This window comes from Passer domesticus, chromosome 2 (assembly GCF_036417665.1).
Source record: "Passer domesticus isolate bPasDom1 chromosome 2, bPasDom1.hap1, whole genome shotgun sequence".
NCBI classification, from domain to species: domain Eukaryota; kingdom Metazoa; phylum Chordata; class Aves; order Passeriformes; family Passeridae; genus Passer; species Passer domesticus.
In genome coordinates, this window is record NC_087475.1 from 51,840,648 (window position 1) to 52,129,005 (window position 288,358).

General features: G+C 37.1%; 2 protein-coding genes and 3 long non-coding RNA genes across 17 annotated transcripts in view; 3 read left to right on the top strand and 2 right to left on the bottom strand.

Annotated features, from left to right (window-relative positions):
• Positions 1–19,999: 19,999 nt before the first annotated feature.
• On the bottom strand, positions 20,000–210,020 carry LOC135293920 (uncharacterized). 5 transcript variants are annotated; one of them, XR_010356031.1, is made up of 6 exons: positions 209,298–210,020; positions 207,329–207,495; positions 206,121–206,181; positions 70,512–70,643; positions 56,316–56,402; positions 20,000–20,201 (listed from the first exon to the last, which is right to left on the bottom strand). It is a non-coding gene; the product is annotated as an uncharacterized LOC135293920 (long non-coding RNA). The 5 variants fall into 5 exon arrangements; XR_010356028.1 differs by lacking the exons at positions 20,000–20,201; positions 56,316–56,402; positions 70,512–70,643 and adding exons at positions 123,245–123,807; positions 138,812–138,907; XR_010356029.1 differs by lacking the exons at positions 20,000–20,201; positions 56,316–56,402; positions 70,512–70,643 and adding an exon at positions 123,245–123,807.
• Positions 109,263–158,583, top strand: LOC135293923 (uncharacterized). 3 transcript variants are annotated; one of them, XR_010356035.1, is made up of 7 exons: positions 109,263–109,357; positions 112,500–112,567; positions 127,820–127,923; positions 148,226–148,391; positions 154,918–155,011; positions 156,260–156,342; positions 158,311–158,583. It is a non-coding gene; the product is annotated as an uncharacterized LOC135293923 (long non-coding RNA). The 3 variants fall into 3 exon arrangements; XR_010356034.1 differs by lacking the exon at positions 148,226–148,391; XR_010356036.1 differs by lacking the exons at positions 148,226–148,391; positions 154,918–155,011; positions 156,260–156,342; positions 158,311–158,583 and adding an exon at positions 136,391–136,514.
• A 316-nt stretch (positions 210,021–210,336) lies between the features above and the next one.
• On the top strand, positions 210,337–221,952 carry LOC135295412 (uncharacterized). Of its 2 annotated transcripts, XR_010357495.1 has the most exons (4): positions 210,337–210,553; positions 216,157–216,407; positions 218,885–218,939; positions 219,995–220,307. It is a non-coding gene; the product is annotated as an uncharacterized LOC135295412 (long non-coding RNA). The 2 variants fall into 2 exon arrangements; XR_010357494.1 differs by lacking the exons at positions 216,157–216,407; positions 219,995–220,307 and adding an exon at positions 221,750–221,952.
• A 59,046-nt stretch (positions 221,953–280,998) lies between these two features.
• LOC135295130 (uncharacterized) lies at positions 280,999–283,254 on the bottom strand. Its single transcript, XM_064411228.1, has 3 exons — positions 283,182–283,254; positions 282,298–282,986; positions 280,999–281,697 (listed from the first exon to the last, which is right to left on the bottom strand). Exons 1-3 carry the CDS (start codon positions 283,252–283,254, stop codon positions 281,626–281,628), a joined length of 834 nt encoding a protein of 277 aa, XP_064267298.1. The 3' UTR covers positions 280,999–281,625.
• The window catches only part of DACH1 (dachshund family transcription factor 1), a 354,945-nt gene continuing 349,485 nt past the window's right edge, over positions 282,899–288,358 (top strand). For 4 of the 6 annotated variants that reach the window (XM_064408602.1, XM_064408604.1, XM_064408606.1 and 1 more), the window contains exon 1: positions 282,902–284,426. In XM_064408602.1, coding sequence (XP_064264672.1) covers positions 283,687–284,426 — 740 coding nt within the window. In that variant the 5' untranslated portion in view covers positions 282,902–283,686. Of the gene's footprint in view, positions 284,427–288,358 lie in introns of all 6 variants that reach the window. The other 2 variants (XM_064408603.1, XM_064408601.1) reach the window with 2 other exon arrangements.

Here is a 288,358-nt window from a genome sequence, read left to right on the forward strand (position 1 = left end):
GAAGCTTTAGTCTGTTTTCCATGCCTGGAGATGTTAGCATGTGTGTTCTGTAAAATAGTATACTTATAATCTCATATAAAATAAAACTTATTCTCAGTGATGTGAAAAATCTGTGTTCTGTCCCAATTATTTGAGTTGCTATAAACCACGGCCATAAACCATGTCCCAGTTGTCCTAGGTGCTGGAAAAAATCAGAACAAAAAGTTGGTGATGGATATATCAACTTTTGAATTTGAAACTATAAAACCAGAGCAGATTGATAGAGACAGATGAGGGAGTATCAGGAAACTGTAAGTCAGTGTGATGAGAAGTGCTGCCAACAGTACCAACCTAAATGCTGCCAGGCCTTTCAGAGGCCTTGCAGCAAATGGGTTTGAAGGTGGATGTGTGTGGAGAGCTCCCAGGCATGAAGGGTAGCAAGAAAGAAAGTGTTTGAGGATGCAACAAATGAGTCATGGGCATGGGCATTGTTTGCTGGCTGGTGTTGGGACCTGACACTCTGAAATACAGAGGGAAAAAAATATTGTGGGGGCTAGACCATGAAGGACCTGGACGGTAAATTATGTAGTTAAGGGAAAGATTTCTAAAAAAAATATATATATATTGTCTAAACAACAGTCTAGGAAAATGGAAAGCTTGCCTTTGTCATGAATGTCATGAAATGTTGCCATAATGGAAAACCAAGATGATGAAACACTGGGCAAAATTTTCCAGTTGTTTGAATATGTCAAAAAGACTGTGCCTTTAAGAAGATACACATATAAAATCTCCACAATTTAATTATAACTTCCATCTACTGATATGCATGATATTTGGCATATATGCTAAAGTACTGTCCAGACAATCTGAAAAGGAATAGCAAAGAAAGAACAAGAAAATCTTAGCCCTGCTGATTAGAAACTTCAAAAGTGGTGTTGAGAAGAAGAAAATCAGTTTTATTGGCCAGACTTACTTGCCAGATGCAATGACTAGGACTTGACTGCATAAACCTCATCACTGAATTTGCATTTATGTTTGTGAGATTTTCTTAAAGTTAGGGTAGCAGGGGCCCATATGCCTTCATAAAAATTCTCCACTCCCAAAGTTAGAGACTGAATAAGAGACTCTAAAAAAAAAATTGAGACTCAAAAACACGGAAAAAACCTCCCACAACTCTCCCCAAACAAAAAATAAAAACCAACCAACCAATAAACAAACAGAAAGACAACCAAGAAAGTAAAAGGACTGGGACAGCAAACTGCATGATCAAGGGAAGATGTGATTTGAAGATGTTTGAGGCATAAACAAAGATTGACTGTGAACTTTGTCAGTGAGGAAATTGAGGCAACAGGGAAAGGAGTTTCAGCAGAGGGCAATTTTAGAGATCTAACATGGATTTGAAAGAAAATTCTCAATATTGACTGTAAACACCCTGTTTGGTGAGGTTAGAGATGAAGGGGAAGAGCGATGCCAAGCAGGGATGAGTGGGAGGCAGAGGGTATGAGAAGTTTCAGCAGTGGTGACTACTCTTCACAAAAGTTCAGTGGGAGCCTTAGATGTGGTCGTGTTTGGGTAGCAGCACACAGTAATTCTTGTCACAGCAGGCTGCAACTGGCTTTGCTGTGTTCAGACCCTGACCCCACAGCAAACCCAAGTGAAATCCATTTGTCTGAGGTGTATATGATGTTAGGCAAAATGGGTTTTCTAAACCAAATACTGAAATACTGGAATGTGCAATTCAGTAGTAGTTCATTATTCTTTCTCTTTATAGTTTCACTATAATTTTTTTCAGGGCTTTACTGAGAAAATTAGGCTTAGTGGGATCATCTGTTCTAGTCTTATTTATATTTCACTATAGAGATGTTCAAAATTCCTACTTCCCTTACAACAGCTTAAAAGTAAAATCTGAAAACTGCTATAAACCATTTCTCTTGCATAAAAAACAACAGAAAAAAAAAAGCTGAAAAAATCCCCACTATACTGAAATTACAAAATTAGGAGCTTTCAGTTTGACATATTTCATACTTGGTGATGTTTCCTTGAATTATTTTTTTAAAAGACATTTTATATAACAAGTTAAAAATAAACCCACTTCATGGTGCTTTAGTAGCATGAACTGAGATTAAAACTTCAAAGACAATTGCAAATGTGCTGCAGTTACTGAGCATGTGACTCTTGGAAAACATTGGTCTGAAATATCAGAGTTAAATGTCAGAGCTCTGTATTTATCCCTGAATGGTACAGTTGAGCCCTGTTCAATGACACTAAAGGAACAATACTTCATTGTGTCATTTTAAATATATTTTCCTTGTGGATTTTCCCCTCTGTTAAACAGACCTATTAGGGTATGGTCAACATGAAATGTACAACAAACTAAAACTCCCATCTTCTTGCTGGGAACAAAATTATGAAGTAAGAAGTTGAGGCTCTGTTTAAGATAAGGGTAACTGGCTTGATAAACTTTTGCCAAATATACACTGCCAAATAAAACCAACAGTACTAAATATAAATTAAAACAAAGGCTGTATAGATTTTTTCCCAATGTGCTTTTGAATATTCAAGAACGAACTATATCAGTGCATACTTCATTGTCTAAGGGCCTTTGTTTCTTTCCCCATTCCCCCTTCCCTTTATTATGCTCCTGGATTGCTACTTTTTGTCTGGGAACACTGAGTGCAGTTTCTACAGTGAACATAGATAAGAAATAGATGTGGCAATATTTTCTCAAAGTCAGCTCTTGGGAGATCAAATTTATGTAAATTACTGCTTGTCATATTAAGGATTTCTGTCTCCTTTGTAACATCCAAGTTCAATGTGCAAATCTTGGGCGTTGTAAGGTAAGGGTGAAAGCTGAGTAGCTTCTTTTCCTTCCTCCTTTTGAAAGAATTCCCTGATCTTCTCTTGGTACCCAAATGTTGTTTATTTTTTTTTCATTTGCCATTCCACCCCACAAATTCCTTCACAGAGTTACGTTTTAGCAGAAGCGATTCAAGATTTTGACATTTCTGCTTTATTTGGCCAAAGGAACCCAACTGCAGATGTTCTCAGGTACGCCACTTCCTTGCTTTAAAATTACTGCTTAAGCTTCTTCTGCATTGTGTCACCAGAAGGCCTGGACTCCAGAGCTGGGCAGAGCCACAGGCTGTGCAGCCTGATCACTCCATTTGGCACAGGTCCCTCTCCAGGTGTTGGGCAGTGGGCACAAGGTGATAGTCATGGTACCCGTACTCGTGACACATGAATCCCATTTTCTCAGACCTCTTTCCTCAGTGTCCATGACACTTTTGGAAACTCACTTTTTATTGTAACTTAGAACATACAATCTTTTTGTTTCAGTTACATTCTGGTCTTTTACAAGTCCCTTAAAATATGGCTCTACATTGATAAAAATAACAGCAATGTGATGTAAGACTTGCTGTTAAATGTCCAATTTCCATCCTGTCCAACTGCATCTCACCTCCTTTCTCATTACTGACCTAAATACTTATATACTTACCATGTTATCCAGCACAGGAGAGGAAGGGATGACATTGGTTCCTTGCCTTCCTGTGTAAACATGCTGCAAAGGTCAGATGTTCTTTTTGTATAGATGATGATGGTGATTATTATTTTCTACTTAAGCTAATGTTTGTGCACTGAGCATTAAGGAGCTTGCTTGCTGGAGGTACAAATGCTGCTTCTCTATTATATTTGCAGCTTTTTCTCACAAGTGGAAGTTCTGGAGCTATAATTCTCTTAAGAGCTAATAACTTCATTGGCCACAGACAGTAAAGCTTTTTGTCCTGCTGGTGCAGCCTATGCTTTTGGTCAGTGTCTGCTCCATTTCCCAAAACAATGACTACATTGCCTCACTGCCACTTCTGCACAGGCTGACTTGTGTGTAAGATTTCTGACCTCACATTTGACTGAAAAATGTGAAATTCTGCTCATTCTTTTTCCTGTGGATGCAGTTTTATGATTTTGGAAATGCCTAAAATCTTCTGAAAAATGAAGCTCTACTTATGTTTAAGGAAGTTTGAAAGTTCAGTTGTGCCAAAGAAAAAAACTATCATCCTTTTGCTTTAGTTGGTATTTCAATGTACCTAAATCTGAACAATAAAGTAGGAAGCAGCAGAAAAATAAAATGGGTTTGCAGTTATCTGTGAAATGTAAGTAACCCGTAACGTGGTTACACACCTTTTGGACTTAGGTTTTGAAGATTTTATGCACAAGTATCATGTTGTCTTAATGCAACATGATGACAACATGTGACAAATGTGAATAATTAAGGGCAAGCTACAATTTTCTAGGATAAAATGGAGTCATTTAGCCAGCTGGAGAGGGAAGAAAGCATTTTCCATAAGCTTTGCCAGATAGGCTCTAAGGAAGCTTTCCTCAGGCTGCACTAGAAGCCATCAGTGTATTTGTTAGAATATGAGATTTTTAGTATTTCCATCAATCCTTCTCAATAATTATCTACACTGCCAACCATGGGCATTTAAAAAATCATGAATCATACCCCAAAACAACTTGGAATGAACTTAAACTTTATAATACATGGAGAGGGTGGAGAAAATGGGGTTTATGGATCTTACTGAACTTTGAGCTTGTTTCGTGAGTCCTCTTCCACTAGCTTTTTTTAAGGGTGTTGGATTTCATCAAAAGAATATGAAGAATTGTATTATCTTATCATAATATGGGTTTATGAGAAAACCCCAGAGTTCTGGAGGCTGTAGTGGAAAATGTGGGGTTCACTGGTACTACAAAGGGGCCTGTACATGTCTGATTCCTCTGTGGTCAAATTAGTCCTTGAGTGGACAGTCCAGGGAAAGAGAAGGAATAAAAATGCGAAAATAACAGGTAGGGAATGGCTGCTCATTTGGAGGGCATAAAATTTTCTATCATTCTTCATTCACAAATTTTATAACTAGGTGAACAAGGGTTGAAGAGCTGGATGATCATGCTACAGCATCTCCAATGCATTCAGACTTCCGCTGCATAGTTTGAAGCAATCTAGCAGGCAGTGAGTTATGTGAAAACTTATTGTCATGACAAAGACCATAAAAAATGGAAAATGAGACAATTAAAGAACCCGTGACAAATTTTATAACAAGTATAGAAAATAACACAAAGGTAATCCATTGTATTATCTTTTCAAGGTTCTTCCCACATGTTGTAAATAGGGTTTATAGTACTAGCTTTTTTTTTGCTACTTTGCCATCAATCACCCTGAGGCATTACTAAACTATTACTTATCTGCTGACAGGTAAAACGAAACTTTAGTGCTGATATTACTGAAGTTTTATTAGTAAGCATCAAGAGCTCAATAGTAACCAAAAGACAAAAAACTTTGTTAAAATATTATTTGGAAATTTTTCGGTTGCTCACTTTTCTTTTGCTCTCATGGCAGTTTTTCTGCTTCAATCATTTGAACTGACTGGAAAGGGAAGACAATATACTCATGGCTGACAATTTTTCTTTTGTTGTGGCTTAGCTTTTGAGTAAGAATTTTTTTGTAATGCTACCTGATATCTAGAGAAACTTCAGGTCTTGGACAACCACTCTTTTATAAGAGTTATACAATTTTTGTGCTTTTCTTTTAACTTCCCATTGTGTCTAAATTCTGGGTGCAAGAAAATGTTACGGTACTGGACAATTAATGAGTTGAAACTGAAATATCTTTATGCAATTTAAGAATCACAAGATTTCTGCATGAATCTTGTTTCCCTTTTCATGTCAACTTTGACAACAATTACAAAGAAGATAGCATTATCTCAAAGATGGGCATTGCAGAGACCATCAGTTTAAATAGCACCAACAAGTCAAAAAGAACCATGAAACTCTGAATTGTACTAAACATGTTGTAGTAAATATTTGAAATGGCTAAATTGGCAAAGACCTCTCAAAATGTATCTTGTCCAATCTTCTCATCTTGTTCAGCACAAAATGAAGCTGGATGAATTTCACGAGAGTCTGTCTCTGCAAGCATAAATTTTAAATATAATGAAGCTTTATTTTTGCTTCATATTTTTCTTTGAATAAAGAAGACCAAAAATCAATCATATACCTGAGTTTTAGCTGCTTCAAATAGAGGTCAACTGAAGAAGAGCTGGCTTGGTATTAAAGATAATCTACAATGTCAAGGTAAATGTTTAAAGCAAGCAGTTTTTAAAATACTGATTTTAATAAGATGCGTGACCCTGATGCCTGTTATTTAGTCTTGCACATCTTGCTAACATTAGCTTTTCTAGACTTGGCCTGCAGAGAAGACACTTCCATTTGCTTCAGCAGCAGATGTATGTATTAAACCACTTTGTGCAGCAATTTCTCAGCTTACCAAAATTCTATTCACCTGCTTATTCCAGTGACAGGCTCTCACATCTAGCTGAAAATTAAAATTATTTCACTGTAGACTAGAATGGACTTTATTCAAGAAGTCTACTTTTTAACAAGTCTAGTTGTTCCTTTGTAATTTACTATTGATATGATAATACAATACTGTATTATTACAACAATGTCTTTCTTTGCCTTTGAATTCTGGTGCTTCTAAAGGCATGGAAACACATAGATTTCACAGATAATTCTAAATTGAGATGGCATGTGAAAATCAGAATGATACAGATGATAAAGAATGTTATAGTTGTTCAAGTATCAGCAGGAAATAAAATAAAATTAATATTAAAGAAAATATTTTGAAACATAAAAAGAAATAGTCTAGAATGCATCAATAAGAAGACAGTTTGGATTAAATTTTAAGAATGCTGAATTCTGTGGGAACTTCACCATTTAATCATCTCAGCTGATACTTAGCCCTTGGCAAATATTATGCAAGGAAATCAAGGGATGATAGATGGCACTAAATTAAGGATGAAATTGTTTGAAATATTTGCTTTTATATGCAAGTTGGTATGTTGGATGTGTAAACATCTGTGCTAAAGAATTCAATCCAAAAAAACATATTCTGGAGTTGGTATCTCATTGCTTAACTTCTGTTCAGCCACATCATTAATTTTCAACATGCTCTTATTCCTGATTCACAGAACCAAGAGTGGCATCAGAGTTAGTCTGGAGATGCTGAGCACAGCACAGTGAGGAGGACTGCACACACCTTGTGGTCAGTGCTTCCTATCAAACACTTGCAGAGCATCTGGGAGTCAATACCAGTCTGTTCTGTGGTTCTCCTTGTGTGTTTTTTCCCAATGGAAGACTGTGGTTCCTATCCACAGAAGACCAACACTCCCACCCAACCAGGTGTTGCCTGCAAACTGACTGAATGTACACTCCATCCCCTCCTTCAGAGGGTGGATAAAGATATTAAACAGGCCCCAAAACTGAGCCTTGGGGAACACTCCCTAGTGATCAGTTGCCAGCTGGATGTGACTGCATTCACAGAACCCTGGGCCTGGATATCCAGGCAGTTTTTACTATCCACAGTGCTATGGAAGAAGCACAACATCACAGGTACACTTACTTGTAGGATTCTCCAAGCAGAAACTGCATCCATGAATATAGAGGACTGGAAATTTTCCTAAATTTTTGATTTTGCTTTTCCTAGAAACTAAAGAGGGATGAAGGCCTGGTATGATTGTGAGACAGGAAATGTGTTTTCATCTTTGCTGGGCAGAGATAAAAGTAGACAGGTGAAATGGGGAGATCTAAATAACCTTTATTTTCACATATGTCTTGCATTATTTTGGGATGTATTCTATTAGAAATAACTAGACTATAAACATAGAAAACACAATAAGATTTACAGTCATGTTGGAGAGAACATGGTCAAACCAGGGTTGCCTGTCATGACTAGAACATATATTAACAGGTTGCTTACATCCTTGGGCTGAGGAAGAATTGAGCAGATTTAATTTTTTTTTTGCAGTTGATTTCTGTAAAAGAAAAAGGAAATAGTTGTTTATAGCAAAACCACATTTACATCATATTCCTCATACCAAATGTACTGAAGTGATTTAGCAGTCTGCAGCTGATGTAGTCTAGAACAGTTATATTGAGCTCAACAAGCAGGAGCAGATACTGGTGATCACATGCAGTGGAAATAACTATTTAAAATGTCACAGATATTTAACAAAGTCACAGAACTCACTGAAAAGTGTTCTCTGACTGCTTGTTTTTGTAAAAGCGCTTGAGCCAGTGACCTTTTTTTTCAAAGTGTCCACTCTAACCCTGAAACTGAAACTGCAGAACTGACTGCATAAAACTTTTGTGAAAGAGATTCTCAGCTAATGACAGTGGGCAGAATAGGTAGGATGTTCCTCTGTTAGAGAAGGTCACTGGGTTAAGCTGCAGACTAGAATTTAAATTCCTTGAAAAATTACTTAGCAGCCAAGCTGTTGGGTTGTTTTCTATGATTTGTAATTTTCTTTGAGAAAAAAAAATCCCAAAATCGTGAATATACTGGATTTTTAACAGCTAAAAAGGTCATTTTATATCTTCTTTTACTTGAATAGAATAAGGATTTAATCCCTTAGATCTAAAAAAAAAAAAAAAAAAAAAAAAAATAATGTTTGGGCAATTTTTGTCATAAATCATTTGATTCAGCACAGTAATTGACAAGAAATGCCTTCACACAGTAGTTCAAATAATCTAGACCTTTGTATTGAAGGTCTAAACAAGAAATATACATAGGAATTAAAGATCACACTCTATAAAGAGCAATTAAGTTTTGAAAGGTAAAATTTAATATGTTGCTTGGGACATAACATCCCAAAATAACTATTGGATTCACAAGCAGCTCAAACTTAATGTCTCATGCTAGGGCCATGAAGAGATTTAAGTGTGTCTTGTGCGTTTTTTTGACAAGTCAGAAGTATATCAACTGTGTGCCACAGCAGGACCATATTAGAGATACCGGGAGCCTAAACCATGGAATGATTTGAGGTCCCCACCTGTAGAAATGAAAATGCATAAATGTCATAACTCTTCCTGTGCTCTGCAGCGAAGGCAGCTCCACTGCAGTACCTCACTCTGCCATTTGCTGTCTGATATATCTAATCTGCCTCAACTGTCCAGTCTCTTGCTATGATTCATTTCCTCAATATGTGTTTGTCCTCATACACAATTTTGCTACTTTACATGTAGAAGCAGCTCTTTCCCCTACTGAGATACAGATATTGGAAAGTTTGAAGTGCAAAAGTTATATTCTGAAATACTGATCTTAATCAGTATATCCTGTACTTGTGAGAACAGTTAGGATTTTACACATCACAAATGCATAGAGAGATTCTGCTTATTTCATCCTGTTTAGAAATCTATTATTTTCATTTTTCCTTCCAGTTTTATACCATGTCTCAACATTGGCTTCAATCGTGGATTGAGTTTTCTTTGCCTTCAGATTCTACTTGCATATGTTTGTTTTCTGTCTGTTTCCCTCATTATCCACTATTTCTGTTCCAAATATTGTTTCCTTTAGAGGTCTGAAAAATGTTTATTTTCTTTTTAGCACAACTTTTGTGGTAATCAAGACTTCTTAATCATCAGGTTCCTATATTCAAGCTATTATGAGCAAAATTGCATTTTCATTCCTGTTACTTAACATGAAAAATGAAGAAAATAAAAGAGTAAGGTTTCAGCACTTATGAACCTGGATGAAAATTGAAATTTTCAACTTAAAGAAGGTATATTCCTGATGTTTGTAAAGAAAGTTGAGAGATATATTTAGACTAAATTGTCCTTGTTCTTGATCACCTAAAATGGAATTGTCTACTCAGACCATATTGCAATGGCTTCCAACAAAGCTGCCTATGACTTCTTCCAGCAGAAACCTAAGTCCACTGGAAAAGAAAGGAGAAAAACATCTACACTCATGTCTTGCCTTCATATAGGTTTGGAATATGGCTAGGAGATAGGTTTGTCACAGATTCCACTTTATATTTATCCAAATGTGAACACCTATACTCTCAAATAGAATTCTTGCTGTCATCCTCACTCATACCTCTCAACCTTCCAGTTACCCCCACACCTAGCACTTGTCCTAAACATCTTCATCCACATCTCCTGACATTGAAATCTCCTTTACTACAAATGAGTTTAAAATTCAAATGGCTTCTTAATAGATGCTAGTGAAAAGCAATATTGCCACCATTTGTCTTTGATAAAACACCATTTGTCATTATTGCTAAAGCCTCTGTTCCTCCTCCCCAAAGTCTGCTGACAGGAAGAAGGTGTTATTGCTGCCTTTGATTCTGCCACATGAGTTTTGTTTTGCCTTTTTTTGTTCTTGTAGTTTTCCCATCTTTGGGGCTTGCTTAGATGATATTTGAGGGTGTCACTTCTTCAGGAGTGTAAGTTCTGTCCTTCTACTTCATCTATCCCCAAAGGTGTTGAGAGACAGAAAAGCAGAACCCATCCCTTCTCTGCTAATGCTTTGCCTTTCACAAAACACAGAGCAGGAGCAGCACAATACATTTAATATTTTTCAGCATTTTAATGCTGCCCTCAGATGTGAGAAATTCAGTTCCTCTATTACCTTTTCTCCCAAGGACTGATCACTACAAAATTTAGACCCTGCAAGAGGAAGAATGGAGTTCATTGACTTGCTTTGTCTCCCCAGCTACCAGAGCTGTTTGTGTTTTTTGTTAGTCTACTTTTACACAGGAAAGCATACGATCACCAACAAAAAGTAACTTATGCTAGACACCTTAGGCCTCCACTTGATTTAAGAAAGTCTTCTCAAATTTGCATTAGAAAATGGGTTTTCTAAGGCAGTTGCTACTGCAGCGTCTATTCTTCTCCTCAAGGGAAGTAGCCCATAGAACCATTTTGTGAATTTATCTTAGAATTCCTGGCTGAAGGAATTTTAGTGAAAATTTAATGTTTTATAGACAAAGGTTTTAGACTACAGTACTTTGAGTAGAAAAATTCCTGAACAGGTATAAAAAAACTGTAGGAGACTGGGAGTTTAAAAGAGAATTTTATTCAGTTTTCTTAGATACTGTTTTCAGCAGAAAACCCCTTTTGAAAAAATCCAGGCAGTGTTTGGGAGAGCAAAGAAAGGTCAGATCAGGAGCTACATATGTATTCTGTATTTATCACCAGTATGTCTGGAGAGTTTGGAATTTGGTCCTTTATTCAAGTATGTCTGTTACAGTGATCTGCCAACTGACGTTAACAAAATACTCCCACCAGTTTCACCGAGTGATGGATTGAGCCCTGAGGGCTCTGCGTGGTTGTGCAGGCCAGTACTGACTAGCTGTGTGTCTGTTAATTTTTTTTTACCCATCCAACCTTGCCACACAAAAAGTGTTAGTAAGCCACATAATGGAAAGAACATAAGACTAGTTTTTAGGTAGAATATAGCCCTTGTGGGTAAATAATCACACATTTCTTCCTCAAGTACTGCATTAGAAACAATATTCAGTATAAAGTGTTTGTATAGATACACTGATTGTAAAGCAAGATTAATATGAAAAGCAAGAAGTCTGCAATAAAACCTCCCAACTTAAATCATCTGCATTTGTGTACAAGCACTCATATTTAGCAATAGTCCCAAGGCTGAGATTAAAGCTGTTTGGTAGGTTACTTCAAGGCCTTTTTATTGCTAAATCTTATTATGTCTCTAAAATGTAGAAATTAATCACCTGTCATCAAAGCTACAGTGGATTATTGACTTCTAAATGTCTCTACGAAGTGATTCATGACAGAATGAAACAGGAGACTGAACTAGCACTGAAATTCTTTTTGCATGTGATAAAAAGGGTCTATTAAAAGTGTTTGAACAAATGCTGGCTATTAGGTAATCATCACAAAGGATTTTGTTATCAAAACGTGGTGCTCCTTGAATAACCTTATTCAGTTACATGGATTTGCAACACCAGACCACTAATGGGGAAGATATCTGGAGAATTTAGATTGTTCATCTGAGAAGCCTGACAGTAGCTAAATTGCAGCAGGATATTCTGATCTACCTGCAAGACAATGATGGTGGAGTATTGTTTGCACATACTCCCAGATATTTTAATCCCAAATCATGTGGGTATTCTAATTAAGGATCATTGGGTTGTGACAGGAAAATTTCTTATGATTTGGATATTTTGCTGTATATTCAATGTCAGTTTTTCTTTGAAACATGTCAAAAAATGCCATGAGGATGTACTGCTTAGGGGAAGAGAAATCTGGCTTTTGATTAAGTCAAAGTGAGTTTCTCAAGGATTTATAATGGTCCCCATTCAGTCAAAGCTATCGTGCAGCTGGAAAGTGACTGTATGATGTGGTCTGGAGATGCAAGCTGCATTGACTGGGACATCTAGGAGAAGTCTATATGTTCCTGACTGCTCCTGACAAGTCTGTGTTCATCCTACTAGGAGGTACTGCTGAAAATAAGAAGGGAAGTCCTCCATAAGGCTGTGCTGATATGCATTTCTTCTTCAAAAAGGGAAATGTTAAAATTATTTTCTAAGAAAATCAAGATGGACAACATAGAGGTTCTGAAAAGATATCCTAGGTGTTTTCCTCATGTTAGGAGGCCAGGTTTACAGCAAATATCTTTGGAAAGATAATTTCTTAATGTATTTTCAGGGTTTCTGTAAGTCACACTATGAGTCTGCAGAGAGGGCCTCAGTTTTCTTCTTTTAACAGGCAGGGGTAGAGGCTGAAGGGTACTTCCTCCCTAGAATTTCAAAGCATGTGCTCTCACAGCAGCTCTGCACACTGGCATCAAGTGTACTCCTGTTTATCTGTTGCTTACATGCATTGTAAGACAGATACTCACTGAATTTTCACTTAGAGTCACTTAGAGTCACATAGGGAAATATGAAGGGAAGATGTTCAGAAGACTGACTGTTATGCTTTTTAGCTATAAAACTGGGGGAAAGAGAGATTATAATTGCAAAAATAATGAAACACCAGTTTTCCTATGGGTATCCATGTGTAAGCCCAGAATTTCTCTCTAGCTGTTCAGTACCCCTCATCAGAAGTAGCTGCTAAAGTCGAGAGTCTTGAGTTCCTATAGTCATCCTGCCAATGTGATGGCTTCCACTAGGCTCAGAAACTCCGTCTTCCTCTGTCCCTGCTTCTATTTTCCACATTGATTTTTACAGAAAAATGGTGACATTGATTTGGATAAAAATGGAAATGCTTCTGATAGCACCATGTGGTGTCAGGCAATTTGGACACTTAAAAATGATTACTCTCATTCAATCTAACCTGCTTAGAAGGGAATTTGTGTGTGCATGTGTCTGTGTTTGCCTGCTTCCTCTGGGCTATGAAGGGTTCTTCTTTCAAGCCTTGCAGTGTGTACAGGGTTTTCTGCCTTTGCTCTTTGCCAGTTTGTTGCTTCTGTCTTCACTGTTGTAACTGGGTTGTTAATTTTGAACTCCTATGTCTTTGTTGTGACAAAGAGTATTACATGAGCCCTTGGATGCACATACATGCTGTGCATGGGCACTGTATGCCCATGCTCCCTGCAGAGACACCAGATTAGTGATGCAGAGGACAGAAACAACTTGCTCCACAATTCACATGGACATGCCAGTATGAGTGAATGTTTTCAGTTCTTGTTCCGCTCCCTCCCACTTGCAAGTGGCATTCCCCTATTTATGGTTAAACAGTGCAGGGCACGCTCCTCCTCACACACCTTACTTGTGCTGAACCATGCTGCTGCCTTGTGTTAGTGGTGTGTCCTGGAAACAAACTCAGCATTTCACACCAGTGGAGCTGTCTAGAGGGCTGCTGCATCCCAGTGTGCACAAGCACATGGGGTTATTCACCTGGACACACAACTTTGTAGTCTGCTTTTGAACTTTTTGTTGGTCCACTCCCCAAATTTCTCAAAGTGCCTCTGGATTAAAGCTCAGCCATTTGTTCGTGTCAGCCACTCTCTTTAAATTCTGTGTTGTCTGCAGATTTGCTGAGGATGCAATTTGTGTCATCATCCATGTTGTTAATGAAGATGTTGAAAAATATGAGCCCAATACTGACCCTTGGGGGTACTGTGCTTGTTACTGGATAGCAGCCATATGTTGAATCATTGATCACTACCCTTTGGGTATGGCAGCACAGACTATTTTCAATAGACCTGACACTTCAGTCCACTCAACATTGCTATTAACATAGAAAAACCTATTCTTTGGGGATGGCTTTTTTTTTCATTTTAGAATAGATAATAATGGAGAAATACCAACTATTTAAAATGTAGCAGGTGTGGCCAATGATGAAATCAGAATCCATGTGGGCCTCATACTGTAATCCGTACATTTTGGGTTAATTTTTGAGCCAAGTAACACTGTCACATCAAAGTAACTGTGAATTATCTTCTATCAATTTTGGTTGTTTTTTGCCTTTTTTTTTTTAATATGTATTAGCTGTCAATACAATCTCTTGTTTATTTATATATCTTTTTACTGGGACCTGTGGTCCAGCTAAGGTCAATAGAAGCTTGCCTGAACTCCTAGGGATGTTGCTAGGTATTCAAGCATCTTTATCATTGGTATTTGCAAACACCTTGGGGCAATACTGTTGAAATGTAGGTAATAGATTCAGATGTGACTGATGCAGGCACCATAGTTATCATCCTACTAATATCTGTGGCAAATCTGAGAAATTGATCTTCTAGGAGTACAGCCTTTTCCATTTGAAATAAAATCCTCTACTGCTGTCGGAAAAGCCTCACAGTGATGTTTCCAACTTCTTGGACACTTTTAGAAAGGAAAACAGAAGGATTCTTTACTTATTTTGTATTGTATTCTATTCCTTCTCTTAGAAATATGTTACTGCTTATCTTATGAATTTTTATTTTCACTTGACCTTAACTTTTAATCAAAACATTGCTGAAGAAATTTTTCAGCATTAAAGTGGAGGTGGGAATTCAATACTGGCCTATTATTGAAGAACACTGGCTTTGTCTCTCTGCCAGAGACTGGCTAGAGAGCTTGGCCTCAGATGAGCATGTAGCTTAGAAAATTCAGAGATGCAGAGACTTGTTATTATCTTTTAGGATTTTAGGATTTTCTATAGGTTTTCCATTCTGATAGGCACTAGCTTTCCTGGCTTTTTAATCCTCTTTCTTGTAGATGCCAAAAAAAATTCAAGGAAGAAGTAGAAAATAAGAAAGCATAAAACCCTTGCTAGTGTTCTCTCAGCTTTTCTTCACTGGCACACCTATGAGAAAGGGGAAAAAAACCCAGCTCTTAGAGGAAGGACTTAGGAAGAGAGAATGAGGATGATAACAACAGAGTCAGTCACTCCTTGCTGATGTATTCATCTTTGGATGGATATGTGTGTTTGTCTGTCAGGGAAATGGGACTGCCTTCTTCCCTAAAACACTTGCATACCAGGAGTATTAATACACTTACAACTGCCTGTGCTGAGAATAACAGAAAATCTCTTCTCAGTGTTTCATGTGAAAATGAGGAGTGAAAGCTCTTTGTGCCCTAGTCTGTAACACAAATATTATTGTTAATGAGTGTATGAAAAAATGGGACATGTAATGACATTTTTTGAAATTATGTGTTTGGAACTAATTGGTTTTAAGAAAAGTCTTGTAAAATACTTTCTTTGTGGAGTACTTTCAGTACTTTCAGATTCACAGACACACTGTGACTACCTGGGTTGTTCTTCAGAGCAAAATCAGTAGCAGAGCTTCAGTAAATTCCAAACCTTACTGAGAAACCAGATTCCTTATTATCAAAGAAAGAAGGTAGGCACTTTCCTTAGCCAAAGTAGCTACACTTCTGTGTTACATGAAAAACCTCTCAGACCCTCTCTGTATGAAAGAAGCATCATCTTTGTACCATGGGGAATATTGAAAGAACACCTTTTCCCTCTAATCTTAAAATGGCAGCCAGGAAAAAGAGTTTAGATGAAAGCCTCTAAATCACAGTGATCCCTCCCTAATGATGGTGTAGCTCAGTCTGGTTACAACTCTTTTGAAAAAGGAATCTGCTGGCAAGTGCAGCACAAAGGTGCAGTTCATGAATGGCTTTCGTGAATGGATCAAATGGTCTTGGGATGGTGTAAAATATGTATAAGTGAGATCATAATTAGGTTCATTAAATTAACTGATAGCTACCCTAACATCTCATAGTCTCATGGCATCTGACACTTAGATACATGTTTTATTAGATAAGTCAAGAATGGGGATGTGTTTTTCTGTTTACTCACAGTTCAGTAGTTCAAAGAAGAATTTCTGGGAATGTGTTGTATATACTTGTGCCCCTTGAGACACATTCTCTTTTGTTTTCTCTAGACTGATCCATTGTAACATTTCTGATGTCAGACGACTCTTGTACAGCAGTGTTCTCTGCTGAACACTGGATTTATGGAGAGCAAAATTTGGCACCCTCATTCTCACATTTTCTGCTTTACTTGTTTTCAAGTGAACTTCTTGCTTCGCTTTTGATGGCACAGTTGGCAATCTCTGAATCCTTCTGCAGAGCTCCATTTTCTCTAGTAGCATATGGGTATCTAACAGGTGGAGCAGACACTGTACAAATGAGAATTTGCCTTTGGGTCTTTTCATATTTCAGCTTCTGTGAATCTGGCTGTTGCATTTTTTACTAATTTGCTATTTTAAACAGTCTTTTTTTTTTTTTTTTTTTTTTTTTACTTATGGTAATCCAGCACATTTCTGATGTGTCTGAACAAGTTTAAAAGATTGTTGCAAACTGAAAACCCCCTATGCACAACTATGATTCTTGCTCCTCTTCCTACTCCTCCCTCTCTACTATCACATTGTTGTGGTTCATGAAACCCTTTTAGGTGTGGCAGTACCTTTTCCTTGTCTCCTGTGAAGCTTGTATCCTGTCTAGGCTTCTTCCTCAATGCTTTCACCACTGCTACCTGCCTCTCAAGGTTTGATCACCGTATGGATGCCATGTACTTGCCCTGTCTCCTACTTCTTTATAGGGAGAAGTGTGGGGAAGACCCTGAGCAGCTTACCACTAGCTTAGAGGAGCCATTAACCCTGCTGGAAAGGATAAAGAGGGTGGGTTAAGGAGTGGTTTGTGTTGCTAGACTGATGCCAAGTGAATCTGACCCACTGTGTTTATGCACGCAGTCAGCACCAGGCAGTCTACTGAGAATTAACAGATAATAAAATAATGGATGCGTTAAAAATACCTATGACAAATTCAATACAAGAATTGAAATACAGGGTAAGTAGAAAGGTGAAATGTTGGTGAAAGTCTTAAATCTCAAGCTGACCTTTTTTTTCACCCGCAGGACTTGCTGTTGCAACTTCTGGGCTGTTCTGTGGTTGCTTTAATTTATATGACTAATGACATGAAAGATGTAAAACCTGTAAAAAGACAGTGTTTGGCTGCTTAAATTAAGTTTATGAGTTTTTCTTAAGCCTGCCAAACAACTTAAATATTTCATGGCTTTCACAGGCTACAGTTCTAATATTTATAACTCTTGTGTGCAGATTTCAAAAATTATAATTACAACTCCCAGGATCCCAGATATAGCAGATGTTCAATATTTTTGTACGATGTTGGCAGAAATGCTTTTCATGCTCTTTTTGATCTCAGTACCCCATGTATTGTATCTGCTACAACAAGCTGTTGATAAGAGAGTTTATTGTTATTTCCCTGTAAAAGACTCTGTAGGGCAGATTCAGGATGGCATATAAAGGAGAATGAATGAGGATTCAGCCCTAATGAATAATGAGGAACCCTGTGCAGCGCATTCTTTCAAATAGTGCCTTAGTAAATGGCATATAAGATGTCTCCCATCTCACAGATCCACATAGGACTTTTGGAGTTATTGTGACCCTTTCATTTTAGGCTACACGTCCTTGCCCCATTCGCCTGTATTGATGGATCATGTCATTTCTCATTCTCTCTTGTATATTCACCCCCATGGTGCCTGTGTTCCCTCTATGAGAGTGCAAGAATAGCCTTATTTGAGTCGGATGCCAAAGCCCATATATATGTTTTAATCAGAGAGTTGATGTGTGAGATAAAATTGTGGCACTGACTAGGACTTCTCTAATGATCTGCTTGCATGGGAAGAAGAGAAATGAGCTTTAAGCAGCTGGGCTTGTCTCAGCTCATGCCATGGTTTAGCTATATTGTACGCCCTATTACTGTAATTGGGCTTTTTTTCTTTCAGTGATATTGAGTACTCAGTTAAACAGTTAAACTTCACTGTCACTCAAATGATTGTCCCAAATTTACAACACCATAACTGTGATCACACTCTACCCTTTAGCAGACAGATTTTAATGCAGTCCATAAAGGTCAAAATTTTAAAAAAAAGAAAAAAAAGAATATCACATTAGTAGGTTAATACAATATCCTACAGTATTACTGTAAATGCTTAACAGTAGAAAATAGTAGAGGTCATTATATAAATCAAATTATGTAAATTTAATTATACAATTATTCATTTAGGTCACAATTAGAAATGTGCAGAAGACATTACATTTCACACCATTTTAAAAGAATTGCTTATAAAAAATTCAAATTAGTACCTGGCATCTGATTTTCAGTATTAACTTAAAAATATCCATTCAAATATAAAATATAGATTGAAAACATTATAAATTCTGAAAAAAAATTATAGGTATAAGTACAGATCTCTTCTATTATCCGTGTCTGTAGTACAACTGTAAGAAAGCTGATATACAGTGTTTTCAGGAATTATTTGTGTTGAAGCTTGTCTGTTTGTTATTTCTTCTAGTTGTGCACACAATGAAATACTCAAACAATGTGAAATGTTGCCAATTTCTATTTACAAACAAGAAATCTACCAAAATTAAAATATACAAAGCGTGCAATATGGAAAACCCTTGAAGCTTGTTGAGATTGTCTGGAGCAGAAGAGGGTAATTAAAATGATGTTAATTCAAATTGGTGACTTCAGATCTGATAAAACTACTCTGGACAACAATCAACTGTGGGAGACTCTTTGGTAGTTTTAACACACAGATAATTCTGTGAGTTTGAACAGCACTACCCAGGTAGTGCTAATAGATTTAAAGCTGTATTATTTAGGGAATATTTTAGGGCAATATTTTATATACTAAGTGTAAGTTGAGTTTAAAAGAGTGGTTCTGGATATCCGAGGAAGTTAACTCACATATGTTGTACTTGTCTGTTTATAGGACAATATAAAAATCAACACCAAATTATGGAACTGGATGTCTGGAACCACAGCAACACTTTTTAGCATGCTGGTCAAACACCCCTTCACTGGTTTTCTCTTCTCATAACCATCTGTTTAATTGTCTTGGAAGTCAAGTCAATTTACCATCTTACATGTTTGAAATAGGTGGTCCATTTGCATCTCCAAGGTACAAAAGTGTCTTAAACACAGATCTAAACATCAGTGTTTGCTTTGGCACAGTTTCAGTAATTTTAGTTCCATGTGTTTTGTATCCAGTATTTGTAAACTGAAAAGGTTACTTGTCTTCTGAGCTGGGTTCTTCTGCGAACTCTAGGTTAAAAAGTATTCTTGACTCTGTGTCTCTCCAGGAGATACATTACTGGCCAGAACTGATGCAGAGGAGTTACTCAAAAGCCTGTAAAATTAACAGCATAGCCATGGGCAGTGGACTGAAAATGCTAATTAATGTCTCATCGTGGACTGTGGGATGAGGCAAGATTCATTACGTCCTGGCTCTGCCACTTAGTTCAGTTCTGGAGATTTTGTATTTTAATGTAACTGGACCGACATTTCTGACTGAATTTAGTTAAATAGGCTGTTCTAAGAACATTTTCACATACTTCTGTGGAGATTAAATGCCTTGCAAAGGCCTCTAATTTTCCCTGGACAAAGTTGTTATTTATGGGCATCATTAAAACCATGCTTCACTCTAACAAATCTTATTGTTTCTACTGCTCATCTTTGTCCAATTCTAAGTTACAATTACACCAGGCCTGAGTTTGCTGGGCTGCTCTTTGCCCAGAAGTGAGTTTTTTCCAGGATGCCAAACAGAAAAAGTTCAGCTATCTTAAAAAACCCAGATGGGTGTGGGGGGGGTTATTTATAATACTTTAACAATTCATCTAAGATAATGTCTTACTATATCTGTAGACTCATGTCTTATATTATTGAGCGATTACAAGGAGCTGGTATTTGGAAAGGAACAAGTCAAGCTTTGTGGCTTAATATCTTCAAAATGTATTTCTCGTTTTTTACTACAAATGCTTCATTAGTAAACATGTGCAGTGTCTGGGGAAATTTGTAAGTTCTGCTGCATCTTTGATTGCTGAAAAATGTGCAGACATGACAAATGCATCTGCAGCATTTTGAAGGAAGGCTCTTCCTTGCACTTGCTCTTGAAAGGACAACCTGAAATAAAGCAGACACTGTGATTTGATGGAGCAAATGAGGGAAAATACAGATTGCATTCCTGCTTCCCAAAGTGTTGTAAACATACATGCATCTATTAATGTTTGTGGGGCTTTGTGACACCTTTTAGATGCGTCATAAAAACAAATCTTATCAAGGAAAAAGATACTTATTTTTAAAGTGGGGCTCAGATGCTGTTTGGTAAATGAGGTATGGGACTGTATGCTGAAATATGATGCTAGCAGAAAACACAGAACAGCTGTCTCATTCAAGGAACCTTGTCCATCTTGTGGACAAAATGTGGTTATTTTTCCTATGGAAATATATTGTGCAATTGTATAATAAATGACTAATTAAAACAAGGATGCCAAAAGAAACAATGACTTTTTATTATTAATTCCTTGACTTCTGATGATTTTTCTTTACAACTCTGAAATAAAATGACAAGAAAAACATCCCTCTAAATATTGCCTCCAAAGTAAGTGAAGCAGGTATAACCAGTTAAGCTGGATTCTTGGAGAGGTATTGAGCCCTTTACGGAACATACTCAATTGTTGTGGGGATTTAACATTCCTTTGCTCTAGGCAGTAATAAATCATGATTCTTCAGATCCTTTTTAATTATGTGATTGATAATTTCTGATACATCAAAAGAAAATGAAACAAATGGAAATCAATTGGGAATTGAGACTGGAAAATAAACCCCAAACCAAAAGCAAAATCAACACTGTGAGCACCCAGTGTGCTGTATAGAACCAGAAGGTGTGGAGGAGGAGATACAATTTTATAACAGATAGGCAAAATCCTTCTATTATTATAAGGGCAATAGTTAAATATTAGAAGTACAGCTAATTAAAGTCCTCATCTTCTCATGACTGTAGTCCCAATATGTGTAGATGAGCTTGTTCCTCACACATGTGATTGCAACATAATGAGTGACAAAGCATTATATGGCACAAGCATTATATGTCTGGAACCTTTATTTATTAATATCTGGAGTTTCTTTCTCCCTACTCGCCTTTCCCATCTCTACTCTGAGACCTTAATGAGTCTGCCATCAAGTGTTAGTTGACTCTACTCTTAACATATTTTCATTATCAGTTTTAAAAGAAATGTAGGGAATCTTTATCTATTGTGCCCAAGAGAGGGAATACATTATATGGTAATGGGTGAACTCTCTTACTCTGGGAAACAAGATTAATATCTCCCAGAGTGAGAATGGGAAGAGTTTTGTATGTGATGAACTCCATAGAGCAAGGAATAGGAAGCTCATGAATGCAAGAAATTCAAATGGATCTGTCTCCCAGGGAGAAAAAGAGAGGCCAACAGAGCCATTGTTGGTGTGACAAAGTGATCCTTAAAGGTAGAGAAGCAGAAGCAGTTCAAGATGTCAGACACATGTTGTGTTCTCTGTTTCTTAAAACATCTTTGAGAGAGAGGTAAAAGAAAACAAAAAAGAGTAGGGGTCACAAGGACCACTGCACACACCACAGCAAGAAGATGAGCAAAGGCAGAAGTGCAAAAGGCCATTGGCAGGGCACATTTTTCTATTTCTAAATAGGAGGGTAAAAGAGATGACCAGCAGGAATCTCATACTTGTGAGGCAGAGATCAGCAGGAGGAAAGGAACCAGCTCTGGATGAAATGGGAATCATCAGCTGGACAGACAAACTATTTCACAGTCTGCTGGGAGGTCTGGCCTTCTCTTTCATCTTGAGAAGTTTGTAAGAATAGCTCTGAAAAGAAAGACAACTGGACAAAGACTTTTTCTTCAGTTCTGCTGGGACTGCTTTTGCCTGGGGTTTTGGGGTGCTTATTTTTTGAAGGATTTTGATTGGTTGGCTTTTTTGTGTGTGTGTCCAGAAGTGGTGATGCTATTTTACCCTCTCCCTCCTCCAAGGTAACATGAAAACTTGATAGGAGGTTTGAATCATTCTTTGGAAAAAGACAGGTTTAATATGCCTATATTTATCTTCATTTCTATAAGCCAGCATGTTCTGAAAGTTCCTGCTGACACACAAAACTTGCTTGGAAGAAATTTGATTCAAACCATTCACTTTACAATTGAGATGATATTATCAGTGATTTCATGAGAAAAATTTCTTAAAATGGCTATATAAATCTCATAAATGGGAAAACAGTTGGTCTGATTTGTACTGGCTGTAATAGTAGATATTCTGTGAATAAAAAGATGACTTTGCTACAGGATAGATATCAGATCATTAACATTTAACCCAGTGACTCTTGAGCCTAATAGGAGGTCATTGATGAAAACACATTTGGTAATTTCAGCTCATCTTCCTTCTGATGGAATCTTATATCATCCAAAATAATTACACCTATACCGTGTATGTACATGTGTAGCTGGCATAAAGTTACACATGAAGATGACTCTGAGAATACTCTGAATTGGAAAAGTCTACAGTAGCAATAAAAGTTTATAATTTTGTGTCATTGGCCTAGTGTTAATGTTGGACATTATTTGAAGGACTGGGAAGCTCTGGGGCTCCGTAATAGACAGCAAAGTCTCTCATCCATAACTCATACTTCAATCAGCTCAGGTCAGCTGTGGCAAAAATCATCACTTGACACAAGTCTGTGATAGCACACAATGAGTTGATGATGTTTTTTTCGTCATACAAAAATACCCCATTACCAGTGAGACCCTGCTGGTCTCACCCACTGAGGATGTGGATAATCTCACCAGAGTAGGAGTGGCCATACAAGTAAAGCAGCTGAGGTGTGACATCCACAGCTACAGTCAGGACAAGCCCTGTGAAGCCAACCTTCTGCAAACCTATGGCTCCAGCCGAAATACTTTGTGATCCAGCAATTTAGGAGCTGCTTTACTTGTGGCTGGAACAGCTCTTGCAGGTGTCTACAATGTGTCTCTAATTTTTAACGGATATAAATTCTCTTTCATAAAAATGTCTCAAATGCAGACACTAATGCTGGTTCTTTTCCACTTGAATGTAAATTTGAGGATCTTACTAGATTATATTTGATTGAAACTTTCAGTGGCTTCAAACATCCGGGGCCCAGGTAACGAAGACTCATGTTGGTACGCAGATTTAATAGACTGGCTTTTTTTGACATTAGAATGAAAAACGCCATTTTTCAAGGCTGGATGTATACTGGCAAAACACTGTGGGAGAGATGGAACTTATCTTGACTTTGTAAAGGCTTTCTGTGTTCTGTAAGTGTGGTTTTTCCTGTCATTTAATTCAAGGGGAAATGTATGGAGAGAATTGGTTACTCTCAGGGGAAAGTAATGGTGAGGTTCAGTGGCTTCAACTAACTCATGTCATTTTGTACAGGAGTAGGAAAATGTACAAACCAGGCTGATAAATGGGTCTGCAAGTTGATGAAGTATTTCCTTTAAGCCCTCCAAAGAAGACAGCTGGTATTTACACACCAGATTTAGCTCTGGGGAGATAAGGTGAACAGAGAGGGGAGAAAGGTGTATTGGGCTACGGGGTTTTGAAGGAATTGGGTCAGTTTCTCATAGGTCAATTTGACTCTTCACAGTGGCAGGTTTTCTGCTTATTAAAATGAAGTAACCAGAGCTAAATATTATCTGCTGAAATTCTCTTGACTGGCTAACAGCTGTGAAAGGGAAAAATATTTAATAGCTGGTTTGATGATAGAAGCTAGTACTGTAGCCAAAGAGGGTGAGAAACAACAACATGGAACCAGCAGTAACTCGTAAGACCCTGAGGTATAAAATATAAAAATTGAGCTAGATGGCATCAGCATTATATACCGTGCTTCCACCATGCTAATCTGGTGTTTTGATTAGAGAAGATGCCACTGAAGGAGTTTGGATAAAAGCTTTTGGAGAAATTTACCAGTTTAGAGCTGAAAAAGTGGGGTTGATTTCAGCTCACAACTTGATACCTAAGTGTAATAAAACAGGACTGAGATATTTAAGCTCCTTTTACAGTAAACTAAACTATAAGTGTGGTCACTGTGACCTCTACAGGATATCTAATGCCTTTTGAGACACCTCAAGATATTTTACCAGTCCTTGGCTGTCTCACCACAAGTGTATAATGTCTCCTGTAAGTCCTATGCCATACCTGCCAATCCCAACAGTTGTCTTGAGCTCTTCATGGGGTCCCCAAACACCTTTGTTGGAGGAAGTGAATAAATCCTTGTCCTCCACTGAATATATTTGGAGTTTTGGTATGTAGTTCACATGTAGATACCTAATTTAGGTGGCTACAGGTGGGACCTGATTTCTACCTCAGGTATCTCTTTATGGAAAACTGGTTTTCTTGGAGCTAGGAGCAGGGTTGGAAATTTCCCAGTTGCAGAGTCCAAAGCAGAAAGTGAGTGTAGTGTGGTTGTCAAAAAGACATCACTCAGTGATATTTACATGGGCAAAATTTACAGTAAAACTGAGGATGTGATCTGCTGTGAGTAATGCAATGTCAAGTTGCCTCTGAAAGGGGCAGTCCTTGTTCTCTTGCCCTCATTGTGCCATGGACTTCTCCTTTTTCATTTCAAAGAATCAATTGTCTGTATCAGCAAGATGAATTAGTTCAGCAGGCTGAGAGGACAAAACCCTGCATTTAAAAAAAATTGTATTTTTCAGAGTTAGTTTTGCACTTGAACACCATGCAGTGAATCAACTCATCCTGCAGCCACTTGCTTATCCAGGCCAACAAAAAGAAGGAAAAGGAAACTGAAGACTTTACTTCAGCTTTTTGGACTCTTTTGGCATAATTGTAGTGTTAGCATTGGCCTAAAGGCATTGGAACAGAGGGAAAGCAACTTAGAACACCTAGGTAAATCCATTGCTTATATCTAGATATATTTTACCAGATTTTTCTTTGTCTTATACGCTGTCAATATGTGTCATGATGGAAGCAATAGTTCCTGGGGATGATAAGGTTTTTGAGTAAACTGGAGTGTGTGTGTGTGTGCGTGTGTGTGTGTATGTGCACACTTCAGAATCAGTATAGAAATTTTTGAACCCACTACTTTTTCCTGGTGATCATACCATCAGATATGTGTATTATGAATAGAAATCCTTTAAAACAAATATATTTTTAGTAGCCATTTTAAACTTCAAATAAGTATTTAATATATTAGAACATATTTTTTAGCAGTTTAAGTGTATTTTCAATCTTTTCTCTGAAGCTGTCTTTTCTGCATATGATCTCATGCTCATTCTGCAAAGCATTTAAGAATACAAACAACAAAATAATTTTTTTCACCATTTTTCTTCCAGGTCTTGGGGCAAGTAGCTTAGTTATGTTAAGATGCTTGTTTTGTCTTTTAAATGTTTTGTGAATCTTTTTTGAAGAAAATATGAAAGGAATCCTGAATGAATGAAAAGTGATTTGATGTAGCAAAAAGGATCTAATCATTGGGATCTGTGTTTGTGTATGCAACCAAAGAAAGTAAAAAAGCCAAAGGAAATTAGATGAAGCCAATAACTCTCTGCTAATGTCTTCGCTTATGTATCAAAATCTTCTTTAATGAAAAATCAAAGCTGTTATTGCAGCTGAAATAATAGTGTTTTTGGGGGGATAAAAAGACTAAAAGAAACCAGTATTTATTTTTGGAGAAGATTTTAGGAAGCATAATCACAGATTTAAAATTTGGTACTATTGGGAACTACGAGTACTACTGGGGGATGTAAAAAATTCACAGGGTAATAAACATTACCCCCGATTCAGATAATTTTATTGCTTACATGTTATTCAAAATTTGGAACCACACTGCTCAATAAAGAATGTTTGCAAGGATAAATAAAGGTATAGTGTTGTTTTCATCACATTCTGAAGGGCAGAACATGCAATCCAAGCTTGAATGTCTAAGAAAGACACCTTCAAATCTGCTGTAAAATAATTATTTTTACTGCAATTTATAACACTCCTCTTTTTTTATATATATAACTAGATAGCCTACTGCTTTTACAATATGTTGGTCCCTTCATGTGCTAGAACATAGCTGAAGAATAGAGTAATGCATATTTTAATCACAGTGCTGTGAAGAACTCTTTTAATCATATTTTGTTCACTGACTGGGGGAAAATTTCCATGATCTTTGTTGTTAAATTGGTATTTGATAAATTGGTAATCATGGCTATCTTGATTAAAACATGATTAAAATACTCTTCAAAGTAGGGAAAAATATATATGCTTTCATGGCTTACATTGTCTATACCTTTTAAGATAATTTAACAGGAAATCAGTTTCACCTCCTGAAAAAATTCTTGGTAATGTTCTGCAAATTATTACACATCATTATGCTCAGCTATGTTCCTTATAGGCATGGAGTTCCTGAGGACTTAAGATCCCAAACATGTTCGGGTGTGTATGCACATGTATTTCAATGTGCAGAACTGCATAGATCTGGACCACAAGAAATTATATGAACTTGTGAAGTCTGACCTAAGGAAATCACAGAAATATGTTAATTTCAGTTTGTTGTTGTGTTTGTCTCTCCCTAGTCCTACAAATGCTTAATTATATAAACTAGATGGGTTTCAGAGGAGCTTGAGAGATCCAAATTTTGGAGCAGCCAAAGAAATTGAGATGAGGAAATGGAAGACCTGGTTATGCATCAGTAGCTTTGTTATTCAGTTATTTTGGGAGAGTCCATTAATTTGGGACAGTCCATTCTAAATAAACGGATGAAGCTGATGTTGTATCATGATTACTGTCCACCTGGAAATATGTGTCTCCCACCTCCCCCCATACTCAAAATCATATGGTGACTACGTTTGTCCTCACAAAACAGGTGTGATCAATGCTTGGGAGAGCTCTGTTTGGGATAGACCAAGCTTGTCATTTGGATGATTCTTCATGGATAAGGCTGAGCCATGCACTCCGGCTCCATTCACTGTCATCCTTCTGACCACTGCTTTTGTCTGGACCAACTGGATTCCTGGGTAATTTTGTTGATCCAGCCACACGCTGCTCTTTGCCTGGGAAAATGGGGGACAGATGGGGAGTATGTGGGAAAAGGTAAGAATCCCTTATACTGGGAAACTGAAGGAAGTCCCAGAAGGTGGAAGGGAAAATTTTCTATCAACTCAACTGAAAATGAGTTAGCAAACTAGACAACAAAGTTCCACTTGACCTAAACTTTCAGCAACAATGAAAGCTGTGTACTCACATTATAGACTATGCCCTTATGCACAATATTCTGTAGGGAAGATACCGTATCAGTCACATTGTAAAAGACCTAGATCAACTTAAAAAAATAAAACCCAATAGAATGATTACAGCCGCTGCATAGAATGACAAGTATTATCAACAAAAATTAATCAGGCGCATCTTTTAGTGAACTCAATTAATAATGTGCAACAACAGGGTCTCTTTTCTTAAGATGAAAATTAATTAGTGGAGGGAAGGTCACTTGGAGATGCTGACATCACTCATCAGAATGCTCTGGCAGCTCTAATTATTTGTCTTCCAGGCTTGGGTGATCAGAAATTATTGCAATACCTGAGCAACATTTTGAAAAAGCTTTGTGCATGGCTCTTTTAATTAGACCTGGTATTTGATTAATGCAGTGGAAGCATTTAGATCAGCCTCTTATCATTGAGTGACTTAGAAGTTTTAAGGTATTATAGTGTGCAAGACAGGGTCACTACAGTAGATTTTTAATTCAGACTTTAAAAAAATCAGCTTTAACAATTTAAATGAACATACACATCCTTTCCATTTTTCTTTATCATTACCTTGAATGAAATTATATATTTTCACTATCAACTGAGGTAAACTGTATAGTGTGTGAAAATGTAATTTGTGTGTGCATAATAATACACAATTTACATTTGTATATATAAATTTCAAAGCACCTGCTAAATTTGTGCAAGCTGAATTTATATAAGATTATAGCAAAGCAGAACATTGAGCTGTAATCTATATTGCATTGACTTTTTATTTATTTTGTTTTTATTTATATGTAGAAACACACACACACTTGTGTGTGCATAAATATATATGAATGATTTCCTGTTAGAACTGTGTGAATAATTTAGAGCAATTTTCAATGCCTTTGCAGCCAGGCACTGGCTCTTTTTCTAATGAACTTAGCTGGTGGTACAGGTTGTACTGGCAACTGAGTAGTAGGCAAACACAAAGAATATAAATATTATTAAATATAATAAAAACTAATGACAAAAATAAAATACTTCATAATCAGAAAAAGAAAATTCCAGTAAAAAGAATATCTGCCACAGATCTCAATCAAACAATTAAAAGACACTATGAACACTTAAGGATGATAAATGCTCTTAGTAGATGGCAGCTTTCCACTTCCTGTACCTCTGAAATCTTGCAGGTTAGTTGGGAAACATAACTGGCTTTTTCTGTCCGTGGCTTCTCTCTGGCCAAAAAATCTCAGCATTCTAAAGTGTTTCTAAAGCAAGTCTGATCTTCTAATATACTGATTGTTACAAGTACACAAAATGCTTGAAATTTTGTTAATCAGTTTTGATTACGAATGAAGTTTAAATTTAGAGGATATACAGAATACCATTGAAAATACAGAATACTATTTCATAGGCAAACAAGAAGGAAAACCGGTGATATATTTCCCCTATGTTTTTAAATTAAAATAAACTCCGAAATGAGCACAATTCTACTGAAGTTAATGTAATTGTTCTGGCTGAACACTAGATTTGGCCCATTATATTGCATTCTCTCTCTGATTTCCTCCCAGTGTGGTTTTATTATGACACAGCTTTAAATCATAAACTTATTCAGTCTAAGAGACTATAAAATAGAGTAATCAATTTTTATTTTTGATGTGTTTGGTTATTTACAGCTTCATTGTCCAACTAGGGAATATGCAGCACTGATATACCACCACTGACTTCAATAGAATTATACCCTTTTATACTGAGGCTGAATTTGGCAATAACTGCTAAAAATGAACATATCCAGAAAACGTAATAAATTGCAATTTCTCATAAAACTCTGTGAAATAAATAGCTTGGAATTTCCTATTACTTAAAATTCTAAAAATGATATTTTACTGTATCAGATATAATTTGTTAGTCTCACCCACATGGAAAGGGGTCTAGAAATTACTTTCTGGGTGGAAGGGATCTGAAACAAAAATACTCTAACCTGAAGATCAGTCAAGGCCACAGAGGATAGTTTTCCTCGAAATTTATGTTGTGGTAAGTCAGTTTTTGTTCCACTGCCCAGCTGAGCTGACTTGCAGGAATGAAGGGATGAGCTTCTGTTGCCCAGACCTACAGAATTGTTCCAAACATTGATTTCTCATTGCCCACCAGATCTATTACCATGAAGCAAGTATAAAACTTCTCTGCAGCGGTGCGATCCTAAGAACTAGATTGCAGTGATTTTTTAATTTCGTTTTTGAGGTCAAAATTTAGTACTGAAATAAACTTCATGCTGCTAAATGAAAACATATTGAAAAATACCAAGAAGGCTTTCAGATACAGTTAATGCTTTGAAATTCATTTTCTATGAAGCAATAAGCTCTTCCCGGTAATTTTATTTAGGCTTACACTGTATCCAAATTGGGAACAGCTGTTTGGTTTTTTAGACAATGCCCTGGAAATTTCTATAAACATTTGTGGAGGCAAATTCTGGAAGATGTCATATTAAATGAGGTGAAACACAAACATTCAGTTTTTTCACATCACATGGCCAAGTGCTTAAAAAGATGTTAATATGTGTTAAAAGTTACATTTGAAAGAATAGGGCAAGGCAAATAATAATGTGGTGAAAGAATACAACATAACTGATCTTCACTTGTGATTTTGGGCAAGTCAAGATTGATTTTTGACTGGTAGCTTACCCAAATTTCATTGCCTTACTAGTAGAAAGAGCACCTTTTACTCTGCTACCAATTTTAATTTAATGTAATTCTCCCAGTAGTGTGCTGTCACAGCTGTTCGCAGGAAACCTGTTTCAAACTTCTGTGTGAAATGCCTCACACCAGAGCAAGGGTCTGATTTATTTGTGTACTCAGAGGAGTCTAACATCATGTGAGATTCTGTGTGGTACCTCCTCCACCTCCAGGTGCCATTCCTAGAGCTCATCGCATCAGTACCTCACCTCTTGGCCCAGGAAGATGCAGACATTTGGGACATCCTCCCATAACACATCTATCTGTTATTTTACTGTATCTGAGATCTGAACTTTAAAAGATTGAAAATGTTCAAGCAAATGTTGGAAATACACCAAATTCCATTACAATTTGACACTTAAGAATAAATCAGTTGTTGAAATCTCCCTGAGCTGTGCACAAAACAATGTCTGGTTCTTGCAACTCAGATTTTATTGTGGCTTTTTATTTAGCAGGTGTTTACAGTCAATTTGTTTAGAAATGCTCTGTATGTTTTTATTAATTTGTAGTTGTCATATTAACTCCCTTTTTTATCACTTATCACTAAAAAGACAAATTTCTAGAACTTTATGGCTGAATGTTGTTGTCAGTTTACTTAGGGAATTTCTGGGATAACATTAATCTATTTTATAACAGTAAACTGGAGAACAGAATTTAATTTCATTAATGTGAACAACTTCATAGGCACAAGCCAGCAAAAATTAAATGCATGGAAATTAACTGCAGTTAGTCGACCACTTGGGTTCATGTTACAGTCTATTATTAGATTTAAACTTTGTCCACAGTTCTTCATTGTTCATTAATAGATACATTTTATATAGAAAGCCATACTTGCTAATCTTATACAAAATTTTGTGTACAGAATACCACTGCTTCCAGATTTTAGTATGTCATAGCAGCATTTTGCATGTATTTATATAAATGTACATTTTTGATGCTTTCTTGAAACAGAAATCTATGAAGTTTTTTTAAGGACTGGCTTTGCTCATTGTTTAAAATGAGTTACTCTGTACCAGATGCCTGGTGTAATTTATGTTAATGTTAATTAACAATATTTGAAGCAAATAATGATAAATAGATGCCCCCCCAAACATTATGCATCTAGTTGTCTAGGTAATCAAATTAGCACAAGCTTTGCCAGTGTTTAGACATAGGTCTTTATTAGAAAAAGTATACATCATTCCAGCTGTGATATTTCTTATGCTTATTATTTTGATCAAACTTGAATCACAAAATTACTCTAAAGAAATTTACTGCCTTTGGAAACTATTTATCTCTGATTCTGGAGGCTAAGCTTTATTTCTCCTTCCTGCAAGTACAAAATTAAAAGAACTCTACGTTAAAAAAAAAAAAAAGCAAAATGCTTTGTTTTATAAAATTTTTTGTTAAAAGGCCCTCAGCTTTCATAATAGCAATAAAATCAGGTATTTCCATCTATTTATAAAATACATAGAAGTCTATCCTTGAACTGCCTTAGTAGCATAAACATATCATGAAGATAAGATTTTATGTGTTTTGATTTTGACCTCTGTATCAAATGGTAACTGATGGACAAAGGGAACTTACACACTTATAGATATATTAAAGTCATGTGTTACATTTTATATCAATTAAATAAATATTAGACAAACTCCCACTACTCTTTGTTTAGCTGTGTGGAGCTCAGCTGTGTTGCTTCTAACCCCAACTACATCACTTCAAATTACCAGTAAATTAACAGAGTAACACTTTCAACCTCAGAGCAGATTTGATCCAAATAGTCTTTAAATGCCATTTCTGTTCCTATTAACCTAAAGATCGGCACAGCAGATATTTTCGTAAGGCTGCCCAGCAATACAGGGCATTAATGGCTAAGTTGTGACAGCACTTTTCATGATGATTTATGATTCAGTGTTTAACTTGATTACTCCACTGCTGACTCTGAATACTATTTCAATTAGTGCACAGAAGGTCACATCACAAATATTCCTCTATAATCTATTCCTATTAACACTAATACACAGAGTAACCAAATATTTTCACCCTTGTTGATTCAAACCATCCATAGCACTAACTGCAGACTTCTTTACCATTTACTTCTCTGGATACATCTGAAATGGTAATTTTTAGTGCTTTGAGTATCATTAGTAGCTGTACCATGAGTAGCTGTACCATGCCATCATGAATAAGCATGCCTTTGCTCATGTGTGTGCATTCATAATTATCAAAGGTTTAGATATTTTAAATGGAAGGTACGTTTTAAGAGAGAACTGGCCTCTACATTATTATTTCACAGCTAATCATAAATGGGAAAATGATGAGAAAGAAGACATTTAAGAAGCACAACAGGAGAGGTGAACAAGTTACACTCAGGAGAATACATAAATCTAGGGGTAGGGATCTTAGTAAAGATGAAATGTGGGAGCCATGCTTTGCCTGATGGTTCTCTACCACATTCCTGCACACACCTCTAGTGCTCCTGGTGATAAATAAGGAACAGCTAAAGCCTGGAAAGCTAAAAAAGAGAGCATGAGAAAGCTAGAAATCTCAACCAGAAACATTCATTCTCCTGGTCCTACTCACATATGCTTTCTGCCATCTCTGAGTCTTGAAGAAGTATTTTTGTGCCTCGGACTTGAGTAGGAGAGACACGCTAATGCTTCCAACTCAGGTTCTGGTTGTCTCCCTGTTGTCAGGATGGCTAGTCTTTCATTTGTTTCATATTTCAGGGGTTTTTTGGATCAATAAATTGAAACTGCCTCTCTCCATATTCTCCAAGGGGAGTTGCATTGGTGGTCATTTTCAATAGGCGAAGGTCAGTCTCTACCAAAACTACAGCAATAGCTGCTGCCCCTTCCTGTGCTACTCCTGCTAGTCCTGTATGCCTCTGAAAGCCTCTAAATGCTGAATTCCAGTAAAGATTTCTGGCTTTTGGTTGTTTGTGACTTGGTGAGATGATAGGCTTTGTAGAGGTGACACAGGCTCTCTAGATGAAGTTCTGCACTAAATAAATGACTTGTTCACTGAGCAGAAGAGGGAACAAAATTTTCTGACGTCATGAGCAGGGCTTTAACTGGACAAAAGAGTGGGATTACTTCCCAGCCTCTGCTCTGCATACCATTTACACATTTAAGACAAGCTGATTTCAGGTTAATATCAGGTAGGATTAGACACCCTCATGGAAATAGCCTGTATTTCTAGCCTGTCAGGACTTTTAAAAATGCAAATACAGATATTATCAGTGTTTTTGGGAAGAACACATTCACAGTCTTATTCTCTGAAGAAACTTTTTCTGGGTCTGAGAATGGACTATATTTTGAGTTGGCTGACTTTAGTGGAGGTGACTGCATTAATGTTTCAATTCAAATCAGAAATATGCTTTTAACATCAGTAACCAAATTGTTCCCACTTTCAATGTGGTTGGTATTTCAGAGCAAATTTAAGAGTGCATGAACTGGATTCCCTTTGGGATGAAATTAGCACAAAGAATGTCATCCAGGAGCCATCAAAAGAGTTCCAGCTGCTAATTTATGTTCATCTTGTGGACCAGATTAGAAGTTCACTGTAAATTTCCCCCTAAACATTTCTGTGTATGTCAGGTCCATAGCAGCAGCCACTTAGCTCCAAAGACATTGTGTGCAGGTCAACGAAAGGCTGTCTTTAGACAGTAAAAACCCAAGTATAAAAATTGAAGTCAGTAATTAACGCTTTTATTTTTTAACAATGTACACACCTAGAAGGTAACAAGAGCATTTTGAAATTAAATTATATAATATTATTATATTAATTATTTTATACGTAAATTTCTTCTTTTTTCCCCCCAAAATATTGTGTTCAGAGCTAGCTTACACAAATCTGTTGTTAATTTGCACACAGATGTCACTCTCTGCAGGATATAAAACCAAAGCAGAGGCAGCCAACAGTACTATTTGTTGTGGCATCATATTTACAGAAGCAGCCTGGCTTTCATGTTTTTTTTTGGTTTTTTTTTGTTTTTTTTTTTGGTTTGTTTTTTTTTTTTTAATAAAACAAAAACTATCTCTCCAGAGGGAAAATGGACAAAGCTCTAATTTGCTGCTCACTAATATTTAGGTGCATACCTATTTATTTGCTGTATTGCATATATTTTTTTTGAGAAACATAAAATTGTTGAAAATTGAAGTGTTGGAATAATTTCTAGAACAATGCTACTGTTTCCCACTGTGTTGCAAAATGTGTCTGACTGCAATTTTGGACAATGTTTTTCAGGGGACTAAAATTGTGGCTTTTTCTTTTCCAAGTTTTATCATGCTGAAAGTTCCAGCAAATATTTAAAAATGAACCATGCTGACGACCTCTTTTCTCACATAGTTGGTAGGAAGTGAATTGAGACCTAACACATATTGAGCTGAATTGAGCAGCTAACACAGATATTTGCAAATTGTTGGAGAAAAACTTATTTTCATGAATTACAGCTTGGAAACAGATGTGCCGTGGTAACTTGCAGGTGGAGCTTGGTAACAGCCTCCCACCTGACTTATACCTCTGGCAAAATGCAAGTAAGCTCAGACAAATTTATTTAAGCCCATAAATCTATAGTTAATCTATACCAATAGCCCGAACTTGCAGCATTTAAGAATGAAGAAACACAAAACTGTATTGATTATTATGTAGAATAACTTTCCTTTATCTGTGCTGTAAGAATTTTGTCTCTGCTGTAATCAATGTGAAGAATTATATGACAGCATAAACAACACCATTTTATTTTGGTATTTTATCTCTGATATTTGTGATTACAGCACAAATAGGAGCAGTATTAAAGGAATAATGTGCCATAAGAACTGAAGAAACTGCCAGCAAAACTCTGCCTTTTCATAAGAGATTTCCCCTAACACTGAGTATAAGTACATAGAATTATGTGCAATGTTGTTTCATGAATAACTCAACTATCACTTTGTTCCATTCATTATTCCACTTTAGTTTTAAAATACAATTCACTACACTTTTTGTAGAGAAGAGGGCCTGGATTTGGAAGGCAGCCACTTGTAGGTACACGAGTGTTCATGAACTGATATGCATACATTAAAGCATCTCTGGTAATAATGTTGCTTATGAAGTGTCACTTACACAACATTCTGTGTTGTAAGTTTAAATTGTATCTTGCGTTTCTGTCCAGATTGCTAAACTATGAATTCAAGGGCAAGGGAATTTGATTTATTCTTCTGCATTAACCTTTTCTGTCTGCAATAAATATAAAGGGATGCCACTAGCAACAATTCTTTTACATCTTTGGTACCTTTGTTGAACTCCCTTATTGTTCAAATTCTTCTTTTGTACTGTATGACATGTCCAAGCGATTTGAAGAAGAATAAAACTACCAAAAAATAATGCATGATAATTGCAATAAAATGACAGAACTTAATTTCCTAAAATAATCACTCCAATAAGTGTCACATGACAGTGGAAAACTAAACCAATATTTGTCTATTTCCTGCTTGATGTAAATTCTAAAACATCTTCAGACAGTTCAGTACTCCATGTGATGTGTACCCAAAAGCGGTACTTTTAAATACATCTATAGGAAAGAACCTGATGTTTCTTGGATTAAAATAAACATTATTACTTCTTGTGCTTAAGCAAATGTGGTAGGATCACTCCTAGAACATGTAACAAAAAGTGCTGGTCTTTTTAACTTGTATCTACCATCCAAAGTCAGCCTTCTCGAAGGTCACATCAGTTCCTTGGCAAATGCACCAAGATTTTCAAATTTCAGAAGTGGTCTGAATCACTGCAGAAGAGAGAGAATGAGAACTATAGAAGAGCAGGCTGGAGGGAACCTGTTCAGAGGTGGACAAAGGAAGAAGAGATAGATAGCTATAAAGAGAGAAAGGACTGGCATGGGCAAAGCAGGACATAATCTGTGCCTGGACATTACAGGAGATGAAGGAAAGCTTGCAAGCACTAACAGCCACTTCTCTCCAGAGCCTTAAACAGAGTAGCTGAGTTGCAACACCCCTCAGCTGTATGGGATCTTACTCCCTTTGGAGTCTAGGTCACAAGAAGTAATTTGTTTTCTCTTTCATGGCTTTTATAGTGTGTTTTCTGACATTGTTCACAACTTATTATTCCTTCTTTTTCTTCTTCTTTTTCTTCTTCTTCTTCTTCCTCTTCTTGATTTTCTTTTCTTGTTTCATTTGTTATTTAATTGGGAAATTTGGTACTTAGGCAGTAATAAATTTGTGATAAACATCTTCAGTGTACAATCTATGCAAAAAGAAATACATAATAGAGTTTTCTCAGACATAGTAACTTCCAAAATTAACACTCTTAAGTTCCAGAGATTTTCAAGTGACATCAACAGCTGCTTAGAAATTTGCTTTCCTCTAATATTTGATGTTACAAAAGTCCATTGATTGGCGGGTAGCATCAGGAGGAGAACTTTGGGAATTACTAATGTTCAAACTATTTTAATGGCCCTCACTAAGGTGCTGAATTAAGGTTATGCAGGTACTTTGCCATTCCTTAAATTTGACACGAGTCTTCAGAAATTAATTTTTTCTGTGACCCAATTTTTGCAGGTAATTATCCTTTCTGTTGTTTTCTCTAGTGCAGGGAATACCTCAGCTAAGATTTTCATCCTGAGATTTGGCATATCTCTTTCCAGCCATCACTAGAAACAGGAAACAGTGGGAACCATGAAAATTGGTTTGTGAAATAGTTGACTTTCTAAACTATTGCATATTCAGTGGATTTAACTTTTAAACAAAGACCCACAATATTTTTACTTATCTGGCTTCTGCTGCTCATAACTAAAAATAAATAAATGCATAAAGCAGTGAACAACAAGAAACTTCCTTCTGCGACATGAAAATCACCTTTGCCAACAATTTTATTGTGTCCTAGGGACATGCAGAGAAGGAATTAAAAGGAAAGATCCTCTATCAGCTCCTTTTTGTTTGTGTATTGTTTGTGACTGGATCGGTTTATTAGCCTGGAGATAATGTGACAGTTGACTCCAGCAGTAACACAGCACTCATTAGTAAGCTTGACAGGGAGGTGCCAGCAGCTACTTGAGATTGTATTTTATCAATCTTCATGGCTCATTTGGGAGGCTCCCTACACTGTGATCTACTCCCAGTGCTCACTGGGACAGGGGCAAGCAACCATGAGTGCTACTAAGAATGGGGACTTGCAGAAGTTCTCTTGATGAGATAATCTCTTAGTGAAAAATGTAGTGCTGACCTAACAATCCTGCAATGTCTACCTGACAAATTCAGCATCTAATATAGATTTGTGTAGAGTTTTTAATGTAAATTTTCTAACATTTCTGTACCCCTTAGGATAGCTATTTGCAGCACTCTCTCTGAAAGGAAAATTGAAAAGATGGTTAAAAACATTAATGCCACTCTTGAAACTGTCATCAATTGAAAGAAGCAATGACAATATTTTATGAATTTCAGTGTTTGCTCTCTCTTCCTTGACTTTTCCCATGATATTTTTGGTAGATTATGGTAAATTTGAAGTAATTTAATGTTTTTTAAAAAATTTTAAGATGGTATTGATATGCAGTACTGTGATTCATTACAATGATGCCAATCCCCATATGAAAAGATTTTGTATCATTCCTTCTACAGACATTAAACTGCAGTAAATAACATGAGATAATATAAAAATAAAAAACTCCAGTGTTTCTCCATTCCTCTCTGCATGTTGAGCTCTTCAGAGGCATTAAGAATATGTTTTCAGTGCCCCTGGAAAAGATAGTGACATATTCATAAAATACACACAAGCTAAGATTCTAATTTATTTACACTGTTCAGGAATGAGTACTTTGGGTAAAAAATTAACTATTGCAAGATTCATGATAAAAAGATGGCTCTTGGCAAAACTGGTGCCTGTTGTGTGTATTGCTGAAATATCACGTGCTGCTGATAGTTTCCTACTGCTGTGTCTTGGTAATGTCCCCTAGACTACCAGCTGAGGAAACAGAATGTCAGCTTTTGTCAGGCAAGAAGAAATGTTTTAATGTGTTTAGGAGGTTAGTGCAATATGAATTACTGAAATACCATATGTCCTCTAAAACACATGGCAAATTTATCTTGCCAGAAGAACTGCAAGTAAAAAGCACTTGGCTGTGTGATCTGATACCAGGCATATAAAAAACCCCAAACAATCCCCCCACCATGCTTACATGTCATTTTGAGTAATACATTTTATAGAATCAGGTAAGAGTTACATTACAACAATAATGTATAGGACACATATTTATTTGTTCAAATCTTTTTTGTGTCCCTATATAATGTTGGAAATCCTTTATTTTATATTTTCAATACCTTATTCATATAAGGTTTGCTTATATCTACAAAAATAATACTTTATTTTAAAGGATTGTATCATCCCTGTACCAGAAAATTAGAAATTCTTGCAATAAAAAATTAAACATGCCTGTGCCCAGTCAGACCCACTGAATAAAGAAAAGAGATACCAAAGGTGACAGAACTCAGGGACTTGAGTACAAGAGGGAGAACTGAGGAAGAAAGATGTGAGCCTGGATGCTCATTTGGGGAGCATGTATATATGAAAAAGGAGAAGAAAGGGAAAGAGAAACCACTCCTTCACCAATGAATGCTGAACTCTGACCATAATTTGAAGTATAAATACAGCATTCACAATGGTGTCTTAAATTATACCCTTTGAAGTGATTATATGCTTTATTTATTGATCATTCACTTGTTGATACTAGTTACATATTTGGTCTTTGTATAATCTGTAAGGAATTTCAGTTCACAAACCTAGAAGTCAACATGTGAATTAATTTGTTCAACAGTATCATCACTGAAGTATTGTTATGCCTGTAGCAGAAAACAATCAAAACAAGAAAATTCACTGCTAAGTCTTCACCATGCCATATGTCCTCTAATATCTAATTACAACAGGGGCACAATAAGCAAGTCATTAAACTTGCACCCTATTGTGCATAGGTATTAGATGACATGTGGTGCATTTAAAATAAAAGAATGACATTCCACTCAATTCTTTTATTTGTGGCAACAGTTTCTAATGTAGGAAACTTTGGTGTCTCTTTTGGTCTTCTGGGAAAATTGCCAACATCATAGTTTTTGGCAAAATTATTTTAAAAACACCCTCAGACCTCTAGAATCTGCAATAGCTATTTATATTAAATATACATCAGCTTTGTTACAGAGATGTCAAAGTTTTGTATATTCAAATATTTCTGATGAGTCTTTTCACCATTTAGAGAAACTGAGTCGACACAGGATAGGAAGAAAGGTTTCTTTAGGAAAGCTGATTAAAGGATATTAAACAAAGAACACACCTTACTAGCCTCTTTTTGGAACAGAGATAAATCTATGCTGAAGTATTACACAAAGAGTTGGTTGGATCATTTTTATTGAAGTCTTCATTAACAAACCAGAGAAGGGACTAGACCAAGAAATCTCTTAGTTTGTGGATGATTTCAGTAAGTGTTACCAATGACAATCAACTCCAGAATGACCTTAAAAATCTGAGTCAGTGGGCAAACCCACAGCAAATGAAGTTTAATGTAGGTAAGTTTATAGCCTCTAGGAAAAAGTAAAGTTTCAACACAAACTTGGAAGTCACATCTATGGAAAGGGTCAGTCCTTAAATCATCAGTTTGCCGGTCGGGGAAGTCCAAAGAAACATTCTAAATGCTGGTCATCTCAAAGAAGGGAAGGGAGAGAAAAACAGAAGCTCTCATTTTCTTACAGTCTAAGGCTTTGTCAGCACAACATCTTGAGTATTGTGGGTAGTTTGGGCCTCTCCACGAGTGGACATAAAGAATTTTAGGAGTATAGAGAAATAGGAGGCACTGTAGCAGATTTATGAAGAGACATTCAGTTTTTAGAGCAGAAAGTTAAAAGTGATGCAGCTGAAATTCACAAAATCATGAAGGTGAATAAAGTGCAAGTAGGTTAATTGCATTTATAAATAGTTGAACATTCCCCTTTCTGATACACAATTAGAATATATCAAAAGTATTTTAAGATGACATTTTGAATTGTGATTTCAAGCTTTGCATATCCCATGAAAGAGAAAAGCAGATTATAGCCCAGGCTTGAGTTTGCCATTATTGCAGTTGGTATGATAATTATTATTTTACATCATATTTTCATGTTTTTAAAATTTTACCTTATTTCTCAGTTTCAAAATTCTCACTTTATGTCCAGTAGATAGATTTTGTTTCATCATTTAGTTCTAATGGACTAGACAGTGTTAAACCATGGAAACCAATGCAGTCCTTTATGGTCCAAAGTATGATAATATGATAATATGAACTAAGCTAGGTAACATTGTAGTTAACAAGTTAACAAGATTCAACTGCAAGTCTCAAGAACATATTGAGTTTTGTAGAAGTCAGAGTTCAATAGAAACTCCAGATACAGCCCAATACCATATATATATATGCAACAACTCACACAGTAAGACCATCACTCTTTTCTGTAATATTTCTACACATGCTGCTTTCACTTATCTCTGTTTTTTAAACAGTTTTTTAGGCATAAGTCCACTTATCTTCCTGTTATTTTAAGAATTCTTTGGACACTCTCTTGTCTGCTGTTGCAACTCTTCCTGTAGTTTCTGCACATAGTACAAGAAAGGATGTTTACTTTCCATGGCAGAATATCCTTAGTACAGTGTGCTGGTTTCAGCTGGGGTAGAGATAATTTTCTTTCCAGTGACTGGTATGAGGCTGTGTTTTAGATTTGTACTGAACACAGGGATGATAATATTGAGCTAGTTTTTTTTACTGCTGAGCAGGGCTTATACAGAGCCAAGGTATTTTCTGTTTTTTATACTGACACACTGGTGAGGAAGTTGGGGTTGCATGGAGGCTGGGAGGAGACACATCCAGGACAGATGACCCAAACTGGCCACAGGGATATTTCAGACCACAGGGCATTGTGCTCAGTATATAAAGGTGAAGGAAAGAAGGAGGAAGGGGAAGATGTTCAGAGTGTTGGTGTTTGTCTGCCCAAGTCACTGTTAGGTGTGATGGGGCCCTGCTCTCCTGGAGATGGCTGAACCCCTGCCTGCCCATGGGAAGTGGTGAATTAATTCCTTGTGTTGTTCTGCCTGCATGACTTTTGCTTTCCCTAATAAACTGTCTTTATCAAAATCCATGAGTTCTCTCAATTTTTTCCCTTCTGATCCTCTCCCTTATCCCACTGATGGGGGAGTGAATGGTTGTGTGGGGCTTGGTTGCTGGCTGTGGTTAAACTGTGATACAGACTATTAGTGTAAAAGAGGAGGAAAATGGAAAGCAATTATGTTCAAAACACAATGCAATAAAGCAAAATCTGTGGTATTAAAATGGACTCACTCCTGTATTACTTTAGCAAATCATTTCAGGCTGTGTTTTCAGTGTTTTCTTTCTTTGATACAGCCCCGATACAGACTTTTGAGATGTACAGATCAGCCACATGAACTTTATGAAATGTCAGTAATTGCTGTCCATGCACATAAAGTCGTTATTTTAAACAAAAAAGCCTACTTAGATTCCCCACTCCCCCTACAAAATAGGTGAAGAGATTAGCTCACATTAAGGTCCAGTGGCTTGCAAAATTAAAACTGTTGGAGCAGAAAAAAATCCCTGATCAGATATTTTAAAATCAGACTGATAAGATCAACAATGGGCTACCAATAAACTTCAGAGTTTTTAAATAAATCACCTTGTATCTAAGGTTTCTTAATGTTATAAAGAATATTTTAGAACTCAGAATCAAAGTAAATAACTAGCAAAAATATAAAAAGCAACTTCTTTAACTGTAGTATCTTGTCCACTAGATTAAGGCTCTGTGAGGTTTTCATAAAAACTGGCAATCACTAAAAGTTTTTCCCTATTACCATTTCAATAAAATAGACTAAATACAAGCACATGTACATGTGTGCCAAAACCACACAATATATGTCTATATTGCTGCATTTCATTAATATCATGGAGGGTTGCACAGAGGAAGAAGGGAGCAGAAATACCTAAACTAAAAGCATTGTAAAAGCCAAATATGTGTAAATGGAAAGATATGAGGCCTTTAAGCACAGGAATTTCATTTCATGCTTAAGAATTACTAAGGTTAATATGTTTTTGCAGTCCACATATTCATATAAATATGGCCTTTAAATACTTGCTTTAGCTAAACACTTCCATGGATTGCTAGGCTGATAGTGATACCCTTTAGCAGGATTCTGCTTTTCATTGTCATTTTCATATGGGCTTTCTTGTGATATTAGTCATGCCATTGTCAAACAAACTTTTGCTTGTTATTTGTTTTTATATGATTAATTGCTACCAAACTATAAAGTTAAGATTGTGTTTTAAGAGGGTAAGGGGGTTGGTGCTGCTGTGCATAGAAAAGAGAAACATGTTGAAAAAATAAAAGTGACCAAAAAATTGAAATTCTTCCCATGGGAAAGTTTTCTTTGGTTTTATGATATAGATTTTTATTACACAGGAATTAAATGCCCAATTAAAAATAAATAAATAAACCATATCTTGCCAAGCATATTATGATCTAGAATAACATACTGTTGTTGGCTGTCCTGATATACAGATAGTCCCATATAATTATGCTGCAAAGCATTACACAGTGCTTTAAAAGCACAGCAGCATACAACTAAAATTTTAAGGAGAAGAATTACTTGTTATTACAACAAATGACTGAACAAAAACTCAGACAAATACAAGTTTCTCTAGTCATATTGTGGGTACGATGCCAAAATCAAGTTAGCTGTATGGGTTTGTTTTTTTCTGAGTGCTTGAAAATGTGGTTGGCAAAACAACACTATCTGAAAGAATACACAGATTTTCAAGTATTCAAATGTGTTCTTTCCTCAGCTCATCTGTGACAAACCTTGAATGTGTATGTGTGTGTAGGTGTAGATGTGTAGGGAAGAGTACAATATTTTGGTTTTTTTTTTCAGGGTTGGCTTGGGTGTTTTTTTGCAAATAACAGCCACAGAAATTACATGTTCACATTTAGACACTGCATTTTTGAAACTTCTAAATGTTCATTTTACTCTTAAAATAAAGACTATACATGACTGATCTATACTTCATACAAGAAATAATTCAAACTTGAGACAGATTCTAGACAACATTTTAAAAAATGGTGATTTATGATATGGATAATTCAAATTGCCTTTAAAATTTCTGGTTTACATGAAATATTTTGAAATATACATTAACCTTTGAGATGTTTTGGGCTATCGGCCAGAATCACAAGTCTTCTTTGACAATAGTAGTGAGAGTTTTTTTCTAAACACTGTTTCCTTGTCATGGACCAATGTTACAAAAATAATCTAATATTTTTCTCAATAGTGTCAGCTGCCTTGGAGTTTTATTTGGTATGTGTTTAGATAGCCAATCTCTGTGTTGGATGAACTGTGTGCTCCATGTGAGTGGGAACAAAGCTGTTGGGGAAACCAGCAAAAAGCTGTTGCACCAATTTGTTGGTTAGCTAACATTTGCTGAGGAATGGCTCAAGGTTTTTTTGTCAAGAATACTGCTGGCTTTGGCCGAACTGTTTGTGTGGTCCAGATGCCTTGGGTAGTCTGAATTACCTGAGGAAGTCATAATAAAGTAACTGGTGCTGCTGCTGTCATTATTTCCTCTTGTCCAAATGGGTACATTGTAGCTTATTTTCTAACTATAAAAAGTTAAATGGGTAAGACATCAGAAAAAGAGGAAGTAGATTTTCATTGCATTGTGGAGATTTTTTGTCACTTGTGGAATCAAATCTTCCATCTTCTAAATTAATAAAACAATTTAATTTGCTACTGCACCACCTTCAATTCTCTTTCATGCCTCCTATAAGTTCCTTTTCTCTTCCTGTAGTGCCCACAGTCACTTCCCACAGAGTTGAACTCCTGGCTGGGCAAGTGGCCACGGAGGGCTCACTGATTCCAGGCTGCACAGGGGCCAGAGTGCCATCAGAACAGGCGAGTTGGGGCAGCAGGGTCATGGCTACCTATGGAGACCATTCGTAGCCCATCTGCTAATTCTCAAAAGACTGGCTCCAATTAAATATCTTTGGCTTTTCTATTACTTTATCAAGCCTGGCTAAAATTGATCAGGGTTTTGTCAATGGCCAGCAGCTGGTCAGGTCTGATGGACGAGTAGTCCTTTATTCATTCACATCCCCCTTTTTTTCATGAGGAAACCAGCACAAGCAGCTCGTATGTGCAGAGTGTGTTAGAGGTGAATGTTGGGGTGCTTCTGCCAACCATCATAATTTGCTCTGTCTCACTTGGTTAATCATATTTTTTTCTCTTTCAAAAGTTTTTTATTCTGGTTCATGCTATAACAAAATCATTCCTTTGAGATTCCAAAGGCTTTCTGTGATTTTACTGCATGCACTTTATAGAAAATTTTCACGTCAATTCATTTGAATGCTCTGACTGTGGTGAGTTCATACATCATGTATTAAAATCTCAAGTTTTGAGATCATATCAAGAGTAAATTCAAATGTTCCATTTATTTAAGCAAAAGGCAGCCTTTGTGAAACTGCTAACCCAGTTTTCTGGGGTTTTTTTGCTTCTTTTTAATTTTGATTAAAAAGGAAAAAATATCTGCATTTATACTATCTTAGCCTAGGTCTGTTCAGTTATTTGCCTCAACCCCTCCTCTCAGTACCCTTTAGTTAGTTTTGACCAAATTTTATAGGTTTCATGGATCACAGATCAGAGGAAATGTGTGATGTAGATTGCGAAGTTGGAGAGAGGGACCCCATTAGTCACCCAGCTGAAGAAAATATTGCAACCACTGTTCAGGTTATAGTTAGACATCAGAGAATCCACACCAAGCAGATGTGCTTACTCTGAGCAGGAAATGTTCACTGGAAATGCAGTATCTCTAGGGGGAGAGAGTATCAGCTGTGCCAAACAAATCCATAGGAAACTCAGCTTGTTTATCTCTAGTTCTCACTAGCCTGTGAATGAGAATGCTATTGAATCTGTCATGTGAGAGAGTGCACATGCATATTCCTTCAGCTAGATGAAAGCAAGTCTTGTTATTTCCTAAACACTGTTACAAATATGGATTCAATTGTAAAGTTTTTGAAATGTGCATTTCAGTTGCTAGAGATCTTATGTTGCGTTTCATCTACTATTCTTTCTAACTCCCCAGCAACAACACAACTCAATGCAGCAAGATTTACTGTCGCTCAAGTCAGATTACTGAATGTTCCTGGTTTCATATAATATTATGCCTCCAACTGCACCATGGAATAGAAAGCTAAAAGGCTGAGAGGCACTCATCTCTCTGGTATATTACTCTCCATTTAAAAAATGCACAGGTAAATAGTATCATGTTCTTCTTAGCCACTGATGTTATTTAACAGAAAGTTCCTATGTTTTATGTCTAGTACTGGACATCTGAGTTGGGTAGGTATGACTAAAAGTGGCAGCATTATTTTAGGATGTTTTGTAGCACAAGCTTTTTTAAGAATTTGTTAGAATCATTGGGCTACTTTTCTTGTTTGCCTCTTATATGCATTTGATTTGATACATTTCTTTGATTTTCCTTTGGAAGGAAAAACTCCAGTTTCATCCTACTCATATCTTTTGTTACTCTTAGCAACCCTTAGAGTCTGACCTGTCATGTGCTGTTGAACTAGAAAATCAATTAATGTAAGGAATTTAGTATATCCTCATTATTTTACACCACCTCAAAAATACTGCAGGACTTCAATGACTTAATTAATTAAATCTCAAGTTCTAGAAATTAATAAAATCTGGACTGGAAGAACTGAAAAGCCATCATTCTTTTCAAGAACTGTGCTTCCTTCCCATTAAAGTTCTGCGGTGAAATGGACTTAGACACTATGACCCAATTATTCTTTTAAAATTTTTAGTTGACTTTTTGATGAAAACTGACTTGAGAAGAAAACTTTACTGAAAACAATGAATAAAATTACTAGTTTGCAAATGGAAAACTTTCTATAGGCGCTGCTAGCTGTTCTAACAGTACATTATTGTACCCTGCACAGCTTCTACAGTGCAAAACTCCTCAAAATGAGCAATCTGTATTAGGGTTGGTTACAGTGAATTTTAGAGAAGCAATTCAGCATCAAAAGTCTTTGATTTGAGAAATGGGGTTTATAATAAAAAAGGCAGTGGGATGACCCAATGTGGTTGAGCTGGTCAGTAGGGAATGCTCCCCTCTGTGCTGGTGGATCCTCTTGGGCAGCAGAGAAGGGTTTGGGAGCCCTTTGAAAAATCATTTCTCCAAGGACTCAGCCACATCAGTAATACCACAGTCTAATTCAGCATACTCTAATAACCACATCTGAGCCCTCTACAGGTTTTTGTTGTAGAATCAATTTCTACAAAAATACCAGTCTGAAAGTATATATTTTTCAGTGGTGCAAGGACTGTAAAAAATTATTTTTGTAATGAGGCAGCATTTTCTTTCCCCATGTGAAACATTGGTGGAAATCACAATAAATAAATGCAATGTCAGGTTAAAAAAAATGTTGTAGTTTCATGTTGTTGGTTTGCAAATTGAATTTTTACATAAAATTTACACTAAATGGAACCTCATTATACAGGGATGAGGTCCGGTATGATCCAAATCATTAAAATCACTGTACTGCTTAATGATTCACTAAGTGGTACTGCAGTGCCATAAATTTAGTACTAGTTTCATGATTCAAAACACCAGACTGAGACACCAGCAAATTGTATGTGGATCATTAAATTTACAATGAATGTCAGAGATGAAATAAGGGGGAAAAAACACTTTGAGAGATAGGGATAATATGTGCTCTAAGGTGACATCCATCAAGATAAATGATCTTATACCACTTCTGCTTGGATAATAATGGGGGGTTGTTTTTTTGTTATTCTTCATTTCATAATTTCTAAAGGAGTTGAAAGTCTAAACCTTTTAAGAATTAAAGTATCTGTCATTTTCTGAGTACCTTGTGATCTATTTTATTTGTATTTATACAATATACATATGCTGCTACATTCTCCTCTGACCACATTGGGACAGATTCTCCCCTTGGTACTATCAAAATAGTTCAGCTTTGTACATCCTACAATAGTGGATTAAAATAGTGTAGCTAGTACACTAAAAGTGCTATCACAACCCTTGAAAATAATGTTTTGAGGTTTTGAATACATATAATGGGTGATTAAATAAAGAAGCTCCTTTCTGACAGCAAAAACAACAGCAACAACAACAAGAATAATAATTTATATTTCATTAGTGTGCACATTCTAACTTACCTATGCAAATATAAAAAAAATTATATCTAAAGAAGCAGTTCAAGGTACAGGCATGGGATACTTAATTTTATCAGTTTTAGGAGACTGAACAGTTTGCTTTTCCTTTGGTTGACTATTTAATTGTTTTCATTCTCCACAAATAGCTGCTCCTCATCATGAATCAGGCATCAAAACAGTAGACAACATGTGGCCTGCATTTTTCAGAACCAACATATCTTTAAGTGAGGGGTAACGCATAGATTAGAAAATAAAAAATATTAATGGAATTAAAATAAATAAACAAATGTCAACCAAACAGTGTAACTGGATGGAAGAATTAATTTTTTTATCCAGAAATAAGTAAATTTAGTAGAATGAAATACTGTTTAAGCTATTTTACTATCTCTTAGATCTAATGACACTGTATGGAAAAGCAAGAATTCTGAAATCGCGTATCTAGGCAAGAGGCAGGTTTTCCAAATTTTTGCCCTACTGTCTTATTTAAAATTTCTTTGTATTTCAATGCTCTGAGATGCCAAATGCAGCAAAAGTTAGGACATAAATGCTGTGAAATATAACATTTCACAAAAAAAAAAAAAGGTAAAAATTACAGAATATAAAAGCATAAACCTTAATGCCATTTCAGAAATTTTATATACTGGCTTATTTTTAATTTTGGCTTAGCTAGCATAAACCATGTGAAAAAAATAGGATTTCTTTCCACATTTTATTTCTTTCTGAAATGCAATACAATTAAGCTACTTGCCACGCAGTCAGAAATGCAAAATATAAATATTCTCTTACAAAATTCGGATTAGTCAGTGTGTATGACCTTGAAGCCACTTACATTTTGAGTTTGCTATTATGTTCAGTTATTAGTAAGAACAATTTAGAAAATATAGGAAACCCACAATATCTGTCTCTGACTCTTTTTGTGTCCCTCAGTAATGTGTCCCCTGCTCAGTGCTTCTGTCCACATTTTTAATGTTCTGGTTTCATGAGCAAAGAGTGTCTCTGTTGCCTGCCCTGACCACCTCTTTTTTGATTGTAAATGTAAGATTTTTTGCTGTTCTTGCTGACTTCTCAGTTCCTTCCTTAACCCCACTCTGTGGAATTTTCATCAATCCACAGGACTGATACCAGACACAGTGCACATTTTGCATAATGGAAACAGTGATTTGTGTTACTTACATTATTGTAAACAATGCAAGTTTAGGCTGATTGTAGCAATTCCTTTTGGATCAAAGTGGAGAAGAAGAAATTTTTTTTTTTTCATATCCAAGCGCTTAAGCCATAGAAAAGTCTTCAAGGTCTATGCAGGTCTTGAATTGGTTTGAAATTATATTTTACACACTCATTTTAAATCACTGCCAGCCACAGGATTTTTTTCTAAAAAGATTGTTTATAAATATAATGTCTGTTGTAAGGAGGTTGCAGGCTGTTTGCACTGTGAAATTGTACTTGAAAAAAATTTATGCCAGCCAACCTGGATTTATTTTTTTTTTCTTCACACTAGTCTTGTAAAAGTGGAAAGTGAGATGAAAGGAAAATGAATTCATTTACTTTCAGACACAGGAAATGCTACTAAATTTGGATATGTGAAAATCTTGAACTTTCACTGGGGAAAAAAATAAATGATTTGAGGCCCTAGTGATCACACAGAGGATCCAGACAATTTGACAGGTATGAATTTATCTCACTTGTGAATGAATAACCTTTGGTAACTCACTTGAGACTTAAATATTCTGAACACATTTTCTCTAGAACACTTCAAAAGACACAGTTCATTTCTGTCTCTACCAAACAGCCCCTTTGGTTACCTTCAGTTTACTGAGTTTTTTGCCTTGCAAGTTTGGAAAATTAACATAATAAAAGCCTACCAGTAAGTTTTACTCACAAAGGAGTGAAACTAGGTTAACTCTTTGATTATTCTAAAGTCTAAAAAATCTGGTTTTTTTAACAGCCGGGGGAGGCTTCATTGATCTCCTTTAAATCTTGTTCAGCTGTAAATGAAATTTCTTTAAAAACACTTTAAAATACAGGCATACATTTTCAAGGCAATGCTTGAACATATTCAGTAGGTGACTTTGGTGTAAGCTGTTTGGCGTGAGGTGGACCATGGTGGTGCCAGGAAGTGCTGCATGCCCTCAAAGGAAGCAGAGACCTGAAGATATAAATGAAAGAGGAGGAGAAGGATAACACCCCAGCTGAGAGTGGTGTGTCATGGGTTAGAAGTGATCTCATTCTTCTGAGTGTGCTTTGAAGATGGGTGAAGCACACTAAACTAGGAGTTTAAGATTACTTAAAGTTAAGGGCTATGTTCCTTCACCTGTCACTAACTATGAACTAGCAACTATGATACATACAAGAGGATCCAGTTACTCATCTTGAATATGCTTTTTGAAATTTAATGATAAAATAAATATAATAGAACTTGAAAATTAAAGCTTGAAGAGAGAAACAAAAAAGGGCAATGAATATGAAAGTCACTGGTGCTTTAAACTTTGATTTATGTTTGTCAAGGTTAAATGTTTCTGTGCTTATGTCTTTCTTCTGTCATAATGCAAATTACTAAAAAGTCTTGTATTATATGTGGAAATTGTTATGATTTCAAAGTTTACAGAAGTTTGAGTTATTCAAAATGTTTAATTTTCTGCTGAGTAGACATGTAGAACTGGGAAACCACAAGGTTACAGAATGGCCAAGGTTGGAAGGTACCTGTAGAGATCATCAGCTTTGGATTCTAAAATCTAAATTTATGCTTCTAAATGCAACACCAACATGTGAGTCAGGTACCTAAGCTTTCATCTAGTCAATAAAATTAATAGAAGATGACAGTTCTTAAAATCATTCCAAAGTAGCTAATGATATTTAGTCAGATGTACAGCCTTGCTTGTTTTGGCTAACATTCAGATGACCATAATGGGAACTGTATGGGGTGTGGCTGAGATGGAGCTTGTTTTCCCAGAGCAGCCCTCCCAGTACTGAGCTTTGCATTGGTAGCTGCAGAGGGGCTGGGAACACCCCAGTGCTTTGGCCACTGCTGAGCAGCGCTGGCACTGCAGCACTGTCCTCTCTCCAACACCCCTCACCTGTAGGAGAGGGGTGGGCAAAATCCTGTGAGGGGACACAGCCAGGACAGGTGGCCCAAACTGACCAAAAGGATATTCTGTACCATATGAGGTCTGCTCAGCAATGAAGGCTAAGAGAAAGGAGCAGGAAGGGGGGAAATTGGTTATTTACAATACTTGTCTTCCAAAGCAGCCCCGACATGTGATGAAGCTTTGAGTCCCAAGAAGTGGGCAGGTATCACTTGGTGATGGAAAGGAGAGAATAATACATTTGATGTTTTTGCCTTTTCTTGTGCACCTGCAGCCTTTCATTTTTGCTTTAGTAAACTACTTTATCTCAACCTAGAAGATTTTTTCCATCTAATTTTTCTCTCCATCTGACAAAGGTGAGGATAGAGCAGCTTGGTGGGCACCTCCTGTCCAGACAATATCACCTGACCACAGGAGCTTAGACTCTTAATTTACTTACAGGTACTGACATTTTGACAATTTAATTGGGGTTTGCACCATGCACTGAATAGACTTGAGAATGCTTATCTACTGTGTCCATTATTGTCAAATTCATGCACTGGAAATTCACCAGCCTCGTAGACTCCTTCTCATATGGTATCACCAACCTGGAAAATATACACATGTTTTTTTCCCCCTCTCTCTGCAAGAGTCCTTTTTGTCTGCATCTGAGGAGATCTATTCTGCAGGCCTGAAGGAAGTACACTGATGGCAGTTCTTCTTATATACATTTATGGGACTAAGTGTAACAATTTGTTCATTGCAATGGTGTCCTGATAGGGCAGCAATGGCGTCCTGATAGGGCAGCAATGGCCCAGGCAGAGAGGTTTTACTTCTGTGAGTGATATGCATCAGTGCTGATGTTCCTGTTGTCACCTGAGTAATACATCTGCTACAGGTCTGACCTTCTGAAACCACATTAAGGAGACAAGTATGAGCTAGGTGACTGATAATAGCTGATGCACGTGCTTCCTAGATCTGATGCTCTCTCTGCTTCATCTTTTCTTCTGTACAGCACTAAAGCTAAAAAGAAAACATGTCACTCATCTAAAAAGGATTATAAGCTTTCTTTGAAAACAATAGTGTAATTTAAACAGGCTAGATCAATAAAAGAAATATATATGTCTTCAAGCAGCACAGTGACACACATTTTTGTATCTAGAGTGCATTGTAAAGTAGTCAGCATACAATATCTTAACTAATACAAAAAAATGACATATCAATCACTTTTATTGTGCTCCATCTTCATATGACATTTCTGCTCTTTGTTTAGATAATAATAATTGTACACAATTCTGCAGAACTTTGTTTCTTTAGTCTACCCATGTCTAAAGCATTGTTATGCTTAATAGGAGGATTTCTACTCACAATATAATTACATTGTATGTATAATTACATTGTATGTATCTAATTAGTCTAACACTGTATTAGGTATTGATTGACAAGATGGTCTGAAACATTGCATGAAGAGACTTCATGGTAAATATCAATGTTTGGTTTATAGCTGTAAAGAGAATTTTAAACCTACCTTTGTTAAAAATGGTAGTTGTGAATTATGGCAGTTATAGTTTCACATTATAACTGATTTACCAGCTGCACTGCATCCACAGCGTGAAAATACTGTATCAAGATATGGAATTGCATTGCTTTCAGAGAATATGCTATTCATTTATATATTATAGGGTTTTTCATATAAGCACTCATGCTATAAATGCAACACATGATTTTAAAACTACACCTCACCATAAATATGCATAAAAGGATTGAAAAGAGGAATTCTTGTGAATCCTTCCAATGTCAAAGGAATGTCTGTTGCTTCCTGTAAAACCCTCACAGCTCTGTGAGGAAACTGTGTTAAAAAGCCTGGAAGAATAGATGGTTGAAGACAATAAGATACTGTCTAATCAAGAGGAAAAGGAAATCTCAGAGCAAAGTAGATCTCAAGGCATATCTACGTTTGTATTTTTAATTTTTAACTGAAGTAACTACAAAACATGCCTAAAAGAGGAGTTTGTTTCTTGTGGTGCTTAAGTCTGGTTTGTGGCCTAATGCTGAATAGGCTGAGGAACTAATGTATGTGTTACTAATACCCTATGAATTAAAATTGATAACTGATAGTATATTTACAGTTTTGAAAAATCAAATATATATGAACTCTTGTGAGAAAATGTTGCCTTTGTTTATGGCACAGCAGTGTAAATGCAAACACTTATGATTAGATTTGCCAGAGTGATATCAAAGAGTGAGGGACAAGGTATCTCTCAGAAATATATCTGTTTGGAATTTTATACTTCCAAGTGACTGCTGCAAATATTTTCTCTTATCATTTTACAGAGAGTGTGGCCGAGGTTCACATACTTTTTCAGGTGGGTTACTTAATAAGGAGGCCACGAAATCTTGCTTGTTTGGGTAGTTCTGAGTAGTGTCATACACTGTGATGAAACCTGGAAGTGATAAAGCCCTGGGTTCTTACAGGAAGGCTTTATTCCTACAGAACAAAGACATGAATTTGTTGAGTAAGAAGAGATCTCTTTTTGCTGAAAGTGCTGCTGAATAATTGTAAAAGTAACCAAGAATCTAACTGGAAACTAACCAAGAATCTTGTTCTGGAAACTTGAGTCTCTATAAGTAGTGGTGATAGTGACTAATTCTTCATACATTTGCTTTAAATTTTTAAAAAATAATTTTAAATCACTGCTCGTAATTTCTGTCACCTGTACTCTGTGAGGCCATCAATGACACATTGCTCTATTTCTTGCTTAACTGAACTTGAAATTAAACAAAATAAAAGAAAACAAAAAACCCAAAACCCAAACCCCCCCCCCCAAACCACACCAAAAACAAACAAACAAACAAACAAACACCACAACAGGTGTAAAAAGGAAAAAAAGGGAAAAAAGGAAAATTAGGGAGTTTTACATAGGCAATGTCTCAAATATGTCATGCCACTAGTTTTCCTGGAGTTTCCTTATGTTGCCAGTAAAAAAAGGAAACTGATGCCAGTATATTTAGGAATAAACAAATACATAAACTCATGTTGACCTTGTCTTTTAAGGTTAAGGTGTGCCTCATAGGAAACTTTCCCTCATGAAATCATATGCTTGCAGATGACCTTGTAAATGTTTATGCATTTCCCTCCATTTTTTCATTTTAGATTTGTCCTGATTAAGTGCACTAGAGTCACTATATATTAATGTGACAGCTCAAATTACGGGTAGCTTGTAGAATAAAAAAGTAGGTAAATTGGATAAATGGGGTTATACTAGGATAGCTAAATTAATTAATTTTCTAGGAAAAAACAGTCTCTCTTATACTTAAATATCTAAAAGGTGATTATTTGTAAATAAATAATGCATAGAGAATACTTTTAATAAATGTAGTCGGTCAGATTTATTATTCTCTGCCAGCAAGTATTTTGCAATAATTTCAGCAGAATGTTCCAATCTGACATCTAACCTAAATCTTCACCACTTTGCTCATCCTACCTCTCCATTTTCTGAATTCTCATATTTCTGAGTTGGCACCTAATAGAAATGACTGCTATAGAACCTTTTGCATTTGCAGAATTATTAAACATGGAAATAGAACCTCACTGAAAATAGTGCCAGAATGCCTCAGTCTTGTTTTAGGATGTCTGCCTTGAAGGTGAAATAGAAGGTTAATTTTATCAGCTCCTCAGTTCTTCTCCCTTTAGATCTTTAAAGGCTACAGGGATAGACTACTTGTATTTATGATTTTGTGATGTGGACTTCTGTCCATCATGACTGAATGCAGTAGACTCTTCCCTCTCCTGAAACTCCTGCAGCAGTCTCTGCTATCAGTGCATAATGATTTTCATTGATAACAGATACAGACGGATTTATTTTAACCTTCTAGCTTACTTGTCCAGTTCCAGTTGAAGGTTTCATATTGTCAGATTTCTTTAGAGTTTCAGACAGTCCTAACAAAAATCTGAATTTACAGCTAGTCTGGCAAGATGCCAACTAGCTACACTGAGGTCTGATGTAGAAAGAATGTCAAAGTGCCATATGAGGAAGGATCAACCCCTAACTGTGACAATTAAAATGTTAGGTACCTAAATAAATGATGTTTCTCTTGGTACAGTTGTGTCTCCTTAACGATGTATCTTTACTATGAATGGTGAAATTAATGTCAATAAAGATGGCTCTGTTTGCTAAATTAGCATACAGTTCTCACAAAGATTTAGCAATTTCTACACTTGGAATATTCTGAAACACAGACCATGTTCCTGTCATGGCAAATTAGGTCAATATAGAGAAACATGGAGTCATGGGATGATGAAACTTTAAAGAACACATTATGAACTGATGTCTTTTTAATTTAATTTTTCTTCTGTGACATTTAACAAATTGAATGTTAAACATTGAGAGACACAGAAATGCTTTGTTTGATTACTAACAAACAGGGAAAAGAGTTCCCTCAGCTGGTTTGCAACATAGTGATATAAAGTTGAGCTTAATGATAGATTTTGGAGATGCTGCTGATGTCCCTCATCCCCCAGGTATGTTAGAGGTTGGTGTGTCATGATACAGTCCAGATGATTTATTAACCTTTTTGTGTACTTTTATGGAGCTACTTCAGTTTTGCCTTTGCCATATCCCATGAGGAATTTTTAGAATCTCAAGACTTTGCAAAAACAAATGCAGCAGTTCTGCAATCCACATACCTCAGAAGGTACTCTCTGTCATCAGCACTTATCATTATCTTGTGTGAACAACAGTTTTTTCATGTTTGAAAAGGTGAGAGATTTGGTAAAGTCAGTCAGAGTTGAACACTGAATGAATCCCCTTCCCTACTTACAAGGGTGAAAGTCACACACAGACACAATGACAGCAAGAAAAGTTAACCTTTCATATTTTAACATTTTTCTTCTTAGGTGCAAAACAGAAAGGGCAACATAAGTTTCTGCATCCTACAGCAAAGGTCTATAAGGTAACAATGAAATTTGTGTAAAAACTTCTAGGTCTCCATCCTGGAGACTAACAGAGCAGCCTGCAAACTCATGACTCAAGGGCATGTGCATTATATTTTAGACCAGCATTATATAAGATACGTATTATTCAGTTCATGTCAGCATGTTCTAAACTGCAGCAATGAACATTGTAGTGCTCTCTGAATGCTTCTTTTTTAAACACTCAGGGCAATGAAGTAATTGAAAGGATTATCACAAAATTTAAATCATGAAGTCAGGATACATCTTGGTTTCCTGCTAATACCAACAATATTTCTAATTAGTAAATTATTGACCATGTAACATCTCATTTATTAATAAATAAAAATAGATATACATAATTCTATTCCTGAGACAAACATGTTTTGGGATTTGCTCACTTGGAAAAAATTATGGAATGTGAGATAGCAAATAGGTCTCCTAACTTCTGCCCTGGCTGCTCCTAACTAGATCACACTTTTGAATTATAATTTAACTGTATGACTAATATTATATATGTAACAATAAATGAGACACTTGGGGCATGGGACAAGGAACTTAAACTCTGTCTCTGTCTCAGGACTGTAATTGTTTATTTACCTCTGTGTGATTCAAACCTGAAAGTATCCTCTTATACCCCAGTACTTATATTGTAAATCTGGGTACAATCGCTCTTTTTTCTTGCTCTTTTTGTAAGTGACAACTGTGGTGAAAGGGGTAAATATAATTTTGAATCCAGTGATGATCATTTCTTCAGGGATGTTTTTTTTAAGACAAAAAGTAATTTACTATGTAATACATAAATAAATCAAGATGTATTAAAAAAATTCCTTTCTATAGAATAATATGGCATTACATTTGATGGTAAATGGAGGAGTTATAACTGTGGCACTTGGTGAGGTCTTTTACGTAAGAGCAAGAAATTACTGGCAGTCCTGGTAACTGATGATGTGAAGTGAATAAGTTGTGTCTCCCTGTCCAACAGTACAGCTGAATGTGCTAGATCATTAGTCTTGCATTCTTCTCCTTACCTCTGCTCATTTCTTCTCCCCAGTTCCTCTCATCTCATCAGAACAGGAGGTCATAGCTCTGAGATGTTGTGGCACTGCTGCTGCTTCCTGTGGCACATACAGTTCAAAAGTAAGGCCTCAGGCAATGAGGATCAAAAACATCTCACTTGTATATGATGCAGGAGTTTGAGAAATGGGAAGTATGGAAACAGCAGAGTTGCAATGCACCAATCCACCCTGGGGACTGCCCCCTGGAAAGCTGCTTTGCAGCATAGTACCTGGGGGTCCTGGGGGACACTAAACTCAATGTGAAGCAGCCAGTGCCCTTGCCACAGGGAAGGCCAGTGGCAGCCTGGGCTGATTTATGTGGTTGCTGCTGGGGCAAGGGAGGTGATCCTTTCCCTCTGCTCAGCACTGGTGAGGTCATTCCTGAACTACTGTCTAGAATTCTGGACTTCTCAGTCCTGGAGAGTGGCAGACAGTACCGGACAGTTCTCTAGGCACTCTGGAGAGAATCCAGCAAAGGGCTGTGAAGATGATGAAGGACCTCTCCTATGAGGAAAGGCTGAGAGAGCTGGGATTATTTAGCTGGGAGAAGAGAAGGCTCAGGGGGAAAGATGTCAAAGTATATAAATGTCTGTAGGGAGTGTCAATAAAGCATGGAGCCAGGCTCTTTTTTAATGCTCCCCAGTGTCAGGACCAGAGGCAATAGGCTCAAGCTGAAACACAGGACATTTCCTCTGAACATCTGGAAACACTTTCACTGTGGGGGTAAACTGACCACTGACACAGGTTGCCCAGAAGGGCTATGGAATCTCCCTCCTCAAAAGTTATTATGGTCCTGGGCAACCTTCCTGCTTATGCAATGGAAGTTAAACCAGATAACTTCCAGGGCTCCCTTCCTGCTTCAGTCATTGAGTGATCCTGTGGAAGGCTGAGAGGCATGTGGAATGTAGTATTTGAATCTTTATATGGGAATGCTAGGTTAGAGAATGGTGATGTCAGGAATGTCATGCTGGTGACCTGGCTTAGGAAATTAATTTGAAGGTTGATTGCTATACGCAACTTTGTAGTGCAGTTAAGAAAAGAGTTTGATGATGTCTGCTGTACTTAGATTCAGGTGGTGGGGATATAATTATTTCAGGGGTAGGAAGCAGATGATTTCTAATTTCACACATGCTGCAAAGGAAGCTTCACTTAGGTCTCCCTGTGTAAAAGAGCTATCACCCTTAATGCCTTCTCTTGAATTGTTTCCTCTGTTTCATCCCCTGACATGAATGGAAATAAGTATATTTACTGCTTGGACACATGATCTGGAAGCACAGAAGGTATCTTCAATGCCTTTTATTTGAAGAGTAAGCTGCTAAACCATGGCCAGAATTGTTATTTAATATATACTTCCTCCTTAGCAATAGCTAAAGCTTTTTCATGGATAGAATTAAGAGGCTTTCTACAGAGCTTGCTGGCTGCTGAGAGGCAGCTATGTGCTCCCACTGATTTATGCTGTTATTCCCACTGAGTCTTGGCCATCTAATCTGGGACCTTGATAGCAGAAAGGAAGTCAAGCCGCTTAAAAGTTTAGGCATTACAAATCCCAGCACAGCAGCACCCAATTCATTTCATATATCTTGCCCTCAGTGTCTAACACATACATTTTATCAGCAGCTTGTAGGGCATGCAGTCAGACAATTTCCATTATGGTCAGTGAAATAGCATGGTTAAAATCCTGTGCAATGCTTTATAAATTTAAATTTAAGCATAAATGTTCTGTAACAAGATTATTGTATCTGATCTGATGGTTGGAGAAAGCTCACTCATTTTGTATTGTCAGCACTTGGAGCAGTCATTGATGTATTAAGCTCTTACACAAGTCATGGCATCTTACTTGAACCAACGTGCAGCCGCAAGGGATTTCACTTGAAAGAGTAGATGCAAGATACACATTTATAACAGTGAGGGCAATCAGCTTTGCAGTGGATTAGTGAAGAATATGGTAAATTCCTCATCACTTGGAGTCCTTTTATCAATGTCAGGTGTCTTTCTAAAAGAAACAATCTATTTCAATAACACTTTATTAGGTTATATGCACAAATAAGGAGAAGAAATCTACAGTTTTCATGCAGAAAATTGGTTTAGAGTAGCACAGTTTCCACTTCTCTTCTTAGCAATTTATGGTAAGTAAGGTTATGAGAAAAAAAAAATAATTGAGACAAACTACCAGATTGTTTCCCTCAAAACCACTAAAACAGGAAGTGAGCTGTGACAGTATTGTCCTGAAATCACTGCAGTAACAATCAAAGAATGATAGAATTGTTTAGATTGGAAAAGACCTCTAAGATCAGTGAGACCAACTGTTAACCCACTAGAGCCAAGTACACCACTAAACCATGTCCCCAAGCGTCACATCCGCACATCTTTTAAATATCTCCAGGGATGGGGATTCTACCACTGTTCTGGGTGACCTGTTTTGATGTTGAATAAATCTTATAATTAAGAAATTTTCCGTCATATCCAATCTAAAACTATTCTGGTGAAAGTCGAGGACGCTTGGTCTTATTCTGCCACACGCTAACTGGGAGAAGAGATCAACCCCCACCTGGCTGCAGCCTCCTTTCAAGTAGTGGGAGAGAACAAGATTCCCCCAGCTTCCTTTCCTTCAGGCTAAACAACCCCAGCTCCCTCAATTGCTCCCCACAGGGCTTGTGCTCCAGACCCTTCCCCTGCTCTGTTGCCTTTCTCTGGACTTGCTCCAGCACCTCAACACTTTTCTTGTAGTGAGGGGCCTAAAACTGAACACATGATTTGAGGTGTGGCCTCACCAGTGCTGAGTACAGGGAAAAAATCACTGCTCTGGTCCTGCTGATACAGGCCAGGATGCCACTGGCCCTCTCGGCCACCTGGGCACACGCTGGCTCACATTCTGTTGATCAGCATCCCCAGATCCTTTCCCACCCAGCAGCTTTCCATCCACTCTTCCCCTTGCCTGTAGTGCTGCCTGGGGTTGCTGTGACCCAGCTGCAGGACTCAGCACTTTGTCTCGTTGAACCTCACGCAACTGGCTTCAGTCCATCCATCCAGCATGTCCTGATCCCTCTGCAGAGCCTTCCTGCCCTCCAGCAGATCAACACTCCCACCCAGCTTGCTGCAATCTGCAAATTTACCGAGGGTGCACTCAATCCCCCTGTTTGGATCATGGATAAATGTGTCAAACAGGGCCTGCCTCAGTACTGAGCTCTGGGAAACACCACTTGTGACTGGCTGCCATCTGGACTTAGTTCCATTCACCACCACTTTGGGCTCAACCATCCAGACAGTTCTTTACCCAGCGAACAGTACATCTGTCCAAGCCATGGGAAGTCAATTTCTCCAGGAGAGGGTGTTCTTTTCAGAGCAAATCCACTATAAATTTAACCCAAATTCTGAAACTCCTGGCTCCACAGGTATACTGAAAACTTTTTTCTGTTCGTTTATATATTTTAAAACATTGTCATCTCTGCCTGCATATGATGGATCTGGCACTTACCTACACACAGCATAGAATTTTCTGAAGCAAATCCCTTTTGTCAAAATGAGTTTTGCAAGTATAAACTCCATTACTTACACGTGTGAATGCTTATGACTACATATTTGAAAGCCTCTTTCAAAATGTATTCTGTTAAATAAACACGCAAATTAGCAAGACTAGTATGGTTCTCCAGATGAAATCTTTCCTTTAAAATAAATGTAATATTTCACTAGAAGTAAATGGAACCTCTTATAGAACTGAGTTGATAAACAATATTGAGTTTGTGTAGATTTGTAGCAATTGATGTTTTAGCAAAATTGGAGATGCATTTTAACAGGCATTTTAGCTTGACTTGTCTAAAATAATAAATTTCAGTAACCGAACCTAGACATGATAAAGGTATGAATCAACTTTCCCACCTTCTTCAATCAGAGATCTCAGGCATGTATTGTACCTGTGATGGCGAAAAGGGGTTTGGATATTACATGAAGATGGGTAGCCCTTAATTCAATATCACATCGAGGGTTTTCATGCTGACAGAGAATATGAAATTCTTAGTCTCAGAAAAATATCACAGAGAAATAATCCTGCTGTTCTTTGCAACAATTTTTTGTGTTCTTTGCAACAATTAGCACGATGCTGACTTCATTTATATTGTGGTTTGTTAAAAAAAAACAACAAAACCCCCCCTGGAAATACCTGAGGCTATTCTTAAACAAACTATTCAGATATATACTAATTCAGATGTAGAACATATGCCTACATCCTACTTTTTAAATGAAAATTTTCCATTCAAAAAAGACTGAAGAATCTGCCTGTTAAGAGCTTCACTGCAAAATTCAGATTTCAAATGCTGAAGTGCAATGTTCTTCTGATGCTGTATTGCATTCCACAAAAATACACAATATTCTTTTTGTTTGTTTTGCTCATTTTAGATGGGATTAATGACTTCTGTTAAATGAGCTGAAAATGATCAGGCATAGTGAGCCTGACTACATTAGCTACTGCTAGTTTTTACAACTCAGCTTTTTATTTTGACAAGCATAAATCTTGGATGACCTTTAGCTATTAGAAAAGGTATAGTAAATACCTTAATGCACCACAGCTGTGAAAGGTTGAGAAAGTACTGTGCCAGTTTTTAGATCTTGCATTTGCTGTTATCAAGACAAGATACACATTAAAAAATACCTGCAAGTTGCAACTGCTTTCTGTACAATTTGTTCTGCCCCCATTCTCCACTTGTGCTGATTCTCTAAGTCTTTTAGATTGCAGCCTAATTCATCTACATCCCTTTCTATGGCTTAGCAGTCATTTCTCTGTTGTCTCTCCTTCTCATTGCAATATTTAAGTCATATATGCATGATGTTTGGGATGTTGTAGACCTCCAAAAGACTATCTGAAGACAGCCCTGGTGAAAAATATTTCATTAGGGAAAATGGTTGGGTGTTTGGGATATTTGTTTCTTTAAGACAGAGACTAATGAGTGGCTATATCTATCATCGTTTGCCAATGTATAATACTGTAAAGAGTTCTTGAAGTGAACTTTGGCATAATGAAAAGTTTTCCAGCTCTTGAAGCTAGTGAAACTCTTTGAAAGAAATTAGACATGGGTGTTCTAGAATCCATTTACCTGGATATTTTAAAGAATAAATTAAATAGACTTGTGGCAAGTATGGTCTTGATCAGCTCTCAGAGGAAAACAAAGGTCTGGATTAAATCCTCCTCATTCCTGTTCTGTATTTAATTACACTTTCCAGTCAGGATAAGCTTATTTTGTCAGCATGATTTAGTTAGAAAGCATATGCTTTGTGACTTTTTAGTAATTGTTAATAACACTGTTTAGAGAATTGTTGCCAAATACCTTGCTGAAGAGGTTTAGCTAATGGATGCTATCTTTATTCCTTTATTCTTTGGGACATAGAAGAACTTTGACAATAATGTGTGAGATACATATTTGATAATGGCTGTATATTTTCATATTTTCACCTGGGTTATCATATATGGAGATCAGGCCATGCAATGACACAGTGCTCCTTTCTTATTTTTAATATGATTTGGTTCTTATTCACATCTCTGGGGGTCAGGGAAAATCATGAATGAATACACTCAAATTTTATAACACAGAATCAAAAAGTGTTTTAGATTGGAAGACAGCTCTGAAGATCATCTAGTTCAGCCTACCCAAGTAGTGTGGGCTAGACCAGATGTCCAGGATTGAGTGAAGTCAGGTTTTTATTTTGTCCAAAGATGGAGACCTCTTTGGGAAACCTCTTACAATGTCTGACCACCACTTCAGCAAAAGAAGGTTTTTTCTTGTTCCCATCACCTTCTGCACTTCCGTAAGTTTATGCTCCAGACTCAGGTGAGCCCAGTACTGATTCCATCACTCTAGATGTTTCTCAGTGTAAGACATTTTATTTACTTTTGTTGAATTTCTTGAGATTCCTTTTAGCAGAGTTTATTATATTTTTCTAATGATTAAGCACCTACCCAACTGCTGATACGTCATGTTTTACTTGTACTCTGCTGAGTGTTGTGTCAGTCAGTATATAGTAAATATCACTTCATGTATTTTCTCTACATATTTACGTAATTAGAAATTAATCAGTAAAAGTTGGGTTATTTCTCACTTAAATTAATTGATTCATTTTTTCTATACTGTCCACTTTTCAAGTTTAATTAAACTTTGGTAAGTCTACCTGAGGAAGGATTCCTGAAAAGGAAGCTCTCCAGCATGGGTTTCATTCCACCCATAAAAATACATCTAAAACACAAATCCTGATTCACTATCTAGAAATTCTATTGTTCTCAACTAACTGCAGGTGAAATTTTCATGAGCAGTATTTGTCAACTACAGAGAAATGAGAAGTGATCACTCTAAATGAGGGGATCTGGGGGTGTTGTCATTTCTTATCTAACATGGATGAAATACACATGGATTCACCCATTAGATAACAATTCTGTATATGTTTAAATACAGTTAAATACAGTTTAAATTAGTTAAATACAAGTTTAAATTCCCAGCCCTCACACCACAGTGATTTAAAAGTAATAAGGAAATAAAATGTTGTTAAAATTTATTTTACAAGTATTGACAAAATGTCCCTACATTTTAAGTGCAACAGTGCTTTTCACTAAGTTTTAAATGCTCCAAAGCAAAATGTCCTGATTTTGTCTAGCCTTAAACACTACAATATGCTTTCTTCAAGTTATAATCTAAATTATTGTCCATACTAGTTTCCAAAGATTGATCCATTTCTGCCCTACAAGAAGGTAATAAAGAATCAAGTTACATCTGGTTTGATTTCCCTGTAATGAAACAGCCAATTGCCCCATGTCAGAAAAGATCTACTGTAGGTATTCTTCTGGGATTTACCTGGCTTTTGCCAGTCAATAAAGAAATAAGATCTAACATTTCATTTATAAAACATGAATTCCTCTGGGTTAGAAGTATCAAGAATGATAATAGGTTTTTAGTCTTACATACAGAATATTTTAGCAAGATTTTTTTCCTATCTACCATTAAGAAAACGAAAATTACCATTGTGATTTTAGGACTGGTATACTTATTTTACTGTGCAACAAGATAGTTTTCTGCAGTGCTTACAAATGCTGAACTGAATTAATAAGGAATGAGTTAAATAAAATTACTGTAACAAGCCTCACAAGTGAGATGAAGGATGTTCCAGTTTGCAGTAGAGGGGTTTTCAATGTACAAATTGCCATATTGCAGCGAATTCCTCAAGGTACAATTTTTATTCTTCATTTATTTATCTTCCATGAATACTTCAACATTTGATTTAACTCAGCTTTTCCCTTGTCTTTGTCTGTTGCCTCAGTTGTATCAGTTTTTTTTAAAATTTGACTGTACCATTCCTCATCCAGATGATGTTTCTGATCAGAGGTAGTTCCATTCAGAATTTGGATATAGAAAATTGAGAAGAAATTAATTCCTCAGCTTGGAGGATATTACAGCCACTTTCCCAAAAATAATACTTTTGCCTGCATACAAGTTTTTTTAATCCAAAGTTTGTATCAGAAATGTTAAAATTGTATTAGTCTTAGAAGCAGCACACACTCTGAGCTATTAAAGGGTTCGGTTTGTCCATTCCCTCTACAGCTGCTCAGCCTAGTGTTTTGCTGGGCCCTTTTATTCTCTGGTTCCCTTCAAACTTTTAAGTCTCTGTTATCTTAGCAGCCCGAGTCACCCCATGCCAACAAAATATCTCCCACATATTCCTGTCTTCTTCCACTTCAATGCTGGTTATCTTTTTTGCTCTTGCAGCACTCCAGAGTACACTATTCCACTCTCTCCAGTTCTCTCTCTGATCTGCAAACTGGGCTGGGAGGAACATGGGCTCTGCTGTGGGATTAACTGAGTTACGGAAATGCTGGTGGATTGGGAGACCCATCTGGCCTGTTCCCCTGCCTCTCTCTTGGCCCCCAGCTGCCAGGTGCACCAAAAAACTGTTCTGCCCCTTGATGGGCCAGAAAAAAAGGTAGTGCTGTGAGACAATCACAGTCCATTTGCAGAAAGCTGCTGTGCATGCCAAAGCCCTGGCATCCCCACTGATCCTGGCATGTTTTTCTTTCTCTGAGAGAGCAATGAATCTCCTTTCTGCGTTTATGGAGTGCAAGAAGCAGAAAGGTGCTGGTCTGTCTTGGTTAGAAGAGAACCTAGGGTACTGGCTTCTGAATTTCCTTGGTTTAATATAGTCTATGTCACTCACTGGCTGTATATTAATGCCTTGGCTCTAGCTGGGAGGAATTCAGGTAGGTTAATTAATTAAACATTTTCATACTGGGGGTTACAAGACCTTTCAGGTCCACAGGGAACATATAAATGATGCCATCCTCTGGGATAATGTATCATGCTTCTTTGCCTCTGTGACTACCTTATACATAGCCCCAGAGTGGATTTTTAATATTTCTGCAGCTTGTTGCTGATCAAACAATGTTCATGAAGTACTTTAACAATTTTTATCTTAGTCTTTGAAAAACAACTTGTAGTTTTTAAATAGCTTCATCTCTGACCTACCTTCCATATCTTTACCCAAGGCATGAAAATCCATCACCATCCAAGTAACGTCAGTTGAGAACAAATCCTCTAGCAGTTAAGAAAATCCCTTCTTAGTACTCTCCTATGCAATATTCTTTCTTTGACACCTCTTTTTTCCCACCCCCTTTTTTTAAAAATAAAAACAGATTATGTCTAAATAGGAAAAGCAAATATATCTACATCTAAATGACATTCAAGATTGCAGCACCCTTATTAGCTGTTTTCAAGAAGTTTTGAAGTGGCAAGTTTTAAAAATTACCAAGAACGATGCTCCAGAAACTCATGTCAGTGACGAGCTCTGAACTAGTACACTGGCATTGCAAATCTCCTCACTTCATGCGTTTCTTCTTGCTCAGTGTGACATCACACTCACTGAGAAATAAACTCTTCTTCTTCTTTCAAATTCTGACACAATCACAGCACTGGGGTTGGAAGGTGAAGCTTTTGAGGAGTGCCGTAATTTACCATTGTGCCACTTCTGTGCTCTAAATTAAGGGTTGCAGTGACAGTAACTATTGAGAAAATTAGGATGCTAGCATGGCAAGTCTTTTTTCTACTCTGGCAGAGTATTAAAATTTCTCACTACCAGTATTCAGCATTAATAGATAAGTTCCTAGCATCAAAGTGGAGGCAGAATGTGAAGGAGCTTGTTAGAACATGAATTAATCTTCATACAGCAATGAAGAGAGGTAGTGCTACATTATGAGTTTGGATGGAAATTCTCAAGTCTCTTTTCTTTCAGGTTCATAGTTATATACTACAGATTCAACAATGATGTGTGTTATAAATTATTTTCTTGAGTCACATACTATCAGGGTAATGAGGGGACTTTTGCTTTCATTTTGGCCAAATTCAGCCCTTTTTCTCCCAAAGGAAATTTCTTCTTTAAGTACCACATGAAGAAAAAAATTCTATGAAGAACTGAGGTGTTGTAGTTGCATCTGTATGTCTGCCATATGTCCCTCAGCTGGTAATTTTTGTAATGTGCTTTGAGTGGGATGCCTCCTCTGAAGGGGAAGAACATCTCCCTGAGCAGGCCCAAGCATTAATTTTGCCAGCAAGCCAAAATGAGGCAATGTAAGACAGATATTTGGTAAGTGTAAAGTAAAATTTATCTTCAGCCATTTTTCCTTTAATGAATCATTATAGTTCTGTTATTGAAATATATTAAATTAGCATAAAAATCCACTTTTAAATGAGACAATCAGTATTAGCAATCATATCTGTTCTCTATAATAGTTTATTTACATGGTGGAGACAACTCAGACAAAACCATTTGTGAATAAATATTATTTTGTTACATTGCTAAATGTATGGTTTGCATTTCCAAATTGTTTAGTCTGTCTTTGAGCTTAACATCCTTGAATGAAAGCAGTCAAGTTGTTTCCTTGTTTTTCTATTACTGAACTGCAACAGAATTCCTGGGCTGGCTAAATATTTGTGTGTGGCTCCCCCTAGACATCTAGGGCTCCAAACTCTGTATACAAATATATTTGTTATATATGTTGATACATTTCCTGCTTTTAAAAAGATGGACATTATTTTTAGCACCACCAGGAGGGGAAGATGAACTCTGTCATAAGCAGACATTTTCAAACATATATTGAACTCATGACATCCATAGCCATGCTCCCAATATTTTTTAAATCTTTCATTTCTGAGCTGCTGTAGCTCAGAAGTAGATTGTGAACCTATGCAGATAGTCAAACACATAAAACCTAACCTTTGAATTCTGAGCAGCTTTCTCTTGTCTTCTTTTTTTTTCACTCATTAAGATAAACACCTACTTCCAGAGAAACCAGTTTTAGCTGTAGGAAAGGCAGGATGGAAACCCCTCCAGTAAGAAACTGAAGTGAGATCTTACAGTGAGTAGCTGTGATGGTTTCAACAATAGTTCTCATAGGAATTGTGCAAATGGAGTTTTTCAATTCCACATCCTTTCCCGTGGCTCACAACTATGAATAACATCTTAGTTTTAAGGATTTCATGAAAAAATCAAACAGGATTTCCTTTCACTGCAAGCAAAAGCTGTGTTTTATTCACCATGTCAAATTTTGGGCACTTTCTTTTCGGAAAGATCATTAGCAATATGTGGGCTCTCCTCATTGTTGTTTACACACTGGTTTGACTTGTCTTTTCATTACTAGAATCACTACTAATGTCATTCCACTAGTTTCAGAAATGTTGACATATTCCCAAAGCTATCCATAGCAAGAGGAATATAAATTCTGCAATTAGAGTTCAGTTTTGCTTTACCTGTTGTATCTTTTCCTTCTGGTCCTTGTTTTGCATCCTTATTACAGCCAAACATGTCACCTTACTTAACCATGCACAAGATTATTTATCAGAACATTAAAGTGTTCTACAGACATCATAGTTTGCACTGCAGTTTGTACTGCAGCCTCAGTTTGTACTTCTGCTGTAACAATTACTTATTTTATGTTTTGCCATAACAGTGTTATACTGCTCCTATACACACCATAATTGTAAAACATACTGTGCTTCTGCATTCATTTAAAGAGCGACTACTTGATAAGTACAAAGTAATTAAGCAATAAGACATGACAGGCAGTGCATTTCTGGGGAGTTATTGCACTTCTCAGATGTCTTGAAAGATATGAGGCTAAAGGTTGAGTGACTTCAGCCACCTGAGAAGTGGAATAATCCCCTAGAAATGCATTGCTTACCACCGTTTATTGCTATTATGAAATGGAAATTATGAAACCAAAATAGGATGAAAAGATTAGATCTGTGCATTTATGGAGGATTACTTATACAGGTATGACATCATTGTCAGCTCTATATGTGTCCTGAGAGTTCTTAAAGACACTTCAGAATCAGCACGTGAGAAACACAACTCATCCAAAACTGCTGTTTCAGCACTCCTCATTACCAACTTTACTTAGACCAGCCCCCCAACATTTCCCTACAAAATCATATTTGTATTCTCAGTACAGACTTTGTCTCTGATAATAATCACACAACCTCAGGGGGTGTGGTTATTCCGAAATAATCATACCCCCTGGAGGATTAGAGGCATTTGGTTGCTTCCTTGCCTTGTAACACCCCAAGGTCGTTATCTCATGATAATCACATCTCCTGGAGTTGCCTTATTGCTTAAGTGTAACACTAAATTTTAATTACAATGAAATAGAGCTCTTCTGGTAGTTTGTACAATATCCTGTGTGCTCAAAGCCAGATGGAAATAGTGCCTAGCTTTTACTGTAATAGCATGTCTTGGGCTTGTGCTCCAGCACAATAAATGATTATATTTTTGTTGGTTTTTTTGATGAGAAAATAATTTTGAACTAAATTTGCAACACACCACTATCAAATTTAACATGGAGTCTTTTTGTTCTGATTTGTTGTAAATAAATTTTAAACAACAAAAATATATAGTATGAAGACATACACTGATAACATTCCAAATTACCACTAACTCTGGTTACTGAGTTTGACATGAGTTTTCTGAAGGTAGGGAGAATAACATTTAATTCTTTAGACATTTCAATCAGCCTTCAGTAAAATATGACCTTTGCATTGAAATTTGAGATACTAAATTTCAATGTGATTTAAGATTTCTGATTCTTTCAAAAGACTCCGGGAAAAAAAAAATTAAAATTCATACAGCATTCAGATAAGGAATGAATTTCTCATATCTTAACTCTTCAACTCTGAAGCTGGAAATGGCATTAAATTATTAAAGGTTTCCTAAAAAGGTGAAGAAATTTAAATTTTCAAGTCCATGACGTTCTTCTCTTATGTCAGATTTAACTATTATATGATGATTTTGCTTAAGAACTTATATATGTATGAACTTGTCATGCATTTTCAATTGTTTACATATCAATATCTTAAAATATTTTTAAAACACTTTCTGCTTTAAATAGTGAAGTTATGGTATTTTGTATTTACCAGTTCCCTGGTAAGGATAGTTGAGGGTATAGGAAACACAATTTTTCAAATCAAATAGATGTAAACATGTAAGATATATTAAGTCCAATAATTTAACCAACAGAACAAGAAAACAGAAAAAGTAAAAAACTTAAGATCTGTCAGGCTACATGGTACTGTCTGAATGTATTATGTTTATATTTGGTTCTACACCATTTTTGATCCCACTTAGAACTGCACTTGTATCTGCAGGCACTTAAAGATAGATGTCTGCTGTTCATTCTTAGTAACTCTTTTGATATGATACATCATTTTTCCAGACCACTTTAAAACATCATTGTCATTCTCTTACTCTTTCTCAGATACCTACAACAATGATAATAATATGAAATTCCTTGTGAAAATGACCAAAACATATGATCCTAGTTTTGTCAGGTTTTATTTTGTTGTGTTTTACCTTTCTGCTCAACAATTTGTCAATTAAATCTTAATATTGAATTTACGTCTTCAAGGGGCATGTCCTGACATTTGTATTGTTATTAGCATAAATTTTATTTCCTTATTAACTCATCATGAAAATAAAAATATTCTGCTCTAGTATGATCACAGATAAGGTTTGCTGTTATGTGCTTGTAAGAGAGAGAGTTTCAGGTAGATCACTGCACCTCAACAAGTCTCCCTATTACCAGTGCTTTTTCTCCCACCCACTGATGCTTTCTTGGGAACCAGTGACCATTTTCCAGCTGATTTATTAGGAATGGATGCCATGAAGATATTAAGCTTCTACATGCTGCATGAAAAGAGTGTGTCTCAAACAGGGGAGTTCTTAGTGTTCCTCATCAGTATGTGAGGAAAACTTTCCTAATGAGGAAAAAAATGTATCAAAACAACCTTTAGTACACCTCACAGGACTGGTATGTGACAGATATTAGAAATTAAATTTCATTAGATTTAATTCTAGCTCCTCTACTTTCTAGAATTTTTTAATGCGTTCTTTGAACAGAGAAAAATTCCTTCCTTATATGCCCTTTGAAATCATGAAATCACTCGAGGAGGAATCAGTTCTAACCTGCAATGTCAGAGATCTGTTGGCTTCACTAGGATTATGGTGTGTGGCAAATAGTAAAATCTGAACAATCATTCTGATACAAAACTAAATTGATTCTGTAGTATGGGAATCAAAATGACAACAAAATGTAATCAGGTTTCTGCTGTGCTGAAGTTTGCTGACAAGCATTCATTATTTTTTAGTAGTATTGATGCTGAATTGCCTAACAGAGAAAGAAATGTTTTATTTTTGTCACTTTGTTGAGGAATAATAAAATAATAATAATAACAACAACAACAATAATAATATAGTGTTAGGAAACCAAATTATTAACTGTTGCACAAAGTAACCATACTGGGAATATTTCACCCTTACCAAAGCCTCTTATCTTGTTCTGCTTTTACACATAGGTCATATTATGCACTGCTTTGTGCTAGTTTGACAAGAACTAATGTGGATACTTAAATATTTTAAAGGCTGCACATTTCAGAATGATAAAATACTCAACTGATCTTTCTTTCCTGTTGAATTTCTGGCTAATAATAAAATAATTAATTTTTTTTTCTTTTTTCTATAAGGGATTTTCAACAACAAACACTAAAAGTTCTTTTGAGGAAAAATCTTCATATAGGGCCATGCAATGACACTTTTTAACTACAGTTGTTTTTTATTCAGCCATAAAATCTATCTTTCATATAGAAACCCACTTACATGTCTTACTTCAGTGAAGGTTATTTGTAGACTGAAGGTCTTTTCTTGTCAAGATATGATGAATACCATGTGCGAAGACAGAAGAGCATCAGGACCTGTATTAGCCGGAAAACCCACTGATCTGTGAATAACCTAAAAAAGAAAACCTGAAGATTAGCAACGTCGCTTTTAAGAATGATCCATCAAATTCAACAAGCAGATTCACAGAGATGAATCATCTAGTTCCTTTTATTCCAACAATACAGTAAAGGTTATTTCCCTTCCTTACAAATAGAAGTTCTAAAATACAAGAAATTGAGACTTGTGAGTCCTTTTTCTATCATAAGGCAATGAATCTATATTTTTTCATTCAGTGTGGTTTTTAAACTTTTTTTAAAATTTGTCAATTGAAGTAGGTGTGGCTTAGCCCATCTAGTACACAGATAAATTTTGTAATTATGGCCCATTTTTAAATGGTGTTGTATTTTCTGCAATGATTAGGTCCACTGTCGAAAATATTAAAAAGTACAAAATAGATGTTGTGCAATTTGTTGCAATTTTTATTACTTCATCACAGCATATTGAACTATTGCTTCCTCCTAGCTTGAAAATCCAGTCAGACCACAGTGATAGATTTCTGTGACGTCTGATAAAAAAACTTGGAATTTTTCTCATCCTCCTCCTCTCCTCTCCTCTCCTCTCCTCTCCTCTCCTCTCCTCTCCTCTCCTCTCCTCTCCTCTCCTCTCCTCTCCTCTCCTCTCCTCTCCTCTCCTCTCCTCTCCTCTCCTCTCCTCTCCTCTCCTCTCCTCTCCTCTCCTCTCCTCTCCTCTCCTCTCCTCTCCTCTCCTCTCCTCTCCTCTCCTCTCCTCTCCTCTCCTCTCCTCTCCTCTCCTCTCCTCTCCTCTCCTCTCCTCTCCTCTCCTCTCCTCTCCTCTCCTCTCCTCTCCTCTCCTCTCCTCTCCTCTCCTGCCCCAAGATTATTTTGGCCCAAGATCCAATAATGTCCATTAAAGGAGAATCCTTTAATTAATATGTGGATTGAATATGTTGCTGGAATATTACCTACCCTTATCATGGAAATTTATGTAGAACTTTCATGTCAAGATTTCTGGTTTCTAGCCATTGATTGTTTGAATGCCAGAATGAAAAGTTAGGGATAAATAACCCTTTCTTTACAAATATTTTTTTATATATTTTTCTTTACAATTATTTTATGTTGTGATTTTCACTAAGCATAATCATTGTTTGGCATAAGAAATGGTTAAAAAAGAAACAATGTTACATGCAATTCAAACTGCTTTCTTTTCTGTTGACTTTGCATTCCACTTTTTAACATTTGCTTAACATTTGTAAAGCAGTTTACTTTCAAGAACCTAAACAATTCAGAAACAGCTGGGATTCTCATAAGTATTGCATCTTTCTCCTATTTCTGGGAGGTCAGGGCCAAGAACTACCTTTAATACTCAACTATTTTAAAAAGAGAATTTAGAATATGAGATTTTTAAAATAACTTTAGTGCATTTAGAAACTGACTGGATCATCTCCAAGCCACAGTGCTTAACTTCTAGAAAATAGGATAGCTGGTTTATCATTATGGACAAATGGAGAACAAATTAAATAGAGTGTTTGAAAGAAATTACAATAAAGCATAATTTTTATTTCTTTAAAGGGGAAGATGTGAACACTCAGTGAAAAGGTCATGGGAAGCAGTTACTTTTTACAAGGTTTTTGAGCAGAAAGCAAAATTTTAAGAGTTAACTCTCATCAGCTAATCCAAAGGTGTGATAAGTAAATTTAAATATGGGTATATTGTGCATTTCTGTACACCCGAAAGGGTCTTCTGCTTGTGCTTGCTGAAGATGCTCTCCACTATGCAAGAGAAACACTTTGTCCCTGTTAGTGCTGAAGCATGACTGCCATTGGTGTCTGTGTGGTAAGGAAGGGGGGACCAATGTGACACATGCCTCCTCTACCAGCCTGAAGGATGCTGAGCCCAGGGATGGTCCTCTGCATTTCTGACAGGGATCCTAAATTCCTCAGTTTCTGTATTTGCTGGCAGAAGTGAAAGAGGTGGTTTTTTTTAATGTTAATACCCACACTTCAGCTCACAGCCAGAGTTTGACCAGTCATGCATTAGCATACATTTTTCTCCCTAAAATAATCTTCCTAATAAAATCCTGTGACAAACAACTTTTATGTACTTCCCCCTTTCCTTTCATCTATGTAACTCTAAATTTTACTGGACACAATAAACTTTTCAACTATGAACAAGGGAATTGCAACATTTTTTAGGAGCCATCAGGTGACAAAATTCCATTTCTCTTCCCTTTATATAGGTAGCAATTATTTATACTGTGATATAAAGCCTTTTTTGCAATGTTATTTATATAGTAATTTTCATTATGCAAATTAAATAATAAAATAGCAGCTATGTAACATAGCTAATGATTTATAGTTACAGGAATGAGAACCTTATGGCTTGAACCATCTCAGAATATCTGGAATAACCTTGAGGGCATTTGAACACTTAAGTACCATCCATTTAGAGCTCTTAAAACTAATAAAGGATAAACATAAAGTGAATCTAGGGTATTTATAATAAATTCACTATTTAGAGGGGCTCCAGGATATGTATTTAGAATTTCAGGTTTTGTGAGGGCCAGGCATATCTAAATATTTGCATTTTTGACACCTGAAATTAATAATGAAACTCAGCATGGCAGTATATCCAAAAGAACTGCAGAAGAGAGAAATTCCACTGATTACAGAAAGCTTAAACCATGAGAAGGCCTTGAAACATATGTACAACCAAAAGGAATAGCCATAAATCACATGCAAACACAGGACTGCAGCAAAGTCAAAGGCCCTAAGTTAGACTTTGGCAGCAAAACTCTACCTGTATTATTGATTTGAACTTGAATTTAAACAGCCACCCCTTCAATTTAATATCCCATTCTGAGGACATTAAAGCAATCTCACTGCTAAATAAAACAGAGAGTTAAAGAGACGTGTTGCTAGATATAGCAAAACAATGAAACAATTTAATTAGGCGATAATGTTTCTGGCACTCCAGTATACACAGCAATAAACTTTTTGTGGTTGATTAAATGCTGAAGTGAAACAGAGCATGAAATCTTTCACAGAGTGAGGAGCTGCTTCTGGCTCTTCCCATTGCCAGTGTGTCTCCACACTTCATCAGGGCAGCAGGTCTCACTCGCAGCTCTCCTGCAGCAGCTGTGGCTGTTGGGAGCGCAGACCTTACAGCACCCAGCACTGACTCTGCCCATCCATTTTCTCCATCAATGTGTGCTGCTCTAGGCAGTAAATTGGCTTCCTTCACTTTCACAAATAGGATAAAAATGCAGAGTACCTCCCCACTGATCTCAAAAGAAAAGCAATTTAATATTTTTAGGAGCCAAAAGCAAGTGCTACTCCAGCTCCTTGTTCATGCTGCCTCTGAGGCATTAAAACATATTTTGTTGAAAATGCTCTGCATTATTATCAGGTCTACAGCTGCTCATCAAGGATTTTGATGATCACTGTTCTTAATGGCTATCTTGGTTCATCTACTATTTCCCCAGTGAAAATCCCAGGTTATTCCTATAAGGTAAGTTATACCAGACAATGCCATCACTTCAATCTGTTTTGGTAAAGGAAGATTTGGAATAACTTTTTTATTGGACAGTACTCAATTTCTTTCTCCAACTACTCTGTCTTTTTCCAGATGCATTTTTGCTATTTGTGGCTACATTACAATTGAGTAGAAGATTTTATTTGGAAACATGGTTGAAGAAATCACCTCAATTAATTAAAGAAAAATAATTTCCTAATACTGTCCATTTTAATTTTATAAATGGTATAAAACTTTTGTTCAAACTCCTGAAGATAATTTCTGACACTTTCCGTTGCAGTACTTTGCAGATAACCTAACTTTCAAGGAATGTCCTTGGTTTGGCCATTACATAATTCAGTACTTTGGAATACTTCTGGGATGCTCTGAAGTTATATTTTTATATTTAAAAGTCTAATTGCTATGTTCCTAGGTGAGCTTTTTAAATGCAAATTTAGCACATCTACCACCTCCATTCCTCTTCTGCTCCCATGATCATCAAATCAAGCACCCCTCTGTCAGTCTAGGCTTCCTTCAGATTTGTAACCTGAACTGAAATCTTAATGGGTCTTCCAACAATTAAATCTTTGACAAAAGCTGGCATTTCTTCACCACAGAATGGCATGTTCAACAAAATGGCTTCCCTGGGGCCCAATCTCCATCTTTAAACAAAAACAGTTCTGGTTCTCTGGAGACATTATATTTATTGAATGTAAACGTCATAATAGCTTGACAGGTGTTGAGCTTTGTCTGAATTTTGTGATCTGAAGCTGCAGTATCCTACTGCCTGCCCCACAATTAATCTTATTGTCTTTGTAGGGTCCCAGGGTCTATCTGCCCAGATAACAAGGGGCAAAGTGACCTGTCAGTTAAGCTTAGAAAAGTGCTAAATCCTGAAAGGGCACTTAAATCCAGCACTTAAAAGGACCTCCTGTACAGAATTGCCTTTCCTACCTTTCAACACTCTCCCTAGATAAGATGATGGAGGAAGGGCACAAGAAAATCAAAAAACAAACTTAATAACACCTTCCCTTCCAAATACCATGATTTATAACAAGATTGTGAGAACATTCTGTAGCTATTTCATGTTGAATTACGGTATACCTTTACAAGTGGCTGCTAAACTAGGAGTTCATGACAGGACTACTTGTGTTACTCTCATACTGTTCCTTGTGCTGCCACTAAAATTTAAAATGCAGTACATACAAAATAGATCTATAAATTTATGTAGTAACTATCACAACAAATGCAAACTCATTCTTGGTAACCATAAAATTACCTTCTGTTATCTATCACCCAGAGACTTATAGTTTCATCACTTAGAACAGCCAGCAAAACTGAATAACACTGCCTGTTTACCCACTATTTCTCTGTTATATTCAGTGCAAGTGCTGCAGCTTGCAGAGAAAAAGGATAAACAACAAAAAAATAAAGCCAAATATATGGTGTGGTAAATAAAGGTTGTGTTATCAGATCTGCATTGAATTTGATTTTTTTTTAAAGTCAGCATCTACCTCTTTAGCTTTTAGTTTGAGCCACAAATAAATCAATATAATTTTGGTCCCTAGATATGCCAACCAGTTTACATTTATGGAACATCCCACTGTCAAATTACTTTCATTAAACATGGCAACAGAATAACATACACAAACTGCATGGGTTTTAATAGCATACAAATTGATATAACTGTCTCTTTGACAGAGTGCTGGGAACACTAAACTCCAGACTGTTAATGAAACTTTCCCTTAGTTCCTCCTCCCTGCTCTGGGTTGAAGGTGGCTCCTCTACCACTGTCACTGGAAGTGGTGATTGGGTGCTGGCACAAGGGCATAACTCCTTGCCATCACAGGTGAATGCCAAACCCGCATGTGCAGAAAAGCCATGGAAAGCACCCTTTCCATACTCTGCAATAGTACTTTGTAGCCATGAAGCACCTGAAACAGTGATCAATGTAGAGACAAACACTGCTGCATGTTTTGTTTCACCCTTCACAACTACAGAGATATAAGCACCGAAAACTCAGAGGAAGCCGTGACTAAAATTCACAGATGAAAACTATTTGGGAATTTGGAGTATGTTTCAAATAATTGTTCCCTGCTCACATATATTATAGTATATTCAGCATAAAAGACTGAATTCATCAGTTGAGTTGTTTTCCAGTAATTATTTGCTCAGTCTGGTTAGCACCACTAATGCTGTAGGTGAAGCTAGGATCTGAAACCACACAAAGAGCCACTGCTTTTGAGGAGCCTTCAATGGAACATTTTTAATCCTGGCTTCAAATAGTTTTGTATTAAGAAAAAAAATTAAAATATATTGTCATTTGGATCTCACAGTTTGGATTCCCAACATACATATCACCTAGATTCTATTCCCCAGTATAAAATCTGGATAGTATCTGTTGTGATTTTGTTCTCAAAAATGTGATACAGAAACATTTCAGTCTCTGTTTCACTATTTATCTAGAGCTTATTCATTCAAAGTGTGATAAGAAACTTCTTTTTTTCCTTTCAAAATGTGTAAATAAAGCCTGACATCAGTCAGAAATCTAAGTCTTTTAATATTAACATTTGAAAATTGTGAATTGTCTGCCACAGAACTTTGATTATAATGGTCTTATAAAGGAATAAACAGGAAGGTCAAGTTGCCAGTGCCTCGTATACAAAGAAGAACTAGATCGTGCTGTCTGAATAAAACTAAAAGTAATGTTAACTGATCTGCTACAAAGCACCAGGAATAATTTAGCATTTTAACCAAGCAATTGAAAGAGCAGATGAATACTTTTGCTTCACAATAGAGGGCTTAGACATTTGGGCAGTGAACTTCCATAAACCATACTTCTTTTTGTTTTAATATTCATGTTTATGATCCAAATAGCCTTTTTTATAAATTAGAAAAGCTCATTTTAAAAGCTTGAGTAAAGCTCAAAGGATGGAAAAAATTATCTCTGACATTAAGATAAAATGCACATTACAAACCCTAGTTTGATTGTTTGCTCTAATGTGGAAGACTTGGATTTGCTGCATACCATCTGATTTGTCCTTTGAAAACTCTGCATATCTCTGCCTTATTATGGTCACTTCCTCTTCATTTCAATTGACTTGGTTAACCCAAGTCTCCCTGTCCATTTTCTTTTTTTATCTTTCCATTATCCTTGCCTTAGTGCCCTTCCTCATACATCCTGTTAGAGGAGAGGAGAACCTTTCTTCCCTAATTTTCAGTCATTCAGATGTCTTTAGTTTTTAGAAATATTTAAATTCATTTTTAAAAAAGCAAAAAATGAAAGGGAGAAAAGTAATTGCAAAACAATGGTGTTTTCATTGTTCTTTTCAGCTGACACACCTCTGCATCCATTTGGTTTCCATGAGACTTTTGTTTCTATACCTAAACAGAAAATGAACTGCAGATGAGTAACTCCATGTTGATCAGTTTAGCATGGAAGTTGTGTGGGACAAGGGCTGAACTTTTGTATAAATGGTGTGTGTAATGCTTTCAACAGAAATGGAATACTAACTTATAATTATTCTAAATTTTAATTGGTATAGTGCCAATGCAGCATTTTTAAGGTGTTTTATTACAAATGACATTCTGAGACACCTTCAGTATTAAATACAGCTACAAAATTAAATAGACTGTAAAAACTATAAAGCAAATTAGAAATAAGATCAGGAACATTTTGTTTTTTGTGTCAATTCCAGTAGTGCCTGATTACTCAGAAGTAGATTGAGAGCTCCCCTGAATACAAAGACTGCTCTTGCAAGCATAGAAATGGCCACTTTACATAGCAACTATGATTTCTGCTCTTTAGTTTACTTTATTTTTTTTGTATATTACTTTTTTTTTTTAAATTACACCAGCATAACTGTGTATCACTTCCTGTTCTATCTCTTCCTAATAAGCCCTGGGGTTTATCTCACAAAATGAAAAGAACAGCAGATTTTCTCTCTTTTTTTGCCAGTATGCTGACATTGCTCTGTATTAATGCAAGCAGCCAACGTGCTTCCTTAGGTGGAGGTGAATCGTCCTTTTCTGAAGGGGTATTTCAGCAACCAGCAAGAGTGAAATATTCTTTTCAACAGACTTCTCTGCAGCTTTATTTACAGATTATTCTAACTCTGCAGATGGATGGCAGCTTTTCAGAGCTAATCAATTTGCCGAGAGTCTTTAGCAAGGTCAGAGTTGTAATAATAGAAAACTGAAACAGTTTAAATCCTTTTTCTACCCCCAAAATGTTGATGTGTATGAGAAGACAAGCAAAGAAAGCATTATTGATGTCTAAAACATATCAGATTCATACCATAGTTAACTGATTCCACTGAGATGACAGCATTGAAAGAATTTCAGTGACAACAAAACAAAAAATTAGATCACCCTTTTTAATGATAAACTATATCCCAGAAATGTATCAAACTCCCATAATTTATTGTACCTCTAGTTTTCTAGAGTTGTTGAAAATTACAAAAATTAGCAAGTTACTTAAAAAAATGACATACCGACTCGCATGGTCCAGAGACTGTCATCATAATTATAAGAATCCAGACTGAAAGGTCAAGATCTTTTCTAATATTTTCTCAAAAGCTGTTCTTCTATAACTAATCACATTAACTTTCTTTTTTTTTTTTTTTACTGTTTATATTTTCTCCTGTCTCCAAGTGTGACTGTACCCTGAAATTAGTAACAGCAACTGAACACTGGAGCAAATTAACAATTTAAAGAGCAGCTATGGAAATGTGTGTTGGTGTTGAGTTCAGGTGGGGTTGTTTGCTCTTCCTTGTTATGAGTTCACGCACTTCATTTTATGATGAAATTATCCAAACTAAAGTTAAGTTTATTCAAAAAGTATACTCAGATTTTACCAGGAAATTTAAGAAATAAGCCTGCTGCATTATCTTTCAACTACTTACATTTAAACAAGAAGTAATTACTCACTCTAAAGAAGACTAAAAGAAGACCTCAAGACATTCACTACATATGGGAAAGTAGGAAGAGCTTTCTAGATGTCTTAGTGTCTGCATATTTAGGTGCATTTTCATGTCAATGTTTAGGAGTTTATTAAAGCAATGAGTCGGACCTCCATTTCAAGCTAATCCATAGAAATATTGTTATTATTTTTGAGATATTGTGCATTTCTTTTAATCATTGTTTTCTGAAATATCTTTCATAAAACTCTGTTAGAGATAGGATGAACATTACTGCCCAGCATTACAGCTGTATCTGTATTAATAAAAAACCCTTGCATGGCACAACCCATATCTATACAGCCAAAATTTTTTTGCCTCTCAGAACAGACTGGTCACCTCTAAAGAACATGCTGAAATACTCCTTGGTCCACAATAATCTCAAAGCCATGCACAGGGATATTATGAAGCAGCACAATTTTCCTCATTCTGAAGCTGTGATGTGAACTTCCACCACAATCAATGAAACACATCATCTTGAGTCTGTGCTCAGGCCTGTACCCTGGTTTTTTTCAGTTTGCTGCTACACACATCACCAAAAAATTAAAACATGGAAGTTACTCTGTGCTTAGTTTATAGATTAACACATTAGATGCCATAAAAAGTGTTTTGTGCAAAATAGGTCAGAGCTCATTTGCATTACACAGCATTCAAAGTTAGTATAGATGTTTAAACCATCAAGTACTCTGAGACCACGTAGAGACCTGGAGTACATCCAAAGTTTAGAAATAATGCAGAAACTTTAGCTTAGACTGTAATCAGGATGGAGCTAAAAGGAAGATTTTGTAGGGATTAAGGCATGTAAAAAGAACTTAGCACACACAGGTGCACATTCTGTTCTAGCTCTTGACTCATCTTTCTCAATCTACCTTAACCTGCTCTTCTGTCTCATCCACCAGTAATGCTTTGACTCCTTAGAGCTTTTTGAAGGAATGACTGATATTTTACCTACTTCTGCATTGCAGCTCTACCAGTTGGGCCCATCTTGGCTTTGACCTTTATAAATTAAAATAAGATTTAAACCAACATGAACATTCAGATGAATGAATAACACTCAATAGTGTCATTGAATATGGATGGCAAAAATCAACACCCTTTTCCCACTTCCTTTGTTTCCCAGTTGAGAAGAAAAACTAAATTAAAACTCTGCTTTATGGTGCATGCAAATGTCTGGATAAATACAGACTTCTAAATTGGATGTCATGAGTGTGTCAATAGTGCAACATATCAGAGATACAGGTAATCTCCTTAAGGAGAAGACATGGTATTTAATGTGTCTGATGGATGCCCTTTTATACTACAACAGTATTGAGGACTCCATGACAAATTCCTGACAGCATAAACAAATTTCAGGCATGCATGATAATGATGAAAAATCTTAAATCAGTCATACAATTTACAGTGGAGTGTCAAAGGTCTTTTGTAAGTCAGTGCATCTCAGTAAAGCAGGAAAGTTTTCACCAGGAACTGCATCAAATAACTTGTCAATTACGTTATTTGATTTTTGTGGCTCAGCTTGTCCTTAAGGTTGTTTTTCTAGAACTATGTCAATACCCTTAAAGTTCCTACAGTACAACATGCCAGTAGCTGCTGTTTTGGCACAATTTCTGATACATTGATGCTTATCAATCTAATCATGTAAGGCTCATCTTCCAAAGGGAAACAACTGAAAGATCATAGCATCATATTTCACAGTGGAGTGGCTGTCATCACAATATATCATGCATGTATGCAAAGGTCATACAGTAAATCTGTTTCATTAGGACCAAACACGGAAGAAGGAGAAGGCAGCACATCAGGGAATTGCTGATGTTACAGAGATGATAAAGTCACTGCCTACACGTAACTCCCACAGCCATTGCTGCATTTTGCTGTATATTTGTACTGTGAAAAAGAGTTTTCTTACACACTTTTTCAACTTCACAGAAGATTTTCTTCTCTGAGACAGAAATCAACATTCTAATATTTGTTACTGAAGACAAAAATTTCCTAAAATCCAGAAGTAATACAGTAACAGTAGTTTGGGGGTTTTAATTGAGATTTATTTTAGTGTATTTTGTTTTCACTAGAATTTACCTCTTTTTCTTAAATCTGTATTAGCTGTGGCCAGTAGCATGCAAATGGTAGGTTTGACATATTTTTCTCTTTAAAGGGTGTTGCTCAAATGAAAGAAAAAATATTTAAGCTTTAATTTTTTCTTTTTTTTCCTCTCTGTGTATGAACGTATAACTGCAAGGCATATTTCCATATTTCCTGTTCTTCTGTTTTGCAGGGCATATATCCACTAGCCATGCCTAAAAGCATATTAATAAGTGATCTTAATATTCTTCATCCTTCTGGTCCCCTCTGCTTGCTTGAGTCAAATATGCAATTTCCAAAAGTATTTACAAACATTTGAAGACATTTGACCTCTTCCTGCATTGAAGTGAGCTGTAAAACTCTGGATTGAAATGAGCTATATGAGTCCTGCAGTACTGAGAGTTTAAGAGGCCATTTCACAGAGTCTAGACCAGATATTATCAGAAATCACCATCTTGCTATTTCTCCCATTGTGCTCTAACCAGCCCACTTGAGCAGCAGGACACGGGCAGACTGTGATTCACACGGTGTTTTTTAGTAAGGCATTTGAATCATAGCCACTGATTTATTCATATATCCATAATCTTTTATTCTTATTGGTCAAACTTAAAAAAGGTTGAGAGACCTTTGACTTACGTATTTCGGTAATGGCTGTTAAAATCAATTCTAGCATTAAAGTCTCTAAGAATGAACAATGCATTGAGTGGAAAATTGATTAAATGGTCAAAGAACAGTCCTTTGTGGCCTCGTTTGCTTTTTCAATTAGTACAGATGTCACAGCTGGTCTGGGTGGCTCTCAAACTTTCTCAAAAAAATGTCCTTGAAGCTTTGTCTTTCTGTGAATCTTTTTCTTCTTAGAAAGACGATTTTGCATTTAAGCGAGCGCTTCTGTAATTTTTGTACTCCATTTCCAAAAGAAACCAAACAGTCATGAAAATGAAATGTGCATTTGACTGATAAGACACTAACAGGAAAAAAAAATCCTTCTAGGTGAATAGAGTATTTTAAGGAATTTGCTTTCAGTGTTGTTGTGGATTCCACTTGAATTTGTTTCCCTCCTTTAGAAATTATGGGGGTGAGTTCGTGCACATGTTTGGCAGATGAGAGCTGACAGGGAGATGACTCAAAACTGCAGCTATCTCAGATTGCTTTTGACCAGAATTCCTGGGTCTACAGGTGAAGAACTGATGGGAACATGTATGAATTCATTTAGGGCAGCTCCAGTAAGTCATGTGATGAGGGCACTTAACTGGGATTTAGATGTTCTGAGTGCAAGACCAATCCCAGTTCTGCTACAGACTTACTATTTGATGTTGAGAAAGTCATCCTGGGAATGATTTAGCATTCATCTAATTCTGCTGTCATTGACTTCCACATAAAAATAGTTCCCAGCATGTGCCATGACATGAAATATCATGTCTGTATTTGTAACCTATTGGTGTGTTGTCTCTTAGAAACTATAAGTAAGGTAATAAATCCCTAATTTCATTGCTTTAAATAAAAATGTTAGGGATTAAATTATTTTCAGTGTTCAGCTATGTAGGAGAAATGCAATAGGATATGATAACTGCACTGTTTCTTTCTTTTACCTGCTGACTACCATGTAACATTCACAAATGTAAACACTGGGATTGTTTCTTTATTTTAGCTATGCAAACAATTTAGTTATAAGAGGCAATAGGTTTTGTTTTAGTGCCTTAATGTTTTATTAATTTAATTTCCTGCAGTCAAATTCTTTTTTCATTTTGCCTTATGGCCTAAATTTCCCTTGATATTTGTAATTATATTTGTTTGTGATTATACTGCAACATACTGTAATTCTCAACCAGCTGACAATGAACAAGAATTTTTGTCTAATGTCTTATAAAAAATAAAAATAAAGACTGGCATGGAGATCCCTTAATTTATTTTCTGCAAATTCAAAAATCAATTGCCTGATTAAACTTAATGCATTTAAAACTACGTATTTCATCAGACATGTAAACCACTTGAGCCAAAGGCAAGTCCCTTGTTGAGTGGCTTTAACTGCCACCTAAGTTGCTGCAAGTTGTTTCAACCTGTGCATAGCCTGAATTCCTCCCATGATATTTAGAATAATGGAGAACCATATAATGGATTAAATGGCTAACCTTTCAAAGTTAGTGATCTGCTTATAAGTGAAGCCACTGTCAAATACTTCAGGTTATCTCCCAAAACAATTAGATAATTTTGCAGTTTAGATATGATGAAACAACTGTGTTGCAATTTGGATAGCCATAATTTTGTGTCCCAAATGATAAGGTTTATTTGGCAATATTTTGCATTTCGTAATATAAAAATTGTGCTTTCCAAAGACTTGCACTGGTCTCTAAAAATGTGGATTAGCACTGTACTTCAATAATAGCAGTTTTTTGGTCTGCCTACATTATCTCCTCTTGTTCCTTCAGTCACCTAATATCAGGATATTTATTTTTTTTTCTGCAAAGGTAGCAACAAGAGGCAAAGTTGTGGGTAAATCTTCATATCCATCCCTGTGAGTAAAACAGACTGTGCGCTGAAGGAAAGTAATTGCTATGAAGGGCTGGGAGTGTGTTTGACCAGAGCTTTTTGTCTGGGTGGTTGTTGTTACTTCTTCACATTTTAGGAAGAAGTAACTTCTACTTTTCTGTGTCACAAACTTTTACTTCCACTTTGGATAAATACATCCAGAATTTCACATTTACTTGTGATGAAGCCCAACTTGTCTTTTTAAAATATGGCGTCCTCCAGGAGACAAACCCATAACCATTCAAACCTACCCATAATTGAGAAAGGAATAATACAAAGTTTCTATCGGAAGGATTAACAGAATGTGATTATTGCATACTCCAAATATGATTTCAATTTTCTTCAGTTATGCAGAAATATTTTTGATTGTACAGAAGGCACATCTTACAAACATTTTTTGCAGGGAAGACCAAGTGTACACTCTCTTCTGTCTCAGTTCCTACCTTAGCTCTTCCAGAATGTAGCCATTCACTGTGTCCATCTTGAGACAGAGCTGAACAGGTGACATAAAGAAAAATTTGTTCCTTACTGGTATTCCTGTTGTCAGTGATTTTCAGAGCAGTACATGTAGATTTTTAAACTGTTATAATGAGTAGGAGGTTATGCAAGTGGCTACTTGTTCAATAGTACAGAGTCATCAGCAAACTCTGCCACCTTGCAATCCTCTTACTTCAAATTATTAAAAAAATATATTAAACAACTTGATCGTAGTACTGACCCGTGAGACACTCGATTATTAATATATCTCTTCTTTGAGGTTATAACTATTTATTTCCTATCATTTAATCACTTTTTAATCCATGACAAGCCTTTGCCCCTTACTTCATTGTTATTTATTATCTTTAATATTCTTTTATGAGGGACCTTTTCTAAAGCTTTTTGAAATCCAAGTAAATTATGTCCATTGGGTCATGCTCATCTACTGCCTTATTAATATTTTCAGAACCTTCTAACACATTAGAGAGGCACAATTCTCAGTTACAGAAAAGTTGTTGGTTTTTCCCTTGTCATATATATTACAACTCCCTAAATGTTGCACTACTACTTAATTTTCAGACATTGTAACAAGTTGTTACTCTCAAGACATCCCCTAAATCCTTAAAATATATATATATTTTTTTGTTAATGACTTTCTTGTTCTCAGGCAGCATGGTGATTGGTAAGGGTATAGTGTAATTTGTTATTAGGCTACTCAGTCAGTCAGTCAAATAATTTGAAGGATGGCTCCAAAACTTTATGTGAAGAAGATTCAATTCCAAAGCAACCACTTTAGTTATTATAAAAAATAGCTTCTGAGAGAGGAGCTTTATCACCTTATTTCTTACATTGTGCTGAAATACATACACACATTTTTAGCCAATTCTTGCACTCATTATCCCCACTTCTTTAGTAATACACACCAAGAAACAAATGGAAAGGATTATTCTGAAAATCTTCCTTTTTTAAAATTATGTCAGAGCACTCAGGAAATCTTCTCACCCTGTTTTAGTACTTTATCCCTTCCAAATTTGCCATTGTATGCTGACGGTTTTTCTCCTGTGTGAGTCACCTTAGCCTTTCCCATGGTGGGCCCTTGATCAGGAAAACACTGATGAAAGGGAGAAAGAAACAGGAGAGCTTATGATGGTTTGCTCACCTCAAGGAAAGTTATTTGTCTCTAGATCAAGGGCAGCCACTAGGACCGAGCGGCAATATCCAAAGAGTGTATCTGCAGGTAGGTCAAATGAGAATCTCATGGATAGTGTTGCAATGATTTCAAAAAGATGTTCTGTCAAAGAGGGAAGAACATGGAAAATGCAGTCTTTTCTCTCTTCTTATGCCTGAATGTAGAGATCAGTGAGTGAATTTGGGAAAGAATTGCATAGAAATAAGAACTGTGCATAACTAGCAGAAAAAAAATGTCCTTTCCTTGAAAGATGAGAAGGACCTTAGAGCTGCAGGTATTCTCAGTCTGTCACAGAAACATGGACATGTCGGCAAACCATTGCAGGCAAGTGGTATCTGGTGAAAAGCTCCAGGAGAGCTAGGTCTCAAATCACACCTACAGTGTGCAGCAGGATGCTTTGCCCTGGATGCTGTGCCCTGGAATGTGGTCAAGCAACTCAGTGTCCTATTTGCAAATGTATTAGTGGGGGACTAAGAGGGGGCCCATATGCTGGTTTTGGTGTTGAATTATATTAAAACCAGTCTGGCAACTAATCCTGAATCAATGTCCTTCTAGTGAAGAAAAGATTTGGCAGCTAAGCTGCTAAGCTGACCTGGAGACACACATGACTGTCAGTCTGTCACTACACATTGTAAAATCATACAGTTGGGTTCCTCTTAACATATTCCTTCTTGGAGTATGCGTGTGAAGTTTCCTCCTCCACGTAAGAGGATGCCCACCACAGGCGTCCTTGAGGTTGAGTGAATGAGATCTGCCCATGAGCACTGGTGTGGGGAGTTACATCAATCTCTACTTAATAATGGTTTATTTTTGACAGCTTTGTTATAGCTGCTTTTAATATAATTGCTTTGATATAGTGCATTATCATATCCTATACTATACACTACTGGTAGTTTTAGCTTTTATACTGTGTAATAAATAATTCTGATTAAGATCATTTGCCATAAAAAAATAACTCATTTAATGCAAATAGATCTTATTTGCCAGATCTTCAGATCCTATGGGATGAAGTTGCTTAAATTATTGATGAAGGCAGGGGCTAAGAGTGGACCCAATTACACCCAGACTCCTCTCTGAGAAGGAGTTTAGGATGAAAAGGTGTCCTCATGGCTCAGTGGCAGGGCTTCTCTAGTAAACCTTGTCTGAAGCTCCCACTCCATCCAAAACAGTGTGAGACCAGGGCAGGATGCAGGAGGTACTGGGACAAGAGGCCAAGGTTCATCTAGCAATTATTACAACTCTACTAGACACTATTGTACTGGAACTGAGTGTGACAGATAGCAGCCAGGATATACAGGTTTCTTTACACAAAATATATTACTTGTATTTGAGATTTGAGCCTTATTCTCAGCAATGCTCAACTGACAGCACTACTGCAGCAGACTATGGGATTGAAGTTCTGACTGGGCTGTCAAAATTTGACGATGACGTTTTTGGTTGGACTGCAGTTTCTGTTCCTGAAATTATATTTTCTAGGTTCAAATCTGATAGGGCATTCAGGCACTGGGAGACAAATAGTCCTGAAGGATTTATACAGTGCCCATCACATCCAACAATTTGGGAGTTAATAGAACAACTGTGGTTTCACTACAGCTGTACACAGTAAATCCTGGAGGACTGCCCTTGTAATAAGAAATGGACACTCACTTAGTGGTGAAGGACTATATGGTCAATATAAATGACAAATTTAAACACAGACAGAAATAATTAATCCTCAAAATATGACAGAAGGGAAAGCACCATAAAAAAAAATATCCATTTGACAGATAAGAATCTAGGAATCCCTTTGGATTTTTTCAGTTTATAATGGCACCTGGTCATTGTTGTTATTTCTTGGAAATTATAGAGCTGCACACACTATTGAGATAATATTCTTTATTTAATTTATCATTGGACTTAATATAGTCTCCCTCCAGGGCTTGTATACTTTCTCTAAACAATGTGGATGGAATTCTTCATAACTTGTCCAGCATTTGAATAAGCATTCACAAATCCACCCCCAAGATGGGATGGACTGTAATGCGGGAACGCAGAGTTGGTTCATATGGCCCAATATCTCAATTCTTGGCTTTTTCCAGAGAGTGTTTGAGATCATGGTAAATTATTGCATTTTGGCTATTAGCTGAATATGATTCCTAATTTACACACTTTATCTAAAAGCTGTGTAACTAACAGAAAAAAAAATATTGGAACAGTCTATTCAAGTCATCTTGCTAGCAGTATGATGTTATGTCACCTAAACAATATCAAATTACTGGAGTCTGAGAAATTTAAAATAGTGCTGAACTGGAATTCAGCAATATTTACAGATCCCTAAGGTGAGAAAATTATGATAGTAGATTGAGTTTGTTGCCAGTGGAACAAGTCAGGTTCTGAAAACTAGGTTTTCAAATTAGTCAGACTTTTTTCTAATGAAGAACTATGAAGGATTTTTTTATTGGAAGCCACTAAAAAGGTGGAAGTTTACAACTCAAATTGAAATATTTTTTAATTTCACCTTCTTTTGGCTCATTTTCAGCACATTCTGCTTTTTCATTGCAGAAGCTTCTTATCAGCTTTTCCATTTTTAATACCTTAATAAATCTCTAACTTAATTATAGTTAATATAGTGTTGTCAAATACTGAGAAATCATGAGTAAGGCTTCCAGAATTTATAGGTTTGGGTTGTTTTGTGGGCTTTTTTACTACCTGTTTTGGGTTCTCCTTGTTTGACTTCTATCTTTCATAGTTTTAGGAAATGGTTTGGGGTTTTTTTCTGCTTAGATATCAGGACTGGAAACATGATTTTTTAATGGAAGTTAATAGCCTCCTAATTAGTATAAATCTAGGAGCTAGGTCTTAACGAGAAGCATGAAATATCATGAGGCTAATAATAAAATTGCAAGAGCTGGCAATATTGTTATCCAAAAATGAGTTAAGATTCCTTATTTTGCCAGAACAATAGTCATTTGTCTCAAATTTATCAGCAGCCTTTTAACTTTTACAGTTATGTCAGAGGTGTGGAAACATTTATTTTTATTTCTTACCTACAATTTACTTGTCTCTCTCTTAACGATGTTGTCTGGGTCTTCAGGCAAAATATTACACATCAACTTGTCATTAAGTCACAGTTTTGAAATAGGGCTTTTTACTCCATCCTGTATATCCACTGATAATTAAATAAGAATGCCAAAGTACTTCCCTTGCAAACAAGATTTTTCCTTTTTTTTTTTTACTTCTTCTCTTACATTTCTTTGGGTTTAGTTTTTCTTTCATTTTCTTTTCCTCTGTTATTATTTTTTTTTTTGTTAGCCATTCACTTTCCACAGGTTAATGCACTCCTGCCTGAGAATAGAAAGAAAAAGTGCAGTAAAATATGATTAAATATTAGCTGAACTGCTAAAAAAATTGTTGACAACAGGATAAACTGATACTCTGCTATGCTGGCTTATTCAGGGTACGTGAAAATGTTACCAAAAAAACCCTGACACAGGTTGGTCAGATAGGCTGTGAATGTCTCATCCTTGAAAGTGTTCAAGATCACATAGCTGGGGCCCTGAAAAACCTGGTTTAGTGAAAGGTGTCCTTGCCCATGGAAGAAGCATTAAAACAAGATAAACTTCTAGAGTTCCTTCCAACACAAACCATTCGGTGATTCTGTGATGAGCGAAAAATGCCTTTTCCCCCCGACAGCTGTGCCTGCAAAATATAAGGAGAGCTTTAGACACAGGGCTTCGGAAGTACCCCTTGGTAATTTGTTGTGCATACTGCTGCTGTGTACCTCATCAGAACACTAAAATTATTAGGTAAGCATTTGTGTGTACTTGAAAAGATTAGAGATTATCAGTTTTTTAAGAGATTAAATGCATCCTGTCTATGCAGAGCTGCCAAGATTTGGCATAGGCAGGAAGGCAAAATGTAATCTGGCTGTATCAGAAATGAGTAGTGGAACCTGTTCTGGTCTTGCTCAGAGAAATGAAGGGGTGGAGGACAATGAAGCAAGGACAGCAACAGGGTGGAAATACACAAAGGAAAAAAACCCATTAAAGACTATCCCCAAAATAAAACTGCTGCCACTGGGAGGATGGCAAAAATGGAAGGCTGAGGTGGTGCCTATGAAAGGGCCCACTACAAGCCCAGAAGCTGCTGGTGACTGTCTTCTTTTCCCCTGATCCTGTACCCATACTGACTTTAACATTTAAAATATTATGCTATGCCACGTCAAATGCCCCATGATTTAAAAAATGTGCTTTTTTCCCACTATTATTACCATACCTTTCCTATCAGACCTCATCTCTACATCTTGGCAGCTCGCTAGAACACTGGGGAGTAGCAGACATTCGTGATCAGAAGACTTAGATGTATAGATATCCTTAGAATGAGTAATTTTTTTCAGTCTTTTAAAGAACACAACTTATTTTGTACTTCACTGCTAGTCTAGCTCTCAGAAGCAACATATATTATCAGAAGATGATATGAAGGTAATGAGCAGCCCTGAAATTGGAGTTGAGTTTGGAACTCACCTCCTATTGACACTGCTCTGTACACAGCCCTCAGAAACAGTGTCAAAATTCAGGAGACCACTGAAGTTCATAAGAAGTAATTGCTATCAATTTAAAAAGGAGAACCTGCTCAGGTGCTAGATATTACAAGCCTAGATTATTACTGCTTGGTTTAAATTCTGTACATTTTTATAACACATCAGATCAATTACATTCTCAGTTTTATAGCACACTAAAAGACCATCAATCGTTATGACCACCAAATCTTAGTTCAAACACAGGAGTGCCAATCTGCTTTGGACTTCATCTATCATCTCTGGCGAATGTTTGGAAGACCTAGAGCTATATGTTTTTAGCTCATATTGAAAAGCACATTGAAAATGGTTTCATTACAGGGCAAAGGACAAAAAAGAAAAAAAATGAAGAAAAAGCCAAGCACATACATCCTCCGGGCCTTATTTTCTGTAGGGAAGTATCATCTCAGAAATTTTAAAATATTTTATCTCTGATATAACAAAATAGTTATATGCTTCAGTGTTTTTAGATCTCAACTGTACTGTGGTGGGTCATGCAGATCATGCAGCATGTTCTGGGACACATCTGTTTAGAAGACTGTGCTTTTCATTTTCATGTCTAGCTAAAGTAGCAAGTTATGTGTCCAAAAAGTAGCAGCAAAGAGCAGAACAAAGCTCAGGGGTTTTTCTCCTATCTTCATAGTCATGGGTTTATTATTTCTTCCTCTATCCTGCTAGCTTCCACTTGTTCAGATTGAAATTATTAAAGGCAGGTAAATATAAAAAAGCTTTCTATTTAATTTATTTTATATCTTACCTAAAAGTATACGTAAGAAATGTTGCATATCATAATTTGTGTACTTTTATGAATTTATTATATGTGTTAGATATTTGAGAAGTATCTTTGCATGGTAGAAAAATAACAGCCTTTCCCCACAATCTGCCTGTTGCCATTCATGTTCCTTCAAATTTTTTGCACTTAATTTAATGGAAACATACGATGCTTTTCCAGCCAAAGCATTGTACAAATGTGTGCAGGATCATAACAATAAATGCTTCTCAACACCAATTAAGAAAACAAGACAAGCAAATCCAATAAAAATCAGAGAGTTTTCAGTAAAAATGAGAGAATTTTCAGTAAAAAGGAAACAAATTAAATAGCACAGGGAATATTAAAATGAGTAAAGTGGAGCTTATGAGATGAGATACACAATGTAAAAGTTTGATCCTTTCTTGTTTTAGAAGACTGTCTAGGAAAATGAGTTGTAACTCCTTTAAGCATCACTTTCCTTCACCAGTTTTGGGAGTCAGTCATTCCGATGGAGGAAAGTTCTATGGATAGCTTGGCAGGTCAGTGGCGCTCAGGTGAACTAACTGACCCTGTTAGTCTGTGAGGGGATATAACTCAGACTGTCTAGCACACTGCTCCTCCTGCCATCTGCCTCTCGAAGTAAAATCCATCTCACATACTCAGAGAGGATCTGCTTCCTCAGAAAACCTGCATTAGAAAAGTGCAAAATACAAAAGCCTCCTCGAAAGGAGGTGGGTACTGGAAGCAGGACTCTCAAAGCCTTGCATGACAAGACGCAAAGCCATCCTTACTATCCATCATTGAACAATGGTGGTGGATCACACACAGAGGGCCAAGGACCTGCTACCAGAGGGAATGAAAGCTAATGGCAGCCCTCCTACAGTGAAAATAATTAATGAAAAATTTATTACCTGTATTATAGAAATTGCTGCTGGATAGTCCCCAGATAAATTAAATTAATAAAGTTGCAGAGTAATTAAGCCATATCTTTCTGTTTTCTTGCATGGCTGGGGCTGGTGCAAGCTCAGCAGAACAGAGGAAGGGGAGGATATAGTTTTGAAGGGCTGAAGTCAGAAAAGCAGAAGACTGAGTATATTAAAAAAGAAACTCAAAGGAAAGAGCCCATAGACAATGTGAGCATAGGCTTTTGAATAGGTTATTATGCTTGGTTTTAGAAATATTACGGTTTATGGAAGTTTCAGAAATGTGCAGAAAAAAAAAACCCAATGTTTTTGCAGAGGAAAAAAATTGGTCCTGTGAGACGAACAATAGAATAGTGCTACAACACATTTTTTCAGTGCAGTGACACATTATCTGTTATAAATAAAACTACATATTATGTGTACATTCTATGTAATTACTCTTTGAAGTGAAAAATTTTCAGATTGAACTTTCTCAAACTTTCTGACACAAATTGCTGCACTACATATTGATTTAAAATTAGAAGCAAAACTTCTGAGAAAAATGAACATTTGTTACTTGTCTTGACAATGTACGAACAAATTCCTTACTTTTCTGAACTTCAGTTTTATTAAGTAACTTTCTATAAGACAAGTTTCAGCAGATCAGCACAAAATTTTCTTAATTTCATTACAGGCTGTAAATTAAAATTAATGAGGCTGACACCCACAATTAACAATGAAAAATGCAGATTGTTATAATTACTTAAGCAATAACACTGCTTTACATAGAAGACTTAAGGTGCTCCACAAATTATTTACAAGTGTTACATAAAACACAAAAAATGACAATTTCAATTTATTTTGTCAGTATAAAAAACAAAAATCCTTACTAAAACCTTTCTCAATTGGGAATCTCTCGCCATGCATAATTAAGCAAATTTGATTGCAATTAAGCCTGGCTTCTACAGTGGAGTTTTAATTAATGCAAATCTGGCATCTACATCTATAAGATTAATTTTTGTGAATTAAAAGAAAACAACAAAGCATATTTGAAAGTGCAGTTGCATTGTTGAAAGGATGGAATGCAAAATCTGATTATTTTTCAGTCTTCCATGTGGATAGCCTTTGACTTACACTTTAAGGAGGGATATTATATTTGGATCTGTTGTTTTGTTTCTCAAAGCATTCATTATTAAGCAGGATCATAGCAATTACACAAAGTTTCATCTAAGGAACATCTTTAAATGTAATTATATACATTTAGAAGTAGAAATGAATTATAATACAGGCAAAGGAATAAGGGCACCATTACACTACACAATGTTTTTTCTGAAGTAACTGTTCTCCTCTTGCATTTGGGGCATAGAATATTCTGTAGCAACTATAGGAGTACTGGAGAGGTTTTCGCATATATTTTAATAAGATCTTCCCTTAAAAATCCCCAAAATTTGAATTACTTTTATAGGATTGGGAGAAAGAAAAATTTCTATTTATTTAGCAATGTTTTTGAACTGATTTTTAAATTTTTTTTCTGTCTTAAATTTATTTGTGCTTAGCATTTTTAAAAGAAAAATCCTTTATTTGGAATTCTGTTCCTTTGAAAGTGTCCTATAAGAGACAACTATTCTGTCAATCTTTCTATATAAAATATTCAGCTTTAGAATCCACTTGGCTTTTCTTCCTCTTAAATACAGTACTATGTAATTTAATTTTATTTTATCATTTTTGCGATAAAACGGTCGAATGGAAATGGACCATTAGCAGGACAATCAGATATTGTATTAAAAACTATTCTTCTCATTGACATGCCAGAAGGTAAATTTCATCCAGGGTCTCTATATGGATGTCAGTCACGTAATTCCAAGGAAGCATTTACCTCTTTGGCAGAAGTGCTCTGACTGATGTATAATTTTTTATTGCTCTGTTTTTTTTTCTTGGTCTTGCTTTTGAAAAAATATGGACTGGATATGCAGAGACAGTATCAATTCTTTTTTAGTCAAGGATGAAAAGTCTGAGTCAAGCTTGTGCTGGACAAAAGGTCAGCGCCAAGATCCAAGTGCCTCTGGGAGAAAATGAGCCCCAAAACTTGGATGCAGATTATTGGATGTCTCTGACCCTGATAGGAGAAGTACAATTAGAAGCTGTGTAGTTTTTCTTCCTACCTAATACAGCTTTGTAATTCCTTTTCTTGTCTTTGGAAAACCCAAGAAGTCTCCATTTTGTTATATGAAATAACATCTTTTATGGCTGTGTCAGGGAGAGCACAAAATCAAGTCCTGAAGGGGCTATAAATGCTTCCACACTTGATTCCCCCAGTACCATCATTATTACAGCTCCCAAAGGCAGCCTCCAGAGCACCACACTCAGGGTGCTCACAGGGCACTGCAGACAGCAGGAGGGGAGCCTAGCCTTGCAATCGCATGCACCACTTTTGCAGCAGTGGATTTAAAAACTTCAACAGTTTTTTTTCTGCTGTGTTTTACAACACAGATTTATTTACAGATTTTCTTTAATTATATTTAATTTTAGAATATTAAGTCTAGTATTTACTTTGGTTGAAGTCAAAGAGTAGTATTGTGAAACAATAATGGCAGGTTTAGACAGAAGATTTCTAACTCAATTTTCAAAATTATCAGCTCAAAAAACAAGGTAAAAGACAGAAGATGTTCTGCAAGTCTCTGGTTATGGATCAATGTCTGCCTTTGTAGATCTGGAAGAGCAGCAGTAAGTGCTTTGTGACTTACATGTTCTTTTTTGCTGGAATAGTAACATGTCCATCACTCTCTCCCCTCTCCAATATAACCACAGTTGGCACCAGAACCCTGACCTACATGCTCCCCTAATGTCTGTGTTTGCATGCTTGTTTCTTTTAAATTGTTTATCCTCAGTGTGTGCAAAAGAAAGATATCTGTAATTATATTGTCTGTCTGTATCCAGTGTTTGATAATTTGGACAGTGATTCAAAATGGTCACTAGTTTATCTAAAGGTTACCCCTGAGCCTTTGTTAAAAGGACTGAGGAAGGATCAAAGGGCAAGTTTGTTTCTAGAGCATGATGCTTAAAACAGTCTTCTGCTTTGCAAACCAGTGAATTTTGGGGGCTTTTTTTTGTTTGCTTTCCACATTTTTTTTCCATAATTTTCAGAGCCTCAGCCATGACATTTTTAAATCTCAGTTGGGTAGAGATTCTCACAACAAATATAACATGCATGTTCACACACACACATCCTCTTGAAACAGAAGGAAAACAGCAACTACTTTGGTTAAAACTAGGGTCAGGGAAAGAGATTGTGGTTGCCCTTTCTCTCATACAATTAGTTAATCAAGCTTTGCTTGAAAGTTTTATAGCATTGTGGGTGAAGAATGAATCAAGACATAAAAACTTCTGAGATCAGAGAGAGATTATCAACCTTAATGAGAATAAGGAAAATTAAGAGAACATTAATAGTAATGATATCAAAATGAGAACTAGAAAACCAGTCCAGGAAATCTACACACTCTTGTGCCAGTCATTAATATAAAGACTGTGATTAAAATATAAGAAGTTATTCCATCAAATTGTTGTGCAAACATGCTGAGAACATCTCTCTCCTGGCTTGTGTTTTTGAAAAAAGCCTAGGGCCATTAGGCACCCAAATCCATTAATAAATCCTTGTCTTGGTCTACACCTTTTCAACATCTAAAAAATAATAAAGGTGCATTGTGCTGGTATTTCCTGTTTAATGTTCATTATGCACTGAAGAGGTATTGCGAAATAGTTTTTCTCCTGCAGTTATGAAAGAATTATACTCTTTTCTGAGTGAATGAAATAAGAGCAGATTTCGTGTGTCTATGCCAAAATCTATTTAATTAGGTCATCATCCTTAGGAAAATAATGCACCAGCAGCTTCAGAGAAAGTGCAAAGCATGACATATTTGAATTAACTCAATTTAATTAAAAGAACACCTTCTGAGGGTCTCAGATTTCATGGTACAATCCAGTTGTCACTGTGACTGCTATTTTATGCCTACTGGAGCTCAAGTTTTGTGTTGCACTTGTTGGTCTTGTTTTGTGCTGGAGGTATCTTGTTTTATATGAGCACCGATCACAGCAACTACCAGGGGCAAAACTGGAGGAATTGCCTCTAAGTAATGAAATTCAGTGGAGATGATGGAAATGGAAAAGGAGCAGAGAATGGAGGAGAGTTTTGAGCAGTTCAGGGAAGGAAAAAAAAATATGAAAGAAAAAGAAATAGGGTTTAAGTGATATGTAACACACAAAAATTCAGGACTTTAAAGTAGATACTAGTAGTTACTGCTGCTGTGTTTCCACATGTTTGACAACTTTACCACTTCTCACCCTGGAAGTGAAAGATTTTGTATGTTAAGAAAGTCTCAACCAAGGTGGTGTTCACTAAGAATAGAATTGCAGCTGTTTTCATATATGTAGATAAAGTCAAAATGGTTTTGTTAAAACCATAGAAGTTCAATTAAAAACCACGTTTTCCATATTTTTTAAATTTTCTACCTTGATTTTTGAAAAAAAAACCCCAACTTTTTTTTGCCTTGTGTCTTGATAGAATTGGATACTTTTGTCTGTGAAGGAAGACAACTTTTTCCTAAGCTTGTTGGGGAAAAAAAGAGTCGGAGGGTAGTCATAATAAAATTGATCTGATGTCATAGCACTGAAAGTAATTAGAGATTTTTAAAAGAGATGCCCTCTTTTGAGGGTTATTCTTTGAGTTTTTGTGACATTCTTGTCTACTTTGTTGGTTGGTTATTTGGTTCGTTTCTGCTAATGTAAAAGATAAACTGTTCTTAGTAGTGAGGATACAAAAGAGGAATTTTGGAATAAATTTTAAGTGTGAAGAGGGAAAAAACCATGAAAAGGAGAATAAATTAAGATAAACTGCTGTGTAAAGTATGGAGACAAGGATATTCAAGGGAAACAAGAAAGGAAATTACTGGATATATGCGCAGAATGCAGGGATTTGTGTAATTAAGACAAAAAGTAAAATTTCATTGTAAGCATAATCTACTTTCTTTTATGCCAATTAAAAAAACAGCTGGATTCAGTTTATCTGGCCAGTATGTCACATTCTACACTTTTCTAGAAGAGTATAAGTAAGGAGAGGACACCGAAGGTTTTGATACTCTAAATAATCCTGAATTTCTAAAAATTAAAAAAAAAAAAAGAAGAGACTGGTACACTGTACATTGAAATTAAAACTACCACTTAGTATTTCCCTCTTTGAAATTAGCTTCTGAGGCTTGTTATATGTAGAATTGAAAATTTGCAGGAAAATGTATCCAAGAGTGTTTTAATTTTTTAGATTTCAAGAGGATATTTGTCAGGAACACCTGAGTAAAGCTGTAATTGTCGCCAAAAGGAAGTTTTAAAAGTCCAAGTATGTAGGGAAAGAAGGAGAAAACACATAAAGAAAACATAGAAAGAAATCTAGTGCCTGTAGTGATGGAGGTTTCTATACAACCAACTAATTTTTAAATCTAAGATATCTGTGTTTTGTGGCTGTTATGTTATAAATGCATTATACTTATTAGATATTTACCCTGGTTCCTCTTAGAAAGAAGATGGCCCTAGAGACAAATATAGACTTATTTTGTCCAAATACTTTAAGTGTTTTTTTTCCCTCTCTCCCATTAATTGATTTGTTGATTTAAAGTTACTGACATGGAAGCTTAATCAGTCTAATTTGTGATATCTTTTCTCTCGCCTCCTCTCTGTGCTGCAATGATTTTAGTAAAAATATGAAAATGACAAACATTTCTTATACATTGAAGTTGAAAAATGAACAAAGATTTGATTTAAAGGAGCAAATTTGATTAGAGAAACTTCTACATTAATCCATTACAACCCACAAAATTATTTTAGTCCCAGGGAGGGATTTCTTCACTTTCTTATTTACGGAAACGTAGTATCATTAACATAATTTGCAAGTCACTTTCCAAAGGTATTTCTATATTATTTAAGGGATATACCTGGAGAATTCTATATGATTCCTTGCAGCATTTCATTATTCCATGATCTTTGCAGATCATCTCCTTCTTTTAATAGCATGAATTTCTCTTGCTTATTTGTGCCATTGAAATAAAGGGCATTGTCATCTCTGTTGGTATTTGAATGGACACTGAGTTGAGAACAGGGTATTCTGGATTTCAGCCTTCTAATAGCAATCTCCTTCCTCACAGTACTTCCAGTGACCAGAATTCTGCAGTTAATATCATGAAAAAGTTTAAAACACACAAAAAGTCAAACACAATTTGCTCATATATATAAAAATCTGCCATCTTGAAAAATATGGTACAGAACTCTGAATTAGATTAAGTAGCTTATGATTTTGACTCAGTGCTCATGGCTGAAGAACATAAGAGTTTAAGATCTTGCAGATGAGTTCATGAAGTTATTTATAAGGTGAATCCATAGTGACAAACTAGTTATAGATTAGTATTAATAAACTTCTAAAATGTTTCTGTACAAAATTTGCTTCAATATTAGTTGCTGCTAACAACAGACTAAAGCAAACATTTCAGTAATTTGAATTGTGAATATTCTCATATGCTTATGAAATGCATTTTTAAAGAAACTTCTGTAACATTTTTTAAGGAATTTATCTGGAAAGCTGTAATTAATGTGACTAGTAAAATCAGTATATTTCAGTAATTAAATGTTCATACTTCTTATGCAGCATGTCACTAGATGTCACTCTGGATTCCATTATTTGGTATTCTGGTGATTTCTAAATTTTTCTGCCTTTCTGTATCTACTTTCCTCACAACAAACCTGAACAGACAATGTAAAATGTGCATGAATAACACAGAATTGCTGACTGAATGTCAATTTTCTAGTGTGTGACTTCTATTGATCATTCATTATTGACATGAAGGTCTCTAGTGTCTCTCCTTTCCTCTTTAAACTCTTTCTCAGCTAAAATTTCCAAACAACAGAACCAGGAGGCCTTGAAGAACAGGATGATTCAGGTCTCTTAGGATGTTTTACAGAGTACTTTGACCTCAGGAAGGCATCAGAGGTACCTTTTTATAAAGACTCAACAACTGTTTGGAATAAAAATTTAAACACTGGGAAAAAAAGAACCTTCTGCTTAAATTGAACCACTTTCATTGACACTTTTTTGGTGTAACTATAACTGGCTGCTTTTGGCAAACATAAGGACTTTTTAAACAGTTTCCTAAATGTATGCATTTCCCTTCCTTGTAGCCAATAAAATATAAATAGCATTTTCACAGTGACGAATGACATGTAGTACAGTATTCTATGATCGTGGTTCCAGAATTTTATTTCTTTTAGCTTTGTATACATTAATTAAGTATACACAATCAGGGTTGAGTGCAGAGACAGCTAAATAAACAAATGACACTGTAGAAAGGTCTTTCTGCATACTAATCATATCCTACATCTGCAAGCAAAAGCTCTATAAATCGATTTGCTCTTTCACATCAAAAGACAAACAGTGAGGCAAGTCAGCAGTTCCTTTGTCAAAGTCACAGAGATTGCTGTTCTTCACAAATGCATTTCTACAGAGCTGAATTCAACCATTTGATGATTAGCATTATTGGCAACTCTTCAAAGAAGATTCATCAAGTAATTTGCAATTGGATTGGTTGCCATTTTTGTGATTCTACCCCATGAAATTGAACAAAAAATGATTGACATTTGAATTCTTACTTGGAGGACAAAGTGAACTAGCATAAGAAAAAGAAGCAAGCAGATTCCCAAGAGGTTGAGAAGCTGCTGTGATATCTCTGGTGATTCCCATGTGGACCAGATAAGACAGGTCTGAAAATTAAATGAGTAGGTAGGGCAGAGGCAAGCAGGAAGATGTAACTTCCTATGAATATAGCAAAAAATAAAAGAGCTAAATTTTTAAGCTGTCAATATATATATGTGTTTAACCCCTCTAAATACTAAATCCATTCATGTGAGAAAAATCTCACTGAGGAGGGAAATTTCATCTATCATTTCATATCCTTTGCGAGCAAGAATTGAGTTCTCTGCTACCAATGCACATTAGATATGTATGACAAAATTAAAGAATAACACAACATATTTGTGTGTGCATGTAAATAAAATGCAGCTGTGTGAGAAGCTGCAAGTGATGTGACTGAGTACAGAATTATTCAGACCTTGATAACGCTACTTGCCCACAGGTTTCTGTTTTTCAAAACCAACGCACAAAGCAAACAAAAAATACTTGCTGGAATTCTTATATATTTTGTCTCCTGCTATCTGTGTTTCAGAAATTATGAAGATGTTTGGATTCCTCTTTGAGTGTGGTATTTATTTCCTAAAATAGGGGAAGGGTGGAACTTAATACAGAAATGTATAGTTAGAAAATTAAGTGTATGTGAGTTCATTTGCTGGCAGTTCCATATCTTTTTTTCATCTGCAGGATATTTATTGTACATGGCTATTTTTTTTTTTTGTTATAATGAAGCTTATACCTCCATAGACTCTTTTTTGAAATAGATTTTCTCTCCTATGTTTTGACCTCTAATGACCACAGATATTTTTAGACAGACTGATCCACCTACTTACACTATATAAGCTCAGTTAAATCTTTGGCTAAATCTTTACAAACCAAATTAGATCCTTAATTCTGAATTTTATCTTCAGCAGACTTCCATAATCTAAAATTAGGACGCACAGATAGCTAAAGGCTGAACTTGAAATCATATTTTTATGGCCAGTATATCCAAGTTGCCTTCTCAAATATACTTGTTGAATAATAGTAATAAAGAAATTGATTCTCTAGTCAAGACACAGATGAGAATACTGCTTTACAGAACATATATCACATAGAAATTGAATTTTAGATGGCTTTGGGTAATGTTGTCCAGGATTAATTTATCTAAAGCTTGTCACTAACTGAAGGATGGATTTTGAAGATAGCTGGATCCCTACACGTACCATCCAGAGGCTTCCTGGTCTGATCCTGAGTCTGGTGGAAGCAATCATTAAAATATGTTTCTTTCACAATCTCAGTGGCTAACCTTAACATCAAGGGTGTAATACTTCTCTGATATGTAGTGACTACCTATCTATCCTGCAGTACCTCTCAAACTACATCTCCTCCTCCATGGTTGGATCAATGCCACTGTCTGGTATTTTATGAAATCCTACAAACAACTAAGAGTGTTAGCACCTCTCCAAGCTTTATGTGTCTGAGTTACTGAGGCTAGGTATGTGGTGTCCCTGAATTCTGCCTGTCATCAGGTAGTCCATTAAAGAATGACAGTGAATAATCAGTGCTAAAAGTCTGTTAAAGGTCATGGGATATAGACATTCCAAATAATGTCTAGGCATAGATGTCACTGCTTTTGGTGAAACCATAATATATAAAAATATAAATACATTGATATACCTATACCTGACAAGTTCAAAATAATCACGTGGAGAAAGATATCTGATATTTTTCATGTTTTTTCTTAAAATGACTGCCCACAGCACAACAGCACGCATATTATATTTTAAAGAAGCAGATGCTTATTTCCTCTTCATCATATTTATTTCTCTCTTGCAAGCTATATTCTAATGTCAATGTTGGTATTATCTCCCATATCAAAATAACAAAGCTGTCATCTCATGGAAATACAGTGACTTTTAATCAAATGTAATTAAACAAAAACAAAAACAAAACAAAACACAAACCCAAAACCAAAAAACCAAAACAAAAAACATGAATAAAAGCTAAACAAAAAATCAAACCAAACAAAAAAGTAAAACAAAAACCAAACTAAACCAAACCAAAAAAAAAAAAACCCACAAAGGAAAAATAAAAAAATCACTTCAGGCTACGATTGTCCTAACTTTTATGTTATATCAAATAAATAGTTTGAGGAAATTCAACAAAACTAAAACCATCGAATCTGCCTAGTCATATGAGGATTTCTATTTTTTTCCAAGGAAATCTTACTTACTTTAAAGGTCAAGTAAACAGAAAGAATCAGCAATGCTGATTGGTATTGATATTCAAATAGCTTTGATCTCTGCCCCATTATGAGATCCCTCACAATATAATTGGAAACTATGAAAAACAATGACAGTATAATTAACATGTATTCTGAAAGATCTGCGACTATCATATCTAGGACCTCAATTAAAATAACTATAATTTTATACCTTTCCTGATTTGAATTATTCAATATCATATTCACTTCTGGAATAAATAGATCTGACTCTCTCTGAAGTGAATATATCTGCCTTTAGAACAAATATGGTCCTCTGTAACAGACTATGCATAAAATATGATGACAACATGTAGAGCAACTGGAGATAACTGTTATTACTTTCTTAGTGAGTCTGAAGAAAATAATAAGTCGTCAAATATTTTACCAGATGCTGATTCTTGTACGCACTTTAAATGTTTGTTACATATTTTGGGTGTGTGCTATTCAGTGTATGTCTTCAAAAAGATACTTCATTGCCTTGGTTATCCAGGTTTTGAATAATCGTAGATGAGCTCTTATAGAGTACCATCCTCACTGTTCAAAAAGTTACTTCTTTGAGTATTATATCTCCAAATTATACTAGCATTAAAGAGAGATTGTTTTTATGAGCGGAAGTCAGGATATCACTCATATTAATTGGCTAGCTCATAAAGCCATGAATTGATGAAACTAACCGCAGTTCCAAGGGGAATTCTATGGTAATGGATTTTAAGAAGACATCTGATTCTGGAACTTTTATTAGCCAGACTGACTATACACTCAGTAGCTGCAGTAGAGGCTGCTGCAGTACTTTGTATTTTCCTAATTACAGCTGTGCCAGCCACTTTCAGTGCAGTCTTTCTAGTCTACAAACTCTGGTCAAGGTTTGCCAATGAGATGTAAAGCAACAGGCCACATGAGTTACCAATGCCAAACAACTAGTCCTGTCTTTGCTCTAGTGGCAGCTTACCTCTGAAAACCTGTCCATTTTACTTGGTTCTCAGTGCACTAAGTATGGAAGTAGCTCCCTCCAGATCCCCAAGACCAGGCATTCAGATTTACCTCTCCCACTCAGTGCAGGTAAAATGCAAGCAACCTTAAAAATACACTCACAAGGAGAGCAATGCCAAGCTCCATACCAAGGAAATAGGTTTTGTTGAATTAGAGCAGGAAATCAAGACTAGTGATTAAAGCTCGAAAGACTATTTAAGTGTGAAATAGTTATGAAATAAAATACTTAAATATTCTAACAAGTGATTCAGTGCCTAATTGTTAGATTAGACTGATGTTACCTCTTTCAGATATCTTAAACACATATTTGTAGTGGCAACTTAGTTTTTACTTAAAAAGCATCATGTTTCCATTGGACATATATATCCAGTAGGTAGGGAACTCCTGACCAGGTGAAAGTTATCAGCTTTATCTGCCCCATGCCATAGCAAAGATGTCTATTCCTCTGAGTAAATTCTCCCTCTCCACAGTGGAGTGCAAGGAAAACTGTACAACTTCTGCAAGAGGAAAAAGAGCATCATCAGGTTGGTAAATAAAGGATACTCTTAGCTCCAGTTTGGACTGTGTTATAGTTCTGAGTTAGCTAGTCCATGGCAGGATGTTTTGTGCTGGAACTGGAAAGTAAAATTCCATGGATCACCTGCTGACTACCCATGGCACACCACAGTGTCCTGGTCTCCTACTCTTGTAGTGTGCTACGCTTCTTATCTTGCCATGGACCTTGAGGAAGGGAAATAATTCTTTACTTTCCCCTTAGAGAATTCTGAACACTTTATGATACAAACATGAACACAAGAGTTTGGAAATAATTAATGACCCTTTAATTTAAAAAAAAAGCATATGTTGAACAAGATAATATATCCTGGGGAAAATTTAAAAGGAAAAGATGGGAAAGTTCTTTCTTTTTCTCTCCCTCTACCTTCTCTCTTCCTTCCTCTTTTCTTTATTCTTTTCCCCTTTTTCCCTGCTCTCTTTCTCTCTTTCTTACTAGAACTCTCCGTTGTTGTTCAGTTTTTCCTTCACACAGCCTTTCACCCCTGAGGCACCAGTAGATTTCAGCCTAGGAATCCACAGCAATTTAGTTGTGCTTGCTGTCTCCTGAATGTTGCACTGATTCCTAATCAGTTGTTAATCCATTTTCTAAAGAAGCGGTGTCTTCCCTCATAAGGAGCCATTCATAATTGACACCATTGACTATAATAAAGATAAAATTATTCTGAGTGCTAGAACTACATTTCTCATCTGCAGCTTGAACTATATCAGAAGTAGAAGCCTTATTCATGATTAGGATAAGAAACCATGCATCTACTAAAATAACAAAAAGGGCTTATTAAATTAATCTCAAATTTGATATTTGTGTGCTAAGTTTGCTCCACTGCAGAGAGACCTGTATCATCTTATAGTTGAGCATGTATGAAGGATGACTGTAAATCACCACGTGTTGAAAGTTGGGGCATACCCTTGATTAATGAAGTGCATGGCATGATGCCTCTTGAGCTGTGGAACAGAGTGCCATAATTTGTGTGCTTATACATTTTTACGTACTGGAGTTGACTCTGACGTGTTAATTTTAACATGCCAATTAAGCATCGGAAGGTTTAAACCACTTAAATAGCTGTCTTCAACTTTAACACATTAATTTATCTTCTACCAATGAACTGAACAATTTACCAAAAATACAGGAAAAATGAAAGTCTGAAAAGTAACAAAAATAACTTTAATTTGCTTATAGAGCTACCATAATAGGTAAAAGCAGTCTTTCCACCTATAATAAAATATGTTGGACCTTCAGAAAATTCTATTATTTTGTAGTATGGCCAAAGCAAAAAACAACAAACCAAAACCAACAAAGTACTTGCACAGAAAATCTGTTAAGTCACAAGACTTTTTTATCTTTATTGTTCAGTTACTATAAGCTGACCTAAACTCTTATTGCCAGAAAAATACTTTGTGTAAAGATATTTGACTTTCTAAAGCTTCTGCTGAAATGTGCCTAAGCATTCTAGTAGAACTTATGCTTTTAAGGAGGGTAGAAATTTCATTAAGAGGTACCTGTAAAAATGTGCTTGTGTCTCTCCACCCTTCTTCTGCACCCTTCTTTTTCACCTCAAATATTTATGAATTTGCCTATTTTGATTAAAAAAAAGCATTGACATTTAAAAAAAGCATTTACCTTATTAACTGTAAAATGACACTGGACTAGATCTATGTCAATATCTAGGACTTGCAGCTTGCAAAAATTGCAAATAAATTTCTGTCTCAACTAAAAATAGCATACTGAGTATGGCTCACAGATGTATCTATTGTGTTTTGGCTATCTAAAGTTGGTATTTTGATTTTTGTAGTTCCAAACATTTTCTTATTTGCAATAGTATATATTATTGGTATTTAAATTCTATTTACATCTAATTTCTTAAAGACACTAAGGGTAGATCAGTATGGGAAATTTGAACTGATAATCATAGGGTCATAGACTATTTTGGATTGGAGACAGTTTTTAAAGGTCACCTAGTACAGCTTTCCTGCAATGAAGAGGGACATCTTCAATTTAATCAGGTTTCTCAGTGCTCTGCCCAACCTGACCTTGAATATTTCCAGGGATGGTACATCTACCACCTCTCTGGTTGGCCTGTTTCTGTGTTTCACTACCTCCATCTTAAAAAAAAAAAACAAAACAAAAAAGTCTTCATTATTTTAAGTCTACTGTCTTTTAGTTTAAAAATATTGCCCTTTGTCCTCTTGCAACAGGACCTACTAAAATGTTTGTCCCCATCTTTCCTATAGGCCCCCTCTAAGTATTGAAAGTGCGGAATAAGGCTGTTCTGGAGGCTTCTCTTCTCTAGACTGAACAACCCCAGCTCTCTAAGTCTGGCTGCATAGAAGAGGAGCTCCATTCCCCTGATCATTTTCTTGGCTCTTCTCTGGATCCAGTTCAAAAGGCCCATGTGCTCCTTGTGTTGAGGACCCCAGAGCTGGATGCAGTACTCCAGGTGAGGTCTCACGAGCCTGGAGAAGAAGGGCAGGATCACCTCCCTTGGCCTGCTAGACATGTTTCTTTTGATGCAGCTGGGGATACTGTTTGCTTTCTGGATTCCTGTCCAGCTTCCCATCTACCAGTACCCCCATGCCCTTCTCCCTTTACTTCCAGCCTGTATTGGCGCTGGAAGTTGCACCAATCCAGGTGTACAATCTTGCACTTGGCCTGACTGAACCTCATGAGGTTCACACAGATCCAATTCTGAAGCTCCTCGAGCTCAGTAAATACAACATGATATTCACACATTCTTTGTAAATGTATTTTTTTATTTCACTATAACATCAATGATGTTTCTTGCTGTTTTACTATAAATATCTTTTACAAATTTTATTTAGTTTCCAGAGTACCATTTGATATCTGTTTGACTTCTTCATTTCAGCAAAGGGATATATGAGTTCTCAGATGTTTTTTATTTATAGTATATATGTTTTTATCACCTAGTTAGTAGCAATAGCTTCTTTGCTAACTTTTGTGGTATATATTATATTGAATAAAGAATTTTCATTGCTTCTGCTCTTCATGTAAATGAATATGGCTTTGAAATGTTATAGCTGGAAGAAGATATTGTCAGATTTATATTTTCATTTTAAGGGTTTCCTCCACTCCTATTTTTGAAGCTTGTATTTGGCATTTTTCTTAATTTATGTATAATAATTGAAATACCAGGAAAGACAAGGAGTTCACCTGGTATAGTAGCCTGTCTGAGAGGGACCAAACCAAGATGTCTTCAAAGAATCTTCAAAACCATGTATGAGGCAACAGTAGAAATCACATATTTGAATGGTGAAGCCTCTGTCTGCTTTATGTCCTGAGACACACCTTTCTGGTTGTGTCTTTCTGTAGATGATCTTCTAATGCTCAAAGAAGGCAAACAAAACCCACTGTTCTAAAGAGTCAAAATTGAACTGCAAATTGTGTCTTTCTGTAGATGATCTTCTAATGCTCAAAGACGGCAAACAAAACCCACTGTTCTAAAGAGTCAAAATTGAACTGCAAATATATTATCTTTTGTCCTCCAAATGTATTTAGGAATTTTCTATGAAGATGGTTTTTGAAATCTCCTGTACAACAGAGACTAAGAAATACCTGCTGTGTAATGGAAGGCAGTGGAAGGCTCATCTATCTCTTCATAGAAAATTCAATGGCCAGGAAATGTCATTACAGTATACAACACAGTGAGTTGTTTCTTCAAACAGTTAGTTGTATAAAATTGTCTGTCTCTTTAGCCATTTTATCTTTTCTGTCTTTTTACCCTTGTGTTGTTGTCTTCATTTATCATCACTTTCTTCATTCCCTGAGACTTCAGAATTTTTCTTTTCACTCACAAAATGTCTTCATCACTCCTGTGTTAGTCTTTAACATCTAGCAATTGTTTTCTTACCCTCTTTCAGTCATTATAATGAACAGAAACATACTTTAGCTGCACATAGATCAAATCTATTAGAGGTTTGTTTTGAAACTATTTTGAAAACCACCATAGAAATGCTACTAAGTGTAGAGAACAGAAAATCCTTAACCTTCACGGAGCCTAGCAGGTACACAACTTTCTCACCCAGCTCATTTCACTCACTAACAAAATAGTACCCTTGTTGCATGTTTCCTTTTATTGTCTTTAAGGGGATCGAATCTATCACCATAAATCTTAAATATCTCCAAAACTACAAGTAAAAATACATAAATATATGTAACAGATGCAGAATTGCCTCCTGGGATGAATGTATTATGCATACAGAACTGTCATAACATCCCTCATACAATCACATTCTTTCCTCTGCTCATGGTCTTTATACCTACCTCATTTTGCCAATGTGCCTGGAAGTAATATAGATACTAAAATATAACTAACACCACAAAAAACATATTTGCCACTTTTTGGAAATTTTTTATTTATACAAATACAGAATCAAAGAAATTCACCTAGATTAGAAAAAGCAGTAACCACACAAAAGCATTTCCTTTTTTAAAACCAAATTACTGAAAACAGAGCTATGTTTTTCAAGAAGAAACTGTCTTTTGAACAAATTAATAGACTAAGCTTAATCCACATAGTACAATTTTACAATTTTTAATATATATTAGCCCTTACTTTAGAAGAGATAAAAAGGACTTAGGTTTTATTTGTATTGCAAGATATCTCTCTAAATTTGCCAATAATATTGTAAATGGGTCATATTGATCCCCGATGCAGCTGATATGGTTCAAAGTCTTAACCCTTTTATTTGAAAAGTTGTAGATCTTCTAATTCAAGTGTAAAATATTTTGATGATACTTTTTCTAATTTTTTCCCCTAATTCAGGATCAAATTCTTTTTGATGTTTTCTCTACCTGGTACTGGCAAGGTCACTTCTGGGGTTTAGAGATACAGAGGCCCTGGAGAGAGCTCAGTGATGGGCCTTGAAGATGTGGAAGGGACTGGAGTATCTCTTCCAGCCCTTCCTTCCAGGAAGGGCTGAGAGAGCTGGGCCTGCTTGGCCCAAAGAAATTGGGGAGGGAAACTTACCAATATACAAAATACCTGAGTGAAGGATGCAAGAAGGACAGACCTAGGCTTGTTTCAGTGGTGCCCAGTCACGGGGCAAGAGGTGACAGGCACACACTGAACCACTGGCTCTAGGTCATACTGTTCAAGCTGGGGAGCTGGACAAGATGATCTCCAGAGCAACATTCCCTGAAGTTTCAATGTTTTTGTACTGTCTTTGGGAATATTTCCCCTTTTTCTCTTTAACAGAAATAACCACAAAGATTATGTTTTACTTTCAAAAGGAAAATAAAATGCATTGATATGGTGATCTTGTATAGAGCTTGACTTAATGAGAGATTGCACAGAGCAATGACACAAGTTGCTTTGGGCTTTGTCAAACTCTCAGATGGATGGTCAAAGGTTTTTTAATCTCTTATCAGTTACATATTTCAATAAAGTCTACTACATTAGGTAGGATATTAGACATCACAGAATGAGTGCTAGACGAGCAATAACAAAAGTTATTCAATAATTTCAAGGGGTAAATGCATTACTTGTTTTATGGCTTTATTCTTTCCACTGTATCAGACAAAGTGACTGAATATGATGCCTGTGTCTTTGCAGATTCTTAATGTGTGTCACAAGAGACACAGATACTGTCCTCAATATTTTTATTTTTAATTCTAATTGATTTCCAAAGACATACAAGAGTAAAAAGATTTTTGAGGACAGCTCTGTTAATAAATGCACACACACACTGCAGCCTTTCATATCAACAGTATTAATAAATTCTTAACAAAAGTGTACCAAGAAATTAGAACACTTTTAGCAAACCATTTCTAAGTAATGTTTCGATTTTTTTTATTGTATTGCATTTATAGTAATGTGTGCTGCATTCAGATTAGCAATGTTTAATATTGCAACTCTTCTTCTACCATACCTTTCTTCCTAAGTATGTGATATGAACCATGACATTACAATCTTAAAGCTGTAACAAGAATGAGTTATGTTTGTACTATTTCCCATTCTCATTATATTCTTTGTCACACAATGAATTAATGTTGTGCCATTCTCTACTCTCATTACAATCTTTTCCTTATGAATGGGGCATCAGAATTTTAATGTCTTTTGTAATCTCTGAGTTATGGGAGTGTGTTACACTACTATGACCTTGCTAATATTTTGCACGGTCATTGGCTGGCTGCACACTGCTGGGTGTGAGGTTACACCCAGCAGCCAATCCAGGGGCTTTGACAGTGGCTGCTTTGGGAGGTTCCAGTAACCGGACATAAAGCCCAGGGACCGAGTGGGTTAATACTGCTTCTAAGGACTGCTAAACGCAAGGAAGTGTTCATTCTCTTCCCAGGTATGAAAAAAAGTATCAAGACTTCCATTTCCACAAATTATGAAGCACTTAGAGGAATGATAATATGCAAGCTTTTTGCAAGTGCTTTCATTCTTCCTTAGGTTTTATGTTTTTCACATGCTTAAAAGCTTGTGTATTGCTTCCATATTAAAAAAGAAATTAAATTGAGGCTTCTAAATTTCTGTTGTTCTTAAATTGAAAGCAGTTGGAAGCTAGGAGTTTAACAACTTGCTGATCCACTGAGTATCTGATGCACTGAGTCTGTGGCTGACAGATTGGAAACTTCATTTATTAAGTCCCTCTTTTCCAATTTTGAAACCCAGAAACAGGGTATATCCACTTTGCACTTTGTTTTTAGCTAAAACTCTAAACATTTCCAGTTATGTATTTAAATGACTTCTTGTCTTTTTAGAGAGTCTCACTTGACAGAGTTTTGTACTATTAGTTTAAAAAAATCTTTATATTTAAATAATAACAAAGTCTGATATAAGTCAGAACATATTGCAGAAACATGGAAAAACAGAATATGAATTATAAAAAGGATTCATGTTTATCAAATATGCTTTTCATGTTAGTTGATTCTTGAAAGCATTTTCCAGTTTACCCAACATAAATTATATATATGATAATGAATAAATATGGATTTTCTTTTATTTTTTTATCCTATCATGTAATAAAAACATGTTCATAGCCCTGAGGAGCTGCTATTGTTGATTTGTGATAAAAAATCTGAATCAGTTAGGAAAATGTTAATACTGGCACGTTGAATACGATGACAAGTAAATTGGCATATGTCAGTCAGTACCATGTTGAAATAAAGCCAGTAACTTAAGTCTTTTTGGTAGAGTATAATTTTCCATTTAACAGAAAAGCAACTGTAAGCAATAAACAGTGTTTGACTTAGGTGCTGCTGAAACCCATAACTACTAAATCACAACGCACCCATCAGTCTGAGATACAAAGGAGATTGCTTTGGTTAGGAAACTGTCATTAAGAATTGTGTAAAACCACTGTGACCTTAGGGAGGCTGTGGGAATGAGAACACTCACAGGACCCTAAGAGCTTTGCTGAATAGCAAAGGGTGTCTTGCACACAGAATTCCTTACATGTAGTCCAGTTTTATTTTCAGTCCTGGGGTGGTATTTGGGTGCTATAAGAAACACTGATCAGCAGTGGTTCATACACACAGCTTCTTTATTTAATTGTTTTTTCTTTGTTTCTTTGGAATTCATCAATGTGCATTCTCAGCATCTCACAAATTTTAAATTCATTTATTATTGTAATATTTCCAGTAAAGTAAAGAAATATGTTACACGCTACAAACTGAATTTAGATAAAATGACTTGACTGGTTTGGCCTAGCAGTAATAGAATTAACTTTGTCTTTTTACACACAGTCATGTGTGTGAAGGAAGAGCCAGGTTCTGGATCCTAACCAATGGCCAGTTAGGAACGTGGGATCTAGTGGGCAGTGCTATTTTTGTTATTTTTAGAGGATTTTAGGAAAACCACTCCTTTGTCAAAATTTAGAGTGTGGGGCAGAGAATGCACTGAAGAGCTTCTCTACTGCTCTTGCAGCCCAGAGAGCCAAACATGTCTTGGGCTGCATCCAAAGCAGCGTGGGCAGCAGGGACAGGGAGGGGATTCTGCCCTTCTGCTCTGCTCTGACCCCAGCTGCAGGGCTGCATCCAGCTCTGGGGTCCCAGCACAGGGAAGACATGGACCTGTAGAGGTGAGGCCAGGGGAGAGCCACCAAGATATTCAGAGGGATGGAGCGGCTCTACTATGAGGAAAAGCTGAGACAATTTGGAGTATATAGCTTGGAGAAGAGAAGGCTGATTGAGGCCTTCCAGTACCTAAAGGAGACCTACAGGAGCTGGAGAGGGACTGTTTACAGGGATAAGTAGAGACAGGACGAGGGGGAATGACTTTAAACTGAGAGTAGGTTTCAAATGGATATTATGAAGAAATTCTTTACTGTGACCGTGCTTAGGCACTGGAGCAGGTTGCCCAGAGATGTTTTGGATGCCCCATCCCTGGAAATGTTCAAGGCCAGGTTGGATGGAACAATGTACATCCTGGTTTAGTGGAAGGTTCCTTGCTCATGGCAGGAAGATTGGAACTATATGATATTTAAGGTGCCTTCCAACCCAAACTATGATTCTATGATACTGGAAGGAAGAATCTGAGAAGGTCCGTTTTTAGCTACCTCAGCTTTGAAAAGTCATTGGGCTTTATCTCTGCTCTACAATCCTTTAAGAATAAGCTACAAATTAATGAGAACTTCCACTCTATGGCTGCATTATTATGGTGTCTCAGGAAGGAGTAACCAGGAAACTAAACCTACCACTTGAACTTGGCTTTTCTGGAACGGGAGGGACTGCGCAAGATTACAAAAGAGGGACACAAGATTACAAAACAATATTGCAGATTTATTGTTTCTGTGAGAGTTATAGGGCAATGGCCTTCATATATTAGCTCATTTGTTTCCAAATTAATATCTTTATATGTACCTAAATATTTTTTTCTTTCTCTTTTTGCATTTTTTGGTGTCTACTTACACTCTCGTCCTTTGCATTTAAATTGGATGGTCCTGTCAGCATTTAATTACTCACAAATGCAACTGTGTAACAAAGTTAAGTGAGGAATATGTGTCAAGTTTTAAATTTCTCTTTAGAGACTTGACTTAATTTGATTTGGGTAATGTAGTTAGGCAAAATGAAGTTTACATAACATTAATTCTGTCCCAGAACAGTGGTGTCCACAACTTGTGTGAGGAGGAAAGTTCACGTTTTAAACTTTGAAGCGATCCCTTTATAGGTTAAACCTCAAATTCTGAGATTTTCTGACATTGTGTTAAATGTATTAAGGAAGATGTCAGAAAATTACTTCAGTTTCCAAAACTTTGTGCAGGTACTTTCCTCCAAGGAAAACACAGGTTGGTTTCATTCATTAAAAAGTGTTCATTCCATACAATATGAGCAATAGTTCAAAAATATGTGAAAGCAATGGCTAAAACTGAAGTCAAGCTCTGACATGACAAAACAAAGGTTATTTTTGCATTCTAAAGTCTCTTTTTCCATAAGGATTTTTACTTCCATGATTGATGACCTTTTTTCTCCTACATGTTTTTCATCTGATAGCCTCTGGCCTTTCTGAACTTGAACAAAAAAATAAACTCTGATTTTGAAAGAAAACGGGAAGTACAAAGGTATGTATAAATGGGAATTTGTTGCCAGATGTCAGAAGATTGGACTGACTGGAGAAAAAAGACCTGGCCCAGGGTACATGACATGACTACAAAACCAAGTTTGTTTGTTTGGTTTTTTGTTTGTTGTTTTCTACCAGATTCCATTGCAAAATCTCTTTTTAAAAATAACATTAAGGAATCAAATTTCTTATTTATCTGAAGGATTTTTATTTACATATGCTTACTTCAAATCAATAACACAAATTAAGCTTCTGCAAAATGCATTTTCTCAGGGGAAAAAAAAGGTGAAGGGCAAAAAACAGCTATAAGTAACCTTGGCATTCTTGCTGATAAAATAATGCCTGTTTAGTTTAGAAAGTTCTATATTAAGCCCAGAAGTATATAAAAAATTAATTGACATGACTGTTGGTGAGGCATAGATCTTTCCAGTTTCATCTGTTCATTTCTGACTTAGCCAACTGCATAGTGGCAAAAGACTCTGAAAGGCTTTGCAAATTTTGCAAATATGAGCTGTAAATTTTGATAGAGTGAAAAAAACCATAGAATTTTACTTATTAGTTTTTAGTCTGCTTCAAGCAAAAGATTTTATAAAAGAAGACATTTGATTTTGTTCTGAATGCATATAGAATATAATATGTATAAGCTATATAATAGAATATATTATATATATTATATGGCTTATGCATATAATATATTATATAATCATATATTCATCATATATTATATGAATTATTAATTTTTGTGTGTGTGTGTGTATAGGTAACTCTTGTATCCTAGAGAGACATCAAGTATTTTAGGCTCTCTACCTCATAGTGACTTCCTTGAGCTACAAGTTTTTGTACTTGCAATGTTAGAAAAGAATTCTAAATTAAGCTGCTATACAGTGAAAATTGTCTGGTATTCTCTGAAAGAGAAAATGCTTGCAAAACCAAAGACAAGATGCAGCCATCTCTAGTTAGAAGTACACTAACACTGCATATCTCAATGTTTTAGGGTGTAAAGTGAAACAATAGCTCCTATTCAGCTGAAATTGTGAGGCGAATTTAGATAAGCAGGAGGTAATTATACAGGTTAGAATTTGGCCATAACACAGGAGCTGACACCTCCTATCAAGAGGTATGTAATCACATTGCGTGGTTTTCTCAAGAAACACTATTCTGAGCAGTGCTAATTTTCAATGCTCTTGTGAACAGCATTTCACAATATGTGTTATTTTTGAGATTCCATGAAAATTGTTCGTAACCGCTTTTAAGACATTTCCCCTGGTGCAGAGATTTATTTTTTTTTAAGAACATGTTCTGAAAAGCACTGACAGCCTCTTCAGCAGAAGAGCCAGGATTGTCAGCCATTGATGCAAAAACCTGAATCTACTTTGACACCCCAGAATAAGCTTCTGGCAATGTTATGTCTTTCTTTTAGATGTTTGGATAAATCACACAGCTCAGAAGCTGCATCATACATTATGCCTAAGTTATAAAGAAATGTTGCTGAGGTAAGGATATTTCTCAGTCCAATGTACTGAATCTCTAGACGTCTCTTAGTGGCCTCAGGGAAATGTTTGCTCAAGGCTTGGTTGTGTGTTCCAAGTGGTTTATATGGATCTTCCAGGAGACCCAACCAAACAGATGTCTGTATTGACACTCACTCCTTTCTCAATCACCTGCATTTTTCCACTAGCAGCACAGTGTTTGGAGTAGCTGTGATCCAGAGGAGATCCACTAGAAAAGAGAAAGAGAGAATTTGTGCCAATCAGTGGTGTTCTTTCTGCCTCTAGCCTCAATAAGGCTTGTGATCATGGCAAGTGAGGAGTTTCTTTCCCAGTGGTTGTCCTCATATGATACCTGATTGCTGCAGGTTCCTCCCTTCATGTGGTTTGTGGTTGCTGGCAGCTGACCCAGACTGAACAGAGGATCCTCTTGGATAGAGTGGTATTGTTGAAATATTCACAGGTTTTGTAACAGGCTTACTTCACTACCTAATGACTGTTCAACCTTTCCATTTGCTCATGTGGAGCACCACCTGCATTATGTGTCTTTCCTGTTGAGTTCTGTAAGGCCCAATGCTACAGGGTCTGCTCCTAGGCAGGAACAGAGACTTGGTGGAGATTGTGCTGGAAGAGTCCTGTGAAAAAACCACTGTGAAGGAGGATTGCCAGGGCAGTCAGCAGACAACATGGGAAAGATACATGAAATCTTAACTTTATTCTAGATTAAGGGGCCTTTTCATAGTCCTGAAAAGCATGTGTACATGAAACAAACAATAAGTGCAAAATTAGCTGCTTTGTTTGGGCATCTATGTTCTTCTTAGTTTCTTTGTTGTTGTTTTTGGTTTTTTGTTTGTTTGTTTGTTTGTTGGGAGATTTTGGTTTGTTTGTTTTGGTTTTTTTTTAGTATGGTATTTATTCTCTCTAACTGTGAGTATTTAAAAGTGTGATTTTTCCATGTTTGGTGGGCAAAGAATCTCTGGAAGATAATTCATTTAACTTTGCATGTGCTGCATCTGCAGTGACCTGTGTTTTGGATGTTTTTTTTCTATTTACTGTAAAAGGACATTTAGACTAATCTATTAATGTAGTCTTTAACTCCTAAATGATTACAGTTATACACTAGGAGAACTTATAGACAATCACTAATTTTTTTTAAGTATTATAGTGTATATATGATAATGAGACTGTTAAAATAGTCATCCAGGAAACAGAAGATTTATGCTTTAAGACCTTTCTATTCCAAAATGCTGTAACTTGTCTCTCCCAATCAGGCAAATTCCACCACTGGTGCTTGTGTCAAATCCATCACAGCTAACAGTTACCAAATACTAAACTCCTTAGGAACTGTGGGTTCACATGCTCTAAAACTAGGTCATACCATAACCACAAATGACACAAAACACAGTAGCTGAGATTTATTTTTTAAAAAAAAGTTTATTCCTATACTAGTTTGGTTCACTCAGTGTGTTACTCTGGATTTAACATTCCCACTTTATTGCCAGATGTCCTAGTTCCAGGAGACAGGGAGTGGGTATTAGAAGTGAGGAAAATAATGAGAACTCCAAAGGTGAATTAATGAGTGCTGATGTTCATCTGGCAGATAGCACCTCTAGTGTGTACCTTTTTTTAAAACCTTTATCAAGACAGTTGATTTCAAAGGCACGAGAGAGCATGTATGTGTCTTGATACAGTAGGATGGCTGATTTCAGTTTTTAGGGAACATGGGAAGTAAAAAAGTTTCTCTTCTCAATTCAGCAGTCTGTATGGGAGGCAAGTAGGTAGTCAGTATCCATTCCCAAATGTGATGGAAAGAACTGGACACATCCAGAGCAAATCTCCTCATAAGATTATTTACTCCACCTTGTTTAGAAATTTGTATGAATCATATCACAGGCTGGAAATACCATTCTCTCTGGGTTGACAACAGAGGAAGTTAAAACAGTTCACCTAGGGTAAACATCTACCTTTTTGATGAGTTCAATTACATTAATGTCAACCTCACTTGTATCTGTTATTTGGTTTCCTTTGAGGCAGTGGTTTAGAGACTTACATGACTGCTGAAGAATGAAGGCAGGCAAATCAGGAAAATGGAATGATGAGGACCAAAGGGTATTAAGACAGGTAGTGAGTCAAGAAATAAGAGATGGGAGATCCAGAAAAGGGAAATGAAGAGATCACATACAGAGTATTTTAAAGGTATTTACTCCAATAGGTATTTTTCCCTTGAAAAGGTAATGGCATTGAGACAACCTTGTTAGGCAATAGAATCCCCAAGAAACACTAGAAGAGAAAATGCATACTCAATCCTTTTTCTGGCACTTCAGAATATTAAAAAATAATTGGACTTCAGGCAGGAAAGGTTAGTGTCATCCACCTCCAGATAACCATCTAATGATGTTATAATAAAAATGAGAGGTTTCCTAAATAATGCCAGGGAATTTCCAGAGCAGCTCAGACACACTTGACCTTACTTTATGGAATATACTGAGAAAAAGTTCAGGGATTCTAAAATAGATCTGAAAATAGACTAATCCTAATGATAGCATGATTTCCTTCCCATATTAGGAGTAGGTAAGAAGATAGATCAGCACTAAAGACTATAAAAGGTCAGCAAAATATTTACGGAGGAGTAAGAAACTTGCTTGCTTTATTTAGGCTTTAATTTAAGCAAATAAGTAAATAATAAACTCATTCAAATCTGAGGTTTCTGAGAATGTTCTTTTATTTGGTTTGCTTTGCTTTTGCTTGGTTTGATTGTAGGAAGAAACGGCATGGTACTCTTAAAATGAAATCTGAATTTTACAAGGAATCATAATACACACACACAGCAGAGGAAGATGGAAATACATTGAAACATGCAAAGTATCAATGAACTTGAGTGCTTAGAGACATTGGGGAAAAAATAGACAAGAAAAATTCAATGCATTTATTAATTCCTAAATGGTGGCTACAGTTGATTTGAGTGATTGTTGTAAGTGAAATAAAACATCAGGTGTTCCCTCAAGTGGAGAGGTGACAAAAAGAAGATGCTGGAGAGTAACATTATATGTCAAAATATAGTGCTAATACCACAGTTTTAGGTTGGAAGACTGCTGTGACAGCAACTTTTTGTGCATAAAGTTATTAGCAATTAATAAATACATAAAAGAAATAATTAGAATGAACTCCTGCTGCAGATCACCACACAAAAGGAGACAAAGAACTTAAAACTGCAAGCTTAGCTCTTGAGAGACTGTCCAGGACATTAATAACATAAAAAGGAGAGGTGAAAACAATACATGCAATATGTTTATATGAGTCAGGGAATCCCAAAACTGATGCAAAGTGCTTGCAATAGGTATTATGATGGGACATGCTAATAACTTTATGGAGAAAGTAGCGGGTACTTGAGGGAAGGATACATCCTACTAGCCCCTGTACTTATCCATAAGCATGCAATACTGTAATGAGAAGGGATTAAATGTCTTTACAGCCAGATATTCCTGTTAGCACTGACAGTGGGAGTGAAAGCAGATCGCTGAATTTTATAAATTCCAAATACTATTGGGGCACAGGCATTGCATGACTCTATATTAGTGTATATGAACCTCAAGTGTAGCCATAATTCCTGAGCATATTATACCTCTCCTAGAATCCTGAGAGCTCTTAGACCCTACTCTCAAAAGAACTCTATCACGTGAAAATTAGCTGAATTGTGTCTTGCTATTCATTCAGTGTGACCTGGGATATAAAACATGTTGCTGTTATTCCTAGCTTCTCCAGCTGGCTGTTGGAGCCTTTTCTATTCCAGTCTGAAATCAAGCAGGTGAGCTTAAAATTTGAAGCAGACATGGAGAAGGCCTCACACAACCTCACAGCAGGGTGGCCCAGGATGTGGCCACCAAAAGCACAGCAGTGCAGCTGAGACTGAGCCTCCCTGCACAAAAAACTTCTCTGAAACAAAACAAAAACCTCTTAGTTGGCACCATCTCACATGGGAGGAGGCAGATACCAGCTGAGAGGCAAATCCAGAGCCTGCTGCCCTCCTCCAGGACATGTGCCTGCCTGCTTCCTAATTTGGAAACCATTATGGCAGTTGCTTGAGGTCACACATGCAGAGTAATCACAGAGAAATATTGTGGTGCTGTGGAAATAATCCAAAGGGAAAAAAAAAAAAAAAGAGAACAGTAGATGAAATACATGCAAATTTTGGTTTCATATACAAAAAAAGCCAGCATGAAAATATTTTCAGCCAGGGCCTTTATCATGTGAATGAGTGACATGAAAATTACATATGTGACAACTAATTGATGTAATTTTTTTCCCCATATGAGGAAGCATCCTAAAGAATATCAGCAGGGTTTAGGTTCAGTCTTCTATCTCACCTTTACTTTAATAATTTGGAGGATAGTAAATTGAATGAGAGGATTAATTACAAAGATAGAAGAGCAATAAAAGGCATCCCAAAGAGATTAGGATAGAAAACAGCAAAGTCAGTTACATGCTGAGCTGGTGTGAGTTAACAAACAAAATAATCTGAAATACCAATACCACACAGAATCTGAAAGGATTTATGTGGGGTGAAGAAAGCATTACTAAATGGGAAATTGACCTGTGGTGTGAAGCAGCAGCAAAAAAAATGCCATCCATTTTGGAATAAAGCACCTCACCACAGAGTAAGAGAGTAGTAGTCCTTTCCACTAGGACTCTGTGTGATCCCAGCCACAGTACTGCATTCCTCCCTGGATATCTCATTATCAGGACTGCAGTTTGGAAAGCGCCAAAGTAATGAGGAAACAAGAAATTGTTGACATTGGGTGGAGGGGGTGGGAATTAGTAAGCTAAATGTGAAAACTTACGTAGCAATGTTTAAGGGAAGAGCGTAACACCTTGAAAATGCCTTGAAAATGCCCTGGAACTGTCAGGGCCAGAAAAGAATTGTCTGATGCAAGTCCTGGCACAACTGAGCTAAAGCTGAAGAGAAAAATAGTAGATAAATGCAGGCAAAATAACCAGGTGTATTTCCTGCCAACTGTCACTGTTGGGCTATCTTCCAAGGGAAGCTTTTTTCACTTGGGACATTAAAAAGTGGATTCTGTGAGATGTATTGTTTTATATGGCTTAATGTGTGGTTTCTGTCACTAATATGGGCCAAATATATCAAGACTGCATACAGTTCCTGCTGCTATTAGGAGCAGGTATTCAAGCACAGAATGTGATTCTCCTATGGTGTTCTTCAGTGAGATGTCCTTGCATTTACCATTTTCTAGAGATCTTTGGTCTTTTCAATAGCACATAACTGGCTGTAGGAAACATTTCTAACTGACTTGTATTTAACATGAGATTTCTAGCTGAGAAAGGGGGAGCATGTTTGAGTATGTGCTGTTTCCAATTCACTGGGCTTATTAGCAGTTTATACCCTGTGTTTGGTTAAGAATGTTCTCAGACACTATTCTAAGATGTTATTAATCCTTTTCATTATTGTTTTTAATCATTGTGGGTACACACCATATGCCAAGAATAGGCTGCGAGGTTTAGTTTCCTTTCCTGATAGTTTAATAATTCTCTCTTGAATAGGAGAACTTGCCTTCAGAAAGATTTATCAGGTTAAAAAAAGGTTTTGATTTAATATTTGAAGATGGAGTTAGCCTCCTGCTGTGCTTTAAGCATTTGAAAACCTGCTGCAAAGTGGCATTTCAAAGACAGCTTAATATTAAATTCAGTTTGCAATATTCATATCTAATTGTTGTAAGGCCTGTTGTTCAGTTAATAAGTGGCAGAATAAAAGTGTTATTATGTTTGGTTTTCACATGCATTTTTAGACCTTTGTTAAAGGACATTGTTCTTGCAAAGGCTTTCCTCAAAGAAAAGAAAAACATTTACATATACAGTAGATAAACTCCTGCAGTTTCAGAGCAGTCTGGGTGTTTATCATCTTTTGCAGAACTGATTTGAGTGTTATTCTTCTCAGCTATTCTCAGAGTACACATTTTATTCTCATTTAAGCATTGGCTAGTTGTGTTATCCAAATCACTGCATTATGAAAATAAAATATACAAGAGTATGAAATGATATGAACAGGAAAATATGCTATTTTTTATGAACCTCATGCAATCTTGTCCTCTGTGTTTTCTTCTACAGCAGAGGTAATGTAATAAAGAATTTTATATGGCTTCAGCACTGATGTTATTGGGTGATTTAAAAGCATTTTCCCACTGTAACTCAGCTGTTCTGCATTTTTAGAGATTGTTTTTACCAATAATACTGAAAATATCAAGAGAGTAGCTGCAGAAGTGACACTGGCTACTTGCTTCTGTTGGACGGCTTTTATCTGGCATAAAACTATTAAACATACAGTCATTATGAATCATTAATAGCCTGACAGCAAAGTTGACTACAGTGGGAAAATCAAGTCAGTTTTATTATTCATTAAGACATTCCTGAAGGAGCTAACTTTTCAGAGAAAGAATAGACAATAGAATTATAATATTTCACACTTATGAATGTGGTCATGTGTTAAACTACTTTGCCTTCTTATAATCAGATTTTTTCAGTTACTTATGCTAATCATTTTGGTTACATTTTTATTGCATGCATTTTGCTTAATTCAAAAACCTGTCTTACAGGATACCAAAGCAATGTCTGATTTTCTTTATAATAGTAACATTATACACACCTTCTCATATTAAATTTTAGTTTCTCAAAGGAATTTTATAAATTAAAATTAAGCTAATTGTGAATTTAAACCTAGTCGGAAGACTGCCTCACATTCTTCTTACACAGGTCTTACTCTTTCCCAGACAGAAAAAAATCACAGGTTTTATAGAGAAATACATATTAATAGCTGATATAAACACTCCAACAAAGACAAGAGCACTGAGACATTTGATATCCTTGTTCTCTGTTTTTCTCTTTCATTTTGGCCTCCTTTGATTCAGGATAGTATTAGTAGCTCCCAAGTTAGAGCCAGAGAAGTAATGTTGCGGGAGGGTGCTGTGGGGAGATACATGATTCTAGCTGTTCTTAGGGTAAAATTTGTGAATTTTCCTCAGATTTTACATCAGCCTAACTTTTAGAGGTACTTTGAATACAAGTCCATGAACAATGTTGGTGGAGTTGGCTAAGACTTTACTTGCTTATATGGGTTAAACCTTCCTCTCTCCGACTTCTGTGTACTTAAGCCATGCACTCATTCAGCACCGAATCTCTCCATTGTGCTGTCTTCATGATGGGAATTCCAATGCCACACAAGAAAAACTAAAAGTCTAATATATTAAGGTGTTTATATATCTTTGGTCATACATATAGAGGTGGATTTTCCATGCTCACAAAGAGAACACATTGACCTTCATAGATGAGGTCATTCTGCCATATCCATGCACACGGAACAATGTTTTACTCAGAGCTTTTCATTTGAACTTGGCTGGGAAGATAAGCTTATATGACTGTGCAGAAAAACTAAGTTTAAAGGAAAAAGTGAATTCAAAACTTTGTCTTACATACTAGTGTCAAAACTTGGGAAATGCAATGTGTATCCCCAAACTTCTTTGATTGTTCAAGACTGGCATTTGAATATGAAACATATACAAAACCACATGATTCAAAACATCACATGGTAAAAAGGTGCATTCAGAGCAATCACAACTAACATAGATAGAGTTGTAAGTGCTGACTATCTGTTTGCAATCTTTAGTTCAATCAAACCATTGTAAAATCCCACTTTAATATTGATGAATCTAAGTAAACTTCCAGCCCACATCACTCTTTTTTCACATTGAGACAGGGCTATTCATAAGCCAAAAAGACAGCACCAAAATTAGAGAAGCGGTACTAAAAGAGCACTACAGAAAAGTTAACACATCCTGAGAACAATCTGTCTTCTGGTAGGTTTAGAAGTAGGTTCTGGTGTAGGATCATAGAATTTTTAGGTTGGAAAAGACCTCTAAGAACATTGTGTCCAACTGGTCACTGTGTCCCACTATTAACCCAGCGCTGCCAAGTCCACTACTAATTCATATTTAATGCTACAGCTACACATCTTTTAAATACCGCCAAGGGATGGGGACTCTGCCACTTCCCTGGATACTCTGTTCCAATGCTTGGCCACTCTTTCAGTGAATAATTTTTTTTCTAATATGACATCTAGGCTTCCCCTGGCACAACTTGAGCTATTTCCTCTTGTCCTGTCATTTGTTACCTGGGAAAAGAGATTGACCTGTGTGTTGCTACAACCTTCTTTCAGGTAATTGTAGGGAGTGATAAGGTCTTCCCTGAGACTGCTTTTCTCCAGATTATACAACAGCAGTTCCCTCAGCCACTCCTTCCACAGGAATGGAAGATGTGCATGCTGAGATACCACACAACAAGGAACTGCTAGACTTGAAGGCTTTGCTTGAAGGTTGTGATGGAATGATGCCTTAGCCATCAGTGACATTGGGATTATGGGCCTGACTGACAGATAGGATGCCAGTATTCTTCACAGTGATTAGAAAGCACAGAAAATGTAGCAATTGTGAGGGAAGAATATCAGTGCTATTTGAGCCATATTCTGTCATTGTTCCCTGTGTTTAGGTGAAGAGGTCTCACCTGTGTTTTACCATTTCAGTGCACCTCAGACAGTTCATCCAGATCTTACATTCGATCATTAGTGTTATTCATTTTGTATTCAGTTTTAAACAGTGGTCAGTCCCTCTCACTCCTTTCCCACATCTTCAGCAGAAAGCTGTTTGGGTTCCTGACCTCTCTGCCTTTCTCTCCACTAGCACTTCAAGCCTGCTTTTTCTCTCACCATCTCTCCTTGTAAGTTTGCAAAAAATCATTTTTTCAATTAATCATTCCAGCACTCCTGACAACCCATTCTTAACAAAGTTCTCTCATACCTTAACTTGAAAGTATTTTGAGAACTGGTAGGTTTAAAACAAAAATGTAGGCACATGATATATACTAATCTGTGGAGCAGAATGTAAAACCCCAGAACAAAATCACCACTTTATTGCTGGTGTCATCCAAAGACTCTATAAATCTGAATTTTATATCTGCAACACATGAGCAAAACCTGGCCTGTATTTCTTTTTAACATATCTTCATTCTAATCATTCCTAACACTAACTGCAAGTGTCTCAAACTTGACAGCTAGTTTAGCATTAGACAACAATAGAATATTTCATTTCTGTAAGTTTAGTTATCTTGTTAAAATTCATATTTGCTTGTAAAATACTGAGAAAGGCTTTTAATCATTTGCTGTCAAAATGCCAGGTGGGTTTTTACATCAAGAATTGGTAAAGTCAGAAGATTCTTTTAAAGTATTTTTTTTTTAATGTAAGATATATTTTCATACTGCCTGAAAAATCAATAAAACATATAGCTGAAAAAAAGAGATGGAAGCATGAAAAATAAAGATGGGGCTTGCAGATCTATGGGGTTGTGCTCTACACAGCACTTGCGGGTGTGGTAGAGCTGAGGTTGAACAAAGTAGACAGGGAGGGTTTCAGGCCTGAGAGAAGAACCTGAAAGGAGGAGCTGCCTGAGATCAGCTCCTGCAGGAATCACATCAGAGTGTCAGCAGGACGGAAATGGGAGCTACCTTATGCTGCCAACCATGAGCAAAGATGAAAAGTCAGTGAAGGACTGGGGAGGAGGCTGAAGGAGGAGGAGGTGGGAAAGTACAGTGCATTGAAACATAATCAGTTCTGTTGGCAAAACAATCTTCTGCATAGCATCTTCTCACAGCCCCAGCTGTTTCCTCACTACCACTCCACTGTTATTGCTCTCACACCTGTATGGAGAAAACAGAGAAACTATTTTGTGGCAGCTTTATTCTTAATGATCTGTTATCCATTTGTATTTATAGGCCATCCATGCCCAGGAGCCTTTGGGCACATAACAAAATATAACTAAAACACAGCTTAGTTTTAAAAAAGGCAACATGGCCCAATTAATTCCCCAATTAATTAATTTATTCTACATCCCTTTGAATTTTGGTCTAAGGATTTTATGTAGGACATTTAAAAAAAAAAAAAAAAAGAACAGTTCCACTGACAAGACAGGTAATTATTTTATTCAGTGATTTTTCTCAATGCAAATCTATTAATAGCTGGATCACTAACAGGGGGCCAAATTCTGCCCTGAGGTAAATCCAGCACCATTTCACCAACTTCAAGGGAATTGCTGTTTTATTCGGATCAGAACTGGGCTGTTAAATTATAAGTGCCCAGTTATTCATAGAACTGAACTAAATTATTTTTCTTTCAATTTTTTCCCTCTTGTTCTTCAAATACAGAAGTTAGCTCTAAATCACTAAACCAAACTTGAAGTATATTGCTGTAGTTTCTCCTCTAAGGAAAAGAGGAGAAACAGTCTCCCTCTCAACCCCTTGAGAATCATCCACAGGCCCCATTTGTGTCCACATGGTTCTCTCTCTGTAAAAACACAGGCAGGGCTTGACAAGACCTCAAATAAAGTTCACATTGTCAGAAAACAAATGACATATGTAAGGTAAGGGGACAAAGGAAAGACAAATATATTCAAATATTTAATGTGCCAGGCTGCACATCTTTTCTCCTCCTCCCAAATCCAAAGTTTCCCAGATATTTGTTGCAAATACGTCACTGAGTACCACAAGGAAAGTTTGTGTGTGCTTTGATTAAACTTTGGATTCTCTGAAGAATAAAGGGGTTTAGGTTTTGGGACCACTGTGCCCATGTGTCAGCCTGGTGATGGTGCCTCATTCCTGTGAAGGGAGGGACCGGGTACGTAATGAACACAGGTCTGCCCCCTCTTCTCAGTGAATTTACACCCACAAGTTCTCAAGTGCCCTGCTGTGTTTAGATACCTCATTATTAGGTAGTAATCATGTTATCTTTTTCAATAACTTACTTCCTTGTTTTGAACGTGGATCACTGATATAGTTAGACTGACACTAATAACTAAATGCCAGGCTGAAAGGAAATTTGCCTCATACAAGTTAGTAAACACATTGATATCATCGTTGAGAGAATGGGCATTAATATTTTTCTGTTGCATACAGAAACTTTGTGCCATGAGATAGCTCTGCGTTCTCTGTATTATGAAATGAAACTTGTTTATAGCACTTTTTTCACTCTAGCAGTAAGAGAAGACCTTTTTCTCATTTTTAACATCTTCCTCCCTTTCCTTTCCATCCTTCTACATGCTTTCAGCTACAAATAGCAAAAACAGTCTATAAACCTCCCCCCTTCCCCCCCCAAATTCAAATTGGAGTATAATACCACACTGAGAGGAAATATGATTAATAACTTGTTAGCTTGGGAGTAGAAAAATTCATTTTCAGGCATTATTTTAGAGTGCTCGTGTGACCTTGAACAAATCCCTCTATTCCTCTCTTTGCCTAAATTCCCCATTTATATAACAGAAGCAATGATTTGTCTTTAGTTGTCACTATAAGTACAAAAACATTACAAAGCTCCAACTGAAACAAAAGAGTGTATCTGAGTAGCAGTTATTTGCAAAAGAGCAACTTAAATTTCAGGTGTACTCTTGCTCCCTCACTTCTCATCTCCAGAGTTTTAGAAACAGGAGTTAGTAAGTACACCAGATTCTCTCACTTGTAGAACTGGATGTTACCAGTAGTTTTATTAGAAATTTATATCTATGATGCAGATTAAAATAAACATAAAAATTACTTAGGATATTTACTTCTTTGTCTGTTGTTTAAAACCCACTACAGACAGTATTTATCAAAATTGAACTGCAGAATATATTACCACTGATTAATTTACATGCATGAAATACAAATCCCTTAACTGTGAAAATATATTTTTCAATACAAAAAGCCTATAGTAATTATCAAAACTATAAATTTGTAGAATGCCAACTACTTTGAAAGCAAAATAAAGAGTTTCAAAACCTCATTAACAGGGAGTCTAGTCATTGTTTAACTGTAAAATGGGACAGGAGAATCCATGTTCAGCCCACTGGGGCTGAATACAGCCTGTAAGTCTATTTCATTACAGTTTGTAACTGCATCCCTTTGGAGGAGATAGTATATTTTGGAGTATTATTAATATGTAATCCACCTAAAACTGTTTGAAAGCTAAGGAAAAGCCACCCTTGAAGTAAATAATACTGAATAATTATGCACAGAAAAATCTATTGTGTGAGTAAGTGTAGAAATCTCAGATAAATACACAGGGTGTGCCCTAGTTACTACACAATACTTCAAATCCAAATAGTGCCTTGTGTTGCATGGGGATTGTGAGACCTGCTAGGATGCATTTGTTGCCAATTATTTTTATGGGAAACATCACCCTGCTACTGGTGTATTCACCGAATTTGTGCTGAGTTCACTCTGGAACTTGTGTTGTGACATTCTAAAACTCATTTGACACTTGTGGTATGGAATTTTATGTCCTTGAGCTTTTAAACTTACTTTTTAAAATATCCATGTTGTGAAATATCTTCTGTACACCCAGTCAAACCAGTTCCTCAAGCACAGGGGAGTTAATACTGTGATTTTTCAAGAAGGAATTCTACGCCTTCCAAAATTATTCTTGTGTCTGTACTACACAATTGTTTTATAAATTACACTGTACACACTGAAATTGAAGATAATAGTATTTTACTACCCCAGAGACTAATGAATATGCTATTCTTGTGACTCTTGTACTGTTTACTGGAACACAGGTAAATGCCCTGACTTGTTACTACAATGTCTGTAAGCAATTAGTTGGGAACTCAAATAAAAAGCTTTAGGATCACAATCCAGGTTTTTCATTTCCTTTAACATTCCCTTTAGTTGTACATTGTGAAGAATTTTATCTAAGAAAAGATATGGGTCTGGGCTGCCTGCCAAGAGTTTTGGGTTCTTATTCTTAACAGATTGTTTTTCCCTGTGGGGCCAACTCACTTTCTGCTTGAGACGTCCACTTTTGTCTGTATTTCCTGAAACAAGTCACTTACATGCCTAACTCCTATACATCTTGAGTGCTTAAAGAAAAGAGACATGTTGGTAATGTTATCACCAATTGTTATCACCAGTTATCAAGCATACTTAAATATAACGTCAAACACTTCTAAATCATTCTCTCAATGCTATTCTCAAAATACCATTTGTTACTCCAAGTGCTTGTCAATCACTGCCCAGTCTCACACCTCATCAATGGAAAAGTGATTTGAGACATCAGGGAGCCACACAAGCACATGGGCTGGCTTCTTATTACATGGAATCTCCCAGTAATTTTTCCTACAGGAATTCAGACATGGATCCACTCCAGCTCTCCTGTCTTGACATTCCCCTGTTACACTACAGGTTATTAGACAGTTGGGCTGTAGCAAGCATGATCATGGACACAGCTGACCTTACCCTTGGGATTCAGTGATTGTAATGTCTGCACATAAGACAGGCATGATGCAGTTTAGAGCTTGCATGCATTTAAAGTGGGTCACTGGAAGACATTCACAGCTGATCTTGGCATCTTTGTTCCTCACTGAACTCAGGTGTATGTGGGGCTTTTTTAAACACCTGAAAACTTCGCACACCATTCCAAAACTGTTCTTCAGTACAGTTGAGGAAGTCGAAGTGCAGTTTCTAGACAAAGTACTCTATATAATCTGTTTTGAATACAAGAGGAAAGATTTTATTCCCTAATGATAGCTGTAGATGGTGCCTTTTCCGTTCGTCAGAGTATCCTTTCTGGTCAGAAAGAATGTGGTCTTTTGCACTTTCTCTGTCATGTCTGCCAACTTTTTGTGGACAATCTATAATTTAAGACACTGAGAATTTCCCTATGTATGCTTATGCCCCTGAATAGGCACTGCAAAGTCATCCATAGAAGACACTATTCTCAAACTTGAACTTCCCACACAGAAAGTTCTGTTGTTGGAGAGTGTTTAAACATATGGACATGAGCTTGTGGTAAGAATATTCATCAGCTTTTTTCTGTACACACTGTGAAATTTATGAATTTGAACACCTGGTGGTTTTGGTTTGGTTTTTTTTGTTTTTGTTTTTTTTTTCATAACTAACTGTTGTAAGGAGAAGACTCAAAAGTCAAAAGGAGCAGCAGTTAAAAAAACTGAGTTGGGAATAAAGGTATCTATCTGTAAGCGTTTGCTTCTACATTGGAGAAGTATTGATGAAAATGTTTAAAACCTGTTGAATATGCAACATTATTGAAAATATATTAATAAAATAATGCAAATTTTCTGGATCAAACAGTATGTAGTGTTCCCCTAAATATACTATTTAATATATTAACCAATAAACTAGGAACTGGGTAAAGTTCACAATGAAGGTGACTTCTCTCTAGAGGAATATATTGTCAGTGCAAAGTTATAGATTTAAAACCTGAAGAACAAGTTTTCATTTCTTTCATTTGTGAATAACAACAAAAGAACTAGTTCATCTTTAATTTTTGAAAGATGAAAAACAAACTATGACAACCACTCACGGTACATAAATAGAACATCAACGATAAATTATAAAACAGATAATTTTCCTTAGTGAATAATGAACAATAAATACTGAAAAATTAACTATTTCATTTATGTTGATAGAAAACTTAAGAGCATACCAAACTAAGTTTCCTTGTTTGATCAGCAGAAAATGAATGACAGTTTCATCCTCCAAACTGATAATGAGCTCTGGGCCAATTTTCAATGTACTTTGCCAGAGAAATTCAAGGAACGTGTAACATATTGAATCATAGTGATCTTCCTGAACTTCTAATTATACTGGGAATTCATCTGCTTCTAGATATGTTAACTGTATTCTTTTAAAAGTGTAAGTTTATTGAGATATTCAGATGCATTGCATCATTTAGTTTGAAGCTTGCATAGTACTTTTCTATGGAGAATGAGCATATGCATCAATGCACCATAAGGCTATGTATACTTCAGGAGTGTATACCTCAGATATTTTCATGTTTGGGGCACATGTGCCAACTATGTTTAAGGAAATTACACCTCAAAAATGTTTTTTCTTTGCAGGCCTTCAGGTTATGTTTCAGTTAAGCAGCATTTAGAGTGCCGCTTTTCAGCAGTACGATTTGAGTCTGTGACACCTTGCCTCATTTTTGTCTCTTTACACTGTGAGGTGGTGCTGTAAGCAACATAAGCTGATGCTGTGTGGCCTACATTCAGAAAGTATATATCCATATCAATTCCAAGACAAAGCTTTGCTCAGTGAAGGAGACAATTTCTGTGATAAATACATACATATACATGAATAATGTATTTCTGCACTTAATTTGCTACTTCTGCATATTCCTGTTTAGGCATGTTTGAAGAAACAGGACCCAAAAAACCCTTAATCTCTCACAGAGGACAGCTGTTTCAGAGGAGGCAGGAGAGGGACACACATTTTCCCATCACCCAGTGAATGGTGCTGTGCTGCTTTTTGTCAAAAGCTCCTTGCACATTTCCTACAGAGGCTTCTGACTTCCACTGCAATGCCCCACTATTTAAGTGTGTCTGGAAGCTGTGGGAGTTTGATGTTTCATAAAACTTTCACGTTTTGTAATGCCTTACAGACATTGCAAAGCTTTTTGAGCCAATATTGGGGGGTCATAAAATTTTATTGTTCACTGACAAAATGCCCAATAATCTGCAGAAGGATCGAAGCAATATTTTAGAATTCTTTATTTTTACTTCTTTCCTCTTCACTTCCTTTTTGACAACAGTGGCATTTATTTTTCTTTATTTTTATCAGATACCAACTGAAAAAATGAACAAAAGATAAATACATTTCTTAGTTCTTTTTAGACCTGGCCACTTCATTAGGAGGTTCCTGAAGTGTGTGGAAGATAACTTCCTGACACAGCTGGTGAATAAGCCAACAAGGGAGGGCGCCGACTGGATCTGATGTTTGCAAACAGAGAAGAACTGCTGGGTGATGTGAGGAAGGGGGTCAGTAGAACTGCCACTTACAGTGAGTGGACTTTAGCCAGTTTAGGGATCTGGTAGATAGAGTCTTTTAGAAGGCAGTACTGAACAAAGCAGTCCAGGAAAGCTGAACATTCTTCAATAAGGAAATCTTAAAAGTGCAGGAGCAGGCCATACCCATGTGCTGAAAGATCAGCCAGTAAGGAAGAACACTGACCTGGCTAAACAGAAAGTTTTGTCTGGAACTCAGAAAAAAAAAAAAAGAAAAAAAAAAAAAAGGAGAGTTTATGAACTTTGGAAGAAGGGGCAGGTCACTCAGGAGGACTATGAAGGTGTTGTGAAATTATGTAGAGAGAAAATTAAAACATCTGAAGTCCAGCTAGAACTTAATCTGGTTACTGACATAAAAAACATTTAAAAAACATTTCTATAAAGAAGTGAGCAACAAAAGGAGGGCTGAAGAGGCTCTTCATTCTTTAGTGGATTCAGGAGGAGACATAATGACAAAGGGTGAGGAAAAGGCTGAGGCATTTAACACCTTCTTTACTTCAGTCTTTACTATTAGTCAGACCAGTTGTTCTTGGGTTCCCAGCCCACTGAGTTGGAAGACAGGGATAGGGAGCAGAATGAAGTTTACAGAATCCAACGCAAAATAGTCAGCAAACTGCTACAGCACACAGACCCACACAAGTCTATGAAGCCAGAGGAGATCCACCCAAGGGTAATAAGGGAACTGATCTAAGTGCTCACCAAGTCACTTTCAATCATTTACCAGAAGTTCTGCCTAACTGGGGACGTCCCATTTTACTGGAAGTCCGCAAAATGTGATGTACATCTCCAAGAAGAGCCTGAAGAGATGCAGGGAATAACAGACCAGTTCAATCTTAGTGCCGTGGAAGGTCACAGAGCAGCTCATCTTGAGTGCCATCACATGGTATGTACAGAACAACCAGGACATTGGGTCCAGCCAGCCCATGTTCATGAAAAGCAGGTCCTATTTGACTGGCTACTCTCCTTCTATGACAAGGTGAACTTGTCTTAGAAGGAGAAGGAAAAGCTGGGGGAAAGGTGTAGTGGCTGAGGGAAAAGCTGTAGGGTGTTGCCTACCCAGGTTTTGCTAAAGATTTTGACACCTTTTCCCAGAGCACTCTCCTGGACAACCTGGGCACTCATGGCTTGGACAGGTGTACCCTTTTCTGGGTAAAAAACTGGCTGGATAGCCAAGGCCAGGGAGCTGTGGTGAATAGAATGCAGCTGGTGGCTGGTCACAAGTGGGGTTTGCCAGGACTCAGTATTGGGGGTGAACATTTTTGTCAATGATCTGGAAAAGGAGATGGAGTGCATCTTCAGTCAGTTTGCAGACAGCACCAACTTGGGGGGAAGTGTTGATCTGGGGAGGGTAGGAAGGTTGTGCAGAGGGACAGGCTGGATCCATGGGCCAAGGCCAATTGTATGAGGTGCAGCAAGGCCAAATGCTCAGTCCTGCCCTTGGGTCACAAAAACCTCATGCAGTTCTACAGACTGAGGGATGAGTGTTTGGAAAAAGCCTGGTGGAAAAGGACCAGCAGGTGCTGGTTGACAGCCAGGTGAACATGAGCCATGAGAACTGGAGATTTTACCACTCTCTACAACCACTGGAAGTTGCAGCAAGTTGGGGGTCAGTCTCTTCTCCCAAGTTATAAGTGATAGGAAAAGTGGAAATGGCTTCAGCATTCCAGAAGAAGTTTAATGAGGTACTGGGAAACATTTCTTCATGGAAAGGGCAGTAAAGCAATAGAAAAGGCTGCCCCTCCAGAGATATGACTCTGGAGGCATTTAAAAACCATGTAGATGTGGCACTTACAAACATGGCTGAGTGGCAGACTTGTTATGGACATGGTTTAGAGGTGGACTTGGAAGTGCTGTGTTACTGGTTGGATTTGATGATCTTACTGTTCATTTTCAATCTAAATGATTATGTGATTATTTATAAACTTTATCTGTGAATAAACCCATGAATGTTACCTGGTACTATGTGGCCTACATCCTTGCAGTTGTATCCTAAATGAAGCAGACCTCAAAAACACATGGGCATTTAGATGCAAATACTTTGAACACAGGCTAAACTGGAACGCAGTTTTTAAGTCAACATAGTCTTTCAGCTCTCTTTTCCTGAAAAGAATGTGGCTGCCTGGCACATAGCCTACCACTACCAGTTTGTGTCATTTCTGTCCCTCCAGTCCAGATCTACTCTTCTTTCATTCAAAACTATGACATGAACAGAGAAACTCTTAATATTTCTCAGGTTCAAGGCAAGAAATATTTTACAATCATCTACATCAACCCACTTAAGTTTTGCCTGCAATGGGAGCTCACCCAACCGTGGTTCCTACTGAAGTTAAGTGTCTTGGTTACATAGCACTGTCCTCATGCTGCAGTTTGGAGGTGGATCCCACAGTTTCCCCACTTAAAGTGCACGAATCCACTTACACCATGAAGTGATTTGAACAAGACCAATTTCTTTTCAGATTAAATTCAGAACAAAGGAGAATATCCTAGACTTCAAACAGCGGAGATATAAAGCTCCCAACCAAACTAGCTGTGATCTATATACATGCTTCCACAGTGCAAACCCCTGGCTAAAAGGAGTTCTGATGTGTTCCATCTGACAAGAATCTTATATCTGTGAAGCCAAATAATTGTTTTACAAAATTAGAATGGATTTTGAATTTAAACTTCTAGTTAAACGAAATAAATTTGTCTTGGAGCTCTTAAACAAGACAGATCTTCTTGAAAATGCAGCTGCTTCTTTGAGAAGAACACTAATTTCTGTACTATGTAAAGTGGAAATCCCCTCACTTATTCACTTTCTCCAGGAATCATACAAATTCTTTTTATGATTATATGTGTTCTTCAAAATGTTGGGGGAAATTGTCACTTGATTCAATTTTTATTATTTTCCTGTTTATATGTATTAATTCTTTTCCTTCATCAGACTACCTTTGGCTTATTGTCATGCAGAGTCATCCACAGGCACCTCTCTGTAGAGTTTGGCTGTTGCTTTTTTTCGTGCTCACTTGTAGCATGCATCCACTCACAGCAGAGAAAATGCAGTGCTTTAAAGATCCTCAGAGTGGAGCTCAACCACAGTCTACCAGAAACATAGGATCAGGCACTAACACCTTGGTGCAAGGTCACTCCAATTCCTTCCCTCTGTTTTTCTCTCTGTTTTATCCCAATGGGGATTCAACAGTACAATCTTGAGTGGAGTCTTCAGACTATACCATTAGCTTATTGAGTAACTGCACCTGCTTTTAAATTTTAATGATGCATTTTTAATGTGATAAATGTATTATACTTCAACGGTTTTATATGCAGGTCGAATAAACTATGAGCTTTGTTACTCTTCAGATATTACTTTCCTAAGAACATCTTTATAATTGTACAGCTTATGTAGTTGCACATGTTCCTGGTAGTCTGAAAATGGCTCTGGTTCTGTACCAGTGAACAAAAGCTACTTTTGAGTGCATATGCTAGTTAATTGTTTTTGTTAACTTGAGAGCCATATCACCTAGAATCAGGCTGGCAAAGCATTTAATCTAGATGGTTTCTGTGGACAGGAGAAGAGTTTTTTTTCTGTTGGTTTGTTACAGCAGAATTCAGAGAAAAAAAGTTTCTGGCATTTTGTTTTAACTGAGTTGCTTGGATGAGTTTGTCGTATAAATAAGGTACTAGCCAGATACTAAAGGCAGTTTGACAGCTGTGATAAACAAGTAGTTACATATTTTGTATAGACAAGTGGATGGCTATAGTGAAAAATAAGAATTTTGTTTTTTTAATGTAACTACCAAAGGTAATTGACCACCAAAAGACTGAGATGGAAGATACTAATATAGGAATTTGCTCTGAATATTGATATGTATAAATAAAAACATTTGTATGTTATTAGTTTTATTTTGCTATTTCAAGTAAAATATATTTGACTTAAGAAATATTCTCAAATATTTCTTACTGAGTGGACTGGTTGTTTAATATAGAACAAATACACTTGATCACAATTTTCTACACCCTACCTTGTCAGATTCGTTAGTTGTGACCTAGAATACTTCTGCATGGTTCAAATTAGTTATTTGGACTTTTTGCTGATTCTCAATTGTTGATTCTCTTTTAAGAGTTTTAATAAATGTGCCACAGGGATAAAAGTGCTTACTTCTGGACATTTATCTTCAAGGAATTAAACTGAGACCAGAAGCTCAACCTTGTTTTTGTGTAATGAATTCCAGTTGTTGTGTTTTGGTATGTTTTAATAAGATTAATTACCTTTTGCCTGGGCTGATTCTTTTCCTTATTTCCAGCAAAGAATGGACAGCTACTGAATTACCTGAGCAAGAAATAATATCTAGTGTAGGAATATTATCCAGCTGGCAAAGAACTAATGTTACTGGTTTACACCAGCCTCCAGGCAGAAATGGAGTCAAACATCTGTCACATTGCAGCAATTTTCATCTGGCTAATGGGCTGTTGGCTCTACATGCCAGCTAGTGTAACCACAACTTACTTTAAGATATTTCAGACCACTGCAAGATGGTTTTCAGATAAAAAAGGGTCTTAACCATATCTTAGTTTTTTCCTTTCCACTATTTTATATCAGTAATGGATGCAATGGAAAATAGTTCAACCTTGGTAGGATTCCCTTCACTGCCTTCCCTTAGAATATATATAAATTCCCTGCCAGAAAACATCTGAATCCATGAATGTCTTCAGTGGTTGGACATTTGGCACTAGTTGCATTTAGCTTCTCTTTAAAGTCTACAAGATTAATAGTCTCCTAAGTCAAAGCATAAAAGTGATTACAAATGCAACCCATTTGGTTACCATCACGCTCCTTCTTGAGAATACGCTCAGACGCTCTATTGAACGATGGCTGACAGCAAAATTGCACTCAGTGACACTGATTCACTCCAGCACCTCGGTTATGCCTTATCCCTCAGTCCTCTGTAAATGATTTTCTCCTACATGGGCTTACATAGGCTTTCTCCTACATAGGTTAACCTTGGAGCTATACACACAAGTGCCACCAAAAATTGCAAATTTCTCTAAGTTGTAGCTTAATTTTGAATCACAGCATGAGAAATTTGCAGCAGCTGGTCCAGTGTGCCTATGATACTGGATTAATTCCCACCATAAAATGTTCATGGAAATTATGAAGACTGTGTATAGACCAGACGTGTGGGCCTTGTTTGCTCCTTAGGGTTACTTGGTGAATTTTTTCATTAGGAAGAAAGAAAATAAATTTCACAAACTACTGTTTGCAGTTCAAGGCACCTTCTTGAATTGTTGAAATAAATTGATTTGGGGCAATGGAATCTGTGAAATTAGCACCAATATCCTTCCTTCAAAAGTTTGGATGTTATATATTTCTATTTTCCTCCAGCAGCCTTTATATTTTCACACTACTAATGAATGAGTCCCTAATTGCCACAGTGAAGCTGTCTGGGGTTACTTCCCAGCAGTCTCTTGCCAAGGCCAGCTGGAATTCTGTTTGCATTCTTAGCTGATTAGTGGAAACTGCTAGTGCTAAACATAAATAAATAAGAGACACATACACACACACCAAAAAAAAAGCATGGAGTTCAAGAAGTTTGTAGTGTTCCCCTGAAGTAAAATAATTTTCTTCAAATGAGAAAAATTGACAATGGATAAATATTATAACTCTGGGTATAAGAAATGACCAGCTGCGATCAACCTAACTGGTTACTGACACCCTCTTCCCCACAGAAAAACAATTGAAACAGCTTTTCTCTGACATTAGGGAATCAGACTGAAGGGTTTTTCCATCAATCTTTCAGTGACACTTTGAAGTCATAGGGATATCTGGGTTCTTTTCTTTTTCACAGAAACAAAAACCATTCAAACTGATTTCTCCCTACAGGATTGATTTTTGTTTTGTGTGGGGGTTTTTTTGTTGTTTCTTTGTTGTTTTTTTTTTTTTGTCCTTAAATATTTAAAGCTTGAAAATTCATTTTGATGAGGCTACAAGATAGTTAGATAAAATCTAGATTACATACCTCAGTTCTTCATTAGATTCAGCTCTATTAATTCTCTTGCATTATATAAGCCCTGGATATCCTTGGGCTTTGTGTAGTAGGAATCATCTGCTTACTGAGATACTCTGTTAGAAGTTCGGTAGAAAAATGTGGGGGAAAATGAAAGGAATAGCCTTGATTTCGAAGAATTTGCCTTAGTATCTGAATGTGGCCGTTCTGGAGCTATTCAACAAAGCGCTATTCTGGCAAGAAGTGTCCTGTATGTACCTGTAAGGATCCCTATTATAAACAGAAGGTCTGTCTCATTTTTCCCAAAATGCAAAATGATGGTTCACCCCATAAGCTGCCACTTCCTGTGTAGAAATCTAACAAGTGGAATTTCAGAAGTACTCCTAAGACCACAGTCCCTCATTTGCTGGTTTCTCAGTTGGTTAATCTATTCCTGAATTTTATTTGAAAATTTTTTCTGGATAGTTTGACAGCCTTCCCAGTGGGATAGGAATCCTCAAAGCTCCTGACCTTCCTCCACCAAAGAACACTGAAAACCTGGGATGGACAAGGAGAGATCCATCTGTATTTCTGAAAAAGAAAGGCCAGGAGGAATTCTTTGACAAGTATTGCAGATTGCCTGCCATCCCCACTGCTGGTTCTTCTCAAGCAGACTGGTGTGCCTGAACTACATAGAACTGATATATGGGTGTGTCTCAGTTCAAAGAATTCAAAATAATGTTAAATCTTTTTTTGAAACTCCCTAGAATAGTATTCTGATGATTTTTTTTCTTGTAAGGTGTTTGAAATAAGATCATATATCATTTTTCTAGGGGTAAGGTCTGTTGGCATGGTGCTATAGTCTGAGTCTCTTACTATAAACATACCTGCTCTTATGGTTTTGATCACATTTTACTCTCATGTTAACAAGAATAAACAATGAATAATGTCAGATAAGACTATTTAATGAGTAAATTCAGCAACTTAAAATGCTGGGTACTTTAAAAAAATCATCTGTCATCTTTTTATGGTTTTGGTGCTCCTCTTGGGATTTTCTTCACATACATTTATTAGTAAACTCATCTACAGTTACAGTGAAAATCAGAGGTGTCTTTGGAGAGTGATTCATCTCAGCATGTGATGGGTGTCTAAAAGAGATTGGATGAACTATCCTCTAGTAGTGTGTTCACCCTTCACAGACTAGTGAAGAGATAGGTGGCTCTCAGCTTTTGATCCAGGAAAGGCAAATAAAAACACCAAGACTATTGCCAGCAGAAATACTGACAGGAGGATTCATACTGCTTTCAGAAAATCTGTGAGATCCACAAGCGGAAAGAACTTTAAAATTGTAAATGGAGTCTGGATGACACACTTAAGACTGAGCACTGGCATTTGAAGTTTGGAATATAGTGTGAAATACTGATTTATATCCAACTGCTGTACCTTGTTGCTTCTCTATGAAAAATTAAGGATGGACTTTTGGGAAAAGTAAAATATTGAGAACCCATTGTAAGCTTTTTGCTGAAAATAAATGGGATATTGGGGAGATCTTCACTTGTTATACTAGTAAATGGTCTATAAGTCACTTAGGTCTTACTGGGACTTATGCCAGTACAATACATCATTCTTTTTAATTAAAATACTGGTTCTACCCAAAAGCACTAAAACCCATAAAAATTTCAAAAAAATCTTGTCCTTGTTAATGCGAAATGTTACTTTGTCTGAGTCAGGGATATGATTTTGTCCATGTTATTATCTCCACAAGAAAAAACAATGTTGCATAAGGTGTTGCTGCATACATGTGCATTTATTTATATAAATATATTATTTTTTTTCAAGACATATTTGGGGGAAGTATGCACAGATTCTTCCATTTTTTTATGGCTGAGTTATGCAATGCTTCTTTCCGTGAGCTTACAGCTTAAACAAATAATTTATAAAGCACTGTGTCTCGGGAACTGTGTTCTGGTTAGTTTGTTTAGACACAACAGTTTTCATAACTGTCACTGCACATTGAGTTTCTTATATTTGCTTTGGACAGCAAACTGCCAACTACCTGCAAACGCTAGCAACTTCATACAATTTGTTTTGGCAAAAGGTCACCATGCAGAAAATTTTCTGTAAGATGTGGCAAGTCAGATTTCATACACACTATCCTCACTGGAACTAGGGCTTGAGATTGTTATTTCTATAATACTCATCAAAGCCAGAGCAGCAAAGATAGAAATGCTAGTCAGGTTCCTGTACTCTTTCACTACTGAAGTTTACTGCACTGTGTAATTTTTGATCATGTTTAAGTCCCTTGTATTTCCTACAGTTAAAGTAGGTCTGATCATAGGAAGAAACCATTAATTTAGATTTTAATCTCTGTTGCATTCAGAACAATTCCACCAGCTAAAGTACATTTATTTACTTTTATGCAAATGAGTCCAGATTTTTACCTTTTTTTTTTATTTTTGGAAGGAAAAGTTAGCAGTTCACATTGACACTCCACCACTCTTCCTTTATCTGTACATCACTGCAGAAGTGTTGTTTTCTGTTCTTTGTTGTTATGGTAGCATGCTTTTCAAGCTATCATTTTAATCTGCCTCCTACAGATTCTTCTCGTTTTTCCTATAAAAAGCCTTATAGATCTATATATGTTCAGTTTGAGGTATATCTATTAAATAGATAAATGCCTTGAACTGCATGTGAAAGCATCCAGATGCTGATACTGACATTTTCTAATTTTCTTGTTATTTTAAGTTTTGTTCCCCAATACCTTTACCAGAAATTTTTTTGTCAGAGTTCTGGATGGGCCAAAGTGCTCCATTCACACAAAAACAAAAATTACATTTGGCAGTCTTACCCCCAATATAGCACTCTTATCTACTGACATAACTGTGGATCTAAGGTTAGATATCATACCTTTCAGTGAATGCTTTTCTGTGCACAGAGTCAGAAAAAGATACCAGGAACCATACTTCAGTCTAAATACACTGTAATCCATGGAACAGGACTTCCCTGGCAATATGAAAAATTATGTTATCTTAGAACAAAATTATGAACAACTTATACCCAAGACCAGCAAGGCCCTGAGGTTTGTTGGTTCACAAAAAATCAGAGAATCCTCTATATTCACATATTTTAAGGCAGTGCATTGATTAGATCATTTCTCTGACACTGACACTGCAGACTTTCATGATTGTGAGTTACTTAATGTATAAATGGCTCTTTGCCATTAATGACAACATCCACAAACATGTTTTGTTTGGGGTTTTTTATGAACATCTCTCTGTTTCAGTTACTGAACGATTTGCAACACCAAAGGAAAGCAGGGAAGTGGAAGGCAGGGAACATTCCCACCCACAGCAGTCTCAGACCTCCTGGTCAGGCCTCTTTCTGGGAAAAGTGGGTGATACATCTTTGAACTGAGCTTGTTAAATGTTGATCGAGTTACGCTTTTGTTTTTGTGTAACAGGCTCATACTCCTACACCCATTCACAAATGCCTGTTCCCAGTCCCCGTCAGAATTTCTTTCCTCTCAAACAAAGCCAGCAGACTCAGCGTTTCATTGTACTGTGGAAGCAAGAAACTCTTGAAGTAGTCGTGGGACAGGGAAAAAAATTAGGTGGAGAGGAAGGAGGAGGACTCCTGAGGTGTTTTGGCTGACGATAAAATAAATGTTCTGTAAGCAGCAGATCTACCTCAGGACATTTTGTCACTCCTCCAGCTTCCTGTTCTTTTCCTTGTCCAGTCAGGCTTCAGTTTACTACCTTGGCCAACAGACAAATTGTTTGTGGGACATTTCTCTCACTAAGAAAGAAATCTTCTGGGGAGGTGAGAAGAATGTATTTTTCTTGATTTCCTTGAAACTGATTGCCAGTCGTGCTTACAAGGCAAAATAACAATCCTGGTATCATTATTCTGAACCTCCTCAAACTGAAGCAGTGTGAAGACTGTTGCCTCCCTGGTGAATCCTGTAGCCACTCAACTGTGAGGTGAAATTGTACCTGCTATCAGTTGTATCCAGAAAGAAAAGTGTGTTGCCCTTAACTCCTTGAAAGAAAAGACAGTGACACTGCTTTTCTGAAGCAAGTTCTGCCTCTGTATTTCCAGTGAACACAAATGAGATTCCTGGTGAACATAAATACTTTTCTTGAGGTCTATATAATGCATGTATTCTGCCATAGTCATGTTGATAACCATGATTTTGAGTCGGCATTCAAGGACCTGACCATTAACATTAAATTACTTTCTCATGCATTGTTACTGTACTAGAAAAGCAAGAATGCAAGTTAATTGTCTTCCTTGTCTCTTCCTCTAGTCACTGTATTCAGATCGAAATATCAAAGGCAACCTTGGAAGTCAAATCCCAATAGTGCTGGGAGTTATGGCTGTGCTGCAAGAGCAACAGAGACAGAACAAACACAAACTTTCATAAAAGTCTAGGGTGAAGGCTGTATTCCAGACTCATTGCATCATTTTGTTTCTTCAATTTTTTTATTGCTTTATGTTTCCATGTCCTTCAGAGGAACATATTTTATTGGCTCAGTCAGAAGGAGTCAGAACAGGGTGTTCAACTTTCTTGTGGACTTGCTCTTTAGGGAAGCCACTCACTGTTTTCCACATGCCACTCACAGGATGGGTTGCTAGTACTTATTTATAGCAACAGACAGAATTAAGCTAAACTGCAAACTATGTTGATATTCTTGACTAAAAGGTGCTGCACAAAATGCAAATTATTTTTTTCATCATGACATTTTTGGCTCCAATTTTATCCCTATATGCTCTTCTGTCTCTCCTTACAATCGTGTTATATTGTTCTCCTTGTTCCCTCCAGTCACCTCATCTTTCCTTCCACATCAAGAAACCTTTCTTAGTAACAGTTCTGGCATTTGGGCATAAGGAGCATGCCACACTCAAAAACTCAATATTATTTCACTATAAAATGTGGTTGTCTTCAGTTCAGCTCTGGATGTCATTTGCAACAGTTCAATAGAATATTCAGCAGAATAGCTGATGATGGGTCTGATTCCTTTCACATGTGTCAGACTTACTCCCATTGCCTTCAGCAGCATTCAGCTGGTTCTAAGCGAGTAGTAACAGAATAAACATAGCTGAGATGTTTTATGCATCCATATTAGATCAAGTATGTGCCACATCAGTGGACTGCACATTTTTGACATTACCAACCAAAAAAGCCTAGAGAAAGCACATAAACAGTCAAGACACAGTGAAGGTATTAGTTTATCAAAATTGGGCAAAGAGAATTTTCCAGTTTCAGGGCATACTGTAAGACCCTACCTATGGGCAAAGCATTTCCATTTTTACAAATATAGGTGCTTCTAATACGATGTATTTCCTATAACTTCTTTCCACAGGGAATAGCTTAAAAACACGGAGAAGCAAGAAAAATCCTGGTGTTAATTCATGTTTTTCTTGATATAGAGGCATTAACTCAAGCAGGAACAGTGAGCCAGATAAGAGGATTCTTGCTAAGTTTGCATCAAATTTTTCCAACAGCATTTGCTATTTACATAGCACTGGTGAAATATTTTTAGATGCTCTGTCCAACTAAATTTGTCACATTTATCACAGTAAAATCACTTTTTCTTTCCAAAGAAATTTCCTAAAATTTCCTAAAGAAGATTTTCTAATCCTTAGAGACAGGAGTAAAGTTCTAAAACTATTAATTATTAAAAAGGAAAGAGAGGCAACCTCAGAAAATAGAATTTAACTAATTTGTTTAATTAAAATATTCAAAGCCACCTTCTGGGTTTTTTTAATGAAAGACTTCTCCTTGAAAGACTGATAATCAATGTGGACTTGGGCTAGAGAGGTCAGACATATATACCATATGGAATTTTTTAAGACATTACTGCCATGACAGATAAGAGAAATGCAATGCATGTACTATACTTAGAATTTAAAAAAAAAACTACTGACAGGTTTCTATACCAAAGATAAATTACTTAGGTACTGTCATGGAATAAAAATAATGATACAGTAATGGACAAAACACTGGTATAACAGCAGAACACAAAAAATACCTGAACAGGGATGTTCCATCCTATTAAAGAAGGAAAAAGTAGATTAAATGTACAAATTAGGAAAAATTTAGAAGACTACTCCTCTGTATCTCTCAGACTGGGTAGTGTGCATGATTACATAAGGGAAACTAAACACTAAATTAATCCATTTTTGTGCTTACTCCACTCTGGGGCAGGAAGTGCATAGACCTGTCAAGGGTGGTCACACAGATGGAATTTAGAGCTGATCTGCCTGCACTATTGGACCAAGGTAGCACTTATGACGAGAGATAAACAGTTATTTTAACAAAGACAAACAAGTCTTCTAAACTGTCGGTGATTTTAATGTCAGACAAACAGTGACTAACAGAGGGTGCCTCCCCCAGCTCCCTCTGTGTACCACAGAGCAACGATAGGCATCAATGTTCTTCCCAGGAGCAAGGAATGAGGAAGAAAAAGTGGGTCTGAGTCAAAGGGAGGCTAAGCCACCAAGGCTGTGAGACAAGCAATGTGTCTGCAGGCAGATAGAAATGCAAACCCTGCATGTTATTAGGTTATTTGTGCATGGAGCAGGGGAGACAGAGTCCGGAGCATGGCTGAAAGATTGTCTGACTCCCTTCCTCCAAATGGGGCTCTGCAAAGCTCTTCCACTTGATTTTGTGCAGGGTTCACTTCTGTACAATATGTGGCAAGTATTTTCCTGTAAGACCAAACAAAATTCTTGAAGCCACACAAAAATATAAGAATATAATGTGTTTTAGGAGTAAATGTGAACCAGTATGGTATTACACCACTGCTCCACCAATAAGAAAAACTGCACAAATCTGGCAGCACAGAATAACTGAATGGTTGTATAGGGACAGTGATGGGGGAAGAGCAAGGAGCATCTATGAGTTCAAGAAATATAAAGAAGAAATACCTGTTTGTGGAGGAAAAAACACTAAGGGAAAAAGAGCACAAGGCAGATGTGTTACTCTGAATAAGGCTGCATGATCTTATGTCCTTATTAGCTAGCCCTAGGTGGTTTGGGTTCTGAAAGTATGTAAATAAAAGGATTCTTGGAGTACTGTGAACAAATAAGCAGTATAATTATTGTAAAAAATGGTACTCTCAAAGCTTACTCCATTTTTTATTAAATAAAAAGTTATACTGATGTAACATTAAGAATGAGATTTTAACTGAAATATTTAAACCAACGGTTTCTTCAGAAACCCTCAAACTATCCTCATGAGTATATGCATAACAATAGTCTCTTTCATTATGTACAGAACTTTTGCATCAGTCACTGAATAATAATTATTTTGTACTGTAGCTTCACCCCAGCCTACCTGGAGTTTCACAACATTGCAGCAGAAAGTTGCTTTCTGAATAGGCAGCTCCTCAAACAGGCAGTGATCTACCAGATGCTAAGAGGATACACAGAAACATGAGGGAGGGCTTAAGCCAGTATATAGGAGAGAAACCAGATGTGTGAGAAACATTATACAGACACCGTCAAAAATAAGGAAAGAAATACCCTGAAGAAGCAGATGGGTGGACATAGTGACAATTATATCAAACAACAAAATAGATAATAAAATACCTTGGGGGGGGGGGGGTGGGAAGAAGGAAGGAAAAATTCCCTATACTTAGAGAGGAAAAACAGGTAAATATGAAAATTTTTGAAAATAAAATGAAGATTCATGGGTTTTTTTCTAAGATGTGCATATGCAAAGATGCATAGCAAAGATAGTATCAGTAGTAATAATTGTTATAACACTGAATTTATCAGGGTCTCAAACAGGTTAATGACTGTGGTGTACAACTGTGATTAGAATTATAGATGGCCTCAAAATGGAAGGTACAAATACCCACATCTTTTTAGGTGCTTCTTAGACATTTTTTAAGTAGTTATACAAATACATTGATACAATCTTGATTGATCTACAGCATTTTTAAATAAGCATAAAAGCATCCATGCACAGAGCTGCACTGATTTTATTGATATTATACAAACATTAATGGTATCTTTAACATTTAGTTCACATTATGCAAAACTCTTGTATAGATAACCATAGTTAAATTGATTTGCAGCTGTTACTAGTTAGCAATATCCACATTCAGTTTTCAGTGGACTCTAAGTTTCCACTTAAAACACCAAACTTTTGAATTGATTTTTGATGTAGGTATTTTCCCTCAAAAATCTCAACACTGAGAGGAAGAAAATGGACACCAGCCTAGAACATCTTCATTGATACAATGGATTTGATCTCTGTCTGATAAATGTTGATACTCAGGCAATGCAAGTGCTTCAATAGCTTTTTCTATGGTTCTTTGCATTTCATTTACATTAATTAAAATAATTGACTAAGCACAGAGTATATTAGAATCCAATCTATTATATCTTTGGAAGGCATAGCATCTTTGGGTTGTATTTGAAAAGTCATCTGCCTTAAGACAATTCACTTGTTTACAGCAGGTAGGGAGATGTGGAAAAATGTCAAAATGAACACAAAATAGGCAACAATATGGAGGAAAAAAGGAGGAGTAAGGCAAAACACATGTTAAAAGATTCCTACAATAATTTTCAATACAGTGACTTCTGAGTTACATTGTTGTAAGAGAAAGGAGAAATCAGGAAAAAGTTAGGATAAATTGAGTAATAAGAGCAAGACATCACTGAAAGACACAATAATGCCTCAAAAAGACAGTGAAAGTAATTTATTGACAGCCTAGGTAAGCATTGCTAAAAATTTTAATGAATTCTGAGCCTTGGTGTTCACAAAGGAGGATTGGGAACAGATGCCAGAAACAGACATAAATTTAACAGCAGAGGTGGAAAGCATACTGAAGAAACTCAAGATCGTGCCAGAAGAGGTGACCTAGAAATTAGAACATTTAAAGACTGACAAAACTAAAGGACCAGAAGGTACACATTTGATGAAGCGTCCCAAAAGAGATAGAAAAACCTTTAGCAAGTTTATTTATAATCCCTTTGGAATTGAAAAGGTCAAAATAGCACATATTTAAGAAGTGATCTAGCTAAAATCTAGAAAGCTTGACTTCTAAGATAAAAGGTGAACCAAATACTTTAAAAGGTAAAGACATCAATTAATTGCATGGATTTTCAAAAGCTGTACAAGGCCATGCGTATGAATGTAAGAATTATTTAGAAGTGCATTTCTATCTTAAAACCATATTGATTGTTGTTTATCTCTTAATATTTTTAAACTCTCTGTTTCTTTCTTTTGGTACTCTGTGTTAATGAGCTCTATAAAATGATGGGTGATCATTAGTAATGTATGTAAATACTGGAGACTTTGCCATACAATTCTAGCAATAAAATGACATTTAAAGCATTGGATCATGTAGTCTGAGAGAAAAAAGAAAAAGGAAAAAGACTAAATTTTAAGCCTTACACTTTCTATTCTGAAGAACCATCACCATGTGTTTGTGATTTTATGGCTCTGATAGGACTGGCTCCCCACAATTCCAGAAGGAAATTGACTCAAAGAAAGGCCACAAAGATGATCAAAAGATTGAAACACCTGTCCTATGGGGGAAGACTGAAGGCATTCAGTCTGTTCTCCTTGGTGAAGAGAAGACTCATGATGACCTTTTCACAGTATTCTAACACGTAAAGGGCAGGTGCAAAGAAGAGTATTGTGGTCTCTCCCTTCTCAAAGAACCACATGGAGAAGATGAGAGGCAACAGGTTCATGTTTCATTAGGAGAGGTTTGATCTTGATACAAGAAAGAAATTTTATATGGTGAGAAGAATCAGTCGCTGAAAGTAAAGTCCTCACTCCTGGAAGTGCAATTAGATAGGATGCAAAGTAATCTCATCTAGGCTCCCTTTCTCATGAAATATTGAACCAGCTGATGTTTCAAGGTTCTTTCAAACTTGGTCTGTTCTATAATTCTATTCTATCATGAACTGGTTCCTTTGCAAGACTGGTAGGAGCTGTTAACTCCCTTGAAGGCAGGGAGACCTTGACAAATCAGAGGATTGGGCAATCACCAATTGCATGAAATTCAACAAGGGCAAGTGCTGGATCCTGAACAGGGATAAGGCAACCCTGGATGTATGGATAGATTTCAGAATGGGACGGTGGAAAGCAGCACCACAGAAAGGGACCTGAGGGTGCTGATCAATGGCAAGTTGAACACAAATCAGCAGTGCCCTGGCAGCCAGGAGGGCAAACCCTGGGGTGCATCAGGCACAGCATCACCAACCAGAAAAGGGAGGGGATTGTCCCACTCTGCTCTGCACTGGGCCAGCCTCATCTCAAGTGCTTGGGGCAGTTTTGGGCACCACAATACAAGAAAGACATAAGACTATTAAACACTGTCCAAAGGAAGGTCACAAGGATGATGAAGGGCCTTGAGGGAAGCCACATGAGGAGCAGCTTTGTCTGTTCAGCCTGCAGAAGAGGAGACTGAGGCAAGATCTCATTGCAGTGTGCAGCTTCTTCACGAGGGGAAGAGGAGGGGCAGGCACTGATCTCTTTTCTCTGGATACCAGTGACAGGACCTGAGGGAATGACCTGAAATTGTGTCAGGGGAGGTTTAGGTTGAATGGAGAAAAAAATTCTTCACCCAGAGGGTGGTTGGACACTGCAAGACAGTCCCCAAGAGAATGATCACAGCACCAAGCCAGACAGAGTTCAAGAGAGTTTGGACAATGCTCCCAGGTACATGGTGACTCTTGAGCGTGGTTCTGTGTAGGGCCAGGAGTTGGACACAATGATTCTTGTGGGTGCCTTCCAACTCATCTTATTCTACGACTTTGTGATTCTGTGGTTTGATGTGTCCTTCAGTGAGTTATGGATATGTATACTCATTTGGAGATACTGAGAAAAAACTCACTAATACACATAGCCATATATTTTCTGTTCTGTATGCTGGTATTCCTGTGTGCTTTTGATATTCCAGGGAGTTATCTGTGTATCTACTTCTGACCATGTACTTTTTTAAGGCTGAATCTGACATTGCCAGGCATTTTCTCTGCAGTCCAGAATATCCTAGCCCTGCACTGCACACCTGCAGGATGCTTGAAATGGCTGCAATTTCCATCCCACAACTTCTGTTGCTTGACAGACTTTTAAAAAACATAAATCTGGCCCTGCATATGATTTTTAACCCTCTGAAAATAACAGCTCACTGAAGTTTCCACTCATTTCTGATTTTATCAAAGGATTTTCCTGTGACATAATCCTCTAATCCAGAAGTCTTATGAACTTAATTAAATTCAACAAAAAGAAACTATGACAACTACAGAATTGAGATACTTTGCTTAGTTTGCAAAAAAGGTTTCAAAGAAATTCAGATGGATTAACACTGATGAAGGCTATGGAAAAATTATCTCTAGAGTTCATTGCAAAGTTTTTTTCAGAGAACTCAAGAGAAGTTTGCTGCAGGCCTGGTGATCTATGGTACTGGCAGTATGTTACATTAATGTCCTAAGGATTGACATATATATTATAAAGGGTAGTTATAAGTTCTAACAGTTGTGAATGAGGAAAGTATCAGACAAGTATAAGGCCAAAGTATCACTATTAAGACAGATTTTATTCACCTTATATAAAAGTAACCTGAAACACAGAATGTGCAGTAACAGGCTGAAATTTGATGACTGCACAAAACTGGAAAATAAGTCAAAATGAATGAGGTGGACACTAAAATAAAGAGCAGTTGAAAAGGCTAAGACCAAGGACAGATATATGGTTATGACATAATTCAGAAAAATATAAGAGAAAGACACTGAAGATGAAAGGAAAGGTTTTCAATTTTCAAACAGCAATACAGAAAATCTAGGTGTAGTGGAATATATCACGTAAACCTTTGACCTATTGCTTATAAGCAGTAAATTGTAAGAAACTGGAACTAGGGCCACATAAGAGGACTTTGGAAATGTAATCGAGTGGGAGTTATTTGACTGGTGTAGAAATGGGACCAGGGAAATGTTTTATTTGGCATAACACACACAAGTAAAGAATTGCAAAAATTAAATATGGAAATTTTGATAAGGACTAAATTCCTGGGAGAGATTTCATTGAAATTAACAGGCTTCTGAATATATATACAAAAAAAAATCTGACATAAACCAAATAGCTTTCACTTCGTTTTAGTTAACATTCTGATTACTTTAACAACTACCTCACATAGTTTATCATATTATGCTGTTCAATTCTGTGAATATAAGTTCACTGAAGTTCACCTTCCAGGAAAAAAATGCTTGCCCCTATGCCCCAAAGAAATGGATAGCCTTTTGATAAATGGCTGCATCCAACCTCATGTCTAATCTTCTCAAAATGTATTTTATTTTCAGTGTAGGCCTTCCACCAAGAAAAAGTTGTTCTTCCTCCAGAGTTATGCTCAGTTTTGAGAGTGCTGCACGCAGGACTAGGTTATCCCAGATCTGAGCACTCTGCCTTCAGTCTGAGCAGCAGAGCTGTGATGTCTCAACAGCAGGCAGGAAATGTTTCTCCCTGAAGGTAGGAAAATATTTGTTTCTCTGTGACTGTATTTCTCTCTCAAAATTTCTGGCCTCCTTTCTCCTGTAATGATCCTGGAGTCACAGAGCCTCAGAATGGTTCCTCTTCCAGCTCACTGGTAACTTATACCGCTTCCTCTGAAATAATTTTTTATGAAATATGTCCAGTTTATTACCCCAACAGTGAATGCAAGGTTTACACTTCGGTATGCTTTCACTGAAATTGTCTTGTAGACTGGTGCAAGTATCCGATGCATCTATCCAAGTACATCCCTAGTGACAACAGATATGGAGAAAACCAAGGTACTTTGCAAGTTATTCATGTCAGCCTTCAAAGGCAGTCAGGCTTCCCATGTCACAATCCCTGAACTTCCAGGTTGGGAGTCAGGGAGACAAGTCCCTCCAACTGTAAGAAAAGAGAAGGCCACCTGGTGAAACTCAATTGGCACAAGGCTCTGGCCCATGATGAACCAATGGTCCTGAGGGAACTGACTCAAGTCATTGAAAGTCACCTCCATCCTATCTGAAAAGTCATTGTGGTCAGGTCAAAACATCAGTGTCTTGAGAAAGAGAAACATCACACCTATTTTAAAAAAAGGGGAGGAAGAAAAACCAGGGAACTACAGAGCAGTGCATCTTACCTCTGTTCCTGGGAAGACCATGGAATATATCCTAATGGAAGCTGAGTTGCAGCACATACAAGGCAAGGATGTGACCCAAGACAACCAACATGGCTTCACAAAGGGCAGATAGTGCCTGAACAGCCTGATAGCCCTCTCTGACAGAGTGGCTGCAATGGTCAGCAAGGGAAGACTGACTGTTGGCATCTACTTAGGTTTCTGAAAGAAATTTAGCACACTCCTACACAACATCCTTATCTCCAAATTGGAGAGACATGGGTTTGAAGGGCAAACTGTTTGGTGGATAAGACAATGGCTAGATGGACACATCCAGAGAGATCTGGTCAATGGCTTGATGTCTTGGAGGAGGCCAGTGACAAACGGAGCACCTCAGGGCTCTGTCTTGGCATTGTTGCTATTTAAAATCTTTATCAGTGACTGAGACAACATCACATGCACCCTCAGCAAGTGTGTAAATAGCATGAAGCTGAGTGTTGCAGCTGACACAACAGAAGGAAGAGAGACCATCTAAATGGACCTGGGCAAACGTGAAAAGTGGGTCAAAAAGAACCTAACGAGGTTCACGAAGTTCAAGTGCAAGGTGCTGCACCAGGGTTGGGGCAATCCCAGATATGAATACATTGACAGCAGCCCTACAGAGATGCTGGATGAAAAGATGGCAATGTGTGAATGTGAATGTGAATCTCCCCCTCTACTCTGCCATCTTGAGACCCCACCAGGAGTACTGCTTCCATCTCTGAGGTCCTTAGCATAACAAAAGACATGGATCTGTTTGGGTGGGTACAGAGGATGGTCTCAAAGAGTACTAGACCATTTCTTCCACAAAGACAGGCTCAGAGAACTCTGGTGGAGAAGACAAGATTCTGGGAAGATCTCATTGTGGTGTTCCAGCACTTAAAGGAGGCTTACAAAAAAAGGAGGTTTGTCTTTTTACGTAGGTAGATAGTGATCAGACAAGGTGGAATAGTTTTCAGCTAAAAGAAGAGAGTTTTCATTTAGATGTTAGGAGAAAATTCAAGCAAGGGTGATTTAACCTAAAGACAATGCAAAGTCACTAGAAATACTGAACATTTGGCAGTTTTTTCAGTGTTCAGCTATAATAATAAGTGCAGTAACAGATTTTTGTGAAATGGTACAGCAGACAGCATAGAGAAAAGACTGGATTTTTTTCTGAGAGAGATCTGCTTTTTATAGTAATTGGGATATAAACACCTAAAATCAGGATTTTATACTGAAAGGGCAAGCTAACCTTACTAATGGTGATTACTCACTGTATAATAGAAAAGGAAATAAAAGCTTTTTTATAAAACGTATCAAATCCTAAGAGTGCTGTTAAACTCATTAAAGAAAAAATGAAGTTAGAGAAACTGGTCTTATTTTTTTTCACTCCCAGTAGAGTTCATTTCTACTTCAACAACTAAGCCAAGGTCACATTTAACTCACTTCAATTTCACCCAGTGCACAAGCTAATGTCAATAGTACAGCTGCCATGCAGAGCTAAAGACTGATGGTTAGACAAAGCCATTTACACAAGGCTGGGTCTTTCATCTTCTCTCAGCTAGTGACATAAGAAAGCACTGAGGTTATTCTCAACTAGAGACTAAAACTGGCATATTAGAAAAAATGTTATTCTCCTTAGCTGTCACACAAAGGATCTGAAGAAATGTAGAAATGTTTTTTTCCTTGGTCATCTAGGGAGATCACAAAGTGACTCTAATAGCCTTCACTCTGAAATTTTCACATGGTTTAAGTGATTGCCAAGTCTGATATTTTCCATTTACACTTCATTGCCATCAGAAAAAGAAAAAAATCAATATACCTACCTACTCAAGTGTGTCACAGGATGAGCTTATAAAAGAAGACATCAGTCTTTTTAGGGCATGAAAAATATACTTATTCAAATATATCTTATTTTAAATGACATAAATTGCAGTGGTTAGTCAAGATTCGATTTCCTCTAAAATATAAGACTTAAAATATTCCGTGACTTGCCAAGGAATAAGAATCCTTCAAACTGTTGATATGTACAAATGTACTCGTTTTCTCCTGTAAGTTATACCTGCCACAGTGTACCAATATTAGTGACTACCTTTAGGAATTTTAATGGGAATGTGAGATCCAACACATTATCACATTTCTCTGAGATGGTACAAATAACTGGAACTTTGCCAAAGTATGGGAGCAATAGCTTTTATTATTGTTATTTCAATTACACTATGTGTGTGAATTTGTATTGCCTTAGCTTGTTGACCCTAATATGATTCCACAAGATGTCATGCAGCCCTAACAAACTCGGACACCCTAAGCAGAGCTATCTTCCCCTTGCATGCTATAGTTCTTACATATTTTATCTCCCTTGTTAAAGATTTCTAGCAATTTTGCTGTAATAATGTGCAATGTCTTTGTTTTAGATTAATAAAATATCATAGATACAATGGAATTGTCTTGTCAAAGATTTGACTGCTTGGACACTGTCAAGAACATTTGACAAGTGAGAGCCAAATTTGTCCCTGACTGTTCTGCTCTCAATGGAAGCTGACAGGTCATCATTCACCTTATGATGTCTTTTCAACCCCATTATCTTTTCCACCTTGTTTTAGCACCTCTCTCTGGCAAAGGTAGTGAGTAAGATGTTGAAGAACTGAGGTGGTATTTCAGGCTATCTGACAGCAAGTGCTGAATAATAATGGAATTTGTTTGCTTACAAATTGAGCAATTGAATTTAGACATTGAGGGGGTCACCTCTGTGATTTGTCCCATCCCCAGATGGTCAATCATTTAAAAAGGCAGAATTACAGGGTCAATCATGGAACCCTTTCCCCCATGTGGTAGCACAACATACCAACCATACAACTACTAGGCCATCCCCCACAGTTACAAGTATTTCAAGGTCAATTTATCAATTTAACAGCTTCATCTTCTTAATCACTAAACTTCTGTCTCTTTGAGCTTGTGCTGAAAGACTGTGGCTGCTAATTAAAATGGAGCTTTACTAGCAAGTACACAAATTAGATCCTGTCAGTAAGTTTATTCTAACTATTGGTCATTTCTAAATGCCTTTTTAATCCCCTAATTTTTACATTAAAATTCAAAAGCCTAACAATCTTAATCACCCCTACATCAAATTCATCATTAAGAACAGGAAGCCAGATGGTATAATTTTGATTTACCGGACTTCAGCGTGAATTAATGTACTGAGTGCCGATAATGAATACATCAAACCTGATATTGCAGAAACCTATGAATCTGGCATGTTAAATTAATAACACACTTTGCACAATGAAAGCATGTAAGCTCATATAAAACTGAGGAGTAATGGTCCCTTTTATTTTAAATGGTCTTTATTAGCCTGCAGTTTTGACTCTTAAAAAAAAAAGAGAGAGATGAACACTGTGGTTAAGAAAGTTCTGTCTGTTTCCTATCTGTTCTTTATTTTCATTTCACTTCCTACCTACATAAAAGAAAAAAAAAATCTGCCTTATTGCAATCTTTATAGTTGTGAAAGATATACTGGAGAAAAAAGAGCCCCAGTAAATTGTTTTCAATTTTATTGGAAATTACAGTTAAAAGTTTGACTTGTATGCTGAAATACACTTATTCCAAAAAGCTGTAGCACAATGCTGTTTGCTACATGGGATAGTTATTCATTGCATGGAGTATGTAATAAATTATGCAGATTAAACCACTTTTTAAAAATATCTTTCTTATATTCTTTTATTTCTAATGTGTGCTGCTTCTTGTTCCAATATATCTATGGTGACTATGAAGCTGAATGCCATTTTATTAGCAAACAGGGTCAGGAATCATGTATTTTGAAATAGTTGCTACAAAAAAAAAAAGTGCTAGGTAAGAAAGGTCCATGTCTACCATGTTTCCTGATTATCTAGATATTATATGGCATGGAGATGGCATAGAGTTTAGCTTTCTTGAAATAAAATTAACAGATATCAAATTTGAACCATTGAATAGCTTGTGTGGTAGAAGTGAGAGATACACAGGGCTGAAGTTACTCAAATATATCCCTTCTGAATACATAATTTAATATTTATTTAGTGTAAATTAAAAATATGTCAGTCATTGTTTATTCTTGTGGACATTTAAATAAAAGGAATTCCACCTAATTCCTAGCCACACCTAAGAGAAAATTGTCTTTGACTTAAGTGAAAACAGGATTTGGCTCAAATACCTGACTGTAGGATCTGAAGCTTGCTTTTCAGATATATGGAAGCAACACAAAGAGAAGTATATTCTCCAATATGAATTCTAGTTCTGAAGTACACCTGAGTTATGCAACTCCTAACTGAAATGTAGTTTTTACAGCAAACAACCTGAAATGCACAAATGTGGGCCTATAGACCATAAGCCAGAAAGGCATGATGAGGCTGGTCTCTGTTTTGGAAACCACAAACTGTTTGCTGTAAAAACATTTAAAGAGTTAGAAGATGCCCAGTCCAGGCCTGAGCAGGATAAAGCTGACTGAATAGTTTAACACGAGCATAAACATTTCCCCGGGTTTATTCTGTCTCTCAATTTTCACACAGTAAGTGAACATTTCAACAGTCTCTGTGTAGCTGTAGGAAATATATTCAATATAGCAAGGATATGATAATACCAATGAAAACACTGCAAACCTGAATAAGGTGCTACTTTGCAGCTAGTTTTCCTTATTGCATGAGTGTGTTCTTGCACTTACCACTGTGGCATAAAATTTGTATGGTTTAGAGATAAACTGCTAAGATTGATTCCTAAACAAAACAAGGGATGCATTACTCATTTGTCTAGAGAAGGTATAAAAAAAACCTCTTACGTGTCCCCTTTATGTATTTAGTGTTTTTATCCTTAGAAGAAGTAGTACTTTAGTAATATTTGAGGAGGGATGAGAAAGATAGTTGCTCCCAAAAAAAAGAAATTTATGCTGAAAACTGTTCTAGAAACTTGGATAGGAAAAGTCAGTTGTTCCTGGATGGAAATGTTTCTCACTCTTAAATCTCTAGTTGAAGTTCATTTGACAAACCTATTATAAAATGAATAAATGTAGCTCTGTGTGATTTGTCCATTGTCAACATGTTAACACAATTTATTTGAAGGTAGATTGATGAAGGATGGCTGAAGGAGTTTACCCTCCTGAGTTAAAGAATAGAAAATCCTTTTTCCTTAGCATTTCTCTTTTTTTCTTAGAAGTTCACAAGAGTAGATATACAATTATCCTCGACTTGCTGATGCAAAGGAACAGAGCATTTAGTTTCTTGTCACTGTCTCTGAAATTCCTAAAGGTACAATTAGCATTTCATTTGACATAATGTTGAAAGGTTCATAGATTGATCTTCCCTAAAATGCAGCAAGAATTTTTTGAAATGCAAATTTTGACATTTATTAACTTTTATTCCAGATCTGTTTATAGACTGTAAAACTGTGCATACATTTAACTCAAAGAAGCTAAAAGGACAATGTTTAGGTGGATACTCTGTGTTATAATAAAAGTCTATTTTATTGTTTCAACAATGAAATTTTTATTATCAGAGATTTATGATATCAGCACAGCAGTTTTTACTGCATGATTCACAGTGTTTTTATAGATGTATATTCAACAAAACAAGGAGAGAAATTGTACTGCAGTGCTCTCTCTCAGGAGTGCATTTCCCCATTGAAATAATGTCAGCAGTTTTCCACCTTCAAAGCCCTATGTTTTCAAATCAATTAACAATTCTAATTGTGCTGGAACAGTTGTTCACTTAGCTTGGCAAATGGGACAGGAAACATTATTTCCTTTCTTTGCCTAAAATGAAGACTTTAATCTTCTGAACCATATTTAACATATAAAAAACACACATCTGAAAAGTTAGGCAGTTTGGAAACTCACTCAATTGTAAATATTGTTTTTCTCAGTGTTCAGGCCACAGTAGAAGAAAGGAGCAAGAGCACTCCATTTTCCCCTCTAGCTGCCAGCAAACCATCTTAGGATTCATTCTGAATATTTCAGGTGAGATTTGTATCTATCTGGACAGCTGTAAGAGTTATTGCTTTTGTAAGGTGGTAAAACAAACACTGGTTCTGACCAAACTAGTGATACCAGAATGCAGATCTGTATCATATTACACAGGACTGACATAAAGTAAGTAATACAACATGCCAGAGCCAAGACTTAAAGGCCAAATTTACATTCCATTTTATTTATATACATATATATTGTGTACTTAAATAGAGGCATAGTAAAAGATATAATTACTATGACTTCATGCAGAGACTAACATCCAACAGTTAGAATAAATGCCCCTGTTTCTTCTGCAAACCCCAAAGCCATTCACCAGAAGGGCAAAATAAAATTATCCCATTCTACATGTGGTACAATCTTGTGGTACAATGTAGAATCATGTAACACGCCCTTTTCAGGATTCAAGATCATGTTTTATGCTGAACAAAATGAAAATCCTCTAGCAAAAATACAAGTATGATTTTAAGCCTATACTGTATCTTTGCATAGCACAGTTGCATTACTCAGAAGGTCATAAAATCAGTAATAAGGTCATATTAAAGGAAGTACCAGTAGAGATTATCTGTGTGAAGGAGCTGGTGAGCATTAACATAGGTGCTCACCTCAGTCCTAACCTTATGAAGGAATTTGCCAAGAATATGGTACTACTCTGTACTTTAAATTTGGGGATGTTAGAGCAGCATTTCTACAACTGTGACCATGTCTTCCTGCAATCTAAGCAGTCTTCACATGCATAGCATTGTTGGGGATACTGTTTTTAACATTGTACTTATTCAGATTCATTCCAAGAAAGAGATACAACAAAGTCTTGACTTCCATGGTTGTTGTGGGGTTTTCTCCTTTTACTGTTCTGCAGTCATTTAAATGTCTTCAGTGTTTATTTCTTTGCTTGGGTGATGTTGCATTTAGACAGGACATCAGAGTAAAAGTGGTAACAAACTTTTAAGAGTTAATTAGAAATTCAGGATCTAGAGTTCAACTTACTTGAGTACACAAAGATGATACACTTTTTCACACCTCTTTGTCTGTTTATTACTGACAAGATCGGCCTGGCATCCTCATGACTAAACTCAATCTCACTGCTAAGATGGACAACACTTTCCCATTGCATAAATTTAATTTTTCATTGATGAGGAAAATGTCTCATTTTCCAGAGGAACTGCACTGTAGAAAGATATCTGTGCTGGTATAATTTTTAGATTTCTGATTCAGAGCCTGAAATTTGATTCAAAACAGGATCAAAAGCTAGATGAAATTCATTAGAAACTATGGTACTCTGGACTGGTGAAGAAAAGGCTAGAAGAAGAAGATTGGCGAGAGTGAGTACCTGGCTGCCATTAAATTGTTACAGTATTACACATGAATTTAGTTCTTTTTGTCTGCTTCATCATCATATATCTCTTTTACCCCTCTTTGCAGAGCTTGTTATCAATTCCCTATTTTGTAAATGATGAATTAAGCTAGACATTATTCAGGTTACTCAGTCACAGTGACTAGCATCTAAATTCAAGAAAGCCTGCCTACCACCCCAGCCTGCCAAATCTTCACTTTTTTCTGTCCTCTCAGTGATGATGTGTAGTCATAACACCTAAACTAGGTAATGATAGGGGACAACATTAATGTGATTTGCTCAATGATTTTGTCTAAGCTGATAACAGAGATTACAGAAGAATGCAGATATGTGTGTGCCACTGCAGATGTGTAGACAGGTTTCACCCTGGGTGAGTATACCTTTAGAGCAATACTGTTTCCAAGAATAGATTTAGGCACCTAATCTGAGAGTCAGAAAAAAATTAGATCAAAACAGCATCCTTGGAAATATTTGTTGTTCACTGGGCACCTTGATATGTCACTTTCCAAGAACAGCAGGAGGCACACTAAGATCCCCTAGTTCTTGCCCAATACTCCTTTTCATTTCAGAAATTGAGCCTTTCTCTATTTAGGCTTCGGTGGGACTTCACACAGTGGCTTTTCTGACTGATTTCATTGCAGCACTGTCAAGTTGCCTGTAAAATATGAGGGAAATTTTTGTCTTTCTCCCTGAAAAATAATGTGGGTGGTGGTTTTTTTGGGGTTTTTGGGTTTTGGTTTTTTTTTTTTTTTTTTTTTTTTTTTATTTTTTGCATATCTACTGGCTAGAACATTCACACAGGCAGTTCCTGTTCCATCACATCCTCCTGGAAGAAGGTTCTAGTCACTAGGACAGTAGCAGTTTATAAACACCTCCACTGAATGTGAATGTTTAAGGCACCAACTTTAGAAGGGGTGTCCTGTGTTTCTTGTTCCTCCTTACAGTCACATTGCTGAAGTTTGAATTCAATAATAATTGGCTTATATTCCAAAATGCCAGATATTTTTGGCAAACAGAACCTGGAATCCCTAAGCAGCCAGCATTACCAGACTAGAAAGCCCTACTCCCAGATTGTTCTTCTTTATGGCCCAACAAATATTAAATTCACCTTGTCGCAGTAAGGCATATCTTATAAACAGGTTAAAACAAGAGTAATTTCTTCCAACATGTATTTAGCTTTCAAGACTGAAGATTCTATGACAGAAATGTTAAAAAGCGTGTGTCCCAAAAGCATATTTTTTTCCCAATTTCTGTCAAAATTATATTACCAGTGTAATATATTCTGTAATCCTTTTTCAAAAATGTTGCTTTTTTCTTGCATAATTTCTTAGGGAGAGAAAACAACACTCCTTCCCCAGAGCAGTGGGGGGAAAATTCTCTAAATAAAAGACAACAGCAGAGCAGACTTCAGCACTGAATCCTTGCTGTCCAGACTGCTTAACTCTTAGTTGATACACTTATGCTGACTGCAGGGTAAATCTCTCTATAGGAGACTAGTCCTAAGGAGTATAAAATCTGTCAGTCATATGGCCTTGTGGCAACAAGCCAGAGACTGATTCCTGATCCTTTTTTATTTGCTGGTATAGTCTGTGGCTACACAGTGATATCTTTTTCTTTTAATTTGAAGTAAAAACGTTATTAAATTCTTTTGGGGAAAAATGTATGGAGGGGCTTTCTTTCGAAAATCATTCTTGTGGTATGGATTCTTAAATGGCAAAGTACCTTTCCAAAGTCCCAGGGAGACATGTTAGCTTAAAGAAGGCATGGGACTTTAGCCAGCCTGTGTCATTGGTGTTACTCAGCCAATTTTAGCTGTTCTGGGCATCCCTCTTTAAAAGAGGAAAGTACCTCAGATACCTAATACGATGTTACAATTTCTGTTCTAGGGACATTGCTAAAGTTAAGAACTATGATATCTGTCTCTGTCCTTTACCAGACTCAACCTTGTCAGAGTTTGGCCTGGAACAGAACTCCTTGACCTGGAAGCTGCAGCTGATGGAGAACCTGCCTCTCATTTGTACTTCTGGAGAACAATGAGCTATTCACTTCTGCTGTGCTGCAAGGCTTATTCACTTTATGGTCAATTCTCAAATGTCTGTGAGAAGATTATCTGGGTTATGTATTATATGTGTCATGCTTTAAAAAAAAGAAAATCCTTTTCTGACCTCATTCCATGCTTACAGTCTCATTCTTAAAAGGTAAATATACTAAACAGAGTGTGCTAGCATTTGGGGGGGTGGGGGGGAGGTTTTATCTCTGCTTAACTTTATTTGGGGATCCTGTCCCCTCCTGTCACGGTTCTTGCAGACATGGCAGTATTTATACTTGAAATCTGCTGCTACAGAGTTACAGAGGGTTTGGTATCTAAAGTACTGTGAACCCCTACAATGCTCTAAAAGTCATTCTCATTTGGGATGGCTTATTCTTGACCACTCTTTGCCCTTCCCACTATGTAATTCATTCCTGCTATTCTCTTTTTTCCTATTCTTTGTACCTCTGAGCAATTGATTTCTTTTGATAGGGGGTTTGATTGATGCTGTCTTGGCTAGATATCAGCTTTTTGAATTTATTTTCAGAGCTTTGTACTGTGGTAATTGTGTAACATTTGAATATTATAGGTGCCTGAGATAAGATTAAATAAATAAAATTAGGAGTTGTATGAAATGTTAACCTCCTTTGTTTTTCTTTGTATATTTTGGTTTATTTAGTGAATAGCTTACATTTTTCAAGTGATATCTGTTAAATATTTAGCATAATAATAATTTGGGGATTTCTATCCTGTATGTTTTTGGGTTTTTTTATTTTAATACAAAGTATTGTATCACACTTATTCCAACTAAGTAGATTATTTTTTCTGTCATTTATTTCTTATAGTTTAGCATAGCTCAGATACACTTCACAATAATAACATGATAACATGCTTATTGTTCTTACTTTAATCCTTCAGTTTTATCTTAAAATATGGAATTGAAGAACTGGTTTCCCCTTTGTTGCCAGAGTTTATTGACAAAAAACCTTATCTAATGAAAATATTTCATCTTTTATGGAATTTTAGATTTAACATCACTAGAACAACTGTATTTCTGGACTTAATATGCAGATATGCAAGTGTCTTTAATACTCTGTTTAAAAAAAAAAATCAAATATTCAGGGATGTGACAGATGAGACTTAGTATAACCTGTCCACCTTTAATAAGATTTACTCTATCAGAGAATATGCAGTCATTGCTGGGATAATGATTACATTAGTTATTAGATTAGAACAGAAAATATTAAAACCTTCTGATTAGATAAATGTTTTTAACACAGTTGAAACTAATATGTATTTCTGCTAAATGAAGTAGAGTTAATGGCATGCTTATGACAAACATGAAAGATTTTTCTATTATTTTCTCTGTTTTGCCAAGTTATTAAAAATGCAGCAATTTTCATGATTTAATATTCATATTGCACATCCTACAGGGCATTGGTGCAACAAAAATCATATTTTATTAAAATGTAAACGTACTTTAAGTATTATATCTAGAAACAGAGACTTGAAATTCTGGAACCAAGGTCTGATACAGCCCACCCTGTATGAAACAGTAACCACTACATAATATTTTAAATGAATGAACTTGATTTTCCTTTCAGAAGAACTCTGAATATCAACATAAAGCATTTTAATTTCACCCATTTTAGTGGCTGGGAAACTGAGACAGAATATTAGAGCAAAAATGTGTTAGCTGTTGTTCCGACAAGTGCCCAAAGGCAGCAAGGATCTGGTTTTGATACTGTGATATTTTCAGCAAGGGAGCTCTTGTGTCCAAGAGCTCTACCTTGAGTAGAGCAGCATCTTCCAACATCCTTGATTTCTTTGGTAGACTTTTACAAGGACTTTTGCTGGACTTTGTTTTGCATGCAGATAACAATTCAGTGTTTGTGAGAAATACTGGCGTAAGTAGGGGATTTTTTTCAGTTGAATTTTTTTGCTGATTATTTATTCTGTTATTTAGCAAGTATGTTCAGGTATGTGTAGGGAATTTGGTCAACAGCTTGTACTGAAAAAAAATCAAACATTCACCAATCTTTTTGACTTCTCTCATTAATCATGCAAAATGTTGATCATGCAATTATGATGTGTAAAAGTTAGAATGTCAATAAAATAATAATACACAATTTCAGTACTTTATTAAACGGACGGTGAGGGGACAAGTGCCACTCATGGTCTCTCAAGAACTCTGCGGGGAACAGAAGTAAGTTTAAGGAGGAGGTGAAGGTTGGAGGACAAGAGAGTTTCCCTGGAAGACCTTTGCTTCGAACTACTCTTTCCGGGATGACCTCTGTATTACACATTGTTGATTTAGACTGTGATCCAACATATAATTATATGCTTCCTGACTAAATTTCATAAATGTTTCTTTCTTTCAAAGGTTTTCAAGATTCAGCTTTCTGAGGAATGGCTTTTTCACACAAACAGTGGAACCTTCATTACTGTTTTAAAATTTTTTCTTCATTTTTAGGTCTTCCAATGATGGTAAACCATGTAGTATTATAGGAAAATTCAAAGAGTAAACATACTAAACTTTAAAAAATCTAAATACCTTATATTTTTCTCTACGGTTTTATTTGAGCACAATTGTGTACTATATTCCTCCATTACTGGGCACCAGCTACTGCCAATACACGTCTGGATATATCTATATCAATCTATATCTATATTTATATCTAGGACACATATAGCCATTTACCACTGAATTATTGTGTATAACAGGAGCGCGGAAACTTTGCACCTGTCAGTTCTGGCTGATTTTCAAAATTGTGTGCGAGTGTCAGAAAAATGACCTGCCAGTCTGTGCTAGTGATTAAGGTCCCACACAAATTCTTCAGTGATTTAAAAAGGCTGTTTATCCTTGAAGGGTTATTCTGTATGAGTCTGTCCATCTCATAGCTAGCAAGTGAAATGTTTACTGTGTGAATTAGGGATGAAATGATAGCTCCAATGTCAGTAGCACAGTACTGTCCATTTCATGGCTAGTTTATAAACACATAGGATGAAATACTGGCACTGTTGAAGTCAGTATGACTTTGACATTGATCTTCCACCAAATTTTTTTTAGTAATTTTATCTACTGATAACCTGCATTATAATCACTTTTTGGGGGGACCAGCTATTTACTGACAACTTAACACACTTTTCCCAATTTTAAATGCAAAAGAGACAGGCCCAGGGTGAGTTTCCTAAATACTGTTTGGATAAGGGAGAGAGAGATGGGATCCACAGTCCTCTCAAGAGGGTAATTCAGACCACTGACATTAATCTCTTTTTTCAAGGTCTCTTCTGAAGCAACATATTTCTCTTCATGTTTGTTGAACATCTAGCAAGCCTCAGAAGATCACAGACTTCAGCTAAATGCTGAGGTTGGACCACAGAAACAGCAAACGCAGGCAGGGCACTTTGGCTGTGTATTGAGGGATGTCACAAGGCAGGCAAAGATCCATTCTCAGAGAAGATATGAGCAAGTCCTTTCTGCAGCTTGAAAACAGGATTAGCTAATTTTTTCAGCTAAGGTTCAAGAAAATTTTTGCAACCAGAGAAAGAAAGACCTGGAAGAGCTAAATTAATGTATGTTTCTTCTTAATCCCATTTTTTTACTTGGCAATCCAAGGGATGCCGTGACATGGAGCTGCTCAGAGTAACAGCTGGTGAGGCTTCTTCTCCTATGGTATATTGAAGACATTCCAAAAAAAGCATTTTTGTGTATGTATTTATATTCACATTAAAGAAACACAGTCATACCAGTTACACAGAAACTAAATGTTCACTTAGCCTGCTACTGATCTGACAAACAGTAAACAACTATAGTGCAACAATCACTGCACATACTGAGGCCTGTTGAAGGAATTCAATGCCCAGAGCACTTAAAATCAGTATTAATTTAAAACGTGCATCTCTGCAAATGCAACCTTTGTGCAGTAGGAGACATAACCGGACAGAGGCTTTCAGATACTGACAATGCTTGAAACATCTGAGATTGTTCCATGGGACCACATTAAGGGCCACTCATAAGGATCTTAACACTGAACAATCCTATTTTATTTGCAGCAAAGGACAAAAGCAAGATTCATCTCTCTCCATCACTCTTCATCTGTGATAAACAACAGTTCTGTATTTACAAGAGCAAAATATTGCAGAGACGGTGAATGAAACCATGCTTAGAAAATTAAGGATAATGTGGGCCCATTATTAAATAGAGGGAGAACCTTGGTAGCAGAGATGGCAGAGAAGGCAGAGTTACTTAACACTTTCTTCTTATCTTCACTTACTAGACCAGTCCTCAGGAGTAACTGGCCCAGGAGACCAGGGTAAAGCAATGTTGAAAGACTTTCCCATGGTCAAGGAAGTTTGGTTTAGAGAACACCCAGGCAAAACAGACATCCGCAAGTCCATAAGCCCTGACAGGATGCATCCATGAGTGCTGAGAGAGCTGGTGGATACCATAGCAAAGTCACTCATGATCATCTTTGGAAGGTCATGGTGATCAGGAGAGGTGCCTGAGGACTGTAAGAAAGCAAATGTTACTCAGTGAGTCTTCAACAAAGGCAAGAAGGAGGACCCAGGAAACTACCTGCATATCATCCCTAATCTTAGGAAGGAAAAAAATGTAATCAGGAGTTGACAGCATGGATTCACTAAAGGTAAATCATGCTTGATCAAGTTGATTGCCTTCTATGATGAAACAACTAACTGGGTGGATGAGAGAAGCACAGTAATATTGTCTTAAATATTATGTATGTGTGTATTATTATGTAAGTGTCTCCAGCAAGACTTTTAACACTGTCCCTCACAATAGCCTCATAGGCTAAGTCAGGAAGTGTGGACTGGATGAGTGGACAGTGAGGTGGGTTGAGAACTGGCTGAAAAGCAGATCCCAGAAGGTTATCATCAGTGGCACAGGATTTACACCACAGGACACACCACTAATGATGGCCCCCAAAGTTCAATAGTTGGTCCAGTACTGTTTGCCTCGCCCATCAATGGCTTGGATAAAGGGACAGATGACTCCTCAGCAGGTTCACTGGTGACACAAAGCTGGGAGGAATGGTCCAGAGGTCTGTGCAATTCTTCAGAGGGATCTTGACAGGCTGGAGAGATGGGCAGAGAAGAACAGTTGAACTGAAATTCAACGTAGACAAATGCAGCATCCTGCACCTAGGGAAGAATAACCCTATGAACCAGCACAGCCTGGGGGCTGACCGGTTGGAAGGCAGCTCTGCAGAGAAGGATCTGACACTCCAGGTGGACAACAAGCCATCCATGAACAAGCAGAGTGCCCTGGGGGCCAAGAAGGCCTAAGGCATCCTGGGATGCATTAGGGAGAGCATTGCCAGCAGGTCAATGGAGGTGATCCTGCCCCTCTGCTCAGCCCTGGTGAGGCCTCACCTGGAGTGCTGTGTCCAGTCGGGGCTCTTCAGAGCAAGAGAGACATGGAGATCCTGGAGCAGGTCCAGCAGAGACCAAGATGATTAAAAAACTCAATCACCTCTCTTATGAGGAAAAGCTGAGAGAGTGCAGCCAGGCCACCCTCCAGAAGCAACAATGGAGAAGGGATCTCATCCATGTATACAAGCATCTGAAGGGAGGGTGTCCAGAGGAGAGAGCCAGGCTCTTCTTGGTGGTGTTGACAGACCTTGATGCACAAGAAGTTTCACCTGAATATAAGGAAGAACTTCTTTACTGTGCAATTGACTGAATCTTGGGTCGGATTGCCCAGAAAGGCCTTGGAGTCTCCCTCACTGAAGGTATTCAAGACCATCTGGACACAATCCTCTGCCACAGGGTCTAGAATGGCCCTGCTTGAGTAGGGAGGCTGAACCAGATAACCTACTGTGGTCTCTTCCATTCTCATTAATTTTATGATTCTGAGATTCCTCTGGATAGGTGAATGGTCCATCCCTTCAGCAGGACCATGACTTTGTCCAACCAGTTTAGAAATTTAAAAAACTAATTCCCTTGTGGGACCTGATCTAGAAAGTGCTGAGTATTTTCTGCATGTAAGCACTAACTCCCATTTTCTACTCAAGAGAGATTTGGGTGTTGTGGTTCCTTTTATTCCTTTTTTTAACAGAAGGAAGAGAATTTTTGGCCCTTTTTTCTGTTGAGAAGGACTGAGCTACAGGCCCATCAGGATATAAAATCAAGAGCTTATGAGCTGAAAGAAGTAATGGATCGCTTTCTCCAAACCCTGTTGGCTGACATGGATTTTGTCAAATTATTATCTTTTGAGCTGCACATCTTTGTCAACATGCAGCTTATTTCCTTGGGCTGTGCTCTGATTTCTAAAATCTGATATAGCTTCTACAGCTCTTGCTGTAGGGTTTTGTGGGAGAGAGTTTTGATCAGATTTATGTCGGCTTCTTTTCCACGTGCTAAAATGATATAAAATAAAATCTTGTACAAATCTGTTTTATAAAGCAAATTTAAGATGTTGCACCTGTAACATAGACTTAACCATGTTCTAAACACAAATAATAAAAATCATCTGAAGTCTCTGCTTACAAGTTTCCTTTAGAAAACATTTACTGATTGTACCTGACTTGTTTTTCTATGTCACTGCAAAGACAAAGCAAATGCTGATTAAAGCAATTAAAAGTTTCCTTTGTTTGCACAAAGAGATGTATTCATATGCAGCTTTTTTCTTTGTAGACATCTTAATAAGTGCCAGCAGATTGAAATAAAATCTGTCATCAGTTATATTTTTTTCTTGGACTAACTGTCTACTTCACATACATATTAAGAAAGATTTGTTACCAAAGCTTCCTTATATGTTTTCTATTTGTTGTTGTAAAATGGTAAATGTTGAAATAACACTAGATCTATCAATCTGATAATATAATGCAATGCATCTGACAGCTGAAGAGAGGAAAAAAATGTAATGACTTATATAGTATTTGAGTAGTGTATTTTTTTGTTGTTGTTATGTTTTTCTTCAAAAACACAACTGTGCTGTTTGGGTGTCTGCCACCACAGAGGGATATAAAGCATTATTGTGGATGGAGGATTCAGCTTTAGCAGAATATAAATTAACTGCCGTGTAAATATAAACATCAATTAAGTTCTGTCACTTGTTAAATATTTATTTACTAAAATGATTTAAGCAGAAAATCTTGTTGAGGGGAAAATTGTCTGTTTCTATCTATATGCTGCTGGTACCTCTTAGGAGTCTGCTTTGTTTCTACTGTTTCTTTATTTATAATCTCTTATGTGTGGTTGCAGAGGTTGCTGTTTCAAGCAGCTGAAAATTGAAGGTGCATTTCTCACCAATGTTGAGCAGCATTAGGCTTGTAACTCCCATTAATGCTAATGGGAATTAAGCAGATAAATACCTTCTTGCCTTGTGGATAAGTGGACTTCCATTTTTTAAGGTGATAGAGACTTCATCTGTGCAGCTGGGACATGGCTGTACATGGCAAGATCAGAGAAGCGCCCAAATACAGAGGGGAAGAATAAAATATTTCTGGGGGGTTTTATTTTATGCTGATATTATAGATATTATATTTATTTCTGATAGTATGTTATAACTTTTATTCTGATTATCTCATCGGAATAAACCGTCAGTAGCTTTCAAAGATTGTTAGGGTTACACAAACTCATGAGCAAACATTGTTAAGTTGCGCGATCTTTTCCAGCTAGATGATGTACCTACAGACATCTATGACTTTCAGTTTTCCTCATTTCTTTCACATATTAACAATATTATTAAAAATGTGTTTCTTTTGACTTCTATTGTAATAAAATAACTATTTCAGAATAAAATCTCAGGAAATAGAAGTTACAGTCATTTATACCACTGGAATATCCATATAATAATTTTTCTTTCCTAAAAGAATGATTCTGTTTCCCTCATTTCGTTGTTCTTTTACACTGGATCCGTATTTATTTGGCTCAGGTAGATAATAATTATTTCAATAAGAACCTAGGTATTTTAAAGAAATGTCTATAAAAATTCAGAAGAGAAACCTAGTCCTATTCTGGAAATATGGTTTGATTGGATGCAAATGAAACCTTCTGGATTATGGCTTTACTTCACATCAGGCTTACAATACAGAAGGTTTCCATCTGATATTTAAATATGAGAGAGATCAGATATAAGGAAGTAAGAAGCCCTGACAAGTTCTAAATAAGCATTACAATCCTAAACATATGTGTGCAGAAAAACAGCTCCTTGGAGCCAAAATATTTTAGAAAGGAAAGTAACAGTTTTTAAGCCTTCAAGACCAGGCACATGCTTACCCCTACATTTACTGTTTAATCCCATTAAGCACAACTAACAAATGTCAACACAGAACCAAACTATTCTGTACAACCCACCCAAAAGCCTTTAACTGGTCGTTGTTAAAAGGGCCAAGAGCTAGGTGTCTAATTGCCATAAATACTGATTCCCTTAAGTTCTTTTCACAGTCCCATCTAAATTTTCAATAATGATAGCAATCAGACAAACCATTTCAAAATCCTAATCAAATGTCTTCTCAGAGCATTCATAAAATGAAATGCTGATGCAGCACATTCTATTTAATTGAGATACACTTAGACTAGGAAGTCCGCTTAATCAGGACGTCTCTCTGGGAACAATTTAAGTCCAATGATACTTAATGGCAATGACTACTGCTTAATGTGGATGGCAATTCTGCTTAATTGAGAATTCTTCCAGTGATGTAGTAGTTTACAGCTCTACACTTTTAAATAACTAAGACTAATTTTGTTATGGTTTATGTTTTCCTATATGTATTTTAAGTAAATGTGATGAATTGAGTGGAATAACACTTGAAAAATGTTCATGTCTGTTGTAAATCAGGCCTTACAGCATTAAAAATTCCAGGGCAGGCATGGCATAATTGAAGGAGATATGGTAGAAATGTGTAAACTGAAAACAGTAGTGTTAGAGGAAAGGAGAAGATTGTCTCATATTTTTCTGTGTATGAAATGTCTAAATTGTGGGGTTTTTTAGGGGAAGAAGGGCCCAGAATTCAGTTTTGAATGTAGATCAATGTCTTCTGAACCTTTGCATGTCAAAAAATGGGGAAGCAAACAAATGGGGCGCGTAAGTTAACAACAAGCAGCAGATACAGAGCATCCACTGTGTACATATCGTGCAGGGCAAGAGGAGAGATCTCTGAGGTGTCTTTGTGGATGTTCCTGGCAAGGCCCTCGCATGCATAAGGTGTGCCATGAAATAAAGCAGGAAGCAACATGTTTTATGTGGAGATGGAGACCAGTGTATATCAGGACTGTCAACTACCTGAAAAATGGATAAGGTAGAAAACCTCCAGGATGGACGTTAAGGGAAAAACAAGTATATGGGAAAGGGGAAATCCTGCTCAAGGCTAGTCACATCTCTAACCCATGGAATCTTTACAACACCGAAGTAAAGTGGAATATTATGTGTCCCTGATGAGTACCTAATCTAGTGGCTGCATAGAATTGCTGATGAATGGTATATTTGATCTGCATGAAAGCCCCATCCCATACAATGTGTGTGCATGTGACAAAGGTAGCCAAGATGATTGTCATTTTACAAATGGCTGAAAAGCATAGCTGCTGCTGTGTACCAGGACTACTGTGTGCCTGTTTTCAGCACACAAAAGCTTTCTACTTGGTGCATCCAGAGTGTAACTTGGGATGCGAAACCACAGACTCAAACATGAGTCAGTGCAAATTTGTTAGAGCAGAATAGCTTTAGGCTACTTTTATAAAACAGGGAAGTTCAGTGCCACAATTAGGTGAAGAGACAAGCTATATTATGCAATGGAAATCTTGGAAGAATGTATTGTCAAAAGAGAGTTTCTCTTCTGGAGAAAAATTAAATACCAAACTTGCAGGAAGAATTACTAATTTTGAAAAAACACCCTTTCTACAGTGGACCCTGCCAACTGAAGAAACATTGCATAGCTATTACTGCTGACATGCATATTCATCAGCTTTAAATCTAACCTGATAAAAATTTTTAAAAATATTTGAGTAAATATTTTGCTTTTATGACAGTAGAATTTGTGGCTAAGGAAATTGTAATGCTGCCACATTTCACCAGAGTCTGCATATAACTCTGAAAATGGTGCTTAGCTCTCACCTTCAGCACTGTCTGTCCCTTACCCTGTCCGATGATGGGACAAATTTAATGTGCTTGCTTTATGATGTGAAGAGTAACAGAGAAAACTGCTTCAGTCTTCGAAAAAGTAAAAACAAATCATGTTTTGCCTAATATTGCATTTCCTTTCACTATTTGGTAGCTGCAGCAGAAACTCTTAGAGGTGGAATTTAAAATATGACAATCAGTCAAGGCTACAAAAAATCCCCAATAATCTGTAGCAAATCAACGACTTCCATATCATCAGCAAAGGAAGGTGGTTCAGACTTGTTGAACCCTAGTTATTATAGGCTTGAACAACTCCTGATATAGAGGAGAGATATGCATGATTATGCAGGAAAGCACAAGTTAAGTAAAGCTGACTCCTGCTCACTGCAAATCTAATTGACAATTTTGTTGCCCTTCTCTGGCTATTTAAGAAGAGTGGTGAGGTCAATGGTAATGACATGTCTCATGGTTGGAAAATGCCACCCACTTGGTTTCTTTTTACAAGGCATTGATTTCAAACTTCTAAGCTCAGCTTTGTTACAAGCAAAGAAGAGTTTTAAAAAGCCTTGTGGAGTGAATTTTCTGCTTGTGAAAGGTGACTAGCTGACAACTGCAGAGACTGTATTGCTCTGTTTTCACAGAGAAGATGCTGTACCTTTTCATTCCTTCTTTCAGTATTACACTGACTGTTCATTGCCTTCTTACTCATGTTTTCATATCTACTTCAGACTTGATCTTGTAGGGTCATTCCTGGGATGAAAGTTTCTGCACATTAGACTAAGTCTGGAGACTTATAAAAAGTCCCAAATTAATGATATTTGTTAAGATAAAAGATTTTTCAATATTTTTTTATTTTAAAGAAATAATAATATAGTTTTCTTGTTGTGATCATCACAATTAACAAAACTGAAGCAGACTAGAAATAAGTAGAAATAGAGTAGAAATGAATCTGCCAAGCCTTCCATCTGTGCAAAAATATACTCAGAACTAACACAAACAAATTATTCTCCTGCTGCGCTGACTTGTAGGGTGAAAGTCACTACACATTAGACTAAGCCTGGAGACTTATTAAAAACCCTCAAATTAATGACATTTCCCAATACTGCTAAAAGATATTTTAATGTTGCTCATTTAAAAAAAAATAAGAATATAGATTTCTTGTTGTAATCATCATGATTAACAAAAATGAAGCAGAATAGAAACAGCTTCATTTTTACTCCATGCTCCGACACTTTGGATTCAGATGGCATTCAAGTACTTTCAAAGCTTACTGATTAAATCCCTGATTTTTTAACACTGGCTGTTTGCAACCTTACAGTGTACTAGTGCTCTTCAAAGAGCACTAGACAGCTTATGAGCTGTGGTGAGAAACTTCTGAAAATATATATGTGGTGTATTTCTCCTCAAAATATATGTTTTTACAAATATTTTGTTATGTAGAACTTTCACTAAAACCAGATTTAGCTCACACCTGTAACACTTATATTTAGGTGTGCAAAAATACATGATTATGTGTGAGCTAAATGTCTGCCAAAACAATTGATAGAATTTTAAAAGTGGCCAAAAGCAAAAGTTGACAAAACATTAGTGTCTAGTACTCTTTAAGATGCCTCAGACTATTTGAGACAGTCTCATGTGCTGTTATGCAAGGCAAAGAACCTGTGGCAAACACACTTTCTTGGAGTATCAGACACTGGATGGTGAGGTCAAGTAATTTCAAATGGTACTAGTTGTTTCTGGTTTGGTACAGAACTGAGCCATTTTGAGATCTCTTTGAGTAGCTCTCCATTCCCTAGAAGAAAAAAATCAGATCTCTTAAATAATGGCACCTACCTTTAGACAAATAAATCCAGATGTACACCATCGGAAAGTCATCCAGTGATGATCTACAAGAAGTTTAGAATAATTTCTGGGCCCACTTAGCAAATATGCTTTCTTGAACTAGATATAATGAAATGTTGAGATGCATAACACAGCCTCTCACCTTAGTTCCCTGGCCATAGCATAAAATAAGATTTCTATCTCACCTAAGGACTCACAAAAGTGAAACTTATGGCCATTGTTTGCTCTCTGCATCACACTGAGTAATCCCATACTCCATCTATAGTCAGTGAAGGTGATACAGGTAGTGCAAAAAATTATTCTTTTTGTAGAAGCATTGAACACCTGTCTACTTCTCCCCATCCTATGACAAATTTAGATAATTAGTAATAACATCTTTTCCTAATACCTTATGATTGATACCTGGGCTTCAGTAAGGCCTCTGACAGTCTCTCACTAAAGCCTCACTGAGAAGCCATTGATATATGGGCTGCATCAGCAGTGAGGTGAGTTGAAAACTGAGTGAACTGAACCTGGAGGGTGGTGATCAGAGGCACAAGTCTAATTGGAGGCCAGTAACTAGCAATGTCTGCCAGTAATCAATATTGGTTCCAGTCTTGTCCAACCCCATCATCATTAATGGTCTGGGTGAGGCATCAGACTGTACCTTCAGCAAGCTTTCAGATGACACAGAACTGAGAGCAGCAGCTGTTACACAAGAGGGCCATGCTAACATCCAGAGGGACCTCAGCAGAGTGGTGGAATGTTCAGGACAGGAACCTTACAAAAGTTCAGCAAAGGGAAAGTGCAAAGCCCTGCATCTGCATCTGGGGAGAAATAACCCTATGCATCAGTGTGTGCTGGGAGCCATCCACCTGGAATGAAAAGGCAGAAAAGGACCAGGGTGTCCTACTGGACACCAAGTACATGTGAACTAGCAGTATGCCCTTAGTGCAAATTTGAATGATGTCTTGGGCTGTTTTAGGCTAAGAATTCCCAGCAAGTTGAGTGAGGCGATCCTTTCCCTCTACTCAGCACTGGTGAGGCCATGCCTGGAATGCTGTGTCCATTTCTGAGCCCCTCAGTACAAGAGAAACATGGAGACAGTCTAGTGAAGATGCACTTGGATGAAACATCTCATCCATGAGGAAAGGTTTAGGGAGCTGAGACTGTTTAGCCTGATGCAGAGAGAGCTCCAGGGGGATCTTACCAATGTGTATAAATACCTGAAAGAGCTATAAAGAGGAAGGATCCAGCCTCTTTACAGTGGTGTGCCTCCTGACAAGAGACAATGAGCACAAACTGAAACACAGGAGGTTCTATCTGAACACTGGGAAATGTTTTTTACTTTCATGGTGACTGAGTCTTGGCACAGGCTGCCCAGAGAAGTTGTGGAGTCTCTATCTTTAGAGATAATCAGAAGCCCTCTGGACAAATTTCTGGGCAACTGGCTCTAGATGTCCCTGCTTGAGCAGAGGGTTTGGGCAAGATGACCTTGAGAGCAACCTTCCAACCTCAACAATTCTACAGTTCTGTGATTAGGGCATTCATCAAAGATGTGAACAACTTGGATTCAAGTCTTCCTCTCTGATGTCAAACAAGGAAGTTAAATGTTCCACTTGTGAATAAACTCCTATCTAGGCAAGACTTTGAGGTTCTCTGTTTCAGGGTTAGTTACAAAGCCTTGTATATGCTTTAAATACCATGGCCAAGGTTGCAGGGAGACACACACAGGTCTTTTAACAGTGCACTATTTCCTTGTTGAATCACACCTCTTTACTCTGTGCCTTTTGAAGCATGGAGGTGCTAATAAATTTATATTAATAAACACACTCAGATTTCCTACATAAAGTGCTTTGCTTCACTTCTTGTATTGAGTAAAGGGAAGGTGCTTATCTGCACTGCCATGGGGAAAGGACTGTGACTCAAGTTTGTAATCATTCCCTTGAATTTGCCTTTTGTTGTTCTTTTTTTAGAGCTTAAACCAGCCTTCCCAGCTCATGACCAGTAAAGTCCTGAGAAGACAAATTCCCAAATAATTCCAATCCTGTCCCTGTAGTTGAGGGCAAATAAAGAAGCAGGAGTTCTGAAGTGCCTAAGTGACTACCCAGGCAAGATTAAAAAGGCACTCTGCCCATTTTATTCACTGTGTGTTTCCACTGCATGCAAAATATCTCTTTATTTTAACATTGCAAAGAAAGAAACAAATGACAGATAAGGTTTCATTTTGATTCTTAACTCCAATGAAAATGGTCTCCTGTGGGTACTGGGCAAATTAGCAAACATTTAATTGAAACACAGCTCAGAATGTAGACGTGCCCATAGCACCTAGGAAAATTTATGTGCCTCCAGGGTTCTGTGCCAGGTGAGGAGGGGTTATAACATAGAATAATAGAATGCTTGTATTTGCAGTTCTGCCAACTCTTCTTGCTGGCCCTGAGGTCATATGAATGTGCTCAGATTTCATTTTAAATACAAAAAGGAAGTTTCTGGAATTGAACAGAAAGTTGAAAACAAGAATTTTAAAGACATAAAACCAAAGCAAAAAGAGAGATAGAATTAATATTTGTATGCATGTGTAAATATACATGTATACACACACACATAGCTAACACTAATTCCATCTTATAAAGATGGTCCTGGTTTTCTTTAAGGCCTTTGCTCATGACCATTTACAGTGTGGGATGGTAAAATTGTTACCATTTTTTTCTGGTAAACATATTTTTTTTTCTCTCTTGAGGAATGAACTGCAACCCATATAGTAATTAAATGTTACCTTAAGAAAACTGTGAAAACAGTTCTCCAGATTGCATTTTCCTGGTGCAATAGAGAGATGTGTGTTTGGTTTTACTGATGTGAGCATCAAAAACTACAGACCTGTCAGTATTATAAGAAGCTTGTTCAAACTTTCATCGTTGGAGTCTCTCAGAAACTCATCTAACTTCAGCAAATAAAACCTAGGCTGTGCATTTACTAAAATGAAAAAATATATAGTCTACACACATTATTTTATTGTTTAAATGGTTCTCATTCATGTTTCATTTCAATAATATTTCCCCAGCTTGTAAAGCTTATGTTACATTGAGCTCCTCTTTAAATTCACAATGCATAAAACTGCCAGGTGGCCTAATAACAGAGTGCATTAACAGATTGAACTATAAATCAGATGGTTGTGTTCACATACTGTAAAAACACCACCATTTTCTTTCGGGTCTGAGTTTGTACACAGATTCCTCAGAGAATATGATTGCTCTCAAATATTAAAGAAGCCCATATAGCTCAATTTTAGCATCAAGATTGATTTTATATTTCAAACATAAAATTGTTCTCTTCAATCCTACAGGAAAATGTACACAAAATATGATCTAGTTTTGACACAGGAAAGAAAGGAATGGAAAAGAAGAGGGAGTTTGAATGTTTTAACTGATGCTAGAGTAAGAATGTGAATCTAAATTGAAAATACACCTTGCAGCCCTTGTTATCACTGAAAAATATATGACCTAGAAGAACTGAACCTCTCTAAAAAGCAGCAACAACAATCATAGATTAAAAATATTCTGCTGAGGGATGGATAATATTTTCCCATGAATGCATTGACTGGCTTCTTAAAGCAACATTTTCAGTGAGTTTCATTTTGGTTTCCCTCACTAAAACAAAGTAAACTTATTTCCATGAGACTAGAAGTACCAAATAACTTTGAAAAGGGCATGATTTCATTTTAGAGATCTGTAAGAATAGCAAGAGGCCAGTATTAGTACATCTACATTTATATATATATATATACACATATATATATGAAACACACATCTATGCATAAAAATTTTACAGCAGAAATTATATTTTTCTGGTTCTGTTGCCAGGAGAGATAAAGTAACAATGCATGTAACAGTTCATAATGTCATAGGATAATTCATGTTTCAGGGGAATTCAGGAGATCACTTAGTCCAATCTTCTTCTCAAAACAGGGTCAGCTGTGATGAGGTCAAACTGTGTCAGTCTCAGGTCTTGATGCAGGGACTTTTTGCTTCAAAACAGTGCCTACACCATCTATTTTTCAGAATCTACTATTGCAATTGGTACATTAGTGGCTAAGAGTACTAACTAGGGTCATTTCAATCTTGAACTTCTGAGTAAGATGGCACAATTTTATCCCAAGGAGCTTGCAATCTAAGAAAAACATGTAGAAATATATATAGAAATAGCAATGAATATATGGTTAGCATTTATGGGCCAAGCCATGTGAGTTACCTCTTATGAGAGGAAATACTTAGAAAAGTAAAGCAATCACAACCTCATTCAATATGAGAAAGTTATTTTCATCAAGAGAGTGAAAATTATAAATCTATACCCTAAAGGCACCCATCAAGCAGAAATTTGTCAGAAGTACGGAACTAGAAAATAAATAATGACTATTCAGATAGTGGTGAAACAAAATAGCAGCTCAGGATGTTAAGACATTATCTGAATTTTATCTTTGTGTACAGCATTATATCTCTGTATATGCCAGGACATGCAGGAACGACTGGATGCAAATGTAAAAAAAAAAAAAAAAATAAAAAAATTATTCTTAAGAGTGCTGGTGTGGCTCTTAGAAAACCAGCTCTTTTAATTTTCTGATTTTTACAGGCATTGTGTCTAACCTCTGGGTCAAAAACCATGGATAATATTTTAAAAACACCCAAATTATTTAAACATGATATCATTATTTAAAGTATTAAATAGTTCAAGTAATAAGTCTTTTCATGTTACCTAGGAAGTCTAAGGTTTCCTATTGGGCTTAAATGAAAATGGAATGAAAAATAAAGAAAAAATTTTGCCAGTAAATTTTTGGACATAGATGACCAGTTTGGTCCTCACAATCCCAAAATACTACCTCAACTTATTTGTCCACAAGAATATTTACATCCCTCCAACATTTTTTCACAAGGTACAAACGTGCATCACATTGCTAAATGTAGAATCAAACCCCAGAATTAACAGCATAAAAGTATAACGCTGAAGGTGCTGCTATTGGTGCTCTTACTGATGAAGATTTATCTAGACTAAAGGAAGTTTATGTCTTCTCATCCTGTGAAAGTAGATAAGAAATCAAGAATGGGATTTGCCTAACTCTACCTTAGACACTTAAAATTTATTTTCTTTAAATAAATGTACACAATAAATTAACTTAGTTTCTTAGTTCATTCTCAGTTCCATAGCCTATTTATTGCTTCACTCCTAGTCTGTTTGATTGGTTTCTTTGTTCCCCCCAAAATAAAACAGGCTTGGTTTTGTTGATGGTTTGTTCCAGTAGTCATTCCCAAAAGATAGGATAGGCAAAACTGAGCCAGCCTTGCCCTTCTCTGCCATACACAACTCCAAAACTTTTTCTCAAACACTGCTTTACATCCTCCAGTCAGGCCTCAGGGTATGAAATGTACCCTCAGTTTTGTGTTATAAATACATCATCATAGTAACCTGCAACACAAGTTTCACATAATTTCAAACTCTTTGAAATAGATGAAACAAAAATACAACAATAATGTTCTAGTTTCGTGGGGGTAATAGACGGGGATAGGGGTCACCTGTTACAAAGTGCATTGTGGATGAAAACCAGCTGCTTTAAGTGAGTCTACCCATGAGAAATGTGAATGACTGAATTCTCCTGAAAGACAATGACAGAATAAATGCAGTCACTAACAGAGTCCTCAGGAGCAGACAAAGATCTTGTTAGATCTACATATAGCACTGGCCTAAGTTACTAATTCTGGCTTCCATTATTCTCCATGGACTGTAAACTGATCAGTTTAGACTTAAGCAACTAAACTGTACATGCCTAAGATGAATGAGATAAATGCCATCATCAGTGTATATGATGATAATACAAGGAGTTGAGAATACTATAAAATTTGGGAATAAAAAAATGTGTTTAAGATTAGAAGAATTATATAATTAGTAAAAAGTTTAGAAATGGCTTAGAAGCAACAGTGGAGAATAAGAGATGTAGGCAAGCACAAAATTGCTGACTTGAGGAATGTTCTTGCAACAAGCTGTTGATTTACATTCTCTAAACCCAGAAGCTTTATTTAATTTAGCAGTTCATCCTGTTCTGGTCTCTAGTGTCTTCCTCCATCTACTTAAAGGCATTTTTCTACAAATATTATATTTAAAATAAGTATTTGAAATTCCACTGTGCTGGTCGAGCAGGGAAGGGCTAGGGAAGGGACTCTGTTGCTCCCCGTACTTAATTTTTCTGAGACAGAAAACTATTAGGGAGCTGGGGTATGTGTCCATACTTTGGATAGACTAATGGAATACACAAATGCAGAGACACTGCCATGAAAAAAAATATAAATCTGTTTTGCTCCAAAGATCCAAGCTTAAAAGGAGACACCAGGGGCCCAAGCAGTCTTACTAAGTGATCATAACACAACCACCAAACTGGGAAGCTGAGTAATTGTTTGTATAGCTACCCCATAGATTCACACCTGCCTGCCAAGCATTGCAATTTAAAAGCTTTTACTCTCACAAGGTCAATTGTGGTTAGTTCTCTTGTTGGAACCCTGGAGCATGGGTTGGAACAGTACAAATGAATCAGGCCTGTAATATGCAGACTTCAGCTCTTTACCATCTGACTATACACTGCTTTGATTTTTAAACAGAGAACACTCCCACATATAGAAGAAATCCAGGTAAGGAACTCCTAACATTAGAAGTGCTCATTAAAATAAATACATGATAACCTCAGAATGGTGGTATGGTGGTACTCCCCTCCCTGTTACAACAGCTTTATTCCTGTTCTTATAATGTCTTACACACCTGTAGTTTTTCTGCATAAAGAGGAAAAAAATAAGGTTAAAAAGTATCTTAAAACATACAACAGCAGATATTTATAGTTATAAGTGTTGCAAAGTGATGCCCCTTAGCAATGCACAACATGAAATTTAAATAATGATGATCATAAGAAAGCTTAGAACAAGGAAGCACAAAGGAATGACGTCGGGCTAATGACTGCAATTTGCCACTGCTCAAGCCTTTGTAGGATTTATTTCTTCATTTCAATTTGCATTTCTACAGTAACAAAATGTATTTATCTCAGCACACGTACCTCAGGAAATTATTTTAAAATCCAGTCAATCTGCCTACTCAACCAGCATCCTCAGCATAGCCTAATGGATAATTGTGAAACTCAAACTCTTTTAATTCTCTGATGCTACTCTGTTCTTAGCTCATCTAATCTCTTCCTCTTGGTGCCCAGAAGTCCTTGACCTTTTTCTTTTTTTAAACAAGCTAGAACTAGAACACACAAAATTTGGAAAATCCCAGTCACAATAGGCATTGTGCTAAATGCTGAATTTGTAGTCCTTTAAAACAGACAAAATGTCCATGCAAAAATTAGACAATCTAACAATGACACAAGTTGGGTATCCCATTTCCAGAATTGTAAGACCTAGTGCCTTTCTACATGTTTAGCACTGCCGCACCCAAGGCACACAAATTAATGATACAACCACAAAACTTGCTAAGGTGGTTGGCCAAACATATTTTTGTTTCTTTTGCTTATTGTTTGAAATAATACATTCTTGATAACAAACTTTCAATGCAAGTATTTATTCAGCTTCATTTGAATTCTTGTTGTGTCCCACTCTTTTGTCAATAGTGCTTTTGGAGAGAATATTTTGAAAGCTCTGCACAGTAAGATTCTTACTGCTGATGTCTTGATAGAAATTGGAATATTGATGCCAAGTGGTGGGTATTGATCTAAATTTGTTTCTTGCCTATACAAACTCAAAAAGGCAGTAGACAGATTGTAGGTGGTTGTGCTGTACTGTTGTGGACTGGAACAACTTTTTATTGATGAACCACATAAAAAATTATCTAGAGCTTACCATGGATATTTTATTGATATTCATGACTTGCTCTCAAGGAACAATTAACATTTTCCTCTGATTTCATGGCAACATTGCAGCTTATAAAAAACTCAGAAGACAGGAAGAACAAGGATTTCAGTAAAAGGATCTGTGAGGGTATGAAGTTTTATTTGCTCTCTAGATATGCAAAGGTCTATGCACCCACAGCAAACCATGGCAGTGAGAGCTGAACAAGTCTTTTTGTACCACCGTCAACCAGGAGCAATTAAAGTCAGCAGGATGCAAGACATGGCTCTAAATATGCAAATAAAGGTTGATACAGAAAAGAAGTGGTGTCACAAATGTATAGAACAACTCAGCAGTCCCCATCTGACTTACTCACTACTTCTGTGATTTTATGCAGAAACAACATGGTCAAGTCATGATAAACATAAAAGAAAGAGAGAGAGAGAGAGAGAGAGAGAAAGAAAAGAAAGAAAGAAAGAAAGAAAGAAAGAAAGAAAGAAAGAAAGAAAGAAAGAAAGAAAGAAAGAAAGAAAGAAAGAAAGAAAGAAAGAAAGAAAGACTATTTCATACAGTCTACTGGATCATGCAACATTCCTGAACAAACTTTTAAACCAACCCTAGAGCTTGTGCCTCTGTTGATAATGAAAGAGTTACAAGAAATTCACACAGAGATGAAGAAAGCTGACAGGAGAAATACAACTGGATTTTCTAGGAAGCAGCAAAACAAATGAAACACAGACAGTGAAGAGAAAGATGCAAAGGATTATGGAGAGGCAAGTATCAACAATAAGAATCCAAGAGAAAACAAACTTAGATATTAGTAGTGTTAACCCATTAAAATCAACATGTAGGGGGAAAAGCAATATCAACATTCTACTAAAACTGGCATGACTGAGACCAGAAATGGTCCCTTACAGTCAGATGCTAAGGAAGTTTTAGACCAGTGATTGGATACAGTATGCTGTAAATGTGAAATATTAAATATCAAAATATGGAAGCTTTGTTTAAGGGAAAAATGGAAGAACTTTGAAAGTCACAAGCCTGTCAAATCAGAAAGAAACAAGTACCAGAATTGCATAGATAGCATCTACTGTACACCTAATTAGTAAGTTATGCAATAACGACTATTCACAAAGACATATGGACAGTAGTCAGTTGTGATCCCAAATTCCAGAAAAAAAGAACCTATCAAACCATCACCCCACCTATCCAGCTAGTCATTGGAAATAAATGTTATTATGTAACTGACGGAACAACCTGCCATCTCTTCAGGAAATATTACTAGCAGAATAAAAGAAATAAAAGTGTTCAAAAGTGGGCAATGTGCACCTGAAGTGATTTTCATTCTAGAAAGTCATCTTGTGTTCCTCCATTCATTCCCTTAGTGTATCCTCTTTACTTTTTTGGGGGTGGTGCATATGTTATGAGCTCTTTGAGAGAAGAGACTATAAAGACAACTAAGTGCAAACACCTGTAATAAAGGGGTGTATTCTGGTTTCCAGTAAATTGTGAGAAATTAGCAAATTTAGTCAACAAGATATTTTGAAGTAACGTCTAAAATATGAGATCCTGTTTCAGCATAGTTTCTCTCCTTTGATCATGACAGGTGACCAAGGTAGACATAACAAGTTTAGATCTTAAATGCCTAAATTAGAAAGATAAAATCCAGTCAAGTCCCTCGTTTATATTTCTTTAGCACTAACAGTGCAGTTCTTATGTGTTCTCAGGGCTTCTGGGCCTTGTGCAATTCATCTAACTGAAGAGAATTCAACAGGCCAACAAATCAATGGCAAGGTCAAAGCAATGAGTTAGGAAAGCATTGTTTGCCACAGACTTTTGAAAGGCCAGGTGGGAAGAAAAGGCAGTAGTTGACAGATGAAAAGAAAATCATGGATTCATCTCTTCTATGTCTTTTTACCTCTGGGTGAGATCCTTGCAGTAATCATTATTGAAATTTATCTTTTATTCTGTCAGTTTGAACTTATCAAAGAGTACAATGGCATAATTCTCTGTAGTTTTCATTTGGACTCTGACAAAAAACCCCACCCAGTTATTGTTTTACATTAGAATGGCTTTTTCCAGGCAAAGAAGTCCTTTTGAATCACCCTAAGATAGTATGTGCTGTCTGATGCTCCATTGCAATATCTGGTAAGATTAGACCCTGACAATTGTAGTGATTAATCTCAAACAGATGAGAAGCTGGCACAGGTGGCTTTCTGCACCCTTGACAGGCAACTTAACGTTCTTGGTTTTAAATGGTTTGGGCTTTTTTCAAGTGGTATATTGTGAGACTCACTTCATTATTTTTGAAAGTAACATTGCTGAAGTTTTTTTCAGCATCCACTGAGTTATGTATATTTGGTTTGCCCAGTTGTCTGTGTCCACGTAGTTTCTCTATATGTTGATATATTAATAGAGGGATCTGCAGTATTCTGCAGGCTGTTTTTCTGTTGAAACAGAGATTTTGGACTATTATGAAAATGCCAAAATAATGTTACAAGTACGACTCATTGCATAATCTTTGACCCAGTAGAGATTTATATGAATTCCTGTGTCACTGCTTTAGCATGCTGTCTTTCAAAAAGGAAGTTACTAAATTGAATATTCTGAACATTTCTAGAGACTGGTGTTGCACAAGAGACAACCTCACAGGGGTGTGATTGCTAATGCTTTTCTTTATCTCTAATAAACTCTGTTGTGACTGTTAATAAATTGGCTCTAATGCAGATGTCTATAAGAGATTGCTGAATGCATGTTATTAACCATTGTGACCTGCACTGTATCCTGCCACCCTAAGTATTTCTTCCTTTCAAAAGCACTATAGGTTGTAACAAAATACAGTCCCTCTTTAAAAGGTCAACACAGTGGAAAGTCACTGGAGTCAGACTGGAATAACTGCACAAGCCAACCTGGCTGAACTTGTTTTGTCTGAATGGTAATCAAATCTCTATCTTCATAAAAACTTTTCTGCTTGCTTAGCCTTGTTTTAAAAACAACACCTTCTAGCAGTTGGGATCAAATCCAACTTTACACAATTTAAAGAAGAACTATATAAATATTACTTAGCATGAAGATGAAAAGTAGAATTACACTTCTAACAGTGAATGTATTTATCCCAAAATATTGCTCAATAACATAACCACAACAGCCATTATTTTAATTAAAAATACCTCCTAATCACTGTGTGTTTTGGAATAAGGAGAGAAAATCTGTTCCACAAATATAAATGGATGCACAGAGTAACAGCTATCTTCAGGAAGAAGACAATGATGCTGTTATTCATCAGCTTTAATATGTAAAAAGCATCATAGTTTTGTATTGGAAAAAAAGGAGCAAAATTTTATCTTCAATGAGTTTTTTTTTATAATTGCAGTATCTAATAGTATGAAAAGTAGTCTTCAGTTCAACTAAGAACTTGGGTTATAGACCAGGGTTTTACAACAAATCAGCCTCAGTGGGTCAGGTTAGGTATCTAAAACTTCAAATTGTTTCTCACTCTAAAAACAAATAGCATTAGAACAATCTGAGATGTTTTCATTGCATTTGGAAATGTTCTGATATTAAGGATTTGGCTTAAGATTTATCTCAGCTGTAACCTAGGCTATACCTGAGTCTTCTCTATTAACACAGAACATGATGAAAACCAGATTATTTCTCCTTATTCACACTGTATGATGAAATGTTCAGAAATGAAAGTGTGAAAACCACCTTTCTCCAATAAACTTTATATAAATTAGAAGTTAGTTTTTAAAACACCATGTAGAATGCATCAGAGGAAAGGCTAAGCACTGGGTAGCTGGAATAGGAAAGAAAAGCAACCTTTAAGTGTCTTGTCTTTCATGTTAATAATATCGAACTTAGTGAGTTCTTTCCAATGTTTTACTTGCAGAGCAAATATTTTCTCTTTCAGTTATTGAACTCAAGGTGTGATGTCAGCTAACAGCACCTTCAATTTCTTTAAGTAATGAATAAAGATCACCAGAAAAGTGATGAACTACTACAAAGTTTTAAAGGAAGGTGAAACAAATGAGTTTTTACATATAGTTCAGAGATATTCTCTAGGTTCTTTTGATGATGAGCAATATGGGTTTGATGACAGTAGATGCCAGCACATAGAGACAGCCATTTAATGTTTAAGAAAGATTCCATGTTATTTTAGTGACAATGCAGCTGATCTGTCTGGAGGATACTTGCTGTCTGGTACTACACAGAAAATTTAAAAGTTCAGGGAACCTGGCCTCTGTTTTCATTTTTGTTACTTTAACAATTATCAATAACAATTCAGAGAGAAATTTAAATTGTTGCTGAATTTATCACTAGCCTGGCATTTACAGTTGCAGCAGCACTCTGTTGTGTGTTTTCCTTCCTAGTAAGGATCTAAATACAGTCATCAATGGACTTGACAGTTTTAACTGTGATGAAGTTTCACAGAGATCCACCTACACTGATTTAGAAACCTAATAGTAGCTTATACCCCAGTAGCCCAGCTACTTACAGTCTTCTTGTGGAAGCCAAAAAGAAGAATATGGAAAAAAAGTAGAATGAAATAATCAGCTGCCAAGGGTGATACAAGTGTTGTTGATTCAACTTGTTACATTCTCCAGGGCTGGGATGCTCTCCTTTTTATTTGGTCTCAGTTATTTATTTGCCTTCTTGCAGATTAAAACAATGGCCAAAGGGATTCTTAAATTGTAAATTTGCATAAATTGTTAAGGATGGATTAAGAAAGATGTCATTATAAATTGGCATTTGTGGGATCCTTGTCTTTAAATTCATGGCTATTCTAGAATTATATTTTAAGAGTCACTGCCTATGTTGACATTGAAGAGCAGTAGATTTGTAGTGTTTCCAGTGTTTAGGTGTCTGCTTTGGAGTACTACAGAAGCACTGATGATGTCCTGGTCCCTGCAAAGAAGTTTTAGCATTGCTATGTGTGAAATACTGTCAAAGGCTGCAAAGGAAGCACTGCCTCACTTACCCTGCTGGAGCTCTATGAAGCACTCCTAAAACTGGGATTCACCAAGTCTGTGGGTATTTGAACATATCTTGATGTTTTCTATGATCTGGCAAATCTTTCTGGTTTAGGATTGGTTAAATTTAGGAGGTTTTAGGTATTAAGTACTTAAGTTGAAAAATCCTGCCAAATTTAAATCCCTCCTTTTCTTTTCTTTTCTTTTCTTTTCTTTTCTTTTCTTTTCTTTTCTTTTCTTTTCTTTTCTTTTCTTTTCTTTTCTTTTCTTTTCTTTTCTTTTCTTTTCTTTTCTTTTCTTTTCTTTTCTTTTTTCTTCTCTCTCTTCTCTTCCTTTCTTCTGAGTATCTTAAACATTTATGTGACTATCTGAATCAATATCAGTTCTTCTCCTCACCTTCTTGTTAACCATTGTTTCAGAGATTTTTTTTTTTGTGTGTGTGTGTGTGTATGATGTACTGTCATTTGGTCTTGGTATAATTGAGAGGAACATGTCCAATGCCAAAAAATATCTATTTAAGCAATGATTAATCATTAATGCATGATATCAAATAACTTCGTTCAATGTTATATGTCCTAATGTAATGTCTTCCAGATATATCCTAGTTTAATCTCCCATTGATTCGAAAGGAATTTATCTAGTTCTATAAATCACAGCTCATGTTCTGCATATGCTGCTCATTCTAGAAATAACATGGCATAAAATCCTCTTCTTATTCCCAGTGATTAATTTTTCAACCATTAATCAAACTGTTTGTTTCGGAGTTTCTCCTGCCAAGGTCACTTGTTGCTATTTTGGACTTGAGCAAAGCAGGCATTTATTTTAAAAATACAGATAAGGTCCTTGGTTAATATCAATTCCATCACAGAGGTTATGTACATTTATAGAAAAGGAAGTTTTTCCAGATGGTTGCAGTAATGAGAATATGTCTGGGAAAAACAAAGTGTAAATTAGCAAAACTGAAGTCCAAGAAAGGAGTCTGCAACTGGACAAAATAAGGATAAACATAAATGATAAACTTTTAACTAAATACATATGAATCCAGACATCATCATTTGACAATTTTTTGATGGATTGATGGCACAATGCTGAAATAGACATACTCCTTGTATAAAATAAAATAATGATATTTTTAAATGTAACTTTTCAGGTTGAAATAGCCTGTACAAAGTCTACAGGTTCAGGATTATATTTTTTTTAAATAGCCATTTTGTAGCCTTCAGTTAACTTCCTCAAAATGTTTCTAGAAAACACAGACAGTTAGGTGAGATCTCCGGCTAGAAAGACAGAGTAACACTACTGATAGAATTGAAAGAGAAGGGCAGGAGAACTCTTCCAAGGGCCAAATTTTAATGATAGAAAAATAAGTGGGAATTTGTTTGAAGTTAAAGTCTGGCTGAAAGGTATCAGCATATAAAGTTCTTCACCAATTTTGTTTCAATAAACATTCTGAGTTAAGCAGAAGTAGTCCATAGACATTTTAGCAACATTTCAGTACAAGCAGTCAGCTCCTGTGAGTACTATAATGCACATATGAGCTACAAGGTGTGCAGTCAAAGGAATGGTTTGCAGTCAGTCATTTTATCCGTAATTATAAGTAAGTTAAAATAATCCATAATTAGAAGTTAAAATAGAGGAAGAAAGAAATTAAGTAAATAACAGAATTAGGATCTTTATAAAGTTCAATTGTTACACAGCTGGAGACTGCAATACAGTACAGATGTATACACAGACAGTGGGTATGGAGCAGGCAGTTTCATCTTCAGCATTTTAGTGTTTAAATATTAACCATGCCATATCTTTTTTTTTCCTTTGTTTTCCCCCTCAGGTTGACAAGCTACTTTCTCTGAAACACCTTACCTATCCATAAGGCAGAACAAGGAGATAAATATGTTGTTTTCCCTCCTGTAACCTAGGGTTCCAGGAACATTTTTTTCTTAGAACAAGAACCAAAATACAAATTTAGGGTAAACCTTATCTTTTAGTAAAACAAACACCCATATTTTGCCCACAAAATCAGAAATAAAGGCATGCAGAAATCAGAGAGCTTCAGCAACAGAGTGGGTATGATACCTGGAGACCTTCAGGAGAAAATGGGAATATAGTATACTTCAGTGTGAGCACATGAGCAAAACCAACTATGTGAATTATGACATTGCTTGAGTCGCTTACTTGAAGAAGTAGATACTGAGTCAAAACTTGAAAATTTTCTTGTTTCGTACTTTTAAAGTACTACCTGACATGACAGAAATGCAACTTTTCTATCCAATGTTCAGCATTATCAACCTGACCCCAATGACTATCTGATTAAGACACATGCAATTATTAACGTTTATCCACTTCCATAAACCTCTCTGTGTGACTTTTAATGGATTCTACATCATGTTGAGATACATTTAATCAGAAATGTAATATATGAGTAGCTTTGATTGCAGTGAAAGTTAGAATAGGTACTTTTTGTTTTAAATTTGAACAAATGTTTACATCACTCTAAATTGACAGTGTTCTTGTATCACCACTACAGAGAAATATCTAATCTATCTTCTGCTGCATTAAATTGTTGTTCTTGATAACAATGACAGTACAGTTCACATAAAAACTTCATAGCTCATAAACAGTATCCAGAAGTTTTGCACTATAAGCTAAATTTTGTGGTCATGATGAATCCAGCACCTGAATTAGAGGCCTCATTCACGAACCAGTTAAAGCACACATATTATTGAATATTTGGCAATTTATTTACAAATATTTTTTTTTATTTTCCCCTAGCAATGAGGTGTAAAATGGTACTGCAACAGAGTTTTTTTAATTTCTCAAATAGCTTCAACTGGTCTTATGTGACTATTGTCTGGTATAATATTACTCAATTACCACCACGACATTTTCTCTATAGAATGCCACACACATGTTGATGTTCTTATGAAAAATGATTAGTTGTTAGTAAAAACAACTGTTTTATTAAAGAAAAAGAAACTCCTATAAAAGGAGTTTGGAGGCTGAAGTGAGACTTAAAAGTCAACTAAGATAACCACAATGTCTCAGGTTGGTTGAATAATTTTGTGAGTTAGAGGCAAAAGTGTGTTTTAATAAGTGCAGTGCAGGTGTTTCTTATGCACTTTTCTTGAACGGCTCTTCAATAATGATTTAATACATGCTATAATAAAGGAGCCTGTACATGGATCTAATACATTTTATTTTATTGCACTCCACTTTATCTCAACCAATTGCCATTCTACTTTATCACAAATGATGAAACTTTTTCTGCCTGTAAGCATGATAAAATAATTTGTGTTTCAAAGTGATAGTTAAGGAGTTCTAAGATGTATAGATATGTTTTCTATATAGATATCTTTTCTTTGTCTGGTTCTAGTTAATAGACAAATAATGATCTCTCACTGGTTGGATTACAGTGCATTGCAACAGTATAACCAGACTGCAATGTCAGCCCTGTGCAGAAGGGATGCCCTACTGAAGGCTAATAACTTTATCTCAAACAGTGCTCCACACTTTATCCAGACAAGATATTCTTCCTGTAAAATATTGCCTCCTTCAGAATTTGCTTTTCTGCCCCCTCTCCTTTTTTCCCATTCCCATTTCTGTTTGGAAGATTTTTATTTCCTAGAATTTGAGGAGAGCTCTAGATGATTTTCAGACTCACTCAAACTCTTTCTACCTAACTGCAAACGAAAATTGCACCTTTCTTCTCTACATGGTCTTCCCACAGAGGCAATTTTTATGTGTGACATTGTTTTCTTCAGTCAAACCATCAATGTGATACTCCTTAACAATTTTCTTTGACATCACATTCAGTTTTAAGATTAGTACGGTCATAAATGAGGATATCAATTCATTTCCCTTCTCTTTTTTTTTTTTTTTTTAGTCACTTTGGATCACTCATTTTTATTCTTCTTTGGAGGCCTTATTCCCCTCATGTTATCCACTCATAAACAGATTAAATGGCGTAGCAGCAGACAGCAAATAACAGAGGTGGGACTAGCACAGAGTTCTGGCTACCTCACACCAGCTACCCTGAGTGCCAGTGGCAGCTAACCACAATAAACTAGAAATCTTCAAGTTTAATTTGCTCTTCTTCTCAGTCTTCATGAAATCCTGGGTTGTTATCATTATTAACTAAGCTTTTTTAAAATTAACTCAGATATTTCTGTGTTATATTTCAGTCACTTATGGGCGACTGAGTGAAAATATAGTCTCAGCGCAGGCAATGTGTATTTGTTTTAGTTTTACCGTAATTCATTTTTTTGCAATATTTCCTTAAATTATTCAAGACATTTGTATACTTCTGCTTCTTTTGTTTTCACTAGCTAATAAATAATTTGCTTCTAGGTGCTAATGATAGCCAGGGATCTCAGTAGAGATAAAGCTATGCCCAAATAAGTAAGATGAAAATTCAGAAATTACATTCTTCTTCTTGTTTCTTGTGATAGGAAGGTAAGAACATTATATTTGTAGATTAACTGGCAGAAATTCCAATAAATTCTACTTGCATATGAAACCTGTCTTTGTTTAAAGTAAAACTGAAACACCTTTCTGTTAAATTTCTTCAACTTAAAAAAATTATGTCATATAATTTCACTCTTGGTTCTCTTTAGCTCTCATTCAGACATTTTCAGCAGTTTATTACTAGTATATTCTAGTACTAAATGTAACAAACTGGAAGATCCTAAGGATATTTCAATGGTGTATTATAGACATTAAATACACAAATGTTATATTAAGGGTTACGTTTTAGTTTTGCATTATTGTCATATCCCAAAGAAGGGGAGAAGGGACATGGGAGCAATAAAATTTCCCAAAATTTATATTTAGCGATTGAAACATATGTGAATTTCTTAACAGCTTCGCTTATTTTTTTCTTTTCCACATGAATATTTACAGCCCGCAAGGAAAGAAAACAGGAGTACCAACATACCATAAGCGCATCTATCACATTAAATTTTGGCCCAAGTAGAATGTAGACACTCCAAGTAGTTTGAAAGACTATTCTAGCAAGACTTCCAGCTCAGTATTTTTGGTCCCAATGAATATCATGAATAGGATAGGATATTCACATGAATATCCTACAATTTGTCTGTCAGTGAGCACTGCTAAAGTGCTTGAACAGTTGAATTTAGTCACCACCATATTAACCTTAGTTCTCTGTGACAACACTTTTCAGTGTGTTTGCTTTCTGTTACAATGGACAAGAGAAACCTACTTACAAAAAAAAAAATAAAATAAAAGCTTGTATAACATTGAGGATAAGGTGAAGCCTCTGGATATAAAATATGACATTTACTAGGAATAACTTACTTCTTAGTAACAGCTTTTACAGTATAGGACAAGTTATATTTACAAAGCACCTCACCTTAAACCTGGAAATAATTTTTATGAGGTCTCTTTCACATTGTGAATTTTAGATTACTTTTGATATCCAGTTTATGAAAACAAATGTTTGACTTTTCCTTTTCCCTTTGTAGTGTCAAGAAATTTTGCTGTCTTAGGACACACCAGATGAGTTCTCTGCAGTGGATCTGACTCCAAGTAAAATTTAATAAAGCTGTACATGCAGTTGTCAGTAATGCTGGGCAGGACCAATCAAACTAACAGATTCTCATTCTGAGCAATAGAAAGCAAGTAAAATTCTACAGGGTACATGAAGGAATGAGATAATTTTGACTGACATAAAATTTATGCTGCATGTTTCTGATTTGTTGTCTAACCCCTCAAATATATTTACTTTCCCCAAGAGTTATATTTTCTTTGTGAGGTTTAATTCCATCAGAACAGGGCTGCCTTTTACCACAAGTACACTATTGCCTATGTTAGGAGAAGCAAAAATAATGCCTTTAGATGAAAATTCAGTCTTGTACCAGTAGTTTCATTTCCAAACCCTGCCTGTGCAGATGTCCACAAAAGCAGGCTGCCTGTTCATGAGCTTTCCTCTCCTCTGGGCTGCTGAGGGGGCAGAGGTAGTGCTGGCAGCTCAGGGCTCCGTGGCTACTTGTGAACAACCAGGACAGGCTGGACAGATGGCAGCCAAGGAGCTCACTTCCCTGTGCATCATTGCCTGTCAGCTAGCAACGAGCTTGCTGGTTACTGTCTTGCAAATAAAATCAGTAATCAATATTTGAAAACTAAGAAAGATCTCTATTTCTGCCCTAAAGCTGGAGATTTCTTTCCCAAGAAAGGATGGCACACCAACAGCTGGTTCTGTATAAATGAGTGGATAAAGCAGCAGATACAGAAACAAGCAGCTGTCAGCTGCATTGCTCTAAAGCTGACATGCTTTTGTCAAAACAGAGGGCTATTCTGCTAGGGGCTGATATGTTTGAGAGTGTTTGTACTTCATTGTGTCAGTCCTTTTGTTCCCTCAACTTTGCTTTGGATTACCAAATGTGAGAAACAGTGAATCAATTCCCTATTTGACTATGATCAAATTAAACGAAAGAAAGGAAAGTAGGTGGAAAAAAAGGAACAGACAGGCTGAGACTGGCAAAGATATCACGGTTGTTACACTTGGAAGTAGCAATTCCTTCAGCCTTAAAGGACAGAGAGTTCTAGTCTCCCTCAGTTTGAACAACAGTATTTGAACCTACTGCTTTAAAGGGAATAAATATTCCACAATGGAGAAGGGGAGTTCACATCTCATATTTCTCAATTTCTCACATCCTATGTAAGAGTATGTAAAGCTTGAGGAGGAGGAGCTTGATAAAACCGCCTTAATAGTGGGAATAGGGCTCTGCTGAAGTACTACATGGATTTTAGATATGTCCAGAGTTTCAGCATATTAGGTATTGTAAATTACAGTGCAATCACAGTACGTTGTCTTGTACAATATTTTATGTTGGGAGTAAATATTCAACTTTCCATCATTCAGAAAAATTGATTTGATTTGATTTTTATTTATATTTTGAATTTACAAATATAGTCAACAACACTGAGAAAATTATGTTCTTCACAATAAAATTTTATAGGAGCTGACAGAAATTTAGAAAAATTCAAAATTAATGTTTCTTGCCATGTCAGTTATCAAGAACACATTTGTATCTTATACAGGAATTTATGCCATAAATGTGGTCATCACAACATCACAGAAAATTTGGAGGAGAGTATTTCTTATAAGCAGAACTATGATATTCAAGCAGAAAGTACTCATCTCCTGGTTGTTATTAACAATTATTTGATGTGATGTCAGAAAACTGCTTATCAATCTATAAGAAATAGTAGGATATGGGATCTGTCCTGTAAGGCTAAAAAGATACAGGAAAACCAACATTCCCTGGATAATCCAGTCCAAAACCATTACAGCATATTTCCTTTGCCTTAATTTCCTGTTGTTATTTTGGTTTCTTTATTAGTAATTTTAGATTAGAAGAGTGAGTGTCACAAGTTTTAGAGTAATTCTTCAGGGTTTTAGATTATACAGGATAGTTTTCCCAGCTCTCCAAACCTTTGTCTGTTCTTGATTCTGGTGAACATTACAGATACCTATCAATTGACTTAACAGCCTGTAAAAAAAGATGTGTTTTACATTAAAGAACAAGCTGGAGTAATGAAAAAAAAGGCTAAACAGGAGAAGAAATAATTTCCCAGGCAGATAACAACATATGGTGATTTCTACAGGGAAATGCACATAAGGATTCAGAGAATGAGTACTGTATTATGGGGCTTTTAAAATCCAATGGCAGCATCAACATCTCTCAGAAAATGGATGTTGAACTGTATCTCAATGACAGAACAGCAAAATAGAAAACAATGAACAGTGTATGGATAACTTTGAAATAGTACTCACCCTGTCCATCAAACACTGAGCACAAAGACTTGCTGGAGAAGGCAAAGAAATGCTGCAAAATGATCAAGAGGAGAAAGGAAGTATTTGAATGGATTTCTCCCACATGAAATCTAATGATGAACACAACCCCAACAGTTTAGGGACTACAGATGAAAACATAGTATTGAGCCCCCAGCTCCTGCACATTTTGCTTTGATAGTGGAGGTCATTCTGATGAGTTCCAGCAGCTATGGGGCTGATCTGACTTGGTGCAATCTGAAGCAGAGGCAACTCCACCTCTGCCACTGGCATTAGCAGTAGTAATGAGTGCTCCCCAGTAGCCTGAGTGCTCCTCTTTCTATCCACCATGGCTCTCAATGATATCAAAAAATGGCATAAGAGCTTCCACACCAACTCCGAAATTACACCTTTTTTGAAAGGAAGTGAAAAACATCTTTAGAATAGCATATGCCAGATTTAAAAAGTTGATCTCACTGGAAAACTTATAAAACCTCTTTAAGAGCAATTGTCCCAAATGTGTTTGAGGTGCTATCTAGTGTCCATTTTCTTCTAGTTCACTTGAGGCAAAAAAAGATCTAATGAAGGCAATTGTTCCAGTGAAAACCACAAGCTTTCTGAAATATTGTGTCTTAGCTTCCAAGTGCAGAAGCAGTGTTGTTTCTTAGTAATTGCAATGTTTATATTCAGCATGTGATACTACAGAGGATCTCAAATGGTCATAAACAGTGACACAACATCTAACTGGAGGCCTGTCACCAGTGGTGGCCCCCAAGGTTCAATACTTGGCCCAGAACTGTTTGACTTTCCCATCAATGGCTTGGATAAAGGGACAGATGACTCCTCAGCAAGTGCAATGGTGACACAAAGCTGGGAGGAATGGGCCAGAGGGCCTTTCAGAGAGATCTTGGCAGGCTGGAGACATAGGTGGAGAGCAGCTGTCTGAAATTCAACAAAGGCAGATGCAGCATCCTGCACCTGGGGAAGAATAACCCTATGAACCAGCACAGCCTGGGGACTGATCCATTGGAAAGCAGCTCTGCAGAGAAGGATCTGGCAGTCCGGGTGGACAGCAAGCCATCCATAAGCCAGCAGAGTGCCCTGGGGGCCAAGGAGGACAAAGGTATCCAGGGGTGCATTAGGAAGAGCATTGCCAGCACGTCAATGGAGGTGATCCTGCCCCTCTGCTCAGCCCTGGTGAGGCCTCACCTGGAGTGCTGTGTCCAATCTGGACTCCCCAGTACAGGAGCACCTAAAGCATGTCCAGCAGAGTGCAAGATAATTGAAAAACTCCTATGAGGAAAGGCTGAGAGAGCTGGGCCTGGTAGAGACAGGGGATTAACTATCTGTAGGGAGGGTGTCAAGAGGATGGCGCCAGACTCTTCTCAGTGGTGAAAAGCAATAGGACAAAAGGCAGAAACTGATGCACAGGTTGTTCCCCCTGAATATGAGGAGGAACTTTGCTGTGCAACTGCCCATGGACTAGGACAGATTGTCTAGAGAGGTTGTAGAGGTTGTAGAGTCTCCCTGACTGGAAATATTCAAGAACCATCTGGATGCAACCCTGGGCAATAGTGTCTAGGATGACCGTGCTTGAGCAGGGAGGTTGGACAAGATGACCCACTGTGGTCCTTTCCAACCCATTCTGTGATTCTGTGATTCCTGTGCTCTATTAATTCTCAGTTGTAACCACTTAAATACACAAAGTATTCCTCCTAAGCAACAAATTAAGATACTAAAAAATCATTAAAACTAAACATCCATGCCTGACTTCTAGTTACTTTCACATAAGAGTTTCACTTAGTTTTATAAAATAGGAATTTACTTGCAATTCTCTATTCTTATCTCTCTTTTATAGACGATATTTATTTTTCATAGAGCAAGGAACTGCTTGCTTTATTTTCACTTAGGTAATCTGCCATTCCCTGAAAACTGTAGTGTTTGCAGTTATTTGAGTTCTGCTTTGACTTTAATGCTCTTCCAGGTACAGTAACTTCACCTTACCTTCTTTGAGGTAGGAGTCATCTCATTGATTGTCTTGAGTAAAAGGAAATGGCTCATGCATCTTTCGTACATTATAACAAATGTCCTTTTGCATTATAATTGAATGGTGATTGTTGTGTTCAATCAATGAGAAAGGTTAAGGGAGCTTCTCTGCCAGCATTTTTAATGGAGAAGTCGATTAAGATTCAGTTTAATCATTCTGGCTGCTTCAGAATTAAAGCAACAAAGACCATCAATGGCACTATAATTACCAGTCTTTCTGTAAGTTTACACTGCCATTTATGCAGCCATAAATTTTGTTATAATGCACAATGTGACCAGGTTAACTTGCTTTGTTTGTAATGCAAAATATTTCCCTTAATTGCATTGTGGATAAGAAATAGTTGTGATGAAGTATATATAATGCAGCCTAATAGAAAAGAGAAAAAAAGAAAAAAAAGAAAATAGAAAAACTAAAACCAGCCACTCTGTAGAGTCTGACTGAGGTGAATCAGCCTGATAGCTTGTGTTAAATAGTTTAAAGTCATGGCCTTAACCTTTGGACACTAGAGACATATTTTACTTCATTGAACATGGAGACTAGCATCACTCCCAGGTGAGTAAAAAGGGTCAAATATATTATTCTAATCCCTGTTCCAAACAGAGAAAAGGTCATTATACACTACCTATTGCATGCTGCCAAAGAGTGAAAAATTCACATTGGGGACATGGGTGCAAATCTATTTTAGACATGGCCTTTAAAATGTTACTGAAATGAATGATTATGTGGTTTTGAACAAGGGAAAAAAAATCTTGAAATTGATCTCGTTTATTAATTAGTTTGAGCTTATAAAGGTCTTACTGTAAATAGCTGGAAGACCAGAAGAAATTGCTCATTTCAAAAGAGAGTGAGGCCATTAAAAAATGTTTTCTTGTAAAATTAATACCTATAGGTATGGTTATCCATTTAAAAAATTATTCTGAATATAGGACGACAGGAGATCTTGATTTTCCAGCTCTTCCGGTAAATTAGAGACACAGGACACAGGATACTTTTGCTACCTTTTTTTCCTTCTTTTTTATTTTTTTCTCTTTTTCTCCATAGGAATTTCATTCAAAAGCGTTGAGGTCTTTTTTTCTCCACAGAGAGGGACAAGTTTTGACCAAAATTCTCAGAAACTCAGAAGCATGCTTTCTCCATGCAGAAGCACAATTTCCAGAGCTCATGGAATCATAGAATGGTTTGGGTTGGAAGGGACCTTAAAGATCATCTAGTTCCAGTTCTCTGCCTTTGGCAAGAACAACTTCCACTAGACCAGGCTGCTCAAAGACTCATCCAACCTGGTCTTGATGGGTCCATACATAATAGAGAAAAATAAATATTCCTCCTATGTGTATGTGTATGTAGAAGCTTTTTTTCCCCCTGCAAACTCATATTTTATTGAAAGCTCTACTTCCAGATGAGATAATTAAATTTTTATTGCATATTATCTAGCAAAATTATTTGTAAAGTTGCAGGAAGACCAGAAACAGTTAAGTTAGTTCCGTATCGGAATCACCTGGATTCAGCCTCAAAGGTCAGTTTTAGAGAAATGAACAGTGGCTCATGTAAAAGGAAAAATTCCTGTATGGTGGTTCAAAAAACATACTGTTGTAATTTTTTCATATCCACTTTTATAACTCTTTATTTCTATTAATAGCATATTTTATACCTTGTAGACATGCATTTTAACTAAAGATGAATTGTATTGTGTCCGTAGCTTGAAGGTTGCTGTTGTCCTACAAGAGCTTTTTCTTTCTTTTCAGCAGATCATAGACTAGTTAGAGAGGATCATCTGACTAACAGCAGTTACCTAATGATAATTAAAACAAATTAAATTACCATATCACACAAAAATTATTCAGTGCACAACTCCTGAGCTTGCTACTTCCTGCATAATTTCGTATTCTTGGAAAGCTGGGCTTGAAGGTGTAATCAAAGATATTGATATATACAAATCTGGACCTCCTACTGGCTGTAAGACTTCACATACACATGGTAGTAAGGTACTGTTCTTTAATGTATTCCTATATGAAGCCAGCTCTTTCTGTTGCAGGAAATTATGAAAACCACTAAAGAAGACAATTTAAAAATCTAATTCCTTAAATCTGTCTCCAAAGAGCTAAAGACAAACATGTAAATCAGCTGTTTATGAAACATTCATGTTTGAATTTAAAAGGCATATCAGTATACTGTGAGCACCACTGATACTAAGTCAGAAGCTTAATCCTCTAAAGAAAACAAAACTCATACAGTGCGTAGGCAGCCTGGCACGGTTCCTCCAGATTTCATACATGAGAATTAGGGTGCGGAGGCTATACTTAATTTAAAAATAAGATTGACTAATCTATTTGAGTGCTTACTGCCTTGTAAGCAGAGAAAAGAGTTGCGTGCCAGAATGGAAATCATATGGGCCGGGAATTCCCCTTCTGTTGACCACAGAAGGTATAGGCATAATCCATCAAGAACAGAATGCGTGCCATACTTTGTTCATTAGCATTTAAAGAGGCTGTTTGGCATCAGACAACAAATACAATTCTTGCAAGAACTTGGCAGCGGACTGTTTGTCAGTTAATGACAATCCACAGCTTTTTCAAGGAAATACTAAATGTTCCCAGGGTTTTTTCTGAATTCTTTTCAGCATTAAGCCTGAAGTGGGGCTAACACATTTGTATAGCAGTGACCAACTTCCAAGAGAAAACATCAGTTCTGAACCTGAAATTGAAACAGATTTGTTGGCAACACATCAACAAATTGTGATGGAATTACAGGATGTGTGATATCACATATCTTGTCTTTAGATTTATGCATTTCCTAAAATACACCAGTGTGTTTAGCATCTCCATAGGCTACAGTTTTGAAAATTAGGCATGTGATTTAGGACTTTGGTATCAATACAGAGGGTGTGATAAAATACAATGAGAAAAAAAAAAAATTTAAAAGCCCCAAGGTTTTTTTGGCATACACTTAATTATCAGAGGGGCTGAGGGCGGTGTTGTTAATTGATCTATCCATCTTTTCTCTCTTTCTCTCTTTTTTTGGTCATAGTTTGGAACAAATTACCAAGCCCAAATGTAGATCTGATCCACAGCTCTGATGCTACAAGTTACATTGTCTTGTAAATGCTGCAGATTTTATTCTGTCCTTCTATTGTAAAGGCAGAAACTATTTGCTGTCTCAGGAGGAAGATTTTTGTCTTTAACAATCCATGCAACAAAGCTGCAAGTTACTGCTACCTTTGCTTTTTTTCTTTTTTTTTCCTTTTTTGCCTTTTTTTTGCTTTTCCTCAATTAAAGCAACATATTAAGCAATGAAGTACTCTAGAATCTGAGGGAGTCGATCTTATTCAATAATTCTTGAATTTCAAGCTTCACTTTTAAAGTTGCAAATAAATTTTAAACTGAAAATGTACTGCTCTTAGTCTTGAAGATACCTCTGATGGAAACCTTCCAGCGAGGCCATCAGTAAATTATGTTTATATACACTTGAAAATACTTTCACATTGAAGAAGTCCTGGGAAAAAAGTCTGAGGGTAAATGAGTTTGCATCACCAAACTTTTCTTTCACAAGTTTCATTTACCCTGAAAATGAGTTAATAAGTGCACAATTGGATCCTATATCCCAAGAATTGCATTGCTGAAGAGGGGTGAGAGCAGATCATTCCTGAATTAAATGACTCTATGATTTTCTACAATATAAATATGGGTTACTAACACTTCAGGAAGCATGTTAACAGTGAGAAAAGAAAATATGATAATCAGAGATTCTATATTACCTTGTAGCTGATCTGCTTCATGCAGAGAACAGCAGAAAAGAAAAGGTAGTATTTTTACATGCTGGAAGTTGGAATACAACTGACTAAGGATCATTACAATATACATCAACATTCAGATGACTGGCATACCATAAACCACTCTCCTGGTTTCTGCTGATGGTGTAATTGTGTTAGTCACATTTAGTTAACACATGCTACAGTCACACTTTAATCTGCTATAAGAGAGGTATCCTGTGGCCAGCCCCATTGCAAGGGCTGTAGGACAGGATGATCCAACTGAGAAGTCAGAATTCCCATCAGCTCACATGAAAAGGAGGATAAGGACTATAAAGACAGAGAGACACAAAGAATTTATTATTCTGCAGAGCAGAATTTATCTTCATAAAATATATAGAAGGATAATCTACCATGTGTAAATCAGAACCAAAGAAAAAATATTAAAGCAAATTAATTTATACAGTCAGAATGGCTGGAATTCAGCCAGCTAAACTTCAAATCTCTGACCTTGTCCTAACTTCTTTATAGTGAATGGAAAACTATAGCTACTTCTAGAGTACAGTTCAACCAAACACGGAGTCTCCTTTGGAATAAGATGTTCTGCTGTATCGCTCTCCACTGACTATAAAGAGCCTACAATCATTAGCTTAGCTCTACACACACCTCTCACATCCACACTTGGTTGGATCGAGTCCTCAGACTGAAAGAGAATATGGAGCACTCTCCACATGCAAGAGCTGCTTTTCAGCAACATTTTGTTACTACAATGTGTTTTCTGGATAAGGCCTCAGTCTTAAGCAGCATTTTAGGCCCTAGGATGTGAAGTATGGAATTTGAGAATCAAAGGGGAAAGGTCTGGAAGAGGTATAAATCCTTTACATGGTGGCTGCCAGAAAATACAACAGTGTTAATTTATGTTGTTATGGAATTAATAAAGTTCTACATTTTTGTATACATCCTTTTTGGTCACTTCAATTCACAATATAATCATTATTTCATGTTAATAAGAGTCTGAATCTGTGCATGCCAAGGTAAGAATAGAAGTATATTATGCAGAATGATTGGCAATCATAGGCTGAGGTAGACTGATCATCCAATTAAATCATAGAATATTAAAAAGGTCAAAGTAATATAGACCTAGCCTAATTAATAGACAATGAGATAAAATTCTAATTCTCATTTTTCAGTATAGTCCAGTCCTGAAAACAAAGTACCTACTTTATTTATGGAAGTAGTTCCTTTGACATCAGGGTACTTCATAAAGGCATGTGGCTCCTTGTCTATGAATTGCCTTGCACGGTCAGTGTCTAAGACTTTAGTTCTTCTATACTGTTCAGGGAGTTTCACTAGAATACTTAATTTTTTTCATTCCTTATCTGCATTTTATAAGGAAGCTCATATAATCCTTTTTGTCTTCATGAACAGTAGATAAAGATTCAACCCTTTAAAACTTCATTAATATGTTGTCCTAATGATATCAAAGGTATAGTATAATTCAAACGTCAGTTCTGTGTCTGTCTTCCGTGGTTTATGTGGATTTCTATTAATATTTAATTTGGTTCATTACCTTATTTATTGTGTGTTAGTTAAAGGAATTCGAAGATGGAGGTGCTGTGTTAACATAAAAGTCTCCTCACACTGAAGCAGGAACCAAATATGATGCATGCACAATAATGCTGGGACTTTGTTTATAATAAACATTTTAAATGACTGACTTTTTCTCTACTAATACTCTAAGTAGGATGATCTATGAGATTTCTAATTTATTCTTGTTTAAAATTTAACCATGCTTTTTTAAAGCATATCAATTTTGTTAATACCATGTAATTAAAACATGTCAGTGCACAGCAAGTTTTAGTCTAAATTAATGACTATGAGAATTATTTTAATTAAATAACCAATTATAGAAAAATCGCAAGCATGAGAGCTGACATTTAAATGAATTTCATTTAAATTGCTTCTTAACATTGTCCCATCTAGGACACTAATGCAAAATGAACTATTGTATCAACATAGATTATCACTATTTTTGTATGCACATAATGTATTCATATTCAATCACTGGAACAGAGCTGAATATTTTGTATTGATCTGAAATGTCTATGAACAAAATACAACAGAATAAGCTGAAGTAGAAACAAAAATCCCCTGAAGTACTGTGACACAGTACAGCTGTGTTTCTCATTTGCACAAATATGTTTTCATATTTCAGTTCTTTGTTCACTTATAAAGTCTGTTTTCCATTTAATGTCGGGTGAATTTCTAAAACTGCTGAGTTTTCAAGTGACTTTTAAAATTCTATCTCTCTGAAATACACATGAAAAATCATGATGGGCTGGATATTCAGTTTTCATTTTGAATTTTAAAAAGATCTGTTAAAAACATTTGCTGGAATATTCTTGCTCAGTTTTAACTGGAAAGGATAGCCTACACAGTTAACTAAATTACTCTTCTGCACTGCACAAATTGTTACTGCATTTGTCTAACAATCACACTCAATTTAATCAGATGCATGGTGTAAACTGTGCCAGGAAGCTCCTGAAGTTATATTTAAAAGTGAGTAACAGTGTAATACATTGCAAAATTATTTTTCTCTACTGTAGCTTTAAAGATGTCACAGGAAAAGAGGGGAAAAAGGAATCCTGCATTTTTGTTCATTGATTAACCAGTAATGTTATGTATAAATAATGTATCTGACAGTATGGCAGCCCACTTGGGACTTTGTGCCATTTACTACAAAATAGGATGCAACATGCAACTGAGCAGCAAGAACAAATTAAACATCTTTCCTCAGTAACTTCAGCATTTTTATTAGGTGAGAAGAAAAACAGATGTAGATATTTCAACAATATGAACCTTAATCTGAGTAGAGACACAATATAATACTTATACATTCTGAAAAATGTTTAACCTGTGTAAGAGATATGTTGTTTTGATCTCTTAATATTTGTGGAAATCCTGTGGAAACCAGTTGATATGGTATAAAAACCAGAATTTTGTTCCAGGGAACTGCAACTGATTAATAGTGAAGTATTATATATAATTTTCTCTTGCTAACTTATAATACAGAGACATCACTGCAGTATGTACTGAAGAATTTGCAAATTATCTTTTAAAAACTACTGTCCTTGTGATGTTCTGGTATTCTAACTCAAATTACATTAATATATTAAAACTTATTTGTTTTATTGTTACTATTTTTTGTAAAGGAAGAAAAAAGAAATTTTTTTTGGTCTGGCAAAAGTTGACTTTATAATCAGATATTTAGCTCCATGTTCATATGTGGCCATTTTTCATTATTTTCCATCAAACAAGTACAAAAAAACCCAAAAAGCCACCACAACAAACAACAACAAAAACTTTATCAAAATAAAAATATTGAACAGAAATGTCATGTAGTTATTACTGAAAACAATGGTATTGGTACTCTAAAATTATTCCAGAGGAGTTAGGTAAGACAAATCTTAACAAAAACCACTGAGATGTCAGCCCAGCTCCCTTTGCCCACTATGGAATTTCCAATCACTGCATTAAATATTGTTAAATGGAACAAGTGAGTATTATTCAACATGATTCAATACCCTAGACCTTGAATTTGTAACTGTTATCACTAAATCACGTGATCACTAAATCAAAGTATCTTTCTGTGTATTGAGCTAAATACCCAATTTAGACTCTCGACTCGTTGTCCTTTTTACATACTGCAAAAGCTGCAGCAGTTTATTTCACATCTACCGAATAATTAATCTAATATTCCCTCATACTTAATAGTTACAATGGTTAATGTTTATACCTGAGGTAATTCCCATTGCACAGTGAAGAGGATTATCCACTTGATTAAAAATAAATCTTTTCACCCCTGCACTTGAATCTGTACCTCCCTGGGGAAGCTGACCATAATTTCTCTCTTGCTGTACCTCATTCTACAAGTGATGAGCCCATTTTGCATGGCCAATATTGCATGTAACACTGGGCTTTAAACAGGACAGTAATTCAATCAGGTTTGTTTTTTTTTTTCCCCTCCAGGCTCATCTGGGAGCAAATTCTTGTTACTTGGTTGTTGTTGCTAAAACCTGAAAATCATCATTTATTTCCCAAAGTTGCAGCTTGTGAAATGCTGCAGTTGTTTTTATCCCAGAACATGAAATAAGCTCAGCTGGAATGGTAGTAACTGGAGATGTAACAAATGGAAAATAGTTGCCAACAGACTGACATCCAGTCTGAGGTAGGGAGAAATAGGGAATGGGAAAGACAAAAAGGCAGGGACTGAAGAGATAAAGGGCAAAGTTTATCAGGCTGATTTCGGCATCCAAAGGAGATTAGCACCTGAACTGGAGCTCACAATGGGTGACATCCTTACCAACTGAAGAGCCATGCTAAATGCCTCTGTGACTCCTGACCCCAAAGCTGCACAGGTGCCTAAGCAGGCTGGGGAAGTCATTTGTGTGCAAGCAAGCTCCTAATTGCAACTCACCAGCCCTGTAAATTTTCTAATGATTTGTTGTACCTGGCTGCATATACTTACTTTTTATATTCTGTTCGGTTGCAAATGCTAGGCTATGTCAAATGGACACATGCTTAAAGTGACTCAAAGGAAAGGCAGCTTCATGCTCAACTGATAGGTTGCCTGTGAGTCATATCTGTCTGCTTCAGAAACAATGCTTTGTATGCTTTGACTTTGATTTGTAACTCTTTTCTTTTTTTTTATTACCAGACCCAACAGCTCTGGAGGAGTAAGCTGGATGCTAGTCAATCTCGTATGTCATCAGTAAAGTTATTCTATCTCCAAGTTCCCCTCTGGAATGCCAAATGCTTCCCTTATTTGTACTTTCACAAACCTGCTGGAGACAAGGTGTCTACTCAATTGTAACAATTTGGCCTGAGAAAACTTTATTGTTGACAGTGGTTTTCAGATCCCCATACAGGGTTTTCACTGCTGGCACTTAAAAAGAAAAACATTTTTATGCCTGGTCTGAGTAAAACTTATGCAAATTCAGAGACAGAGCAAACAGAGAATTCTACCATGCATTTTTGCAATACTTCATTTCAGAACTAGTTTCCTCCTCATCAACAGAAGCAGCTCTATAAAAATCAGTCCAGGATGATCATTAGCCACATGATGATACAAAAATCTTTGAGGAAGACTCTGCAGACAGAGCTGGACAGGCTGGATCAATGGGCCCAGATGAACTCTATGAGGTCACAACAACCCCATGCAGCTCTACTGTCTGTGGGCAGAGTGACTGGAGAGCTGTCCAGTAGGAAAGGACCTGGGGGTGTTGGTGGACATTGCTGACAGGAGCCAGTCTGTGCCCAGGTGTCCAAGAGGGCCTGTGGTATCCTGGCCTGTATCAGCAATGGTGTGGCCAGCAGGACTAGGGCAGGGATTGTCCCCCTGTGCTCAGCACTGGTGAGGCCACACCTCAAATCCTGTGACAGTTCTGCAAGAAGGACACTGAGGAGTCCAGAGAAGGTCAATAAAACTGGAGAAGGGTCTGGAACACAAGTCCTATGAATAATGGCTGAGTGAGCTGGGGCTTTTTAGCCTGGAGAAGAGGAGACTTAGGAGTTACTTTATCACTCTCTACCACTGCCTGAAAGGTCAGGGGTCGGTCTCTACTCCCAAGCAAGTAGCTACAGGACAAGTGGAAATTGTATGTAGTTGCATCAGTGGAGGTTCAGGCTGGACATCAGGAGGAATTTCTTCACAGGAAGGTTATTAAACATTGTCATGGACTGCACAGCAAGATGGTGGAGTCATCATCCCTGGAGGTGTTCAAGAAACAGCTGGACATGGCACTAAGTGCCATGGTTTGTTTGATAATGTGGGGATCAATTAAAAGTTGGATTTGATCTCAGCTTTTACAACATAAATAATTCTGCAATTCCGTGATTTGTAATAGGCTTAAGGAAACTTTTTGAAGAGTCTGGTAAGCTTCCTAAAGAGTCTGAAGACAGGTAGGGAATGTCCTGCTGTATTTGCATCAAGGAAATTGTCTTTGCCCAATGAAAGAACAAATCTAGGCATAATGACAGATGAGAAAACATTCATAATGTTCTATTCCAGTATACAATTATGGTAACAAATCAGGGCAGATCTTTTCTTGAATGAAGATACTTCCTCAGTTTTCTTGCCTAGCTCTGCTAGAAGTCCATACATAATGCAGTGACGGATGCTATGTAAAAGTTCAAGACAGAACACCAGCAGCATTAACTTCTGCATGGCATTCTTCTACCTAACAGTTTAGACCACACTGAACAGAATTTCTTGTATATATGCAATTTTGCGTAAGTGCCACAGGGCACAATCTTGACAACCTTGATAAGCTCTAAAGGATGTCCCAACTAAATGGTGAGCACCAGTGTTCAGATTCATCTTACAGAGAATGAGAGTGATATGGACAGTTTTACAGCAGTATTTGAACTGTATTTGAGTTTGTGAGGGGAAGGAAAATCATGCCATCTCCTGGTTTATATGTTATTCAGTCAGTTACCTACAGGCTCACTACTAATACATTCACATCTCAACTGTTGTAACTGTTTAGTGTCTAGACTACGCAAACATAGATTTTCAGTCAACTATTGTGGGAGTAATTTCATAATTTCTAAATGGCCTGCAGAATAGATTTTAATAAGGATACCCAAAACTAATACAGAGAACTGAAGTGATAATGGAAATACAAAAGATCCCTGTGAAGTTGTCCCTTAGTAAAGGACACTGTGTTTCACAACTAATTTCACTACCTTCAGATTTCTGCCATTGGATCTTTTTTCTCTCTGTTCTCTTTCCTTTTCGGCTGTATTAAGAATCTTTTCTACTTGCAAAAGCCTTCTCTTATAATGAGATACATGTTCATTACATTGAGTATTTCTCTTCAAGGAAAATGAAACAACTTGAGCTCTTTAAGTTTACCATTCTTCAACTTAATCTCCTTTGTAGCTCCTTTGAGAACTTCTCTCAGATTTCTCTTGCAACTGTCAAGTGTGACAGAAAAACTGGGCACAGTATCCCTCTATTACATTTTTTTTTCAATGTAGCTAAAAGATTCACACTTGCTTCTCAGCACCCTACTTCTGAAGTGCTTCAGGATTTCATGCTCAGATGAACCTCATGACATCCTCTATCCTTCAGCTGGAAGCTTCTGCCTCCTGTTCCTGAAACACAGCTGTCTATCATGCTCACGATCCTGTTTTGTGTATGGAGTAAAATAAGGCTGCCAATTACTGTCTTCTGGCCCAGGCACAACAATACATCAGCTGCTCCATGAGTGTAATGAAAATTATATGAGGACTCTCCCGATTAGCTCTCAAATTATCACAATGGAAGGCAGAAATTCACAGAATTGAATAGAATAACTCAAGCTGGAAGAGACCCATAAGGATCAGCAAGTCCAACTCCCCACTCTAACCTCTAATACTTTTTCAGTCACAGGGCACAATTTGTTTTCATTTAAGTGGGACATTTCTGCTCTGTTTCTACATGGAATAAATTTGTATTTGTCTCTACTAAGCATCATTTGCTCTGTATGAAATTATTATATACTAAATAACTTTAGGGGAGAGCTTATATTATTGCTGTCACTGGTATAGCCTATAGGAAAAGCATATGGTAATAGTTTGTGTTTATCTAAATGTAGAAGAAAATATGCTCTTTTTATTGCTCTCATCTCAGTTAATGGTAAATTATTATTTGTTTATTCATTACTCTTTTATTACTTCATCTTATTTTTGTTGCAAGGAATAAGAATCCCGCCAAAAAGAGTTTAAACAGAGGGACAGACTCTTGTCTACATACTTATTCACCCTAAACAAGAGTATTTGCCTAGAAACTTGAACATGTATTTTGGTCTTATATTAAGACCGTGATAGAAAATAGAAAATAAAGATATTTCAGGAAACCGTATGTTAAAAAAACAATCCTGTAACCTAAATTCATTCCAGGTGACTTGATACTAAGCATGTAGACAAAGAGAAAGAAGTAGTTACTTCCACATGGCAATTCTAACTTTAGATAAGCTGAACTGTTGTATTTACAGAAGCAGAAGAGGAATGTTCTTAGAATTTCTTCTGCTGGTTGAGCTGAATAATTAATGGCAGTTGGCAAAAAATAAGTGGCAACAAAAGTAAGAAGGTAACAGAAGGCATTAAGAAGAAAGCGAGGTCATTATGCTTTCCACATTTGGAAACCATTGGAGTAGGCAATTACAGAGACAGCAAAGTGATTTCAACTTCTAGTCTTTTGACAAACTAAAAAAGAAGGATTTGAACAGAAAATGAGTAAGTGAGAAATTAGTTATATTTTAGGTGTAAGTCCATCTGCTGGCAAGTCCAAAGTCAGCCCAAACAAAATAATGCTTTTGAATCATCACAATTGTGACAGATCACCTTACTTAGCAACAAAAATAAATTAAGCAAAAGATTTGTTGGAATCCAGTTCTAAAAACTGAAATCCACAACCCCGGATCATAGGAGATTCAGCAGATGCATTGGGAAACAGCTTTCATGTCTGCTTGTTGTGCACAGCTTCTCAGCACTGCATTGACTGTTCCAATCTACTGTCATAATTAAAAAATTTAGATAATATAATTTAAAAATTAAGGTTATTTAAAAGCAAACTGAAATCTTTTGCAGTTTCATAACATTATGTGCGGTTATGCTCCTGCAAGGAGCAGGGAGTTGGACTCAGTGATCCTTATTGGTCCCTTTCAACCTGAGATATTCCAAGATCCTATTATTCTATTAATTGCCATTGAAGTTATGCCCATATTTTTCTATTTAGACTACTGGTAGCCTGAAGTTAGGTATGAGAGTTATACATGATCAGACTGACTTGCTTACTCTTCTAAAGTTTTCCCACATTGTTGCTAAAATCCTTTTGCATGTACTGATTTTAATGTTTATGGACCACTTAAAATAAATTTTATTAATAGTCCTGTAATAATCCTGTATGATTAAGGTAATGAAGTCTATGGAAACAATAAATAAGGTGCCCACAATTCCACAACAAGTGATTAGCTGCCCCTAGCAATGATTTTTGGCATTCAAGATACTTTCTAAGGTTGCAGAAAAATAGGGCAGGGTTGCAGCTCTTCACATTGGTAATAAACTATTCCACAAATAAACATTTGCTCAGTTTCCTTCTTAGGAAAATTACCTTTACTGCTTGCATAGATTTTCCAATAGATAGGTCAATCTGTCCTAACCTTTTCTGAAGGAAAATGAGAAATGAACAATGTTAGACATATGTAATGGCACTGTTTGCAAACACCAAAAAGCAGCAGACTCAAGAACTGCAATATAAAGCTATCAATTAATTTTCTTGTAACTGTATGCACCTGTGAACAACTGCTTAATTAAAGAGGCAAACAGAAATCTCTCACAATAATATTTCAAATTACTTACATTTATGTGACTCAATTAGTTGGAGTGCATAAATACAATTGGAAAGCTGCCATGTGGACTTCTGGAAATAAAGAAAAGATAGAACTGAAGAGATACAAAACCAAATGGGAGGAATCAGGCAGATAAATACAGATAATTCTCAGAGGTTCATAGCACTATACAAACAGAGAAGATAAAAGAAAAAGATTCTGTGCAAATATATATAAATACCTCATTTACTGTCACAGAGGTCTGTGTTCACAGATGGGAAAATTAAGGGGATTGTTTGCTTTGGTCAGAATATGCACAGGGCTCATATTTGTTTTCATTTTGCCATGAGAGGTATTAATCCAATTCTCTTTCCCCTTAGGGAGTGCCAGAGGTATTACTGCTGTTTTAGACAAAGTAGTGTCTTGCCTACCTTCAAAATATTCCTCCAAAAAGGCACAGGCCTTCCACAATCTCTGGCCTATCTGATTGGCTAAATGCCTCAGATGCCTTGCAGATGTTTGCATCAGGAGTGCATTTCTGAAACATCTCTGACAAGTTCCCTTTTCTAAGCTGTGGTTCACATTAGAAAGTGGTTCCAAAGCCAGTGAACCAGGTTTGGGGGAGTCTAAACTAAACTGGAGAATGCTTTCCACGTGAACACACCAAGTTCACCCTCCCAGACCAGACTACAAATAGTCCAAAATTAAAAAATGTGAGATGAAAGTGGTGTGGACATGGAGTCTTGAGCACTGCAAGAGTGCTCCTCTTGGACTTCAGGACCTCCTGATGCAGACAGAGCCTAAGGCATTTAAAATTACACCAGATACATTAAGGAGTTGAATTCTTTCTTCATTTTCATCTGCCTGCTTCAGAATAGGATATAACCCCATATGCATGCAAGCCCATTGCTGAAAATGCCTTTTCTTGACCTCCATATGCAGTTCAGTGTTGTTCAGTAGCATTTCAGGAAAGCCTGCTGCTGACAGACACTGTATGCAATGAGATGATTTATTAACACCAAATGATTAACACTGGGGGATGCTTAAACAAATTGGGCTTTCCCTTCCTGAGAAGGCTCATTTAGAATTGGTAGAGAGGATAAGAGGCAGGATGGATTACACTTCAAAGTTCTCTCAGGTGTAGGGTCCTAAATCTGTTCTAGATATTGCTTGTTAACTCTGTCTTCTACACAACCCCTTCTACTTTTTAAAAATAATTTTTAAAAATACCTGTCTTACCTTATCTTACAGTCCAGGCATTCTGTTCCTTAAAGAGTGGCCAAGTACACCTGACTTGGTATTCGGGTCAATGATTTATACACGTGCATTGTCACTGAGCAGTGGGATGTATTCTTCCAGCTGGGGAGGAGAACAAATATCCAGGGCAGAAGGGGGAGCAAGACCTGCTGAAAACCAAGAGGCAAGATGATAATTTTCTGTGTAAAAAGAAAATCATTAAGCCATGTACCATCTTAGACTTATATTCAACAAAGGCATCAGTTGTTTGGGTCTTTTTCTGTGTCACTTTTGAAATGCTTCATAGCATATTGGTTTACAACAGATGGGCTTTCAATATTTCAAAAGTTGCTCTCTTAATATTTTTGAAATTTACATTGAAATGAGTTTTATTAAGACACAATATTCATGGGTTTTAAAAGAATATCTGTCCATTTGAGACAGAAGGCCAATATATTTTCAATGTTTCATTACACTATTTTCACTATGCTAGTTTATCAAAATTACTATATATTTAGTTTTCTTTCTTTCTTTCTTTACTTTTGATTTCTCTCACCTTTTCTACTGATCATTTTTATTTTAATACAGTTTGAAAATCTTAATTTTCTTCATAATAATTGCTTAGGTTTTTACTTTAATTCTGTGTTTTCCATTTCGATCAAGGTCATAAGACATATATAGCTGACCCTATTGTTATTTCCCTTTGCCAAAAAATCAAGCCATGCAGGTGAAGGCAAAGGACCCGAATAGATTAGCAACCCAATCTGGCTAGGAAAATCTACCTGTGACCTATAGAACAAAAGTCCTCACACTTCTAATTGAAGTCAACTACCCAGCTGACAGCCAAATATGCTTTTGAGGGCTCTTTTGCTGCTGTGATGATAGCATCTTGAGGTTGCTCCCAGATGGAGGGGAGGGAGGTAGAACTGAGAATCAGAGAGTGTGACAGTCACTCATCTATCTTGGAAATACTGAGTAACTTGGAAATGTGAATTAAATTAGGCTGTGCTTTCATGAACACTTTAATTTAACTTAAGTAAAAAAAGGCAGCGAAAGAAGATGCTCTCTCCAACCTCTCCTCTCTGTCTCCCTGTTCCCACCATTTCCTTTGTGCCAGCACGTGAGATCTGATGGCTACCTTGTTAGAGAAATCTGGGAATTGGTCCAACACCCAGCTTCCAAAGTACTAAAACTTTTCACTTGGACCAGTTCCTTTTGCATAAATGCTAATGGGAAGTGTGGGAGTAGAATATGTGGGCAGAGGAAGAACCGGGGGAATTAGCACTTTCAGTAGTAGTTTGGGTTTAAGTCATCTCAAAGCCATTGCAACTCAGTCTGAGTTGCTCACGGGGCTGTGAGTGCAGCCCTGAGCCAACAGGACTGAAAGCCAGCACTGCTCTTCACAGAGAGCAAATATGTAGTCCTAGTATAACATGGAGGAAAGCTTCCACTTTTAGCACTTGCTGCAGTTATTTTAAGACTAGTCAAACTAATATAAACTAAATTGCAACCTCAATGATTAATTGTGACAGCAAAAGGGGCTTTTAAAACAAATGAGAACAACTATTTCAATTTATTAAAATTAGAAAAATCCCATGCTTTTTTCAATTTTAGTCTTTCTTTTTTATGTTTGTGTGTTTGTGTGTGTGTGTGTTTTGAGGGGCAAAGGACTCAGGTGTCATAGTTATTAAAGGAACAGAAAGTTGCTTCTGTTGAAGCTTATTTTGATCATTACTGATCTAATCAAACCACACTTGTTTAAAAAGAGAATGTAGGGATAAGGGAAACCAATGTTGTCAAAAGAAATATACATGAATATAGTTTCCTATCTACTTTTGAGTGACAGACATTTGTGGTTTTTTTTCTCCATGCTAGGTATCTGTGGGCTAAACATCAGTAACAAACCAAGCAAACGTCAAAAACCTTGTCATTTTGAAAGTTCATCTCTGCTTTCCAGCACAGCAAAAAATACCTTCAGTTATCTCCTCCTGTTCAATGCATCTGTGAAGAGAGAATTTGCATGCTATTTGTACAACTGGTGTTCAAAATAGTGTGAGGCATGACAAAGCTGCACAGTCTTGGCACACTAACCCACCAGAGTCCCATTACATGCCACTGAGTAGAGTGCAGAGCTGAACCTGTGGAACCTGCAGGATTCTGACCCTGTGTGATGTCTGCTCCGCACTCCAGAGTGAAGGCTGAGGACCAGAATGAGACTGTATTACATTCTTTCTCTTCTTCCCATATGTCTTCAGCCCAATTTCAGGGGCTGGGCAGCTGTAGGAATACTGATGAGTCAAATAAGGAATATGTTTTTAAGGTGAAAATTATGCCCAGTTCAGAAAAGTTAATTCCTTCCTTCCTTCCTTCCTTCCTTCCTTCCTTCCTTCCTTCCTTCCTTCCTTCCTTCCTTCCTTCCTTCCTTCCTTCCTTCCTTCCTTCCTTCCTTCCTTCCTTCCTTCCTTCCTTCCTTCCTTCCTTCCTTCCTTCCTTCCTTCCTTCCTTCCTTCCTTCCTTCCTTCCTTCCTTCCGCCACTTCCTTCCTTCCGCCACTTCCTTCCTTCCTTCCGCCACTTCCTTCCTTCCTTCCGCCACTTCCTTCCGCCACTTCCTTCCGCCACTTCCTTCCGCCACTTCCTTCCTTCCGCCACTTCCTTCCTTCCGCCACTTCCTTCCTTCCGCCACTTCCTTCCTTCCTTCCTTCCTTCCGCCACTTCCTTCCTTCCTTCCTTCCGCCACTTCCTTCCTTCCGCCACTTCCTTCCTTCCTTCCGCCACTTCCTTCCGCCACTTCCTTCCTTCCGCCACTTCCTTCCTTCCGCCACTTCCTTCCTTCCGCCACTTCCTTCCTTCCTTCCGCCACTTCCTTCCTTCCGCCACTTCCTTCCTTCCGCCACTTCCTTCCGCCACTTCCTTCCGCCACTTCCTTCCTTCCTTCCGCCACTTCCTTCCTTCCTTCCTTCCGCCACTTCCTTCCGCCACTTCCTTCCTTCCGCCACTTCCTTCCTTCCGCCACTTCCTTCCGCCACTTCCTTCTGCCACTTCCTTCCTTCCCTGCAGTTCGTATGTGGGACGACCAAGGACTTGTCACAAAGGGAAGGAAATGCATGAAATCCTTTTGACCAAACACGGATAAGTATCCAGTGAATTGGTCATTCAAGCTCCTGTTATTAGATGCTTCTGGGCTGCAATTCACTTCATATTGAAGCAGAAGTCCATGATAGGTCAGGTGAGTGGGACACCAGCAAAATGTGTTTCTCTGCATTGGTTGTAAAGGATGATTAATAAAGTCGGCAGTTACAGCACAGGGATCTAAATCTGGGCAGCAGGAATCCTATCACTGAGTACAGAATTCGTTCTTAACAATCATCTTCATCATGCTAATCTCTAATAAAACAAAAAATAATAGGCAAATCTTTAAAGACCATGTTTGACTTCAAGTTTGTGCGGGCTTAACCCTGGCATTCAAATCTGCCACAAATTAATTAAAGTTTTTGAAAAAAACATTTCCCATATTCCCTCTATTCTTAACTTGACTAAATCTGCTAATTCTTCTGCCCAAAGATTATTCCAAATGACATGATCATAGTGGAGGTGTATGTGGAGGTAATAAATGAATGAATACATAGAAAACTTTCCAGGTTTTTAGGAAAGACCTCTATTAGTTTTCCTCTCAAGTGCTAAGTAAAACTGTAATTTGGATAGATTTGGCAAGAAAAGTGTTCAACTGCAATGCCAATTTCTTCACAGAGATATATTGATTCCTCTTTGTAAAATATTGCTTCAATCTAAGTTCTGAAACTCAAAATCAGTTTTGAATGGCAAAATATTGTTTGTTCAATGTTCTGTTTTCAGTATGCTTTTGTGCTACAAAGGCATTTCACCGTTATTCTCCCTGGTTTCTTTATCTGAATAAAAAAAGGAGAAGAAAAAAAACTTTGATGCATTGTCATGCTGTGATGGGATATGCTTTTTGATGTCTTTGCATTGCCTTATTGGTCTTTATTATTTAAATGCCTGGTTTAAATTTATATGATGAATTGAAGTCTAGGGGGGGTATACCCATATTAACTGTAATCCAGCCAGCACTTTGGAGTTTGCTGCTACCCATATTACTTTTGATTTCTGTGGCAAATCTCCAGGTTTGAAGTTTCATTGCAAGTGCCTGAAATCGGAGTATGATGAGCGTTGTTATTTTCATTGTTTGGAAAACAAAAATGTACCTCTGATAATTTTTGTCTTTGATTACTGCTTCTTCAAAGGATTTAAAACAGAATGAAAGCCTTTGAAAATTTAAGAGATGAAGAGACATGAGAGTTATTCTGTATGCACCAGATAAACAGATGTCTTAGCTTTCAAACTAAACCCAGAAAATATAATCACAAGCTTCATCAGAAACAGATAACAATCTAGGTGCACAGTACTTTACATTTTACTAATGTGCAGTGGGAGAAATAATAATACTACTTCCTTCACTTGTCTAAATATTTGTTTCAGACTAACAGCTCAAAAAACATGTTAGTAATAGCAAACAAAATATGATAAATTCCTTTGAGGAGGAAATATTCTCAGCATAATGTCATTATAAGCACAAGTAAACACACTTTGAAATGTATTTGCAAATAAGTAAGACACTCATACCACTGAAGGTATTAAATTGTGAATTCCCAAATTAATAGGTATCAGATGTCATGAGTGCTTTTCATCCTGTATTAAAGTCATACTCAAAAGTCCCAATAAACTTAAATTGAAGTTGTAATCATCCAAAGGATGTCTACTTGACAGGGCTCATTTTTAATATGTGGAAAAAAATTCTGCTTGGAAATATGTAAAACTGTTTAGAAATGGCTGATGGTGTGCATTACTAATCCAGCCTCTGCAAAATAACTTCCAAGAAATTCTGGAATATGAACAGGTTTAAATCAGTCTCAGATGAGCCACATAACACCCTGGTCTTCTCAAGCCAGTGACTGCTTCATTGGCAATTGCACTTCCATTTAGAACTCAAAGGAGAACTTTGTCTTCTTGGTGGCACCCATGCCTACATGGCAAGGATCTACAGAGTGACCCTTGACAACCAGCCCAAGAGATACAGACTGATTCACCACCACATTGCTTTGGGCCCATTTCTCTGATGGTGCCCAATTGGCTGGCCACATTTCTTCCCTAGAAGGTCTCTCTGTGACTCTTATACTATATTTTAATTTTTGTGTGTGTGTATTTTCAGTTCTAAGGGTCTGAATTGATGTGAGGGCTTGTGTTTCCATTTACAAGATTAAAGATGTATAACCTAATAACATAAAGCTGAGGGGAATTGTGTGGCTGAAGATAGTGAGGGTGTTCAGGAATTAAAAGTCTCTTGGGACAAAGTAGGAGGCTGTTGGGGGAGAAGGGATAATATCTTGTGTGGTTTGGACATTGAGGTAAGGTCTGCTGAGTGACTTACTTTCAGATATGTGCCCTGCCTCTGACAGAGGTAGTTGTAGTGCAAAATGATAAGGTAAGTAACACTTAATTAGTGTAAATTATTGGGTGTCCAGCTCATTGCTTGCTTCATTTTACCATAAACACATACTTTTAGACCTGATTGTGACCTTGATTAACACTGAGGTAAAATGAGCAAAATTCTAATAGTATTCATATTAATGGAAGAAAAAAGCTGCTTTGAGTCAGAGCTCTTGTAGATGCTACATTTTGTCTGCTGTCTTGTCTTAGTGTATTTAAGAACTATGTAATTCTTAAAATATATAAATAAGATATTTAATAATTCAAATATTGGTGTATATGTGAAACTGGACTTAAGTGTATGCTACTATCCAGGCTCTGTTTTCTGTTTATGCTCCTTTCATGTTGGTGTTGGTATTGGTGTGCCCCAATTCCTTTCTGCCTCTCTCTAGGTCCCACCGTCTGGTTCCCTTTGACACCAGCTTGGTCTTATGTCAGTGGAACATAAAACAAATTTTAAGGGAGATCTTTTCCTGTTCTGGCAGTTCTCAAGTGGCTAAACTTCATTCCAAGACTGTTTGGTTTTGTTTGGTAGCCTGTATATGGAGAGAGGAATGGTAGCAAATAACTATGCATATAAATTCCTATTTATTGAAAACGAAACTATTATAGCAACATAAAAATCAATGTTTGCCCTATTATTTTCCGCAGGCAGAACAGTACATTGCAACATAGTTTCTCATTAGATTAAATCAAAACTCTTCTTAAATACCATTTTACCAGCTGTTACTGAATAAAGTGTGAAACAAACAGTTTGTAGTATCAGATATGTAGCTCTCTGGCATGCATCTTTGCCAACTTTGCAACAGCTGTTGTAAATGTTTAAAAGAAACAAACACATTCACTGATTATTCTTCAGTTTTATTAAAATTCACCTTTCTTTTTCCTTGTGCTAGTATAAAGTAAATCCATTGCCAGTAGAAGTACTTTAGCACTCATTTCAAGAATTAACAAAACAGAGTGAAAATATTCTCATAAGCAATCACTCACTAAGAAATTGCTTAGGAGAATGGTTTTATTTTTGTTATTTATTTCTGCTTGAGGGTAGAGTTGTTTTTTTTCTCTCAAAGAATGACACAATACAGTGTGTGCAGAGGCTTCCAGGGCACATTGAGTGTAAGATCTATCTATCAAAGACACATTCCTATGTCTGTAAAACTTGGGCCCTCTGGAGTTTCAGGATGCTGTGACTCCCAAAACTAAACTCAGCCTATTCAGTGTAATTTATACTTAATTCTCAATTTCACAGGGGCTCTTCTGTGAGCTGCAAACAGTGGAAGCAGCCCAAGCTGCTGCAAAATGACAGTGTGGCTGTTGCCTGCTTCAGTTTAGCAGGCCACGAGATGAATATCTCAATACTGGGAGAAAATCTCAACCATGAGACAAATTGCATATTGCTTTCTGTGTGCTAATCCCACACCTAAACACTGATTCATTCTCTTGTTTTTTGTCTATTCACTGCCTTTCTGTTTTGCTTTCCTGTTTGGAAAGTAAGGGTAATAATAATAATAACAATATTTAGCTTCTTCAGTAGACGAGATTTTGCTTTTCACTAGTGAATGTAAAGAAAGAGAATGCTATTATTAGACAATGTGGAGCTAGTAGACATGGAAGAGCTAGACTGGAAAAAAAGAAAAATTTTGGAAAAGAGTGAGCTCACTAAAAGGGGAAAAGCTCACTAAAAAGGAAGGGGAAACACAACCCAAAAAAAACAGAGGGTAAAGAAGGCATAAGAAAAGTGGAGCTCAGAGCATCAATATATGTTCATTTGCTGAAGGGTGAACATCATGCAAAAACAACCTTCGAGTGAGCACAACCAAAGTCGAGGGAGGATACCATAAAGGAAAATAAAAGTCAAAGAAAATGATACTGAGTATCACTCAGAAAGTGTTTTACACAATGAAATGAGTGAAAGGGGAAATAATTTGTATTTTCTCCCCCATTCAGTTGCAGCTGGAATCAGAGTTTACCTTGCAGTCAGTTTAACAGCAGTTCATGGTGCAGGGAACCCTGCCAGCTGAGGTTTAGTGGAAATCTTGTCGCCGGTGAGATAAATGGTAAAATTCTTATTACCTCCAGTGGGTCTATGAATTTGCCCCCTGAAACTGGGATTTCTCATAGGAAAACCAGCTTCTTAAGTAAAGTAAATTAATTCTGGCACTCAATAAGGAAAGGTAAGTATTTAAATATGCATGAGAAAATACTTAACTTGGCAAAAATATAAGAAGCATGTTAGAGAAAAATTGAGCACAGACCTCAAAATGAGACTTGATAGGAAACTATTATTCATTTTTAATTAAAATAATTTACATAATACCATATATTTGTTCTGAATTCTATAGAAATAAATAAGACAAGTTCCCTGTCCTGGAGAGATTTCATTCTTAATAAGACATGACAAACAAATGCAAGGCAAGTTAAAACAGGTAGAAGGAAAGAAAATAGAAAAGCTGAGGTATTTAAAACCAAAGACTGTAAAGGTGGGGGGAAAAGATGGAATAGCAAGTTGAAGGTATAATCTGGGAATCATATTCAGTCACAAGACTGCTTGCTTGTGCAGAATTGTACTGAAACCCTGTACACGTTGCCTAAATTCCAAGTGCACTTGTGTCCCTTGAACTACATAATTGGTAAGAAAATTAATTTTTTAACAACACATTAAAGTTTACAAAATATTTTGAGATGACATATTTTATTTTCCACCTGGTGGAATCAGTTATCTTAAAAAGTTGATTGAAAGCTTACAAGAAGAGCTGATCTTCATCCAAATAAAATATCAAATACTTGAGCAGTCATTGTCTGTGTACATACTAAATATTTATATGTGGTTTTAAATTCCAAATTGTTTTTTCTGTGGACCATTGAGTTCTTTCAAAGAGGTGAATGGATTCAAAACAGAAACACAGCTCTTTGCTAGAACATTGTCAAGATAGGTCTCCTATCAGCTGTTCACCAAGTTCACTGCTTATTGTAAGTGATGTTAATTAATTTTAGTTAATGACCAACACTTTTTAAAACCCCCAAGTAGCAATCCTCTACATCGTAATGTCAATATTTCTAAATCTGTGCATTTAACAGGATTGCTCAGGAGAGATTTGAAAAGGTAAGGCTCAGAGTGAAACCTTCCTTGACTGAACTGCTTCTGGAGGACCTTCAGGCAGACTGTTCTGTGATGGGACATCTCAGGAGAGATTTTGCCTGAGTTCTTCCAAAATGTCTTTCTTGCTCGTAATTATTCATCTTGAAATTTGGAAAATAGCCACTACACAATCATAGGCATCTGTCTAACTGCTAGGAAGGTTATTTGTGTATCATGTCTCCTGACAGGGAAGATGACCAGGCATCTGCTCAGGGGGGAACTGAAAAAGCAAGCTAAGCAACTTAAACACTGCAGATATTACAGAAAAGGAAAGTAGCACACTGTCACATCTTTGGATCCTAGAAGACTTTCTCCAGACTTAAATCTTTGTCATGAGGCTGCAATCCAGATGAGAGGATAGGCTGAAAACTCAGAAGGAAGATAGATTTTAATTTAATGAATGGCTGAACCAATGGAGGGATGAAAATACTGCATACTGGTAAAGTATTTTTAATAAAATAGCTTCAATTAATTTAGCCTGCAGAATAACTGGTTAGTGATGGACAATACATTTTTGTAAAAATGAACCCACATGCTTCTTTTATTATAGCAATTTAAAGTTTTATTAATATAATGTAAATAGAGGTACTCTTCAAAAAATTAATAAGTTCAATTAATAACCAATAACTTCAAGTATTGGCTTAATATTCAGCATACGCATAACATTCTTAAAAAGTCAGTACACATTAAAACAATTTCACTGCACAGTCTTGCTTCATGTAATTTTTTATACCATTCTTGATGCCTCAAGACCCTTTCCTTGCACTAAATCCTCAGAAAATTTAAACCTCACCTGTCTGCTACTGGATTCTGGCTGACAGTATTAGCATTTCTGTGGATGGTACCCTAGAACTAAATTATACTGGGGAAATTGTTTTATTACTGCAGCTAAAACACGACCATTACATTGACATAAATTATAGTAGATAAGGTAATAACAACAGTAGGTAAGAGTACTAACAACAGTGAAGACATGTTGAAGTTGTAAGGAGCATAAGTAGTGATGCAATAATTTGGAAAAAAGAAAGTTAAAGAAAATTCTGTTTCAGAGAATTGTGAAGACAAATTGAGGTATGTTTTTAAATCAGCTGAGAAAAGGGTCTCAAATTCCTTCCGTTTTCTCACTGAGTCTAATGGCAATTTTCTCAAAATAGAAGAGTGATTACATAGGTCATCTCTTTCAGAAAATCTCTTTATCTTCACATTAATCTTCTTGGAAATCTTAAAGCTGCTAGATGCATATGGTCAGAAGTAATGTTACACTTATTCTTATCTGTGCTATTTCAAATCCAGTCTCCTTTATCCTCTGTTGCCTGTTTCGGTCAATCCCCATGCTTGCAATAACCTTCTTACTCCTTTGTGTGTTAAAGTTCATCAACATCAAAGCAGTAGAGTCATGAAAATGAAGTGCAAAGTTGGGATTGTAATTCTATAATAAAACAAACATGCTTTGCTGCATCTCCTGCAGGAACAGTGGCTCTGGACAGAGGTGCATGACCTGGGGTCTGGAGTACAATTTGCCATTGTGTCCTCTGCAGTGCAGTACTTCCCTGATTGGTTTGTTCAAGCAGAGTGATTAACACTGTAGGCTTCCAAATTATCCATTTAATATTTTAATCAGTGTACTAAAAGCACAACAGGTAAGTTGCAAAACAAATGCTGCTCATAAGTACGTCATGGAATTATGCTTGAGGAGATTGAAGCCCTTATTTAAGCATGACTGATTCCATAACTCTGCAGTAGTAAGGTGATCTTTTGCTTGGTTATTCAGCTTTCCAAAATCCTGCACACTGTCACAGCAGATTGATTCTGAAAGGAAGATTTCTTTTTATTTTTATTTTAATACTGTCTTGGAGAAAAACTTTTTAGTTTGTTCTCTAATTAGACACTCCCAAAGATCAAGAATTGGAGTGCTGGCTTCATCTTTAAACAGCTGGGTTCCCAGCTGGGTTTGTGTAATGACTTCACTAATTTCCTTTCTTTTAATGTGTTTGTTTTCTATTGGTTAGATGCATTGTTTGGAGTTGTAGTTCCTTTGCAAATAGTACTGCTTCCGCTGTTTTAGTTATACTGCAGTCAATTCTATAACTCTGATTTACGAGCTAACCTATTTTATCCAAGTCTGCTTTATGATGAACTGTAATACTTTTTAGGCTTTCTAGTTTTTCAGCTGCTGTTTTGTTTTCAGGAATCTAAAAAGTGCTCTTCCAAGATATCATTACATGTTAGCAGAATGCTTCCATGTATAATAAAATATCTTTAGGATAATTTGCTGGAAACTTTAACACTCTCATTAGTATCTCCCTGTGTGTGCCTTACCAATCTTACATGTTTGTCATTCACAAGATCGAACTTTAAATTAAAATGATTTTGTTGGAGTTTAGAGTTGAGACAACATAATGGTTTGAATTCCTGAGGAAAGTAGCACTGTAAAATTTTAAAGTTTTGAGATTGTTATTGAAATTTCCCTTTTTATGAAAGTCTATTTTCTACTGTAAGAGACACAGTGCACTCTGTACTTTGTATGTTTTGGTAATTATTAATTATAAGAAATGCTGTGAGTTTCAATGTTCTTATGTGTGATTTTGATTTTGCTTTGCAGAAGTCTTTCAAGACAGGAAAAATCACCATCTGAAAAGAAATTTCCATTTTCCTTATGCAGTACAGGGACCTACATTATATACCCGCAACATTTTTAGCTCTCTCTTTTCACTTCTTTATTCATGTTAATTGAACTAACCATTCTTACTTCACAGAAGGAGAGACAGGGAAAAAACAATGCTTTGTTAAATAAGTAATAATTCTTATCTTTATATGTAGTTTTCTTGTTTTGTGCTTTTTTTAAAATTTTGCCCTGTTTTCCCCTCTCACACCTTATATCAGGATTCACATAATTTTATGTATTTTCTTTTTAAGGAATTTAAGAAGTTTTTGGTCTCCAGCAGAGCTTGATCTCTTTCCCTGAAGTTAGGTAAGACTATCAGTGGAAAACAAGGAATTTCAGGGACCTGCTGACATTTTTAAAGCCATAGCCAAAAGAGCAGGTCTTTACTGAAAGAAGTAACACACAGGAGAAAACACAGCAAGGTGGGATCATGGCCTTTTTGCTGAGCAGTGTCTGCCCTCTCTGCCAGAACACACTGGCACCTTCTCACCTCTAATCACTGCAGCCAGAGACTGCCAGTGCAAGAAGGTTTACTTGGGCACTGCCAGGGTTTGTGCTCAGCTTTGGAGTCAATTTGAGGCACTTTTCCTTTTTCATCCCTGTCAACCTGTTGCTTCCAATTCCAAACTGTCCTTCAGCTGCCCTTGCTCCTTTTCTTTCTTGCTCCTGCATATGCCAATGCTCTGCTTTCAGTTTAGATCTGCTAAAGGTAGACTTTACCTGAAAAAGTTTTTTGTGACTGGACACAAGGCAAAGCTGGGGAAAGTCCCAAGACAAATAAAAATCCCTGTCATTCTTTTGTCGAACTAGCACAAAGGCCAGAATTTGAATTGCCTTAATTTAAATTCTGTGGACCATAAGCCTGCTGAATCTCATGTGTCACTCTGGAAACTTGACTGATTTCTCATAGCTACTATTTATATAATAACTGTATTATGAAGTTTTTAGAGACCCCCATGGCAATATACTCTGCCACTTTGTAAAATAAGTTTATCTGGAGATTATCAAAGACTCAAGAGTGAAATCATACAACTCCTTAATGTAGTGTGCAGCCCACTCTGCTAAGTATAGAAATGTTTTTTTCTTTCACACTATACAAACTATGTTTTTAAATACCTGGGGTGTACATAATCATCATTTGTACTGTAAAAGACAGAATTCTCCTGTGAGATATAAATGTGCTGTTTTTAATTTACTGTTGTCTAAAATACACAGCAGTAATTATGTTTATTCTCGGAAATCAAGTGTTCTCATCTCAGGGTGGGGCTCTTTTGTCCTTTGCAAGCAAAAATTGCAGCCTGTAAAGTAATAATGCAATGCAAGTCCAGAAGGCACAAGCATTTTTTTTCTTACACTCACAGCCATGGTTCAGGTATCTGCTTTATGGACTAGCCCTGCTGTGAACTGCCACAACTCTGGCTGACTCTGCTCAGGGACAGCATGGATCTGGCTGGATTTATTAGCTCAGGCGCAAACGCAAATATGGTTATGCTGCTGCCAAAGCCAGCTTAGGTACAAAAAGAGTCAAGTATCCTTCATATGACAGAGAAATGAAACAAGCTCGTGTCATTTCAGCTGATCCTGTGCTAGCCAGAATGGATGTTTCAGTACTGTGATCCCAAAATTAGAGGTAGAAAGGAGAGTGATGCACTGCTAATAATTTATTAATGTTGATGAGAGCTTACTTTGTATGTCTACACTGATAAAATAAAAGAAGACTGGAGAGCATTCTGAAGCACTGGTCCCTGTTTATTTATATTGTTTAATTGCTAGTTTATTCCCTGGATTTTTTTCAGAGGGCTTCACCTTGTCCATTTCAAAAAAAGTGTGTCTAAGGTGGAGTCAGCCTTCAGGAACATTACCACAGCAGATCCCTTCAGCCTGGTCCATGGGTCATTCCCAGGCTGACTTCTATTTAGCAGAGACTCTGCTTCATTACTCCCTTTAACTCAGGTTCAGCACAACTGTGACAACCTGAGCTGGCTCCTGTAAAAGGAATTCAAGCTTCGTATTTCAGAACAGGGTCCCCTTATCACTCCTGTTAAAGTGTGTTAGTGTCTAAAATAGTGCACTGGGATGGTATGCAAGTCAGTAAGACCAGATAGCCGAGCTGTTGGGACTCTGCCCTCAGGAAAAGAATTAGATACTCTGAGACAATACTTAGAAAAAATACAAGATGTATTGTCTATTATATCTTAAGCTTCTAAATTAAATGACCTCTGGAAAAGGCAAGAATTACTTAGGAGATTTAACAAAATAGTACCTAATTTAAAGTGTTTGGCTTTAGAAACAATCTCTTTGATAATGGTTCTTGCCAAGTTTCACATTAGATACAGTTGCTGCTTATGGAGGCCATTTGCATAATTTTATCTCCTCCCAATTCCATTTGTATTTATTGCTGTCCAACAAATACATTTATTTCTACAACTGCTAGACATTACAGAACTGCATATCTCCATAGTTATTATTTACAGTATCTTCCACTGCTTAAAGTCTTGTGTCAATAAGCTTCTGGACTTAAAAGTAACATGTCTTTATTTTCCAGCTAAAGAAATTACTCCCCTCACCAACTTGCCGACTAAATGAACATTTAGGCACATATTCCTTTCATATATCTTTGGCCATTTAAAGCTAAGCATCTATCCTGACATATCTCTTCCACTGTCTAAATGTAGTCACGTAGCCTAAGCCAGTTTCCTAGGCTCCCTGTATAAACAATAGAGAAAAATAGTTGCAAAAAACCCCATGATTCATTCAAATTATTTTAGATGGTTACCTTAAGGAGTCTGAAATAAGATCCAAGAAGATATAAACGCCTACACCTCCTCTCACAAGTGGCATCCAATTTTTTCAGATCAAGAAACCAAAGCTATGAAAAGTTTAATTGCTTAGGCCCTAAGATACAGTTGCTCAAGTAAAACAAAAAAAACACTCATAGATCTCCAAGCTGGAGCAGCTTCTCAATCCTTAATAAGATATTTTGGATTGAAGATGACTATTTGTCTTTCATTTTTATTCCCTAAGTTAAAACAAGATTAAATCTAAAAAAAAAAAAAAAAGACAAAAGAGATCAATCTTTCTTTATGATTTTTAAATATTTTTTTTCTGTCTTGTAGACGAGGAGCTCCTTCAAGTACCTCAGCTGATATCTCAACTGATACCAATGTATGTAATACTTCTAGAGAACTGTAATACTTTGGGAAGCAAAATTGACATCAGAACTGCATCTATGTGCTTCATATTTTGCCTTTGAACTTGCCCCATGACATGTACTGTATCTGGCATATTGTATAGGTTGTATAAAGTACAGTTGTCATCATGGCTTTGTGTTTTCTTGAGACTAAACTGACTTAATAATTTTTATTGCTATTTGTTGATGCCCTGTTCATTTTGTTGCTATCCTCTTGAACTCTTCATTAGCTTAAATTACACTGACTCAGAGACTTGTGAATCTACTAAACAAAAAAAAAAAAAGTTTAAAGTCAGGAAAAGATTGCTTATCATGTTGAGTCATCTCCACTTCCCCTAGGCCCAATGACATAACCTCTTAAATATTTTGAAATTCAGAACTTGAAGTACTTCATTTTTTCACAAAGCATGTGACTGTTCTGAGACAACCACATCTCAGAGGCCATCTTATGAGACCACTGAAAAAGCTATTGCGATGAAAAAGTAGCAGAAATAAGTAGGAGGGAAAGGAATAGCATCTAAACTCAGTTCTGTGATTCATAATTTTTAATATATTCAGTACCTAATAACAGCCCTTCCTCATGGACCTGTTTTTGTTGTAATGGAAACACTTCATAATATGGTCCCACCATCAAAACCTGCTTGCAAGTCTCCAACACTCAACATCACCATCTACCTGATCTTCACCTATGATGCACAGCTGAAGTCCTTAGTGACACACATTTTTTGCAGGGAAAAGTTAAAAAACATTTGAGATAAAGCATTTATGATTAGTCTGCTACAATGTACATGGTTGCCAGGAGGTACCAGTATAAAACACAAAATGTCCTTTTGGGGCACCATGAAAAACTCTTATTTGGAAGACAGATTTTTCAAGTATGTTTGTTCTTACTAACAGAAAGAAAAGAGGTGAAACAGAAACACTTTGGGTACCATGATTTAACCCTGCCCAGCAACTCAGCCCCACACAGCCACTCGCTCACTCTCCTGTGGCAGCACAGGGGAGAGAAGTGGAAGAGAAATAATGAGACAACTCATGAGGTAAAGACAGTTTAATACGTAAATCAAAAGCCGTGCACGCAAGCAAAGCAAAACAAGATCATTCACCACTTCCCATGGGCAGGCAGGTTCTCTGTCTTTCCAGGAGAGCAGGGCTCTATCACACCTCATGGTGATATGGGAAGACAAACGCCATCACTCCAAATGTTCCCCATTTCCTTCTGCTTCCCCCAGCTTTGTATGCTGAGCATGACAACATAAGGTGCGGGGCATCGCTTGGCTCAGTGAGGGTCAGCTGTCCTGACTGTGTCCCCTGTCAACTTTGTGTGCATCCCCAACCTCATCTTTGGTGGGCCAGGATGAGAGAAAAGATCTTTTCTTAGTATAAACACAACTCAGAAACTAAACCATTAGTTTCTTATCATCATTATTTTCATACCAAATCCAAAGCAGGGCACTGTACCCCCTACTATGAAGAAAATTACTCTATTGCAGCAGAAGCCAGGACAAGAACCTAAAATGGCTCAAGCCTGAAATGAAAAAGAATACCTACTAAGGACACTCTTTATTAGATAATAATGAATTGAAATAGAGACATAGCTACAGATTTGGGGAGGCCAAGCACTTCTGAATGAGTGCTTTGGTGAGCTGTCCATAGACTCAGACTTTATTTCATCCTCTGTCTCTGGCTCAGAAAACCTTAAATTCATAATTGAACAGTGACTTACCTTCAGCAGGAGGGTTGTAGGTCACAGTGACCATGCATTGTGCCTATGTAAGAATTCAGCTTTAACTCTTCCATCCTTTCTTCCTCAGCAGGGGAAAATAACTGGATTAGATCTCCCTTGCCCTGTTCAGATGCTATCAAATCTACCTCTCCATTACTCCTTTCAAATTAAAACCCGGCTAAAACTAAGTGTATGCCGTATGTATTCCACCTGAAATTTGTAATGGCATATGTATCTTTGCTTTATGAAAATATTACAGAGACTGTATGTAGCTAGATGTCTTAAAGATATGTTATCAGGAAATTTGTCATTTTCAGGGATTTTTGAAGCTAGAGCCTAGTCTAGAAAATGAGGCTCCACAACACCAGATCCTATGCAATTTTTGCCTTGCCAGGGCATCTGGTCCATTAAACAATTAGGCCAAATTTGCACAGTGTTTTTTAAGAGCGACAGGACTAGAGTCCTTTGACCAAGGTCCAAGACCTAAAATCATAAGACGTAATTGTTAAAAATGCAAAAAAAAGTAAGTTCATTTTAAATGGAATCTATCTTGAAGCAAAGGAGTTCTTTTTTCTGGTTTCCTAACTAAAAGTTGACTGAAAACGTTGCAGAATACAGCCACGTAGTATCTTTGAACACATGCTTTATGTTAGAGCATAGAGGCTGCAACGTTTTTCACTGTTCTCTGTTAAATCATGCATTCAGTTGTTTCCATTTATACGGCATCAAAGCAGTTGAAATCCAATTGAAAAGTTTCTTTAGACAACCATTGTGCAGGAACATGATGTCAATATTAATAAAGGCTGAATTTCCCCTTGGCTCACTTCTTACAGATAAGCTTTTCAATAATACACTGCTTGCACCAAAGGTCTGATGGGACTGGGAATAGTAAAAAACACTAATAAAAGAATGTTGAATGTTTTTATATTAAATTTCCCCACAGGCAAACTGAAAAGCCTACTTAGAGTACGCCAATCAACATGGCACGTATTAAATGTAACAAGAGTCCTGTTACAACAGATCTTTAAAGCCCCTAAATATGAATTAGAAAGTAAAGACAAAAGACAATTACAGATGTATTTCTAAATTGAAGCCCTGGACACCTCACCTGATACTCACGAACATGACACTATGTTTGATCTTCAAAAGGACTCCATTTTTATCAGCCTACAGCTATAATTTTATTACTGCTATTTACTGTGGTTAAGAATGTTATCCTTTCCATTTCCAGCCTTTTAAAGTGCATTTTTATGTTTGAGAAAAATACTGTAATTATTTAGAAATACATGAAGTCAGTAAATAGGGTACAATATCCACAGAAGTTTGGGCTGGGTAATGTAAAGAAAATGGAAGTATCTGAATAAAAATAGTGACTACAGTTAGGCCAATTAGAACAAAGGCTCGTGTCTTCTAATCAGAACATGGGAGACTGAGTGCCTGAAAAATATTTCATTGTGAGGATTACATCTGTTACACAAAGGCTCATCTCTCACACCTGAATTTAAGCAATTTTTTTCCCCTGTCAAGGTAGTGACAAATATATTAAATCTGTCTGTCTTCTGAGATTGCAAACCCCAATCTGAGATTTTGCCTTGGGCACAGCAATAAAAAATAAACTCAATTGTTAAGCATAAGGTTTCTTTTCTACAGATGGAAAGAGAAAGCAAAAATAATTCAGGACCTTTTGCAGGTTTGTAGTTTGTCCGTAAACAACCAGATTAAATTAATCTGAATTGCTGTGATAAAGTCAAACCCCTAAGAAACAAGAACAATTCCTAAAACAGTATTGGCATTTGTGTTAATTGGTGTGTATTTATTTGGAAAAAGATGTACATCTTATTAAACACCTTAGTAAACAAAAAGAAACCCACAAATAAAGCTTTTGTGAAATCTATAACAACACTGAGCATTTTGTTTGAAGCTGCAAGCGAAAGGACAAGCCAATGGTTACCAAACTCTGTTCTGTGGACTCAGTAGTTTTCTAAGTTTGACACATGAAAACTTAAATGTCATTTGAAAATGCTGACAACTCACTAAATATGTTCCCATCACATTTGATGAAACTGCACTGGGGATCTTTCAGGTGATTTTCTATTTATATTGGATCATATGTTACATTTTTCACAAAGAAGCTATACTTTTATTATAAAGCAGCAGTGACTGTCTTAAAATATTACCCAGGCTATGGAATACTTTGAAACCTTAGCTTAGCTTTCAAACCTTTCCCATGGCTCACAACTCTGAAATATATAAAATACATCTTGCACGTATGGATAAGTTCTGAAATGAACAGATTAAGTGTCATAGTTTCCAAGATGAATTAACAGTTGATAAATATTTTAACTAGTGTTTCAATATAATTCAATTTTATTTATTCAAAGTTTACTTAAGAAAAGTTGAAAATATATTCTAACAGGTGTTTGTTGGGGTTTTGCTGTTGGCTTGCAGAAAAAGATTTAACTGTATCATCTTTGCAATACTGCTGGAAATACAAATGTTAGCAACAGCTATATTGCAAGGAAAATGTATTTCCAATATCCAAAGTGGAAAATATTACCAAATATCAGCCATTTTTTGATGTGATAGCTAGAAAATTTATTCACCAAGTAGCAACTGGATCAGCAAGAGGTCTTTCTATTTTACATGCAAAACTGAAACTAATTAGTATGTGATGGAATAGCAGGTCTAGAATATGTGTGAAGTAATCATGAATTCATTCTGTCTATTAAGTTGAAAGATAAATAAAAACAGACTGGTAAAAACAAGTTATGGATTTCAACAAGAGATATTTCCCACATAAATTTCAGAAAAATGTTAATGAGACCAATAGGTCTGAAGACTTAGTGGATGAAAACAGACAAAAGACTTGGTATCACTTTGAGAAGGCTCATGAATTTGGAGAAAAATTAGCTTGACCTACTGACATGACTACATATTTTAAGAGAGATATCAAGAAAATGCAGAAAGCAAAAATCAAAATACAGAAGAATTGTAAAATATTCCTAACAGGTCAAGAATTAAAAATCAAGAAATTAAAAATCAGACAAAATAAGACACTGCAAAAGTTACTAAAACAAGCAACAAAGTAAGTCTTCAAAACCAGAAACAAGAATACTGAAAGGAAGCTGTATCCTAAACACAGTCATTGCTTTTGTGTCATTAACTAAAAGAATATCTGGAGTTTTAATAAGAATGTGGCAGCTCTACTATAGTGGCAAAAGCCAGATGAATAACAAGTATGACATAATAAACTCATAATTATTAGAATCAAGATGGAAACAGAACACATAAGTCTTAATGCTCCCAAACTGTGTGTCTGTTATGCCTGTTTTCACTCTATGAATGCAAAAAGAGCCAACATTCAGAATTACAAGTCCAGCAGCAGCTCTCTGTCAATTCAACAGTGAATAATAGTACAGCTAGAGAAAAACAAATACAATGCATCAAGGCAGGGTGAGGGAAAGAAATCTATCAAGACAACCTTTAAGTCTGCTCATAGTTACTTCACTTTTGTGGCATAAATTCAGTTCAGGGCAGATATAAAGTAAACTGACCTAAAGGATTTTTAATTTAAGTCATTCTAATTTACTTGATATGATCTAGGAGTATCTTACTCATCTGAGTAAGAGTAATTTGTCGAGTTTTCTAGATCATCTATGACTGCATAAATCCCTGGATCAATAAATTTTAAGGTCATATGATATTGCTATGGTAATCTAAACTGACCGATAGCCACTAGTGGCATCTCTTTGGCCAATGATGTAGATTTTTAAACACATTCCCTTTATTGTAAAATTCTTGCTATAAAATATATATGCCATTATGCACCAAATAGAATTGTTATGTTATATGTATGTTACCCTAGCTTTGCACAAATCCATTTGTTTATGGAGATCCATTCACACTAGGAAGCTGCAAAAGATACAGCAATACAATCTAGTGAATCATAGAATGTTTTGTGTAAGAACTAGGTGAAAGCAAAACTATCTACAGACAGCGTGGAAATAATTGGCAACAGCACTGAAATCAGTTTTTACCCATGTGCAAATGCAGCATGGAGCAGTTACTGTCTTATCCTTCTCTGAATGTTTCAAACCCTTTACTCCTTCAAATCTGATTTCTGTGAAGGCAAAAACTGTGAAACTTTTCAGAAATGCAAGCTAATGTTTAGATTGACTAAACACTTTAAAGATGTTTTCTTTTTTGCTTTGTCCAAGCAGGGATAAAAAAAAAGGTTAAAAGTTAAGATCAGTTTCCTGTGGGGAAGCTGATGAAATGTTTCATTATCTGCGCAGGGAGGCAGTCAGCTTCAAGGAAATGTCACTAACTTAGCATGAGACTCTTAAACTAAGTATCATCTCACCCAACAAAACCACAGGAAAGCATTATAAGGGAGATCTGTAAAGTAAAATTAAAAAATCTGAAGCAAATTTCTACAGAGAGCATTTTCTTCTCCCTCCCTGACTTATAATTAGAGCCCCACATGGAACAGATAGATCAGCTTGGTAAATGAGAGAACCTTATTACTTTGTGGCATCCAATAGAGAGAAAAAGATTGAATATTTTAATAAAAAAATAGTGGACATACATATTAGACATTTTCAACAAGTAGAAGATGACTTAGTCTTTTCTGCCAGTATTTAAGCTCTCACTTCACGTTTCAGTTAGTGGCATCTGAGCAGAGACAAGGCTGTTAAACAATCAATTGAACATTTGTTTCTCACTTCACATTGATATCCCAGGAGGAAGGATGTTGTCCAACAAACACCAGTCTTATATGTAAATAAGACATAGGGTATGTATTCCCTTTCCCTCTCCTCTTTCCCAAGTGGGAGCCTGGAAGGGGAAAGAAAGGGCAATTTCTCAGTCAAGACTCCTTTTCCATGTCTACCTCTTAGTCAACCATATGGGCTTTCAATAAGGGAACTGCAAAAGCAATCCCTTCTTTCTGTTGGATAATTTTGAAATTATTCATAAACAGTATTATATCTTAAGCTGAATACTAATTTATTCTAGGTGGATATAATTCTTAACTCTATTCATCACATTTTACAGTGACTCATATTTAGGAAAAACAAATTCAAGCTGTCCACCAAGCAGTTGATCAAGAGGAAATCTGATCATATTTCCCAAGATGAACTGCTAATAAAAATAAATTAAAATAAGCAATCTTGTCCCAAAAGACTTCTAAAGGGAGCTCACAATGAGTCAATGACAAAACGGCTTTCACTTCTATGACACTAAGCAGGCCTGAGTAAGCCAAGTCTCTGCAGTAGCTTTATCAAGGCTGCTTGTCTATTGATAGCAGGAAGCCACATAGTTTTCTGCTTCCTTGTGTATACACAGGATGCCAAAGATATCTCATTAAGAACATCTGCACTCTTTTCTCAAGACAGTTTTGAAGGGTGCAGTGCAGCCAGGCCAAAAGCGGTGCCATGTGGGCTCTGTACGCTGTGCCAGCCAGAGCTGCTCTGCAGATAACCACCGAGCCAGCTAATTGCCAGGGAAGAGTCAATTTACTAGCCCACTAACACCTTCTCTTTCCTCCACTAAATCCACAACAGAGGGTAAGAGTTGGGAATTTGAGAGGTTTTGGTGGGTTGTTTTTTTTGTTTGGTTTGTTTTTCAGTTGGTTTTTTTCCATACCCAAAAAGTGAGGGAATAAAAGAACAAATCCTCAAGCTTTAAAAACAGGAAATTTGAAATTACTATTGCTTTTTCTCATTACACTGGCACTCAAAGTTCTGAGGATTTTGAAAAGGTGATGCAAAAATGAAGCTCTGTGCAAAATCAGGAGATATATTACTGTCATTATCATTACTAGTTCATCCAGTGTCTTAGAAAGCATTCTAAGCATGCTCCAAAAAGCAAACTGATTTGACTCTTTTATCTGGAAACCCTTTGATTTGCTTTATGATGAAGATTTAAGGGAAATTTCAGTTTGCAAAAATAGTTCAGAACAAGAAGTTGGCACCATCACCTCTCCATATATCTCGGATGGTGAATAGATCCTAAAAAGAAAAAAAAAAGGTTCTGTGCACACAAGGGCAGTGGAGGAGGAGTGGAATAATTAGCTGGTTGCTATAGTAATACAGATAGAACTAGGACATCCCACTCACATGAGAAGTTTATCTTAGATTTTGGTTAAGTATTCCTAATACAGCCATTTTTCTTGTCTTTGAAAATCCTAAATTCTCAGTTTTGCTCTCATTACAGTGAAAATACATTTAGATTTTCCAAAGAATTTGGTCTCAACAGACAGAAATCTTCAGAATTGCTAGGATAAACTTGACTGGGCATCTCTACACCAAAAAAGAGGGGAATTGACAAAGGATAGAAAATTCAAGACAGAGCTGCCTCACTGCTCTTTCCGTTCATAAGGCACTCCAGAAGTTTGACTGAAATAATAATAGTCTGTAAGACTGCTGTCTTGAGTACCTTTTTCTCACAAACACCAATGACTTTGTCGACTCATAATTTATCTCCTCCAAAAGCTAACTCTCAGTTTCCCTGGGAAATTTGACAAAGCTACATGGAAAAGGACACATAAAACTGGACACAGCACAGAGGCACTAAAGACCTGCTTTAAATTATTACCTCAGTGTTTGCAACTAGGAAAATCATATGATATGCCTAAATAGATGAAAAACCACTTTTGAGCTGTCTGAATAAATAAACGCTGTACTAGATGTGATCAGATAAGATCAGTGTGTGAAAGAGCACAGGACAGACTGCCCTATGCTTCTATTCTTATCAGTGAAAGCGGGGACAGCACTTGACACCTTCACCAAGACATTTGAAGATAATTAGGGTTAATCATTGACTCTACCCTTTGCTCACCATTCTCCAATCATTCTGGTTACCCCTAAAATACCTTCCAGATTCTCCCAGTGACAAAGAGCAGCTGGCTTGGCTCCTGAAATGCATGCACCATACCTAAATGTCCCGCAGAAACTTGAGCTGGAAACCAGAGTCCTAAAATTTTATGCAGAATACAAACAGGATTATTCTGCTTCTGCAGCCTTTTTCTGGTCTGATTTCCAGATAGGGCATACGCTGGTCTATGCTGCTGGAGTAATAAAAATGATCACCAGGTAAACAGGAAATTCTTTTGAAACTTTGGGTTCTGAGGAAAGCTTACTTTGTAGTTTTATAAATTAGCAATAATGCAACTCATGCGAGTACTTGGGATGGAAGGATTCTCTCTAAGAATATAAGATATTATTAATAGCAATTGCACTTTTATATGATACTTTGCCTGTCAAAAATGGATTAATGCTGTTGAAGAAAATGCAATACTATTCAAATATACATACATCAGACTCCTTTTCCTTCTAAGTTGTTTCTCAGATTTCTTTATCTCATTGCATGATTGCTATTTTTCTTGCTTTTGCTCAGATGAAATGGAGCATATTAGACACTTCAGAAAATAAACACATGCATTTCTTCCACCATGGCACTATTCCCCAGCCATTGCTGAGAACTGTGATTCATCTATGGAAAGTAAACTCCAATTGAAATTACTAGGGTTTTTTCTGGTACTGAGTGACATACATAATCACTCATCTAAATATGGACCAGATGGGACATATCCTAGAGCAACAAGAAGCAGGGGGGAAAAAAAGATAGATTTGTTGATTTTTTTAATTATTTTTTTAACTTTTTATGACTATATTGTGGCAATTTGAACATTGAGGTCAATGTCAACATATTCCTCTGCTCACTGGGGACTTGTGTCACTGTTACAAAATTGAACTGTGGCACTTGATTTATTTAAATAATACTAAAATAGATTAATGTAAATATTAATTATTCACTCACAAATAATCTGAAGATTGTCTTCTGTAAAAGCTGAAGGAGACAAATATGGTCATAAAATGCATATTATAGTCTCCTGCACAGAAGTACTTATTATACTTCTTCCTTATTAGTATCAGAATGCACACAAAGCTGAAACATTTATAAAAGCTGCTCTGCAAATGATTCTGATTGTCAGGACATATACTTCCTTAATGAACTTGAAATTTCTCTGGTTAAAATGAGTTCCCAACAGATTTTTTTTTTTTAATTATCAACGATTAAAAGAAAATAAACAAATTCAGATTTATATAATTATTTTATCTGTATGCATATGAAATGAAGAAAAAATTAAAAGAGCTATTTAAATGTAAGAGCTCTGTTCTCTGTGAGACACATTGACATTGGGAGAGGTGAAAAGAAGAGCACTGGAGTCATTTTTGCTCAAACTACACTGACAAGTAGGCTAGGTACTCCCAGAGCAGGAAAGCACTCAAGGCAGTGATGTAGAAATGCTTCCTCTCTACTCAAGTGTTCCCACAACTAAGGTAATTCACAGAGGTCAATTATATTAGCATTCAACTCCTTCCAATAAATAGACCAGCATTAATAGACTGGTGTGAAGCTCAGATGTATCCTTCATGTATAGCTGTAAATTCTCCCCAATCAGCTGTCCTGAGCTCTGGGTGGAGCCTCCAGGCTAAGCAGTGGATAAACGTAGATTTCAGAATATGGATTGCAAAAACCTCAGTTCTACCTAAAGCCTACCTTAGTCACCTATGGCTTTCTATGGCCCTGCATATATTAGGCAATTAGAACAATTAATTAGATAACTTACATTTTCTAGCTGCCTTAATTCAGGTTTTGGGATAATAATTTCAGAACCACCACATACACACTGCTTTCTATGAGCTGTCAGGTTTCCAGTCCAACCATTTTGCAACTATTATTTTGGAAAAAAAAAAGTCAAATGGTATTATTCAGTTTAATGTATAAAAGTATGTTTTTCACCCTCTATTGAATCGATCTACTTCATATGAATAATTGTGCTTTCTAATTAAAACAAGTGACAATTCTTACAGTATTCTCATATGTACCAATACATCTCATGGCGATTTTAAATAGAAGAAGTATTCGTAGCATTAACCTTTTCCTATCATCTTTTTTGTTACTATAGTTGAAAAAATATCTTTTAACAAAAAGTGTTTAGTACAGAAAGGACATAATTGCACACCTTCCTTGGCTAATAAATGACTAATCGGTCATTCATTCATTCACTTCATATTAATTGTTAAAAGATGAATTATGATGAACCAACCTATTATTAATATCCACATTATATGTGTATCCATGGAAATTCCATTGCAATATGGTGATTAACTAATGCACCATTATTTTAGAGTTAATTATTATAGCATTAGAAGTAACTATGAAGAAAGGATTCAGGGACATTTTCCTATTATTTTTCTTTGAAAATAATTTTATATTTTACCATATTAAAAAATGAATCCAGGGAGAGAAATGTAGGGATCTGAAGTTATTTCATTTTATTTCCCTAGTTTCTTTCATTTTCAGCTTTTATTAATGATTTTTGTAAGTGTCAAATATGACAGTCCAATCACTCTACTGAGAAGTAACAGCTGTCTACTAGGACAATTAATAGTTCTTGACTTCTCCAAGGTTGTAATGAAGAATATAAGAAAAATCAAAATTCTATTATTTTATTAATATATTTAATTTATTATTAAATTCTGTTATTGTATTAAAAAAGTAGGCATAACAAAAATGTCTGAGATTCATATATACAATGAATAAATATATCTATCTAGTAAACAGTCCTCTTCATTATTTGTTTGACCTAGTCTTAGTTAAGAAACTAAGTCTTCAGTACTCATGATGCGTGCTTTTTTCCTTTTTGCTCTGAATTTCAAACATCTATGCTTATTCAGTATTCAGTTTGTGCCTGTGTATACACAGACATACACACACACAGAGGTTATTCAGGACTGGGGCATATCAGTGTTTAATTTGCAACTTTGACAATAATTCCAGTCAAGAATTATTTTTGTTGATGTTATGGAAAACTATAGGTTTTAAATGATTGGATTATCTCAAGAAATCATCACTTGCAAGAATTCAACCATTAAAAAAATTTCTGTAGTCAATGATAAAAAGAATCTCTTAAATTATTACTCTTATTTAAATCACAAGGTATTAGATGGCATTTTTATTTTTTAATATATGAAGACTACAATGGTTGGATGTTGTGTCATCACACTGCTGCAGGAGCAGCACCTTGGAACCTGGAAGTTTTTTGCCTTAATTTAAAGCTTCCTCTTTAAATAAATCCAGTTGATCTGTGATCTGAGACAGTCCTCCCTTTTAAAATTTCATTTGATTGTTTTCAGACAAGTTTGAAGAAGATGCTTTTGTAAAAAGATAAAAGACAAGCAGTAGTTCAAACTGCTTGTTAATCAGAGTGTCTCTACCTTATTCCAGAATATTACTAGATCACAATCTGAGATCAATGGGATTTATACTTTGTTTAGGTACTTTCCTTAATCTTTCCTTCATCTTCACAGAAAAATGAAAAAAAGAAATCTTAACTCTGAAATCAAAATAAACTGTCATAGCAATACTTCAATGAAATTTCCTTAGTTTTATTATGTCTTTAAAATCAGCTGTGTTTAAGACTGTAGGATTTCTTGAACTCCTTCCCTTGATAACTGGAAGCTGGTGGGTTTTGGGCTGTGACTGTCGGGAAGATGAAAACATACATCCTTGGAACAGCCAGTATTGATGCTTAAAATGTCCACAAAGGTGTTACCAATGTAAATAAATTATGAAAGATCATGATGGAAACATTCCCACACTCAAATATCAAACATGGCTCAGAAAACTTGTTAAGCAAAGAATCTATATCAAACATGAACCTACTTTTGGAGAGAAAAAGAATTCACTCCCCATCTGACAGTTGTGATGATACTGATCAGTAACCAAGGCTGCAGACTACTGGCTGATGCTGAAGTTAAATGTGTATGACAGAAATAGCAGCAGTGATGGATGGCTCTGGATCTGCTGAGCCGACAAAATGCTACAGTGTTTAGGATGCTTGGTTGTCACTAAAAACAGGCAACATAGGGACATGATATTTGCAGTCTTTACATGACATAATATAAAATGATGGTCAGCACTGAACCTTGACTACTTGACATTAACAGTGTTAATTTATATGTAGAAATCTGCCTACCACAGCTGTGGTTCAGGTCATTTGTTGAAATATCAACACGGAGTACAAACTAACATATAGAAGTTGAAGCTGATGCAGCTACAAAGACATATGAAACTCAAACTTTTGCACTGATGGCTATGAACAGTGGGGCTTATTTGTGTTCAAGTAACTTACAGGAAATAATGAGAAAAAAATCAAGCAAATAGATGAGCCAGTGGTTCACAGAATATTATGATGTGTAGTTGCTTTTCTGAACCAAGACAGCATTTCTATCCATCCATTCTTAGTGTTTTCATTGAATCAGCATCCATAGTTTCCACCAATCTTTTTTTCCCACTCTGGTCTGCTTGTATTTTAAGCTCTTTCAGCTAAAGCAATCTCCTTTAAAAAAATCCATCCAGTAAATTTAGGAATTAACATGATTCTTGGCTTCATTTGTGGGTCATAAACCTTTTCCTTATTTTGTCCATCTATTACTAAGACTAAAAGTCCTTTGGAGAAGATCCATTTGCTATTTTGTACAGTGTCCAGAACATATTGTTCCCCTTTTTGCCTCATTCTTTGGTAACATCATAGCAAATAATGTGAAAATGGATATATTAAACTATCAGATTAGATTTAAGGCCAAAACTACTCTGAGCTGACCCTGATGTATTTATTTAAGGAATATTCAGGTTTGCATTGGCCTTAGGACACTTGTACTTACCTGACACAAGGGCAATTTCCAGGAAAACCCTCTTGTGGAGCAGTGGCTGAGAAAGTAAATTGGCATCCTTCACTTTATTTGTTGTTCTAATATCCTACTTCTGTTCTGTAGAATAGGATTCACCAACATGGCTTTATCTGTATAAGAGGCAAAAATCAAGAACTACATCCTCTGTGGTAAACAGGGAGAGCTGGACATGTCCAGAAGATGATTCAATCACTCTCACTTAGGCATCTACTTTAGGATGCAACAAATTTCTTCTGGAGACACCTAGCTCACTTCTTAAATCAGAAACCTATTTGCCTGAAAATAACTGTTTATCATTTTATTCTAGTGTTACTTTCTACCCAGTGGCCATATATTTTCCTCATTTCTACACTGGTATAAAATCATGCATTAAATTAGACTAATTTTTTTCATCATTTCACAAAATATTTGTATTATGCTTAAATTTCAGATACAAAATCATGTTCATATGAAAAGAAAGCATTTGGACTTTCCAGAAAATGTTGATTTTGCTGACTTTTTTTTATTTCCTGGAAAAATAATAATGTTTTTGCTGAATATCTGTAAAATTTGATCTTATACATACCTAGCGGTGTTTTAAAATTGGCTGGTGACAGACAATACTTTCAAAATAAACTTATCTGACTTTTTTTTCTGATCCACTTGCTCCTTCCCAGACTTCATGGTGGGAAGCATCATCCTTCTCAGTCACCCTAATACTGATTAAAATTAGCAAGAAGCAGTTCTGACCTATTGATTGCAAAAAGAAAACAAATTAAGAGATATACTCTCTGCTAGGTGTTAGGACTGGTAGTATTGATAATACAAGTGAGGAAATTAATTTTTAAGTTTAAAACCCAGCTTATGAAAGAAAAATAAACACAAAAGTTCAGACAGTAAAACAATAGGGACTACAGATCATTCCATTAAGTATTAGATAGAAAAGAGAGGTGAAAGAAGAGAAAGGGAGAACAGTAATAGGAAAACTAATAGAAAAGCACATCCAATGTGCCTGCATTGATTTTTGTGATTACTGTTTATTAAAATGCAGTGGATACAGATTATCTTTCTTTCAAATGCTCTGTATTTATTATTGCTTCATTTGCCTTGAAATGATAACTGCAGGCACTTAAATAAATGGATTCCAACATTTTTTATTTTCATTCTACCCTCCTTGTCTGTGATAAGTACCCCTGTAGAAATGGTATTTTGAAACCTCTTTAAGCAATGTTTCTCTGTTAATCACAAGGCCTTTCTTTGTATGTCTTCTCCATGTACTCTCTACATTTTCCATTTTATTCCAATGGTTGGAGAATAGTATTAAAAATTGTTTTACTTTTGGAAGTAAGTTTTATTTTGATTTTATTGCATAATTTATATTTTTGAGCAGTCTAAGATATGGCAGACTCGTTGGCTCTGCCACAAACTTCCTAGGTGACCTTTTACTCAAGTCCAGTCTAGGTTATGACCATCTACTAAAGTTCCCAGGCCCACTAGCAGGAAACAACTATATCTATACTAAGAAGATGGGTGAAGGAGTTTTCTCCCAAGCAGTCTTGAGGTTTGCAAACAAAATCCATTGGAAATGGATTACATTTACACTCAAAATAAAATCCTATTTGTAGGGTGTTTGCTCTATTAGCCACAATCTTGCCAGAGACTGCTTAACTGACATAGGAGCATTTCTAGGCACTCACAGCTTTATTTACCAGCAGAGGTGTATCTTTAAACTCCGTACACTAAATTTCTAGAACATGATAGAGATGTACACACACTAAAATTCTGAGAACTTTTACAGAATGACATTTATTTACTATGAGAATCCAGGCTTCTCTCATTGCATTACACAATTGCATCTTCAGAAGGTTCTGTGCCTTCTAAACAGTCTTCCTGTAAACCAGAACTTTTAGTTCCACCTTTGTTTGTCTTGCAGCTCACAGACAAGTACTTCACTGCAGTCTCTGGCTACAGGCTAGAAATCCACATACTTATGCAGGCTCCTGCTCAGTTTTTACAGCCAGTGTTGAGCTCTGGGTGACAAAACACTAATTATACACCAGCCAGTCAATTAAAAATTTGCTTAGGTATGTCTATGAGTGGCATTATGACACAGGTATTACCTACAGGATCAGGATTACCTCTCTTGGATAAGGAGGGTTGGCACTAACTCTTTGTTCACACAAAATACAAATTTACCATCCAACACCTGTGGTGTCAGAACTATTCTCTTCCATATCAAGAGCTGTTTTTATTTCAAGTGGTTCTGGAATGCTGAATACTGCTGATGATGAAGTACTTTCAATTGGCCAATTGCTGGCATAAGTCCACCAAGAAAACTTTACAGTGAAATTTGTCTCTTTCTAATCACAATTTCAATATTATTATTTTTGCCAAAAAGAGCTAAAATATTTTTAGCAGTAATCACCTACTTGCTGAGTTATTATGATCTGTATTTTTGCTATGTATTTTTTTAATTTCTAATAAAATATTCTGATTTATTTACTTACATTTACTAAAAACACTCTTTTCAATCCTTATAGTTTGAAATGTGTTTTACCTTACATGTTCCCACCTTAATGACTTAAAATTTAAGTCAGTAATATACGCAGACTACTTCTCCAAAGCTTTGAAAAGCACTCAGGAATGCCTGATGGATGCACCAAATACCAAACTTTGATATATGAATTAAGATAGAGAGATCTCCAAAACAAACACAAAAGCCATTTGCATTAATTTCAGCGGGAACTGTCATGCTTACAAACTTTTCATGGCAGCAGCGTTGAATTCTGTTGAAATGGTAATTTCATAATTCTCAGAGATGGTACACACATTACTCAAGCATAAAGGCACTGTGCAGTGCCTTATTAGGCAGGAATAGTTACATGATGCTACTGAGTAGCTTGTCCTCTTTTCTTTCAAATGAGAAGGAAAGGAAAACATGAACACAGAATCCACAATGGAGGAAGGAGAACAGTTATTGTACAGGCCTTCTGAGTGCTCTTTCTGCATGCCATCTCCTAGTCTGTGAATATTGCCTAAAGCAGTTGAATTCCAGCTCTGATGATTCTGCCTTCCTCTGCTTCCTGCATAGAACAAGTCAAAACTGAAGCTCCCAGAGCACTAGACAGTCTGGTTAGATCAATACCATTAAATAAAACAAGGGACAAATACTTATCCCAGTGGACAAACAGACTGGAGACTCGTGTAGCTATAGTACTTAGGATGAGCAAATGTGCTGTGTCCACACCATGGAGCACTGTTTTGGAGTTCCTCCCTGCCTGGTGTGGTGTTTCTATTGGTCTGACACTAATCCTTGTGTTTTGTATGTCCTGACATCTTAAACTGTTCCAAACAGTGCAAGGGCTTTGCTGCAGCTCAGTGAAGTGGCTCATGTTCCCAGAGTAGGAAACTGAAGAAACTGTGTTGTATTCTGTTGGATGGGGAGTAAGGGCATTGCTGAGGGTGTAAAGTCCCCCAGGGATAAAGCTGAAGAACAACTCTGGCTGGAGAGAGCCCCATATGAGATAGACTTATCCTGGACTTTCTTTTTATTGATATCCATAAGATTGCATATTCCTTGATATCTGCTTGGGTATTATTTTGAGAGCAACTTTTGTTGGAGCAGGCCAGAATAGAGCCAGAGAGGGAGCCAACAGCTAAGCAATGAAGGCTCAGAGCAGACTGACATTATTCAAATTTTGTCCTAGAGCTGTTTTATTTAGGAAAATGGCCATATGTCCTCAAGTGGAAATGTAGGGTCAAGCATGGGATCAATGCAGTGTTTTTTGACAAAAATTCTTCAGTGAAGGTCTACATTTGAGCTCTAATATTTGACTGAGGAGAAGGATGAAGCTTATTCACATGCCAGCATGTACCCAGGTCTGTTTCTGTTCTGAATGAGGCTGGTGGTGCTGATTATAGTGCAGAGATCCTCAGTGTCTTCTATCAGCCCTTGCAGCAACATTGCATCACTAATGTCAGGCAGGTCCTTCCTAGGAGGTCTGACATCATGTAAAATGCTGTGGAGATGTGTAGAATGCCTGTGGTTAGTCTCAGAGCAAAGGTGATCTTGCCACTTCTGAATTACAGGATGCTTGGGTGACTAACATGTAAAATACAGGTCTTGGGGTATGTTGCATCTTTAATACGGACTGAAGGACAATTCCACCTCACATTTGACTGAGAAGACAAAAAGGGGTATTACATAAAGTTCATGAAGTCTGATACATATTTGTCAGCTTCACTGACTGCATTAGGCCTACATTCCCCTATATAACTTCCAGGAAAGTGAGAGAAATATGCCACAGAAAAGTATTTCTTTGAATTAACAAAGTCTTATGAAGTTCTGTTATGCTTTGTAGTTTTTGAGTAATTTTCTATTTGTTCCAGCAGAAATCTAGCCAATCTACTCTGCCCAAATACTTCTGTAAAAAGGTAAAAAGGATCAAGAAAACAAAGGAAACAGAGGAAATAGCCATTGACTCAAAAAGGTCATTGTATTTAACACAGCTTTTTGTGCTGGTTTTAAAACTGAGCTAAAAAATTAAACCCACCCAGGCTGCTCCTTTTTCCTCTTACCCTTTCCTGTAATGGAGGAACACTAGGAAAGATTAAAATTTGAAACAGAAATTTACTGAAAATTACAATAATCACAACAATATTAACAACAAAAAGTGTGCAAAAGAGAGAGGGTCATTTATGCTCAGAAGTGTATTCACCACCAAACAAACATGCTTCCCAATATTGTGAACAAGAGTTTCTGTGGTTTAACAACCTCTCTCTTCCCAGTCCAAAAAGTCCAACAGGGAGCTAGGGCAAGAAAAATCCTGTTCTTAGGATCCCTGTTTCATGTTTCCTCATCTGCCCATGATCAGACTCTTCTGTCTCCAGCACTGACACCGGCACCCTCAGCTCTGCTGGGCTCCATGTAGCTCAGCCCTACACTGCCGTCACTCTCTCTCCCCTTTTGTCCCTTGCAGTGACATCTTGGGCCCACTTTCACTGTCTTCCAAACCACAAAAGGCATGGCCTGGAGGAATGGATAAAGGAACTTCCAGTGGTGGTGAAGGACTGACCTGAGGCCGGGTTGACCTGAGGCCTTCTCCCTGGAGAGCGGGTGGGAAAAAGAGGTGAACAGTCCTTTTCCAGCCCCAGTTTTTTTCCTGCTGAAAGCACTCCTCCTCCACAGTGATGTGAGTGGTATAGAAGAGACTCCACCTTGTTTCTGTACCCAGGAAACCTTTTCATTGTTTTAAATTTTTTTCTTCCTAGGATTTTTTTCCTTTAAAAATACTTTTTTTTATTTGCAACTCCTTTCAGAAATTAAAATATTTTATTAAAATTGGGTGCCCTCTTTAAAAAACAGAAATCTTTTCTACAACTCTCAATTGCTTGGGTCTTCTCTTTCTAACACCAAGCAATTTGTGTTCTCTTAAGCACAAGCCTATTTTTATAAGAAGCACTTGAAAACCGACCAAAACCCACAACACACACCTGAAAATCTTTCTGTGGTATTTGCTGTAAGCAGATCCAATAGCACGCAAACACCTGAACCTCATTTTGAAGATCTCAAAGGTCATTTAAATGAATGAACAATTAAGGTATTTTTATGAGTTTGATTACATCTCTCTTGCGCATGTTTTGAGGACTGAAGAAGGGGGTCATAAAATATTGCTTTAAAGATAATTCCCTGGCAATTCTGGGAATGCCATCATAGCATTTATAACAAATCAGTAATGGAGAAGAAGAAAAATGACACTGTAAGTAACTTGAACATAAATTTTATTTAAAACTCATAGTTTATGAGTCTTCAACCACATAGTCGAATGGTCAAAAAGAAAGAATTAATCCTTATCTAATCCTTATCGGTATTTTTCCTGTGTTTGTGTTCCTGTGTGTAAGTTTCTTGGGGCAGGGAATGTTTGTGTATTGTCTAGCATTGTAATAATTTAGTCTGGATTTATAGCATTTGGGTAATGTCTTAAAACAAAAATAATAAACATAGACTTACTTTGATGTAGACACACAGAGACCACTGCTATTTTGTAAAGTTTTTCCAACTTGGGTTAGCTACAATCTTTCCCTAGTTGCAGTAATGTCACAAAATGGGAACAAATGTGGGAACGGCAATGAGAAAGCTTTGAAAATGCACGTGTATAATATTAAGTACCTGTAGTCTCCACTGAAGGACTCAAATATTTGATGCATGGCATAGCAAAACACTTTACCTAATCCAGAGGGAGCATGGAGTCAACCAGAGTTTAATTTCCCACTCTACATCCCTCAGGTAAATGACAGAAGAGTCTGATCATAGGCAGATGAGAAAACATGTTTTGGAATTAATGCTCTGCTATCAGCTACCATACCATGGGTTTTACCTTAAAATAAAAATGCATTTTCTATGTATTGTTTGATTAATAATGACTTCTGAATTGTAGCTTTAAATTAGTGAGAATACCTGAAAAGCATTTCTCTGTTTTCCTTGAAGTCATTATACCATGTGGACATACAATCATCAGAATCTGTAATTTTTCATTTTGAGAACTATGTTGTAAATGGAAAATATATCTCAATAGCTCAGTTTTCTCAGCACTGATTGCTCCTTCCCTCCTGGTTGTAATGAGGATTGCTTTTGATGATTATTAGGATGACGTTTTGCTATTACCAAGGCACTGGCATGAACACTTTCATGCTTTCATGAACTCCTTTTTTTGGGGTCGTTGACAGCAGGATTACACTGATTAGATATATCTGTTCAAAGTAGGTCAGATGAATCCTGCCCTAAATGTGGAGACATTTTCACTGTGAGTACAAAGAATCCTGGGGTGGCTCTTAACACTGAAATAAAATCACATGAATCCCAACATTCCAGTCTATTGAAGAAAAGAAGAAACTCCAATGAATTTTTCCATTTTGCTACATCATGGTAATTTCTCATGAAAACATTCCTCTCCAGTAAAAGCATACCTGCAGATCCAAAGTGTGTTGCAATTTATGCTGTAAAAGTAGTGTTCTGGCAACGTTGTGTAACTACACAGGAAGACAGCACATGGTCATTATTTTACTGTCACATCTCCTCTTAAATTACTGACTGGCACATTCTTCACATGGACAGAAGTATTCAATAGCACAGGAGTTATCATGCACTTCTGCTTAGTTTCTAAATTATATCTTTCTGATATATCAAAGGCATTACTATAGTTTCCAGGAGATATCCTTGTCCTTCAAGCACACAATAAAAGCCAAACATCAGGCCATTTTTTGTTGTAAATTACAGTCGCAGACCTGTGTTTCAAGAGACCTTTTCCTCTTCTCATCTGCCCAGCAGATACTGAGTACCTACTATACTGGTTAGGACCTTACATCAGATCAAAAGGAGTCCTGGGATCTGCCCCTCAAAGAATGCTTATATATTTTGCATTGAAGCTGTACTTCCTTTGTTTATCTGGAAATATCTTCTTTCAACAAAGATTAAAACTCCTAGAGATGAGTTTTTAGTCTTATTCCTTGGAAATTAATGGAAAATTTGAAGCCCAAACTGGAGTTAGGAGCTGAAGCAATGTGTTTTAAGCGTCCATTGACATATAAGAGAAACATCAGAATAAAAAAACTCTCATTAGGAGTGAGAGTTGTTCTGGTCTTAGGCAGAATCTATTCAACTGCAACACTTTGTTTGAACAAATATTCAAAAATTAATATAAGCTTTTACCTAACTTCTTGTAGAAACACTCATTTGCATCAAATCCTGAGCACTATGTGTTCCAAGATTTGCTTTAATGCTTAGGCCGGGCAAACAGGTTTGAGTGGACTCTAAAGCTAAAATATTCGAGCTATTATAGAGGATTAGACTGGCTGAAGTTACAACAAGATATTATAATTTAGGGGTCCTAATCTTCTAGAAATCTTTCATATGCTAGCTGCTCCCTTCATGTTCTGTGAAGTCTCTCATTGGATACAAGGAATTCATCCTTCTGTAAATTTCCAGAACTTTTTACAGTCTTCAAAAACAATGAAAGGGACTATTCTCCTGGCATGGTATTTAGGACTCTAAAATTTTTTAGTTTGGTTGGTTGGTAGGTTAGTCAGTGGGTTTTCTGTCTTTTGCCATCACTTGAAGAAATTTATTATGAACTGTGGAGTCAATTTAGGTTATGTCTTCTAAAATGCTCCATAATTTTAGATATTTATTCATTTAAATATTTCCCACACTAGATCTATCCTAACACAAGTCTGGCTGGTTTTGCTTGGGCTTGTTTTTTATTTACTCCTCCCTATTAAAAGAATTTTCCTTATTTTATTCTTTAATTTTGTCATTTTCAAAAACTGATCAATTGTGTTGACTTCTGGCTGTCATCATGTTTCCAATGGATCTTTTTCCAACATAATCCCAACTTTTTAAACATACATAAAATGCTTGCAACATTTCATTTAGTGTCTGGTCTGAGCAGACTTTAACAGACTTGTGGACTCAATGGAGCTCTGTCTCACAGTAAGATAGTGAGGAACTTTAAGATGAAATAGACGAGGTTAGCAAATATGCCATAAAAGATAGTAAACAAAATTGAACAGCAAAATTTAAAACCCAAACAGAAAAACTCCAACTGTGTCAACATAAAAAGATCCTATTTGTCATTTTTGCATTTTCCCAGGGCAGACTTCAGGTTAAAAGAATTTTGCTCTATTCTAGCCCTGGAAATGAATCACCTATGTTTTAGCATTAGACTGTGTATAACTGAGCTTTTGTTTATTGTATATTATCATTTATAAAACAGAGGCTATAAATGATGCTTTTGATAGCTTTGCACTGTAAAATTCTATGGAAGAGGAAATATTTTATCTGCCTCTCACTGGTTTTCTGTAAATACTTGCACTGTTTACACATGTACACAGTGTGGTCACAAGATCCATTGTAACTGTAAGATTGGGCTGGATTATAAGGTTGTCTGGCAAGTCTCTACTGGTCATGATCTACACTGGAGTCAATTATCCCACAGAGAGAATATGCAAACTACAGTGGGGTCCAAAAGAGAGATAAAGAAGGGGAAACTGGTCTCGGCAGTCAATCTTCTGCTATCATGGAAAGAAAAAAACAGAAGATGCTGGAGGATGGGTAGCTAGTAAGGAACTGAAGGAGGTTTTTTAAATCTCAAACTTCATCAAGGCTATGGAAAGGACAATGAATTTCAGATGGCATGTAGCTCCTGCAGGGGAGGAGAGTGAACTTCATGTCTCCTGCTTGGGCAACAGAAAAATCATCAAACTAATAACTGACTAGAGAGGCATCAATGTAGCTCCAACCAGCATGTCATGAGTAAATTAAAACAATGACCACTAGCATCAAGAAATTACCTTTTTTTCAGCTGCTTACATATGGATTGAATGCAATGAGCAAGAAGAGCTGTAAAATCTCAATGACAAGAAGAAATTTTACATAAGTGAAACAAGTGAAATCTGATTAGGTAATTAATACAATTGGAATACTAAAAGTCCTTGTTAAAACCTGGTTGGGACGGACAGAGTAGATAAGGGGGAAATGCTGTGAAGGAGATGTTGGTACCCAAGAATCAAAAGACATAGAACACAAGAGGCAAGTCTCTGTTACCTGAAGTCTGTGACTGAGAGGTTCACAAGTACCTGTCTTCTGGGATTTTCTGTAATGTATGTGGGAGAGGGGAAAAGTAAGATCAGTGTGGAGAACTTCACTTTGGAAACTTGGATAAAGAGATTCAAACACTGCAAAAAGTTACTCAGAGAGCTTGTGGAATCTCCATCCCCACAGATCTTTACAATCTAAAGAAGCATGGCCCTGGGAAGTCTGCTCTTGGTGATGTTGGTTTCACCAGGCTGATTGGATGAGATGATCTTAGAAGATCCCTTATTACCACAACTCTGTGAAAATCAACCAATTCCAGAGTTCAAAATTACTAAAAATATGGCAGAAGAAGTGACAGAATGGATCTTGTACAGGATAGCTAACTAAGAAAACAATGAGCTACAACTTCAAACCTGGAAAATAGTACATTAAAATGTACCTGTGGCTGCATTTTTTGGTAGATATGGGGAAGGACTAATATAACTTTACACATATATCTCAGTTTCACTTTTATTTTAACAGGATGAGTTAACCATGATACAAAATACGAAACAGGATTGTAGGATTGTACAATCCTACAATACGAAGTAGGATTGTAACTGGTAGAAAGGACTCCTGAAAAACTTTCAGGGGAATGACAGAAAAAAAATCTGGCTGTTTTAAAATTATGCTTTATGATCTCATGGATTATGCGTGGTGGTTTTTGGCAATAGTATGAGGATGGTCTCCAAGACCTTTGGGAGTTAAATACATAGTTTCTAAAGAACTATGACACAAAACACATTACAACTAGGAAAAATATAATTTCACTTTGGATATTAGAATGATGGGTAAAGTCTTATTAATTGTGGGAATGGTTAGTGAATTTTTTTATTTTTTACTTCAGCTTGTTTATGGCTGCTTATTGTGGGTAAGCTTTCTTATATACATACAGGTAAGCAAAGAAAAGGACAGTATGCATGCTTAGATTTTTGAAAGAACTATTTTCACAAAGTTGAGGATGAGCACAGCTTATTTGGAAGACACTATGGAAGCAGAAATTAATTCATTACAACTAAGTATTATTCAGTATTTTTAAATAACTTAAGGCTATAATTTATTAGAATATTAAAATATTTTGTTTCTACAAAGACAGAATAACTTCAGCTAATTTGAGCCAGAAGTGGGATAAAAGTGGGTAATAGACTATAAATAATACAAAATAGCAGTCCTGAAATGTGGACATTTATATAGGAAAACTAAGAAGGGAACATTATTATAACAAAAATATTGGTTTATTTCTACACAGAAATCACAGAATAGTTGAAAATCGTGACAAAAAAAACTACAACTACTGTAATTTCAGTTTCACACCTTTGAGGGTGACTGCCAGAAGTGCAAAACCACAAGCTTAGGCACAAAGAAGTTATTAATCACAGTCATTTTATTCGCAAAAGAGTTCAGGAGTTACAAGCCCTTGAAGAAGAACCATTCTCTGAAGAGCTGATGACCATCACTGACTTTACACTTTCTGTGAATTTTGCTGAAATTCCAGGCTGGGATGAGTTGCTTTGACACTTGCATATCCTTCTTCCAAGCAATAAAAAGCTAATGTGATCTCAGCCCTCATCTAAGAAACCCTGGCCTCCCTGATGCCATAGGAGCTAAATATTTTTCTTACTGCAATCATTCTAATTTACAAAGAATGTACACAGAGGTTCCATTACTCCAAACACAGTACAATTAAACAACAGGAGAGCATTTCCTTTCTCACAGTTCTATGCCAGCTTTCCAGACAGAATATCACTCAAACAGCTCTCCCTGTTTCATTTTTGTCATGACTACATGGTTTTCCCCTGTTTTCATTCTGCTTGGTACTACTTCTTTGCTTGTTTTCTGACTCTTTCTCTCTTACAGATGCAGTACTACATGCAAATCAGGTACATCTCCCTGAATTTATATTAAGTGTAATCATGGGGTGAAAACTTCTATTGTTTCATGAATTTTAAGGAGAAGGATCTTTCATTGTGTCCCTGAGTTTTCCCATATGGAAATATTTATTACCTTTGACCTCAAGTAACTCTATGGTTGCCCATGTGTCAATAATGCTTGATTAAAGTATCCTAGATTCACATACATTGCAGGATTAATAAGCAGGTACTCAATGCATTAAGAACTGGCTAATGCTCCACTCTCAGATGTAGAGGTTTTTCAATAAGAGTTGAATGGTTTCAAATATGGGTCATAAAAACTAGGAATTAAAAGATGCTGTTAAACATTTCCATATGCCTTAGTAAATATCAAAACATTGTTGATATCTTACATTGCTCACACAGAGATTGGCAGAGTGGTACATAATGATGAAGACCAGGAAGGTATAAAGAAAAATTTGGATTGTTTGGCAAGCTAAACCCATTCAAGTTAAATGCAAAATTATGCATCTAGGTCACATCTAAACAGTAGAAAACTACATTCTGGAAAGCAGCAGCTCAGGAAACAATGAGAGGTGTCATAGTATCATCAAACCCTACATGATAACACAGCAAAGAGAACCGTTTCAGGTCTTTGAGGCACAAACAGGCAAGGTGACGTTTATGTCCAGAAAGAATACTCTTATGCTAGAATACTGTGTTGAAGTTTGAGAACACAACTCCTGTTTACCACTGGGAATAATGAACAAAAAGAATGAAAAAGCAAAAGAAGTTGTTGATTTTTCATGTCTTAGCCCTAAAAAAGTGAAGACAGAATGATTTTCTAGTAATGTGGTTTATTCAAACACCAGGTTACTATAATCAAACTAAATTAATGCAATTAACGAAATAATTTACAGTTATTGAACACTAAGATTATCAAATCAAGGTTTTAAGTTCTATGGTTTGATTACTGATTTTTTTATTGACTAAGTCACTGAGGATTACATTTTCAGCATCTGTAAAGAAAACCCATTGATTCTGGAAACTTTTAGGTTTAGTCTGGTGCACACAAGAACAGATGAATGAAAGTCTCAGGGATAGGTTGATGCCCATATTGTGCACATCGAGTCCTACTCTCGTTTTTTTAAATGCTGTCATATCAGGTTGTAGTACCCCAGTCACTAAAGGTGGGCAGTTTATCCAGCTTAGTTACAGCTTCTGAAGGGCTCAGGTGAGAGTTTGGCTGAGCATTTTCTATTGAAGTGGAAAAGGATTATAAAAAATAAAATATAAGCCTGAGTACAGAAAAAAAATTGAGCTTTTCCTTGATTAGGAGCTGAAGTTGTCCTTGACAGCATTGTAAATCACTGCTGTCTCACTAGCCAATCCTGCACCTGTGCCAGGAAATAGTAATGATGATATTTTCTTACGCCTCCAGCACACAACAGGAATGCCAATAACTTGAAATATATAATTTTTTGATTGTTATAATCCCTCTCTCTGCTGAATGCAGTGATTTGATGGCACTTGATTTGATTGAAATTCTCTGTGTTTTCTCTTTTAAAGAAATAGAAAATGAACAAACCAACCAACTAAAAAAAAATTACTTGCCTCTCCATTAAGGGATTTGTTATTGATGTCCTGCCTTACTCTTCCTAGATCTGCCCTCTTGTTCTACATGCTATCAGCCATAGCCATTAAAAAATGTTAGCTCTAAGAAAAAACTAAAAAAGTGAAGACGTAATCAAGAAGTTGAAGGAAAATTGACCACCAATGTAGAATTCAGGCTTCCAGAACTATAGACAGAAATCTTGGTGGCAAGCCTCTGCTTCCTAAATCTTTAACTCTTTTATTCCCCCATTAGGCACAAGGTTTTACTTCTTGGTTTAGTGGACTGTATTCACCACTGGCTTATGAATCAGCCTGCTCCTTGTTTGCTCTTTTATGGCATCAAAGCTCTTGTACTTTTTCCTTCTGGGAACTAACTTCTCAGGAGAGGCTGTGGGAACCTTTCTCCATGCTAAATTAGACCCTCAAGAGCAAGATATTGTTCTTGAGAGTGAGAAGTAGGTGTTTAACTTTCCTCCATCGTGTGGGCACTGGATCCTGGATATCTGCCTGCCTTACAAGTACTTCAGCTTATCAGGCAAAGAGTGGAGAGCAGCAGCATTTTAATCTGTCTTGACTGATAAGAATATAATTCTCCTGTTGTTTCCTAGGTCTCCTTTGATCACACTTATGGCTTGGGTAGCTAGGCCCAGTGTTTGGTTTGGGGTAACTGGGTTTGATTTGGGGCTCACAAATCAAGGCAAATGAGTGCCATTTAACTTTGTATATGAACAAAGCAAATATCTACATCCAACAAAGATGTCCAGGCTCCATTTGTAGTCAATGAAGGAAACAGATATTTTTAGGGAGAGACTTGTCATAAGTATTTGAGATGTTCCTGATTGAATAAGATAAATGAATTGCTGAACAAGCTCTTGTATTTAGGTACTTCTGTTTCTTTTCCACAAAGACAGTGTTGGTTACTATCTGAGGCATAATGTCTATACTGCTGGTGGGACCACCTTCATTCCAAGGATACTTAGCATTAGTGTCCTCTCTGGCCCACAGAGACAAGAACACCTGCAGCTTAAAAGTGGCTAAATCCCATGTGAGTCATTGTATGAACTGGAACTCCCAGTGAAGCTGCCCTGCTCCATATTTTTACCCATTCATCAGCCAAAGGCCAGGAGCCTGCCTTGAATTCAAGATGCCTAAAAAGATACCTGTGAATGCTGGGTTTTCTAGATAATTTTGTGTGTATCTGTGTTTGTAAGTGCATTGATCCCATTTCAATAGGATGCTTAATCCCAAAGAAGTGCTCTGTGTCTAGCCCAAAATTATTTTAGTGTTTTCTGTGCTCTGAATGCTACAATAGTTTTAGAAGATTGTGTAGTAATTTACTGGTGCATCAGAACTGTTTCAGCATTAAATATTATGCGGGATAAAAGAAAAAATGTGGCACAACTATTTAATTTTGACATAATATCAAATAAAACTTTATGCTTTCATACTTTTATAGCCACAAAGAATTGCCTACTTTTTTTAAGAAATTGAACGCATGAAACAGATGTCCTGTGGGAACAATCTGTTATGGTCTGGCAGCAGATTCTCTTTCACTAGCTTGAGATATTGTAACTAAAACATGTACATAAAGTTTAACTATATATGTAATTATGGTAAATAGTGCTTTATCAGACTTCTAGTTATTAAATATCCCCTCAAGATTTAATGTTAAATCTCTTCATGTTTCTCATTGTCCTATTATTATTGTACCACTGCCTTTTATACAACATACTATGAATTACCTCATTTTCACAGGGTTTCTGGTCTTATTATTGCTGTAAAATCTTAATTTAAAATATTATCACCACATAAGTATGAGCAGGTATTTCTGAATCACAATTTTTAAACAGAAAATCTTGACTTTTCCACTTCCTTGGAAACTGTAAAGTTGTTGCTTATCTTCTAGAAATCTTTGTCAGCCATTAGAAAAATCACTCTCAAAACTGGACAGAACCAGACATGGGAAAATAAAATGTTTAACATTCTGGGAAGCCAAAAAGCAGAGCAGATATTGTAAATGTGACGAGAGAGTAAATTTTAAGTTTCAAAGAGTTGCTCTGTGCTTTACTCAGGGCATAGCAGAGACTTCTTGTTCTGGGACTGCTCGTGTGAGGTCACTTTTCCTTGCATATACCATGTACGGAGGAAAAGAGTGACATTGCCTTTTGTCCAAGGCAGTGATCAGGGATAAAAGAGATCTGTTTTGTTGAAATGGGGGAGAGGGATGAAACCTCTCAGGTTACTATGCACATGTAGAATGAGACAGTTGCTGTAAGGGCGTCTAAGGACTTTGTTGGCATGTAGAACTTGCCAGCAGCAGCAGACCTAGACTGTAAATACATGGTCTCTTCCTTGTCCACACCAGACTACCACTATTGGTAGGTCCTTCATAAAATTCAGCACCAGAGGTATTGACACCAAAATACCTCTAGAAATTTGGCAGAAGATGTATTACAATCTGGAGTCCCTCAGCACAGCACAAATACAGTGCTGCTTTGTTTGCTGCCTCCACTGGCTCTGATTTCTCACTCTCATACATCTTGTCTCACAGAACACTAAAGCCTGAAACTAAGGAAAGAGATTTAGGTTAGGCTTTTGCTTACATTTAATGGCTACAATCAAAATACATAAAATGCATCCTGTTCTAATTACTTAGCACTTTCTAATTACTTAGCTCATTTTATCTAGCTTTCCTAAAACATTCTTCAGCCTTTACAGCTGTGGATCCTCAGAAAGAAACCCTCAGAGCTCAGGCTCTCAAATCTTACCTTCAGACACAAATTCCATTACATTTTCTTTTCATTTTAGATGCCAGTGACCTCTTTTTTTCACTGGGTAATATCAATATCCCATTATCCATTAGTGTTTAGAAGCTAAACTCTTCTTTTGTGTCCTTTTTTTCATTACAAACTTCTCTTCTAGGGTATAATTCAGTAAAATTTTTTCTTCATTACATGCATCTCTACTGTAAACTTTGGTAACAAATACAAGTGGTTATAACCATTCCAAATAAACCCAGTGCTCCTTTACTCACATCACTGGCCTAACCAACTGTGAGCTATATAAATCCCTAGCTCTGGGTGCTCTGTGTGTTTAGAAACTATTACTCTTTTGTTCCTGTTTAGCCCACTGGCTAACTCCTCCACCAGTCCTGGATGTTTAATTCAGTGGTTTGCAATCTGCGGTGCACAGAACCCTGGGGTTTCTCCACAAACTGTTTCTAAAAGGTCTGTGAAAAGTAATTATAGAAAACAAACCTATCATTACATGTGCTGGCTTTAATTTGCTAACTAAGGGTCCCATACTTTCAATGGTCCTTTTTAGGAGACTATGGTTTTAAAAAGCCTTATTGAAGTTGCTTATACATCACATTAGACATTATACAAAACATCTGTTATACATTTTTCTGTTAATCTCATTATCTCTTGGACTATACTAACTTTATATAAAGACCATACATAACATACTACTGTTGAAGGTGGCAGTGTCAAGAATAAGTTGCTTTCCATAGTCATGCCTTACAGGAAAGGCTCCCCAAAAAACAATCCCACATTTCTCTGCTGGGACTGCTTTACACTTAAGTACAATTCTGTCTGAACTGCTAATAAATTCTGGTTTATAAATAGCTCTTGGAAATTTATTTGTTTATATCCCTTATAATTTAAATTCACAGGCATGTGTCTAGTTACTGTCTTGTCTTTTCTTAGTAAATCATTTGTAATAAAATAATTATATTTTCATGTACATCTTAAGTTCTAGAAAATTATGCTGTAGACTCTCTAAATGTGCCATAAGACAGTTTTTCTCTGAAATCTCAAACAATTAAATTACATGAAGTTTAATAAAAATTAATTTAAGTATGATTGTTTAAAGTTTCTTAAACTGTCAGCTTTCATTTGGCCTACTATGAGGTGATTTAGAGATTTAAATAGCTCCAGAATTTGAACTCAAGCAACATTTTTGAACATAAGTGATGAGAAATAACAGAATGAAAAAGTGTCAGTTTGGTGAATCAGAAAAAATAGTAATCTTGACAAATTATTATTTGTCAAGGTTCTTTCAAATGCCCCGATCTTCTATTGGTATACATTTAATTCTCATAAGCAATGAAACATCATCATCAAAGTCATACCAGTGCAGTTGCAGCTTCACACCATGGAGAGAAGGGCAATGTCCCAACCAGGCTGTGAGTCTGACAATCTCTCTTTCAAGCAGCTGATCACACACCCCAGCAGGCTGTCTGCTCCCTGCCCCGGCAGCAAACTTTGTCCCATTCCTTGAAACAAGAGCTATTTTAATATATGAGAATTAGTGCAGGACTCAGATGGTCCTTGGACATTGTCAGCCATAACCATGGACTCCTCTGCTGCAGTTTTTTCTCAATATATTTTCCAAAACAGCAGCAGCAAAACATGGGCCATATTTGTTGGTGACAGCAGAGACCAGGACAGGCATTCCATCAAGCCTGTATATAGTTTTCCCTGACAGGAAGAACTTTTCACCCTCTGCATTTTGTCTTCTGCTAAGCTAACTAATTTTTAAAACTGCCAGCTTTGACACTTGGGCTCCGCTACTTCAAACTATGGAGTTGTGCTAAGTTTGCAATTAAGTCTCTTGCACTGCAGGAAAAGTTGTCAATTAATGCTAAGTGGTTTAGTAAGACACTGACATCCCAAAAGTAATAGTATTTTGGCTTGACAGGTTTTGATAGGGCGGTGGCAGCCCTGTTTAGCTTGTCTGTTCCCTAATTCCTGTTGTTCCAGGAAGAATTTTGTTAAAAACTCTCTTCCTGGCAGGACTGGGTATACTGTATTCTACTTTCTTTTACTAGCAGTAAATGATTAGGGTCTTAGATTTTGGAAAGTATATTTTGTCTCTCAGCTACAAATTATTCCACAAATTGAAGTAATTCCATTGTTTTTCAAATTTCCAGATAACTTATTCTTGACATTCCTGAAAAGTTACTGTAGTCTTAAGAAATTAGCACCAAATTGTAGCCTAAAAAGGCAAATAGAAAAGCCATGTCACTGGTTTTCCCACAAGTTTTTACTACTATTTTCCCTAGTAGTAGTAGGAAAAAAGAAACAAGATTTTAGAAAATATTTGCTTTCTTTAGCTTCTTTCAATTTAGGAAGGAATTTGTAAGAGTTCCCACTTCCAATTTACTTGCAAGTAATTCTGTCCATGCAAATACAATTCTGAAGAATTTGTTCACTTTAGCTATATAATCATGTTCTGAAAGCTGTGGTTGCTAAAATTTACAGAAAAACCAAAAAGACCTAAAGATTTTGGATGCAAGTAAGAATTCTGAATCTTAACTGTATTTTGAAAAATGTGTCTTTCATCTTGTCTTATTAGCTATAGCAAACAAATTCCAAAGAGATGTTTCCTTTCTTTAATAAACGTTTCTGTAATGAAAACTTCTGCAGAGAAGACATATACCTTATTTGATTTTCTAACCTTGTTTCAATGACAGAAAGAGCAGTTATAATTTCAGATAAAATAATATAATGGTTAAAACTTGTAGCCACTGCTATCCTCAGATGGTATTAATGGGCACAGCAAAAGTTTTAGTTTAAAAAAGAAATGTGCAATAGAATATAACAGCAAATAAGAAACATTCTTTAAAATTTTTGTTTGGTTTGTGACACTTTATATCAAGGATATAAACTTCTGCATCATTTTTCCAATTAGTTTTAAAGTTTTAACCAAAGTGTTGACTGCTAGCAAAAGATAAATCAATAATGTGTTATTAAAGTTCATCTTTGCAACTGGTCGTATGGAACTTATTAAAACTATTACAAAAAATATTGTGTGTCAACATGATAAAAGCAGTAAGTTATTACTATAATGCTTTAATACTAACTTCATATAGTCCTAACAAGAAAATCTCTATATTTTTTTATCAGACTCATTAGCCAGCTGGCTGAGTTATTCAAGTTGAATTACAGACAACAGAGACTTTTTCCTCTGGGAAAGAATGACTTTTCTGACTTAACTCTTAGGCTCTTCTAATTCTTGCACTATCAGTTTTGGATGGTTTTGTAAATAATGTTCCTGTAAACAAAACATGTAAACTATGTGTCTCAAACAATACCTAACATACTTTGTTATATGACTGTTCTTATTACAACATCATCCAGTACATTTTAACTTTCTAAATATATTGAAACCCCAGCCTAACTTCACAGAAGTCTAAAAAGAAAACTATGTGTTTAAACATACTTATTATCTTGTTTATGACCAGCTTGTATTTTATATATGCATTAATGTACTACAAGTTTAATTGCTCTTATTAATGCCTTAACAAACCACATCTTTCTCATTGTATTGAAAATAAGCCATCATATGCTCATGTCCATGAATATATCATAGAAACCCGCAAAATTTCAGTCTTCTTAAAAGACTATTTACTTTTGTTTCTTTATTTCCATGGACATTACTGGTTTGAACACTGAATAAACAACATGCATCTAACAAAAGGATTTAATGATATAAAAAAAATTTAAGTTTTAATACAAGTCCCCTGGAACTGAAGCATTGGAATTTTTTTAGAGATTTTCCTTTGCTTTGCAGAAATCACAGACTTTCAGAAAGCACACTTAAGCTAAAATATGCAATCTTCAGATATGAAGCCTGTATTTCCTGTTTCTCTGACACAATAAACATTCACATCTACAGTGAATAAATATTTTTTACTGGAAGAGACTTGGAGAAATGAATGACCACTTCTGTCATCCTCATAAATACTGTCAAGGAAATGCCCTCACCAAATACCACTAGGAAAAAATAAGTTCCTTCTCAGAAAACATTCAGAGCAGTTCTACCATTTCTCTGGCAGTTTGGTTCAGACCAATTTTTGTTAATAGGAAGCAGTAGCTTTCAGGTTTGGATACAAATTATTTCGAACTAAGACTGCCCTTAGAAAATTATTACAGAGGTGTAATATCACTAGTTGCATCTCATTTTCTAAGGTTTCAAATTCACTACCTTTTCAATGTGGTCTTTATTGTTCTGAAGTGGCCTTCCTAGCTAAAGGTTTCGGGGAAGAATTAAAAGGACCTATTTTAGTGTGTAGTTTTATAATATAACTAAGCTGATTTTATTGCTGGATTCTACTGAAGGTGAAGGTGACAAGGAGACATGCACTTTTCCTGCACTTTTCCTGCTTTATGCAATTTTTTTGGGTTTTTTTCTTCTTTCTTTTAAGAATTTCCTTGACCCTGCTGATCTGTTTCAGATTGTTGAACTGGAAGAAAATTAACCCTATTGAAAAAGAAAGGGATCAGAGCAGAAGACCGGGAATCAAAGAAGAGGGAAGGGAAGATGGAAGACGCATGAGACTTATTGGTGGCTAACAGAGAAATCTAGTAATTAGTATGACTGCTGCACATGCCCAAAAACCTAAGTAGGCCACCATTTCACTGCCTACTAGAACAGCTCCTGTGGCACTGAGAATGCAGGCAGAGCTTCCCACTTTTGGTGAGGCTGTGCCTCGAGTGGCAGTCTGATATCCTACCAACCCATTCCACTTCATCTCATGTATTTTCTACTTTGGAAAGTCTTCTGGAATCCCCACAAAACTCAATGTAACTATTGGCAGTGATGAGGAACAACACAGTGACTTAGTTCCTTGGCCTCAAAACAGTGCACGTCTTATTTTGCTTCCACTGCTAAGACGCCTGGACCTGGTTTTGAACAAAAGCAATTATACTGATTTGGAATGAAAGGCCATATAAAGCTCTTTTGACACAGCAGCACAAAGGAAGAGGATCAGTCTTTCCAAGATTTGAAAATGTTCCCTTCTTTGCTTTCCCTTGCTATTTGTGAAAGAGAGTTGAGAGAACCTCTAATGCTAATGATTGCTGAGGAACTCTTTTTGTTAAGAAGATTTCCATAATGCATACTTCTTCTGAGGTGTCTATACCATGATGTGATTCCTTCTGCCAGCTCAAGCGTGTCCTCTATCCATGTTCAGAGGCAGAAATCAATGGCAAAGCATGCTGAGTGAGTATAATGGAGGCATTCTTAGCCCCTGCAGACACCGAGAGCTTGCTCATTGTTGAGCCGTTGAAGAAGAGTTCAGTCCAAAAAACCCAACACAGTATCTGGTAAAGGAAATTTTCTTCCATTAAGTTTGAGAATCAGCAAGGGATAGATCAGAATATTTACCTGGGTGAAGAAGTGACTCTTTGAGATGTTTTCTTGTATAAGGCAGGAGTATACGAACCACTGCAAGGCATTGTGCTCTAACCTCCTCTCTGCTTCCTCACCTGATGTCATGAAGGCCAAGCAAACTTTAAGACATAAATAAATAGTGTGCCTTTATTTTCTAATATGTAAGCAGCAATGGAATCTGTAGCACATTATTTTAACCACCACAGAAACTAATATTAATTGCAAATAACACCAAAAGTATGTGAATCAAAGTTTGTTCTATTCTGACTCAGGAAGCTAAGAAAATCTGCTCACAATACTAGTCTTTGTTTCCCTTACAGCAAAACATACTTGCATTAGTCATTTATGGTATTAAGAAACATTGATAATTGCCTTTTATAGTTTTTCAAGCATCATAATTTAGTACACCTATAATTGAAAAGGTGGATTTTGCAATCAAAAAGTAGAATACAGAGTGTTGCTATGCAGAAGTGAAGAATTTCCTCTTTCTTTAGCTTATTAATTTTAAAATAATGCTTTAGGGTTTGTTGTGATAGTTCTTTACAAGGTAGTAAATATATAACTAAACAGACTGTCTAGGCTGAAAACTAATTACCATTAGAAACTGAAGCATTTGGGCTTGTTATTTCTGCAAATCAAACAACTCTGAATACAATCTCCATATTAAATAAAACGTTCAGTGAACCATGAAGCTCTTCACAAATCTGGACCATGTTTTAAGAACCTCTTTTTTTAGTTGTTGTATGCATGTCATTGCATGTCAAGTAGGTGAAATATTAAAATATATTTTTGTTGGAGGGTGGGAATGAAAATGACAAGATTGTGTTAAAACACAGTTTTGGAAGTTTTTAGAAGTTACCAAGTAGGAAGGAAATGTGAAAAAGGAAATGCATACCTTGAACATAAAGCTTTCACATGTGTACAGAAATGGTGACGGGAAGACATATCTTGACCATGCTATCCTATTCCCCTGTTCTGTGGACAGATATCATAAGGATAGTAAATCTGTAATAAGGAATATTTGTTATGTGTGTCTTAGAACTATAGTTAAGTTTAACACATTAGCATTTCTAAATCCTTCCCTTATATGGCTAATAATTAATAAGGTTCTTAATACTAAATATAGGCTTTCTCAAAAAAACCCCAAACAAACAAAAGCCCCAAAACAAACAAACAAACCAACAAGAAAACAAAACAAAAAAAAAACCACAAAAAAACCAAAAAACCACAAGCAGCTTTTTATTTTCAGAACTGAGTTTATTTAAAAAGGAGAAAACAACAAGTATTTAAGGGGATGACCCTTTTTTTCAAGAATTAAAAGAAGAAAGAAGATAAAAAGAGTTCACAGAGAAATGAATTACAAACATCCCATATCAGCAAAGCATGTAAGGGGTGAGGGTAGAAGTACGATTGGGTTTTGGAATCATTCTTCAGACTAATTGCCTGGTGTGCTGCCTGTGTTTCTGTCAAAAAACATGAAAGGAAAGTGCTGACTGATTATATATATTGGAATATCAAATTAGGACATACATTCTGAAATATATGGAGAGAATAAACTACACAGATAATAAGGCTGCATTTTTATCAAGGCTTTCTGGTGGTGATACAAACCATGTAAGGGAGCTCAAGTATTTTTACACAGTGGCTGTCATCTGATAGCTGAGACAAAATATAACTCTATGTACAAATAAAAAGGGCGGGGGGAAAAAGCAAAATGAGAAAACAGCTTTAGATACCCACAAAGATAGCAGTGGTACAGGATTGCATGAAATGTTGTGATCATAATTCAACCCAGTCAGTTTGACCGTCAAAGGCCATAATAAATTACATCTGTTGCTTTGTAGCACCTACAGTGGTTAAGAAAGTAAAATAATTTAAATGTATAACCTCTTCTTTTCACACGCTCCAGCCTACATGCCTTTATCCAAGCACAGTGATTTGTTTGTTTGGCTTTGTTAGAGTCTAATTAAGATTGGAATTTGATGAGTGCTCATTGAATAGAATTCATTCTGGATAAAATAAAGTGGCGATACTTATTTGTGAAGAAAAATAATTGGAGGACTGCACAGAAGGATTAGCTCCTTTGACTAAAGCCGTACACTAGCCCTCTGGTACAGGGTTTCCAGGCTGAATATTGCTTGAGTCTTCAGCTGTTTCAAAATGTTTGGACAGGAAAAAGTACGTGCTATAATTATGGGAAATGTGTGCTGTATTCATTAGACAAGACAAGAAGTCGAATCATTGTTTAGTGCAAAAACTTGACTCTCTATTAGCTATCGAGTGTTCATAAACACACACACCCCACACACCCCTTTCTTCTTTTTCTGGTTCTCTTTTCCACAAAACAGCTGCAGTCTCTGGGAACTGAGGGCCAGATTTCCCAAAGAGCTGACTTAAAACAACTCTTAAACACAGCTTTTCAGCACCCATTAGCTCTAATCAGAGGTAGAGATCTCCTCCAAAAATATATAGGAAGTCCAAGCTAGCTCTCCAAGGTCAGAGACAGGGCAACCTCATTACTGTGTAAATTAGAGGAGCATAGCATTTTGAAACATCTCACAGAAAAAAAAGATTTAAATGAACTCCAGCATGTGTGATGGGAAGAAGAGAGGATAGAACAAACAAACAAAAAAAAGCCTTGAGCAGGCAGACTGGAAGATGGCATCAGCAACTGAAGAATGCAAACAATTCCTTGATATGCTTATCTTAAAAATATACTGTCTAGATATAGTGATTGCCACGTTATAACACCCAGTTCTCCTCTGTTTTGACTTTCCAATCTCTCTTGTGTTTTGTAATAGATATCATCATTAAGAATGCCTCTGATTAACCTATGAACATTTTTTAAAAATGTATTGTATTGGTGGTCCCTTCGGAAAACACAGGGGCTTTTCCTTGTAGCTCTTCCTAAACTGCCACAAAAAGATAATTTAAAAGATCAAAATATAGTGGCAGATTAAACTTGTGAAAGCAAAAATATAGAGATTAATCAAATGTATGCATTTACAAATGAAATGGAGATGAATGGAAGAACAGTAAGGGATTCAACTCTCTAATTGTGTTTCAATATTCATCTTTCATTCTGCTATTTTTAGATAGGATTTCTTTAAGACACACTAATATTAGAAAAGGACACTACAGCATCCAACAGGTGATAGGTCTGGACATAAGGAGAATATGTCTTAGCTGAGTTTACTGAGTTAATCTTCCTGTTGGCATAGTAATACTTTCTAGTCAATAAGGGTATGATTTGCAAAGACATTTTTAACTGTTGGAATTTGTTTAAATATTTATTTTAGTGAAATCACAATGAAAATATATTTCCTGCTTGAAACAAACCCCTTTTCAGAATGCCAGGACTCACAAGAATGCACGACTGGCTTTTGTGACAGCTGAAATCTGTACAGTAGATGTTTAATAAATGGAGACATTTTTTACTAAGTTTTGCAGATTAGTATTTTTCCAGTGGTGACATATGTATTTGAAAAAAGTCTTTTCAAAATGAGGTCACTGCTTTAAAAATGTAAGAAACATTGTCAAATTTAAAATGCTCTTTTAGAAAAGAATTCAGTAACTGCACATTAAGAGTGCCTTAATGTCTGCGACAAGCAAAACATCTGCTTCAGCAGCGGAAATGGAAAGTTAATACTTCAGATAAGCAAAGGAGGTTTTGAAAAAGAAAAAAAGAAAAGAAAAAAAAACAACCCTGCTATAAACCTTACCCAAAACTCACATGAATTCTTCTTTGATCAAGGTAGTTCAAATGGAACAAATAACTCCCTCTTCCAATTAGTTTCATATCCTCTAGCCCTATTAGCTTTCTCTCCCCACCCTTTTTTTCACTAGATTTCTTAGTTTTATCTTTATTTCACCCTGGGAGGGAGAAGACTGAAACCAGTGTGTACTGTGACCTGGCCCCACACATCCCCACGGCAGGCTTAGAGTATCCCTAAGGGGGTGTGTGCTCAGTTCAAAGCTGCAGTTGCCTGCAGATCCCACCTGACCTTGTGCTCTGCGATCTTGGACATCTCTCTTGCTGTACTGGCCCCCTAACACCAGCCACAAGTCCCCACAAAGGAAGACATCAGATTAGTTGAGTATGTCACGGCCTCTTTGCACTGCTGGCAAGCACATGCTGGGAGACTTTTCTGCACCCATGACTAACATGGGTCCAACCCTTTTGCCCCTAACCTTGTCCCAGAGTTTGTTTATGTAAATCAGAGAGTACCCAAACAGCCTATCTCAGAGCCACATGAGAAAAACACTATAAATCTACCCATTGTACTCTGTCAGCATGCTTGATAATTTTTCCTGGGTGAATGTCTTTATTTTGCTGCCTTCAGTTTTTGGTTTACTAAGACTGGACTGGGATATAAAGATTTGCAGTTGCTCCTGGGCCAGCTGCATCCAAGTCCAAGAAGAAGGAAACTGCAACACCATCATAAGGGTGTTTGTTTAGGATATGTGACACTTGCTGAACCTGCATGAAATACTTTCCCAGCTGACAGCATAGAAAAGTCCCACTGATCTAGTGGAAGGGAAAGAAACTAAAGACTAGCATGGAACAGTTGCATATGCAGGTATAATGTAGAAGTTTCCATCTCCAACAAAAGGAATATAGGACCGGCAATATGATTTTGACAAGAAAAAAACAAGGTAAAAGAAAACAGAGACAGAGGGAAAGTGGCAAACTGGGGGTGAAAAAGACTTTCTAAGTCTATAACAGTTCAAAGTTCAGAGAATTAATTTACATACGTGGATGAATTCAAATTTTTTTCTAGAACATTTTCATTCTTCATGCTTGTCTAAATAAAATGCAAAAAGGCACACATTTCTGTGATTTTTTTCTTCAAAATGTAAAAGCAAAGTAAAAGTTCTTGTAAAATTTCTCTGGTGCTTAAGCCCAGCAGTAACTAGTTAAGCATTAACTTGCATCAGAGACAGGAGACTATCTAATTTATAGTTGTAAAGGTTATGCAATTCTAGTCACTAAAATACAAAACCAAAGTAATCATAAGGCCTTTGTATTTAAAATTATACAAATATATAACACTATAGTTAAAATGCAAGTGCACATCTCACATACTATGGATCGTAAACTACAATTTCTCTTGTATTGGAAATTCATAACGTACTTTCTTTAGCTATTGGGTTTCAAAATGAGGTCATATAATGTGAAATGGATTTTTTTTTATACAATCAAGTGCTTAAAAGCTGTATTATATATACTTCCAGATTGTTTGTTTCTTTAGAATCAATTATACTCTAAAAGTCACTCTATGAGAAAATGCTTAAACTCTTCATACACTATATAGAGTGCTTGTTATGATATAAATATTATAACAATAAAGGTAAAAAGTCATAGCAGGTTTGAGCTAAACATTGTAAACTTTTCATTTTAACTCCCATATTAATGTGAGGCAGCTATAGAATTTCTTCAGCAAAAACCTATTCATAGTTCTGAGTAGCAATTACTGTTGTTACTGCCATTAATGAATCAACAGAGACATCTGGGACTGGTGGCTGACCTGCTGCCTTGAAAATTCGGAAATGGTGTGGAAATAACACTTGAAAGCCATTTTGAATGGTTTTCTACCATCTCTTCCTTTCTTCAGTGGTAAGATGCAGTCTGAAAGGAAGACACTTAAAAATAGGCATCTCTCTGTAGGTAACTATACGGACAAGGGGAGAGAACAGTGGTTTGAATGCCAATGGATAGTGTAATGTTGAATGCTGTGGTTTAGCTCTCCTGGCCTTTCTAAGGCCAGACCCAGTGGGGCCTTGAGCAACCTGGTCCTAATGGAAGGTATCCCTGCCCATAGCAGGGGGATTGAAACTAGATGATTTTTAAGGTCCCTTCCAACCCAAACCATTCATTACTCAGCACAGGGATGTCATGATTCTCATCGATCTTGTGTCATGTACAAGCAAGTATCCTAAACACACTAGTAGGTCATAGATCTGTAAACTGAACAATAATATTATGTACCAGACAGCTAACCTCCCTTTATAGTCGGCAGAGGTGGAGAGCAGGATTTGGCTGTGGAAAGACAGGTGTAACGGGTTAGTTCAGCTCCAACAGGGTATCCCACTTGCTATCCTTCTGACTCTTAAGAGTGACAGAGTCAAATGCTTCATGTGCCATGCAGCTGTTTTAGATGATATATAGCATTTCACTTATTGATCTCTTCACTTAGGTGTCCTGACCTGGAGACGGAATTATGCTTTTTGTTTTGATTCTAGAAAATGTGGGCATTGAGCTTGCTGAAATTAGAAATTCAAAACTGGGGCATGGAGCAGACACAGAAAAATTTTCTCCCTGAGGTTTCCTGAAGAGGATATTCTCTGTGCTCCCATGGTTCTATTGGGAACGAGATAATGGAAACTGGAGACTGAGAGCCGCAGTTTGTCTTGGAGGGCAGATATCACTGAACATCTGTTATCCCATAAAAAGAAATGAGAAAAGGTCTTAGTATATAGACAATCTCTGGAATATTTAACAATAGTTTTGTCAAGTATATGCTCAAGTAATATCTAATATGACTACATATTTCTTTATGGGTGATTAAAGTGGTTGTACATCAGAAATGTGATTGTCCGCAATTCCAGAAAAAATGTAAAACATGCAGATTTATTACTTTCTCAGAAGTCATGCACTATTCAACTAATTATGCTTATAATTTTAAAATTATGTAAGCAAAATGAGCAAATTTTGTTTCTGGAGGTGTTCAAAGACCCCTCTCTATTTACATGGAAGTTGGGCTTCATTCCTTTGCCTCAGGACAAGTGTATAATGACACTTTAGATCTTATGGAGTATCCTTTTTGGGTAATCTGTGCCCTAGAAGAGTGGGAATCTCCCGTGATCTCTGTGTCAAATTTCCCAAAGCTGAGCCCATCAGCCAATTTGGTAACATACGATGAAATCATATTTCAAAAAGGGCAGAAAATACTAGACAGAGAGAGAGAAAAAAGGAGTGAGAAACTTCAGGGAGAGCACCAAGGTCAGAAGAGGAGATATTCCCACTGCAGCCTGCGGAAGACACCAGACTGGTCTGTTCAGATGGTTGTTCCTGAAGGAATCAGGGCCTCTGTGGAGCCCTTGCCAGCACAGGAAAAAGTGTGAGGAGGCAGGACTCTTGTGTACTGATCATCCCCCCTCATTCCTTGGGAAGTGAAATTGAGATTGGGAAAGGTATTATGTTAATGTTTATCTTGTTGTTTCCCACTATTGAAATTAATGGTTACATTTTTAAAAATTCTAATTGGCAATAAATTAAGTTAATTTTCCCAAATCAGTCTGTTTTTCCCATTACTGTAATAGTTAAATTAAGTCTCTGCCTTTATCTTGACCCATGAGTTTTATAATTCCTGTTCTTATGATTTTTCCCCTCCTCCATACCAGTGAATTGTGGGAATAATCAGCTGGGTGGGTGTTTGCCTGTTAGCCAAGGCTAATTGACTATTTCACTGCAAAACAAAAATATCAGTGTAGTTCTGGGTAGTACTGCAACAGTAGTGATTCCAAGAGATACCTGAGATTAGTCTGTATCTGTTTTGAGGTCTTCTGTTATTCTCCTAAAGAGCTTTGCACTCTCAAATACTGCCACATATTCCATGTTGTGCTTTAGGGCACCCAAGACAACTTTAGATAATGCATGAATTGCAGCGCAGTTCTTACATTACTTAATGCTTTTTTAAACCGAAATGCATCCCTAAAAAGTAAAAAAATTTGTCTGTGGTGTGCAGAAGAAAGTACATGAGGCACACAGGAGACCCATGATCAAATGCTGTTTACTGAGGGTGTGGCCAGTCTTTTTTCGATGGGACTGAAATTAAGCAGACTAGACATAAACCATTGTATTCCAGTAGTTTGGACACCAAGAGCAACTACAGGAAATGCATTTTACAGTAGACACATAGAGTAACTGGAACAAAAGAATAAATATTTCTCCAGTGAAGAGAGCAAGGATGATAAGTAAGCAAGAAGAGTAGTAGTATTTATTACAACAGACAGCAAAAAACCCCACTAAACATTTGAAAACATACAGAGCAATGTGCCACATACATCAGATTCCAAACCATAATGCTAAGCAAACTTATGTTGAACAGTGTAATGTTCCAGTAAAGAAAGAGTGCACTGAAGACAAAGATGACTGTGCAGCTGCTTCCAAGCTGTTACTGAAAGAATACCAGAATATAACTTGTTTCTTTGGGATAAATGACTTCAACGTTGAGTTACAAAGCAAGAAACATGGAAAAGACAGTGCAAGGGAAAAACTGAGAATAGGAATCATCAGCCGAAATGATGACTTGCTGTCTGACATACTGTTCTCCAAATTTTCACAAGAAAAAATGAGGCAAATTTTTCAGGCACAAAAAGAAAATTTTGACCACACTGCATTTTCTGAAGACAGGTCATGTCTGGCTATGATGCACCAGCAGCAAGGGTCAGTGGTGACCACAACCAGTGCTCTGCCAAACTAAAAATAAAATATACCCTCTGCTTAGGAAGTGACAAAGATCAACAGTGCAAAACTGAAAACAAAAGGGCAGTATAAGGAATTCCAACATGGCCCTAAGAACAGACTGACACTAGTGCATTAACATACAAGGGAAGCTGAAATGAAAGAAAAAAAGGGAAGGGCACAGACTCAGTGTGATTCAGTTCATTTGTTACAACTGGGTTTTAGTATACTCACAGCAAAGATGGAAATGTGGTGCCTAAATGAGTAAACAATAATTGAAGAGCTAAGGAATTCATGGCATGGTACAATAAACTGTGAAACCATTTAGTATTTTTAACCAAGCAATATTTAAAATGAGACAACCAAATGAAAAGGAGGAAAATTATCATTGCTGAAATGGAAGGGGGAGGGATTTTTTAAAGGGAATACTTAATAATGTCTCCTTATCTCAAGCACGGCTTTGTATATAATATCTGAAAACCAAAAACGAATCCCACCCCATCAGGATTTCAGCACGAGTTACAAACAAGAAGCTGACAAATAGCAAAGGCAGGATATAAAATCACAACAGAAAAACTAGAAGTATTTGATTCTCTTCCCTGATGAAACTGATAAATGTTCTTAATGAAATCTGTGAAGGCAGAAAGGAAAAGCCTTTCTGAATAATAGAAATAAGGAAACTGAGTAGGCTATTGTGAAACAGTGACCTCACTGACTTAACAACTGGAGACAGCTTGTACTGCTCTTCATAGCAAAAATAATTTCCAGTGTGATACAACACATCAGTAAGTATACACAACTTACAGAAGCAGACAAAATCTGTTTGATAAATAGAAGATTAGGTCAACTACTTTTCCCTTAAACTCTTCCTCCTCAGGATGAGTCAACAGTGCTTCCAAAAAAGGTCAATACTATCCACAAAAAAAAATCCCAGCCCCCAAAAATCTAGTAAAAAAGAGCTTTAGCCAAAAACCCCAAAAACCAGCTAAACTAAAACAAATTTTCTTTTAATTCTTATGACAAAAGGTTATATCCTGGTAGGAAAAAACATCAGAGAAAGGGAAAACCCCAATGAATTAGGTAATTCTGATTAAATAAAATACTGGATTATTCTGACTCTAGAAATATGAGTGGAAGGACCAGAAATATGAAAGCCCCGACCCAGTCAGCAAACACATCTCATCATAAGAAGAAGACTTTTCTTCCTCTCAAGAGAGCAACAAAAATATAGTTCTATTTAATTCTTATAACTTCAAACTCAAATCCTGACAGGAGTATTTAAATGATGTAACACAAATATGTAATTGCATTACAAAATAAAAGTTCAGTAACTATAGAATTTCTGTTGCTTTTTGATAAATGCATTAAAAAAGGTAGATAAGGACCTGTTCAGATCCATTTTTTGTATCTAATAAATCAATAGTCCAAGACCACACCTATGTAAGCTCAAATCTAATTACTATTTTCTATTACTAAATATTCACCACTTCGACTTCCATGATATCTGTGTGTGCTCAATACCACTACAAAAGGTTGGTGTCTACAACTCAAAATAGAGGGCTAAGAATTCTGTGAAACAATACACTTGTGAATCTGAAACAATTCTGGCATTATATTGCTTGAAGGCTCCTCCTATTCAGCATGGAAATTATTAAAGCTACCCAGATACTTAAAAACAAGGCACCAAAGTTTAGTCACTCTGTGACACTGCAACTGAAGCTGAATGTAAATTGGAGGGAAAAAAATCTTTTTTTTAAGGTTCCACAGGGGGCAGCTCATATATATATATGTGAGATCAGCAGATTGCTGTAATATGTACAAGTCTTAAATATCTAAGAAAAACTATATTGATAGAAACCTTAGAGGTAGCTCAAACTGCTCAAAAAAGCTTACACTAAGTAGACTTCACCGCACACAGTTTTGTTCCAATTTTGTCTGGATAAGTCTCTCAAACTATAGAACTTTTGTGAGGAAGTGGACAACACTGGGGAAAGATTCCAAAGGGAATAATGTATATTATTGATATCTGCATAAGGATGAGATTGACAGGACATCCTTCAAAGAGTGAAAACAGAGGACCAAAAGAGTATTCAGGTTTAAAGATGGTTACAGTTTAAGAAGGCACATTCTACTATGGATGCAAAGTGGACGTAAGGCGTTTAACAAATGCAAAAGGAAAAGAAGTTTAAATCAATATTGAACATCAGACAGGGAACAGTAACCTGGCTTTCATACCTATTTGACCATATTCTTAGCTGGCAAAAAGTGACCTTGGTTGGTTTACTCAGGAGGAGCTTGGATATTCGCAGAAGCTAGGGATTCAAGCCCTGATACACTTTGATGTGTTTTGTTTAAATTAGAAAAAGGATCAAGAAACTGGTTTGGCTACTAGTAGGAACTTCAGTAATAAAAAGATGGACGTAGAGACAGAGAAATAATTGTACAGTAATTTCTCTGTAACACTTGTTGCCCTACATACTCGTGATCTTCTGTTGCTATTCCAGAAAGAAGGCATTCCAGTAGTGATGCAACCAGAAGGCATTAGAAGCATGTAGTAAATTAAAAAAAGGTTGAAATTCTTTTAAATTAATAAATATATCACAGACACATTTATATGGTTAGTTATGGATGTTGCAATAAAAGTTTCTGAGGTTTGACCTGATAGCTCATTTTTTATCATGTGAATGGGTTATGGGATGGGAGCGAGCTATGAGAATCAACTACTGTTTATTTACTCAACTGCAGCAAAAAAAAAAAAAAATTTAAAACCCAACTCTGTGTATATGTAAAAAATTGTTATATATTCCGTTCAAGTAGACTCTAATATGTTTGTGGGCATCATCATCATGAATAGGAAATAAAGAGTGGATTTAATAATTAAGATCTAATCAATGTCCAAGTCACGTGAGTGTACAAAACTTGTGGCAACTTACAGAGAGCATAGAGAAAAAAATTCTAGAGTTGAGTAAAATTCCATTACAAATAGTTTGCAATGACTGACCAGTAAAATCAAACCAATTATCCAAGCCCTGGAAATGGATGCACTCCAGAATAATGTTATGCATCAACAGTCAGTGGGCCTGCTCTCATGCATAGAACTACTCTAGTGTATAAATTTTTCAGGACTGGGGCCAAGGAATATAATGCCAGACAACAGAGCCCAAAGACAGTTGGCAGCCATTCAGGAAAAGTACTGGAGGTAGAGGTATCAAAGTTGTGGACATTTGAGTAAAATTAATAAAACTATACAAATGAAAGATTTTTTAAAAACCCAGATGCTTCAGACTTTACACAATTTTTACAATTTTTTTTACATACAACAGTTTTTTTTCATAGAACTTTTACAGTTTGTATTACCTTAAGAAAGAGTCAAAACAATTCCAGGAATAGGTAATAAGATGAATTTGGCTAATGAGAAGCAAGAAAAAAAAAGAAAGGGAGAAAAAAAGAAGAGGAAGAAGACATAAGAAAATAAGAAATTGTGTGCTTAGACTTACCACAATTTTTTCTAAGTCAAAGCTGATTATGACTGTTTAAAAACAGGAAAAAAATTGGTCATTGAGAAAGCATTAAAAATGTTACCTTGATCACAAGTAAAATATGGCACAATAAAGAGCAAAAGTGCATACAAAGGAAATGGTGAGTGATGAAATTAAGAAAGAACAATTAAATATTAAAATTAATTGGGTACCTTAAGTGAAAGAAGAACTTGACATATTTACAGTCCACTTGTGATAGAGGCCTGTCTCAGATCACCTAGGACATTCTTCACAGTACCAGCTTAGAGGTTATAGTTTAGGTGTTCCAAATCTCGGCACTGAATGTGCATACCTCTCTTCACTGACTGTATAAGAAGACCAGGCTCTATTCTCTGACACACAAACCATCTAAAGATAGGTTCTGTTTGGAAGCAGCTGCTATAGGATAACTGGCAGCCTCTAGTAGTAAAGAAAAAACTAAAAGAAGAAAACTTATGGGAAAAAAACTCCCAAGAACACAATTCTTGAAAAGCATTGCCTTTCATATCTGTTACATATCTTCCAAAAGATACAACAATACCTTTGCAACTGCAAATACAGTCTTTAAAAAGGATCAGGAAGGTTCAATAAAATAAATAGAAGGTTCCAACTTGCATGTTTAAATGCAGGCAAGGTGTCTAGTTAAAGGGAAATACACTCTTGGATGTTTGTCCTATGTTTAGTTAAAGAGTTGGATAGTGCCAAGAAAGACTTTTAGGAGACCTACCCTGAGGTAGCTTTCAGACTTCAGAACAGGTATTCAAATATAACCATGGACTTCCATTAAAGATGCAACAATTAAGCAAAGTAAGGCAGTGTTTACTCCAGGGATTTTACAGCATAAATGTTCTTTATGTCAGGGAAAAGAATGTAATTTGACCTGTGAAGGACATTCACATAGAATGGCAGCATCTACAAGCATTCCCCATTGAGTTAGGATCCCCACTTTTGTCCTCCAGGTTGCATTAATTTTGGCTGTGAGAGAAGGTAAAGTGAATACCCTGCTAAGTGTCAGATCTGATTCACAGTGTAAGCAACAGGATGTGAAGAGGGCACATCAAAAGCCCACAAAGCTCCATAATCTCAGTCATTCCCTGTACATTTATTTATGTAAATAGACTTGGAGGCATGCCCTGAAGATCAAAAAGTAGCATACTGAAATTACTTCTCTTATATGAGACTCGGAGGTTCAATGCTATTTGACGGATTGAAGGAAAAGAGTTTACTGATTTAGATAACAGTTAAAACAAAAGACAGCATTAATCTGATGTTTGCATGGTTCAAATATGAGATACATCTCTCATACAAGCATTTCCTACAGTGGGCAAAGAAAGGAACAAGCTCTCTTTGACCAGAACCTGTGATTAGGAAAGGCAATGTCATAGGTTTACATTCTCCCTTTCCTTCAATCCTGCTTCTGAAATGCAGTCAGGCTTAATGTTGTGAACTAGGAAAATGGACCCTTACTGATGATCTAGACCAGAAAAAAAATCTCAAACACCTTTGCCAATCCACAGCTTTTAAAATTTATTATCCTTAACTTTTCTACAGGTGACTCAAGCTTACCCTTTTTTTTCCAGTCATGTTTAGAAGTAGGCTGTACATTTAGAGTCTATAGTGAAATAGACTGCACATTTAAAACACTGATATTTGCTTTCTAAACTATGGTTTAGTCAAGCACTTTGTAGTAACCAACATATAATGCACACTAACTACTAGAACTACATTCTGCTTCTTTGACTCTCCAATAAAGTCATTTGGAGGATAAATCATATTTCTGAGGGGTTTGCCCACTCCATGCTGCAGTTCATTACACAGTAGTGAAGGGTACTAAATGCAATGCAATGGTTACTCCAGCAATATGGGTATATATAAATTAAAAATAATGTAAAAAGAAAAGGAGACAGAGAAAATCAAGATAACAAGAACTGCGGGTCATCCTCATGGATTATAAAAATGAGGCCTAAAAAAAATTAATAATGAGCAATGAACTACATCTAGTGTTGAATTCCCTACCTCTCTCTGGGCTGGCATTAGCTGCCATTATAAATTGAGGGAAGAATTCCCAAAATAATTGCAAATAGCCACTAGAGATTCTGCACACCAGTTAATGTGTGTCTGTGGGCATGCTAACAAAGGCAATTCCTTAGCAAGCAATATGTGAGTCGCCTGGGATGGTTAATGAATCTGCTTTGTGGTAAACTTTTTAGTACATCCTATAGAGACCTTTCAAGCACGTTGCTTTTGGAATTCTATTATTTCTATAAAGTTCTTTTGACTGAAATTTGTATTTTCTTTTATTCAGGAGGTTCTTGCAGTGCAGTTTTCACTGTGCTACACTTTTGGCTTTGGGGAAGCTTACTGCAAACCGGTTAGTTGTTATGTGCAGTGGAGAGTATTGTTTTCTGCTTTATTTTAAAGTGTGGGGGTTTTGTTATTTTTTTGCACTGTTCCATTTGTACATAATATTTAAGCTGTAGTGCCTCTCAGAGAGCCAGACTGCTAGGAAGTTACTATTTTCTGTCACATTCTGCAAATATTAAACTCCAGCTCCCCATCATCATTTACAGCCTGTCCCCTACAGAGGGCACCTTTGTCTTATTGGAATTGCTTCGGCAAAAAAAGATAATCTCTGGTTATCAGAGAAATTACTGAGCCTTAAAGCGAGCTCAGACTTCTCACAGACACAAGGACCTTGCTTGCCTAGGCTTTTTAATTAACCAAGTTTTTTACTGTTACGCAGCAGCAAAAAATAATGTTTCTTTCTGCATTATTATAGTCTCTCCCAAGAAGCGAGGCGATGAACTGAAGATTGCTAGAATTTACATGAGAGGTCAATGAGTGCTGAGACAAATTAAAGAGCATAAATTTAGGGGCTTTCTCTTTCCATCAGTAATTAAGGGATTTGTCATTAAAAAATGTTCCTGAGATGAGTACTAAAAACATTGTCTGTGGGAAAACAAGCTGAAGAAAGAAAGTCAGCCATTTCCCAAATAAATCTTTCCAACAGACCTCCAATTAGTAATTGCTATCTGAAAGCTGTTCAAGTGGAAGAAAATAAGATTTTATTCTTCTTTGGAGGGTTAGATTATCAAAACTGACCCTGAATTTTTTATTTGGGAGAAATAACAATTGACTGCAAGACTGAGTCAAAAAGTAATTTTCTTCCTGATTTTTTGGTGTGCTATTATTTATGATGTGTCAAGTATATCATTCTTAGTATCTACTGGTTCTGAATAAAACTAGCAATACTTTTCTTCTCAAGACTGTTTTCCAGTTCAATCTGTAACACTGTCTTCCTTTACAGGCTACTTCACAAATGTGTTAAGACAGATGCAAACACCATTGATTTGCAAACGGCAAAGTGAAAATTCTAAAGAATGATCTTTCCTCTGTCATTCTATATATGTCTGACTATTCAAAACAAGCTACAGCTGTAAAAAGAAGCATAAGACATTCCATTTATGTGACTCCCAAACAGGCCAGTGCTGTGTTAGATCATATTAACTGGGAGGAAAACACACGAATAAATGCATTGGTCACTTTGCATAATGCTTTTTTACGGTGTTCTTATCAATAAAAGTTACAAATGGCCTTATAAATTTAACAGGAGGCAACCTGTTCCAAGAAGACTCTAACTTCCCAGGCTGGTTTCTGGGACTGACATTGAGTGTAAAGAATCTAACACAAAACCCAGCAAGGAATGTGCCCTGCCTTCCCTAACATTTTTCTGGAAGCTCTTATAGAAAATGCATTCATGTTTACATTTTCAGCTTCAAATACCCAGCACAAAAGCATGGGAACACAAAAACCTGAATCTCTAGTCTAGGCTGCTAAATTAATTAAGCAGGACTCGTATTCGTGCGTAATACTTTAATGCCATTGGAAAAGTGTTTCAGGGAGCACTTTAGCAAGCTCCTCCTGTGTTATAATTTTACTTCCTTTTTCTTCTCTAATTATAAGCCAAAGCTGGATTCCTAACTAATGAAGGATTTTTTTTTAAGATTTCCTTTCTAGAAGTCAATAAGAATGTTGCCCATGTAAAGATTGCAAGATCAAGAGTTGTACCTATAAAAATGTCCAATGTGAATATATGTTTTAAGACAGTTACTGTGATATAAAACAGTTCAAGCTACATTTGCACTAGTGCCAGGAATGTTTCATAGAACATGATGGTCTACACTGTAAAACTGTTTGAACTGCCCTCAGTACACTTCAAGCATCCTAAACCCCAATTCCTGGATGCAGTTTGCAGGAGAGGGAGGCTGCACATCCTAGACCCTTCCCAGCTGGAAGGCTACTACTACTACACTGTTTGGAACAGCAGAAATTTACAAAGAGGCATATGTGCTAGTTGGCTTTATTGCATAGGAACATTCCCAGACAAGTTTAATTTGCTAGCATAAACCTAGCTTCCAAAACTGTGCTTACTGCAGCCATTACATATCACAGTATTTAAAAGTATTTGGCTATCAACTCTTACTTGTAGACTGTATGCTGAATTCTAAGTTTATATCAGTAGGAAACAAAACACTCAAGAAAACACTTTCTCAATTATAGATACTTCTATATGCATTATTTTCCTTGTAATTGTTTCAGCTTGATAGGAAAAAATAAAACTTAAGAGCTGTTAAGAAAATGTTTGTTTTGAATATGGCTGTAGATAGCACAGATTACAACAGAAAGTAAAAGCCACAGAAGAACATTTTAGAAGTATCTAAACTACTTAGGGGTCCCACTTTCAAAAGAGGACAACTTTACCAGCAGAGAACAAAAGGCCTTCATTTTCAGCAAGGGGTACTCCATGATGTTGACAGTGAAGACACTGTACAGCCCCAGAGCAAATGTGGTTGAATTCAGCCCTTAAAATCCTTTCTCAGTAACATGACACATTTTCCTTGATAAGTAAGAAAGTCTTCCTCCTGGTAGTAGTGTATTTGTCAACTGGCCTAAATTTTCCAAGGAAGAACCAGTGAAACCTTAATTATTACAGACCTCATATTTGACTGCTCACATTCATTGCTGCCATGTAGGAAACCTGGCTCAAGTTCTCTTGTCCTGTGGGAACAATAGAAGCTGGATGTGTGAAAACTGGTTTCCCACCCTGGAAATGACCTGCCCAACTGGTTATTAGCTGTACCACAGAATGCAAATATGGACGCAGAAGCACACAGCCTCATTTCAGCTTAACCTTCCTTGAAGGTCCACTTGTGCAAATGTAGTGAACCCAAGCCAGGACTGCTCGTGTTTAGGCATGGATTCTCTCTTCAGAAAACCCCCAGCAGCTGTGAGATTTGTGCCTCCATCAGTATGGCTGACAACGGAAACCTACGCACTTGGTGAATTGTGTCAACGTGAGCTTACTAAGGGATTTTGGCACCTACTAAGTCATGAGACAGTTGGCAGTATGAGTGTGGAACCTGAGTTTTGTTGTGGATCTAAGTTGCCCTTTTCCTCTTCACGTGTGAAAACAGAATAATTCTCAACTACCTGAGACTGATCATCAGATAGAAGGGTGTAATTAAGCAAAAGCACAACAATTAAAACTCTTTCTAACCGGCTAGATTAAAGCAATTTAGATGGTGGTAGCTCATTTTTCTTGTTTTGAAATTTACATCTTAAGTATATACTCACATGTTTAGAAGAACAAATTTTAATAAAACCTACTTGCTAGTATATACTTTTGACTAAAAATTATTTTGTGTGGATAAAATTTAATTATTGTGATTCACCTCCTTTTAGATGTTTATGATTTTCTAAATTTTTTTCTTACTGGAATGAATTCACTGCTTTTCCGTAAAAATTTCCTTTCCTTTCCAAAGTATAAGGATAAAACGTGATTTTCTTTTTTTTACTCTTTTGTGACTTGTCTTCTTGCTTTCCAATGTTAAATCTCTGCCTATAGAACTACAGCTGCACCTAAAGCTATGAATGTATTCAGGAACTGCTAACTTTATAACTATCTCTATTGGATAAATATCCCAAAAAATTTACTTTGTATAAAGACTTATATACATAAACTTAAAACCAAGTATTCATATTAATAAATTTCAGTTGCAGTGAATCACTGAGCCCTGAAGAGGATCAGACAACAGTGAATTCAAACAGTCTTAATGAAAATCTTTTGCCATTATCCACAATCAATTTGTGTATATTACAAGGAAACTTATTTTGATTCTACAACCCCCTTTAACTTACCATAAGTACACAGGAACTTTATAAAATGTTTTATATCCATTCCAAGTGTTATCCTGTTTTAAAATAAGTGGATTTTTTTGGGGGGGGGGAGGGGAATGAGAAAATAGAGAAAATCAGGAATTGCTGCAAATTATTTTCAACTAGTTTGGTATTTAGTGCCTTCCATATTAATGGGCTGGTGTAACAAATTTTTGGCTAAGGGAACTATTTCGGTGTACATTTTGGTTCTTACTATTGATGAAGAACGCACACCACAAATAAGGGAAAGGTGTGAGTGTCAAATAGAGGTAGAGAAAGGATAAATGTTAATCCTGGACTGTCTTTCATTATCGAGAAGATGATTTTAGATGTTGAGCCCAAGGTGTTTGAGAACAAATTTGGAGTTTTCCTTGTCTGCTAAGCAAGGTCTCAGTATCTTAAGACATTTATACAATATGAACCAACGGTTTACTGAAAGCTTTTAAAGACAGAGTTAGAAGAAGACAGGTCCAGTTCATCATAGCTACTTAGTGCTCCAGTGTGTGTGATATAATCCAAAGCTGCCTTTTACAGCTTTGGGAACCCTCCACAGGAAATTATACTATGCTGGACACCATTTTAAGTGCTTGGATCTGACTGGAACATTAACCAGTAGTCCAATCCACAACAAACAAGAAGTAAATGCAAGAGACATTCACTGCCATTGTGAAAGTTTATTTTGAGCTTATCCACTTGGTATCTTCTATCTAGAGGGGGTTTTGTTGCCTTCCTTGCAAAGTTCAACTCTACATGAAGGACATCAGACAATCTCCAAGCAAATCTCCATGCTGCCCAGTAACAATCTCTCATGCTTATAAACAAATAAATAAGTCCCCCAAAACACTTGAAAAAAGAACAGAGCCTAATGGAAATATATCACGAATCTGCAGTTTTCAAGTGTCGGGGTGGGGTATCCAAAGCTCAGAAATGTGTCTGGTGTAGTTCATGTTTCCCATCAAGGCTTTACAGCCAGGCAGCCCTTCCAATTCCCCTCACTATGAGTGTGAAGAAGTATGGAACACTCGCCCCATTCACACACCTCCTCAGACAGACGGGGAGCAGCGGGGGAAAGACAACTTTTCCATCTCTGCTTTTTCTGAGCTTAGACAATGAAGAAACAAACCCTCGCTTAGTCACAGATGGGCTTAAACCTTCTTTTGTCCGTACCACATCGCGCAGTTCCGCGCACGCTGCCGTGTCCCGGCGGACGTCTCCCCGCGGGGCGCGGAGGGAGCACTGCCCCCCGCTCGCGGGCACTAGTGGGCGCTGCGCCTTCTGCTCCGCTCCCCGGAGCGGCGATGGTCCGCACCGCGGTATTCCACACTCCGGTATTCCACACCGCGATGGTCTACACCGCGATATTCCACACTGCACCCAGCCGGGCTGGGGCAGCCGGGGCGGGGCAGCTATTGCTACCATATACAGGACTAATCTGCGTGCGGAGTGTACAGACAGTTGTCATTTGTGCTATTTTACTTTATTGAAGCTGAACCGGGAGAGGTCACTGGCAAGCAAGCACGAGCAATACAGGCAATTACAGCCTCCCTTACCCCGCAGAGCAGCCTCCCTACATCACAGCTCAGGGCTCAGAAATAAGGTGTCTTTTGCTTTACTTTTCTGTTTTAACTACACAAAACATCCGTGACGTCCCAAAGAAGGACAGCTGAAAGCTGTCGCAGAGCTGTGCACGCCGAGTTAAATATGGGACTGAATATTTTTCAGCGGCTGGCAACATAACTTTTTTTTTTTTTTGTCTAGGCTGGCATGGGGGAGAGAATTACAAAAAAAAAAAAAAAAAGTCCTCCATTGACACATTTATCTCTTGTTATTTCACAAAGAAGTGATGTCTTTGGTACTATTGCAAGAGACATGCAAAAAAAAAAAAAAAACCTGGGCACGTTACAGGACTCTACTTAGCAACTTTCTGACTTTGTTCCTCTGTTTTGCTACATAAATACAGTAGACAGAAATGGGAGATAACGCTCCCAACGCCAATGAAGAGATCAGTCGCTTGCCTACTCTCGTTTACGACAGTGGAAGAAGCAGCGGTTTTCCCTAAAGCAGATTTTTTTTTTCCCGGTAGCCTGATGCATGGAAAGCCAGTGCATTGTCCTCTGACAGCTGATGCTTATCGGGCCGGTGGGGGTATTGTGTTTCAGCTCGTGGCACTGAAAAACCTTGTAACTTTCTTTTGAAGTTAAATGGCTTCGTTTTGTTTCCGTGTGTGAATAACTCTCCGAAGAACTACAGTGACCCAAAAGTCGAACTACAGTGACCCAAGAGTCCACCCGTTTACAACGCCCGTCCAAGCGACCTGTTCCTCTCTGTCGGGCGGAGCTTTGCCCAGGAAGGTCCCCTCGGAGGAGCAGGCGGGCGAGCAGGAGGAAAGGGGGAGGGAGGGGGAGGCTCCTCAATCAGCCCAAGTTGCATCGTAATTAAATTGTATTTTATCCTACCGAGGCATGCAAAAATATCGAGCAAAATACAAGTTTAAGTAATTTGTTTGTACTCTTACCTGTAGGAGTTGGAAATTAACAGCCCCGCTAGTTTACTGTTAAGCCTGGAGAGCGAGAGATTGCTTTGCAAACATTACAGTTATTATGTCTGCAGTTGGTACTCTTTGTATAAATTATTGATCAGCCATCTTATTTTTCTTTCTGCTTAATGGATATTATAGCATAGCCGTTTACACGCCATAGTTAAGGTTGTGTCAGCACTTCCATTTATAACATCCCCCTTTACCCAGAGTTTATAACTCTCTATAAAATTCCGCTCTGTGCCGAAACTTTTCAAGCAAGGGCTCGGACTTTTAAAAATCCTTCCTCACCCCCACCCCAAAAAACCAATAATGTTCGTCTGCTTTTTTGAAACATGGGTATAATAAAGGCAACACCCTTCCCCCCCAAATGTTTTCCATTCACTTAAGTGACATGAGGAAGAAGAGGCTGCGTCTCGCAGGCTGTCAGTTCCTATATAAAAAGAAGGCAGCGACGTGCGTTTTCTGTCGTTGTTATTAATATTGTTACGGGAAGCAATTAGCGCCGGAGCGGCAGCCGAGCCGCCGCCCTCCGCCCGGCCGGGCGCGGGGCCCGATCGCCGCCCGCCTCCCCTCCCGCGGCCCCGCGGGCGGGCGGCGGCACCGGGGGCTCGGCGGGGCCGAGGATGCACGCAGGGAGGAGGATTCAGCCGCTCGCCCCAGCTCCCGGGCACGGAGCAGGAGGAGCTGTGCCCCTGCACCGGCGGAGACCGCATTGGAGAGCCTGGAGCACTGAACCCGGGGCCGGCTCCCCGGTGCCAGCACTCCGATTAGCCTGGGCTGGGAGCGAGGGATAGAGCGGCTGAGCGAACTAATTCTGTAAAGGGGGGAAGGCACGGCAAAGGGCAGCTCAGATTAGATCACCGCTTTAACATAATTTAATGGCAAGGGCTTTGTACTTCATAATTATTGCTCCGAGCGACTCTTCCTACCTGTTGGTAGGTGAATTAGCACGTTGGACTGAGCACCTCTAATGACAGCCCAAGCCTAACTTAAACATCACAGAGGGCCCCCCGTCTATCCTAGCCCTCTTTTAAAGCACGCAGGGAAGTTGGTTATCATTTCCTCCCCGCGCTGCAGCTCTCCTGCTCGGCTGTCAGCTGTCAGGTGAATGTCAGCAGGCAGCGCCCAGCCACTGCTCCATCCATCCATCCATCCATCCATCCATCCAAGCATCCATCCACCCATCCTTCCATCCATCCATCCCGGGCCAGCCCACGACCCGATCCGTTTCACCATGTGGCTCTGGTAGCAGCAACGTGACCGAGAGGCTCAGATCGACAGAAGGGCTGTTTTAGTTACTGACTTCCAAACGCCTTTTCTGAAGTCAGAATAGCGATTTAAGGGGAGAAAAAAAATCGCAAATAAGCAAGTAGCTTAATTGGCGTTTGGTTTTTGCAATTTCCATATATGCGCTTGTGCGTGGGCGTGTGCGTGGGGCGTGCGTGTGTTCGTGTGTGGGATGCCGGCGAGGAAGGAGGGAAGGGACGAGAGGGCTCCCGAGCCGTCGGTTATCGCATCTCCCAGTACAGCGCGCCCCTGGTCGGATCCCCAGTTAGCATCCCCGGGGATAACACCCATTGCTCCTGGGGATGAAGGGGAAGAATTGAGGCATATTCCCAGGGGCTAAATCCTGCCCCTCTGCTCAGGCGGGGAATACCCTGGGAGCCAGTGAGCTGACTGGCGGAGTAAAGCCGGCAAAAGCCGCTCTAGCGCTGAAGTGCCGGGTTGGGGCTAGGCAGGGCGTGTGCGAGCTGCCAAGCCCGCAGCAATTCCCCATCCAGCGCTGTGCATGGGATGGCCAGCCTCTGCTGTCAGCTCTCCGGCTGAGAGGTTCACATTAAACACCAGCGCAAGCAGGAGCAAGTGCTCCCAGAATCTCGTTTTTAAGGACTTTAAAAGTTATTTTTAATGGCTCCAGAAGTTTCTTCACTTTCATTCTTCCACCACTTTTTTTTTTTTTCTTCTTCTGCTGGGCAGGCACCATATGCAAATGCAATTTGTAGTAAACAGAATGTGAAAGCAATCTTGCCATGTATTTTGGATTTTTTATGATATATGGTGGACTGCTCAGAAATGCCTGCTATTGTTAAAGCTGTTTGTGCCCAGTGTACTAATGTACTGTTTGATTGAGTGAATTAGCAGTCATAACAATCTGGCAGTCTGGCCATAGAAGTGTGCTCAAATTGATTTGTGTTATGGCTGGACTGGAAAATCTAGTGTTAGTTGTTTTTTTGCCCTGGGGCATTGTTTGTACCAAACTCCACTTTTCATTTAATTTTCCAATAGATTTTTGAAAGACCAAAAGGTTTGTGATCAACGTTTGCTGCACTTTATTATTATTCAGCTATTAAAAATATCCTATGAGTAATTTCAGGTTCCCCAAAACCTTGCTTTCAATTAGAGTAAACATAATTAGCGTGACGTCGTGCTTGGAATGGCAAATCTCCCTTTGTATCTATTAAGCATGTTATCTACTTGTCCTGTCACTGAAAGGAATCCAGTTTGTATTTGTATTGGACAAGGTTTTGTGCTACTTTGACTATAACACAACAATTAGAAAAACAGCACTGCAGTATCCAGTTTCTTACTACTGATACAACATTTCACATCAATCTCAAATGTATTCATGGTGTTTGTCAATGTTTAGTAAATGTCTTGGTGGAAGAGAAGCAAAGAAGGATCCCTTTTCACACACTTACATTTCTATGAGTCTATTTTCCTGAGCGATGCAGGGGGGATTCTGTATGAGGTCCCTCCCTCTTTCTCAGTCTTCCCTCTAAATAGCAGATAGCTCTTCAAAGGGGGATTGCTGCTCGAGACCTGAGATTAAAGCAAAGCAGAACTTACCTTCTCTTTGCCAGCACTTGCTCATTTCTTAGAATCTCTGCTCGGCAGCTGTTTGCAAGAATTATAATGCAGCATGATTAAACCTAAAACATTACTCTATTGATCACTCTATTGAAAGCTTTGTCAAATCATCTAGTTTCTCCCCTTCAGAAGCAATGAACAAAATAGGTCACCATACAAGGGTAAGACAAGACACAAGACAGAAAGGTATTTCTCAGGAAAATAAACTCCAAAGAAATGCAAGGGAAAAAAAATTGTAGATGAACTTAACATGGTAATACTCATCCTTACCAGGTGCCTATGTTCTGTTGCATCCCCTCTCCCGGTCCATTCCTTCACACACGTTCAGAAGACAAACACTTTTCTGGGGTGTTTTACTGAATAAATTTAAATATTTAATTATCAATAATAACTGAAGATGGGGGAGGGAGCTGGTGTACTAGCCTAGCTCCTGTCAGTCAAGTGCTCAAATTCCTTAAAATGCAACAGCTACAATGCATTTTGTAATTGCATTTTACCCTTTACAGCTGCCCTCAAAATTGTAATTTAATAAAATAGTGAACTCCATATCAGTCTTTTTTTAAAAGCAATAAATTACAATCACTGTCAATACATCTTACTGTTTTAACATACATTTTAATATACCAAAATGGTAAAAAGAAAAAAGAAGAGAGAGAGAGAGAATACCTGCCCTGAACAGCTACATGAGCAGAACAGAAACCCTGCTTCAAACAATATTCCAGGAAAGAAATTAAAGACTTCTTAATTAGTGCAGCAATTAAGCTTTCTTGGTCGCATTTTAATCAGCCCAGGCCCTATCAAAGGACAAACAGAACGATTTGCAGGTCTTTGAATTTTAAACAGTCTTATTGATTTCAGCACCATAAGTCTTCACTTGACACAGGGAGAATTTTCAAATATCAGTTACAGTAATTTGAGTTTTGCTGATATCAACTCAGAGGGAGAAAAAGAAAACACCCAACAATATCATTACACGAAAGCATCAGCAAGTAAGAGAAATGCAATCCAGAGAAGTTTACAGAGAATGACCTCAGGATTTATTGGTTTATGTGAGTGTGTCACTATAGGTGCGAGTTAAATTAAATTGAGACACTCCCCATAATAATTAGAAACACTTACCGTGCCAGAAGCTTTGAGGAATCTCGAACTTTTTCAAAAATCTTTCTTTCTAGGTTTCTAATCCCAGTGTTGAATTGATATCATCAAGGTTAACCCAAACCCCTGGTAGTAAACCTTTTTAAACTACATTTTCCTTTGGACCCTGAGAATTATGTAACTGTGGGAAGACAAAGCAAATAGAAAAACAGAAGAGCTGGTGTAGGAATCATGTTGTAGGAAAAGTAGAGAACAAATGAAGTGGCAGCTTTCCTAATTTAGAGTTCACCCAGATCTCCAAGTGGCAATATCACGCGTGTCTGGCTCTGTCCTGATCTTCTTATGGAGCTGTTCTGTCTTCACAAGGTGTGAGAAAAGGTGACATGCAAAAGAACAGGCGAGGGAAAGAAAATATGGACAGAGCTGGCTTTCTACAAGTGAAAGAAAGGAAGAGGCAGTGTATTTAGGTTTTGAAATTACAAGTTTTATGCAACACTGGATCCCACCACTGGAACTCAACTTGTATAAGCTCCTCCAGATAAACATTCTCAAAAAACCCCACCCAAAATTAGCTTAAATAAGTGTTCTGCACAATTATGGGTACACAAAACTTTAAAGTAAAATATTACTCTGTGTTTTCATGGTTTTATTTGCAATTTTAAAGATTTTAGTGCAGGATAGCATAAATTTCACTAGCAAAAGTTGTCTTAAGTGGCACTAGAACAAATTCCCGTAAATTAAACTTAAAGTACAATAAGCAAGCAGATCGTATGAGAATAGTTTATGTCTGATACTGTGGAAATTCCCCTGCACCAAATTAATACAGTTGAGATTATCCACTCTACAGATGTGTCATCCCGTGAGTCATGTCTCATGTAATAGTATCACAGGGAAAAAAAAAAAGGCTATGGGCACATACATGCATCGCAATTAAGTGCACACAGGGTGGATTTTGAAACAGGAAGAACTACGCACGCACCGACCCCTGATTTTGCAGACCCCCCCATCTGTACCAGTGGCCAATTCTTTACCCCTTTCACAGTGCGAAGTGCCCTCAAGACACGCAGAACGCAGCCCCGGGCTTTCCCGACGGAGCCCGGCGCTCCAGCCGCATCCCGGCGCGGGGCCGGCAGGTACCGCGCCCGCCGCCGCCCCGCTGCGCATGCGCGGCCGAGCGCGCCGGCTGACTTTGCGCGCTCTCGGGCGCGGAGGGGCCGGGCCGGGGCTGCGCGCCCGCTGCGCGCCGCCGGCACCTGTTGCGCGGCGGGACCTGCGCGGGCCGCCCGCCTGCCCCTCTCCCAAGTTACTTCTGTGCCGCCGCAGCCCGCTCGGCGCGGCGTCTCGGCGGCCTGAGCCCTAGTGCCTCGTCCCCAGCGCTCCGCGGCCGCCGCAGGGAAGCGCTCCGCGGATGCTGCCGCGTGCGGCTGCCCGCGCAGCCGCCGCCGCCCGCCGCGCAACAAAGGGGACCCTCGGCAGCAACTCCCACCCCGGCGGGAGGAGCGTCTGTGGTCCCGGGAGAGCCACAGCAGCAGCAAGAGCAACAGCCCCGTCCGGAGGTTTCTGCTTTTGTCTGCCCCGGCAAGGTGTGCGGTGCCCAGCGCCCGCCCCGCGCCCCGGCTCCCCCGCTCCCGCCCGGCTTTGGGGGATCGCTGGAGACGCTCGTGTTTCTCCACAAACTGTGTTGACAAGCGACTGTTGAAAAGGGCTGGGAAAATTACATCTCATCTCTGGTGGGGTGAAATATGAAACATGTAATCTAACGGTTCCTGAAGGAGGGGGGAGAGGGACTTCTCTCCCTCTCTCGCTGTTTTCCTGCTCCGGGTTCCTGGTTGGATAATTTGGGTTAATACTAGTGAGTGAGCCTTTTGCTGCTTCAAAGGGTATTTCAAGTTGCCGGAGCTCCTCCCCTCCGCACCGTGTGACAACAACAACTCGTCCAGCGAGCGAGCGGCGGCGGCGGCGGCAGCAGCCAGCACTTCCCCGCTCATTTTCTCTCTGTCATTCCCCTCTCAATCTTTGATCAATGTACTTGCCAGAGAGAACCGAAGTCCTTCAAACCTCCTCCTTTTCACCTTCGTCTTTAACGTGGTGCTAGAGCAAGGACCACAAAAAGAAACTGCCCTCCCCCTCCCCTCGGCCCCAGCCCCGCCGCCCGGAGCGGACTTCTCCTCCTCCTCCTCCTCCTCCGTCCCCACTTGCGGGACACTTTGTGCGTTCTCTCTCTCACTCTGCCCCCTGCTCTCTCGCTCGCCGCAGCACCTGATCTGGGGTTATCCCCCCCTTCTTCTCCCCCCTCCTCCCTTCTCTCCTTTCCTCCTTTTTTTTTTTTTTAATAATTTTTTAAATTTTTCCCCTTTCCCCTGCGTGTGTGTGTGGGAACTTTCCCCCCTCCCCCTGCCCCCTCCGCCGTATATGTGACCATGGCCGTACCGGCTGCTTTGATCCCTCCGACCCAGCTGGTCCCCCCTCAGCCTCCGGTCTCAACTTCTGCCGCCTGCACCACCACCACCACCACCTCGTCGTCGGCCACCTCGTCGTCGGCCACCTCCTCTCCGTCTCCGTCCATCGCTCCCCCGCCGGCCGCTTCGGGGACAAACCTATTCCGGCCGGAGCCCATCGCAGCGGCGGCGGCGGCGGCCACAGTCACCTCCACCACCAGCGGCGGCGGCGGTAACGGCAGCGGCGGCGGCAGCGGCGGCGGCAGCCCCAGCCTGGGCACCGGCGGCGGCGGCGGCGGCAGCAGCAGCAGCGGCGGCGGCAGCGGCGGCACCTCCACTCCCAATGCCAGCGCGGCCAGCGCGGCCGGCAGCCTGCCCGGCAAGCCCGTGTACTCGACCCCGTCCCCGGTGGAGAACACCCCCCAGAATAACGAGTGCAAGATGGTGGATCTGAGGGGGGCCAAAGTGGCCTCCTTCACCGTGGAAGGCTGCGAACTCATCTGCCTGCCCCAGGCTTTCGACCTCTTCCTGAAGCACTTGGTGGGGGGCTTGCACACGGTCTACACCAAGCTGAAGCGGCTCGAGATCACGCCCGTGGTCTGCAACGTGGAGCAGGTCCGCATCCTGAGGGGGCTGGGGGCCATCCAGCCCGGGGTCAACCGCTGCAAACTCATCTCCAGGAAGGATTTCGAGACCCTGTACAATGACTGCACCAACGCCAGGTAAGCGCCGCAAGGCACACGCGCGCCCCGCCGGCCCCCCCGCCGCCGCCGCCGCCCCCGTCCCACCCCCGCGCGGTGCGGTCCGGGCGAGCGCTGCGCCGCTTCCCGCTGCCCCTCCGCGCTGCCCCGGCACCCAGCCGGCCTTCTCCGCAGCCAGCGGCGCTGCTCCTTGGTGGGACGGAGGGACAGAGGGGGGAAGGGGAAGCCGTGTTCGTGCCCCCCTCCCGCTGCGCCTTGCAAGTGTCGCCCTGTCATTGTCCCCATCCCTGCCCCCCGGGCCGAGGCGTGCCGGGGGTAGGGGTGGCCGCGGGCAGCGCAGCGCGGGAGCGGAGGGCCGGCGAGGGTGGGAAGGGGCCAGAAAGTGCTTCCTGACCCATCCTCCAGCTGAAGTTTATCCTTGGATGTATCTTTAAAGCGGGCAACCCTGGGAAAAAGCCGCCCGAAGGGTGCACGGGAGTGGGCGGGGAGCGGTCCTGATGGGGGGACGGCGACACAGGCACTGGGGTGTCGCGTTAACTGGGATGGGGCGCCGGGCCCGTTCGGAGCGATGGAGGCCGCTTGGCCATCAGCTGCTGTCACACATCCGCGGGGGCACGTGCACTTTTTGTGTAGGGCTGTAAGGCAGTTGCCACATGGCGAACGGGGGAGGTGAAGGCAGGGCGGGAAGACGGCGAGGAGGAGGAGGAGGTGGAGGCAGCTTTTCTTTGGGGTAGTGGGGAGAGGTGCCAGGCGGCCGGGCTGGGCTGCTTCCTCGGTGGGGGGTGGGGGGGGTGGGGGTGTCGGTCACCGAGGAGCAGGTGCGAGCAGCTCCAGGCCCTCACCAGCCGAGGAGGAGACGGGGGGCAGCGGGAGCGCGGCAGGGGTTTGGCAAGGCTGGATCCTGCTGCCGCGCAGAGTAACGCGGGCGCGGTGGCGGGGACGGCGCCGAGGGCGGGGAGCAGCGCTGCGGCTGCGGACGGTGCGGGACTGTCCCGCATCCCGAGGGCCGGGGAGAGCGCGGGGGGGAGGCGAGCCCCAAACTTGCCACAGCCGGGGAGGAGTGTCGGGGGGATAGAAGGAGCAGGCAAAAGAGGAAATTCCTGATGCAATAGCAGCCGCCTTTGCAATGGAGGGCGAAAGCGTGGGGCTGTTATCTCTCAATCTGTAGGTTACAGGGCTGAATCTGCTCGCTAAGGAGAAGGGATCGCATAACTGCCGTGACCCCGAGATCAGAGCGGTCGGAAGCGCCTCCAGTTCCCGGGGGCTCTGCCCTGCCTCAGGCAGGGGCGGGGGGCTCGGGCTGTGCCGCGCTGGAGGGGCGGCGGGAACTTCCCACGGAGGAAGGAGGTCGTGGACAAAGTCCCGATGCTACTTTCAATATACCCAAACAAACAGACCGGGCTCGTTTCACTTTCCTATTGTCAGATTTCAAGGTGCAGCAACAACCAACACGTGGGGAAATTAACCCCACGCGATGCCGTGCTCCTGCCCGTCCCGTCCCCAATGGCGGGGCGTGTGACATCCCCCCTCCTTCCCTTCATCCCCCCCCGATTCAGCAGAGGGTGCCTGGCAGTCATTAGCATAGAGCCAGGCGAAGCAGAGCACTTACTCTGCGGTAGCAGTTGCTGGATGGATTGTTGAAGTTCCTGAATATTCAGGGCAGCAGGACAAAACAGCCTGGAATAACTTCCAAGCGCTGACATAACTGTAGCTGCTCGGGTAACTCTGCTGTTGTTTCATGTGGAATCAACATGAATATTAATAGCTGCTCTTAGACAATTGTTGGGTTGGGGTTTTTGTGTGTGTGTGTGTGTGTGTGTGCCCGTGTGGTGTATAACTTGCAACAACTCTGTAAGAGTTCCAAGATTTGGTCCTTAAAATAAACTCATGGAAGTTTTACTTTGCCACAGTCATAACCGTGTGAATTTTAATTTGAACATGTAGAATTAAGAAATACAGAAACTTTCTTTTTTATCGGGGGTGGTCGGGGGCTTATGGAGACACCAATTCCTGGACTTGGCAGGGTTATAAAGGGGTTTGGCAGCCTGATTGTAACATGGCTTGATTATGTCAACAGCACAGAATCGGCTGTGTTTCAGCTGTTCCTGACGTCTGCTGTGTTATCATCCAGTGTAGTAGAAATTACAGTAGTGGGTTCAGAAGTGAGTAGGATTTGACCCTTAAAAAGCGTAATTGTAGTAGACTTACTTATACATCCATTAAGCAAATAAATTAATGGAAAGGATATACAATAGGTATGCAAAATGTATTATTACAGTATAGACGAATAAAGCAAAGTGGGTCAGTGAGTTTTGGTCAAAATGGGAAGATAAATCTGTATTTGCTTTCTGGATTTCCCCTCTAATACATTTAATTCTTCTTTCTTTACAAATTATTTTAAATTATTTCTGACATTACAGTAATTATGCAGACTATTTTGGTCTACTCAGTTTGGTGATTTAAGCGACCTTTCCTAACTCTCAGTTACTGCATACTTTAGCTGGGTGATGTCTTTTTGTATCCCGGGTGGACACTTTACTGTTGAAATGGAAACTGGAAGAGCCAACTCCATCCTAGCGGCTAAATTGTTGTACTCATCAGATTAAAAAATTTTGAACCAGCATCTTATCACTGTTATATTTGTCTCATAATCAGCTGATGCACTTGAGTACGCTAATCCCTTTTTGGAAAGCTTCATCAAGGTTAATATGTGATTTAATCAAAAAAGGCATCCAAATAAAGCCATTACTTTGTTGTTCTTTAAATGGATTGAACCGTTAGTTGCCAGTTGCTGTGGAAATAATTTGTAATAACTTATTTCGAGACGGAAAAGTTTTAGATGTGTTTCACCAAAATGATACATTTTAACTGTGATATTGCTATTTAAAAAATCAATAAAACAAAAATCAATAAAACACCAAGGGATTTTCTATTGAATGCTTAATGTGGAAGTCTGTAAAGTGAATTGGTTTCTGTGTTTATTTGTGATACTACTAATAATAACATGATACTAAAGGACCTTTTTCTAAATTAGGCTTGTGTATCAGTTCACTGGAAAAATAAGCTTCCGTTATGGAAGATGACTTTTCTTTTCTGGTCATACTGACCTTTGCTTTTATTTTCCTCATAAAAAGCATTGGCTGCCAAACAGAAATCCAGGAAATAGCAAACTGTGCATTTAGCTTACATTCCGATTAAACGGTTTGACATTAATGGGATGCTAGAAAGCCATATGCCAAACAAATAAGGGAAGGATAAAGGCAAAACATGGAAAATATTTAGAGCTACTAGATGCCAATCGAGTCAGGTTTCTTGAATGTGTGGGTGAAAGAGAGTAGCGAACTGTGCACTGGATGTCACCTGCCTAGGATTAATGACCTGGAAGCTATTGATCTCAGATTGTTTCTGGTCTCTTGTGTTTTGAGCACTTGTTGTGGAATTTTGCCATGCTGGGTCCCTTTCTGGAGTTTTCCCATAGATTCAGGCTGGCTTTGGATCGTGCCCACCCGAGTAAAGGCTAAAAGCGTGCGCTTTCTTCTGACCTCCCTTCTGTGACCAGGACATGTTAATCTTTTCTGACATTTGAAGATGATTTTGAATGAGTTCATTGACATTCATACTTAAAGTGGGGAATTATTTGCAGCCTTTGGAAGCTATTTACAATTTTTGGAAAACAACCTAATTGATTTTTAAATGTAAAGGGGAAAGATGCTGAGCATGAAACAACAATTCTCTTCAAAGCCCATCTTACACGGCAGTTATTCAGTCCTTCTTTTCTAGCTTCTGTTTCTCTCAAATTATGTGAACATAGCATGTCCTTGTTTACTGAATACTGCACACTTGCATAGCTTTTTTTTTTTCCTGTTTGTATTAATTAAAGGAGTCTCTCACCCAGATAGGTTAGTACAGATCACAGATACTTTAAATGAACAGGTCAGCAAGTGCAGCTGGAA

Coding starts and splice junctions, on each gene's coding strand:
- LOC135295130 (XM_064411228.1), bottom strand. CDS start 283,254: ATGAGCGGGGAAGTGCTGGCTGCTGCCGCCGCCGCCGCCGCTCGCTCG. Junction 282,987..283,181: donor CGAGTTGTTGTTGTCACACG/GTGCGGAGGGGA, acceptor ACCAGAGATGAG/ATGTAATTTTCCCAGCCCTT. Junction 281,698..282,297: donor CACTTCGCACTGTGAAAGGG/GTAAAGAATTGG, acceptor TTTCACTTGTAG/AAAGCCAGCTCTGTCCATAT.